Consider the following 245,846-nt stretch of genomic DNA (forward strand, 5'->3'; position numbering starts at 1 on the left):
TACAGCAAGAGCCTTTCTGCACAACATCCCTACCGGTGCGTCAGTGATAACTACAAACTTCGAGCGTTATCAGTCCTGGAAGCAGACACTGTCCGCAAAAACATGCAGTTAGTTTCAGAAAGTGCAGTTACTTAGAGGAGACTTAGCTGAAAGTAAAAATCACTGAAAGGAAAATCGGCCTGGTTTAGGCCAAACCAGGACATTGAGTCAGTGCTTGACTTTCTGCCCCTTGCTGAGTACACACACCATTACACATTTAGATTGCCTACACAGAGCCAGAGCAGGAAGAAAGAAGGGCATCTCAAAGTAGATACAAATCCAAGAAAACCTCCACAGTGAACTGCCTGAGGGGTGCATTAAGCACAGGGGGGCTGCCCCAGCACCACAGCACCCACTTTGAAACAGCCACCTCTAAATACAAGATGAAGGATCAAGACCCTTCCCTGAGGTCTCTTACAGCTCTTCCTTGCAAAAGCTGAGAAAGACTTGCTATGTCCTGTTTTAGCAAAGCCAAAGTTGGTGCTGCTTTCCACTACCTACCTTTTAGACAGGGGCCTCATGGCTAAAGCATTTCCCCACAAAGTGGCACGTCTAGGAGTCCTGCATCCCAAACTGAGGTATTGCAATGCCTCAACACCCGCTGGGTTGTTACCTCCCCATGTAACATTAGCACTTGGACACAGGTGTGTGGTTGTGTTTCGGAGCATGGATTGCTATGATCAGATCCCTTTCCCAGTGGATTTGTGCAAGCAGTTGTGAGCAGTTACTGCCTGTATTTATTATAATGGAAATACAACTTTGTGTGCTACTAATTGCCTGCTCATTTGCCTCTAACTTCGGCCTTCACCTTTTTTGCCTTGACTACAAATACTACTGGTATATTTCTTGCTTGTGTGTCATCTCTTTTTGCAACTTATTTTTTGTTCCACAATTTTTATATTTTCTTATTGAAAAATGCTGAACATGAACATTAAAAGCCACTGCAAATCCCTCAGTACTTTTCTACACATCCAAGTTTCTTTCACTCTTGATTCTCACTGAAGAACTTCTCCTTGCTGTCAAAATCACTTCTAAATCTAGCCCTTGTGTATTTACTGAAATGTAAACATAATTGACAAACATTCATTATCTTGAAATTATGACCTACTTGCTAATTTGCACTGTACTGAACGTTAGTAAAATGCCCCCTTAATTACACATGTATATTTGCTTTGTGATAAAGCATACTTGGAAGTGTTTTGTTTAAACAAAGTGATTTGATTAGATTATGGAGCAGTATTCAGAAGCATCTGACACCCCTAATATTCATTTGATTCACTAACTCTTTCATTACATTGCTTAAAGCTTGGAAGAAGCAGCATCCTGTGAAACAGAAAACCTGACTCATTGATCTCAAGGAACATAGGCAATTCCACAGATGCCAATAGAGTTTCACATGTTCACAGGCTCCTTCTGCAATAGCAGACGGGTGAGGACTTAGGCAAACAAGAAGACAAAATTCAGGACTAAAACCCATTTCTAGTTCCTCTCTAGATGAATCCCCTAGTTAGCGGCAAAAATTCAGATCTGATATCTGCTTGCTGGCCTTTGTTTATTTTATTAAAGCAAGTCAGAACAATGTGTTTGCTTGCTTGTTTGGGGCAGGGGGTGTATGCAGAAGAGAAGGAAGGTCTACACAAATGCTCAAACTGGCCAAGGTGCATCTCTGTTTTCCATTTCCTTGCAGCTTTATGCACTACAGTGAATTCTGTCACTCACGTATTTGGTTATTTTCATTCCTGAAAACATCATGTTGGCTGTTCTGATATTGTTTGACACCTTCCTGGGAGATATATCACCAGTGCAATAGCTATGATATTGTTTTGCTGTCACAACTGTACTACTACGACCAGTAGAAGTTACACACAATGTATGAGATTCCCCCGTCTTCTATGACACATGCTCCAGGTGGCATAGAGTGGCCTTACCTATGTCTGCAGTAGTAAGGAGTGAGGAGTGCCATGAGTGGACCTGGGAAGTGAAACAGCTGATGCTAAGATCCAGAGTCCGTTCTGTATAGGCTTGAGGGGAGAGTAACTGAGAACGGCCTCTAGCCCAGCTCTCTGGACTAAATGCCCATTAGCAGTTGAGGTAAATTAAATGAGCTCCTGGAGGACATCTTTGATTTAATTTCATCTGAAAGAAATGCAGTTGACAAGCTTCGAGACTACTGTGCAATACAAAACCAAGGTGGGGAAGATGGGATCAAGCATGAGACTTGCTTCAAACACATATTCTTCATCTGGACTAAAGTGATAGTGTTGGTATGGCCCTTATACAGCTAAATATGATCAATGAAGAGCTTTTGAAGTGTCATCTCCTGCACAGCTGCCTGCCTTCCCCAGATGGGTACCCTGCAGAGTGAAAGAGAGGAGACAGCAGAGGAGGCAAAACAGAGTCCAGCTTTATTCCTGATTTTCTACTGGTGCAAATTAGACCTTCATGCAGGAAAGCTACTGAGTATCAGTGAATAAGGACCCACCACTTCCTCTGTGCACTTCAGTAGACTGGAGCCAAAGTCAACAGAGAATCATAGAATGGTTTGGGCTGGATCAAGTTTTATTTTATTCCCCTAAGTGATTTTCATACAGTCACTCCCAGAAAAAAAAAAATCAGAAAAAATAAGATCAAAATGACAAGAAACAAATTCCCACCATAGTTGTCTCCTCCAACAACTCATGGAAAGTTGTTTAATCAGGATAACCAAGGAAAACAGCCTGGTGTACTCAAGAAGTTCATGCCTTCCTGTCATGCATAGCCTGATTCAAACCCCACAGAAGGGAGTGACAGCCCATTTTATTGTTTTGAACAGGCTGTGGCAAATATGAACAATTCAGGAAGAATACTACAGAACTTCCAAAGACATTCAACTGGACCATGGGGATTTCCAAGATAATAGTAACTAATGAGGAAATAAACAATTGAGACATTAATTATTTCATAATCGTCAAGCTTAACCTCAGATGCTGAATGTGTGCTAAAGTGCATTAAACAATTTTTGTAGGAGATCAGAACTTGCATGTTTGCACAATAATTGGGAAAGCCTTTACAAATATCCACTTTTCTAATTCTTCTGCCCCAGCTCTTTGTTAGACTCCTCTTTGAGAGGTTGGTTGGAGTCAGTGCACTGACTCCTTGCACTAACATCTTAGCCATGTCAGAGTTTCTAACCATGGTCAGAGGTGTTCACAAAAGAATTTGGAAAAATGCTTAAAAACTGTTACAAAGAGAAAGAATGCACTAAGAAGAAAAATAATATTTAATACAGTTAGCTGCATTAAAGTATATTCTTTTCCTCCTTTAAATATTTGACCATGAAATTCTGTGACCATTCTGCCACCAAAAGAGGCAACACAAGATAAGCCAAAAGGATGCACGCTTTTAAAAAGCACATTTGGGCAGAGACTCTGGGTTTACAGAGCATGCAGCACAACAGGACTCTGCTTTCATGTCTCTGGGCACTTTTGAATTACCAACATAGTAAAAGGCAACTAAACAAGCAGACTTTAAGATTGGAGGAAGAAGGGGAAGGATAAATATGTTACCAAGCATTTTCTTGTGTAGTTTAATTTGAACTTAATGTATGCACTGACTGGCAGCAACACTGTTTCATGTGTTTTGCAACTGGGGACTTAATAAACCAAATTAAAGCTTAGCTCCTAGGACTGTGTTCACCTCTAATTCAATGCGAGTACACAAGCTGTATCTCTGTCTGAACTACTGTGTAGGTACCCATCACTATCATAATCTAGGAGCTCTCAAAAAATGACATTTATCCTCCTATCCCCTCCCATCTTGTTGAAAAGAGACAAGTTTATGGCCATTACCCTTGTCAGAGAACAGCTGGGAGCAAGTCTGAATAAAGAGACAGGTTCCACACTAAGTTCTGAAAGTCATGCGGGCAATACTTGTGCTTTTTCTTTTATTACCTAAGTCTGTGGCCCAATTTTCCTCCATTAATGGTTTTGTCCTCATGGATCATCCGTCAGTGAGTTGACATTTTCCTTCTTCTTCTGGAAAGCTGCTTTGATGGGAAACCACAGTTGTAGACAGAGAAACAATATATTGGGTAATGAAGATTATTTCTAATCAGGCTTTCTAAATCAGGAAAAAGACAGTGAGGGAGGTACATGTTCAATGGAAATCCTGTGCACAGAGATACTATTCTGGGAGATTTTGTGGTTGTTTTCTGGTCAAGCTGAATAGTTTTCAAAATTGTAGTAAATGAGACTAAAGTTACAAATATAGAGCCAGATACCAGAGGTACAGTGAGGGGCCATTGTTTTTGTTTTTTGCCAACATGCCCGTGGACCTTCAAGGGCAGTTTGTAATTGGCTGATCCCAGGGCTCCAGCCCATTTTAAGGTACAGAAGGGAGCACCTGAACATGGATGAGGCTGTGATTCACCCATTTTTCTAACATTTTTGTCGCCTATCAGAGACAAAGTCCATGCTTTTGACGTTTTCATGTTTTTAATTTTGCAAAATTTTGGTGGTACAAATAAAAAAGGAACAGAGCGGTTCTACATTTGAGTCCAGCCTTTCTTTGCATTTTTGAAGTGCTTGTATTTCATCCAGGAAGAAACCATACACAAGCAAGATGAACTTTCCCTATTTGATAACTCTGCACATGCCAGAAGCTGCAATTTGAACTTCATAACCTTGACTGAGTGTCCGTCCTTTACTGGACACTTGTTCAAAGGCGTTCATAAGCTCTTAGGGTCTGTGTTGTAACTGTTGACTGAAAAGAGAGTAACAGTATACTGAGGTGTGTCTTTGGTGAAATAAACAGGTTAATCTGGCTAAATCTTCTGTTAACATGGGAAGAGTTTAGGGCTGTAGCATAATATTTTATCGCTTTAGTTAAACAGCTGTATACCGTTCAATAAATAATAAAGAATGTTTTGTACTGACGTTTAGTTTTAACATGTTAAATACATTTTCTGACAGTAAAAAAATCACCTTGTATAACCTTAATGATTATTAATATACCTTAACAGATCTTTGACCACATGAATCTACAGCTCAGTCATCTATTGCAACCACTCAAAGTATCAGGACAGTAGTGAAATTGACTTCAGTTCCCCGTGTCTGTTCCACCTGAGCTAAAAGAAGGTGAATCACAGGGAGTAAATTCGCTAATTTGTGTTGTATTTGTTGCCAGAATAGTAGGCAACTGAGAATCTGCAAAGGAAAAAAAAACTCACAAAGGGGCTATGATTCAAAGTAGAATTGTTTGGATAACATCCAGTGGAAAGTAATCAGACATACAGGGGCTACGATATGTCAGAGACCTGCTAAACAAATAAATATAAATTATGATAATCCTTCTAGTTCTGGGCATTTACAAAAATAAACAAATGTTTCAGCCAGCTTTTTTTCTGATGACATATTCATATGCTCAACTCTTTTCTTCATAAATCAAGGTTGTGTAACAGTTCATACAAAAGTAACGATTTAATTTTGTGGATGTTGAATCCATTGCTGACAGGGAATTCTACTCATGGCAAGTATTTAGTGTAAAATAAATACTTAGCTACAGATCTTGATTCCACCTGCTCTGTGTTTTATTCAAATTTAAAAGGGATTTTTCTGTGTTATGTGAAGAATTGGACATATTCTATTTAATCATTTCAAAAGGCAGCACTGAACTTCAGGGGCTAAAGCTAATGTTAAATTGTACACTGCTTCAGTTTTAACACCATGCAATCCATACTGAAAACACTAGAAAGCTTCACAGTTCACAGATATTTCACCCATTTTTTTCTTTTCCCTCCTTCCTTGGGTTTTCAGGGCTTTTTTTTCACAACAGTTGACTCTACCATGATGCTGGGGTTGTAAGATTTGGAGTGAGGAGGCAAGAGCTGAGCAAGGGGGTTACAGTGCCTGATCTACCGGTTCTGGGTCTGTTCTGGGCCATGGTGTAAGAACACCACTTGATAAGATGACCAAGAAGGGGGCAGACTAGGCTGCCTGAGACTAACTGCTAGCACAAAGGGATTGAAAGCCTAGACATAAAGGGAAAAGCTTTCTTACACTTGTCTGGTATCTTTCATTCAGAAAATTACTCTTTTAAAAGTGCGATTTATTATACACAGTGCTATGAACCCAAAGGTCACTGCTAACCAATTTGGAGTATAGCACAACAGAAATGTAAAAAACAAAAAACCGTAAGGGATTCCTTATAAATACCTTTATTTTTGACTAGACAACGGAACATAATCATGAACAAAAATGCCTTTTTCTGGAAGAGTTCAGTGATTTGAATTACATTTTTAATGCACAGATCCTGACCAACTTCTAAAGCCTTTTCAACAACCAAAAAAATTGCTACAAAACCTACAGTTTGGTTTGCAACGTGCTTCCTTTCCTACTTCTCTTCCACACGTGCCTCTCCTTACCCCTAGCTCCCTTATCAGCTATTTACAGTCCTCCAAGAGGCAGGAAGAGTTCATGGCACAGGGAAGAGACAGTACATGGTTATGAAGAATAACCTGAGCAGGTCACAGGCAATCAGGATCCTATCTCTTATTTTGTCACAGACACATGCTGTGACCTATGCCAAATCATGTTACACCTCCATGCCTTGGCTTCCTGACTGTAACCAGGGTATAAGAAGCTCTGTTTTGTATCACGCCCGTCTTTTTGGAATGAAGGAGTCTCCAGGCCGTCTTTTACTATGTGCACATGCAGGACACCGTGGCCTCTGTGTGCTATTGCAGCACAGCTTAAAAGAATGGGAATCCCATGAGGTTAGAGGAGAAAAATGTCTCTAGCAGGCCTCCATCTCTGCTCCCTCAGCACTGTCACAAATGGGAGCTCTCCTGATGTCTGGGGCAATTCAGCCATCACCACAAATCCCCAAGCAGTAACTATTAATCATTCACATTGCAAAGTGCTGAAAAAGGGCTGCGTTTTAAGGTACCAAGCCAGCAGTACACATCACTACAAAAAAAGAGAGGACATTTCTACTGTTCAAGGATATAGAAGAGACACTTATAATTGTTAATATCATTTAGTCACATTAAATACCTGCAATTGTGGTCAACCAGAGTCGAGATTTCCCTGCAGTTCCTCCAGGTTGTGGAGGCTCTCTGCTGAGTCCATGTGCTGTTGGTGTCCCCCTGCTCTGAAAGCCTGAGCAATCCACCTAGAGGGATTCAGAGAGATCCCTGGTACATGGGCTGGAGCTGTTCAAAACTGTAATGCATCTGCTGAGGTGAGCTTTACACAAACAGAAATATGAGATTCAATACAGGAGTCACTGCCTGAAATCCTAAGACCTGTGCTACAGAAGAGATCAAAGCACTAAATGTAACCATCTTCTTCACGTTTGGTGCCTGTCAGCCTGTGACAGAGAGGCTTACATGGAGGATAGCTGGGACGTACCCTCACAGGCTTTGCAATAATAATTTACTGCGTGAAAAAAGAGAATAAACTTCAAAATTCCCAGTTACCCTGTTTTAACAAGTGAGTTGTAATTGTAACTTCATTATCCACGCAAGAAATCCAGAGGCTTTACCAAAAGTGATCACAACATGTGAATAACCTTGAAGACACTTATTAATTTTGGTTTTTTAACGGTATTTTGTTGAAGAGTATAAAGTAAATATTGAACATAATAGTCACTTGCCATCAGAGTTTGAACAGGTGCTAGACACAAGGCAGACTTTAAGACTGTTTCTGATACACCTATGAAATAGTTGTGCCAAAGCAAACTGCAGCCTCTTTTGACCTCATTAGCTTTAGTTGTTCATTAAGAGTGCAATACAAAATGTAAATAAGTTCACAGAGAGGTAAGTTCACAGAATCAACCAGGTTGGAAGAGACCTCTGGGATCATCGAGTCCAACCATTGCCCTGACACCACCATGTCAACTAGACCATGGCACCACCAATACTGAAGGGCCACCTTTGCAGTCTCCTAAGGGCTACATAACTACACTTCATGCTGGCGACAAACACCATCCTCTTTCCTAATACAGTCTCTTCTTGCCAAAAGCACAATATTACATGCAGGGCTGCAGCTCCCCTGAGAAACCTGCCACTGAGATGACAACTGGTGCTGTCACCTTAACTGTCACACAAGCCTGTTGCAGTTGGATTGCTGTTAATGTGCATGGACCCATGCAAGAATACTGGAAAATCTGAGTATTGAAAAGCACAAAAACTGATAACTTCACAGACAGAAAACCTCTATCCTGGGTGGAGCATGGTCCCTTCATTCCCTTATGTGCTACAGAAAAAGAAACTTCAGGTACCATTTCATGTGTGCTGTCAGCGGTTTGGCTTTCAAACCAGTGGGTGCAAGTGAAATGTATCCATTCAGAACAATTTAACATTATTCACATTTCTCTTCCCTTGAGATAACATCACTGAATGTTAACAGCAGCATGTTTTATTCTAAAATTTTCTGCTTGAGCACATCAGGAAAAGTAGACTTGGTGTAGATGCTCAGATTTCTGTTGTCTTTGCCCTGCCAAAAGCAAATACGCATACCTGATGCAAAACACTGTTTACATTAAATCAGTTTAATCATCACACCAAGTGCAAATATACACCTGTAGCTGCACACATGGAGGACCCAAGTGCAATTTGTAAACACCGTGGATGTGAAACGCCGCAGTGGTGAAGGGGTATCATGTTCAAACCCCTCGGGACGGTCTGTCCACTTTCACACCGGCCCACTGCAGTCACTGTCCTGCAAGTTGCATTTTTCTGCTCCGGTGAGTAAAATCTCCGGATAAAACAGGTCAGATCTTCATTTAATCGCTACATTCATTAGCAAACTACTCAAGGCGAGTCGCCGACTGGACAATCACGGGTCTGTGCAAAGCCCGGCGCCGGCTGCCGCGGCAGTGCCCGGGGCTCGCTGCCCTCGCTGCGACCCGGCCGCCTCCGCCGCGTTGTCCCTTCTCCTCGCCGGCCGCCGGCAACGGGGCACAAGCGCCAACACGCGTTTCCAACGAGCGGGCGGGGGGTGCCCGCCAGCCTCACGCCGCGGCAGGCCCCGCTTCGCCTCGCCCGGGACACGCGTGGCCGGGGCCGGAGGGTGCGGGGGGGTGTCAGCGCGGCACCCAGCGGAAGCGGTACCCGCCGCCGGCCGTGCGGAGGGTGAAGGCGTTGCCCTGCGGGAAGGCCAGGGTGCGGATGCCGCCCGCCTCCCCCAGGGCCGCCCGCAGGCTTCCCCCCCCGTCCAGCCCTCCGCCGCCCGGCCGCGGAGCGGCGCGGCCGGTGCGCAGACCGCGGAAGGCGCCGTGCAGACGCGGGGATGGCCGTGGGCGCTTGGCCGTGGGGCTGCCCCCCGGGCTGCTCCCCTGGCTGCCCCCCAGGCTGCGCAGGGCGGCGCGGCACTTCTCCGACACGTCCCGCAGCATGGCGTCCACGCCCGCCGCCTCCTCCCACGGCTCCGGCCGCCCGCGCCCGCCCCAGATCCCCGCCGGGACGGCGGCGGTAGCAGGAGGAGGTGGAGGATGAAGAGGAGGAGGAGGAAGGGCTGCCCCGTCGGCGCACTGCGGAAGCATCAGCGTCTACCGAGGGAAGAAAGCGCGACTTCCGCGGGCTGCGCCGCTCCACGCATCCCCCCACCGCCCTGTCCGCACCGCTCCGCGCCGCCCTGCCCCGCACTAGCCCATCCTGCACCACCCTGCCCTGAGCTGTACCACGCTGTCCCCCACTGCCCTACTCCGTCCCTCACTGCTTTACCCCACACCACCCCATCCCACCCTGCCCTGCCCTGCCCCACCCGGTCCCGCACCACTCCACCACACACCACCCTCCTCGCACCACCTCTACCCACACTGCACCACCCCATACCACCTCACACCTCACCCCCCCAACATGGCCCTGTCCCAGCCCGAGCTGCTCAGCCTCACCCCACACCCTGTCCCACACTGTACCCCTCCACCTCACTGTCCCCCAGGGACCAGCTAGGCCGTGGGGCAGCCGGGCCAGGTGGGGTGGCAGGACTCACGTCAAGGACAGCGGCCAGCTGCCTGGCCTGGCTCGCCAGCTCCTTCAGCTGCACGTTGTTCTCCTGCAGCGTCACTAGCTCTTCCTGCCTTTGCGTGAGTGTCTCCTTCAGCTGCAAAGGACAAGTGGGGACGGGGCAGTCGGGACAGCCCCACAGCCCAGGAGCTGGGGGATGCTGCACACCAGGGCCACGAAGCCGCCTGAGCAGGATGCAAGGGAGAGAAACGCAGCACAGGCCCTTGGGGGGAGCTTGGGGGTCCCTACTTGGCTGTTTGCCTCCAGGGCATCTCCCAGCTCTTTCTTGTGCTGGTCCGCCAGGTCCCTCCAGCACGGCTCAGGGGAAGGCAAGTGTTGTGGGGACACCTGCACCAGCATGCTGCTGTCCAGCTGTGGGGTGCAGGGGCCAAAGGCCACCTCCTCGCCAAGTGAGAAATCAAAGTCGGTGCAGTCCAGTGGTGGTGGCGGCATTGAGGTGGATGCATCTGGAGGGAACAGCCACAGGCATTAAGACAGACATCCTCTCTTCCCCCTGACCCCAGCACACCATCCCGGTTCTGAGCATCCCTCCAGTATTTCCCAACACTCTTTTACTCTACTGTGGCAGCTGTGCACCCTAAACCTGTTTGTATTTAATTTACATCTCCTCTGGGGGAAAGCTCAGTGCCAGCCCAGATCCCTCTAAGGGGGTGTGCAGGGGTGCACTGCCTAACAGACTGTCCCAAGGTGGGACAAGCATGCAGTGAGTGGGCACCCAAAAAAAGAGAAAAAAAAAAAGAGGGGACCAAACGCAGCGTGACTGCTGATATGCACACGCAGGCGTGTTTGGCTCAGGTAAGGAAAAATATCTACTTGCCAGATATAAAATCGTCGACAGCATCTCTGAACTCCTGGAAATCAAACTCCAGTCCATCCTGGAAGCAGGGACCCTGGGAGGGGCGAAGGAAATGTGCCAGTGAGCAGGGCCCGGGGCTCAGACCCGCTCGTACTGCCCACTGCTGCCCATACTGCCCTGACACTGACTGCTGCCTGTGCTCAGCACCTCCCCACGGCCCTGCACCCTGGGGTGCCTGTCCCCTGCCCTGCCCTTGCCACTAACCTGTCTAACACATGGGACAAGATGTTGTCCTCCACTGTGCCCGTTCCACAGGTGGGAAGCCTGAGGCTGGGGAGGCTGCCAGCACCCATCAGCTTGAGAGGGCCACCCCAATGGGCACCCTGCACCGGGGCAACCAAGCCTGCTCTAGCCAGGGGGTTACCTGCTGCAGGGTCACAGGGCCGGCTGGGGTGGTGGGAAGGATGGGGGCACAGGCTGCCAAATCCTGCCAGTCGATGGTGGTGAGCACTGGGGACAACAAGAGACAGTGGTGAGGAGCTCAGGCAGGGACGGGCAGAGCCAGAGGGGTGCGGTGAAGTGGAAAGTGTGGCTGGGGGGCATACTCAAGGGGCATGGCTGGGGGATGCAAGGCTGGAGCATGGTGGGGGACACCGGAGGGGACACAGCGAGGAGCATGGAGAGGGGGACATGGCCAGGGGGATGCAGTGAGGGGAATGGTGGGGGTGTCACGGTGGAGGATACAGGGCTAGGGGGCACGGAGGAGGACATCAGAGGAGCGCGGTGGGAGGCAGGGGAGGGGGACACGGCCGCGGTGTCAGGGCTCTCCGCCGCGGACAGACTCACCGAGGGCGGGTGCGGCGGGGGCCGGCGGGGCGCTGCTGCGGCGCGGGCGGGGCGGGGGCGCTCGGGGGCTCAGGGCGGCCGGCGGGGTCCCCGCGCCGCCCCCGCCGGGCCGGGCCGGCTTCTTGGCGAGGCGGGCGGGCGGACCCTGGACCCTGTTGGGGCAGATGCTGCCGAAGGCCCGGCGGCGGCCGCCCTGCTCCATGCTGCCGCCGCGGCCCCGGCCCCGGTCCCGGCCCCGGCCGGCGCCCTCCGCCCCGCGCCTCGCTCGGCGCCGCCCCGCGGGCAGGGGTGCGGGCAGGGCCGCGGGCAGGGCCGCGGGGGCCCGGGGCCATGCCGGCGGCTGCCCTCCCGCCTTCCCTCCGCCGGGGCGCGCAAACCTCCCGCCGCCTCCTCGGGCCGCGCCGACGACTCCCGCGCCCGCGGAGCCCTTCCCCGCGCCCGCGGAGCCGGGGCGGGCCGAGGGGACTGCCCCGGAGGGAAGCCCGAGGAGAGGGTCTGCCGGCCCCGCTGCCGAGGCCACTCAGCCCCGGCCGCCCCCCTCGCCAGCACCTCGGTCCCCCGTCCTGTCCCGCCCCGCCCCGCCCCGCCCCGGTCCCTGCCGGTCCCAGCTTGCGAGCTGGGCTGGTTTTTGTAAGGGTATCTCTTAAATGCCAGGGCTGGGGCCGTCAGCGCCGAAAGCGTCAGGTGAGGGCAGGAAAAAAAAAGAAACCAGCCCGCGGCATCTTGACTTTACTGAGCCCCGCACCGGGAGAGGGTCCCCCACCGGGAGAGGGTCGCCCGATCGAGATACGCCCCCCCGCCGAGACGGGCACCCCCACCGCTGCCACACCGAGCCCAGCTGAAATCACCGATGGGGCTGGCGGAGGGTAAACTGCCCCCAAGCCCCTTGTGATGGACTCGTAGGTGTTTTCTGCCGCAGCAGCTGGGACAAGCTCTGCTCGCTCTTCCTGAACACCTGACGCCAGGCAGAGCCCGCAGCGTGGGGCCGCAGCGCACCCCTTCCCTGCGGCCCCGAAAGGCGAGCACTCCAGAGGGCAACTTCAGGTGTGTCTATGCTCTTTTAACATCACTTTTGTGCACAGACACAAAAGCAACAAAATGAAGAAAATAAAATATTTTACAACATTATGACTGTGTTCTTCCCTTGAATGTTTCCCACGTTACAGGGCCAACTTGGTTAGGAGTCTGCACCTGGATAACAGACTTGCTGGAAAAATAACAACCAGCGGTTTTATTATTTAACATTTTGTTTTCCTACGGTTAGGTCAGTGCATTTAATTTTTTTTTTCCCTGAGCCATGCCCAAGCCAGCACATGTCAGTTTGAAATGGGGAATGACACCACCGGGCATAATTATTTTGGGGGAGCTGGAGTTAACTGTTGGGGTGAACTCATTCTGTGCCATTGTGTTTCCTCTCCCAGCTGTGTACACACACTGCCCGCAAATAAATGAGTACAGGTGACAAGTAGAAAAGAGTTTATTCAACGTCCTTCCACCATTATTTTTATGGACCATCCTCCAAATAAATAGTACAGTACATGAGATTCTGTGTATTATTTACACGCTGAATTCTAAAAAACAGCAAAGGGACAGTGCAACTGACGTACAGTAACACCATGTGCAAAACGTGATCTAATTTTTAAAACGCCGACGACACCAGCGCTTAGCTGATCAGACTCCGCATCAACCCAATGGAGCGCAAACGACGAGCCAGCACGGAGCCAGCCCAGCCCACGGCCGAAGCCAGCACCGCGGTGTCTAGCGGCACGGGCCATCGCCCCGCAGCCAGGGGCACTTCTGGGCCAGCTCCGGGGGCAGGAGGAGCGGCAGGGACCGCCCGTTCAGCGACACCAGGAGCTGCAGCTGGTCCATGCAGTCCCGCAGGAGCCCCTCCGGGTAGCCGCTGACCCGCAGGTCCAGGGGGCTGCGGTGCCGCAGCAGCCGGTCGGCCAGCCCCAGGCTGCCGGCGGCCAGCAGGGAGGGGGCGTATTTGGTGAAGGCGTAGTCGGCCAGGCTGAGCTCGGCGACGCCTCCCGCCAGGCTCCGGGCGTCCGCCGCCTCCGCCGCGTCGGCCCCCTGCGCCTCCAGCCGCACCTGGCTGAAGTGCTCCAGGAAGAAGCTGACGGTGGGCGCCGCCACGTCGAAGCCCAGGCGGTGCAGGACGATGCACTCCAGGTTGCGGAGCTGCTGGCGGGTGAAGGCTCCGCAGCAGAGGGCGAGGAGCTCCTTCACGCTGGGGGGGTGCACCTCCACCTGCGAGGGGGGACAGGGGCTGGGGATGCTGCGGCCGGGGGAGCAGCGCGGGGGGAAAGGGTGCGCAGCCCGGCCCGGCTGGGGCTGAGCTGGAGCCGGAGCCACTCGGGGGTGGGGGGGTGGGGGCGAGGAGGGCTGCAGAGACCCCGGCGGCGCAGCCGGGCTCCGGGGCCGCCCTACCTGCTTGCAGGCGATGAGCAGTGCTGTCACCCCCAGCAGCTGGAAGCAGTCGGCGGCCACGAGGGTGGTGGCGAGGAAGCGGTCGAGGATGTTGACGGCCAGGCAGAGTGCCTCGAAGGAGAGGCCGAAGTGCCGGTGCACGGGGATGAGCCAGCTGACCAGCTTGCAGCGCGCCTCCGCCGTCACCTGCGGCGACGGGAGCGGGGGTCAGGCGGGGCCGGCACCGGTCTACCCCCCCTCCCCGCCCTCCGCCGCTGTCCCCGCTGAGCCCACCTGCGGCTGCCGGGCGAGCGGCTCCCGCGGCTGGAAGCGGCTCTCCAGCCCCTTGCGGGAGCGGTACCAGCTCTCCCCGTAGTCCCGGAAAGCCTGCAGCTCCTGCGGGCTCTCCCCCACCGCCGCCGCCGTCCTCGATCCCGTCCCCGGTCGCCGCCGCCGTGCCGGGCGCCGCGGACAGCGTCCGGGGGAGCCGCGGGGGTCCCGCCGCTGCGGGCTGCCGCCGCGCCGCCCGACCGCCGCCGTGACCATGGGCGAGGGGCGCGGCCGTGCCGGCTCCGCTGCCGGCCGTGGCCGTGGCGGCGGCTATTTGAGCGGCGGGGCCATCGCCGCCCTCCTCCCGGGCACCCCCCCGCCGCGGGGAGGCCGGCTGCGCACTGCCGGGAGCGTCGTCTCCAAAACGAAATCCGCAGCAGGGCCAAAAAGGAACCGAGTTACCAAAACGTCTGTTTCTTCTCTAACGCTTTCCACCGGGCCAGGCGGCTGTGGTGGAGCCGCTGTAGGACTGCGGCCCGCGGGAGCGGCGCCCAGCACAGCCCCAGCTCTCTGGGAGGGCACGGAGAGAAAACCGGGCTGACGTGCGTGAAGCCAGTCGCGGCAGAGCCCGAACCGAGCTAGCTGAAGTTGCTGCATCTTCGATTTGCCACTACTAAAACAAACGTCTCTCCAGCTCCTAGCGTTTTAACTCAGGCCCCAGTGAGCTTTAAGAGCTACAGATTGCTCCGCATAAGTCACACTTTTCATTTGAGGTCCTTGGGAACTACACCACAAATACACGGGGGTAGATCTCAGGAGCACTGGAGTTCTCTAGGTTTGCGTCCCGGTTCTGCTCCCATCCATGGACTAAGCAGAGCACTATTTTAAACAGCCGAATGGAGGGAAATCAAAATGTTCCTGCACGGCAACTGCTGATTTAGAGAAGCAGAGTTGAGGCCAGACACGGCTATTTTATCAGATATGATTTGTTGATATGATCCATTGATTGTCTGCTATAGATGAGGGAAGACTTGGAGAAGGAAAAAGAAAACTTCTCCTGTGTTCAGAGATGGGGAAGACATCAATGGGAAAAGGGAAAGAGAGCTTCAAGCTGACTACAACCCCAGCAGCAGAAGTGAGGAGGAGGTGGGAATTCTGCAGCTTGAATGGCAGGAGCAGGAAATCCCCTCCAAGGAGAGGATACAGAGACCAGTAGGACATGCTGCCTTTAAAAACCAGTATACCCTGAAGAGCCCCATTGTGCCTCTGGTGAGAAAGATCCATTGATAGTGGTCTTGTGTCTGACAAATGCTCTGAGAAAAGTAACACAAAGGTGTTAACACAAGAATTTATTAAATAAATGGAACAAGACAAAGTTTATCCACCCAAAAGAGCACAGGCACAGAAGTTGCTCATGTACACTGCAGAAGCAGAAAGCCACCGTAGTCTTTTTTGTTTTTAAGATAACTGCTCATCTGTCCACCACAGTGTGACCTGTTTCATCTGTTTTGCAGAAAACTATTGCTCACTCGGGAGAGTGTGCAATTTCCTAGTTATTACAATATATCCCCTTAAAAACAATTGGAAGCAGCTATTTCTTGAAGGGAGTACAAAGCAGGGCATGCTAGAGGAACACAAAGAATGCCTCTAAATTTCAACATTACCATACATAAGTGGAACAAACCCTCTCTATTCATCACAGTTAAATAAGGGAGGAGAACTCAAGGACAATGAAAACTTTCACTAGGATTTAGCCATTTAAAACCAACAACTGATACACAAAATTCAAATCCAAAACAAAGAGGAGCTTGTTAGTTGTTGAATTACTGAAATGTATTTCAAATTCATGTTTCCAAAGGATACAAATAAAAGACCTCAATTAGAACAAAAGCTAGGAAATTGTTCAGGGTGCAGATTTAATTTTTATCTTCAAGGAATGGAGTTTGAAGGTTTTCATTTCTATGCCTGCAACATGAAAGAACAATGTGTCTGGGAAGACAGTGCAAAATTGAAGTCTTAAGACCAAAATTTAACTGTTTAAATGCTTCCTTGCATAAATGTTGTATACTTTGTAATTAAAAAAAAGCACTTCCTGGCTTTTCTAGGAAACCAGGTATACCACTAGTTTATCACAATTCATAAAAGGATAACTGATGTGATCACTTTTCTCTCAGAGTTCTTAGCAAACTGCGACTGGGAGAACTCCCGTTTTCCAGAATTGAGTGTAGGGTAACGTAGACAAGCTGGTTTACTTTCAGCTTATGTTTCTGTCTTAGCACAGAAGTATCAGTTCTGCTATGATAATCTATCTGGATAGCTCCATGTATTTTGTATTTTCATGCATTTTCCCCAGTGCCCTTTCTGTATGCTATTAACCTCTGCTGTATGAAATCTGTATTTTTCAGATTAAAAAATAAAAAAGTATCTTCTGCACTATGCCTCTGCCTGTACATATAGAGTTCCTATGTGACTGCAATCGTTTAATGGCAAACCCTGCCTGCCCCCAAATATTCCTCATTCTTGAACGCCGAGTTGGTGATCTAAAATTTCACTTCATAATTGTAAATGGTGTGGATAGGTGGAATATAAGAGCATCTGGTTCATTATCTAGTTAAGGAGTACTCAGTATAAAAGAAATAAGAAACAAAAGGAACACACAAACACACAAACATTAAGGAGCAAGTGATAAGAGAAAATAACGAAGACCAGAAGGCTTCAGCCACTGATTGATGAGCCACATCAAAGAAACGACTCTGCTACAGCCTTGAAGAGCGTCAGCCTGAGTTTTGATCACTAAAGGGGGAAAAACATGATCATAATTTGAAGGGGCTTGCAGGACTGCGCAAAACTTAACAAATGAACTGAACTTATTACAGGAGCAGGGAGAGACAAGGATCAGGGTGAATAGGGAGGAACAAGTGTGAGAAGAGGCAGAGGATGGGGAGGGGCTGCTGGTCAGTATACTTGTTTAGCTGAACACCTGTTCACAGCAGTCCATACTGTCTTCTTATAATGCACACCCTTAATGTAAACCATACAGAAAAGTGAAGACATATGTAAGATGTATTACTTTAATACTGAAAATTCATAGATGAAAAAAATTTGCCACTTAGGAAGCCCACAGAAGAAACATCTGTCTTCTGTTTGCACACATCTAATGAAATTCTATTCAACTGAGATTCAGGACCCAATCTTTAATCATTACTACAGTCTGCACAACCAGTGATGGTATGATTAGTACAATAAATGAACAAAAAAGAGGAACTGGCCACAGCTGGTTTTATATTGAAAAGAAACTGCTTCCATCCATCATTTGTACAGTCAGATAAATGGCACCAAATGTACTGTAAAGGCAAAACATATTCAATGTTCATAATTTAAAATTACATGGACAAAGGTAAATTCTTTGCAAAATCATGCAGTCTTTCCATGTCACAGCTGGTATCAACCACACTAAGCATTTAAATACTTTCAGTTAATGTTGGAGTGCGTATTTCCACTGCCATTACTGAAGCTCTGGTTTGTTACTGATTTCTGGTTTCAGTTACCATTTTCTGTTTTTATCAGTTCTTTGATGATGTGTAAGACCTTGTCATCTAGGAAAGAGAACAAACGCAGTGAGTGGCAAAGAGCGAGCTTAAAAATTCATTCCCCAAACCCAAGAAAATCAGAAGACAAGTCTAGCTCTCAGCGACTTAAAATCTTGGTGGTTTAGGCTATGCCAGACTCTAAAGTAAAAGAAATGACTCTCATTTGCAAAGTAAAAGGGGAAACAGTATGTTTATAAAATTACTCAATGAAGATGGTTGTGGCTGTTTCAGTATTTCACTAAAGTAACTGAGAAAGTGATAGGCTAACTACACACACATTAGCATACGGGAACTCCCTTTACTCCTCCCCATCTACAATATTCTTCTGAACATCCAGTGTTCAAAGTTTAAATTGTGCTCCTCTATCCCTTACTTCGTGGGCCAACAGGCAGTTTCCCACCATTAACCTAAACTGCGAGACAACTTGCATAACACTTAAAATTCAACCATGCCTGAAGTTCATCACATACAATCTTACTTCTGTTTTGAGATGCATACCTCACCATTACTACCTCTATCCTGAATGTTGTTATCAGGGACATCTATGAAACAGCAGTTGTGCAGATCCTCACACATCTGAGATGAGCCACATATGTGTAAGATTAGTACTGACTTTTTGGATGTCTCTCAAGATAATGGAATGACATTCAAGTCACACTAACACACACACACAGCGAGGATGCAGCATACTCATCCTTCCTCAGATTTGCCACAGGGTCTATTTAACAAATAGTAATGGCAGCAGTGCAGTAATAAAGTTACCTTCAAGTGACATTTTAGGATTTTCCAGCTTCTTCTTTAAAACAGACTCAATGAGAACTCTCAGTTGTTTGAAAATTACTGCTATCTTTACAGGAGCCTGTAAAAGAACAGAGACGACAAAGATTTGCATTACTCATTCAGACATTTTATACCAAAACACAGATTAAAAGGTTACTTTACATATAAATAGAAGTTTATAACAAGATCCCTGCAAACATGATGCATATACATAATTTTAAGCATATGGATAATGCACTCATGAAATGACTGGGCTTACATTATGCCCTCTTATCTATAAGCACCTGTTGTTTGTAGTATCACAGCCTAAAGAACAGTAGCTCAGAAGGGTAACTCAGAATATGTTCCCATACATATCACGAACAACCAACATGAAATTATTGAATAATTTCACCAACCATGGTGAAATTATTAATTTACCAATATCCTACTTACTCTAATTGTTTCTATCCCAAGGTATAAAAGTACAAATTAATTTATACCTGAAATAAAATATCTACACATTTCCCTCTCAGGTCTGCTTGGCCTCCTGAGAAAGCAATCACAAACCTCTCCTAAATCTCGCTACGAATTTGGCTATCTAAAGCTGAAGCCTTTTCCAGGAATCTTTCATTTTATCCTCCCTCCTTATTCCAGTCCTCATGTCATTTGTATACCACTTATTAGCTATTATGGAAAAAGCACAGAATACAACATACTCTGCTTAGCATCTCAGTAGAAAAACAGAAATTCTGAAATAGACTACAAGATGTAATTGGCCCAGCAACCACACAACCTGTAGCCATCCAGGGACCATGAAAAGTTCTCCAACAAACCCACAAGGGAGCTTCTTTTTAAAATTCCATATTCATGATAACCAGTGAATTAAATCAGATGGCTGCTTGCTTGCATCAGCGGCGTGCAAAAAACTAAAATGCTTTGTAGGTTATTGTCTTCCTTGAGGGTAACACAGGGCCCACAGAAGCACAGAACACTGTAACCAAGCAGCTGTCGGGCTAGCAAAAGCCAATGTTTGCCATTTAACAGAATTTAGAGGATTTTGGCATGTCACCTGTTTTAATTTTGACTGCAAAAATACGCAAAGAAAATGCACTCAGGTTTCCCATTCCCAAATAAAACTTTTTCACCTTGAAAGAAAAAACCCCAAACAAAAAAAAACCCAAACACCCTAAACGCAAGCAAACAGGTATTTCCCAACTGAATTTTTTTCTTTCCCAAATAATTCTGTTTAGGCTATAAAGCAAAACAAATAATATTTTAAAGATAAATATGTACTTATACGAGACTGTAGGAAAGGGTAATATAAAACAGCACACTCAACCACTTTCAGTACCAGCTCTATAAAACAAAGTTTAGACTATATCGATTTCCAATACCTTTTCTGAAAGAACATTTACTTTCTTCATGAAGAGAGAGGGAACTGATTTGTTACAAGCCGCATATTACGAGCCTATTCTTTCGAGTGTGATTTGCTAAGACTTCATTACATGTACATAAAATTTCCCATAATTTCCTTTAATTCTCTCCTTCCTTCTTCCCTCTTGTCTTCATCCTATGTACATAGTGTTCTGAATTAAGCTTGTATACCAACTGTGTCATACAAAAGCCCATGCAACCACAAAAGGTAGTTATTACTCCCAACGCACCTGAAAATGGATCCAGCCATCAACTGTCAGGAGACGCTCACGATGCTGGACTTCTATATCCCCACCAAAAAGCAAAATGGGAAAGGGGGATATTAAAGTAGTCTCTCTCAAAAACACCTTAGTGTACCTCACCTGCATATAAACAAACACAAGGACTGAAAACAACAACAAAAACTTCCCAAACCACATAAAATCTGTAACACCAAATTTGATTGCTACTTTTAAAAGCAAAAAATACACTTTTTTCCTTTTAAGCTCCAATCAACACAAGTCATTGTACACAGAACAACCAATGGCAAGTTGTCTGCCCTAGACCACATAAAATACATCACCTCTAATTAAGTGAAAGGCTTACATACTACCAGGAAATTAGCTAAAGCCACAATTTTCTTGTTAAAATTCAAACAGAAAGATAATGTTAGCCTAGTGCTCTTCAGAGAGGAGACACCAAAATTAATAAACCTACTGAAGTAAAAGGCAGGTTTCAGTTGTACATTCTTCTCAGCTACAGCTGCCATCAGTCTATCTCTATCCACATATGCACATGCATACATGCATAAATGTGGGCACATGTGTAGACACGTACACAGAGTAAACTCTGGGGCTCAGTATATGCTACTTCTGGCTTTGGAGCCTCTCATAGACAAAGACTGAATGGGATGGGAAGGAGTTGTAGTGGGAGGAAAGGAAACAAAAAGAGAATCACAGAAGTGCAAGCTTTGTTTGTTCCACTGTTCATGGAATAACTTACCTACTGTAACTGCTGCTTGCCCTCACACTACAAGGTTCTTGGGGGCAGGCAATATTTTCAGCTGTCCAAAAAATACTATCTCTTCATATGCATTAAGAAGTCTATGTAGTTTGCTGCTTCTCTACAGTAAAGTTAGCCATTAAGCAACTTCTGTCAAGGTTTTGTTGTACCAGAAGATTAACTAAATATGAACACTTGAATTTACAGAAAAAAATGCAATTCACTTAGGAAGTTCAGCAGTCAATTACAGAATTGGTTATTTCATTTTAAGTCATTATTGGGGATATGTGAGGCCTGTACCAAGTTTCAAAACTTCAGTCTGCTTAGAACAGTAAAAGAAAAAAGGAAACTTTGAAGTCTTATTACTACATATTACTGCTTAAAGTAATCATATTAATATCAACAGCACTGTATTAAAAGGAGTCGATTATACTACTAAGTTAAATGACATATGGAAAGATACTGTCATCTATAGCTACCAGTTTCACCAGGAACAGATGTGTTCCTGACGTTCAGCCTTAATTTCTTTTTCTTCAGCACTCAGTTGACTCATTTTTACAGACTTTAAGATTATTATATACTAAAGACTCTTAAGATGAACAAGACATTCAGATATACTTTACACTGGTGTATGTTATTTAATACTAGAGGCATAACTCCACCTTTACACAAACCATCAGCTACCTTCACTATTTTCACTTACCTTCTCCTGGTAAAGGAGCCATCCGTATGTCTGTAAGTCTCGATTCACAGATGAGGGATGCACTTGCGCTTTACCCTGAGCAGTTTCTACAATGCAAGCCAGCTTCTCTGTAATATCTACGGACTTTGTATATATTATTTTTCCCACATTATCATACAGCCCTGCAGTCAACACAGCTTTAAGAAGAGCTATTTCATGGAGAGAAAGGGATTGCGTGGCTCCATTTCCATCCCATCCACATTGCGTTGTAGGTGCCGTGAACCCTGCTGCTCTGACCACCCTTATGAGTTCTTGCTTCACATCCTGAAATTAGTAAGGTATTAGTAAAACTCTGAATTAAAAAAGGTACATACTCCAGTCCATCAGCAGGCAATGACACTCCATCCCAAATATTCATGCTCTCCAGGGGAAAATCTCTTACTAGAAAACCACTTGTATTTTCTGCAACCGCTTTGGAATACTGGCTGTTTCTATGAGAAAAAACTTATCTAGAATATACAATTAGATATATGGTACTATATATACTGCAAATACTAAATCTTTGACCTGTAGTTAAAATAAAAAGACAGATTTGCATCAATTACCCACTTCTTAGGAGAGCTCAGTCACCTGAACTTAAATAGGAAAGACCAATTAAAACATTTTCTCACCAAAAAATAAAAGGCCATTTACGTAAGGCTCATCTTTCAAAACTGTTAACAGACCTGTTTTTCAATATCAAGAATGACACAATCTAAGTGTTTGAATCCATAAGTTTTGGCTCTCTGGTAGAAGTAAGGACTAGCTTCTCCAATGGCAGTGACTGCAAAAATGTATACCAACAAAGCGTGCATATCGAAGAACTCAAATGCAGACAAATCTATCTCAACTGAGGGTGTGCATTTCGTCAGTCCCTAGCATTCCACTTGTCTTTGTCTTGTCTAAACAGTAACTGTGATGTATCACCTCTTTAAAAGGGCATGACATTTTCAGATGGAAATTTTAACAGATATCTTTTGAGTGAAGAGAATAATTATTCAGTTTACCTCCAGAGTTAACAGTGAAGTCCTATTTAGGAAATTTCTTCTGCAATAAGTCATTTCAGCACGATACCCACCTTCTTGTCGAGCCTTTTTCCACCTAAGGAAAAAAACCCTTATATTACAACAAAAAGAATCACATGAAGAGTACAGCAATATGAAAGTGATAGTAAGTTAAAAGGCAATACTGTGTTTTGTCAGCATTCTCCACTCAAAACTAGAAATAAGTGGCATTAACAAAGATGAATGCTGCTGGTCTAAGAGCACTCCAGAGAACACGCCTGTAACATAAATTTGATAGATACTAACAAAAAAACAAGGTAGTTTTCTCTCAAAAATTACACACTTCCGTCTGTCTTGATGGTTGAAACTAAATTCAGGTGTGGCTTTTGAGACTTAGTGATAATATCCTAAAAAATATGTATGTCATATTTTAACAGATACGTTTGTACTTTCTCAAATACAAAATACTCAGATCAGCATACCACAAACAGCAAACAAAATAATTTAAGCACTAGGATAAACACAGTACACCTCTGTACGTGTGCAGTCATAGTTAAAAGGAGTTAAAGGTTAAGGTACGAAGCAAGCTATCCTTTTGTGTTACAGTATTTGGCAATCTATTGTTATTCTGAAGAGAAAAATCTAATGTGCAAGGAATTCAAGAGAAGATACTTGCTAAGGATTCTTTACAGAACCACATTACTTAGAAGTGTTATCTGCATCTAGTTACAAGCACAGAAGAATTATCATTTACCCAAGATATGCATTGTAGATTGTTATATGGTCTGAAACTGCCATTGCTAGAGATGATTTTGCAAGATCTGCTTCGTCTTTTCGACCAATTGGTGTAGTAAATGGAGATTTTTCTGTCATAACAGCAGCCAGAGTTGCCTGCAATTAGTAAAGTACACATCACTTAAGAGCATTTTATTATAAGCTTACAGGTTAATCACAGAATCACAGAATGTTAGGGATTGGAAGGGACCTCAAAAGATCATCTAGTCCCATCCCCCTGCCGGAGCAGGATTACCTAGATCATGTCACACAGGAACGCGTCCAGGCGGGTTTTGAATGTCTCCAGAGGAGACTCCACAACCTCTCTGGGCAGCCTGTTCCAGTGTTCCGTTACCCTCACTGTAAAGAAGTTTTTCCTCATATTTATGTGGAACCTCCTGTGTTCCAGCTTGCACCCATTGCCCCTTGTCCTGTCAATGGATGTCACTGAGAAGAGCCTGGCTCTATCTTCATGACACTTGCCCTTTACATATTTATAAACATTAATAAGGTCACCCCTCAGTCTCCTCCAAGCTAAAGAGACCCAGCTCCCTCAGCCTCTCCTCATAAGGGAGATGTTCCACCCCCTTAATCATCTTCGTGGCTCTGCGCTGGACTCTCTCTAGCAGTTCCCTGTCCTTCTTGAACTGAGGGGCCCAGAACTGGACACAATATTCCAGATGCGGCCTCACCAGGGCAGAGTAGAGGGGGAGGAGAACCTCTCTCGACCTGCTGACCACACCCCTTCTAATACACCCCAGGATGCCACTGGCCTTCTTGGCCACAAGGGCACATTGCTGGCTCATGGTCATCCTGCTGTCCACTAGGACCCCCAGGTCCTTTTCCCCTACGCTGCTCTCCAGCAGGTCTGTCCCCAACTTGTACTGGTACATGGGGTTGTTCCTGCCCAGATGCAGGACTCTACACTTGCCCTTGTTATATTTCATTAAGTTTCTCCCCGCCCAACTCTCCAGCCTGTCTAGGTCTCTCTGAATGGCTGCGCAGCCTTCTGGTGTGTCAGCCACTCCTCCCAGTTTTGTGTCATCAGCGAACTTGCTGACAGTGCACTCTATTCCCTCATCCAAGTCATTAATGAATATATTGAATAGAACTGGTCCCAGTACCGACCCTTGAGGGACTCCGCTAGACACAGGCCTCCAACTGGACTCTGTCCCATTGACCACTACTCTCTGGCTTCTTTCCTTCAGCCAGTTCACAATCCACCTCACTACCCAATCATCCAGACCACACTTCCTCAGTTTAGCTGCGAGGATGCTGTGGGAGACTGTGTCAAACGCTTTACTGAAATTGAGATAGACCACATCCACAGCTTTACCATCATCTATCCACCGGGTAACATCCTCATAAAAGGCTATCAAGTTGGTTAAGCATGACTTCCCCTTGGTGAAGCCATGTTGAGTGCCCCTAATGATCCCCCTATCCTTGATGTGCCTAGAGACAGCACCAAGGACAAGCTGTTCCATTACCTTTCTGGGGATGGAGGTGAGGCTGACCGGTCTATAGTTACCCGGGTCCTCCTTCTTGCCCTTTTTGAAGACTGGAGTGATATTCGCTTTCCTCCAGTCCTCAGGCACCTCTCCCGTTGCCCACGACTTAGCAAAGATGATGGAGAGTGGCCTAGCAATGACTTCCGCCAGCTCCCTCAGCACCCGCGGGTGCATCCCATCAGGGCCCATGGATTTATGGATGTCCAGATTGCTTAATTGGTCCCTGACCCAGCCCTCACCAACCAAGACAGACTCCTCATGTTTATCATACAAATAGCTTTATTTTTTTTAATGTAATATTTAATGATACTTTATCTTCTACTAAATCTCAAGGAAAACATCACTGTAAGAATTTCCTACACAGAATTCAGACTTACTTACAGTGAAGGTCAGATTAAACAACTGCTTTAGATTATACCACATTAACAGGAGAAATTGTGAGAATAAAGAAATTTAACTTCCAGTTTTCAGCAACTAAGATATGCATGCTTTCTCTTAATTTGCAGTAAATTAGGATTAGGTGAAAGTGTTAAATATGCCATAGCCTTCACATAATAAGTTACCACATCAATTAATTTGCAATGGCTTTCTATCAGCATGTTCTTGGCCTGCACAGACTGTGGGGCAATCCAGATTGGTCAAACCTGCATGTAAGAGGGCTTTTCTGTAAGTGTCCTACTCCCTGGGAACATAACAGAACTGGAAGCCAAGTCTGATTATCCTCTTGTGAATAGCACCTAGGATTTTAAGAACACTTAGGCTGCTCTCCTCCATGATGTCCAGGTGCCCTCATCTTAAAACATTTTAACTTCTTACAAAGGCTTTTCCTTTCAAAATACCATGTTGCAAGAAATCAGATTAATTATAAAGAGTTAACCATTTCTATACTTCTTAAATGTAGATTTTTTTTTTTTTTTACTCACCACAGGATCCAAGCAGCCAAATATAGCACCAAATATAAGCATTTTGCCAATCTTTACATTGACAGGAAGGGCCGCAAGGTGCTGCCCCAGTGGAGTCAGCCTGGGCTCATTTAACAGACAAGCCCCAATCTTCCTCAACAGGTTCATTGCATTACCAATTACTTGCTGCTGTGGTGGGTCTAATGCTCTGGAAAGGAAATCTTCAGGAGAGCCAAGATTGCATTTCTGTGGAGTAAATAGGCGTTTCAATATGAAAAATTTATTATAACAGACTTTTGTAGTAGCTACAAAGGAAATTGGAAGTATATTCTTCCAGTCAAAACCCCACATTCCCTCTAAACCAGCCTCTTGGTTCCCAGAACACAAACACACTCCACATTAGGTCAACAAAACTTCATTGTTTGGAAGGACTTTGATGGCATGACCACTGATCAGAGAAGCATGTTACCAAAGATCACAGGTAAGCAGGAGACTCTCAAACCTGCTGAGATGGCAGTTCAAGCTGGCACTAATTTGCCAGGGTGCTAGTTTTCCCATGCATATCTCACTCACAATGAGGAGAGAGGGAATGGAACGGAATTGCTTCCTTAAGCAGAAATCAGTTTGAAGGCTATTTAACCAAGTTTGAGCTATCATTCTGAGGTAAACCAGAATAGTATAGTATGCTATTCTCACTCAGCAGCACGCTATAGATTTCCCACAACACACAGGCACTGCGTTCCCTCCTGCTCTGGTTGGAGAAGCCCCGCTAACTACACTGGATTAGCTAAAAAGGTTTGCTAGGACAGCCCTAACAATGTCAGTTATTCAAAAAAACAAAACCACACCATAGTATGACAGTGTAGTTCTCCAATGTCACATGTAATATTTCTAGCTAACAAAGTCAGTAATTCAAAAACAAAACCATACCATAATATGAAGGCATAATTCCTCCAAAGGCACACGTAGTATTTCTGGAATAGAGTATTCCACGAAACTTTCAAACCTGCAACATCATAAAAACATAGGATCACAAGTATTAAATTCAGTCTTTTAATTCAACTTAGAAACTCAGTTTTCACATGCTCATTCTTTGCAAATGTTCTTTTGGGGGGCAAGGGGGTGGGGAGTGGCACGTGTTCTAATGCATGGGTAAACTGCTCATCTTTTAAATTAAGGTGTGTGTGGTATCTTGGAAAGCAAGAGTTTTAGTGAGAGAAAGGCAGTAAGACCCTGATTTTCAAGACAAATCCTTAAAAGTCATAGCTCCCAAACCAAAAGTCTTGCACGTGGCTAAAACGCACACACTTCATTGGTTATTTCAAAATACTTTACCTTAACTGTTTCTCAGCTGAAAGTTGCTTCAGACTTTCAGACACGAAGGAAAAAGGTTATTTCACTGCAGTAACAGAAACTAATTCTGCAGTGCTTTATAATTTGATATTTTCACCTCTCTTACACACAGAGATACCACTTCAGAAATCCACAGATTTGTCTGATAAAAAATTCAAAGTTCAGGAGGTAAGGTTTCTGTATGTGTGATGCAGGGCAGTAGATGTTGTTAAAAATTGATCTTTTACTATTCCATAGCGCTGCACTTTTCCTTGAATTTTGAAAAATTTTTGAAAACACATTATAGAGATGCTAAGTGTAAAATTAACTTTATTTTAAATCATGAAACGAAAAGACTACTACAACACTCGTAAGAGATTCATACTATCCGTATTTTTTTTTTTTTTACAGTTTAACCTGTCTAGTTTGCAATAACTAAGTGAATTTCAACAAGACTTCTTGTTTTTGCACAGAGAAAAAGACGAAGATATTTACGTGACTCAAAATCTTGCTAAGTAAGTTTACAGTACCTGTCTCTCGTGTACATTCGGAAGCAGAATCCACCCTTAACGCGCCCAGCTCTTCCTTGTCGCTGCAGAGCACTGGCCTTACTAACAAAGGTCTCCTCCAGGGAACTCATCTGACTACTTTCGTGATACCTTAAAAATTGTAAAGCGAGTGCCCATTCAGATTTCAGAATTAAAATTTTGATGTACTTAACTTAAATACCAGCATCTTGATAATCTATCTAAATAGTATTTATTTGAAAATACTTTATTTAGTTTTGAAAACTAAGCAAACCCGGGGGAAAGGGTACATCATAGAACCTCAGATACAACTGACTAATGAAAGTGTAAAAATTGAAAAAATGAAAGAGCTATTGTATTAGTTCATCTCCCTGGTAACTCGGAATTGTTCCTTCTACCACATTCCATAGGGCTTTTCACATTTAAAATGGACAAAAAAGTAACTTCTAAAAACTGAGATAGTATAAAAAGGATCTACTTTATTTTTAAACCAGTACTTAATCATTATTCTTCCTATCTATGAAGAACTTCCCATGTTGTTCTTCACACCATTTGAAAATCCAAGGATTTATCCCAAACTTGTACCTAAACCGCAAGCTGTTCAATGAGCTCAGCACATTTTTTTGTCCAGAACTGTAGCTTAATAAGGATATTACAAAATCCTTGCAGTACTCGAACCTCCAAATATTTACAGTAATCACAGGATAACTGATGAAAATAAAACTCTCACCTATTTTCTTTTGTTCTCCCAGTATCAATTACAAAGACAACATCTGGTATCGTAATACCTGTCTCTGCTATATTGGTTGCCAAAACAATCTGAAATGAAGTAACATAACATAAATAAAAGAATTATGGAATGTCTGTATGACAGTTTTCATCCTTTGGTTCAATATTATAGAATAAGTTTGGTTACATTTTTTTACCCAGAAACATTTCCTTAAATAATGTGACAAAGCATTAAAAGCCACACGACTTGGAAAATGGTTTAGTCTTCCTCAATTACTGAGGAATCAAAAGGTTAAGTGAGAATTTTGCATTCCCTTTTTGTTTTATAATCCATCAAAATTACTAGCTAGTACCTGCCAAAATTGGTCAACTTTTAATTAAGTACTTATAATACTATTTTCCTATATAAAAGCTATCGTTACTGGTTAAAAATAGTTAAAATACAGGAAAGCAACAATTAGAAAAATATTGGGTTTAAAAATTTGTCTGATTATTGTCAAGGTTTTCACAGCATGCCAACTTCTATCTGTTACAGAGCACCAAATAAGAGGAATTGTTTCTTTGCAGCAAGAAAATTCCAGTAACAACTGGTTGTTGTGTAATTCTGTATGGTTTGATTTTAAAACAATTCAGAGTTGCATGCACAGAAAGTTTCTCCTTTCAGTGGTGAACTTTGCCTTTCTAAATATATCATACCTTTCTAATACCAATAGGGGGTATTGTAAATGCAGCTGCTTGATCTTGAGTTGAAAGAACAGAATGCAGAGCTATCAACCTGTGCCTACAACAAGAAATTACACTGATCAATATACATTTGGTAAATATACATTTATCAAATTAAGACATAGTAAAAAAGTGAGACCAGAATGATGACAACAGTTTGGAGAAAGCAACTAGAACGGACACTTGAAAGAGTAAAACTTTGTATGATTAGGTAAGAAAGTCTGCTTCAGTGTTTTGTTACGATATCAAGAAATGATAACACTGTTAGTTCGGAGGGCTGTTCTCCTATTTAGCAGTAATTCAGGAAAAATACTATTGCGGAACCCTAGATTAATTTACATAGCCTAGCAAAAAAGGGAACTAGATGTCCGTGAACCAGAGTTCTTTGCATTATGCTTCTAAGACAAGGGCCATTATTGAAACTTTGCACAGAACTATAAACACATGCAACTTTCAGCCTGAGTAACAGAGGCATTCAGAGATGAGAGCGCCACAGAGATTGGTGCTTTCCTTCTCTTCTAGAACTTGACATCTCAGTCCACCTATGAATCTTTACAATTTGACTGCAAAATTTCTTTTTATGCCATTGTGTTGCTAACTTTTAGTTACCCACAAAATAAATTTCAAAACAATCTGTCACTACAATGCTATGTCATTTCTCTTGGTAGATTACTGTCTCTGGATCTCTTCTCAGGAAGTAGTCACTTCCATGTAAACAGTAAGCCACAGAAAGCTATATCCCAGATAAGGAAGCTTCCATACACTAAGAAGTGGAAAAGAAGTAGTCAAATGCTTTGTGATTAAGTAAGTTGGTTGAAAAATAAAATCAAAAGAAAAAAAAAGTTATTGCCGTACCATTCCTAAGCACCTGTCCTTTTTGCTTGTATCGTTTCTAGATAATAAAAATATATTTGTAGTACAAATAGCTCAGAGGTATAACTCTGTTTCCCTTTTCAAGAATAACAGACCTTAAAACCCAATGAACATATTAAGTTAAACTATTAACTTTATAGAAAATACCTGCATTACCTGTCACGCAAGTTAAATCTTCTGTCTGTTGAAATGAGATCATACAGCTGTTGGATATGGGCAAGGCCTGGTAAAAAGATCAGCACAGCACCCTCAACGTTCTTGAACTGGGGACTTCTATCTGGAAAGTTAGAGTACAGGCACATAGTTAAAACAAACATGCATTTGCAAACAGTTTCACTTGAGAACAGTAACTACTACTGGGCTCTGTGGTAAACACTTTTTAGGATGTTTCCTGTAACAATGAAGTCAAGTACTTCATTATCAGCAGAAGGCACTGGAAAATAAGACCAAAGGACAGCCCCAGGTATATAAACTTCTTAAGAAGTAGGTTGTACCTAAGTATGCAAGCAACGCCAAGATAAGTTCAAGGTTGATCTTGTAGGGATTCATATAGAAGATAGCTTGCTGTGTACGACTGCTATACTTTGCGTAGTAAGGAGCCAAATCAATACCAGAACCAGACTGGATTGGGACATACTCCTAAAAAAGAAAAGCAGGAAAAATCGTATTCTCAGTGTTTTAGAAGTCAAGAGAGCAGAAGGCCAATTCACCATTCACTTAATCTAGGTTTCTGCCATAGTTTAACCCTAGCAACACAACCACTCACTCACTCCCTATCGTGGCTGGAGAGAATTGGAACGGTAAAAGTGAGAGAACTTGTGGGTTGAGATAAAGACAGTTTAACAGGTAAAGCAAAAGCCACGCACACAAGCAAAGGAGAACAAGGAATTCATTCACTGCTTCCCACTGGCAGGCAGGTGCTCAGCCATCTCCAGGAAAGCAGGGCTCCATCACATGTAACTGTTACTTGGGAAGACAAACTCCATCACTCCAAATGTTCCCCCCTTCCTTCTTCTTCCCCCAGCTTTATATGCTGAGCATGACATCGTATGGTATGGGATATCCCTTTGGTCAGTTGGGGTCAGCTGTCCCAGCTATGTCCTCTCCCAACTTCTTGTGCACTCCCAGCCTAGTCACTGGGGGGTGGTGTGAGAAGTGGAAAAGGCCTTGACTGTGTAAGCACTGCTCAGCAGTAATGAAAACATCTCTGCATTATCAACACAGTTTTCAGCACAAATCCAAAACACAGCCCCCTACCAGCTTCTATGGAGAAAGTTAACTCTATTCCAGCCAAAACCAGCACAGTTTCTTAAAACAGACATTTAGTTGACTAACTTCCCACCAAAATCAGTGTGGGTTAGATTAAATCACAGCCACCTACATAACCTGTGTATAGGTATCTACTACTGTTAAACGACATCCCAGATTAAAAAAAAAAAAAGTAAAAATTAAAGTTTGTGCAAGCAGTACTATATAGTCTGTTTCACAAATGAAAATAGTTCCCAGATCCATATCTGGCATCCAACTGGTATCAATTCAAAATGGGACAACAGGGTGGCTACTCTTCTTTTAAAACTCCTATTTTGGAGTACAAGAAACCAGTCTCCTCTTTCTCCTCTCCTTCACCTCACCCTTCTCAACTAATGGTTGCAATGAAAGTTAAGAGTGAATTAGGTGTCAATTCCTGCAGTGTTTTGGAGCAGGAGGAAAGGGGAAGGAAGGGAGAGTTAGCAGAACATACAGACATTGAAATTGTTTATAAACATCTTACAGATACACACTTAGCCTAAGGCTTCTACGTTAAGTGGCACTATTGTAAATTATTCCATTGTTAATCAATGCACTTAAAGAAGCATGCCACCACATATCCTTCTGTACCGAAGGCTCAACAGAAATAAACCACAAAGAGGGAGGAGCAATCAGGAGAGCACTTGGGCTTCAACTAAAGGAAGGTGTTGTGATGTATAAAGTAACAACCACTCTGGGGGAAAAAAAAAAAAAAAATCAGGAGAGCACATATTTCAACATGTGCATCAGTGTTTGATCACACCAAGACAAATGGTCCTGCAGAGATTTTGAAAGAGCAAGTCAGAGCAGACAGGTATCTACCCAGAAATATATACAGTCTAGATGAACAGCCTAAGTTGCCTAAAGTCAGACAGCATTCATATACTCTTCACTTCAAGAATTTTGATCCAAAAGCATATAAAGCTGTCACTGCAGAGTACCTACAGGATTAACCGCAGCCTGGTAAATCAAAAAGCTCTATACAATAATCTCATGTAAATAATTGCATTCGGCGTGTCAGGTTGGACGATTTGGGGAGTTTTTCAGCTAAGAAGAATACGGCCTTGCCTCTTCTGTTCTTAGGTTCGCTGCTTGGGAGAATTCTTTGAGAGAAAAACTAAAATGCTTTTCCTTGCTGCCGCTTATAGATCTGGAGCTGGGAATCTGTACAAGAGAACTTAATGTCAAATATACCAAAATCAAGGTGGCTATAAAGGATTTGGAGAGACAAACATAAGGGTGCAGCATTAATAAATATTTGGTTTCAACTACAGGAGTGCCATTGTGTCTGATGTTACACAATCCAATCACATTTAATAAGAGGAATTAAAATAAAATAATTAAAAAAAAAAAAATCAAAATTTCCAAACCAAAGCTAGAAATGCCTATTTTACCTGATACTTTGTAGTGCTTCCTCCTTTGCTGGTAACATTTATTGTCACTTCCTCCTCCTCCTCCAAGAACTTCTGACAGTATTCTGAGTCCTTCTCCAAAACATAGCCAGTTGCTTCAATTACATCTTCAACATGGAAAATCTTTAGTGAAAATTCACAGAAGAAATACAAGGCATGTCAAAAACTAATCAGCACCTTTTTTGCTTTTTTTAAAGCTTACATACAAAGCTGAACAGGGCATGCCCTTCCCTTTTAGTGCTGTAATAGATCTTGCAAATTTCAACTTCTTATGATTTTTGAAAACCTAAAGTTAGAGCTGTTATGAGTTTGTTAATGGGCCTCTCCACATGATCACTAACATTAACATTACCATAGCCTATATAACATGCATGAGAAACATACGCAAGAGTGTAATGACAAAGTTGCATGGGGGTGGGGGAAATTCTTTAATGCATTCTTTTCTACCTATATCAACCAGAGAAAAATTAAAGTATCACTGATGGACTAATTTTAATCAATTATAAATCTGTCAGGAAAAATAGTACAACCCTGTACTTCAAAGCACTGAAGCTATTTTATATTTTCAAAAAGGAAAAGGATTACAAGTCCTTGAAAGATGTTTAAGATATATATTTTTGGTATGAAAAAAAGTGATATAGGTATATTTCCTATAGACACTAACCAGGCAAACACTGTATATTTGCATACAAAGTATCTTGCATAATCGAAGAAACATTTTCCTACCTCAACAGGGTAACTCCTCCCCGAGATCCTTAAAATGGGACAGTGCGAGAAATAACTGGAAAACTTCTCACTGTCTACAGTAGCACTCATTAAAATCAGATGCAGGTCTGAACGCTTATGCAAGATCTCCTTCAGAATAACTAGCAAGAAATCAGACTGGACACTTCTTTCATGTACCTAGAATTAGGAAAACATATATATAGTAAGGCTTTAGTACAAGTCAAGGCCCAGAATAACTATAGCTTCTGCAGAACAGTAAGAGCTGATAACCTCATCTACAATAACATGAGATATACTTGAAAGAAGACCATCATCTTGGAGTTTCCGAAGCAGGACACCTGTTGTGCAGTATAGTAGTCTGGTGGCTTCTCCTGTCCTTGATTCCATACGAATTTGATATCCGCATAGGGAATTCTTTAAAAAAAGATATTAAAAATATAGGAATAACTTAAAATAGTACATAAGCTAGAGACATTAAAAATAAATTGAAATTTAAGCACTGTTAGATTCAAACACTGCAAAAGTTGCTAATTAAATAGTATGGTGACTGACTACCACACTGTTTTTTCATACATGTACTTCTCTTCGTTAAGAAAGGGAAAACACACTGAAATCTACAACTAAGTTTCTCCAGAGTAGCAAAGAGCTGGTAGACTCAGTGTTCTTTCCGGGGTTCTTAGCAGTCCTCAAACAAAAATATTTTTGCACAAGTAGACTACCATAAAACATACAGGACCTTGGTTTTCTTCAAATAACAGAAAAAATTATGTTGGAAGGGGCCTCTCTCAAAGCAGGGCCTCACTCAAGGCCAGACTGGATTGCTCAGAGCCTTATTCAGGGGAGTTTTCTCCATCCCTCATGAGAGATGCCACAGTTGCTGCACAATCTGCTCCAGTGTTTGACCACTCCCATTATGAAACATTGTTGCTCTTAATCACCCTCTAAAGACTTCAAAAATCATACACGGATATCCAGAGGTTCACAGGTGACAATTTGGAAAGAAACAGTTGACATGGCAAGAGGCCCTTTTCAAGAGAAAATGACATCTATTTGGTTGTGTAAGAAACAATGTTTTCACTTTCTACCAACAATCCAGCCCCCTGTACTTGATCAAGACTAGAAAAAGGAACTCAGACACATCTTACTTTTCCTCCTGGCCCTGATTCGCAGCCTAGCTCTTCACAGACCCGAGTTGCCAGACTCACTGCTGAGATTCTTCGGGGTTGTGTGCAAACAATATTACATTTGCTTGATCCTTCATCTAGCAACAAGTCTTCTAACAAGAAATGGGGCACCTGGGTACTCTTCCCACTGCCTGTTTCACCAGCCACAACAACTACTCGATGTTTTTTAAGAGTTTCTACAATTGAGTATCTGTGCTTAAACACAGGTAACTCCTGTCTCTCTTTCAGAAGCCTCTGGTATCTGGAGGAACTTTGCAGCTTTTTGAACAAAATCCTTGAAGGTTCCAAATTATCTGTGTCTGAGGTCTCAAGGGAGAGACTGCTGAAGTCCTCATCAGAAACTAAGTTTTCCCAGCAATCTTCAGGACCCTCAGATACTTCTGGTTGGTTTTCAGATTGTAGCTGCTGTTGTTGTTTAAGTTTGTTTAATAATCTAGCAATAAAGTTATCACGAGGTTTGTTGGTTTCTATCTTGTTTTCTTCTTCCTTTTTCTTTTCAATATCCCTCCATTCTAGCCAGACATCTCGGTAGGTAGGAGGCAGCAGCTGATGAACTGACTTCAGGTGGAAAAAGCAAAAAAAAATTACTTTATGGACTACTTAGTAGTATCACCAATATTTTATGTGGAAAAGAACTTGACTGGCAAAAGATATGACAAAGCATGAAATATGGAGCTATTTCTAAATACAGAAGCTATGAAAATAGTAATATAAACACCAACCACACACTTTTTATTCTCAGCTGGCTTGCATTCTTTACAACACCAGCAGAACAGTTTTACTCAAAAAAATTCCTCCCTGTATGCTGCTGCAATACATATGCATGATTGTAGACAAAAGCAAATGAACATATACTACAAGCAAAGAATTTAACAGGAAACACTTCATTACATTGTTTTGAGAATTTAACTATAGATACTACAACAAACAAGTGCAGATGCAGATTCCAGGCTAAAAACAGTAATATTGGTGAAAATCTTACTTGTCCTTTGGTTAAATGATAGAGTGCCAAAGTAGCAGCTAGATGTTGTGCTTGCATATTATCTTCCGTTACAATTGTAGGGCACATTGCCATTACATCATCTGACGATTTGGTAATCCTGACCCTTAAAGACAAATTCATACAGGCATTTCTCTTAATTTTTGTTACCTATATAAATAGCACACCTGTTAATGTTTGTTTAAAACATAAAAGAGTGAAATTCAAATAGAGAAGCTAAGCTAAATAAACTTTTTACTCAATGATATTTTGTAAACAGAAACAGCTGATAAAGTTTGACTTAATAGCAGAAAGTTTTCAGCAGCAGATTCCAGCAGTGCATTTATGAATTTTTTTCTCTTAACAGATGTCTTCATCTTCTTCAAAGCAGAAGTATTTATACACATACAGATCACCATCAAGGTTAGTTGCTTCGGAAGAAGGACTAAGTATCTGTTCATGTGCTTGTAACTACTTAGCATAGACTGAGATGACAGTTAATCACCTACTGAGATGCAAACACCTGTTTAAGACACATACCAGTCAGACCAGCAGCCAAATTTCTCATATTCTTAGGGGGACAGTATATTAACTTGAACAAGAAGACAGGTTCTTTTACTTGGTTCCTTCAAGAAGCATTACCTATTTGTAATGGTGTGTCTACTTTATTTGTACATGATAATATTCTACTTTATACCACTATATTATAGACTCATTTTCTAAAAGAAACTTAAAAATCACTGATTGTGCACCATTTTGGTTACAAATTTATGGTAGCTTTCATACAAATTTCTAACTTCCACTTTATTTTAAACAATCCCCAAAGGGTTTTTGGTATTCATATGCTTAAAACCTATGATTTAATGTATTACTTTGAATAAGAATACCAGAAGTTAACTGTCCAAATTTATCTCACAGGTTCACTTCAGAATCTTTCATTCAGCAGTACAGAATTAAAAACTAATCCCTTCTTTATGGGATCATTCACTAGAATCTTATTTTTGCGATAGTATCCAGTCTAAGCATTACTTTTGCACAACTATTCAGAGTGAAATACCTCCCTGGTGGACTAAAAAAGAGTTGGGGTTAAACACACTATACTTGTGTAAATCTGGATCAACATGAGAAGACAGAAGTAGTTAGCATCTATATGTTTAAATGAACCAAAAGGAAAATCTAGAGTTTATAGGAAATACATACCTACATTTCCAATACTTTCCAACTGGAACCTTTTCAAAAGCAGGATTTGGGCTCTTGGGAAAATTCTTCCTGCACCAGTCAATCAAAAATTGTTTTGGAGATTTACCAGTCCAGCTTCGAGCACTATAATCAAAATTTCTTATATCTAGTGGTTCTTTCTTTTTCGCTACAAGAGCAGAAAGACACATTTTAAGTCTCCTAAAATTTATTTTACATTCCTTTGATAGCCAAGAATGTTTTTAGCTTTTCTTCAAATGTATTTTTTACTAGAGAGCAGTATTTTCTGAAATATTTTGCAGAAATACTGGTACTGATACATGACAGAAATACCTGCTTTTCCCACAAAAGTATCTAACAGGAAGTTAATTACAACATTTTGTTTGCCATCTTTGATCACCCAATAATTTAAGAACTTTCACTACAGTTTGGTTATTAGAAAATAATGTAACAGTTCACAGGTTTACAATGAAAACAGTTTAAAAAGATGAGGGGGTGACAATGGAAACAGCAACTAGTCCTACAATTAAAAAAAAAAAAAAATCAAAATTTTAGACATGACAGCATGGCAAATATAGCTGTCAATGTCATCTGCTAAAACCAATATAGATCCTCTAAAGTGAGCTTGGTCAGTGGGGTAGTCCACCTGCCCTTCCCACAATCAGAGCTTGATGATTCAGCACTGCAATGTAATGCAGCCTACAAAAACAAGAACTAATACTTGAAATTTGTGTTACACTTCAAGCTTGTACTCAACCATTTCTGACACACCTTTGTCTTCCTTTGCAGCACCATCATGTTTTTCAAGCAAGCTCAAATCCAAAGTGGTTTCTTGCGGCTGAAGTGAGGGAGTTTTTTTCTTTTCGTTTTGTTGTTGGTTTGAAATCTTTATAGCCAGATTAAATACCGGATGTTCTTCAAGTACTGCCATTTCTGTCAGAGAGAGAATATAACTCACACCCACCAATTGCTGAGCATTTATTTTTTACAAAGAAAAGATCAATTCTATTAATTCATACTGAGCACCCAAAAACAGAAGTAGTGAAATGTTACTGACTTTTTAGAATTTGACCCACATGAAAAGGATAGATTCAGGAAAGCCTGCAATTCACACAGTGGCATAAAAGGTGATATAATCAATTCAATCTGACTCAGAGACTTATTTGCCTAACAAATATGCAGGCCACAAAATAAAACACCTGTAATTTGCATAGCTCTACCTTGCTGAATTCTTCTTATTTTCTCCTGTGCTACCTTCTGGCCTTGCTTGTCTTTGTCTTGCTTGAAGATGCTTGCTTGTTCCTTTGCTTCTGAAAGCTTGGCAGCCAGATGGACATACCTCTCATTCTATTTCAAACAGAATCATTAATTACAAGTTGAATATTGCATGCTTGTTAATGAACTTCATAATAAAAAGTGGGATTTTTCTGTCCTTTATACCAGCTTACACAAAGGAGGAACAAGTAGTTTTTAGGTAACTAACAGTCAAAACCTCTCAGAATTTCATAGTCACCTTCCTAATCTCACTGAGATGTGGTTCAAGAATTTTTCCTTTCCAGCACAATACATTCAGTACTTTGAGACCAGTACATAAAAACAGGAAAGGAAAAAAAACTTAGGAAAGGAGAAGTTTCAACACATTTCCCCTTCAGTAGCCTGCAAATGTAAAAATAGCTAACACAAAAAGTACTCGGCCCCTTATTTTTAACAAATAGATCCACCACTTGCAGATGTGCAAGTTTTTGAAAGACTTCCATGAGACGTTCTGTCCTGGTTTGGCCTAAACCAGGCCAGTCTTCCTTTCAGTGATTTTTACTTTCAGCTATGTCTCTTCTAAGTAACTGCACTTTCTGAAACTAACCGCATGTTTTGCAGACACTGTCTGCTTCCAGGACTGATAATGCTCCAAGTTTGTAGTTATCGCTAAGGCACCGGTAGGGATGTTGTGCAGAAAGGCTCTTGCTGTACTTGTTCTTAGAGAAACCAAGGTCACTGCTAAATTCCTCACTGCTTACGAGTGAAGAGCCGAAGGGGGGTCGCACCTACAGGGAGGAGCGGACAGGGCAGGTGACCCAAAACTGACCAACGAAGGTATTCCATCCCATACACGTCATTCTCAGTATAAAGCGGGGGGATCGCGAGGGTCTCGCTCTCTTTCTGCTATGGCCGGTGTCCGAAGAGGACTCTGTCCGTTTTCCTGCTGCCCCCGATCCCGATCCTTGCCTTCCTGAATCCAGCTCTCGACCGTTGCTGGGCCCAGCCTGGGCCTTCCCAGAGCCTGCCCTGCAGTGCCGGTGGTGACGTGGCTGACTTCAGGGGAGCTCGATCTTGGTTTTGTATATATTTGATTATTTCTATTATTATTATACTTTTTCATTATTATAGTTTATTAAAACTGTTTTAACTTTCCAACTCTTAAGTCTCTCTCCCTTTTCCCTTTCCCTTTGTGGAGGGGGGGGGGAGGGGGAGGGTTAACAGAGAGCCTCTGCCACAGGTTTAATAGCCGGCCCAGCTTTAAACCGTGACACGTTCATAGAATTGTTTTGGTTGGAAAAGACCCTTAAGATCACCGAGTCCAACTGTAAACCTAACACTGCCAGGTCCACCAATAAACCATATCCCTAAGTAGCACATCTACACGACTTTTAAATACCTCCAGGGATGGTGACTCCATCACTTCCCTGGGCAGCCTGTTTCAATGCTTGACAACCCTTTCACTAGAGACATTTTTCCTGATATCCAATCTAAACCTCCCCTGGTGCAACTTGAGGCCACTTCCTCTCGTCCTATTACTTCTTACCTGGGAGAATAGACTAACATCCACCTCACTACAATCTCCTTTCAGGTAGTTGTAGAGAGTGATAAGGTCTCCCCTCAGCCCCCCATTCTCCAGACTAAACCCCAGTTCCCCCAGATGCTCCTCATAAGGCTTGTGCTCCAGACCTTTCACCAGCTTCATTGCCTTTCTTTGGATGTGCTCCAGGACCTCAATGTCTTTCTTGTACTGAGGGGCCCAAAATATTCCTGGCATGCCCTGTTTGTTGAAGGAGGTGGAGGAAGTTCTCAATAGCAATCCTGAGCCAAAGGTTTATCTGGCTGGATGTGTTGTCCTGAGCACTTGGGGCGACTTCATCTTCCCTACAGAATCTGGGGATTGTACAGCTCTGCATCCTCGTGCTAGCGACAATATTGCTCTTGACTTCAAGGACCGAAGCACCAGTGCTGGCTGCTCTGAGTTTCACCGTGGAGGTGCTCAGCTTAGAGTAGGCAGTCTGGTCTGCAGCGGTGCTGAACTGGTGCCTCCCTTCTGGGGAGCTGGAGGTGCTTCTACTGGGGAAATGGACACCTGGGGCTGCTGAGCCATGTCTGGATTTTTACCTCAAAATGTGGCATGTGCCTGTGGAGTAAAAAGGCAAAGCAAATGAAACCAAGATAGGCCCCGTGTGTGAGTGGGGGAAGCATACTGCATGCAGACTGCTTAATCAAGTATTTTCAAACTACTCTGAAGGGTCTTCAGGAGAAGGAGCTTTGAAGATATTTTTAATTTGGAGCTAAGTGCGGTTTGTTATTGTCCCTTCATATTGTTTTGAAAACATCTCATCATTGTGACGGTAACCTATTAAAAGCATCCATCTGCCTGTATTGCTCATTTATTTTAAAAAAAAAATAATCGCAACATGACTGGCATTGAAATAAAGCATTCCTAAATATCTGTGATTAAGGTTATGGGCGTTTATCAGTCTTTTAGCTGGGAAGAAGAGGATTGTGTTTTTTGTAGCTTCCAAAAACTAAAAGAAATATAGGACCTGGAGTTTTGTGAACAGGTGGAAATATAATTCTGACCTTCCCTCGTTGTGTTTTTTTATACTCTGGGACAATGTGCAGGATTCTATCTTACTGGGTCAAACTCTTCTTCATCTCCCTCTTTCACAGACTCATTCTTCTCTTCATCACTCTGTTGCTCGGCATATCGCAAAATCCATTCCTTCATACTCACTTCTTTCTCTTTCCCCACATTCATCTCCTAGGAAGAGCAATGAAAATTAAAAGTAATGATAACAGTAAGTGAAAACACCATCGCTTATCTCTGTCAGTGTGTAGGAACTATTGCTTAAGATTTTATATGTAAACTACGTTACATGACATACGTAACACAAGAAAACATGGAGCATATTTCTCCAACTGGGGTAAACATCTCATGATACACTTACATAGATCTTAACACTTGAACAATTATAACTGCTGTAAGAAAAAAAAAAAAAAACACACCACACTTTTGCAAGAAATCTTTTCATTTCTAGGTTTAAGATTCAATAACCACAGAAATCAAAACACTGCAAGTATGCAGGCAAACTTAAACCCACATGAGTACGTAGAGAGTGCCATCTGTAAATAAACAGAATAAATCCATTCCAGGAAAAAAAAATCAAGCTATGCTTTACCACAAAAAAAGATGTCACATAAAAAAAAAGTTACCTTCAAATGACCATTCCACTGAAGTTAAAATAATGTAGGTGACAATTATTAAGCATCATACCATATTTTCAGAAGTTTTTCACATCAGTGTTGGAAGTCAATGCAAATTCTGTATTTTAGAAAACTTTGTCCTGTCTTCCCCCCAGTAAATACAAATTGATTTCTCAAATTACCTTAGGTTCAGGGTCATTTTCTTTCTTTCTGCTAACTACTAAGCGAGGTGGAGGTTCACGCTGTGACACAGGAGAACAAAATTTTGCTCTAGGTTTCTGCTGCTGTTCTTCAAACTGCTGGCTGAAGCCTTCAGGCAAGGCGTCTTCAAAATAAAAAAATCCACGTTATAGAATACATCAATAACAATTACTGAAAATCTTTTAAACTGTGTTGGGAGCCAAACAGAAGAACATAAAACAGAAACAGCATGCCTGAAAAAAAAAATTAGGCTTTATCATTTAGATAAGTCAGCATTTGCTTGTTGGACTTCCACAAAACTCTTAAGAGTAGGAATAAGAGATCTATAAGACTTCATACATTAAAAAAAACATCCCAGAACCAGTCAGCAGTGCATCTAGGAAAGGAACACTGTGATGACTACTTAGTGAAACAATCTATTTAATTACTGCTATGAAGCATTCCCATGTCAGAGTAGGTCCTATTACTCTTCTGTTAAGAACTGTAGTCAATTCTCTGTCACCGTACTCACCATCAGGAAGGTTTAAACAAAGCCAGTCAAGTGCAGAGTGAAGATCACCACCATATAAAAGTGTATTTTTCATTGCTTCCTCAATGTGCTCAGTCTTAAAAGAGAATCTTTGTAAAGCCATGTATACATCCTACAAATAAAAAAAGTTAGAAGATATTAGGATTTAATCCAGCAACCTAATACAGGCTTGTAAACTCTTACTTCCCACATATTAGATAACTGGCATTAAATGGAGGTAAGTAAACAACATAAATTAATATATCAAAAGGCTGAGCAGAAAATCCTGTTTTGCATACAGAGCTTAGAATAATTTTATTGTAAATATGTATGCATATGTATAAATAAATCTAGATTCCTGCCTCTGCACAGAATGTATTTTCTAGTTAGAAAGATAAATCTACAATTTTCCAGCCATATGGAAAATAAAACATTCAGATTAAGTTCTATTCCTCTACCCTGTCTGAAGACTCCTATTTTAATTACTGAATGGATAAAGACGTATCTTTACTAATAATCATACTTGTTGATTCCACTGACTAATCATTAACATAATTACTGGAAAGCATACTGCACTGGCTTGTACTACATGCAGAAGTGTAGTACAATGCATGGTATGAATGACAAAAAAGAAACTTTTATTCTAAATGAACAATGGTCAGAGAACAACACTTTAAAGTCTACCTGTAGTTTCTTAGCAGTAAGTCTTCTGGAAATCATTCCTTTGTCATCATTTTGTTTTTTATGGTCGTTGATTACATCAATAATCCTTTTCTCCAAATTCCCATTTATCATTACCTGCACAGAGAATATTAGTTGATACAAAGCAAAACACTACACATATCAATGCTCTTCACAGCAAAGGAAATAAGAATGCATAAATCTCTCGGCCATTCAAATGCCAACTTTTCCAGCTTTCCATAAGTGCTGTAAACATTTCTTACGAAAGCGACACCTTTTTTTTCCTTTTTACTTTTGCAAGCTATACTCTTTTACTTGAAATAGAAGAGTTCATTCCTTATTACAGAGAAGGCCCATTTACATACAGGAAATTTAGTATGTCAAGGGAAATACTGTGAAGAAATAAAAAAAAAAAATTCTACCAGAAAGAACAAGGCCTTTCTCCTCCGCTTACAAGAACCAGTATAAAATAATTTGATCATCAAGACACAGTCTGTGACACTCTCCTTCCTATTTGGCTTTAAAAAAATAATTTTAGGAAAATAACAGTTTTAGTATTTTGAACACTTCTGAAACATGAACCAAGCTTTGGTTGCTACTGAGGTTGCTGTATAAAATCTGTATTCTTCCTCTGACATGAAGAAAAACCTGTATGCACAGCAGCAGCCCAAACATAACTCTTAATAGTCCTGCATGCAATGTATCAGTTGTTACTTAAAAAATATAAATGTTCTCGTGCCCTGTTAGTTTACTCCTGTTTCTTAAAGCACACTCAATCTCAAACACATCAAGCTCAAGAAAGTCAATGTCTAATACATGAATGTAGTTTACCTGCATAACATAATACTGAAGAAGAGCTGAAGAAATATTTACTCAGCTAAGAGTACTACGAAAACCAAAGTTGTTTTACCTAAAGAAGATACTCACCTTAAGAACAGATTTATCTAGATTTGCAGCAGCACTGGAATCTGCCGTTGAACTAAAACTGTAAGTTTTCGGACCTGCAAATTGCAAATAACCATCAATTACATAAGCAGAACACTGAGAATGTTGTTTACAGTAGCTAAAGCAGACCTAATGTAACACAGGTTAATGCAAGCATTACACTAATTTGCCAGAAACATGCAGGTACATAACACCAATAAGAATCAGCAATACAGAAAGGTCCCTGAACAAGGAATTGGGAAGAGGGGTATGACTCTTAGCACACAAAATATAAAATCCCAAGTGGCACAATGAGAGGAAATGGGATTGACTGCTCACTCTCTCTCAACACTGGAACAAGGAGTGCCAAATAGAGAAGCTAATGGCAGGTTCAAAACAAGCAAGACTGTTGAGCTTTTTTGTGTTAGAAAGTGCAGAACTGCATAACAGAACTTTGCCAATAAAGTTCTGGATATTGGACGTTCACCTAAGGCCAAGGGCAGACAGGATAGCGTTGCAGTAAAGAAATCAATCAATTTGGGAGGCCATTGAAAAAACATTGCATCTGGCTCCAGAAGACCCTAAGCCACAACCGGTGGAGGACGTAAGAGTACCCTATGGAAGTATCACTGCACATGCAACCTATTCTTACCTAGGCACCTGCTTTTGGCCCCTACCTAGGAGAGGGCACTGGGTTACAGAGGCCTTTGGTCTGGTCTGCTATGGTCATTCTTAAATACTTTTCATTTAGCAGCTGTTAGAAAAGTATTAATTCACAAAGCTGTTTATTGTCATTAGAATGGTTGGCTTCTCACAACATACAGCTTGCTGTTGGACTCCATTTTCAGTACACACATACCACTTCTGGTACCACACCAGGAAAAAAGAAACTGAGCAGCCTCACAGCTTTCACCACCCCATGAGGCTGTGTGCCACCCCAGAGGGAGCAGTGCTGTGCTCCAGGAGGCACTACCACCTCTCAGCTCCTCAGCCTGCCAGTAGGTAGGCTGGACAGTTCATCTGTCCTGGGCTGCCTGCAGAGAGGCTGTAGGATAGCCCATTTTCAGATCAGGACTGGGTGCAGGTAAATGCATTTCAGAAAAAAAGTGGTCACGTCTGGTCAGGAGCTACAAAGAGCAGTTAGCACTCACAAGCTAATCACTGGCACTTACTGGTAGGCTGTACAACTATACAGTGTTTAGACTATACTAACTTTTCACTTACACTGACTTATTTTTCACCACAGCAGACAACCTGGGAGACAAGCAGGATAGTTTCTGAAGAGGACTGAGCACCATGGTGTTGGATGCATGGGAGATACAAGAAACACACTTAGCAGAGCCCAGATTTTCAAAAGCAGAGTACATTAACAGATTCAGGAAGTTTAAGTTAATGGATTGCAAGACTTTGTGTTAACAAGCTGGAACCTCAAATGGCCTGCCGCTTGCATGATTTGCTTACAGTCTGCAACACAAGCTGTTACCAATGTTATAAGCTTTCTGAGCTACTTCTGGTAAAACTGGTTTGTTGAAAACAGACACCTCACAGTGCTGCAGAATACTAGCTGTTCAGGCTGTACCCAGAACAGTCATTCCTCAGCTCATCCAACACTGCTGAAGTGCTTCCAGCCCTGGAACTTTGAACTTTTTTCATGACACTAAAAAAACCCTACCCCAACTCCACATTAGGTTGGTTTTGAACACATATGGAATGACCATTTACAAAAGAAGCTCATTACTGGGAAAGGGCCACACCAACACTTGCTCCACAAGAACGGCCAATAACCTAATGAAAAACTTTTGTAACTAACTCAACACATCGATGCCAACAAGGCTCCTCTGCTCAGGGACACCCCAGGAAATGAGACAAGCCAAAGCCAGGCCTGACCAACCCCGTGTCAAGGGGATTTAAGGTGTCTCTCTCGACGCTCAGTAACGTCAAGCCTTTCAGCGGGGCTTGTCCCGCAAGGCCGAGGCCCCCACGCAGAGGCAGGCCGCGCCCTCGGGGGCTCCCTGACGAAGCTGCCCCTCCGTGCGCACCCAGCCAGCCAGGGCACCCCTCAGCCGCCCTGGCCCTGCATCCCTCCTCCCCACAGCACAGCCGTCCCCGCAGCTCCCTGGCCGGGGCCGCCTCACGCCGCGGGGCCCGGTACCTTGCTTGACACGCGGCTCCTTGGAGGCGGGCGGTGGCCGCGGCGCCGCTCGGCTGCCCACCTCCGCAGCAGCAGCAGCAGCAGCAGCAGCAGCAGCAGCAGCAGCAGCAGCAGTAGCTGCAGCAGCAGCAGCAGCGCCGGCCTCGGCAGCGGCTCTAGCCCGGGCGGCCGCGGTGGCGGCGGAGGCGGTATGGGCGGCGCTGCCCGCCCGCTGCTTCTTGTTGCGGCCACCCATAGCACCCCCTGCCCGCACGGCAACCCGGCCGCCCTCTACATCCGGGCACCGCGCTCGGCACCGCCCCCCGCTCTCCATTGGTCGGTACCGCCCGTTTGGCACCGCCTTCCAACTCCCATTGGCCAGGTTCTGAGGGAGCTCGCCTCGCCGCTGCCAGGCATCCTGGGCTTTGAGGGAATCAAATTCCGGGGCAAGGGCCACCCGGGCCGCGGGGGGTTGTGGGAAGGGCTTGCGAGGGGGCGGCAGTGCGCGGAAGGGAGGTTTACGGGGCCCCGCTGCTGGAGGCGGCATTGCGGTGGGGTCAGGATCGGGCCTGGGCCGTGCGCGGGGCTCCTGGTGCCTGGGGGCGGCGGGGAGCTCTGTTTCTCCTCGGTGTGCAGCGCCGGGGTAGGGGCGGAAAGGATCCGGAGGGTGAGGGGTGCTGTCCCGTGCGAGGCATTGTGGGAGCGTCGGGGAAGATGGCGGACGCCTTCGGGGACGAGCTCTTCAGCGTGTTCGAGGAGGACTCGGTCGCCGCCGCCTCCGGCACCAAGAAAAGCAAAGCGGGCGCCACCGAGGGCGCCAGGAGACCGGGGTGAGGGCGCGGTGGGGGCCGGGGGTGCTCTGGCGGCTGAGTCTCGGAACGCACTGCTAGGCCCGGCCTCTGCCAGCTTCTTTGAGCTGCTGAACCCCCTCGGGACCCAGGAGTCGGTGCAGCCTAAAGGGACACGCGTTCGTGGGATCCCTGGCCCCAAAGCTGTAGCCAGCCCGGGCACAGCGGGCGATGGGGGAGCGCGGGGTCCTCGGGGCAAGCTTATGCGGGAAGTGGTTTGAAAACCCACGGCGGTTTTCGTGGGTGGAGTTCCCCGTCTTGTGTCCTGAATGCAATATGATCAGTGTTGCCCGTAGGACACCTAATTTCTTTTCTGAAAATACATCCATAGAAGAGGCAAACTTTAAATTTTTTGTCTATTTATGTTGCAGAAAACGATCAGAGGAAAAATCTTCAGTAAGTGCGACAGGGAGGTCCAAAAGGGACGCTGGGGTCGATAGTACAGAAGATGTCGTTTTGGGAAAGAAGCCAAAATTGGAAGACGTTTTATCAGAAGATGCTAAGTAAGTGCTCAGTTTAATGTGTAAGGAAATCATAGCAAGGCATACTAGTTATCTCTATACCAGTTGTGAATAGTCAATATAAGTAGTTTTGCAGTGTTTTCATATAAAGATGAATTTGCATATGAACTTGATTTTCCATTATCTATGTAAGTGAGGATGTGCTGGCAGTACAGTTTCGGCATTGACAAGGGCTGGCTGGGTATGTTTAAAATAATGTTGTGGACAGACAGGCAACTGCAGTATGAAATGTTCATGTATATTGGGACCGGTTTAACATCTTTGTTGGTGACATGGACAGTGGGATTGGGTGCGCCCTCAGCAAGTTTGCCGCTGACACCAAGCTGTACAGTGCAGTCGACACGCTGGAGGGAAGGGATGCCATCCAGAGGGACCGTGACAGGCTTGAGAGCTGGGCCTGTGCGAACCGCATGAACTTCAACAAGACCAAGTGCAAGGTCCTCTATGTGAGTCGGGGCAATCCCAAGCACAAAGACAGGCTGGGCAGAGAATAGATTGAGAGCAGCCCTGAGGAGAAGGACTTGGGGGTGATGGTTGATGAGAAGCTCAACATGAGCTGGCAATGTGCGCTTGCAGCCCAGAAGGCCAATCGTATCCTGGGCTGCATCAAAAGAAGCGTGGCCAGCAGGTCGAGGGAGGGGATTCTGCCGCTTTACTCTACTCTCATGAGATCCCACCTAGAGTAGTGTGTCCAGTTCTGGGGCCCCCAACATAAGAAGGACATGGAGCTGTTGGAACAAGTCCAGAGGAGGGCCATGAAGATGATCAGAGGACTGGAGCACCTCTCCTGTGAAGACAGGCTGAGAGAGTTGGGGCTGTTCAGCCTGGAGAAGAGAAGGCTCCGGGGAGACCTTCTAGCAGCCTTCCAGTACCCAAAGGGGGCCTACGGGAAAGCGGGAGAGGGGCTTTTTACAAGGGCAGGTAGTGACAGGACGAGGTGTAACGGTTTTAAACTGAAAGAGGGTAGATTTAGATCAGATATTAGTACGAAATTCTTTCCTGTGAGGGTAGTGAGACACTGGAACAGGTTGCCCAGAGAAGATGTGGATGCCCCCTCCCTGGCAGTGTTTTAAGGCCAGATTGGATGAGGCTTTGAGTAACCTGGTCTAGAGGAAAGGTGTCCCTGCCTGTGGCAGGGGGGTTGGAACTACATGATCTTTAAGGTCCCTTCCAACAGAAACCATCCTATGATTCTATGATTTGTGGTTACTGCATGTGTATTGGTGGTTCTTGATCAAAGCCATCGTGTTGATTTCAGGCATGTAGCAAGAGATAAGCAGTGAGGCAAATGGGAGCAGGCAGGCTTCCTGTGTACCACGCCACCGAAAGACATAATTGGCTTGGGATATAGGAAGAATTTGTCCAAGGAGACAGAAACGAGGCTTTTGAGGCATGTAAGATTGTGACTGCAGCAAATTTTTGGAATCTTAAGTACGGACTTGCTTTTAAATAGGAGCACAAATGGCAAATATTTGACATGGAGAGTCAGGTATACTTGGACATGTCAACAGCTGGGGAGATAAGGCAGGTGAAGGGAAGCCAGAATACCATTTGTGTGCTTTAGGATCTGTATGTCTCTCTCTCTTCTTTCCAGAACTTCATGGCAGGTGTTATGAGGGGTTTTGAAAACAGATTGAAGGGACAGTGCAGGCACTTTTTCAGCTTAGTGTGTCTTAAGAAATTCTTGGGAACTTGGAAGTTTATGTTGGTTCAGAAAATGCTTGGGAGGGTTCCTGGAATAAAAAATCATCCAGGCCTGCAAAATGCAGGTGTGGGCCTCCTAGCTCAAGATGTAGATGTAGAAAACTCTATTACAGAAATAAAAACTATGTGCTTGCTGTGTTCTTATACTTTTCTCTGGGTGATGTATTATTGACTTTTGTCAGACAGAAATCTGGTCTGGATTGTCATTTGGTTTTACATGGTAATTTTTCGTAAGTTCAAGGTAACATTTTCTGTGAGAAAGTCATGTGAAGACTTCTCAGAACACTGTAAACAAAGGGTGCCTGAATAGAAGTAAAACAGAACTAGAGTCAGCATTTTAAGTCAGTTTCTGTACTAGTGGTCTCAGTAAAGCGTATTTTTGCCCACAATAGCTTACTAAGCATATTAAAACTGTATGACACTAGTCTCTTCTTGTGGCCACGAGAGAAGGGACTGGAAAAAAACAGGGTTCTGGTCTTCAGGCAGCTGCTTGGGATGCTTTAGGCTGCTGGTATTCTGTGTCATGCCTAGTAGCAGGAATACAGATCTTGAATTTTGCTTTGTTGTGTGTTGAAAAAGTCCCTATTTGATCAGAAAACTTCGTGTGAACGAATGTCATCAAAGTGCTGTTTTGTGGTGAAAGTTTTTAAGTTGTTACAAATCCCAAAGTAGTAGCTAAAGTAGGTTTATATACTATCAAAACTTTAACGTTTACAGGTGTTTAGTCCTGGTAGTAGTCTCTACAAACTGTCCATTTCAGGTTTGTGCATTCTTTTTTTAATGTTGCAGTTAAAGTAGAGGTGAAGTTCAACACTTTTGCGTTTATAAAGAAAACAGGATTTTTAAATACCTTTTTGGCAATCCTAACTCATATGTTTTTAGTCTGGCAGACCTGATGCCTCAAGTAAAGGTGCAAGCTGTGGAGACTGTTGAAGGTTGTACACATGAGGTGAGTGCAGTAAAAATGCACATGAAAAGTGTAGGCTTGTTTCATAGAATTATATGTGTTGCTGCCAGTATAATATTGGTTTGTGCTTGTACTTATTATATATTGTTTCATATTATATTTAAGGCAGAACAGGCTTGTAAAGGGTTTGAGGTCTGTATCTGGCATTGAGCATGCACAAAATGCACTTGAAAAATTAATAGGGTATCTTACTGGAAGCATTTTGAATGATACTTGCAATAAAGGGAGTGATTGTGAAAGACTTGGTGATAACGTTGATAGGTTTCCATACTTTAAAGGTACCGAGCACGTTCTGAGTACTGTTGTTGAGGAGGAAAACCTACTGGTTGTTAAAATAGTTCTGTGTTCATAGTGCGATCTGCATGTGCAGCAGTGCATTGAAATGTTTTGCTGTTCTGGTTCAAGAATGAAAGGCTTTCTTGTAAGGCTGATAACTGTTGAAAATTACATTTTGGTATAAAGGGAAAAAAGTTGTTATATGTAAAAGCAAAATAATGAAAACTGTCCATTTTCAAATTGTGTTAATAGACATAAATACAACTTAAAATATGAAAAATCAGAAGTATTAATGCTGATTTTTTTTAATGATCCTTCATCCAAAGATGATTGTCAGAGTTTTTATGAGAATTAAATATGTCAATTTTAACTTCCTTGTATTTTCATGCTCATTTTCTTTTCTGTGCTGTGTTCCAGAACTAGCTTAGGTTAATTAGAGTCACATGGACCCTGTATGATTAGACCTTTGTAATAAAGAAACTATGTGTACAATTGATGATACAGGTTTTAAAGCCCATGCATCTGTACAGTCTTTGTTATCTTGAGATGTCTGGTAGAAGTTTGCCATCACTTAGTAACTGAAGAGAGGTTAAATATTTAATATGAATGAATTATAGATATTGGCTAGGAACAGGAACTTCACCTGTATAAATACATTGTCCTTGGAAAGGGAGTGTGATCAATGTGAGCTGAGTAATTGTTTCTAATGTCTGTTGGCCAAAAGCCATGACTGTGTCTTGGCCTGAAGAGCTAATGTTCCGAGGTAGGTGAAGCAGAAATATTTCACACAGGACAGTAGGGAGTATCAGAGAAGTGAGAGAAGCAGCATTGGTGGGGCAGGAAGATAGAGATATTGGTTGAAAAACTCGTGAGAGGTGGGAAGGAAGCCTTGGCACATGAGCTCATAGAAACAGGATAATAGAAATTCAAATTGGTTTTCACGCACTTTACGTCTGCCCCAACTCTTCATAGCTTGCTATGTCGCTGGAGTGGACACTGAGAGTTCTGCAAGTGCTTTTGTTTAAAATGTATTTTATAGGTTGCACTTCCAGCAGATGAAGACTTCACAGGTCTGAAGCCAAGAACTGGAAAAGCTGCAAAAGTATGTGATAGATTGCATTTATTTTTCTTTTTGCATATGCTTTAGACAAAAGATGAGAGTAGAGGGAAAAGTGATGTACTTTGTCAGTAAGGCTTGGAAAAGAGTATCTTGAAAAGATGGCCTGTCATAAGTAAGGTTGGTGTTTCTGTATTTTAAATTTAGTAGGGTAAAATGATGCGGTTGAATGGGGTGGATAGGCTGTTGCGATTTCAGTTCTGTTCTACAATATCAGGTGGTGGCTTCAGTTGTACACTGTAGTTTCTCTTCCTAAATTAGTAAACTAGAGAAAATTCAGCCATTGAGGCAAGATTTTCATTTGATACAACAAGAAGACATAAGCAAAGATCTTAGGTGAGGTGTTAGATAAAATTATTTAAATACAAAGTCATTGTAAAATACTGGATTAAGATCAGTTGAAGTTACAAATATCTACGGGATTTCATTTCTGCCTGTAGTTTGCACACTAGATCAGTCAGAAAATTAATTAGATGGAGGTAACAATCTGTGTTAAAAATATGTGATGTTTTTGCTTTCTTTCTTTTTAGGAATATCCATTTATTCTTGATGCCTTTCAGAGAGAAGCTATTCTTTGTGTAGATAATAACCAGTCTGTGTTAGTGTCGGCTCATACATCAGCTGGTAAAACTGTTTGTGCAGAGTAAGTAATTTTCTGACAGGCTCTGATAAGATAATGGCGTGATGTTTGTCCTATCATTTTGTTGAACCATCAGTAGTTGTTGTGTCTTAGTTTCTTGATACAAAAGTCTGGACCATGACTGTTTGAGTTGAGTTGACTACTCTTGAATCTAAAAGTTATTCTTTCATCTTGTTTAATGGGTACTGAAAGACTTAATTTGTGATTAAGCTTATCTTTTATTTTTAAGCAATCTGGTTTTGCTGAGATGTTTTTGTATAGATTAAAAGGAAAGTTTCTGCCATACAGATTTGCATGAATTTAGAAAAAAAACCCTTTGCTTTCTGTGTTTGTTTTTTTTCTTTGTCAGAAGCACTGGTTTGATTTAAGTTGCAACTTGGTGTTCATTGGGCAAGAAATGTTTAAAAGATAGTGTGCATTTTTTGTCAGGGTTTGGTCTGACAGTGGAGTGGCTTTGCTGACCTGAGATGAGAAGTGAGATGTACAAGTAGATATATTAGAGCATGTGTTCAAATAATAATAGTCATGAGACAGGACACTTACATTTTTAGATTAAACTAGATGTGCTCTGATGTCCGTAAAAATCAGTTAATTTGTTGTCAATGATTTGTCACTCTCCAAAGAGGCATGAATAGTTGAGTTAAGATTGCACTGAACTTAATAATCTAGGTGTGAAATGCTTCATATCATTCTACTGGTGTTCTGAATTGCTTGTTTTATTTTTTAAGCAGAAGATTAAGAGGAAAGTAATATGCTCTCAATGTCTTCCTGACAACTTTAATATGTACAATGTTTGAATACAGGTATGCAATTGCCCTGGCTTTGAGGGAGAAACAGCGTGTGATATTTACAAGTCCAATTAAAGCTTTGAGTAATCAGAAGTACCGTGAGATGTATGAAGAATTTCAGGATGTTGGTTTGATGACTGGGGATGTCACCATTAATCCTACAGCTTCTTGTCTGGTAATGACAACCGAGGTAAGATCACACGTTAATTCTTCTACCTTTTTTGACTGAGAAAATCTGATATTAAAAGATTAAAGTTACCATAATAAGCCCAGTTAGGGTAGAAAATGTTATGAAGTTCATTATGCTTCCCTTTAATGTTTTAACTTTTGGTTATTGAAAAAGTTAGGTAAATCTCTGTGAATTTGATCAGTCAGGAACTTTAATTCTCACATGGAGAAAGGCAGAACGTAATTTTCTGAATGCTCAAGACACGGAGTTTTCTTTGGACAGATGTGAAGCACTGAAAGTCGGTCAGCCTTACTGAATCGTGTAGGGTCGGTATTTTGTTCTAGGGAAACAAAATAGGGAGAGAAAAATCATTGAGTGATAGTTGAGTGGTTCACGCTAGATGCTAGTACTTTAGTAATATGCAGCTTTTCACCTTTGGTAACAAAGTACTGTTGGCACAGTTTTGTCTTATTTCTGTTGTAGAAATCTGTCCTGTCATGATTTGAAATTTTCGTCTTTCTCCCTTTATCACAAAGGAGTAAAGAGTCTTACAGAGAAAACTCTGGTAGGGAAAGATTGGGGTGGGGAGACGGGATGACTTGATTTCTGACAAAAGGTTGCCTCTTAATCATGGAGAGGTTATCTGTTAGGATGATGGAAGAAGATGACTTGGCAGAAATAGATCTGTACACCTGTAACAAATGTGCTGCCACATAAGAGGCTGGGAGAAGAATAATTTTTTTTCTTTCATGTTCCTTTGCTGTTCTTGCACGGAAACCAGTTTGTCTCATATGATGAGATTTGTTAGATTGAAATCAGCTTGGAAAGCATCTCACAGCCAACCTTTAAATGTTTTGAAGTTTTATGCAAAATAAGATTCCATATTGCCGTATAAATGTGAACCAAAAATTCTGGCAGTTTCTTACTGACATCTCTGTAACGTGACTGTTACTATTTCATGTGATGGATATCAATTTTTTTTTCCTTTTCTAGATTTTGAGAAGTATGCTCTACAGAGGTTCTGAGGTTATGCGAGAAGTTGCATGGGTTATTTTTGATGAAATCCACTACATGAGAGATTCAGGTATCCTATATGTACAATTTTGCTTTTAATCTTTTTTTCCCCAAGTACATTTTTTTTACTTTTGGAGAATTAAATCTTTATTCTGTCTCTTAAACAGTCATCTTTGTTCAGAAATCATTTAGGATTTGTTTTCTACTGAACATATATAGGAGAGTTACTGTGTGTTGCAATCTGCATTGTCTTTGCCAAGGCAAAAGCTACTTTGAGGGCATTTGATACACCCCATTTGTGTAGGGAAGGCTTTTTTTAGTTTTTGTTTTATTTTGTCTTTAAGCATGCTGGTTTTTGGCTTCAGAAAAATAGACTATTTGAAAAATAGGCTTTAATCACATACATTTCCCATGTGACTTTTCCATTTTCAGAACGTGGTGTGGTTTGGGAAGAGACAATCATTTTGCTCCCTGACAATGTTCATTATGTGTTCCTTTCTGCGACTATCCCAAATGCCCGTCAGTTTGCTGAATGGATCTGCCATCTTCACAAACAGGTAATGTTTCTGATGTGCTGTACCTCCATCCTTGTTGTCTTGTGGCATAATACTGTCCCTTTGGTTGGTGAGAACTGAACCTTTGAGCATCTTTTTAGTCATCTTATTGCTTATGAATGATGGTATAGATCTCTCCTGCCTTCTCTGGTTTATTGCTAGCTTTTCCAGCTATACTGGCTGCTATGAACTGGCTGCTAGAACTTGGTTCTACGTAGTAACATTAAAAGCTATTTCTTTAAAGTTTGTTTTCCACACTTAAGACACCAGCTTGATTTCAACAAACGTTCTGAATTATGGAACACAATGAATGTACTATCATTTTCAGAAGGCTGATAGACAAGAGGTTATTTGGAGAACTTGTTTGAAGAGCTCTGTAAAAAGGCCATGAAGAAATCAAAAGTAAATCATAAATCCATAGGAAATACTATATATACGTGCAAACAAAGTGAGAAAACAGGAATGTAAGAAACCTATCCTGTTCCGTAACCATTAGGTTTATTCTATTCTGTTTTTTTAAGAGATCCTTTTGCAGCAAAGAATATGGGAATTAGAATTAGGGAAGTTAATATCCACAAGAGGTTGGTCCAATTTTAAAAATACCCCAAAGATTGATTCTTCTGTTGTTTGTGTTGAAAGGAATGTAGTATAAGAGATGTCTATTTAAGCTTGCCACAAAACCTTGACTCTGCTTTTTTTTAAAGCAGATTTACATAATGTTTAATGTTTTAAAGGAAGTGTTTTGTTTATTTTTTTCTAAATATGCTTTCTCTGTGCATTAAAACCTGAAATGTTTGTAAAACTCTACTGTGTGCCTTTTTTAGGCGGTGTAAGAAATACTGCAGACTTTTTTTTACACAACAGAAATCATCAGTTTTTCCTTTGGTTTTAAAAGGTGTTAGGATTTTGAGTCTGTTTAATAATACAGAGGAAATATTACCTGTCCTTACTTTTTGTGTTCATGAGAAAGAATTTTTGTAGCCAACTTGTGTTCTTCTAAAGGATTTGCAAACTTTCATTTTCTTAAGCAACATCATTAATACAAAATCCATATTCAAGAAAGAAAATTTATCATCTTAGTTTCTGTGAGTCTTACTTTCTGGCTTTTAGAAGGGTGTATTTTAATAATAATGTATTGGATTTTCCATCAAGGAAGTGTTTTTACAATGCAATTAGAAGCATTAAATATTTACATGTATGCTGTTCTTTCTTTATAGCCTTGCCACGTGATTTACACAGACTATCGACCCACTCCATTGCAGCATTATATATTCCCAGCAGGAGGAGATGGACTCCATCTGGTTGTTGATGAAAATGTAAGGAATGTTCTGCTTGTTTGAAAGATCTTTTTCCTTGCTTATCACTTATGAGCTTGATCTCTTTCAAACTTTGGCTTGGCTACAGAAAGAATGTTTGTGTTAAAATGAAGTACAAATGGGTAACAGTGATCTCTGAATTGCTGTTAGATTTTTTTTGAGTGTTACAGAAGAGATTGGTTTTCTTATGTAGTGTGTAGTCAGCTGAGTAATACTTTGCTGAGATGTCTTAAATGCCCTCATCCTTGCTTTGTTTTCTAAAGCACATGCTGCTTTCTGCAAATCTTCAAAGTAGCTGGTGTTTCTTGTACTGTTTCTCACTCAAATTAAAAGGCAGTGTAATAGCATTTAAATTTTACTTCAGTTGAGAGGGCAAAATATTTTTGTGTTTTTAGATTATTTTGAAGTAACAGCTTGTTTAAAATTCATGATCAGCTTGCACAGCAGTAGCTAATGCTATGAACAGTAGTACTGCACTTGAAGGTGAGTCTTTATTGGGCAGTGTAGTTTCATGTAGACATTCCTAAAAGTCAGTTTGGATATTGTGTCATTCAGCAGGTTTAGCATGGTTGATGTTGTGGTGGATAGAACAATGAGCAGTAACTTCAGACACACCAGTGTAATTCTGAGCTCTGCCATGGACCTAGTAAACTAGCTTGCTAGCTTATGCATTGTTTGTGTCCTTCTGCCTGTAAATATGGGGTAATGGTACTGGCTGTGCAGAGCACTAAGGATTTTTAAGTGGGCTATGTAAGAAGTAATGGCTTACAAAGGTTGTGTTTTATATCTAGGGAGATTTCAGAGAAGATAATTTTAATACAGCAATGCAAGTGCTTAGAGATGCAGGAGACTTAGCAAAAGGGGACCAGAAAGGCAGGAAAGGAGGAACAAAAGGTGAGTTTGAATCCCATTCTAAAGTAACTTTTTGTATAATACAACCAAGTTGTATGCAGTTTGTGCTTGTGTCTCAATTATTCCATAAGATACTTTTTTGCTAAAATTACATTTAAATTAATGTAATCTCTCTGCAGGTCCTTCAAATGTTTTTAAGATTGTGAAGATGATCATGGAAAGGAATTTCCAACCTGTGATTATTTTCAGCTTCAGTAAGAAAGACTGTGAAGCCTATGCACTTCAGATGACAAAGTTAGATTTCAATACAGGTACAGATAAATAAAATATAGTTTTATTCACAGTTTGATGTGAAATGTTACTCTGGTTAGATATTTCTATTTCCTTTGGAACTTTTTGTGTAAAAAATGAATGAAAAATACATACTGCTTTTTCATTTACTATGCCAGTAGATCAGGCTGTTTTCAGTAGGAAACTGTTGGTGGACAAAGAGTACTTGGTCATCACAATGTTGAATTGTTTCCCTATTTTAAACTTAATTTCTTTCTCCAAAATCCCGTTCACTCTAATAATAGCACAAGAGTTCCCGGAAAGTTCTGCCTATAATGGGAGAAGACTGATCATAACAAATGTATTTCCCAACATTTTCATGTTATGTCCTTAGAAAATAGTATTTTCTCAAAGTCAAAACAACTGTACAACAAACCACTAGACTATTCTTTCTCAACTAGTCAATCCAACTTGCTTTCTTTCCTTCCTCCCCCTTCTCCTCAAAGAAAAACCCAGAAGGTAAAGAAAGAAGATTTTTTCATTTTGGATTAAGACCAAGCTTGGAAAATAAGTTTAAGTTTGTCGCTTCTCAGAAATATTAAGAGTTGTAACAAAAACAAGGAATTTGTTGTAAATCAACGTATCATTCATGTTTGTGAACTGTTCAAGGTTCTTGCTTACAGGCTCCGATCTTTGCATGTCTTGGTTCAGTGTTGCAAAATAATGCAGCCGTTTCTGTCAGAAAATGTAAAGATATGCATTTTTATATCTTTTCTTCAGTCATACCTTTGAATATACATTCTTGATATTTGTACTACTTAAGTAGAAAGGGTGTAAACTTTGAGGATTAATGGGGAAGAGGAAAAGACTCTATGTCCGTGCAGACAGGGACTAGTAGGTAGAAAAGAAACGGGGAGGTTTATGAAATAGGCAGGAAGTACATAAAACTGAGAAATCCCAAGCTTGGAAATAGCTGAAATTTGGATTATTCTGCCAGGTTTGTTCTGTTTTCCTTTTCCCTGAGCATCTACTCCTGGTTACTGTTAGGCTCCTTCAGGCTCACATTCAAGTCTTGATCATCTGATGTGATGTGGGTGGTTTTGTGTGGAGTTCACAGTCTTCCATGCTGTTTTTATTGTAAACTTTTGTAAATATTAGAATGCAGTAATCCTTTATTTACATATGGTATTAGCCTTCTAGATTGAGTAATAACTTACAAATTGCCTTCTCAGATGAAGAAAAAAAGATGGTTGAAGAAGTGTTCAGTAATGCAATTGATTGTCTGTCAGACGAAGACAAAAAGCTTCCTCAGGTGAGTGGAGATTGAACGGGGGTAGCTTCTACTCTCCTGTCTTCTGCAATGTTTGAGGCTGTGGGTGTTTTGTAGTGGGTACAGAAATCATAAACTGGATATTTGCATTTATCTCCCTGGGTCTTAATATCTCTTGCACTGCTCCTTGGCATTGTGAAATAGGACTCAGTGATCAGGGTTCCTTCCAGTTGTGATTCCAGCAAATGACGTATGTCAAAATTAACCACAGACTTCCTGCCCTCTCTTTTATTTTTTTTTTTTAAGTATGTTTTTAAGTAAACATAAGGGCTTATAAAGAGATCTGTCTGGGTTAAAACTGTCTAGAAATAGTTCAAATGAGAGTGCAGTATGCACTTTATCAGATATTGACTGCTGAGCCTTTCAGAAAGTTAAATTGGTGCATCTGCATTCTGATTTATTGCATAATGACTAAGCAGAGTGACTGTCTTTACAGTGGAAAAATACAGGCTTCTAAATGGACAGAATGTTACAGCTTTCGATACTTTTGTAACAAATACTAAAACTATAATTTCTTTCTACCCTCCTCTTTATTTATTTGTGTCCATTATTTCTTAGCGTAGTGCTCTTTATTGTGAGCATGGCAATTTCTCCTTGAAAAAAACAACTGTTTAATTTTTGGCGATGCCTACCTCCGTCAGATTCAACATACATGTTTTGTTTGTGAACTTGAGAAAAACGGAAAATAGGAATCCACTATATAAGGTGTTATGTGCTGGCTTTTTTGGTAAGCTTGTAACAGTGGCATTATATCCAAGTAATCTGTTTTGGTCTCTGTGGACAATGAGATCTTGAAAGTGTATTCTCAGAATTAGGTTTGGGGTGGTAACCAAGTGTTAATAGATTGTTAATGAGAATCTTTGTTTCCAAATTAAAAACAGAGAAAAAGCTAAGTTTATGTAGGTATTTGTTTGAAGTAAGTTTTTAGAATTTAAGATACTAATTCAGTCATTTACAGCCTGAATTTCCTTGTATGGCTTTCATTAAGTGTTAACTTCACAGTTTTACACCGTATCAGTAAGTGAAATTACTGCAACTAAAATGGAAACAAAATATCTCATGCATATCAGGATCACTATTTCCAAAAATGATTTTAAATGAGGCAATTTTTTTTTTTTATAGAGGCAAATTTAAATACTAACTGCATGTGTAAATCAGGGCATAGCTTCACAGTTGGCCTAACCCAATTTAAGACTAGTCTGCTACTGAAGAGATTGGCCTCTGTCTTTACCTTTCATGTCATTCCTAGTTCTAACTGGAAAATAATATTGAAGGGGTATTTACTGTATTTAAAATCAGGAAATAGTGAGTTACATGAACACTAAGGGCAGTGTTGAGGTTTTCCATACAGGTTTTATTTTTTAGTAACAAATATTAAAATTTGTTTATTGGTCTTTATATGTTTCTTCCCAGGTTGAGCATGTACTTCCTCTTCTGAAGCGAGGAATTGGTATCCATCATGGCGGTCTGCTTCCTATCTTAAAAGAAACCATAGAAATTCTTTTCTCTGAGGGCCTAATAAAGGTATATATTTCATGTCCATATTTAGGTTTTTCTCTGTTGTGAATAGACAGTTGGTAATCCTGAAAAACCATGAAGTATGTCTTAGCTCAGAGTGGTAGTGGAGATCTGCTCCTTGACTGAAAAAGGTGAAAGACTCAATGCACGTGCCAAACTGAAAAATGCTTTGTGTTTTGATGTGCTTCTATGCAGGAAGCATAAAGCTTAGTACTTGCCAAAAACTTTTTTTGAACATTGTGTGGAGTAGTAAGTAGGCAATTTTAAAAAGAGCTACACACATATGAAGAGAAAGGCTCCATTCTGTGGATCTACGTACTGGATTCTACAAATGCACACAGCATCTCTGAAAGCCTGTAGCTGTTCCAGTGGCACAGGTTAATTGGTGTGATTGGTTACAGCTCCCTTCCCTTGAGAAATGCAAATATATTTATCTGAAAAAAAAACAATTCTTGAAGCTGGGTTTTTTTTCCCTCTCTCTATAAGGAAAAGTTTGTAGTCTTTAATACTTTGCCTTAGATGTCTTATGTTAGTGCACAATTACAGCTCTCATTTTAAGTGTTCCAGATTTTATTCTGAAGTATTTAAACTTACAATGTCTAACTTTAACATTTTCTTCGACTGTTTTATGAGGTATTTCACTCCTATAAATGACTGTAGACATTTACCAAGCTGTTTGTTGGTTGCCCTAAGGGACATACATTCAGAAAAACCTAACCTTAGATGAAAGTTGTGGGGGTTTTTTTTGGGTAGCTAACTGCTATTTTCTTCTTGCAGACTTTGAATGAGGACGTTAACTATTAGTTTTCATTAATATAATTTGCGCTCCCTTGTGTTTTCTTTTGGAGTCTTTCACATGGTCCCATCTAACTAGTTTTCATGTTTTCCCAGAGGAAATAAGAGAAGGGGAAAGTGAGTTTTTGATCCAGTTTTTAAATATTGAATGTGCCTATGTTCCTATGTTGACTGTACATAAGTAGTAAAATCTGAAGAGGTTTTGTGTAGCAATCTCTGACTATTTGCACATTTGCTTAAGAGCCTTTGTTTTTACTTGCTTAACTTAGTCTGTTTATTTAGGCCTTATTTGCAACGGAGACTTTTGCTATGGGAATTAATATGCCAGCCAGGACTGTGCTATTTACAAGTGCCAGCAAATTTGATGGGAAAGATTTCCGATGGGTAAGTGAAAAACAGATTCTGTAGAATGACTGACCTGCATTATTTAAACCTTATTAGGATTAAATTTTACTGTTGACGTATCCACTTCAATGTAGTAGAAAATATTTTTTTCTTTCAAAAATCATTATTTGTTCACTAATCAATTTATAATTAGTGTACAAATTCCTGAAGACGAGATTCCTCAGATTATGCACGAGATTATTTATTTTAATAAATACAGCAAAAGGGCATCAAACACAGGTTAGCGGTGGGCATTGGATTAGTCTAATACTTGTGCACAACTTGTCCAAAACTGTGAGACCCAAGTATTTTCTTCTATGTCAGAGGAATGTGGAGAATAAGTGGTCTCAGTATTTTATCATAATCCAGGTTTTGTCAGACCCACGAAAAGAGATCATTTACCTCAGGAGAATATTGATTGTTCTGTTATAGCAGAGTATTTTGGGTAGCCCACAGAAAGACAAAAATGTGCGGAGGGAGAGACAGGTTCTTAAACAGCTGGAAAACAAATAATTTAAAAGTTCTAAACATGAAAATGAGGTATGTGATTCACATGTAAATAATAATAAGGGTGTGCAAGTCATCACAGCAAAGCTTATAAATAAGTGTCAGGGTTCATCTTTCAGAGATGGGAAAATTGCGGTAATCAGGACAAGTGACATGGCATGTGCATTATGAAGTAAACATCTCTTCAGTCTTAGTTTGAGCTGTTCAGTTTCATGGTTCATTCAGTCTGATTGCATGTCCTTAAGATATGTGAGAATTGGCTACCTTTGAGGTATCAGAAATATAGAACTCCTGCTTTTGGAATGGTTTAGCACAGTTTCCTTAAGTAGTTTCTGAGGTCTGACTTAAAGTGAAACTCAGGAAGTTGTTGGGAATGCAGGTTCTACAGATGACAAAAAAAGTGTTCTAACTTACTGAGACATACGGAACCAGCTACAGCTGACTCTTGTCCATGTCCCAGTTCTTCATAACCTCTTCAATTTCACGGTTAGTGGGCGTAGAAATACTGCTCTTGCTAGTTATCAGTGTTTTAATGTTAACATTTGAATGAAATGATACATTATTTGAAGATAGTGAAGATGCGTTATGTGTATGTTGAAGATGTATTTTAATAATCTCCACCATGCCCAGCAACCTTGCATCACATAAGACATTAGTAAAATGTTTTTTGTGCTTATTGAAATGATGCACCATGTTTTAGAAATCACTGTAGCCATGAGAGCATTAGTTAACTTACACTGCTGACATACATTATTCATAGTCATGGATTTATATCTTAGTAGCTTAGTGATCTGTTACGAGTAATGAATTCAACCTGTGAAAAGCTCATGTGTTAGATAACTCTCCTTTGCTAATTTTTGTGCATCATGGTCATTTACTGTATAATTGTAAATAGCACTTTATATGTTCTTGCTATTTTTCTAATGTTTGTTATTTTTTTTCTTTTTCTCATTTTATCCTAGATATCCTCAGGTGAATACATTCAAATGTCAGGTCGTGCAGGACGCCGAGGTATGGATGACAGAGGAATAGTAATTCTTATGGTGGATGAAAAAATGAGTCCAACAATTGGCAAGCAGCTTTTGAAGGTAGGACAGAAATTAACCTTTTTTTCTTTTTATCCTCCCCACTAAGATTATTCTCATTTGAATAATGTAACATGTAAAATTACACACCTAGAACAAAAACTATGTAAATCATGCAGGTAGGTGATGATAGCTCCTGAAAGGAGTATGGGCTTTCACTGAATTCTCACTAAAGTGGGAGTTTCTGTTGTGAAACAAAATTAGAAGACTAGTATCATCCTTCTCTGTATAAAAGGGATCTCAGACAGGAGAGGTAGAATTGTATTCTGTTTTCTACTGGTATCAGTACTACTGCAGTATTCTGTTTGTTTCTTGCTGACCACAGTCAGTTCAAGGATATTGCTGAACTAGAAAAGATTTGTTGGGCTTTCACAATTTCTAAAGGACTGGTTCTGTGCTGAAATAAAACTTTTTTAATGGACTTTTCAGCATAATAGACAAACTGGACAAAATCGTGCAAAAAATGAGGTACATACAATAAATAACAGTGAGATGGCTGTCAGTGAGCTAAAATTAACTATGGAGAAGTTGATAGTGCTTGTAGGAAACTTTGAGGTTTGGAAGTCAAGAGGTTGAAAAAAAACAGTCTTGTGGTTGAGATGGGCATTGGATTATAGGGTTTCCCCAACTGTAATGGAAGTTGTTACAGTTTATTACGATAATACCCTCTTGCTTTATAATTTGAATATGAAACATTGCACTCCTTACACTTCTATGTAAGTTCCATGGCAAAAATCACCATAGTGAAGCGTAATATTCTGTTCTGTGTGTTGCCTATCTTAGGCTGCTTACGTTAATTGTGTGTGTTGCCTGTCTTAGGCTGCTTATGTTAATTGTGCACACAATTATCAATGTTAGAATCAATGTTAGAATTGAGAACTTGGGGAGTTACTCTGCACGCTATTCAGGATCTTGTAGCCTTGATACAAATAGCAGGTCACTTAGAGTGTTATTAGAGTTTGTATAAATTGTGGGAATCATCTTAAATCAGCATCAGGGTATGTTAATAAAAAGCATGTGTTTGTTGCAAAAAAAAATCAGATGCCAGTATTTTGTTTAGACAAATGAAGAGCAAGGGGAAAAATATGTACATGACTGCTGTTGGTTATGCAGATGTGGATTCTTTGTTGTGTATCTTGCTCTGTCAGTGCTACCTGTTAATTCATAATAAATGTGTACATTAGAGCAATGTTATACACAGGTAGTGTTTACCATCTTAAAGTAAGCATTTTCATTAATGCTACATTATGGCTAACTAACCAGAAATTAGTAAAATAAGAAATTTCAAAAATATTGAAACTCATTCATGTGTGGCAGCATTAGGTTTTGAATTTGTTTTAGTCTTGATTCAATTTGTGTTTTTTCAGTGGAGTGGTCATACATTTATTTGTTTGTATGCACACTTAATGCATCTCTGAGAGGTATGAAGACTAAGTATTTTAACTGGATTTTTATGAGTTTTTAAGACTATTTAAAAAAATAGATGTAATTTTGTGACATATTTAAATAAAGGCTTTATACTTTTGTACCTCCACAGCTGAAAGATTAAACAGCAGGAGATACAAAATGAGAGAAGAAAAAACTTCTTATAAATAGCATTAATTTTGTGTACTTGTAATCTGTAGTTTATAAAGAATATCCCCTAAAAGTTAATTTGTATGAAATAATTGTAAATAGCTTAAGAAAATTTGATATTTCAATTATTTATCTTCAGACTGTATGAAATTATAAGATCAACCATACAGAAGCTGGTTTTTTTTAAGTTTGGAAGTTCAGTGGCTTGGGAACTATAGAACTCAATCTGCATGAATTAAGACGATAAAGGAGATAGTAGATCACTTACATTTTTTTGATACTGTCTTTTTTTGTCTAGATTTTAAAGAAATAATAAAGAATATTTGTTTTATTAAACTATAAGCCCTTTGATTTTTTTTTTCCTTTTGAATTATAAGGAAACAAAAGGGAAACGTAATGGCAACTTTTTTGCTTTCTGTGTTTTCTCTTGGTTCTTCCCCACTGAGCGAAAGAAATTCATGTGTTTCATTAATTTTTCACACGACTTCACTTGTGAGCAAGGACTGAATTTAAGATTTCTTTGAAAAAGATCAGAGGGGGGTATAATGAAGGTATTGATGCTTCTGTAGCTTCTGTAACTGTTAAGCCAATTGCTGAAAAGGCAGTAAAAGTAATCTTTTATGAGATGAGCAGTACAACATAAAAAATACTTATTTCCCTTTTTAATACAAAACATTTAGAGGAAATTTCATGTCAAAACAGGCCAAGAATGTATACAGACTAACATTTCTTCAATATTAACATTTTGTATTCATTGTTAAGTGTGTCTGAATTAGCTTTTACTTACTGACTGACAGTGTTTGTCTATAGTAAGACTACAATCATGTCTTGGGTAGTATTTTGCTGCCACGTCAAGTATTGTGGCTTTGCTCCAGGATCAGCTAAAGATTTACAGGGAAAAATCCAGAAGAAATAAACTAGCTATATTGAGAATGATAGGATATTTACATAGGATGTTTTTATGATAGCTCTTCAACCCTCCTGCACGTCTCATGCAAGCCATTTCCTGAATACTAGAGCAAAACGTCTAGGAATAATGTTATCAGCTGCCTAACACTGCAGTAAGTGAAGTGAGAGCTTTGAGTGTATTTCAGTGCCAGCAGTATTGCTGCAGCTGTGCGCTTTGGCTGTGGCACTGTTCGTTGCGACATTGTGTACAGTACTTCAAACCTAAATTCAAAGTTCAGATCTTAGATGGAGTTCTTATGGGGGATATTTGTAAATATTTCTTAAACTCAGTAACATACATTTGTCTCCAGCAGTGCAACTAGGTTTTTTTGTTTATCCTGAGCATTTGACCACTGAATATTTAGTAAACTGGTGACTTGCAGAAGAACTAAATGCTTACAATACTGTTGGATAGCTTTCTGAAGACAGTAACTTACAGTTTTACATTAGCATTAGACTTAAGAAATATTTGATAGGAAATTTTTTTTTGCTTCCTTAATTAAAATCTTTAGCTACATTATGTTATTTTAGGTAGGAAGTGGAAAGCTGCTCCGTGACGCTAGATGGCCTTTGAAACCAGAGCAGCATCTCTCTACTTGGAATTGGGCCATGTTACAAGCATGTGTTCCTACAGAGACAACTGAGTTATTGAGCAGTGGTAATCTGTTACGTCTCTAAAGGACAAAAATCTCAAGCTAATTACGTTACAGAAATGAATGATTGCATAATGAAAGAAAATGTGCTAATGTAAGTAGGTTTTTGAGCTTTGAATTTGAGTGTATCAGTTCTTTGCATCTAGTTATTCCTTCAAAGGAGAAGTTAGATGGACTGAAAAATGGAAAGAAAACATTCCTCTAGCCAGATAAAATATACAGTGTTATGCTTTCCTTGTCATTTGCGTATGGAATGTGAAGTGCCCCAATGCCAAGCTGTAGGAGATATTCCACTAGCTACCTTTGGCTCCTTGGCAGGGCCTTCATTTATAGAGTTGGCAGTACTATGCTTATTAGGCCTGTATGCTGCTATTAGAAATCCATCTGGTCTTTTTGTATTTTGTTTTGACTCTTAGTTTCTTTATTGTACTAGGCAAATGAACAGGATAGCCTCAGAGTTTAATACTTTTCTCTTTAACTTCCTGCCTGTTTGCACAGCTCTCTCATATGACCACTGTGCAGCTGTTGGAAAGTTTCTTAATTTTGAAAGGGCAGATCATCATTCCGTTATAATTAAGGCAGCATCATTAGATATTTTGTGGTTTAATCATCTGCTATGTATGACATATGGCTGTTCCTTTCAGACTCCCAAGTACAAAGAAAATTCTATTTAGCGTGAAAAGCAATATTTACATATAAATAAGTGAATTTATGCTGATCAGGAATAAATGTAAGATTGGAAATTGTGAGGAGGTGATGAGAAACTTCAGTGGTTAAAAGAGGAAGTTTCTGGAACAGGAGCTATCTGATAAAATTGCTGGAAGTTAGTACTTTTGCTGAGCATAGCTACTTGTCTGCGAAAGGAATTAATAATCAGCCTTGGGCACCAGTGTAATTTTGTGTGGATTTCTAACATAGAAAGTGTAACAAACAACTAAACCTCTTGCCCGGGTAGTGAGAAATGCCATAGTTATGTAATAATATAAAAAACTGTGATAAATCAGAATTCAGGAAAAACAGTGTTTAATATGTAGGAAATAAATACTGTTTAATGCAGAAGTAGTTCACTTAATCTTTGACTGTGAGGTTGCTTGTTCCTTCTTTTGGCTTGTCTGGTATTGACTAATAGGCCATGGGTCTGCTCGTGTTTTGGTCTTTCTGTGTTTTAAAATAAATATGGGTATGTATGCTCTTAAATTGGGTTCAGAAATAGTAAAACTTACCTAATGTAAAAGTATAGATTCTGTTGTTTGAGTGGTTGGGGGTTTTGGGTGCTTTTTTGTTGTTATTGTTATGTAAATTTAGGACAGTCCAAAACTGTTCTTAGTCTCTGTTACTCTTTAAAATACCCATATACATTAACATCATACTCTTGAAATTATTAGTGTGTTTTTGTTCAAATGATCTCCTTTGACTAATATATAGAAAACCCTTCCACATCGAATGGGAGTTTCTTTTCAGGTGGTAAGATTTATTCTGTTACATTGGGTTCTCATTTTGCTCTTACAAACTGTACTGAATTTTTACTGTATGATCAGGCAAGAAGAGAGACCTAGACATGCTGGAGAGTTGGGTGGGGAGAAATTTAATGAAATATAACAAGGGCAAGTGTAGAGTCCTGCATCTGGGCAAGAACAACCCCATGTATGAGTACAAGTTGGGGACAGACCTGCTGGAGAGCAGCGTAGGGGAAAGGGACCTGGGGGTCCTAGTGGACAGCAGGATGACCATGAGCCAGCAATGTGCCCTTGTGGCCAAGAAGGCCAATGGCATCCTGGGGTGTATTAGAAGGGTGTGGTTAGCAGGTCAAGAGAGGTTCTCCTCCCCCTCTACTCTGCCCTGGTGAGGCCGCATCTGGAATATTGTGTCCAGTTCTGGGCCCCTCAGTTCAAGAAGGACAGGCAACTGCTAGAGAGAGTCCAGTGCAGAGCCACGAAGATGATTAAGGGGGTGGAACATCTCCCTTATGAGGAGAGGCTGAGGGAGCTGGGTCTCTTTAGCTTGGAGAAGAGGAGACTGAGGGGTGACCTCATTAATGTTTATAAATATGTAAAGGGCAAGTGTCATGAGGATGGAGCCAGGCTCTTCTCAGTGACATCCGTTGACAGGACAAGGGGCAATGGGTGCAAGCTGGAACACAGGAGGTTCCGCATAAACATGAGGAAAAACTTCTTTACAGTGAGGGTAACGGAACACTGGAACAGGCTGCCCAGAGAGGTTGTGGAGTCTCCTTCTCTGGAGACATTCAAAACCCGCCTGGACGCGTTCCTGTGTGATATGGTCTAGGTAATCCTGCTTCGGCAGGGGGATGGGACTAGATGATCTTTCGAGGTCCCTTCCAATCCCTAACATTCTGTGATTCTGTGAAGAAGCACCAGAGTAGAGCGTCAACAGAGGTCCTTTTTGCAAATGAAATCCTTAGCACTGTCTGAAGTAAAGGTTGTTAGTTAGGCATGGCTGCCACAGGAGGCAAGAACAGGGAGCTGCTGACAATCTCAGAAAGCTCAAGGTACAATCAGATGCAGGCTAGAGTGTAGCAGTTGTTTAGCATAGCGTTTGGCAAAATTGCAGCACAAGCTTCTTTGGCAAGAGGATATCCTGATACAGTGGCTATGAATAATATTTTCTTGTGTAAAATGTGGTGGCCTGGATTGAAATTGGTATGGAATGATATGGCTTACTACTTCACTTTTATGATAAAGACTCCCCAGAATCTTTAGTACTGCTGGTTGTCCACCCCTTTTAAAACTGTACTGTGTTTAGATTTTCCATTTACTTTTCCCCAAATGGTTTAAAGATGTTTCTAGAGAAGCAAACTGGTATTTCAGTTAATTTCCCATAACTTGTGAGTGATTAGTAAGTAACAGCTTTCCATTTAATCTTGTTTGGACTATGCACAAGGCAGCAGGTGAAGCCTTCTAGTGAGACTGTCCTCCATCAGCATTCAGTTCCTCTGCAAACATCAGCTTAACATGCCATCTTAATTATACTATTGTGCTTTGGTTTGACTTAGAGCTTACTTGTATGAAAAAAAAATAAATGCCTCAGGATTTGAAAAATTTACCGAAGCCTAGTTTGGGAGCAAAATAGACTTGAGCTGAAGGTTGGCACTAACACTTGTTGGAAAAGCTGTTGCAAAATGTAGAGAAATAGATTGTCACTCATGGTTTGAGGACAGTATGTTCTTCCTAATGTAAAGTTGTGACGTAGAGGAGAATCTCAATGAAACAAATATTTTGGATACTTTATAAAAATTTAGATAAAAATTTCACATTAAAATTATTTTTATTTTTATTGTAAACTGCCAAACTTTTCTTGTTCTTACGAAGCTTGCACTGCAGAAATTTTCCAGGCTTCAATTTAGGAAGGTACTTAACTTGTAACCTTAGTTTAAAATCTGCTTAAAGTCAGCAAGATTTTAGCATGAAATCACGGAGAGAATTCAACTGTTTTAAGGGAGGTGGGCATTCAGATGCCATTGTGAACAGGGTCACAGTTTTGTAGATAATTATGCAAGCCAGCAGATAGAAGAGAACAGTAAATAGTTCTTCTTCCTGGTGTTTGCAACCAAAATGTGGGAAGATGGGGTACATCAGATGGTGTGTAGAATGGTTAGTCACTCTTGAACTTCACCTCAGGCTTTTCCAGAGCCAGTAAGACTAAGCTAACTGATAATATTTATTAATTGTGGTTGCTGCTTGTTAATACCACAAGTTACTTGAAGTTGTATTAGATCAGTCCGTGGAAAGTAGTTTCCCCCCAGCTGTCAGATTTTTGGGAAATTTACTTTGGTAAACTCATCACTGCAAATGTAAATGCATTTTGACTAATTAACCTGATTTTTCTTCACCTTTTTGTCCTTAAAGAAGGTAAGTGTGAGATGAACAGAAGACAAAGTTCCTTTTATTAATTTATGTTAACTTTTTGTGGAAGTATATAGTCTTTGCTAAGGCATACATTTCCTTTAAGTTAAAACATACTCTATATTTACTGAAATTGGAAATTGTCACATCACTGACCTGTAGTGGCAAATCTGAAACCGATGAGTGTGGAGGATCTGAGCTAGCTTCTGAGTGCAGATACAGATAATATTTGATTTTTTCCATTTCAGGTTTCTTTGAGTTCATCTAAGTTAGAAGGAGCAAAATTATACTCTCAAATGTATTATACAAATACAGTTATAGTGTTACCAAGCCAGCTCAGATCCAAAAGAATCTGTACTGTATGGTGTTGAACACGTTAAATTACCTTTTCCCCCGCCGTCCATTTGTGTTCTGTGCAGACCAATTCATGTAGCAATGCTATGATCCTGGAGGGCCGATTTTTAAATTTTTAAGTTAAAGTGTGGTGTTTGTGTTGTATAAAATATTTGTAGTTTTAAATATTGGCTTGAGAGTTTAAATATTGCTTTGTTAAATTGGGGTGCCTCAGTACAAGTGTGTAGGGTTTTTTGTTTAGAAAGAAGACAAAAGGCTTAGGGGAAGAACAGAACTTGGGAGTCACCAGCCTGAAGTAAAACTAAGGACAGTTACGCTGGTAGGAACTGGTATATTAGAGAGGCTAAATGACTGAAAAGTTAGTTCAGTCATTCAGAACTAACTTCAGACAGTGGTAGTTGCATGTGAGAGAAATCGAGATACATTTTTTTTTTCCCTTTTAAGTCTCTTAGTGTAACTGGAGCATTTGTAGAACCCAAGCCTGAGGTGTTTTCATCGGCAAAGCCTGCTAAAGCAGTCTTTTGCCACCCACAGTGTCTTATGTTTGTGTTGGTGCACCTGTTTTTGGGGCAAAGCAGTGAGCCAGATTAGCGATAAATTTGTGCTTAAAATAGCTGCTTACCATTGTCTGTTAAAAATAACCCTGCAGAAGGGGTTTTTATTGGTTTTGCAGTCATGCTGATGTAGCTCAGGATAATCCTGTTATCAGAATAACTACATGGTCTTTTTTGATATTTCTGAGAGAGAACTGATTATTCGTGTGGTAACTATATCATTGATATGTGGAAAAAATGTGTGCTGTTAATATTTCACTAAAGGTATTTCTGTGTCTTAGGGATGTATCAAGCAGTCACTTGCATTCTTACATAATGAGGTTTTTCATAGAAATTCATAGTGGTGACTGTCACAGACAGCTAAGTGTACTTATTTCCCACTTATGAGGAAAAAAGTGAGAGACCTTTTAAATATCATCAATGTGTTCTGTTCTTTGCTCTTTAAGTAAAGAGGTTCTTTGTTTCCTTTTTGGACACTCATTCATTCAGCTTATTTCCGGAAACACTGATAAGCAAATGAAACTGTCAGTGGACCAAATGGCATAAAATATGTCCTGTAGTGTATCTGATTTGTGTCATTATGAAAGATACTTTATTGTTGCTTTGCAGGTTGCCACTTTCATCTTTGTTGTATCGTAGTGTCCCTGTGAGTTAGTTTCAGACAGTATTTGCCATCTTACGTTCTCTGTGAAAGCTTTGTACATGTTTTCTGTGAGAGGCTGGAGAGCAATGAAGTTATGTGCAAAATTTCTTCCTCTGTCTGCATGGGAACAGTTTTGAAAATGTAAACATTTTTCTCCCGCTGTAGAGAGAACAGAGAGAGCAACACTTACCAAATGCATGTCTTGCTCGATACTACGTGCCGTAATGCAGCAATAACAGCTCTCACATTTCTGGTTAGACAAGGCTTCCAAGTCTTAAAGGTAATAAAAAAAATGTGAAAAAACCCTGTGAATATCAATTCCAGACACTAATCTTCCTCCTCCCCGATCTTCATATCTTTCTAGTTTTTGTGGGCAAGAAATTGTAGGACTAGTAAGCACTGAATGCCCTGTTGGATGATTTGGTTGTGTTAAGAAGAGATTCCATTTTGAACAGGGCACAGTGTATAGCAGCTATAATTTTCAGATAGTTCTGAATAGTTCTGAATTTTCTGATAGTTCTAAATTATTTCTCTAGTGAATTGTTATGGCCATGGTCTTGATTTTTGACATTATCAGCTTAAGCCAATCATTCTTTTGCAACCCAAATCTTGGAGAACTTGAAAGGGTGCTACTGGTGAGTTGACTTAAAATTTCTCAAGAAGTGAAGTGGTTGCAAGTGCACAAAGTAGGTCAGTAATTTCTGAGAACTTTAGTTGGTGTCTCCAGAGGAATAAAAAAGCTTGAAAATCGTTCTGGTTTGGTGGGTTTTTTTTTTTTAATATTCAGAAATAAATCTGTTGCTTCTGTCTGTTGAAGATTTGGAGTGGGGGGACTGCCCTCTTTGAAGGGGTGAGGAGGAGGATTACTTGCAGAAAGGAGGCCTGAGTACTGGGATGGTAGTTCTCCAACAACAATAAAGTCATGGATGCAGTGTGTGTTTGAAAGTGACTTCTTGATTGCCTGTTCAAGGCAGTCTTTCTCATCAACTTTTGTTGTAGCTCTGATAGGCTTTTACCTAATCTTCTGCTTGAGTGGTTGGTGGTTCTTCCTTTCTCTAATATGGAGCTTTTTCACTGGAGACGAGGGAGAGGCCTCCTCACAGACTGAGAAAACTTGAGTCAGAAGATTGCATACCCTAGCTTTTCAAAGAGAAGGCTGATGAATTGTGACAGGAGAATCAACGGTAGAGAGTGAGCTAAATGTCATGCACATGCTTTACAATATTTTTAAGAAGGTAAGAAAGAAAAGTAATCGATCTGGGAGCTGATGGCACAGGTCTTCAGCGGGGGAAAAGGATTGCAGGATGAGTAAACCATCATGGAAAAAATGTAAGTTAAACTCATTTGCCTCTTATTATACCTTAGCAGCAAGCAAAATCCAGGATATTTGAACACTTTATACTGTGTTGGCTCTTCAACAGCAAGTTAGGAAAGGAAGGCCCATCTTTTCCATTTTCCTGTCAGTAATATATCCCATCTTCCCTCCCGTCCTGTTCTTCCCTTCCCTCCACCGTATGTGTCTGACAGGTATCTTTAGGTAACCACTAATTGCCTCTTCAATAATCATGCCAATCTTTATAATTTGCCAGAAAAGGCTGATTGTCTACTCATGTTTTGTGTGTAGTTAGGCTAGAAGAACAACTGTGTTTTGCTATAAGGTTTTCTAATGCAGCTGCAAAATCCATATATTGCTACTAGGTAAATGAAGCAAGGGCATCCAGTTGATTGCTGTCTGTTAGATGCGAGTCTGTTGATAGCCCAGGGTAGTCAGTAGAGACTAATGCATGCTGCAGAATTCGCTGGCTGTACTGAAGGTGTAATACAGTAAAGCTGCTATAGTTATATTTAATTTGGAGGAGTAACAGTTTCAGTTTTCAGAAAAAAATAAGCTGCTCAGAACTTTTGATTTCAAATGTAGTGTTGCCTAGAGAAGAACACTGAGAAAACAGGAATTTCTGAAACTTGAAGAAAGATGTGTTTATGAGATGAAGGAACGGGAACAATTCACAATTTTTGCCAAAACAGGATTTGTATTTTAGCTGCTTTGTCTTAATAGAATGATCTTATTTTCAAATTGTAAAATCCTGGTTATGTGTTTAAAATAAAAATTGCCACATCAGCAACTGACTCAAATGCTGCCTTTCAAATAAGACTGCTTTATATAATCTTTGAAATAGCTGGGTTTTTTAGTTTGTTTTTAAATCACTCCTTCCTCACAGTTGAACTGTGTTGATTTTCCAAAAGCCTTTAAAGTGGATCTGCAGGAATTGTTTGATCTTTCTTGGCATGTTCTGTGCATATATTGTAGTTTTATAAAGTTCATTGTTTTCTATTCTCACTTCATGATAGCATTTAAGTAAGAACGTGACATGGTTTTATTCTTTCAGATAGTTGATAATCTTGCAAGCACACAGCTAACTTATGCCTTAAAGCTATGTAACATTGTCAGGAATGGAAAGAAGGGTTCATAGTGTGATTGGAGCGATCATATTTTGCCACATCTCTGCTGGTCTGTAGATACGCCAGTACTGTAGCCAGCTGGTGGGTGTATTCCATCTGCTTTAGTTGATGCCTGGCTACAGCAGTGAACTTTGCTGTAGGAAAGAATCTCACCCACCGTTAGCTGACACTGGCATAATTGCTGTGCCGTTCTTTAGTAAATGCCATTCTTTAAATGGCATTCTCTGTTGTAGAGAAGCAAGCTTTTTAGGGAATGGTAATTTCTCTTTCCTGGAACAACTGATATATTTAGAAAAATAGACAAGAGCTTGCGTACACTATCCCTTTAACACAGTCTAAGGAAAAAGCTGTGTTATACATCGGTTAGCATCAGCAACAGAAGTTCTCTCTTTTTTTGGTGTATCAGCAAAGACATCTGTAGAAACTTGAGCTTTCCTCCGCACACTGCAGCTCAGCTGTTGATGTCGTACTTATTGACGCATTTCACTTGGTAGAAACCCATTTGTGGTAATTCGTAGAATCATATGATTTGTGTTGGAAGGGTCCCACATTTTCCCTAGTCTTCCTTTTAGCACTGATGTACCTATAGAAGCTCTTCTTGTTGCTCTTGACGTCCCTGGCCAGATTTAATTCTGTCAGGGCTTTAGCTTTCCTAACCTGATCCCTGGATGCTTGGACAATTTCTCTGTATTTCTCCCAGGCTGCCTGCCCTTGCTTCCACCGTCTGTAGGCTTCCTTTTTGTGTCCGCGTTTGTCCAGGTGCCCCTTGTTCATCCATGCAGCCTCCTGGCATTTTTGCCTGACTTCCTTTTTGTTGGGATGCATCGCTCCTGAGCCTGGAGGGGGTGATCCTTGGATACTGCCCAGCTTTCTTCAGCCCCTCTTCCCTCCTGGGCTTTATCCCAAGAGACTCTACCAAGCAGGTCCCTGAAGAGGCCAAAGTCTGCTCTCCTGAAGTCCAGGGTGGCGAGCGTGCAGTGTGCCCTCCTTGCTGCCCTAAGGATCTTGAACTCCACCATTTTGTGGTCACTGCAGCCAAGGCTGCCCTTGAGCTTCACATTCCCTACCAGCTCCTCCTTGTTAGTGGGAGCAAGGTCCAGCATAGCAATTTCAGAACTGATGGTGTTATTTTAAATACACGTTATGATCTAATTTTAGAGGTATTTCTGTTCTGTGGTGCATCACTTGAGGTGAAAACCTACATGTGTATTTATGATCTACTCACAAATGTAAGCTAAAATTACTGAATGAGTCTCTGGCCATGGAATGCAAAACATTAGGCTATATGATTTATCTTAAACTTGTTTTACATGTATTCATGTTGGTACTTTCTTAGTATAAACATATGCTGAAGGCTTCCCTGTAACAGCTGTTTTTTTTTCTGAGGTGAAATAATCATGCAGTGAGTAGGATTCTGGCATTTGTAAGGTAGTCTCATAAGGCTCTATATCTCACATAAAGCAAATGGCATTACAATATTCTTGAATCGCCTACATGTGAAGGAGTCTTAGATTCAAACTGTCTCTTATTAAATCTGACATCAGTGCATAAGTGGATGTAGTATCAGAATTCCTGACTGTACATTTAAAATTGAAAGAAAAATGTGCATATTGTGGTAGTGTCATTTAAAATCCGTTAGACTTAGCTGTGGACTGCTGGTGTCTTCAGTGATCTAGTAGTATTTTTAGCTGACCTTGCTATTTTTCTATCTATGCCTTTTCTAGATTTCTTGTAAGTCGAGACCTATTTGAGTCTCCACTCGCAAATTTTGTTTTGAAAAAATACCAAATTACACTGGTTTTCTGTTTAGTAATTCACAAGAGTTTCGTTTTTTTAAATCCTGAAAAGGCTTAATTACGTTAGTTCGGTGAGGGTAGGGAGAGTGTTGTCATAAGCTTTTCAGGAATAAGGGAGGTATGATAATCCACATAGTTGTTAACACCTTCAAAGAGCTCTGAAAGATTTGTGAGATCCAACTTGGTTTTGTAAAAAGTCTATTTATGCTGCTGTTCTGCTGTATTTTATCCACCTATCTGTTGCTTCTGGTTTCCACTCCTTTTGTTGCACAGAAATTGTAATTTTCTATTTCATAACTCCTGGATTTCCCTTGGATCCTTTCTGAAGAACTGTCAGGCACCTGTTCCTTTGATACCAGTGCTACTTTAGATGAAAATTCATGCATCACAGTTGGGCAGTTCCATACTTCAGAAGTTTTGGGTCTCTGTCATCTGGGTGCAGCGACTTCTTATTTGGTTTATCAGAATAGCCTTCTGTGCTGACAGTTAAGTTAGGGACAGTTTCTCAAGTTTGCCTTTTGCTTGGAGAGGCTGTAGTGTTGAGTTCTTCTGTATCTTCCTTGGACACCCTTTAACTGTTCTATGTGTTCTTTGAGTAGCTGGTTGTTTTAATGCATATCAATGAAATGTTTGCTATTCTTATGATAATGAGGTCTTCCTCTTGGGTAAGAACATAATAACAGCCACGGTGAATCACCAAAGGTGCATCTACCTAGTCCAGTACCCTTTTTTTGACAGAAGATATAAGTAGATGTTCTTAGAAAATAAGAATGGGGAAAGAAGATAGTGATGTGATATTTCCTCACAATACTTTTCCCAGCATCCTTTCTTCTTAGGTTATTCAAAGTACCTGTAAATCACAGAATCACAGAATCAATCAGGTTAGAAGAGACCTCTGGGATCATCGAGTCCAACCATTGCCCTGACACTACCATGTCAACTAGACCATGGCACTAAGTGCCATGTCCAGTCTTTTCTTAAACACATCCAGAGATGGTGACTACACCACCTCCCTGGGCAGCCCATTCCAATGTCTAATGACCCTTTCTGAGAAGAAATGCTTCCTAATGTCCAACCTGAACCTCCCCTCGCGAAGCCTGAGGCTGTGTCCTCTTGTCCTATCGCTAGTTGCCCGGGAGAAGAGGACGACTCCCACTTCACTACAACCTCCCTTCAGGTAGTTGTAGACTGCAATAAGGTCACCTCTGAGCCTCCTCTTCTCCAGGCTAAACAACCCCAGCTCCCTCAGCCGTTCCTCGTAGGTCAGACCCTCCAGACCCTTCACCAGCTTGGTCGCCCTCCTCTGGACTCGCTCCAACACCTCAACATCTTTCTTGAAGTGCGGGGCCCAGAACTGGACACAGGATTCAAGGTGCGGCCCCACCAGTGCCGAGTACAGAGGGACGATCACTTCCCTAGACCGGCTGGCTACACTATTCCTAATAGAGGCCAGGATGCCATTGGCCTTCTTGGCCACCTGGGCACACTGCTGGCTCATGTTTAGCTGGCTGTCGATCAGCACCCCCAGGTCTCTTTCCACCGGGCCGCTCTCTAACCACTCTTCCCCCAGCCTGTAGCGCTGCATGGGGTTGTTGTGGCCGAAGTGTAAGACCCGGCACTTGTTCTTGTTGAACCTCATGCCGTTGGTCTCGGCCCATCTATCTAACCCGTCCAGATCCCTCTGTAGGGCCTTCCTACCCTCCAGCAAGGGTAGCCCTTCGCTGGACTCTCTACAGTAGTTCCTTATCTTTCTTGAACTGGTCATCTTGTCCAAGCCCTTTGCTGAAGCAGGGTCATCTAGAGCAGGCTGTCCAGGACTGTGTCCAGATGGCTTTTGTGTGTCTCCACAAGCGAAGAGTCCACAACCTCTCTCGGGCAACCTGCCAAGTAAATTAATTTTATAGTGAGATATTACTTAAGTTAAAAACGTTGTAGACTACCTATTTTTGAACAGACTTCCCGAGACACCAATGTGAATATTAAGCCTTAAGAGAAAAAGGTGTGCAAGTAAGTTTTTCCAGAGTGTTAAAATAATGGATTGCTTTAAATAGTTAAATAACTATTATTTTAAAGTTCAAGTAATGGAATCCAAATAACAGACTATGAGAAACATCTGAAGTCTTTCATCTGAACTTTTCATTTCATTTAGATCTAATTTGTAATATTGTAGTATAACTATAGATACAATAAGACATATAAATGCTGTTACATGTTCAACATAATCAAATTGCTTAGGACTTGATGAGACGCGTAATCTAAATTCAAGCCAAGTTGTACTACGCATCAAAGCAGCTCTTCATGTAAAACACTGCATCATGTTTTATTTGATATGTTCTTATGTGCTACAGTTAATATTTTTTTAACTGGACAGTGTTCTTGAATCTTTTTCAGGGTTCAGCTGATCCTTTAAACAGTGCATTCCACCTGACGTACAACATGGTATTGAACTTGCTTCGAGTAGAGGAAATTAACCCTGAATACATGTTAGAAAAATCCTTCTATCAGTTCCAACATTACAGAGCTATTCCAGAAATAGTAGAAAGTAAGTATTACTGTATGTTGTACTCATGAGAGTCAGTATAAAAGATGCTACACTGTGAGATGGGGTGGTTACACTTTATTATGCTTATAGGAGTTTATACCTGTGCAGTTCTTGTCTTTGCTGCCAACAGTTGCCACTGCACCATTTGCTGTTATGTTATAGTTTCAGCAAGAGTAATTTCCTCTTGTTCTTACGACCTATATTGGTATGCACTGCCAATCTATGAAGAGAGCTTTCCTCTCCGAGTCAGACAAGAATGGTTGTCACATTGCTAAACTGTAGGACAGGAGGAAGGAAAAACAATTTTTGAATTCTTGTGGCTTGTTAGAGGTGCAGAGAAGAAAAGTCTTAAGCCTTTTCTATATGCAGAACTCAGCTAAAAGAACCATAATTTTTGTATCTCATTACAATCTCTAAAAAGAACTGAGGCACACTGCATTCAGAGTAGTATAGGAAAAAATGTTTAATCAAAATAAAAAGCAAAATTCAGAGAGGACTGAGACATTATTTGCACTCCACTGAGTAACTAAATTTTGAGCCATGATCTTTAAATAGTGTGTTTTCATGAGCCAAAGTCAGTTTCCAAAGATCTCAGCCAGTGTTTGAGAGTGAGGCCTCTTTCAAAACGTAACCCAGAAGAACCTTAAGAACACGAAAGGTAACTCCTTCCTTTGCCACTGATGAATGAGCAGTTCATCCGTTCTTTTGTTAAATGGATATTAAGAGAGTGTGTGTGCGTGTAGCTTTGATAGACATGTGTGTGTGGGGGGGGTGTTTGATTCCCTATGCAGAGTTTCTGTTAAGTTTGCAGGTGCAGTATTTAAGACAGTAGTAGTCAAATATAGTGTGTATTTCCTGAGAAGCTCCCTGTTCCAATTGGCATGCCTAGTTCTTCATTCTGGCATTCCAGCATTGCTATTTAAATAGAGAAATGGAGCTGGAGAACATTTTTCATATATCTTGGACTTTTTTTTTTAGGCACTGTACTGCGTGTTAGAATTTTGTAATCACCTCAGCTGCACTTACAAAGGAAAGAAATGGTTATTTAGAAATTATGCCACGAGTATGGATTGCTAGCTTTTTTCTTTAAAAAGTTGGCAGCTAAAAATAGAGGGTACTTCCCTGAGCTGTCTCTCAAGTCCCAGTGAAGTGGGATTTCTGAGTCACCCATATGCATTCAAATAGCATGCAAGAGGGTGAGATGGTAGAGAAGAAAAAGAGATCTTCATAATGTGTCCTCTGTTTATGTTCACTAGTGGTATTACCAGTGTGAGAGAATGAAGCATGTTGCTTATAATAAAAACTAATTTGCCTAAATAAGGTATGCAAATGTTGGAGGAAGAAAATATTGATTTCCAACTGATTAAATCAGAGCCTAAAACACGTTAGGAAGAACATCTTCTAACAACTTCCCTTTTGTTGGAAGACATCTTGTTAGAAGATGTCTTTGAGCAGTCTTATTTTCGTAGGAGGAGGTAGAAGAGCACTGGTAGGAAGTGAATACCCTCCTACAAATCTTTGCAAGTTTTTGTGGGACTTCTGTGCGACCATAAATGAGTGATTCCTGGACAGTTAGAGTCTAGTCTTCTCCATTTTCTCAAGCTTGTTTATTTTAAAAAATTAATTTTTAGTATTAATATTTAATTTCCTATAAATAAAATTTAATGGACACATTTATAGATTTCTATCTTTCCAGAGAACGGATTATTGTAAATAGAAAATAAATGCCAAAAATGGTGACAAAATACTGTTTATGTAGATCTGAAAATGAAACATTGATTTCTAGATCTGTGAAGTTATTCATTTCCATGAGATTTTACTTTTTATTACAGGAGTGAATAATTTGGAAGGACAATACAACAAAATAGCAATTCCTAATGAAGAAAATGTGGTCATATACTACAAAATCCGACAGCAGCTTGCAAGACTGGGTAAAGAGATTGAAGAATATGTTCATAAACCAAAGTATTGCTTGCCCTTTCTACAGCCAGGAAGACTAGTAAAGGTAATTTGATTTTTTCCTTTGTTTTGGTTTGAGATCTCTACCTGTGTCTGAAATTTGCAGGGTTCATTTCTGGCTGTCAATTTACCATCTTGAAAAATTACATGCATCGCTCTAAGCAACAGTTTTGACTTCTGTTATGTTTCTTTGTTAAACATTCAACAATAATTTAAAAGAACTACTCTTTTCATGATGAATAATAGGCCTTGACCGCTGTTACAAATATCAGAAATACAAAAAGATATGCTTGCTATGCGTTATGTTGTAACATCTTGTAATATTTTCAGGTGAAGAACGAAGGTGATGACTTTGGATGGGGAGTGGTTGTTAATTTCTCTAAGAAATCGAATGTTAAGGTAAAATACACTTTCTCTCCATTAGAAAAATATATACCTTACTGCTTTTTCTGAAAATAAGATAAAACTCCTGTTTTCTTTGTAGTTTTCAAAGGCAAAAAATATATCCTTTCACCCCAAATTTACAAAAGGCTCAGGCCTTCCTGAAGTGAGAGTATGAAGAAGAAAGGTGGAAGGTGGGATGAACTCTTAAGTCCTGTGTTGATTTTTTAACTTTTGGCATATTTATGGAGGAAATGCTTGTTGCTGTCTGGGATAAGTAGTTCAAAAGTGCACTTGGCACTACAGACATTTCAAACTATTTAGTTTGTTTCTGAGACATCCCCAACAGCACTACATTAAGCCATTCATGAGAAAGATACTATGTTATCTACTCACAGAAAATCTATAGAAGCTGTGAGAGTTGAGAGCACAGGGATACTGAGATTTGGCTCTACATAGAAGCTTATCTCAAACTGGGGGATTGTGTCTTGAGTTCTAAGCTAGTGCATGAGGCATGGGATTGCTTGTCCTGTGAGACATTGCTGTAGAGTTGAGGGTTGGGAAGTTAAAACACAAAGAGAGCAAAACAATAGAAATGGATTCAGGGAAATGTGGAAGAAAATACAGAGGGCAGTGATGCAACAGAAGCCAGGTTTGTTTTTCTTTCCAAAAATCTGGTTTTATAGTTGGTCTCCACATAACCTCAGAGATGATGTTTTGGTCTCCCTTTCAGAAGTGTTTTGACAGGCTACTCTGTTGGCTAAATTAAAACCTGAGTTTAAAATGTATTTTTCTGTGGTAGCACTTGTGCCGTAATTTTGGCAGGAGAGCATTGGCATTAATTACAAGGCCTAAACGAGAAGTTGTCTTTGTTCTGGTGGTGCCAGTATGTTGTGGCACCTTTTGGTGCTTCTCTAATATATATTCATTAAAGAGGAAATAAGAAAAATGTGTGCATACAGAACTTATTAAAAGAGATTTTGTTTTGGTTTTCCATCTTTCCATCTTCCTTTTGAAAGTCACATTTCTTTCTTTTTGAGGTTGGAAAACTGGACTGTTACTGCTATTGCTTGAACTTTTGCTTCTAGACTACTTTTTTCATAGAGCCACATGAGCAGTAAAACAGATTTCCCCCTCATCCCAGTCTTCTATGTAAAATTGCCAGCTTCTGTGTCACTAGAGGCATTTCTTCTATCTGTGTCATATTTTATCCACATATATATTTGCCTTCCCTATCTGGCCTGTCTCACTGTTGTGTAAAGCCTTTAGGTTTGAGCGTTAGCTTTGAAATTATGGTCTGTTCTGCAGGAGATGGCTCTGGCTCCAGCAGCACTTTTTTCATTAAGTCATTCTAGCAGCTGGGTTGAATTTTTCCTTCTGAGTTCTGTGGAAAGAATGACAATAGGTGCAGAACATTATGGAACAGACTTAAAGCCATGTAACTTTTAAAATCAGTATGGAAAGACTAGTTTCTATGAGCAGAGGCAAAACAAATGACTCAAAGAAGCTGTTATTTACCCATTTTAATGTGTCTTATTCATTGCATTTTTGTCCTGGGATACAGATGCGTTTCCCCATTCCTGTTTAACATAGTAGTATACTTACCTAGTATAGGATGGAAATATATCACTATTATGCCATGTCCTTAAACCTTCATCCACTTGTAAGCTGTGACAGTTTTTTGGATTTGCTTTTAGGAATGATGTTGAATTCAGGCTATATTACTAGTTTTTCTTTAGTTGTAAATTTTTCTTCACTGTATCATAGTGTCTAGTGAAGTCCTTTTTCCAGTAAGGAATATGTATAATTAAGATTGACATTTAGGGTTACAGTATGTCTGTTTTTCACTGAGTAATTCTCTTTGTTCATTGCAATGTGAAAGCAAAAGCATGAGTTAGTTATGTTCATTGTTAATTATATTTAGATGTTTTTCCAGCATAATTTTACGTTGCAGTGTTCCACAAAATTATGAATGCAAGTAGCACTTTATCCTGAATTACAGTAGACAGAAGAATTTATTTCAAGCAGTGGTGCTTGCTATATATTGTAGAGTATAGTAGGCAGCAAAGTAATGTTCTATGGAATTCATTAAAAAACCCAATTATTTTTGAGTAATACATTTTGTTTCCACTAGATTGTGCCAGCAGTGTGCTAGTTTATTGTTGTACTATTCTTAGTCCATGCTCTCATCTGATCCCTAATTCTAGACATAAAATTTTTGTCTGTTAACGGTTATTGCTATTAAAATTCGAGATGCCGCAATTTGGTCTTCCTTATTTAGATGATTATAATCCTTGTATGTTAAACTTAAATTTATGTACTTATCTGTTGATGTTTATTTATAATGTTTACTACGTAAACATCATTTTTAGTGCTGTGTCATGGTCATTGAATTTTCAGTGAGTCTGATGTTATTAATCTGGGAATCTGAGTTTGTTATCTGTGCCATATTTCTCGGTTTGCAGATATGTTCAGCTGTCTTATCTTGTTTTGTTTCTACGCACATGAAGTAATACATGTTTCAGGGCAAATTAAAATCCTTGGAATACACCTAATAATGCAATATTCTGCCAAAAAGGGCAGAATTTTGTCCTTGAAGCATGTGAATTGATGCAACATGAATCAAAGGATCATTCAAACTTGATATGACAGAGGTGTCTGTGACTAACAAATTTTTACAGGGTGTTCTAGTCTCCTTTTGCGTATAAAAACATCGCTGTTCCTGTTCAAGGGTTTAGTGCCTAAAATGTTGTAGGAAACCCCTTGAAGGAAACAGTACACATTCAAAAAGCAGTTCTAGATTAAGTCATATCTGGTCAGCATTGTCTAAAAGCCATTGGTATAGGTAAACTTACAGAGAGTAATGTTAACAGCAAATGTTAATGACATTTGTACTCCTGCTTTACTAATAGGTTTACAATACAGTTACTGATAGAAATATTTTTTCCTCTCATAGTTTTCTAGACACCTCCAATTCTAGTATTTTCTATACCATATATGTGCAGCTATGAGTTTAGTCTCTTCTTCATTCAAGTCAGCATTATGCTTTCTGTGGCTTTGACTGGATACTTACTTGGTATGTGTGGATATTATTTAAAATTATAATTCAGAGAACAGCAGGGGTATGGGTCTTGTATGTTGCTGTGATCGCTTTCTGCAAATGTAGGACAGAATTCAGAGGAACAGTTTCTTTGCCAGCAAGTATCTCCATTTCTTGAAGAACTTACCCGTCTTGTAGAATAGGATAACCCTGTTTTTCTGTTTAGTTTACTATGGCAGTTTCTTATAGTACTTCTGAGACTCTCTTAGAAATGCTAGCTGGCTCCATCCTGCTTTGCATGCAGTGAAAAAAAAATAGTATGTTGTAGATTTGTAATGAAAAATATTGCCCAGTAAAACTGAACTGACCTAACACAGGATTTTGAAAAGACTGTTCTCTCTGTCTCTCTCGTATTTAGAAGCAGAAAAGGTTGCACATAGTATTTTAGAAGATGATGTCTGCCTTCAGTGTTAGGCCTATAACATAGTTCTACTCAAAGTGATAAAAATATTTGCTTATAGTAGGAGTGTATTTGAGCAACCTTAGTGCATATTGATCCAGTCAAATAACTAATGTCATTTTTTTTAAAGCAGTGTATAATAAAGGTTATGGCTTTGTGAACGATGGTCTTTAACAACCATATCTGCATGATTGTGTTCTTTAAATGAATGTCAGATGTTATGTATGCAGTTTGTGGTGTATAAAGATGTGGCCTGCGAGATGCAGCTTCCTGTTCGCTGCAGATACAAGCTGTTAACGTTGAAAGATTTTTCTGTGGTCTTTGTTGTGGGGAAAAACTTGAACTTGCAAACCTGCAAATGAAAGAGATGCCACCAGATTTTGTTTCTTTTTAAAAAAAGGGCAAAGTTCAGTGCTGCTAGCATGATGCAAATATTTTGCATTACAGTTCCAAAAGATGTTGGCTTACTTGGAAAGAGCTACATCCAGAAGAAAAGGCAGAAGCACTTAAAGCTGCAAATAGACTTTAGGCTACACTGGCGAGGGAGGATGGGGAAGGGGTAATTTTTTCAAGCCTGTTTTTCTATGTGAGGGACATTTCAGTCAATACTGATGGACTAGTTTTTAAAATATACTCCATCACTGAGCTCATACTCTGTGAAGAGCAGTAGCTCATTTCATACCTTTAATATTGAATAAAATCATGCTTTTTCCTTCCATTCTTGCTGGTATTTTAAAATAACTGTTATGGACCTGTTTTTTCTGTGCCCTCAACAGCCAAATTCTGGTGAATTGGACCCATTATATGTAGTTGAAGTGCTACTGCACTGCAGCAAAGAGAGTTTGAAAAATTCTGCTACTGAGGCTGCAAAGCCAGCCAGACCTGATGAGAAAGGAGAGATGCAGGTTTGTTACACGTGTTTATTCTCAATAGTTTCTTATAAATGTTCTCAAACATTCTATTTCCAAAGCATTTGCGAACTGTGGTAAAAGAGGGATTGATGCATTAAGGAAGAGAAAGGAGCTGTATGCCTAACTCTGCTTTCTTGAACACTTGCTGATTTCATGGAAGAGGAAACGTTCAAGCGTGTACAAAATACTTGTGTGAATTTGAAACTTAGCTACTGTTGTGTTGTATATTTCAAATCAGGAGATGAAAGACAATAGCAGTAATGTAAACAAAGTTACGAAAATTATTTACGTATGTGATAAAATCTGCAGATAAACAAATGTCTATAAGCTGTTCTTTTCTTGGATACTTGTGCAGGATTTTGTGGGTAATGTACATTTGTTCTACTAGATTTGAGAATTTAGTTAGAATTTTTAGAATCCTTGAATAATAAAATTTAGCAATGCTGTTTGGTATTTGTACTTTTCTTAGCACTATCTTCTGTCTCTGGGAACAATTCTTTTTTTATCTTTCTCTTTTTCAGACCCCTTCAGCTTTCAAGGCTATCTCATTCTAAAATTAAAATAGAAATTTTTAGTGAAAGCATTTGCATTATTTAAAATTCAATCCAATTTGAAACTCTATGTCAAGACAAACAATTACAATTTTCAGATCAGAGACGGTTGTTTAATTTGTCTGCATGTTTTTTTCCCAAAGTCCATTTAAAGCTTGAGATACAGCGTTGATTCTTCATGGTGTCTTCATGGTTTTTAATACTTACGAATATGTATTTGCTGATTTGATGTTCTCTATTATTAGCATTCCTAGTTAAGTACATGACAACAATTTGTCTGGTTTGGATTATAAGAGGTATTCCAGTAGATAAAGAGGCAACATAAAAGAAAAACTGGAAAATTTTTTTTACATTTGTAGCCTTTCTCCAGATTTAACTGAATACGGAATTCTACCATTTCGACAAACTTACTTTTCTTCTTTATTAATACTTTATCTCATTACCCGCATTTTCCTGCTTCCTGATATTCTTTTACCCACTGCTGTGTCCTTGTATACTCAGTTTTCCTTTCCTTTGTACAGTTTTGGTATGGAATAGTGATAATAAATATATTTTTTACTGAGTTACCAGTTACTGCACTCTCTTTGATAGGTTGTTCCTGTTTTGGTACATCTTCTCTCAGCTATCAGCAGTGTCCGACTTTACATACCAAAAGACCTGAGGCCTATTGACAACAGGCAAAGTGTGTTAAAATCTATACAAGTAAGTTCCGCTAGGCCGTGTAAGCTCTCTGTTCTGATTAGTCAGGTACTCTTGAACCCAAGACAACTTTTTCTAAAGAAATTTGTTTAAAGCTTGTGTCACATCTTCAGCCTTATTCGTAAACGGGGCTGGAAGCCACGACGCATGTCAATTGTTTCTTCATGTCAACAGTCCTGATTTTGAAAACTGATGAAACATCACATAACAAACTTATACTACTGCCTTCTGTGACCCTATAGTCATGCCAGCTGATTTGTAAAAGTGTAGTTTGTTTTACTGTTACTTATCGTAAAAAAAAAAAAAAAATTTCTTTCCTTTTAGGAAGTACAGAAGCGATTTCCCGATGGAGTACCATTATTAGACCCTATTGATGACATGGGCATAAAAGATCAAGGACTGAAAAAAGTAATCCAAAAGGTAGAGGCATTTGAGCATAGGATGTATTCACATCCTCTTCACAATGATCCCAGCCTGGAAACTGTGTACAAACTTTGTGAAAAAAAAGCACAGGTAAAAAGACAAAACAGAACACTATGTCTATATTTAGCTGAAGAGAGAGACAGTAATGGTTCCCTTCTTACTTGCTTTTCTTTTTATTTGCAAAGCCCAGATAATACTTTTTAAATTAATAAGCCCAAATAATCCTTTTTAAATACAGTAAAATTATTGAATCTCACTATAAACTGGTTGAGTCAGTGGTATGCCCTTGATTGATACAGATGGGAAGTACATCTGAAAAGAAGACTTCAGAAAAAGTCATCGAGGATTAGAAGGTTACAGAGGTGCCACTAGAGTCTTTTTCACTGAATAGGCATAACACAATACAGTGTTGGTAAAGTCTTCACAGATAATTAAAGCTGTTAATTTTCAATAGGCTTGTGCAGAGGTAAGTTGAATTGATGTGACTTACTAGCTTGGGGAGTGTACTATACAAATCACTGAGCTGACTACTAGCCTGGGAGCAGTACACTTGCTTACTTTCAGTAGAGTCGTACCCTGCTGGACTGAAACTGGTTGCACACAAAACCAGCTCTCGTGTTTCTACGCTGCTCCAGGAAACAGGTTCTTCAGGAGTCACTTCACAAAAGTGAGGTAGTTTTGGTATGGTCAGCACACAGTTGCATGTGGTAAGACCTGATTGACCAAGCAGACTTCTGTGAGGGTGTCTGTACTGTACAACCCACTGTCGGGATGGTGACAGTGACTGTGATAAACTATAAGACACTGGAGAAGCTGCAGGAGCAGGAAATAATGCCTTTGGGTTACATTTGATTGAATAGTTGGTTAGCTGAGACTTAGTACACATTTCAGAAGATGAATGCTCATTTCTCAACCAAAGATTTCTTCTGTGGTTTTTTTGGTCTGGGTTAGTTGTTTTTTTTTCCCCACTCTGGGTAAATAGCTTAACTTCCCAAACTTGCCAGAATTTCCTATGGTAAATTGGAGTTTTTTGGTTTTATGGGGTTTGTTTGCTGGGGTTTTTTTGTTTTTGTTTTGTTTGTTTTTTATTATTTGTTTTAAACCTTCCTCTTACTAGTGTTAGATGAGTCAGTGTCAACTAGTATGGCCGTATACTGTTGTTCTGAGGCCTTTATGTAAATTAAACAATGTCTTTTAAAACAGTTGTATCTGTTAAACTAGCAACATGTAATTTCTCTCCTTCTGACCCCCCAGATTGCTGTGGATATTAAAGCAGCAAAGCGAGAACTGAAAAAAGCCAGAACTGTCTTACAAATGGATGAACTCAAATGCCGCAAGCGTGTTTTGAGAAGACTGGGGTTTGCCACATCTTCAGATGTTATTGAGATGAAAGGACGGGTCGCTTGTGAAATCAGCAGGTAATTGTTTTTTCTGCAAAGTGCTTATTGTCATAAATACACACTTTACTGTCCTCTCTGAAACTAGTACATTATGTTTATATTATAAAGTTCTGCGACCATTAGAAGAAAAATTCTTCAGAGACTATGTGATCTGTGTCATAAAGGGAATATACTGATAGAAGCAGTAAAGATAGCAACTTATGGACAAAATACAGTAGATTTTAAAACATGGACATGAAAATGCCAAAACAATGGCTATTTTCTTACACAGCTTAGGCAATAGCATGTGTTTTCATTTAATATTGTACATTACATGAGAGGATGGTCTCAGCTTCTATGGTTCCACTTCCCAGGACTCTTAGTACAGTACAGAGTCACTCACAAACAAGGGTGTAATGGTGATTGCCAGCAATTACCAAGTCGCTGACAAGTTTGGAATACAACTTAATTGCTCCCACAGGGCTGTTGGAACAAATCTATGGATGTGATGCATTTTACTGTAATACATTTAGCAGGTACAGATATATTGAAACATATTGTAAAGATTCCACAGGCACTCTTCAATCAGACTTTAGTACTTCAGAGTGCAACTCAGATTTAAGTAGAACTGTGTACTTTTAAAAGTCACAGGGATTGCTGTACTCCTTGCCTTACAGAGAGTTTGAAAGATGCTACCTATATTGTTCGATATCTAATAACTTTTTTTCCCCTGCAAAATTTGATAGCAAATGAGGAAGCTGAATGAGAATTTTATCAATTTCCTGACTTCCAGGAACTGTTTGCTGATGAGTTACTTTTCTTTGTAAAAAAAAATCTACTTTTCCCCCCCATTCTATGCATTTGTCTGATAAACTCCAAAAATAAAGGTGTAGTCTTATCAACAATTTGATGTTTTATCCAAATAGTTTGGATTTTGTTCACATCATGCATGTTCTTTTAGAATTCATGATTAAGTCTTTATTCTACAAGTAAATTGAAGCAAGTTTGTTCCTCTTTTCAGCATCTTGGAAATATCCAGTTGAATCTTTTTGGATCAGCAGCAATACCAATTTTAGTCCCTTTCATAAGTTGCCTAACTCTCTGGTTCTTTTCAATCTCTTGTTGTCCTGTCTGATAAAAACTGACTAAAGCAACTGTTAATAATAACTTTTATGAACTATCACGAGAGATTCTTTGTAAGATCAGTAAGAGCTTCTAGTTTCTTCAAAATACTGTCTCACTCTCTTATTAATTAGCATCCCTCTTGAAAAGCTAATGTATTAGTATTTGGTGTTCCTGTAAGAAAAATTAGGAAGCTGTTGTTTCTTATCTATATCCAGTTGGTTCACAAATCAGATAAATAGTACTTCATTTAAAAATTACATTTTAGTAAGTCTTTTCCCTAAGCGTCCTTCTCTTTTGCTTTATTTTAGTGCTGATGAACTACTCCTGACAGAAATGATGTTCAATGGTATCTTCAATGACTTATCTGCAGAACAGGCAACTGCACTTCTAAGCTGTTTTGTATTTCAAGAGAATGTGAGTTACTTCTTCAGTCCATGAATTCTAGATGTTCCTATCTACCAACAGTATTGTTTATAATTCAGTTCCAGAAATTGGTCATAACAGCAGCAGCCATTGCACATTTTTTAACCTTTCCTAAGGTGTTTGACATGAACTCCCATTGAACTTAGCAAAAGCATTGCGGCTTCAGTGCTAAAATGTCTTTCCTCATGAGTGACATGCTAAAGTTTGTGTAAAATTGTAGTCCTTGTAATGAACCTACAACTGTTTGCTCCTCATGCAGTGAAGCAATATTAATAGATTCTCAGCATATGTGCTTGTATTCATGGATGTGTACACACACATATCGTTATAATTTAAAATGTAGAATGATTGTTTCAAAATAGAAGCTTAACAATATATGCTTCTATGCTGTGGAGTGGGGGTATCTTTAATTCTGAGACATGCCTGTGTTATGTTATTTGGACAGTACCCTTGACCTATTGATGGAAATGGCAGTACCACATGGAATTGATACCAAAAGAGCTGTTAAAAACAGACCACATGTTATTAAAAGCAGAACCATGGGCATTTAATATCAGATGGTTTTGTTTTCCCACCTGCAAGCTGTACAGAAGTTTAGCAATATCAGGAAAATACAGTAAAAGTAAACTTCCATATGAAATATTACTGCAGATAGCCAGCAAGATGTGTCACTCAGTTTGATTCTAAATGTGGAAAGCACATTAGCAGCAGATGGTAATCATTTTTGTTAGTAGAGGGATGCCAAGGTAAGCCACAGTTAGAATACTGTAGTTCACTCAACAATAGTACTTGAGTCTAAATAGGTAGGACATAGAAATGTTGCTGTATTTGAATAGCCATATTTTCATATATAACCACTGATGTTTAATTTATTAAAAGCATTTGCTTTTTATATTCTTAAAGAAAAGCTTCTAACCGTTAAAGTAGTAAATGATCAGCATTTTGGCAGTTCAAAACTATGGAACAGCTAAACAGAGGGAATTTTGGAAGTATTCAGAAAGCAGGTGGGGGTTTTTTTCATACTGTTGGCATACTGTACAGAAAGATTTCGTTTTCTGATTTAGTTTGAGGAACAAGTACTTGGGGAGCTCAGTAAATTTTGGTGTTTGATAACAGCCTTGAGAAGTCATTGGAATAATTTAGGATGGCACTAGCACACATTGAACTTCTATTTCTGCATTTAATTTGTTGTAGAGCAAATGAATGGGAGTGCATGGAATTATTTAATGTCTTCTTTTTCAGTCCAGTGAAATGCCAAAATTGACAGAGCAGTTGGCAGGACCACTTCGGCAAATGCAGGTAATATGTTTGTTAGAAATCTGTCTGAGCTCAGGGTTTATGTTAACATGAGTAAAGTGTATGAGTAAAGCATAATAAATGCATGGTGAAAATTTGATTTTGGATCATCAGTGAATTTGGCTGGCACTGCATATGGTTTTGCAGTGTGTAATAATAGGTTATCTTGTTCGTAATAAATCTTTATGCTAATTTAGGACATGCCTTCCAAAACTTTTATAAGCTTGCTTACTTCACTGTTCTTAACAACTACACAAGTTGTTACTGCAGGCAGACTTAATGTAAACAGTGGCTTACTTTCTGATTCTGAACAATTTCCCACTAAAAAGGAAACCTCATCCTGTATGCAGTACCTAATAATATGCAAGCCTTTCTACTGCACTTAAATCTATTTAAGCATATTCTAAACTGAAAATATTTTATTTTAAAGGAGTGTGCAAAAAGAATCGCCAAGGTGTCAGCAGAAGCAAAACTGGAAATTGATGAAGAAAATTACTTAAATTCTTTCAGACCCAACCTAATGGATGTTGTGTATACATGGGCAAATGGAGCTAACTTTGCTCACATCTGCAAAATGACTGATGTCTTTGAAGGTATGTTAATTAGTTCTTCTTTAGGAGGTGTGAGATGGTAATTCCATAATATGGAATGGTAATTCTGAATAACCTTATAATAGATCACAAAATTTATTAACTCAGATGCATTCAAGTATCTGCACAGCTGAAACTAAGTGGGGAAAAAATTTGTTTAGGATATATGTTAGTTGATAGTTACACTATATAAGTTGATAATTTAGGATCTATAGAAGACTTTGTAAAAGGGGTATCTCTACAGTTTAAAAAATTTCTATAAAACTCAGAAATCCTAAGTGTTGCAACAAAAGGTAACACTTTTGCTAGTTAAAGGGAAAAATATCATGTTCCAAATGCTTGCCATTAAGTAGTACAGGTCTTGTGCTCATCCTTATTACAGTGACATGTTTTATTTTCTTGGTAAATTGAAGGTTTATCCTGCTGTCTTAATGATGACAGAAGTGAGAGGTGGTAATCAAGTTTCTGTTTTGGATGGTTCATCACAGCAGTGCAATGCAGAGATTTGAAAAGCCTAGATGTAACCTGTCACCTGGGTGAATTTGATTCCTAAAACTGGAGTACTAGAAGCTGCCCCTTGAGGAAGGATACTTAGTTTTCATTATTTTAAAAGTAAGATGACTTAAAGCCCAGATACTTTGTAAAAAGACAAACCATCCACCTGAAGGTCCAACCAGATGAAAAACCTGTTTTCATCTTTTACCAGCTATGTTGAAAGTTGTGAAGAACAGTAGGGTGGGTGCACAAGTCTTACAGGTCTGTATGTAATGACTGATATTTGAAAATCCTTTTTGAAGTTGTTATGGTCACCATTGTCTTGCCTCTCAAATGCTGTTTTCTTGTTTGTACGTACACAGTTGCAAATGGGGGCCCTTAAAACAAAGGAATTCCTGCACTTCTGTAATCCAGTGCGTAGACCCAGGAACTTTCTAAAGCAGATTGCCTGTGAGCAACAGGACTCCTGTCAGTCTTTGATTCTGCATTCAGCAGATTCCTGCTATAGCAATGAATGTCTGAGCCTTACATCTGCTGCAGAGGCACCCTGAGTGAGGGGAACACAAAAGGAGAAGCAGTAGCTGGCTTATGTTTTTACGTTGGCACTTGACTGTTCAGAATACACAGTAACATTTTCCATTTAATGTATTTGGGCTGAGGCTAGTCGGTCAGCTTTGTCCTAGTCAACAGTGCTAGCTCCCTCAAAATCAGATTTTATGGGCCTGTTTTAACAAGTTCAGTTCTTGCATCAGGGGCTGATGCATGATTCTTCCCTTAACTTTTAATAGGCAGGTTTTCTGTGCATTGTCCAAAAGGAAGGAAAGCACTTCAGATGTCTGCTGTCACTTACGCTTACCTTAAATGCAGTGTGGTGTTGCTAAATCCCAGGGCAGTTTGCCCTGGTTAGCCACGTTGCTGTAGTGATTTCAAAGAAATTAAAAACCAGAATAAAAAAAAAATAGCCACCACCAAACAACAAATCACAAACCAAAAACCACAGCATCCTTATTTTGATCTTAAGTACAAATTTTCATTTTAGGTATTAGCGCTTCCTGTCTTAATTTCGGTAAGAGGTTGTTTCCATGAAGTACATCGTGATGGCTTATTAAAGCTCTAAAAGGAGGTGTATTTTCCTCTTTGCCTTTTGGGCAATGTGGAATTAGCAATAATATGTTGCTGCTATTACAAGGAGTCCCAGCTTCACTGTTGTGCCTCAATTTATTAAAAGTGCTTTCTGAAAGACCGTGCTCTTCATGAGTGAGAGACTAATGTTCAGTTTTGTGCTGCCATCCCGGCTAACAAGCACTAGCAGAACTTTTCTAGACAGAAACCTTGAGTCCATAGCATGCTTCCACTCTCACAAGGATAAAGATAGATGGTGTTCTGCTGTTCTGTTAGTATTGATGGTCGAGCGTCTGAAACCCCTTTTGGGTGCAGTTATGAGTAGTCTGAAAGTTCGAGGTTGTGGTAAGTAAATGACTGCCTTTTCAGGTTGCAGCATAAGCCCACGTGCTCCAAGAGCAAGCGTGCTTGCCACAGAGTGAAGCAGTGTTGATTGGCTAATGAAAATGAGTTGTCATTAAGCTGAAATATATGTTGGGAAGAAGTAGAAATTAGAGAAGCTTTTTAAAGCTGTAGGGAAGAATGGTAAACTGAGCTAAGTATCCTCTTAATCAATTGCAGATCGACTGTTTTGTGCTGTGAAAGTAAGTATAGATAATAGTCATTTATTCAAAAAATGCAATTTTTTTTCATGCACAAAAAAAGTACATCTGCAGCAATCCCAGCTACATTGCCTGTAAATGAGTACTCCCTATAATGGTTGTCAGGGTTGGCCTAGTAAATGGAGACGAGCAGGATCTTGAGGGCCGAGCCAGGGCCTGTCACAACGCAGCATCGCCATGCTCAGGGGAGCTGCCTGCGGTTTACTTTCTCTGGCTTCGAGCTTTGTGTCCAACAGATGACGTATGGGTTTTTTTACCTCCTGTCCTTGCCATAGGTTTTACAGACTCCTGCCCTCACGCAAACTATTCTTAATGTAGAAACTGACATGGCCTACTGCTACCGTATGAATGTTTTGAGAAGTGTTCTTTATTTTTCTTAAAATTTCACTTTCCCAACAGCGTTGTAGAATGTTCCTTCTATGTGGACAGTTTTTCTCCAGATATCATGCCTTGTCTAGAACTACTATTTCATTAAACCATAGAAAGGTCATCTACTCCAGCCCCCCCTGAAGTGAGCAGGGACATCTTCAACTAAATCAGGTTGCTCAGAGCCCTGTCCAGCCTGACCTTGAATGTTTCCAGGGATGAGGCATCAACCACGTCCTTGGGCAACCTGTTCCTGTGTTTCACCACACTCATCATAAAAAATGTCTTCCTTATATCTAGTTTAAATCTTCCCTCTTTTAGTTTAAAAACATTACCCCGTGTCCTATTGCAACAGGCCTTTGTAAGAAGTCCGTCTCCAGCTTTCCTGTAGGCCCCCTTCAGGTACTGGAAGGCTGCTGTAAGGTCTCCCTGGAGCCTTCTCTTCTCCAGGCTGAACAGCCCCAACTCTCTCAGCCTGTCTTCATAGCAGAGGTGCTCCAGCCCCCTGATCATTTTTGTGGCCCTCCTCTAGACCTGCTCCAACAGCTCCATGTCTTTCCTGTGCTGAGGACTCCAGAGCGGGATGCAGTACCACAGGTGGGGTTCTCATGAGAACAGAGTAGAGGGGCAGAATCACCTCGCTCGACCTGCTCATTGTGCTTCTTTTGATGCAGCCCAGGATACAGTTGGCTTTCTGGGCTGCAAGCGCACATTGCCGGCTCATGTTGAGCTTTTCATCCACCAGTACCGCCAAGTCCTTCTCCTCAGGGCTGCTCTCAATCCCTTCATCCCATATTTACTATATGATAGTTACTTTGCATACAATAATTTTGACTGCAGGTGTGAGATGATGCTGGAGGAAATGACCAAACAGCACACTGTTTGCATGCTGCTAGAAGAGCGTAAGTGTTAGGGTTGTTTTGTGAAACTTGTTGCAGTGACTTGGGCCGAGCTGAGAAGTAAGTCAAAAGAGGAGATGGATGTGTAACAAACTACAGTAGGTATTAGGTTGCAGTGTAGGAGCTATGTCAAGACTGAGCTTGTACGCTTTACTATATGCATTGCTTACAGTCCGTACACTCTTGAGTGGCACAGGAGTATTAAGGTAGATCCTTTACTGTCTCACTGGCTCTGCCAACTAAAGAACTAAGGGCTATAAAAAAATAAAAGCACCGCCAACCCCAAACCTTGTTCTTGAAGCAGCAAACTTGTGAATCCCCCACACCTGTATGGTTTGAGGGAAGTCTTAAGAAGTACTTGAGAGAAAAATCCACTAGGAATTACTAAACATCCTAGAAAGTCCTCTCAGTATATATTAGGTAGAGGCTGTGAAGATAGTAGAAGAAAACAGGAACAGGACAAGCATTTGTAGATAGCTTCAAGGACGTGCCTGATGGAGAAATTTACTGTTAAAACAGAAACCAGGCTCAAGACACATGGCTGTTCTTACCATTGGCTTCTAGACAAATGGAACAGGGTTGGAGAAGGAACTATTGCTTTGGTCCAGGGTGGGCTCAAGCAACTGAATTATTCCATGACATGACATGGCAGGGGATACAAAGTTTTCCCTCACTCTTTTTATACAGGTAGCATAATTCGTTGCATGAGAAGGCTAGAAGAATTGCTTCGGCAGATGTGCCAGGCTGCAAAAGCCATTGGAAACACAGAGTTGGAAAATAAGTTTGCAGAGGGTATGTATTTCACTTCCATACTATAAGAAGTAATTCTAGAAAGCATATGAAGGAAAGGGGGCAGGTAGGGCAGGGTGTGGGTGAATGATTTGGTAATATCAGCTTCTGGTATTGACTTCATAGTAAGCAGCATCGTTGCTCTCTTTCCAGATAACGTCTGTGTTGTAAAGTTTGACTTAAAGAGGTAGTGTTTTGATGCATACTGACAGTTTAACCAAGTTTGTGACTGAAAATGGATGTATAATGACTGCCATTTAAGCCTTGTAACGCATTCTCTAGTACAAAGTATTACATGCCTGTAACTGTACTTAAAATAGTGATTATGTCAAGTATGACTGCTCGATATTAATACGTTTTTTCTTTTTAATAGGGATTACAAAAATCAAGAGAGATATTGTGTTTGCTGCAAGCCTTTACCTGTAACAGAAGGTACCTGCTAAAACCAGTACTAGATTCACGTTATGGAACAATTTATCGGCTTCACACGCTACTTGCATTTTAAAGTCATTATTTCGTTTAATGGTGTGTATTTAAACCACAGTTGTTTCAAGAAGCCATGTACAAACAGCAGTGTATGTAATATAACTGTTACTGTGTTTTCAATAAAAATTTACAATTTGAATAGCTTTTTTCTTTTAAGCAAGAGCTTGAACCAACAGAAATTTAAAGTTTAGATATACAACAACTGTGGAAGATGTTACTATATACAAGTAAAGTGAGCATCCAAGAGCAGCAGCAGTCCCTTAAAGGCATTTACTTATATTACATAGTTAGACTTGTGAAATTGTTTTCCTTTCAGCTAGCAAGACAGGTGAGGTGGGTCATTCTTCATGGTTGATGATTGCTGCCAAAGTGATTTCCATTTGTTGGAGTCTCATGGAGGGTTGTATGGGAATCTTCTTTGGGTTGAAATGTACATCCTCTCACTTTGAAGAAGTCAGACACGTACACAACCTAAGTGAACAAATTATCGTTACGTTCCTGCACTTGTAAGTCTTTGAAACAATGGGTAAATGCTTTTGCAGAAGGTAAATTCCACAATCAAAACTAATAAAAAGTTTAAACAGATTAAAACATTAGAAAATTGTTAGGAAGTCTCACATAAAATTCTGGCATTTGTTCTCTCAAAAGCTTTTTCTTCAGCTGTCACCCCCCCACACCCCTTGCCCCATCACTGACCACTTAGCCACTGCTGATTTAAGCCAAATTCAAGGCTTGTGTATGAACTGCTCTAACTGCCTTATCAGGAACTGCTTCATTACAGTAGTCATACTTTGAACAACTCTAAATGAAAGAGCAAGATAAGCTTGCTGAGGGCCACATCACATGTATGGTTAAATTTATTCTGTAATTTATTTAGAACTTGTGCTTTAGCTGAGGAAGAGGATTCGATAGTAACTATTGTTCTCCTGAGCGTCACTCGTGTTCTTTAAAAGCTGGTTAAACCAAGCTTGGATTCCTCTCCTTGGCAAGGTTCACAGCAGCTCCCTCCCCAACACATGTGTCTCACCCACAGCTCTAGCAGCTGTAAGGCCAACTCTACCTACATTAGACTTCCGTGCCTTCCTTTGAACACACCACCCCACTTCTTTCACAGCTACTGACTATGAGACAGGTACCTTGATACAATTCTGCAGCTTGCTCTCTTCGCACTGCCCACTTCACCAAGTCATACTAATAGATGTGCTGAGTACAGTGCTGCACAAAGTGCAATAAATGAGAAGCCTTCTCTCATGAGCCCTTCCCTTCCTACATCACCTCTTCCCCTCCCACTGCAAACCTGAGAACTGCAGAACACAGTTTAGGACAGCAGAAGAGACAGTCTTCCACACTGAGGGCCAGCTGATGCCTCAGCGTGCTGCTTCAGCTGCACTCCAGATAGTTTCAGCTTCCACTTAATGCTAAATTACTCAACTCAATTTAGTGCTCCCTGTGCAGTTGCTACCCCAACATGCTCTTAACTGAGCTGTCTGTTTCTGGAGGTGAACACTTCAGTGCTTTCAGATGAGGGTTTTGTTTGGGGTTATTTTTAAAAATAATTTCCTCACCTTTCAACTGTGTTCACTGTAATGCCACCTTCTACTCCTTCTTGTGTTGCCAAGCATCTCTAAGATATCCTCTCAATCATCCAACAGCATTCACTAAACTTGTCTTCCTAATAAAAGCATGGAGCTCTTCAATCCTTGACTTTCTCATTCCCTACACTCCTTTTCTTAGAAAATGAGGTTGTACAAAATGAGGGGTAGGATTATGTTTTAGTCAACATGCAGCCATTTAATAACAGCTAATGCAGGTACCGGATTAGGTGATTGATTGCAACAAGTAAACAGAGCTTTGTCTTGCAGTGAACCATACCCTTCTCACCTTCAGCTGAGAAAGCTTTTATGTTGGAGGTGGTTCTTCCAGGTGAGCCTCAGTTCTCAGTAACTGAATTCTTCAGTATGACCTCAGTTAGCTGTCTCTGAACAGAAGTCTCTCTGATCTGTCCCCTCCCATGGATGCATCAACCATGGCCCTCTGATGACAGCCAGCACAACTGCTGGCCACTAAGTCAGCCAAGCCTGCAGCTCCAAGTTTAGCCGATTCTCTCTTCCTCGGGATAGCCTTTCACGAATCAGTACAGCTAAGCTTCACATGCTAGTTGGTGCGAACACCCTTACAGCACTCAAAATGCACACAGAAATCATGAAGGGTTTTAGTTTCCCATCAGACTGAAAAAACAGGCTGTATAAGCGGGCAAAGGCAGGCACTTCCGTGCTGTCCTTATCCTTAGAGGCTTTTTTTTTTTTTTTTTCCCCTTCTTACCTCGTATACAGTTCTCCTCTTCTATTGTACTTGAGATTCAGGATTTGGCCAGAAGCAATAGGTATGGTTATACAGAGGCCCACATGGTTTTGCAGTTGACTGTTTCCATCTTGGTTATTTGCAAAGCTCTTGGGCAGGGACAATTTCTGTCGTCTAACAGCTAAAACAGCCACTTATCTCTTCATTGGCCCAGAGTCTGCCTCACTCCCCCAAGTCCTATTGCTACACCCCGTTCAAGGAGTTGTCTTCCCTCTCCATCAGTTTTCAAAGCATGAGGAAGGCAGGTCTACTTTCCTCTGAACACAGCCTGCAATTCTAAGGTGCTGTTTATAAAAGCAGCATTTACACACGCACACCCCCCCACACCCCTTCCTCCCCTCAGGAATTACTTACAATGAGTACAGCTACCACAGCTCCCTGAATGAGTCCTGTTAAAACATCACTCCAGTGATGCTTGTAATCAGAAACACGTGAGAGACCCACATAGATAGATGAAGCAATAAGACCAAATTGTAGCGTAGGACGTACAAGTCTTGCCCAGTCTCCTTTCATTCTGGCCTGAAGGTAAAGCTAAAAGGAAAAGAAAAATCATTATAAAATGCAGTAAATACAGAAGTAGTAACCACGTAAAATGTGTTGGGTCTGTTCAAAGAGTTGAAACTTGTGTGCAGAGACATGATAACGTCCACAAATGTTCCATGTGCTATACTGTCACAAGCGTGCTCAGGCAGAGTCTGACAGTGTTGGTCTTTGTGTTTTACATAAAACTACGTAACACCATAGATACGCGCTGTATTTGTACCAATGTGACAAATGACTATTTTCAAGATAAAGGTACTGGTAATTATCAGAGCCACTTAAGGCTTAGAAAGAATCCAGTAGAAATCAAACCAGTATTTTACTCCTGCATTACCTACAGGTAAGTCTTTTAAAAAAAAAAAAAAAAATTAGTAAAGTTTACATATACATAGAGCTGACAAGGTTTTAACTTTATTCTCAGTTCCAGTCACCTCTAGTATTACCAACTTTTAGCATAATATTCCAGTTGTAGTTAAGCATCAGAACTAACTTGATATAATGACTGATAACATCTAGGATCACATTCCTCAGTTGTCACTGGTGTATTTCACTGAGCTCCATCTGTTCCTAGTCTCTTTTAGCTGCCTATTTAACCATGTTACCACTCTGGTAAGCAAGTAGATGTGCACTTCCCATGCTTTTCCTCTCCCCATAGCTCTATTTATGTTGTGTATATCTATGCTTTTGATGTGTTATCTCAAATGCACAGTAACTCTAATTTCCCATCTAATCTAAGAAAGGCCACAAGGGAGATCTGGGAAACTACAGGCCTGTCAGTCTGACCTCAGTGCCGAGGAAGCTTATGGAGAAGATCATCTTGAGTGCCATCACATGGCACGTACAGGACAACCAGGCAATCAGGCCCAGTCAGCATGGGTTTATGAAATGCAGGTCCTGCTTGACTAACCTGATCTCCTATGACAAGGCGACCCACTTAGTGGATGAGGGAAAGGCTGTGGATGTTGTCTATCTATCTGGATTTTAGTAAAGTCTTTGACACAGTCTCCCACAGCATTCTCCTGGAGAAACTGGCTGCTCATGGCTTGGATGAGCATACTCTTTGCTGTGTAAAGAACTAGGGGGATGGCTGGGCCCAAAGAGTTGTGGTGAATGGCGTTAAATCCAGTTGGTGGCCGGTCATAAGTGGTGTTCCCCGGGCTTAGTGTTGGGGCCAGTTCTGTTCAATATCTGTATCGATGATGTGGACAAGGAGATTGAGTGCACCCTCAGTAAGTTGGCAGACAACACCAAGCTGGCCGGGAGTGTTGATCTGCTGGAGAGTAGAAAGGCTCTGCAGAGGGGTCTGGACAGGCTGGATCAATGGGCCGAGGCCAATTGCATGAGGTTGAACAAGGCCAGGTGTGTCCTGCACTTGGGGTCACAACAACGCCATGCAATGCTACAGGCTTGGGCAAGAGTGGCTGGAAAGCTGCCTGGTGGAAAAGGATCTGGGGGTGTTGGTCAACAGGTGGCTGAATATGAGCCAGCAGTGTGCCCAGGTGGCCAAGAAGGCCAGCATCATCCTGGCTTGTATCAGAAATAGTGTGGCCAGCAGGACAAGGGAAGTGATCATCCCCCTGTACTCAGCACTGGTGAGGCTGCATCTCGAATCTTGTGTTCAGTTTTGGGTCCCTCACTACAAGAAGGACATTGAGGTGCTGGAGTGAGTCCAGAGAAGGGCAGGGAAGCTGGTGAAGGGTCTGGAGCACAAGTCTTATGAGGAGTGGCTGAGGGAACTGGGGTTGTTTAGCCTAGAGAACAGGAAGCTGAGGGGAGACCTTATCGCTCTCTGCAACTACCTGAAAGGAGGTTGTAGTGAGGTGGGTGTTGGTCTGTTCTCCTGAGTAACAAGCGATAGGACGAGAGGAAATGGCCTCAAGTTGTACCAGGGGAGGTTTAGATTGGATATTAGGAAAAACTTCTTCACCGAAAGGGTTGTCAAGCATTGGAACAGGCTGCCCAGGGAAGTGATGGAGTCACCATCCCTGGAGGTATTTAAAAGACATGTAAACGTGGTGCTTAGGGACATGGTTGGAACTAGATGATCTTCAAGGTCCCTTCCAACCAAAACCATTCTATGATTCTATGGTTTAGGGGTGGACTTGGCAGTGCTAGGTTAATGGTTGGACTTGATGATCTTAAAGGTCTTTTCCAACCAAACTGGTTCTATGATTCTAAGACTCTACTTTTGGCACTGTCCTGGTTTGGCCTAAAACAGACTAATTTTCCTTTCAGTAATTTTTACTTTCAGCTAAGTCTCTTCTAAGTAATTGCATTTTCTGAAACCAACTGCATGTTTTGCAGACAGTGTCTGCTTCCAGGACTGATAATGCTCCAAGTTTGTAGTTATCGCTGAGGCAGCGGTAGGGATGTTGTGCAGAAAGGCTCTTGCTGTACTTAGTCTTAGAGAAACCAAGGTCACTGCTAAATTCCTCACTGCTTACGAGTGAAGAGCCAAAGGGGGGTCGCACCTGCAGGGAGGAGCGGGCAGGGCAGGTGACCCAAAATTGACCAACAAAGGTATTCCATCCCATACACGAGGGTCTCGCTCTCTTTCTGCTATGGCCGGTGTCCGAAGAGGACTCTGTCTGTTTTCCTGCTGCCCCCGATCCCGATCCGTGCATCCCTGAATCCAGCTCTCGACTGTTGCTGGGCCCAGCCTGGGCCTTCCCAGAGCCTGCCCTGCAGTGCCGGTGGTGACGTGGCCGACATTGGTGGAGCTTGATCTTGGTTTTGTATATATTTGTATGTATTTGATTATTCCTATTATTATTATTATACTCTTTTTCATTATTATAGTTTATTAAAACTGTTTTAACTTTCCAACCCATAAGTCTCTCTGCCTTTTCCCTTCCCCTTTGGGTGGGGGGTAGGGTTAACATAGAGCATCTGCCACAGGTTTAATAGCCGGCCCAGCTTTAAACCGTGACAGCCTCCTTCTCTGGTCTGTGTAGGACAGAGACCTCTTATTTCAGCTACAAGAAGAGCTTCTCCAAATCCACCCTGTAAACATCATTGAATCTATTCTGGAACTTGACCCTGTCACCAAAAAAGGCACCATAGTTACCGTATTTATGGAGAGCAACAATACAGTTGGAACTTATGTTTAACGTTTCAACTATATCTTTTCAGAACCATCTAGGAACTTCAGGTCAAATACAAAACTTTAATTGACAGTCTTGCGAAATCATAGAAGCTAACTAAAACACAGGCTTCAGGCACTAAGCACACTAAACTTGTGGTAAATCCCTCCATTGACAACTTCAAAAGCCATGGCTACCTTTTAGAAGCATTATATTTACAATGTAAATACAGGCATAGAGCATGCACTGTAGATGCAAAGGTGCTACTTTCCAAAATTAAACACTTGGGGAATGTTTGGTTGGTTTCTCTGAGTAACTTACCTCATAATTTTGGCATGCTGACTTTTTCAGCTATAAATGGAGCATCAAAAAGATCAACCCTATCCATAACTGGTTTTCTTTAACAGCAAGGTCAGGGTGAAATCGGACTCCGAAGAAGCTACAACTCAGCCTGAACTGGAAAATATTTCCCCCACCTCAAGTGGTGGGCACTGCATATTTCTGGGGACCTTAATTTCACCACTAGGGAAATGTGTAGCCACTTCAAAAATTAGCTGTCACAGAGTTCTTTTAACAAAAGGTGTTCTAATGGTCTTATACTACTTCTGGATTTACCAACAGTAGACCAGAATGTTACCTGCGTGCCAAATGGAGCAGAGGTGGGTCCAAGGAGCACATGCTGGTAGTCTAAAAAGAGCTGGCTGATGATTCGATACTGGCTGTTCTTTCCTCTTGCCCTATTCCCACTAAATTCTGCTTAAGACAGCTAAAAACACCTTGCTGTAATAAAGTTTTTTCCATGTAAGCATTTCTGGAGGTTGGCAAAGATGTATAGTCGTATTAGAAAGAAAAAGGGTTATGCAACTGCAGATAGATAGGTGGGAAACCAGGTTTACTTCTGAACAGAGGAAGAAAATGAGGCAAGCCACACAAAAGCAAACTTTGAAAGATGCCAGCCCACAACACCAAACGACCAGTAAAATAGTCTTTGAATCTCCCTTATGGAGCATGTATTCGGTTTTTCTTTCTGCTAGACAAAGCATCAAACAAGCAACTTGGATTTAACATCTACATGAAGACTTAATTTCCATACTAAGAGAGAAATCTCCAGTCATAGAGAAGATCTGGAGCTGCTTTATCACCTGTAGAACACATGCAGTTGGCTACAGGCTTCCTCAATTTTAGGTGCTTCTTCACACCACCAACTCCAGTAGCTGTAGAGGAAATACCCAAAGCCCTTCTTGCGCCTTCTACCAGCAGATGGATTTATATATTCTAAAACTAGGCGTGAGAAGGATGAGAAATCATACCACAGATAAGCATCAATGTGACGGATTACTGCTGTATTTAATTTCAGAAGTAGCAGCTGTTACAACTGGTTTTTTTCTGTTCAATTGAGTGTAATTGTTATTACCCAGCTGCTGCAATAGCAAATTCCATGTTATTTTTAAGCAGGTAACTTCAAACTGACACTGCTTTTAATAGGCTCAGACAGTCACACTCCCCTGCAAAGATTGTTCCTACTGCCATGACTCACTCTTAGAAAACAACAGTGGCATGTCTGGGCTGAAACAGGCCAGCGGGACCTCACAGGAAAATAAAGCAGCCAAAGAGAAGAAGGAGCTTTTGCCTTGCAATTCCATTAAATATAAACCAAGGCTGATACCAGAAGTATGCCCAAGAGCCCTTTATATAGTGTTAGTCCTTGTATATAATTATATGCACAATATAGAGGTGTCCTGGTGTTAGGCTGCATTAACACTTACTACTGTTTTGACCCTGTTGACTTAACGGGGCAATGACTTCAAACTGTTCACAGAACCCCTCCAGATACCCACAGCTTGCCTGAGGTTCTTTTCCTCCTCTTTGAAGTCATTTACAGTACAGGCTTAAAGAAGGGAAAGAGAAGCAAATCCCTGCCTGTCTCCCCAGCCAAGTCTTTGCTGGAAAGGAATAAGCTTTACAAGTAAAAGCTGTAATCTATGAAAGCAGCAGGAACTTTAGGAAACGTTATCTGGTTAATACTACTGTAATGCCCCTTATCAGCATCTCGCTTGTTGCTGAGAAATAATGTCGTGAGCCTACGCACACAGTAGGAGCATCCAGAGCTGGTAGCAACACGCTCCAATCAGTGACAGCTATTTGATCATGCTGCCTTCCCTGCCATCCTGCTGCTGAGCATCTGTCTGATCGTTCAGTACTATCATTCAGCTATCATCTACTTATCTTCAGTCCTCCATCCTGCTGTTTCTCATGTTGATTTTGCTCATTGTTTTTAAAGTGCACAAATAGATTTCGTGGAAACTTCCTTGTAATGGGGTTAAATAATCTCCAACTTTTTTTCCCTACTAGCTAATGCTTACTCTACTATGAAAGTATGTTCTCCACACCACACACATCCTGAACACAAGTTTCTTCTTAATCTATGGTCTAGTACTTAATTTCTAAAAATACACACAGGAATGAAGAAAAACTCACAGCCACTTTGTGGTTTCTTGCAAGAAGCCACAGACATGAATGGAAGGGTCTCTGCAACTGGAGAATTACTTGCTACTGTTAATGTTTCTAGCATAGCTTTCAAGTATTTGCTCTTCCACCAAAGCAGTATTAATATACATATACACATGCCTGCCTGCCTACCTAATTTTGAAGAACAGTGACTTTCATTTCCTAGATGTACTGGTATCAGAAGGCCCTAGTAATTGCATTTCCTGCGCATGTCCTGTTCTGCCCTAAGGAGCAGAAGCACACTCTCCCTTTGGAGATGTACCTATCTCCCCTTTTATGCTTGTCTTTTCAATCCTAATATACTCACAGCACCATGAACTTAATAGTAAAACGGAGAGAGAATATGGCTTTCCTAGACAGAAAACTCCCCTGTGACAAGGGGAAATGGGAACACTTCTCAATTTGTCTGAGTACAAGTAGTAAGAGTCTGGAGAAGAAAAAAAGGTGCAGAAAGTCCGTTTTCTTATGACATAAGCCCTAACTGACAGACCGTAGTAGTCAGCGCAAGTGTTGGGAGAGAGCAAGTAAATGGCATTTACTTTATTTAGCTTAGGATTCAGCATTAGTCTTGTAAAACTTTGGTTTCATGATACCTGCCCAAGCATTACTGTTTTGCCTTGGCATTATATTACTCTTAACAAGCACAAGATCCTACTGGAGTTATAATTAGTATTTGGATCCATTACTGACTACAGTTAGCAAAGCTCATACTTTGAAGCAAGTCTGCAGACCCAAAAAGTCCCAAGAGCCACAAACAGTAATCAGTGCTGTAGAAATCCACCATGAGAATTCTTCCCAAACCAAGAAGCTCTGAACCAGTAATGCGTAAGCCACCTCAAGTGTGTGTACACATGTATGTGGTTGGCTTTGGGATTTCTGGGGCGGAGGGAGGGGACATGGAGGTACTGTGTTTTGGTGGTTTTGTTAATAAGGCAGGGGTAGAAGGAAAAAGGGAAAGCACAGGAGGCACCGGTGTTTTAAAGTCCTCGGAAAACCCAGCCTCAGAGTAACGAATATGATAAAATATGGGGCAAAATTCTCCAGGAGACCTGGGGTTAGGAATAAAGGCTGAGAATCCAGGCACAGCTGTAGAAGAGGAAGATGCCATTTCTATTGATATCCCAAGGACATCCTTACAGGACACTATCCCCCAGCTCCTAAGACTGTGAAGCCTTCCATTAGGAAGCTAAGTAGATGCACAGAGCACCAAAGTAACTACCCACCCTCCAACTCCACCCATAAATAAGCACCACCGCCTTTCTGTGGGGAGAGGGGACTCCCATAACCACAGCACTACACACTTCTACAAGACACACTTTGCATCAGAGTATCTTTGATACAAGCAGTTATTCAAACAAGATGCTCCAGGAGAATGAAAGAGCTGATACATTGACCCTGGATTCTTGCATAGTGCTATAAATAAACAGAAAACAAACATTTGGACAGATCGATGATCTGCCATCTCCCTGTTCCAGTTCTGCTCAGCAATCCAGCAGTATAGACCAAGGCACCTCTGCCCTGCTCAGACTAGGCAACAGGAGAAAAAAGCCACCTTCAGTGATCTTCCAAGCTTTCTACTTTTTCTGTGAAGGTTTCCAAAATAGCTCTTCCCCTTCTGCATGTTACAGGAAACTTTAGAGATTCCTTTGTATAAAAGCCAGTTTGTATAAAAGCTATTGTTCAAATATGTTTGTATAAAAGCTATTAATCATATTTCATCTAGCGCAAACTCTGGGATTCAAGGAAGTCTAAGAAATCCAGGAAACAGTTTAAAAATTGCAGATCTGAGCACAAAACAATGACCAAGAGCCACAAGATGTGCTGAGAAATAACTTCTCATATACAATCTTGTGTTTATGCAAATATTACATACAAGGGCAACAGCTTATTTTATACCTCTAAGCACTGTATCTATGAATAAACACAGAGCTCTAGGCATCGAAAAACAAGACACTGCCTGCAAACCAGAAATCCATGTGCAGTTTGTTCATGTGAAGCTTGATGGGTTATGCCTACCCCATGTAATTTTAAACACAACAGACTCGCATATAAACAGAAAACTGTATTATAAAAGCACTACAGAGATGTAGCAGAATTCATGAGTCACTCGTGGGATTCTTAAAAAAGAAAAAAGCAACTCTGACTTTGAAGTTTATTTTGCCTTTTTAATGAGATTTCCTTTTCTTAACAAATACATATTGATGATCCCTGGTATATCTGCAATATTATCCGTTCTTTTGTTTTCTGCCCAATCAAAATAAAACTAAGGAAAAAAGCAACATTTCAGAATCAATTTTTCCCCTTCTACTGAAGGAAAAGGATAGGTCTGCAGTCACTTCAAGGCAGCGGTGTATCTGGGCTGCTGTTGGAAGGGATGGTCTATCCCTTTTACTCTGACGATGTATTACTGCTGAATCCCCTTTGCCAGCTCTGATGTTTGAATAGCCCTACAGTGAGCTGGTACAGGGAAGTGATCCACTGGACAGATGAAGTAAGGGGGGGAAAAAATGACCTGAATAGGGTAGAATATGTACTAGTCTGGCCTCTCAAAGATAGCTGCATGCTGCTGTCAAAAGGCAACTGATGTGCAAGAGCTCCCTCCTATGCAATGGTAAAAAACCCTGTCTGTTACTAGTAATAGCCCAACTCTGAATTCAGTATCAAAAGTGCAATCAGTCTATTCTGTACAGACATTTCCCACTGGACAAGTAATGTTTTCCACTGGAAAAGTGATTTTTTTTGGGTTTTTAATCCTCTAGCCTCAACTTGGCTGTACATTGCAGAAATAATTGTTTATTGACATCATTTTACCATAAAGTAAGATAAACAATAACATTTTATTCCATTGCAAATGCTAACACTTGGCTCTTTTCTGATGAGAAAAAAAAAACTAAATGTGTTCCTTCTACTTGGAGTAAGTATTTTTCTGTTGTGTCTACCAAGTTACAGAAACCTTTGCTAGAAGAACGTAAGCACTGCAAGGTATTGCTTTCAACTCAGTTCTACAGGAGCCAATTCACAATAATTTCATCACTACTGACAGTTGTAACTCCCAAGCAAACTATGAAGAAGTCATTTTGGTTTGTTTGCTTACTACTAAAAAGTCTAAATACCAATATTAAAATACCAGGAGCACATACAAGTAGAAGCACAAGCCTCTCCATACTTGAGCCTCACACCATGACCAGTTACCCTTTATTTTTTCACCTCTGCTTCAAGTAAGATGCTTGGTAGTACCCACAGCTACAGCCAAACAAAACATTTTCATAACAAATGTCTTTTCATTAGTTTTTAAAAATTAGGTAGTCCTCAACCTTCACGTGGGCAGAAACACATTAAGGACTGTTCTGTAGCTCTAGTCAGCAGCATTTGGGAAAGTAAAGAAATACGGCCATGCAAACAGACATACCTAAAATACTGTGTTAAAGGCTCCCAGGCTCTTATTTGGGTTCTGCTTCATTCAACCTCCAATCCCAACATAAACAACTGAAGTAAGAGATTTCGAGAGAAAAGCTGGATTGGTACATTTAGGAACATGAGCACACAAGAGCAGCCTAAACCCTGTCTTCACTTGTGTTTAGCCTATGATCTCCCTGCAAAAGAAGTCTGTTAGCCCAGGACACTGAAATACCAGTCGCCTCCGTGTTCTCATCTAATTCCCTGTCCTTGGACACACAAGACGTTCTTTCCCTACGAGCCGTGGGAGTCCTTGAGAGCCACTCAAGTTACATCGTGCAAAGATTCATCATCCCCTTTCATCCCAAGTCTAAGCAACACGAACACGTTGCTGTCCCCAGAATAGCAGGGCAGTTTGGCTGTGTTTCTGCAGGCCTGTTCTTCATCCCGGGTTAGGTGCAGGCAGGGAAGTGCCCAGGCCAAGACCGACTCTGTTACAGCAACGTGATCCTCGGGGCCATGCTCACTTCTGCCAACTGCAACAGTTGCAGCGGGGTCATTCTCGCTACTGATGACAGCATGCATTTAGCATTTTAATTTACAATAGTTTTCAGACATAAGTGCAAAAAAAAAGAAAATAAAGTAAGTTGAAGCAAAACCTTATGATTTAACTGCAGCATCTCCCCCTCTAGAAGAAGGGTGCTAGTTTGGTCACATGGACATTGCTAGAAGAGGTGTTCAACTACACTTGCCCTCCCGTTCTCCAAGCCAAGATAAAATGGTTTTGTTGATACAGGAGAGGTCGTGCCAACTGTTTAACTGTGAAAGGAAAGGAGCAGCAGGGGGAGTGGATGACAGAGACAATTTGGGATCCAGCATTTGTTATTAGGTCACTAGGTTCCCACATACTGTTGCAGCTCAACCCCCTCTAGTTTCCACATGAAGCTGTTGTTGGCGAAAGCATCCCAGAGATAATGGCTCCACTAGACCCAAACCGACCCACCTACCTCTGCCAAATGAATTTCAAAATACATTTTCCACCACAACTTCCTGACCTGACAGTCTGCAAGCAGATTTTTTTCTGTGGTTTCACTCATTCCATATACCAATGAGTTAGAAATTAGAAGAAACTGTAAGTCTAACGCAGAAGCAGGCTGAAAACCCAGGCCTTGAACAGGTCCAGCTAGGCACAATGGCTTTTTTACAGGTACATGGCAACATAACATCCAGTTAAAAATTCAGCAGTGACCTCTATGCTGTAAGAATGATATGTGATACACTCCTGCTTATTTAAATAAACTATTTAACATTCCCTAAAGTTATTCAAAACCCACACATTTCTATCATATTAACATTCTTTTAGAGCTTGTTAGATAAGTGTTTTATGAAACAGAACTAATACATTCTTCTCCTTACTCTGCAGATGAGCAAACCTCCTTTCTTAACTGCAGGTGCCAGTGATTTGCAGTAGGCACTGTCCTTGCTTCTGCTCTAATGCCAGATAGTCACACACAGCAAGCTACACGAGACCAGTTCAAGTAGAGATTTTGCACATGAGCGCACTGACAATTCAAACACCGTAACAAAATGTAGATTCATTATAGTTTGCCATAAAAGGCTTTAAGCAGGGACTAGCTTAATGAAGATGCTATCAATTATGGAAATATGTAAGTTGATACGGTATCACAGACTCATTCCTTTTATTTAGATAACCTTTAAAAGTTTGACTGCCACAGGCGTGGACCAGGAATGCTTCTCCTGCAAGGAACCGAAGAAAGACAATATTAAGTAACTGTAAATGCTGGGGAACAAAGGTTATTTGTGTCCTCCCAGAAAGACATGAGCCCAAATTACATACCAAGTAAGTATTTCCATTCCTGAAGTTAAAAGTTAAGTTCTGCTCTCCAATGCTGTCCCACAAACCAAAAGACAAACTAAGCAGAAATGCTTCAAATTCCCAGATATGTGCTTGTTTAGGCTATTCATTTTTAACACTTCATGTGGCATGATATTCTTTCATGTTTCTTTAGCTCTTTTTAAATTCAAATTATTTCAGTTTGGAATTTTAAGCTTTTCTGCCTCTATCCTTCCTTCTGATCTGAATCACACATTTTCTTCTATATGCTCCTGAAGCAATATGAGAGACCACCTAGGCAAAATCCCAGCTTCCACGGTAATGAAGCCCTCAGAATATGGGGACATCAAAGTCACAGCATCCCTAAGAGATGAACTTTTAAGAAAACACCCACCCAGCAGCACCTACAGCTTACAGGTTTTGTCAACAACTTCCTCCACATTAAATATAAAGCCTGAGCTGTCAGGTGTTTCTATGTACTGCCCTCACTATGAGGTGGCACGTGCACCGCAGGATTATGTTCAAAATTGCAGTTTTCTCCTGGTACCAGCGAAGCCATGCAGTCAGAACTCGGATACCACAATCCCCACTGAGACTTGTAGAATTTCTCGTGTCACCCAAGGTTTAAAGCATCTGAAACATTTGAAAATGCTGATGAACCACCTCATGTTGGTTTTTAATCCATTGTGCAAATGCACAGAACTGAAAAAAGCTGCAATTTAACTTGTTTGCAATTCAGCAATTCTGCTTTAAGTAACTGAAGCTGCAGAAGTATTTCACTACTTTGCCTAGTAGTTTCCAACGTGGCTTTAAGCCACACCCTTCAAGCATCTCTCATTGCACAACTGCGGTGTCCGTGCTTGTCTGCCGCGGAGATCCTTTCCCCTTCAATTCCCCCAAAATGTTCCGTCATTTTTGAAATGCATAGCCTGTTGCTGAATAGTACACGTGTTCAGCAAGTAGCCTTTGAGAGTATGCTTTCTGCAGTACACACGCATGACAGGCTCCTCCAGCCTCTCCAGAAACCAGCATGCTTGTGTCTGGTTACAATTAATACTGCCTGTGAGTAATGCCACATGTTAACGATTCTATCCTGCTCGTGACTCAGTCTGCAGCTGGAGTTAAGTGTGCAAAGAGCAGATGAAGCCAGCATCAGCATTCAATTAACAAACAGGTTATCAAGTGCAGCAGGTTTGGTTTAGAGCCAGTGGCAGCTCTCTGCCTTGCCATGTGTGCAAGGGGGAGGGTTAGAAAGCAGTTTTCCTCACCTTCCTGCAGTAGCTGTCTGCTTGAAGACATCTGTACTTCTTCCTTTTTTTTTTTTTTTTAAAAAAAAAAAAATACTGCATTCAATGCAAAGGTTGGTATGCAGTAATGCTGTGTTAATCAGCAAGGTAAAAACAGACTGCACAGGCGTCATTAACCTTCTTCAGACCTCCCTATGAAGGCCTCCCAACAGTTTCTGGATGAATACTCTTATTACAGGACCGAAGAAAGTAGAAGTCTAACCTCCACAAAGCCTCTTATTTGTACTGGGCAATAGCTCAGCCAGAGACAAGACAAAGAAACTGGGGTGCAGGAATAGATAAAGAATGCCTTCTCCTCCAGCCAGGGTTCTGGCTACTCATTGACAAGTTCATGGAATAACAAACTGATCTCCAGTAAAACACTGTTTAACTCTTAACATGACATTTGTTAAGATATTCGTACCCTTCTCGCTTAAGGGAGCTAAGTAAAACCATGTTGTCTTGAATGAACACAAGAACAGTTTCTGTAGCAGCATGCTGAGCCACAGCAAGTTTTATTTCATTGCTGAACCAGGACTAACACAAGCCCTGGATTTACGGCATTTAAAAGTGGCATGCAGAGGACGGATTTGACTTCCACTGTCCCACCTCTCCCCCATGCAAGAAGGTTGCTAAAAGTGAAGGTCACACATACACACAAAGCATCAAGATAGGTAAGGTTCACAGTTGCCTGTTCAGGAACTCTCCACACAAGCTCCTTTGCATGGATTCAAAACATCATGTCTCAGGCAACTACAAGAAAGCATCATTCAACCCACATGAAGTTAATATCTTCAAAATATAGAATTCTTGACTTTCTTGCCACAGGCTGTGTTTTTTCAAACCCTAGTAGGATAAACAAACAAGGTTTGAAGTCCAAGCTGTTCAGCATATCTTTTATTATATTGTATTCAACTAAAGATGGCTTCAGTACTACAGTGAGCAGGAGGGCGGAAGGGGACAGGCAGCTGAGGCACACACAAGTTTTAGTTAACAGATGCAAGGTTTGAAAGTAGCAACTCTTTGCTCTCAGCCTATACCAGCCGAGAAGTCCTCCTGACCACCACCCTTTCCCAAGGCTGCATCAAGCAGGACTCTCCTTACACATACATGTGACAGAGGTAAAAGTTCAGACGGATTCAGATCCCTGTCAAATGACTGTAACCCAATCAGTGTAAATTATAAACCATAGACATTGCCACACACCTAGCAAGTTTTTTCTTGTCTCTTAAGTTTGTGCTTCTGAGAGGTGGCAGTATCACATTATCATGTTGCTCAGCAAAACCATGCACGGAGAAGCTGGATCAGAAGGGTTTGGCTGAACCCAATTGGAGCCAATCAGTGTTAGGTTGCTAAACAGCAGTAATTGCTCAATGTGTACTATGGAAATAATGGTTTTGGAATCATATCACAAGTGGACCTAAATAATTTTGGAGATTGCCAGTCATACTGAGCAAGTAAAAGATACTTTTTTTTTTTAAACAGCTGACAAGGAGTTGCACTTATATTCTATTCAAACCCAGGACATAATACTTTCATGAACCCTTTGTATTTACATTAGATAAGACAGGTAAGAGAGAGGAGAGGTTTAGCCATAAACAAACTGCAATGATAGATCCAAACCGAACACTGAGCTTCTGAAAAAGCTTTATTTTAAAATAAAGTTAAAAAAGACCTACGTCATACTGAAAAGCCACCCCTTTCTGCATGTGGCTATAGGGGTTCTAGTTTAGTTTGAGTAATCTGATCACTCACTGTGGATGTTGTACTATTGCCAAGAGACAGCATAAAAAAATTAAAAACACAATCAAGATGAGAAGGCAAATTGAATCTGAGCTCTGTGAAGATCCTGGCATGTATGTATTACGTTAGCAATTTACATCTAGGACTAGAGCTTAATTTTGCAACTACACTAACAACAAAATTGCACAAAGTTGTTTAATACCTTTTGTGTTACAAATTAGCAGGGGGAGAACAACCAAATTTTTCAGTGCCACAAAGCTTATTCCAGGAATGAAGATAATTTGCCCTAGCTGACTTGGAACAAAATGAACTGAAATATATTAGGCTCCAACTAAGTATTAGTGAATTGATCTTGTCATTAGTATTTACTTCCACAGAAAGATCCATCCCTTTACTTCCCTCACTCTCCCTCCCTGCCCCTAAAAGATAGGAGAAAATTAAAAGGAATTTAAAAATTCAAGTTGATCTGCTGTTTTGTGCTTATAGGCCCACCCACATTTGAACAGGGTTTATGTTTAGGGTTTTTGGGTTTTTTTAAAATATGCTTTGCATGTTTCATTAAGTCAGACATATATCATATATTTTTATATGGCTTGCAATACTTTCCATATAACTACATTTAAGTAGCAGAATATTTTCCAAACCTACTTGTCACCAGGTTCATTTTAGACAAGACACAGAAGCCAACTATCACATTAAGTATTTTAAGGCATATTGAACATAATTCTACTTCTTGTTCCAGTATCAGTGGCATTGCCTTACTCCTACTGAGAAACCTTGAATTATCTCAGACAAGCATCCTACAAAAGCAGTGTCCCCTGCACAAAGCAGCCAAGTAAATATTTTAATTTTTGTACTAGGTAACTAACAGACTTCTTGTTGCCATTTAGATGGAAAGAGCATACTTACTGCTACGAAGAGCATGCAGTACATGGAGAACGAAGAATGGCCAGAGTAAAATGATAGTCTGGAAGAGAAGAGAGCAGATATCTCATTATTTTTCTTTTACAACACTCAGTCTACAGTGATACTAATTTATCTTACACAAGTGAGCTGGTAAAATGCAAACATCTCCATGCTTTTTCTTCAAGAAGGCTATCTAGGCACAACAGCCATCACACATGTCCAACAACAGCTTTTGATAAACAGCACAGACTTTACTACTCAGCAGCTATCCTCTTCCAGCATTAAGTTCATCTCCACATCAGGTAGTAACTATCAGCCCTTTGACTGAAGTTCAAACAGCAAGTGAACACATCCTCAAAGCTAGAAATCAAGTGTCCTTTAAAGCAGTATATTTGTTTCATCTTCTTGATAAAAAAATACCAGAATACTGTAAATATTATCAATTTTAATAATTACTTATCTGATAGCCACAGTATGTGTATGAGAACAAATGATACATTAATCACCCCAAACTAATTAGTTGCATTTGGTCACCATCAAGAGGCAGTAGTTAACAACTCATATCTAGATGATTACACCACATGTACATATGCATACCTTTGTTAAATGTACTGGTTCACACAGACCACGATCATCTATCATTGAAGGGTAGGGAGAAAGGCAGGAAGGCAGTTCATTCATTAGCCAGCCAAACACAAAGAATGATACTCATCTAATATTTGTAGAAATAGCTTCATACTCGGCTATCTCACTTAAAAAGTGTCAACATTGCCTTCAACTCGTAAAGGCTTCTAGAAGGTCTAGACTGAAGGGACTCAACAGTTGATGCTGACAGTCCAGGATGCCTTCAGCAAGGTCCTCCCCTGCACAGGTGATTTCTGCAAGGAGCTGGGTATCACAGCTGTAAAACACATCCCACCCACCTCTTCGTAAAGAGGAGAGGGCAAAATAGAAAGACATTTCTAATTCAGTCTTAAGCGGAGAAATGAAAGAAACTGTACTTAAACAGTTCTTTCTGTTTTATGCACAGAGGCTTGTAACGGTGCTGCTCCACCAGCCAGGTCTCTGCCAGGCTTCTGGGCAATTTAGCTATGTAACACAGCACTCCTTGCTTAAGAGTTTGACATACACAAACAAGGCCAACTTAATGAAAAGTTTCATAGCTCTCCAGACTGCCCTCCATCATGTCCATCAGGTCCCTGTTTTGGTGCCTCCACCAGGCAGAGAGCCTGAGGCCAGGGAAATTCCTGCTCAAGGGAAACATTTCTACTCTTCGGAATGAGGGTAATGAAGGCAGCTCTGATGTGCAGCAAGATAATTGGGTTAAACGTTCACTACTCAAATACCACAAAGACGACAATAAAACAATATCGTGCACAAGTGAAACTGCAAAGCTTCCTGCACTACTTTGCATGTATAACATTATGAAACTGCATCAGATATCAGAAAAAATCCACATAAGTTTCCTCCATAGGATTTGGAGTTCTTGGTTTATACAGTTGATTCAAAGCACCACCAATAGCTTTCAGTTTCAGAGGTACTAAATAAGCAATCTTGAAAACAATAAGATGACTTGTGTGTTTGTGTGTGTGAATATATATACACCCCTGCAGGTATTTTAAAATTCATTTCTTAAATAGAAAAACTGTATTGGTAATGTGTTATCTTGTTTAAAATTCAAAAACATTAAGATTACATTTTAGCTAGACATAGAATCATAGAATCATAGAATGTTAGGGGTTGGAAGGGACCTCTGGAGATCGAGTCCAACCCCCCTGCCAGAGTAGGGCCAATCTAGGGCAGGTTACACAGGAACACATCCCAGATGGATCTTGAAAATCTCCAGAGAAGGAGACACTTTAGTACACTAACTCTTCACTAGTTAAAATCTCTCAGCAAGAGTCCACTATGAAAGCCAATACCATAAGCATTTTGAATGGCTCTGTCTTTCAGACAAACATGTCATCTGAGCCACGAAAGCAAAGCATAATATTCTACAGAACAGAAGATACAGAATAAGGAATTCCTGGCTCATATGCCAGTATTTTATCCACTGACTTTGAGGCTATTCCAGTTGTCCATAAGAAGACGTTTCCTACAATTCCTGAAGGCAACCTGCTGCCAACTGAAGGAATTCAGAAAGCTAGTAAGTGAGAGAAGGAATAAATACAATTCTTTTAGTTTATTTTGGAATTCCTATACCATTTTAAAGATGGTGTTGACTACTGGCATTCTTGGTTTTAGAAATGTATTAGCCCAATGTAACATTAAGAACGCCTTGTTCCACGTTGAAGATTACAAAATTTGAATGCATTCTCATCAGGCATAGATAAGTATGCTGTACATGATTGAAAATGTGCTTAGCACATGAAGTATTGCCAGAAATACAACTGGGACAAAGTATTGATCCAACTTGTACATTATGCAATCCCAGTGAAATTTCTTTGGCAATACTGCTGCCTTTAGACTTCTTTAAAAAACAGACATATAAAAAAAAAAATCTTAAAACCCTTTCAAACACTAAGTTTGACAATGGAAAAGTTTCCCAACGATTCCTCAGCACACAATATCTTCCCAAAGCCAGGAGAACAAACATCCTGCCTATCAAACCAGCCAAATGGCTGCACAGTCCAGGCCTCTTTGTGGTCATACTGCAAGTGCTGGCTTGCCATGAGCCAAGCATTTCAAAAATAAATACATTTTTAATTAAAAAAACCAACCATATTTACTAGTCCCAAGAATGCATAAGTATTAGAAGAAAATACATTTATAAATAAAATGGTACAGACAACTCGCAAAACGCCTACCTTTCTCTAATGAAGGAAAGGCTAAATTATCCCAGTAGGAATTTGCACATCAGATTTCAGGACATCTTTTTCAAATGAAAATCAGAACAGTATCCAGTGAAACTGTAGTGTCATGAAATACAGTTGGTAAGTGCAAAGTCGTTTTGATTCTTTCCAAAATGGCAGTCTAACATCAAACGAACAGCTTTGCAGAGATCCATGCCTTTTACTCCATCAATACCTACCTCACAGATCACTTCTGATGTGAGGAACAAGGCTTCATTTTAACAGGGAAAAGCATAAGCTTTAATTATTTCCACTTGGCCAATATATTACTACCAAGTTAGAAGAATGCCTGAAGTAGTAACATGAAACCAGTTTCAGGTCTCAGTTGAGGTCTAAAGCATACTCTTACTTCCCAATGTATACAGTACAGATGGACATCTCAAAAAGGTTTTAAAACAAGGCAATTTAAGGGTTGTTTAGCTTTCCTGAAACTTAAGTTTTGACACAAATTTCACATGGTTTATGATAAAGACAAAAGTAAAGACGCTATACTGTCTTAGCAAGGTTGCCATAAGACTGATTACAATTAATCACTATAGTTTGTTATTTTAAGTCTGCATTTTTAGAGATGACCTGGAAAAATAATCAGAGTACAAACAATTTCCATAAGAAATAATTGAATTGAACCACTCAGTACTTTTAACCAGGGTTTCTAATCCCAGATAAGCAAGTCTAAACCAGATTGCCTTGCAGGATGTGACCCTGACAATCATTTCGTCGTGCTCTATTCCTTTCCATGCACAAAGGCAACTTAGCCCAGGGAGCAGAGCCTGCCCGATAGAAGGTACCATTTCTTCAATTAGTAGAAAACTGGAACATAACACACAGCAAATAAAAGGATCATTTCCCTTACACTGTCACTTGCAAGAAAGAGCATGTCTTAAGTAGTAAGTTCTGCTTGGCAGTATTTCATAAGTGAATCACTTATTCACTTACACAGGAGTCTGGAGTCTGACAGGGAAATGAACAGCCTTAGTGAAACACAAGACTAGGAAATAGCTAAATACATATGACACAGTGAAGCATTAAATGGTGAGAAATGACTGTAGAAAGGGATAAACCAGAAGAAAGCATATCTTGTGGTGCCACAATAAACCTGGCAGAGGCTGAATGATAAGGGAATCTTCCCGATATAACTATTGCATTATGGAATAATCCCTTAGAGAAAAACAGGAGGCCCAGCAAAATATTATGTACACTCCCACATCAAAGCAAATAAAAGTACCCACTGGATTAGCCAGCAAGTCCTTTCTGTCCTCAGGTTCTCTGGATTCCCCAAGTCTGACTCAAAGCTTCCACTGACATTCGTGTTACCCATTCTGTTGATCTGGAGAACAAGTGCCAGAGAGAGCTGCAGCTCAGCACGTCTGTGTCAAGTAAGCCAGAGAGCTCCACATGCTTGTCAGGGAAATATTCTAGAATTTCAGTGCCATGAGGACATGGTTTAATAAAGTGCTGGTGCTTCAGCTTAAGCACAGGACTATATTCTTCAAAGTCAATTTTCTCTGCATTCAGCAATCAGTATGTTTTCACAGCACTCACTCTCTTCTCAAGCGCTAGACTCACACGAGTACAACTTTCAGGATCGCTGGAGGCTGAAAGGATTGAGGACTCTGAAATTAAGCACTTCTGCGATTATTGCAAAGAAATGTTTAAGTAAATGCGCAAGCAGTTCATCTATTTAACAATATCAGCAACTGTTCAGAAACACATTTTCAAAAGACAATATTCCCAGTTTCTCCACTTTCTTCCTTCTCTGCCGGTCATTAAACCCACACTTAAGTACAAAGCCTTACACTTACAGAAAGGAAAAAGCTGCTAGGATCTTTCCAATTCAGTAACCCTCATCTGGACAATTTTATTGACAGAGGTGTTTCGACACGAGACTTACTAATTGCAACTGTCTTGCACAATTCCCTAATCATATTTGGGGTGAGGGGTAGATCCACTCAGCTCTACTTGAATTAGAATAGAATCATAGAGTCATAGAATGGTTTCGGTCGGAAGGGACCTTAAAGATCATCTAGTTCCAACCCCCTGCCATGGGCAGGGACACCTTCCACTAGACCAGGTTGCTTAAAGCCCCATCCAACCTGGCCTTGAACATTGCCCAGGGAGGGGGCAGCCACAGCTTCTTCACTGGTGCTTTCTACTTCCTTCAGAACTCAAACATCCCAAAAGAAAAACCTAAAAACCCCCACATGCTGCCCTCCCTCAAAATATTTTGGGTTTGTGTGGGTTTTTTTAAATCAGAAAACACAGTAAGTAAAGGAGCTCCACCTGCAAAAAATAAATTCAGATGTCATGAATACTCCAACTAAATAAAAAGAAGTCTGGAAAACTCAGAGTTGCTACTGCATCTATCCTTACAATCCCCTGTTGTGGAAAAACTCTGAAGGAGTCCCCAAACAGCATGCGATTTTACAGACCATATGATCTGCAATATTTACCATGCATAATGGAAATAGGCAAGGCAAAGCAAACAGCTTGAATTTTGTATTGCCTTGCTTTTTAATTATTCTAGGTTCTTGGCACCATGTGAATATATATTTGGGAGTCTCTGTGTTTGTGTGTGTATGCACATGTGCATGTGTGTATATATAGGTATAAACAAACTTAGGGTCATTTCACTATATTTCTCACATATCATAAAAGAATACCTTCTGAGCAACTAGCTTTTAATTTCTAGGACTTCTTAGGGAAAAAAAAAAGTGTTGTTCATTTTAGTCAGAATTGGAAAAAAAAAATATGCTTGTTTTCAGCTTCTATGTTCTCTTGTCCCTACTGTATGCTGCTTCTTTGTGGAGGTCTTGAGTTTTAATAACAACAAATGTCAACACCTATAATCAGAATATTTGTTTTATAAGTTTAAAATGCATTGCTATAAAGTGTTAAGCAAATGAGAATAAACGGGAAATGCATTTGCTAACCACACTTTTTACTGATCAGTACATACAAGAGTAGGAGAGATATACACACAGAAATTTTGAAGTGGAAGAAAACTTCCGTATTATATTGAAAACGTAAAGGCATACATTTGAAAGGGATTCCTCTGCAAATACAAAAATGCGTGCAAGTCCTAGGTCATATTGCCAACATCTAGCTTGCTTGCCTGGACCTATATTTGAAACTTCTGGCAGGCAGAGGAAGAAAGTAAATATGAGGGTAATTCAACATATCAAGACTTACCTGCTCTTCCTGTGTTAAGACTAATAGGATCATATTGTTTCCTTTCATTATTATTATTATAAGTAGTGGTAGACAGTGAGAAAACTTTGCCAATGCTGACACTTAATACACATTAGACTATGCCCATTTTTTTTTGCAGGCAGTTACACATTTTTCGTTCTACAGGCTATCTTACCTTATGCTTATCTTACACAAATGGAAGTTTCCTGCTTATCCTACTGACATGAAAGAGGTCTAGCAGGTTCTAGGAAGAAACAGGCAGTCATCTTCTAATTTCTAACCATCTTCCCCACCACCACCCTTTTGAAACAAGCCCTGAAGACAGTGCAAGAAACAGGGGCATAAGGTAAGCTTTTCCTAAGCTCAGGATCAACATGAAGTGGTTTTACCCAGTTATCTGTACTACAAGGCTTGTCTTCACTGCTAGGGTGATCAGATTTTGAAGTTTGTTATTAAAAACTTCTGCTGGCATAATTTGTTGGGATTTCTTTTTCCTCCTCTCTGGGAATTGAAGAAATAGATCACAATATAAATATGCAGATATCATGTAAATTTTATTTAAACAGAAATATTACACACTGATGGAACAATCTAATTGTACAATGACTAGTTAGCTAGCTATCCTGCATCTGTCAGCAGCAGTTTGTACCCACATCTACTGGGGGAATAAACTTCACTGCAAGATAACCAGTAAGGAAAAATCTCATCCGCTACTATTTTTTCCTTTTTCAAATGAGCAGCAGTTAACCTGCATCTTGAACTTCCAAATACATATTCCACAGTTTTATCTAGGGAGCAAGAAGTTACCAACTCCTGGCATTCATACAACACACAACATGTATGTTCTGAGCTCTCGATATTACAAAGTTCAACAACTGGCATGCTGCGATGGCATTCCAAGTGCACACTGCAAAACCACTACAAAGCAAGTTATCTTTTGTCAGTTTTGACTTTGTCACTCAATTTAACTCAAAACACAAATGGAAAATTTAACTGTCTGCTACATTTCTAGTTAGCCTTCTCCAAAAAAAAAAAAAAATCAGGACTTTGTCTACTTCTCTTTCCTAGTAATCCCCTCTCAGGAAAGAGTAAAAGTGAAAATAGCAGCAAAGGGGACTCAAACCAACAGTTCTAAAGACTAATAGTTTGCCCTCACATGCATCAGATTACAGGTTTCTGTTCCATTAACCATGTCTGCACAAGTTATCCACATAATACTGTTCAGACTCACAGGAGCGTTATCATTTTACACAAAACGGAATGAGAACAAAAAAGATAATCCCTGTTAAATCACGGATTTGATTGCTGTTCCCTCTTTAAGAAACCACTTTGGGCATGAAGCACTTGGCAAGTGTGCAGAATCCTTCCCCCAACAGATTTTTGTAGTCATTGAAGGGGAAAAAGGGAAAGGAGGCAGCAGGAGAACCATCAGCGTTTCAGTTCCTACGGTACTGTTTGAGCAATACAGTTATACACATGTCCAAAATTTTATCTTAAGAGACTTTTCCGTTCTATTAACTTGGACATAAGCTTTGCTAATCAGTGAAATTCTGCCAAGAATGAGAAGATGCGTCTACCTGATTGACTAGCCATAGCTAGCTTCCAAATAATTTTCAGGGTGTGCTGAACACAAGTTACAAATTTTGATTTCTAATGAACTGAAGCATGATAAGCTACTGAAATAGCAGACAGACTGCAAGCACAGCTTTTTCTGAAAACCATAAAAGGGTTAAGAGCTTTATTTTCAGTTATGAAAAAGAATGGTATCCATCACCACTGAGAAGGGCCAATTCACATTAGGGCAAAGAAGATGTAAGACCAGAAACGTGCGCCAGATTGCAGAACTGCATCTCAATTGGTTACAGCATGTTCACCTTTCAGATTTGATTCTCCCTGCTGCCAGTTAATTTCTATTGCAAAGGCAGCTCTTTTTGCTTCCAGGTCAAGTACAGCCCCATTTTATCATCCACTGTAGCCCAGAAGCTTCTAAAGTTTAAATATTTAAAGACTCTTATTCACTACCATATTTCAGCTTTTTCTTTCCATGTAAAATTAAGTGTAGGTGCCCTGACTGAGTTCCAGTTCTCAGAAGTGGTGAATAATTTCATTAGGACTGGAAGTGTTCCCAAGTCAGCCATGTTACATCTTGAATAACAGTAATGACAGAAAAGTGAGAAGCAGTGTTTAAGGAAAAAGTTGCACCATCTGAATAATAGTACACATATGTGACCTTCCATTCATCCCTTTTAACTGCTTTGGTATCCAAGCTCCTGTGGTGGGCTGGACGCCAGGTGCCCACCAAGCCCCTCTATCGTTGCCCTCCTCAGCTGGACAGAGGAGGAAAAATATAACAAAAGGCTCATGAGTCAAGATAAGGACAGGGAGAGATCACTCACCCATTACTGTCACAGGCAACACAGACTTGACTTGGGGAAATTAGCTTAATTTATTACCAACCAAATCAGAGTAGGATAGTGAGAAATAAAACCAAATCTTAAAACACCTTCCCACCCCCCACCCCCCACTTCTTCCCAAGCTCAACTTCACTCCCCATTTTCTCTACCTCCTCCTGCCAGCGGCACAGGGGCACAGGGAATGGGGGTTGCGGTCAGTTCACACATTGTCTCTGCCGCTTCTTCCTCCTCAGGGGGAGGACTCCTCACACTCTTCCCCTGCTCCAGTGTGGGGTCTCTCCCACAGGAGACAGTCCTCCACAAACTTCTCCAACATGAGTCTTTCCCACAGGCTACAGTTCTTTACTAACTGCTCCAGTGTGGGGGAAACAGGAGACAGTTCTCCAACGTGAGTCCTTCCCATGGCCTGCAGTTCTTCATGAACTGCTCCAGCGTGGGTCCCTTTCACGGGGCGCAGTCTTTCAGGAACACATGGCTCCAGCATGGGTTCCCCGCACGATCGCAAGTCCTGCCAGCAAACCTGCTCCACCATGATCTTCTCTCCACAGGGCCACAGGTCCTGCCAGGAGCCTGCTCCAGCGCAGGCTTCCCATGGGGTCACAGCCTCCTTCAGGCATCCACATGCTTCCAGCATGGGGTCTTCCATGGGCTGCAGGTGTATATCTGCTCCACTGTGGACTTCCATAGGCTGCAGGGTGACAGCCTGCCTCACCATGGTCTTCACCATGGTCTGCAGGGGAATCTCTGCTCTGGCACCTGGAACACCTCCTCTCCCTCCTTCTCCACCGACCTTGGTGTCTACAGAACTGTTTCTCTCACATATTCTCACTCCTTACTTCAGCTGCTGTTGCAGAGGTCTTTTCTTTCCCCCCCCCTTCTTGAATACATTATCCCAGAGGTGCTACCACTGTTGCTGATGGCCTCAGCCTTGGCCAGCAGCAGGTCCCTCTTGGAGCCAGCTGGCATTGGCTCTATCAGACATAGGGCAAGCTTCTAGCAGCTTCTCACCAGAAGGCACCCCTGTAGCCCTGCCACTACCAAAATTTCACCATGCAAACCCAGTACAGCTCCTTGAGATTTTCTTTTGCATTTCCCTTTTCAGAAGTGAAAACTACTAGATAAGCCTCTGATGAAAATTCCTCAACATGTAAGTTTCAGTACTGTAGAGCACTTCACAGGTTAAAAGCTCCATAACAGAAATAATCAGAATGCTCTGCACAACATACCAATATGCCCCTAGCAACCATGTAGTTAATAAGCCTGTAGCAGCTTTATAGAAATTTCTGATTCATCATGCTGTTAGAAACTGCGAGATTAGATAAGTAATCTGTTTAGTTATGCTTGAATAATTAAGTACAGTTTGATTTTTGACAAAGCTTTAAGAAGTTTAAAAACAAAATATTGGAACATTTCACACAAGTTATTTTAATGCAGAATAATGGTTCATCATAGAAACACGAATAAGCCAGAAAGGACAGCTTCTTGGATCTCCTTAGTCACCAGGTTTTCAACGTTCCTCCAAACCCAAAACTCTGAACTTCCAGGTCCCACCCCAACATCCATACTCAGTAAAAAAGCTAAAAAGTTATATCTAACAAAAAAAAAAAAAAACACACACAACTTAGAAATCAGTGATTGCATTATTGTGACAAACCTGCACTGCTCAGCTAAAACGCAATAAACACTGCATCCAAGAAAAATTTGTAGTAGACTCACAAAGCCTGAGCAGGTAGATTAAAAGCCCTTTAGCACACACCCAGGACTATTACACATGGGAAAAAAAAATAATACTTCACACTGTACAAGAATGTGGGCTGATGGGAATTAGTTTCACCAGTGTTAAAGCAATAGGATAAATTAGCAAACTGTATTGCACATTGCAACCAAATTTAGCATGACTACAAGAGGAGTGCATTAGCAGCCTAAATGAACATAACTGGCATCCCGTTCATCTTCTGAATATCCATACCACTGCTCTGTTCCTCCTACTTTATATTCAGCTGTCCTGTTATGGGAGAACATGGACTTCGGGAACAATTAATAAAAAATGATTTGTTCTAATTTGATTCTAAAGCTCTGAAAAATTAAAGCACATCCTCAGAACTGATTTACAATATGACGCAAGCTTCAGCTACAGAGAGTTTCAACAGCAAATTCCTTTTAATGTATAATATAGAAGAGAATTAAGGCAACCACTTTTAAGTACATGTAAATGAGTACTGACAGTGGTTATCACCTGCACCACCTTCTATTTGCTCAGAAACAGAGGTTATGCAAGACATTGTATATATGCACACGCATAATACACACACACACTCTCACTTGGTTAGTTAGAAACCTACTATCGTACCTAAAATTGTTTGCTTAAAGGGCTAATCTGTCAAAAGACTGTTTAGACTTATGTTCTCACATCCTTTTCTGGAAAGATCTGAACCCTTACTTTCGAATCCTAACTTTGCAGTGCGATAATCAAGGAAGAACATGTTATGCTTACGTCTTCCCATCCGCAACTGCTTTGTCTCTCATAGCAGCAGCATGATAATTAAGCACTTTACATCCCTAGAACTAGAAAGGCTGCTTGGTTTACCTGAAGATTATAGAACTTTGCTACATGTGTGTAATACCTCTGCTTTCTCCATTTTAAAGAGCATGATAAAAGTGGGGGGTGAGATGTTTGCTATATACATATTTTGCTCTAATATGAATACTGCCTCTTCCACTTTCAGGAGTAGAAGCCTGAACTGTCTCCTTGTACAACACTGAAACCACTTTGTTATGGAACTAGTGGCAATATTTCAGTTTCAAAAATGAGAAAGTAAGTTTTGAACTGCATTCATGAAGACTGCTAAATTTTATTATATTTTTTTTGAAAAAAGAAAAACAAAAGCTGGACCCAGCAATTACCCAGATTTGAAATTCAATCCAGATTTTTCAGTTACAGTCTAAAAGGACAATAAAATGCCATCTCAAAGGGACACATCTGGCATTTATGAAATCCAGTGTGGAGCAGATCTTATATACGAACAACATGAAAAGCCCTCATATCTGTCTCAACAGAAGAACAGAAACAAGCCAGCAATACCTCAATGATAGATGTTTTAAGAGACAGGAAGACTGGAACACCTCCAAATCTGCACTTTAAATAAGAGCTCAATAAATAAGCTCCAGAGTAAAAGTTAGTGAATTGAAGGGTTCAAGAAACTAAACCATGTTGACCCTGCTCCTTTTAACTCACCATAAGGTTCAGCTGGAGATGCATAAAAAAAGAAATGCAAAGTCATTAGAGAAGCTCAGCAAGGAAGAAGCTCACTTAGATGTTTGGAGGCCAGGGTTCAAGTCTTGCTTAATGCTGAAGAATACAAAGAATAGCTAAGTCTTCCATTCAGGCTTAGTAAGCCATGGTTGTACACAAAAGAGACGGGGCGACAACCCCAGGGTATGTTAGAATCCACTAGTTAGACAGGGCATCTCAAACACTAAAGTACAGATTAAAATGGGAACTCAGGCATCTCATATCCAGAAAGGATTCTCCCAGGGAAATTCAGCTGCCTCAAAATCTGCTGGAAGGGCAGCATGGCTGGGTGCAAGCAATTCAACAGCTTGCTTTGACCCTGTTGGACAGGCCTAACAGGAAAAGTGCTCTCTGCTAATCTGTTACTCAGGAGCAAAGATGAACTAGTCGGACATGTCAGCAACAGCCTTGGTTGCAGTAACCACGAGATGGTTACTGAGGATTTCAGGGACAACCTCCTCGGAACACAGATATTCCATCCCCTTGTGAAAGAAAACAAACAGGAATAACAAGAGGCCATCTTGATTCAGTGAGCAACATCTGACTCAGTTTAGATACCAAAAAAAAAAAAAAAAAAAAAAATCATGAGAGGTAGAAATAGACTGCCTACCAAGGACAAGTACTGAAGCATCACCCAAGCACGCAGAGAAGGAAATTAGGAAGGCCACAGCTGGAGCTAGTGAGGGGTACAAAGGGCAATGTGAAGGTGTTCAACTGGTAGGTCAGCAGCAAAACAAAGACAAGGATACGTCCTGGTTTCAGCTGAGATAAAGCTAATTTTCTGCTTAGTAGCTACAATAGCATTGTGGTTTGGATTTAGTATGGGATTTTGGTATGAGAATGTTGACAATCTACTGATGTTTTTAATTGTTGCTAAAAAATCAAGGACTTTTCAACTTCCCATGCTTTGCTAGGCTGCAGGTGCACAAGCAGCTGGGAGGGAGCACAGCCAGAGCAACAGATCTAAACTGGCCAATGTAATATTCCATATCATGCAATGTCATGCTCAGTACATAGATGAGAGTTGGCAGGGAAGTCTTGCTCTCTCTCTTCCTGGATTGTGGTTTCAGGGTTTCTCTCCTCTAGGACCACTAGCCAGGGATGGAATGGGCATTGGTCAGCAGGTGGTGAGCAGTTGCACTGTGCATCACTTGTTTGTATATTCTATTATTATCATTATTATTATATTTTATTTCAATTATTAAATTGTTTTTATCTTAACCAACGAGTCCCTTTATCTTTCCGATTCAATCACCCATTCCCCAGGGGACGAGGGGAGAGTGAGTGAGCAGCTGCATGGTATTTAGCTGCCTGCCAGGTCAAACCACAACAGTGTAACACAGGCCCACCACTGCACAGGGTGAGCTATGCTGTGACAAAGGGAATAGAAAAGCTCAAGGTACTTGATACCTTCTTTGGCTCAAGTTTTGAAGTCTTTTCCAACAAGATCTTTTCAGCCTTCCAGGTCTTCATGCCTAGGAGTAAAGTTTAGAGGAGAAAGGTACTATCTAGTCAAGGAAGGTCTAACCATGATTACTTAAAGCTGAACTTGCAAATCCATGAGAATGGATGGCTTGCATCCAATAGTGCTGAAGAAGGTAGATGATGCCATGATGAGGCTGTTTAGACATTTAAGAAGCCATGATAAGGAGAGGCAAGCGGTCCTCCTGATGGTTAGAAAAAGGGCAAGAAGTACTGAAGGAATAATCTTCCCAACAGGCTGTGGAATTTCTACCTCCAGAGCTCTTGAATGAATAGGGATGCACAGGGATTAGTCAAAACTCTACAGTTACTTCTGCTTTAAACTGGAGGCTGGACTAGATGACTTCTTGAGTTCCCTCCTGTATATACACAAAGTCTTCCTAAGCATCCAGCCACATATTTAAGCCGTTCTTGCTAGACATTGTAAAAAGGTCTCCACAGTCTTCAAGAGATGACGTGGACATCAACAATACTGGGTGGGAGGAAAGAAATCAATTCATCAGTAAGAAAAGGTTCAATGAAAATTTCAGAACATTCAGAATTTTATAAGATATCTCTAAGGTAAACGGGTAGAAAACATTAGCTTTTAAGAGAATCCAGCATGTTTATTTTCTGAAGCACTTTAATACTTTTTCTGGTGACATTTTAGAAAGGTTATGAAGTTATTCTTCATAGTTTTGGATTAACATAAATCTGTATTTTTAATACTGCATTTCAGGATGACTGTTACCTGCAGATGATGGTGAAAACTATTAAAAAAACCCAAACAAACAAATAAACAAACAAACAAAAACCAAAAAACAAATTGCCAGGTATCTGAATTGATTCTTAAAACTTATCACTAAATCAATTTGTCCCAATTAGTTTCTGTTTCAGAGACTTTCGTGACCACTATGGCACAACAAGCAAATCAGGTACACTGAACATGTGAGAACACCACATTAATTAAAATCCTTTTGCTTTCAAAGGTTACAAATTCAAAACAGCATTAGCAACAGTTGTGTTTCACATTTTGTATTGAGTACTGATCTTAAAAACCTATTTCTTCCCTACATTATTACTGCAGGAAGTGATTCTAAAACCAGAAAATTTAAGGAAGCATGCTTTAAAGTTCTGAAGTTCTAGGGAGGCATTATTTGCATCAGCAGTAACTAGAACTTATTTATTTCCACCCTGGTATATTATTGTCCATATGAAATTATTCAGCACACATTGAGTAATAATACTGCATACTTCATGCTACAACATTTATTCTTAACGTTTTGTGGATGAAATTAAGTTTAAATAGTATCAGATTCAATATACCTGACCTTTACACAAGGCTTTAATGTGCTGTTTGTGCTGCCAAGTTTGTAACACGATATATATGCACGAGTTACAGCACAATCCTAAATTAAGTTCTAAAAATACTGTAAGCTGTATATAGCACCTGCTACATTGTTTGAGAATTAAAAGACTCTCATTCAAATGTTCTTTCAATTACACACAACTCTTCAATACCAGAAGCTTGGTTTGTGGGTGTTCTTGGTAATTGTTTTGGGGGAGTTTTTGTTCAGTTGTGGGTGTTTGGGGGGGGGGGGGTGGGCTTGGGGGTTTTAGCTTGGTTTTTTTTTTTTTTAGTTTTTACCTCATTGTAGAAAGAATTTTATAAAACTTTCTCTCCTTTTTATAAGGACAGAAAAGCCTATTGCCATTACTAAGTTCCCATCCTCCTCAAAAAAAGAAATATTGACCGAACCTTTGTTTAAACCACATTTACTGTCTTTGAGATTGGATCTTACAAGCAATAAGAAATACTCATTCTTTGCTTAAGAAGACACTCCAGGCTTACAGACACAGTTAAGACTGACCTTTTCCAGGTTCAGGCTGACCTGGTCAAGCGTGTGTCCTGGATTCCAGAGCCTGCTACCTAGGGATTACAATGCTTGTCTACACAAAGGCAATCAAGGTAGAACTAGCAACTCCTGACTGTCAAAGTGAGTTCGGATCAACCAGGTAACATCGCCACACAATATATTAGTACAGTCTAATGATACAGTTAGAAGGTACCCCATCACCATCTTGAATCCTGAAGTACAATACATCTAAGCGTAACTAAAATAGGAGCTTTTAGAGTTGCCTTTTTTCCCCTGCCAGAAACCTAAAAAAAATTTTCCAGACCAATCAAGTGTTATGATGATACACTAACAACAAAGGCTTTTTTGAAAATGTTGAAGACTTACCCCACAATTCACATACTAGAGGAAAATAGAAGCTCTTGATGTTTTACTTTGTTACTCTACTAGACATTCAAGCTTCACTGTTTACAAACTCATTTCAGACAAACAGCAACTACAGCAAAGTACAGTCACCAGAGGAACAGTAAAATATTAGTTCACTGCTCCTGCTGCTGAATATCTGTGGTTTCTAGTAACTCTTTCAGATGCAAGAAAGCTAACAAACAGGATGCACGAGCAATCTGGACTGGCTAGAGTGAACAGGTTTAGGAAGTATGCCTTAGCTAGCAACAAGGAATGGAGAAGTCATCATCTGTCCTTTTGGTGTCCTCCCCGCCTACTCCTCTTTGAGGAATTTGGGTACCTTAACAGCCAACTCAAAGCCAGGCAAAGGTAAGCAGTAGCAAGCCAACAGAGAAGGAGGAATTGAACAAGAATAGGAGCTGCAAAAGAGATCAGAGATTAGTAAAGACTGCTCACTCACATCCCCACTTGATCAGGGTCACAGCCTAGCACACCTACCTATCTTACTGAGCCGTGCTTTGCTGATCTGAAAAAGGAAACAGCCATTTGGCAAGTCATTATCTTTATAGGTGCTAAAGGAAGTACCTTAAAGGCAATCCAGTAGCATTAAAGTAGACATTGGTATACTAAAAGTGACATGCTAATTGCTAGCACCAGTGACAGTGGCTTTGATCTCTTCATTCGTAGATACTAAAACTTGTGCTTGTATATCAAACTTACTTTTCTAAAACAAGCCACTGTCTCCCAGTAAAGAAATTCCATGATACGAAGTTCTGTACCCTTCTGCACAGTTCAACTACATTTTAAAAATATGTATCTTACTCAACTGTGTTACATGCTTTAAGGAGAACTTTGCTATTTTGATGCTCAAAAAGAAAAATCACCTTCACAGGTCAAGCTCCTTTACAGAGTTACTACTCTTAATATTTATTTAAATGAAACATTACAAAGCTCTACACACAACAACTAGCTGGCATCAAACCTAGCAACACCTTCATAAAAGCTTGAGAATGCAGATCTGTATAAGTCATTCACCCTCAGAAAACTGCCGTGAAGTAGCTCATACCAAGCTTCTGTGCGTAGCTTAAATTAAATGCCAAAGACTGCCTGAAGAAAGGGTTGTCTTACAAAGAGACACAGAAGAAAAGTACAGTTTCTAATGCTAATACTTAACTAGCAATTTTTAATATAACTAGTGATTTCCACGCATATTTTAGAGATCTACAAGTGCTACATACTTTCAAGTAACATATGCCAACTCTTACATGCATCTTTCAACAAATATGAATGAGATTTACTAAGCACACAACTGTGACTGTGATCCTCAGCTTGGCTTAACCACCAGTAGTACTGAAAGTGCAAACAGACTATAAAAGTTGTCAAGGCGAATATAAACTATTGAAAACTCAAGAGGACTCTGTTTTCAGCATGATACAGAGCAAACAAGATACTTAAGTCAGCAAGAATTAGCTTATCAAGCTCAGGTTAGAAAGTAAAACCTTACTGAAACTAACCAAAACCCACAGGCACTTTATTAATTTAGACAACCAAGCATAAGTCCATTGGTTTATATTAATGATAAAGCATATATGTATTTTAGCATGTACTTTAATACTACTGTATACTGATGATCAGAGAGTAATGATTATCTTTCCCCCATGACCCATGTTATAACATAGTAGACACATGCAAAGAGCTGCAAACATCACATTTGCACAAAACAGTACTGGAATAAAGTATGCAGCAATGCTTGCCCAAAACACTCTCAGACTCCAACCATAACTTACAGGCTTCCAGAAAAATAGGTTGTTTTCTTGGTTTTATTCTTCTAGAAGTTTGTTCAATTAGTTTTTTGAACCCACCTATAAACTTACACATCCCAGCACTGCAAGACTTCAACAGCTTACTTCATCTTCTTAATCTTCATGTGGGGAAAAATAAAAATAAGAAACTACTTCGAATGTTTCACCTTCCAGTTTTACTACTAGGAGGAAATGGGAACAATTGTTCATTACCTAACTTCTGTACCACTTCTAAAGTATCCTGTAGAGATTTCTATCTTACACTCATATCTTCAGCACACACCCACTTACTCTATTTCAGACCAAGAGCTCTGATATACTTAGGGATACTGCATACCAAAACTTTTGATAAGTATAAAATGATGAGAAGGGATGAGAAGGGAGGGGAGAATAAAACAGAAGAGTACAACATGCACAGTGGAAGCACACAATGGATTTTTACACTGGAAGCATTGTTTTCCTGCTATGAGTTAAGAAATAGTAAACAAAGATTAATTTGTCTTTTTGACTGAATAACTGAGCATGAATCTCTGAAAATATTCAAAAACAACCTCAAGTTCTACTGCTACACAGGAATAATAGGTTCAATTCATAATGTATGATTTTGTATGCAACACTGATTGTCCTGTTTTCATTCTTTCTTGGTATTTCTACCTGAATATTTTAGGCAAATGAAGGTAGATGGTAATAAGTTTGCCACTAATAATTTTGTCTAACTGATCCAGAAATTCACCTCTGTGTTACAAATTGAGAGTGTACTGACCTCCTCCAACTTGCTGCAATCAAACTCCCTCCTCTTAGTGGCTTATTAACTGCAAGGTATGTAGGCACCCTTTCAGATGTAAGGCCCAACTTCCATAAGAAACCCAGAATGATTTACTGGATCACTGCATCCATGACATCCACCTGTACAGGACAATGTCCCACTTTAATCTACCCTTCTTTGACCACTCACTAACTTACTTCTTGTTTATAGCTTCACTGTGCATGGAAAATCCTCAGCTGAGAGCAGAAGCACCACAGGTGAGCTCACACTGAAGTCATCACTTTAAGGCAAGCTTTGACCAAAAAAACGAGAGCCCTCTTACGTCATCTTCTAGGGAGCAACAGGGACAACAGAAAGAGGGAACAAAACAGTAGCTGGGAATGCAAACCTAACAGCTCATCAGTTAAGAGATGACAGACAAATCTTGCTTCCAATATGGAAGTCTGAGGTTTCAAAGCACTAGTTGCACAGGGCAGAACTGAAGTTAAGTCATCACTACACCACTGTTCCCCCATGTTATTCTCATATAATAAAAATCTGTTTCTTTGTTTGAGGATAAGGTAACTCTGTTTTTCAGCATCCCCAAAAACCAGAAAATTTTATTTCAGGACCATTTTAGTCATTACATTCAACTCAAATTTTTTCCTTTTCTCTCTTTACATTTGAGAAGCATTTTTAGACTCATGCAGAAGTTCAAATGAGTTGAACTCAGAGCTATGCCCAGGTTGAGTTTTGACCCCATCATTACATGCTGAAAGCCACGCAATTCTGTTTCACAAAGCATCTGAGGATGTGAAATTTTCTTTCAAGGCTCATTCTGTTTGAAACTTAGACAAGTATCTTCTCACATAGTAGCAGAATAATAACAATAAATACCACTTTTAGCGAGTTGAAGAAAAAAAGTCAAAACATTTTACCCCTGCCACAATGTAATATACAACAAAATATGTATTTCCCCCCTTTTGTGTTATAAGTTACCATTTTATCTTCTTTTAAACTTTAAAGATTTAGTTCCTGGCAATTACTTCTCCTAACTCACCACACTATAATTTGCAAAGCTGACAAGATACCAAGACAATTTGTTATCTTGGGGGAGGCAGCATCTCCTTTATTTCAGTTATCAAGGTTGTTCCACTACAAGTCAGATCTTTGAAAAGTCAGTAACATTTAAAAGTCTGACAAGATACACTGTTTAGAAACTCTTTGTTTTCTACAATTGATTAAAATCCTCCTTTGTTTACTCTGCTTTGTTTCAAACTGAAGCTGACAGTCATATAGAAAGTGACCACTACAAGTCTTCAGAAGTACATCACGTATTTCCTAAACCAGAGATAGAAGTTATATCTTACTAGTGGATATTCTGACTTTACAGGGCTACTCACAGGCAAGGGAAGTCCATCCAATAATCAGTGTCTAGAATAGCTTAGAATAAGTAAATAAAAGTATTTTAAGCACAATTATGGGCGTTAGTAATACAAAACAAGCTGCACATGAAGCACACTCCTCTACTTTAATCTCTCAAAGAACAAACTCCAATTTGTCTACTTACTACCTGCACAAAGCTCTACTCATTTTAGGATTATCTGGTATAATACCTATAATCATGCACTTGCTCCTTTACTACCAATAGCCATTCAAAATACAAACTGCTCCTGGCACCTTTGAACAGCTGCTGTGCATGACTTGGAGCTGGACCTGGTCCCCCACCAAATCAATATGAAACATTTTCCTGTGGCTGCTGAGGAATACCATGCACTCTACTGGAAGATCCACAGAGGACACATGCTAGAAGAGCAAACAAGCACAGAGCACAGTGTGCAAAACCTACACACATGTACTTAAAAACCACACACAGAAAAGTTCTAACGAAGATGGTATATAGGTCTTCTGGAAAAAGAAGGGCAAGGAGTTTCTCTAAAGCTAAGCTTCCAGGGAGCTCAAGCAACTCTTAATACCAGAAATTATTCTGAACATACTTTAACATTTCCAATAGCATTCACTATTTTTTATAACACAGTGACAAAACGCTAATGTGTCAGATGTTTCATTTTTGTTTCCCAGGTATCTAACTTCAATTGAAGTGGCAGGTAAGTATTTAAGGTAATGAAATCCCCAATAATGAGAAAACTGAGTAGAGTGATTCTCTAAACAGTCCTCCATATTTTTAAATAGGTACATCCAGTTTTTATTTGCTTTTATTCTATGTCTTAACTGTTTTCCTTGGTATTCCACATACAATTTTGAAGGCGGATTTCAAATTCTTCTCTTCATTGGGATGCACAGACATTTTAGAAACATCAACAGAAGCCATCAAAATTGAATGTCACCTACACTTTGTAAAAAAAGCAGAAATGAATACACAATAATTTAAGCATTCTTCTGCACATTAACAAAACAAGTTTCCACAAATTAGGAAAAAATCCCAGTGTCTACACAAGGCTCAAAGTTTAAAATTCATTACAAGAAATTTATTCTAGGAGAAGCACAAAAAAATGCAGTAGCAATACCAAACTCATCACCCAAAGTTAAGAAACGGGTCTTAGAACCAAGTATACGAGGCTAGTCAGACTCACCTTCCCTCATTGATTTTTGCTTTGTCTCCTTGACAAGAGAAGTTCTCAATGTAACCTAGACTGCAGTTGATGCGTGTCCAGTCGGGCTGGCACACAGCGAGGAAGTGAGGACGCAGTCTACCTATGGAGTACTTGGCAATGTCTGTCAACGACTGGCTAGCTGCTGCTCCAAAAATGAAGGTCCCAATGGCTTTGTAAATAGTGGCTATGTAGTTATTTCTGACAAACGAATTTGAGTGCAAATGATTATAAAAGACACTGAGAGTCTCTCCTAGGATTATCTGAAAGAGAAATAAGGACAACAGTTAAAGAAAGATAAATAACTTAAAAAGAAATACATTACTCTATTGTTGTTAATACTCAGACATTTCAGAAATTAATTTTTTTTGAAACATTAAGCTGCAAACATAATTTTTCCAAGAGTCAGTAGTAATCATGCCCAAACTTTAAACACTTCTATATAAAAGAAAAAAAACTTTTACCTTACCCTGATTCACGTTGAATTTATTGATTTTCAGAACATTTATTAAAACAAAGCCTTCTCAGAGTAACATTTATCCATATTACTTGGCATGACCCTAAATAGAAACATTTTCTCCAGCATTACATTTTATTCTACATCAAGTCTTCTTCAGCTAAACTTCTGCTGAGCAAAATCTTTCTATTTCATCATAAAGTTGTTAGGTTTTTTGTGAAGCCAGAGACTATTCTGAGGGGTCTAGACTTAATTTCCGGATGTGAAAGGCCAGTTATTTAAACAAAGAAATTTCCTATTCCTCAGGAAAATTAAATCATTAGGGGAAAAAAAGAAAATTAATGACAGCAGGGAAAGACAGGCATTACTGAGGTCTTTCCAAGGATTTTTCACCCTGCATGTCCAAGGTATGTGCATCAAGTGCTGACAAGAAAGCAGATTTAATTTTGTTTTCCTGCAGCTTTATCTTTTGCAGAAACTAAGTTTTTCCTTAAACCAAATACAAAACTTCAGCCCAGACATGCTGGATATTGAACCAGATGGTCCCATTTTGTACAGAAAAGCTCGACTCATACAGATGATCAGATGAGTGGGGGGCTGTATGCATATACATAAAGTAATCCTTAAAAATCCTGTGAAGATTAAAAGATGGCTCCATCTGTCACTTGAGAGTGACAAGTCCAGGATCCCAGCAAAGCAGAGCTTTGGTGAATGAAGCTGTTATTAGACACTCTGACACCTAGGCAGACAAAGCAGCCGCCATTGGCTTTGCACATTAAGGCAAACAGACAAGTCCATCAGATGTGTGATACTGAAGTTTTACACCCTGCACCATGGCGAAACATAAACTGAAGCAGAGAAACACCAGAACATGGACTAAAGCTGCGAAAGTTTTCTGTTAAGTAGATGTTGGTAAGCCCTTATACAGAATCTCTCCATCCCAGTAACCTCTTAATGAAGGCAGTTAGGCAGAAATATCACAGCCGTGACTGTGATAATGAATCCTTTTTAAAGAACACTGCTGCAAAACCTGCAAAAAGGCCACTCATCTCAGCTGAGGTGACAAAAAATAAGGTGATGTCAATGCAGCTACTTCACTGGACACAGACATTAAAGAGTATTAATATTCAATTAAAGAGTATTAATCTTCAATAATCTGATCGTGCATTGAGTAAAGGACACCAACATTTGCTTTTACTATCTGACTTTAAAGCAACCTTGACAGAAAAGCCTGATTTCACAACTAAATGATGATCCCTGATGTTACAAAGGTAACTTTGTTAGCTACATGTTCATACGGGCTTATATGGAGATTGGGTAAATTCAAAGGAAATACATCCATTAAAAATTACTATATTCACTGAAGCCTTCTCTGACTTGGGAAGTCCCTGGCCTGCAAATGGCTGGTAGCAAAGTAACAAGGGCAAAATATCAATCTTTGCTTTCTCTATTCTTCTGTTCTTCCTCACTCATCTGTTTTAACCACTGCTAGAAATGACATAACAAGCTAGATGGACTTCAGTTGTGATCAAGAACCACTGCTCTTAGGTAATATTGACTACCAACAACTGACTAGTAGGAGGATGACAAAAAGTCCTGTCTTGAAAGGCAGGTTATTTTAGCGAGTTACTAGAACAGACAAAAATCTAAAAAGTTTTATCTGCCCCAGAAGTATTTCTGTAAGTTTTTGAAGCAGTTTTTCCAAGAAAAGGAAAACCAGGTAAGTCAGAGTTTTGACTTCCAGCCCCACATTTCATTACATTTCATTACATCACATTTCATTAGTTATGAAAAAAAAATTCCACCCAAAAGTTACAAGTTCACCTTTACGCTGGAACCTAGGTACAAGTTCATGCAGTCCTTATGCAAGAAAGAGTTAGATTGCTGTAATATCCCTCCTGTTTTTCACCCATTAGCCCAGGGAAACAGCTGGCCAATACTGAGGTTAACATTTAGCTGCTCCTTTTCCAGCTTTGATTCCTAAAATATACTTGGATAAATGTTTATACACCTAAAAATCTTATTTGGCACAAAAGAGTTAACTGTGCTCAGAATGTAGCTCTGATAAGTTTGATGTCATCCAACAGAGCCATAAGTAGAGTCTGAAGATTTTTAGCACATCTGAACAGGGATCTTTAAGCCCATTGTTGGAAGTAAAGCGCAGTGCGATGGGACTCAAGACATGAAACGGTTACCTGACGAGGTCCAGCTCTCCCTTCTGCCCATGCCCAAGGACATGCCCACACCACTTTTTGCCCCAGCAGTGATATTGTATTCGTCCAGAAGCCATTTCACTCAACCTAGCTCAAAGCAAGCTGCTGTTTTCTGCCAGCTTAAGGCATTTCACTAGCTTATCCTAGTTCAGACAAGCCATCAGAGGTGGCAAAAGACAGGCTAATAGTGGGACCTCAGCTTTTGTCCATAGTAAGCTGTTAGGTTAGCTCAACCAACAGCATGTAGCTAAATCTTAAGGATACAGAGTCACTATATGCTTGAGCCAGTTCAACTGAGCTAGGAGCTGTGGTCAAAGAGGGAGATCCCCAACTGGCAGCTGCAGAGGCAATCTCTCCAGCTCACTGATCTGGTGTGAAGAGGAGGCAAGGAGAACAGCAGCCCATTTTCAACCAGGTTAGGTGCAGCGTGAAAGTGAGCCCTAGCATCAGTTTGAACACAAACGGGCCCAGTGTTTTATCCTGACCTTCGGGGAAATATCCAGGGAAACACTCCCTAGCTCCTTATTCTTTTTATTCTAGTTATGCTTTTGATAAGTTCTGATTGGAAGCCATAATATTTTTCTATAAAGAACTTAGTATCTGTTGTTACACTTCCACACACAGAAGTATTTCCAATGACTCTGTGGCACATAAAAATGCTAACTTAATACGTCATGCAAACTTGTATGCTGAAAGTAGTAGCTCCCAAAATAGAAAAGCTTGAGACAATCATTTGAAATACATTAGTGTTATTCTTAACTGATATGGTAAGGGAGGAAGCTTTTATTCTCTCAAGACTACAGAATTAAGACACCATAGTTCTAAGGTATTCTTTTTCTGTTCTATAATTCTAGTTGTTTAACCTCAATTAAAGAAAACCTTTTGGTTATTCTTGCCAGAACACCATTTCTACTGCTTTAGCACCTAGTCTAAGGACACTATTTTAAAGACGAGAAATCTTATAGAATATAGTCTTAGAAGTCTGTATTAACAGATTGCCCCTCCTCCCTCTTCCCCATCCCCACTAAAATCAAATACAATGAAGAAAAGTTTAACTTACAACAATTATACTGAAAGGAACAATTATTCCTGCTAACAACTTATAAGAAATGGTGTCCTCTTTGTATGGATACCGGATGGATTCATCACTACAGAAAACTCCTCTCTGGAAGGGAATACGTCTTGAATTGAGAATTGCAAAAGGCAAGCCAGCTAGCAAAAAGGAATAAAAAATACGTTACAAAAGCAACACAAACTCTGGCGATGATTATACACCCACATTTCCAAAGAGAAGTGCATGAAGAGGAATGGGCATGCAGCAAGTTAGAAGGTCATGCACTTCCTTTGGCCAGTGACTACTGCCTTGTTTTTGCAGCTCCCAGGAAGGACTGCTAATGAAGGAGAGCAGGACAGGATTCCTCTCACCTTTGCATCTGTGGCACATCAAGTATGGAAGTATGCCAAAACCACGACTGAGTAAACAATTCAGTGACAAACACTGAGTTCCTCAATCTGCTGCTACTGCCACAATTATTGACTATTCCTTTATATTCCAGTGAGCAACAGTTGCCCCTTTATACCTTCTCTGGACAGCTTTACGAGTTAGAAGCACACAAATTGCATTTGATGAAAGCAGAAAAGGGGTGCTGCTCAGGGAGTGCAAGTGCAGAGGGAGTTTTCAGGAAGAGATATAGGAAAAAAGGAAAAATGACACATGCATGCGATCCCCTCACTTCCACATACACTGGATAGTTCCCTGAAACAATGTGGTCACTGCACAAGCCCTACAACTTCCAAGCACGGAGATTTTGTTCCCCTCTCTTCCACAAAAGAGGAACCTTTGGCTCATCCTAAACTCAACAGAACACAAGATTAAGGTGCACAATGCTTTGTGCTATTGCACCTCAAGAGACCTGAAACACTAACCAAAACTAGTCATTTTGATAGCAGAGTTTTTAAAAAGCTCAAGATAGGATACAAATTACTACAAACTAACAATCACATTTTTAAACCCTGAACATCCTTGACACACACACACAGCGTCTGCACAATCTGTTTGTGTACAGGGATTAATACCCTCAGGAAGAAATGGTTGTATGGAAAAAAGAAGTGGGCAACTACCAAGAATGTTCAACAAAACAATAAATAATCTTCTTTAACTTAGGGATGTGCAGCTCAGTGGCATTAAAGTGTTTAAAAGCCCTTGATTTTGTGCTCAAAATTCAGCAGTATTGCACGTAAAATGCATACAAATTTGGAGTTAGACACCAAAAATCATCTGGGGGGAGACACTCCTAATCTACCAGTAAGGGATCAGAAGGATGAAAACCAGCCTCCTTCTTTCCTTCCTGCCAGAGAAGGATGTTGCTGTAGAATCAGTTCTCTCCTCAGAACCTGTGTCAAGGCATAGCCCACCTCTTCCTTTCCATATGCACAGCTACCCCCAAATAAGTGTGCACAAACAAAAGCAAACACAAAGAACAGGAGAAAAAGAAAGGATGAAAAAAGATACCAATCAAGCAGTAAGAGAACTGTTAGGGAAGAGAAACACTATGTTACCCAGTCAGGACTTACAAGAAGAAAGAAAAAGACCTAGGATCCTTTTCAACCCTCTTCCCCCTTTAACCTCCATCCATGAAGTTCTCCAAACCAAGCCTGATATCTGGGCCCACCATGAATGAAACATACTGTGGTTTCAGCAATGATTTGCTATCAACTTTGTTCTCCACACCATAAAGTGACTGTTTAAAAGAATGCTTCAGTTTAAAAACAAGACACAGAAGAACAAATAACAAATTAATGGCTCATAAGGTGAAAATTTCCTTGAAGTGACCTCTGAGGAAGGACATACAACTTTGTTCCACAACCCAACAAGTTACAGGGTTATCATAGTGCCCATGTATTCCAGCTAAGCCCATCGCAAAGGATCAAGTATCTTCTGTACTGCTACAGTCATAAAATCAACAGCATGCAAAGCCTTCCCTCTGAAAGTGGCAGAAAAAAACCCCACTGTCATTGTGACGAGGGGTTGTTCCCAGTTCCACACCAGCAGGACTACAACTGGCCTAGCTCTGGAAGCTGTCCAAGCACACCAACAAAGCAGAAGGACAGCAGGTTGGGCTAAGAGCCAAACCAGAGCCTCACCAAAACACTGAACCATTCAGACACCAGCCAGCACAGAGCCCTGGAGCTGGACTCTGCAGTACACTGCAAAAACACAGCCTTTCCTACTAGGAGAAAAAAAAAAACCCTCTCCCTTTCGCCTAACAGTAAGAATAGCACGGTTTTGAAAACGCTGCAGCCTAGACCTCATTTCTGCCCTCCCCTTGTGTTGGTATTGTGATAGCACGTCATGATACATCATCGGTTATTTACTATTTAGCTAACTTGTGCAAGGGAGGAGGGAGAAACAGTGTGCAGTCATGCACACTGGGTGAGGGAAGGTGACTTGTCAACATAATGCCATGGTGTGTTTCCAACACCATTTATTCTCTAATATATATGAAATGAAAACTTCATCCTCTGCCCTGAGCACATACTAACACCAAGACTGTATATTTGAGAAAAGCGTCTTTTTTAAATCTCCAGAATTGGAGAATGAGGCATATACAAACAAAAATCTCTTGATTATTTACAGGTTTACTTCTTTAGAGTAGGTAGTTTTAATCATCAAAGTAAAGCAGTTGCTCACAAAATTAAGTTCAGGCTAGAAAAACCTTATCACAGCTTCAGCACACTGCCACAAATACTTGTGATCATAGTTAGGTGGCATCACTGACATCACATCACCAGCTCTGCATCACCCTTTTTAAAAATCTGCTCTAAGAATAATAGTGTCATGGTGGCTTACTCCTCATTTCCTCCTACCCACAACTGAATGTTTCAGCTTCTCAAGGAGGGAGATAAGATTTTCAGAGTGCTGTGGTTATTCAGGTGGTTTTTGGGGGTGGTTTTTTATGTAACTACCTGCTGCTAAATCAGAAATGGAAAGCAATGGTACATGGATCATGGGAATTAAGTCCTCTATGCAGTGACGATGTGTGCTTTTCCATGCAAAGAGAAGCTGCTTGATATGTGTGCTCACTCTTCAGCAATATTGAGATTATGATGTAATTAGTCTGTAATTGCTTGCAGCACCTTCCCGTATCAAGATCATGCAAACAAAATACCAAACAACTCAAAGTTTATTTTTGTTTTGCTTTTTAAGCAAGTAAGAAACAGCTAAAGTAAGTTATTAAAATGCCTTCTCTTTCATAATTTATTTCCACCTCTTTTACTCTATCTGAAACCAATCCCACTTTGCTAAGAAAGAAAACATTATAAACAGTTTCCTGAAGTCATAATCAGCAAAATTTAGGCAAGACAGCATGAGTCTTAATGTTCTAGGTATCTACCTGGTTTGCAGTAACAATTAATTGGAAGAGCTATGCACTGAAATACAATATCGCTAAAAAAAGCTTATATAGTAAACTTCATTAGTGTTTCTTCAGTTTTCCCCAACTGTACAACAGACTTAAAAAGTTATTTGTCTTATTGCTGTTCTCAGCACATTTCAGTGCTGGAAGGAGAAAGCTTGAGATAAGAGTTTTAATTTCTAAAAACCAGATTACAGGAAGATTGATCAGATTGACCTAACACTGTTAAACTGAAAACTAAAGTCACTGAACTGCAACATTGGGGGAGTTTAAGTACTCCTTTTAAAGTAAGGAGTGGAGATGTCAGAGGATCATTAAAGGCTCTCTACTGAATACTTCCCATATGACAAAACCAGAAAGTGAAACAGTTGGGGTCCCCAGAGCAAGGGATGTTGAAAATACCTTAGACACTCGATTAACATAGATATACAAAACAAAGGGAAGCTTTTACAATTTGAAGAGTGGTAATGGCTGTAAAATAAGGAGGCTCCAGGATAGCCTCACTTCAGATGGCTGGGCCTTGGGATGAGCGTTGCACAGGAAGACAGAGATAAGGGAATTTGCAACCTCAAAGGACGTGGCCTACCTGATCCCTAAACTGAGTGCGCGCAGAAGCAGGGGTCAGTCAGCGAACACAGTGAGGAAGACTACTGGCCTTCATCTGAAGACCCTTGGCGACCACCAGGGAAAACGACTGTGCATGCGAATGGACATTTGCATATATCTTGGCTATGTAAATGAGTTCTCGGAAATCCTATGACTATGTATAACTTTATGGCATATAGTCTCTGAAAATTTGCCAAACCTGTGGAGCACTCACGGTGGATAATCCCCAGTGCTGCCCAGCGCTGCAATAAAGAATGCCTGCTTAATAACACACTCTGGTGTTATTGAGTTTTCTTTCGGACTCCTTACCCCGCCGCACCTAGCTTCCCACTTTGGTGAGGAAAGTTAGAAAGCAAGGGGGTTTGGAGATCTCCGATTTTTGTATCAAAAGCACCCCTAATGTACACTTAATTTTCCAAGTCAATTGTAACACAGTGAAGAAATTGCCTAAAGGGAAGATGACAACAGGTATGTAACAAGGAATTATGAGGTTGGGAAGACGTTACACCAGTAGGGTAATCTCAAGGATAAAGCCAGCAAGCTAGTGTTATGCAGTGCATATGCCAGCATCATTAATGAATAACTAGTAGATGTACTGCTGACAGAGCTGGCAATTCTTTGATACGGTGGAAGATCAAGGTCAGCCAGTTCTGCCTGCAAAACAACTCAAAAGACTGAAGCAAGAAAACAGATAAAGATTTGTGCAGTAATGAGTTCAGACTCAAGCACCTGGAGGTTAAACAACTCTGATGAACTGGGAGCTTGTCAGTTCAAAATACAAGGAGAAAATAACATCTGCTTCCTGTGGGTTTTGTACATCAATATAACAGTGTGACCATTAGACAAGTATTTCCAAAGGCATTAACTCTTTTAGCCAACCAACAAGAATTTCTTCTGAAACGGCAATCAGAATTTGCACAATTGTTTTAATTCATCTGTCTTAAATGCAGATGGAGAAGGACTGCTAAGGTACAGTCCTCATTATCTCAAAAACTAGAAAAGCTGGGTTTTGCACAGTTCAGCAGAACATAAAGGGCTGTAAATCAGCTAATTGCATAGGCAGCAGATATCAGAAAAAAGAGCAATACTGATCCAACAACAACCAAGAACTAAGAAGCTACAAAAACAGTTGGCAATAACTACATTCATAGTGAGGGAGATGTATAGGCCTCTGAAACAGCCTTTAAGTCAGAATACAATAGGTAGAAACACAAGTAGCTCGACTGACAAGACTAAATATTCCAAACAATTATAGTACACTTGTCCAATAGTCTGACTCACACAGTATAATGGATTAAATTTCTTCACAAGCTGAAGTGATTTCCGACTAATTATGTTGGCCTTTTTTCCATAAATATCCTGTATAACACAGGGCTATTTCTTTCCGCATTTCTAACCTTAGTTAGGTTTCTTCACTGTTACTAGGCATGAAGTTGATCTCTCCAGGGAAATAAAGCTGATCATTATCACTCTAGTGAAGAGAGAGAAGTGACCCTTGAGTTGTCTTTTTCACTCTCCTCAGGAAGGACAGCACTTGACATTTATCCATGCCGTATTTCACCAGCCATGTTGTTGCCATATTTTCTATTTTCTGCTCTGAGTACCCTACTCTGCTGCCTCACTGCACACACTCTCCTCCAGGGCATCCATGACTATACCAAACAGGGCAGACTCCTGGAGAGCTCTACTTGGTACCTTCCTCCCTTGTGGAAGTCAGGAAGCACTTACTCCTACCGTCCACTTCTCACATTTCAATGAATTATTTATACATTTAAAGATTCTTCATCTAATCCCATGACTATTTAGTTTCTTAAGATTTTGGTGAAGTAATAATTTGATCTAAATAATGAGATTTTTTTTAAATGCTGCTTTTAGCATGAGTACTCCATCCTCCTGGTGTATTAAAGGGATTAGGAATGTAATAGATGTGACTGATACCAGGAAACAGTGGATATGTTTCAGACAAAATAGCTTTAAACATCTGTGCTTAAGCAGTGGGTAGAGTCTTTCTCCAGAGTTCAGAAACAAAACAAGTTTAAAAGATTTTGCTGTCTTTTCTCCCAGCACTTCAATAAAGCCACCACCACTTCTGTGCTATTATCCAATGCCAACTTCATTAGCATAGCTTTAAACCAGAGGTGACACCTAGACTTCTTATTTAAAAAAGGCATGAGTAGTATTTTGAGGTTTAAGTTTCCTTACACCAGAAATTAAGACAGAAAGCACAAGTTAACATTTCCCCTGAATATGCTGTAGAGATTTCATTCCTAATTGCATTACCAAAAACATCCATAGTATTCATTTGTACAACACTAGAAATCCTGCCTGGAAAAACACGCACTTTGTGAAAGCTTGGTTAAAACTTTAGAGTTGATTATTACTCCATATAACTGATCACATTCTGTGAGGGTTGGTTACAGTATCATACAGCTCTTTGCAGATTAAGTTAAGACTTTGGCTTCTTTCTCCTCAGTACCAGAACACTGCTTTCCATTTCTTAAAAGGAGCTTTAGAGTTCAGGAGGGCATCTAGCAAGAAACATGCTTATACCATCACTCTACAGTTCACCAAGATCAACTACTGCATTTTCATTCAGCTTTCTCCAGAAAAGATGGGTAAAAACCATCTCTCTGCATGAGCATTTTACTGCTCAAGGCAGAACAGAAACAGGTCCAATGGGGTGAGCCAGAGGAAGGGAAATAAGAGGCAGCACAAAAAGTAACCTTCCCCCTCTCTCACTTTCTTGCCCTGTTGCTCACCTCTGGTTTCTGGTGCAGCCCCTTCCCTTTTTTGCCACCCCCTTGAGTCTCTGGTCTAAGTCCTGGATGTCAACAGAAAGTTATTAATAGCTCGGTATGAGACTTGAGACAAGGAAAAATCTATGCCACAGATTGTTTTATTTGCTTAAAAGACTTCAAACATCTAAGTTGCAACTCCCTCTCCCTACAGTTCTCCCTATTCCATTTTACCCTTCCGCATACTCTACTAAATAATACCTTCAAAAACAACTCCAAACCCCTGTGACTGCTTGGCTTTCTCATAGTTATGACCAAGCTTCACTTAGCATTTTAAAAGCCCTTGTCTGGAGCTCCTTCCACTGCCAGGTTGCCAACTATTTTACCCAGTCTCATACACTGTGTGCGTTCTTCATCACTGTATTAACAAATGTACCTGAAGGACTGAGAAAAGTACAATGTCAAGTCCACAGGCTTAACAAGCAAGTCGCTGCAACTTATTTAAAATGACCTGCATCCGGTAAGAATGATTTGTACAAGTACCAGACTGGCAGTGGTGCTCCTCAGATCTTGCCTCACCTGCTTTCAAACAAGCCCATCAGAACACCCTCGCCATGGATGAGGCAGCAGTAGGGCCAAAGATAGACTGCCATTTCTCAGTCTGTCCCCCACAGTGCGGATCTCACCCACTCATCAATTCAACCAAAGTGCATCACCCTTCACATAATAATAACCACCCATGTTTACACTATGTTAGCTTTAAACAGAGTTTGAACAAACACAGATTAGCAGTTTATTCCTCAGAATAAGTTGGGTTCAGAGATGACACTCATCTGTAGTAGCACAAGATGAACAGTTAGTATCAAGTAGAACTCATGCCAGATTATGAAGTTTAACAGCATTGCCCAAAAAGGTTTCCAGTGCCATGAATATACCAAAAAACCACAAAGATAAAACATTACTCTCCTTTTCAAAAAGTTTATCAGGTAAGAGGCAAAGTCTTATTCAGAGCATAATAAAAGTATTAACACATAACCTGAAAGTTAAAGGATGCAAAAGTCCACTCTAGCATCAAACAGCAGGTCTAATTTCAATCAGTTGCAAAACTATCAACAGTGGGCCATAAAGCTTTGACACTGCTGAAAAAAAATGAAGTGCACATCTACCAATCTAACAGCCTTCATAGGTCTCATTACAGTCACCTGCTTTATCAGTCTCTGCCACAGAAGTAGCTACATTTGTCCCTCAAGAAACATACAGATAGCCCAATCGGCACTGTTAAGCAAACACATGCCTTCAATGGAAGTTTCCCTGCAAAATGTATCCCTTTCACAAACAGAGCATAAAAGATAAGTTTATTTTGCTAGAAAAGAAATCAGTAGATTGCCTCCAAAGTATGATTGTGCTAATCTGTAGGAAGGAAAAGTTACATTGATACACACGGCAGAAGAACACACTTCTGAAACCATCAGGCCTAAAGCCCAATAGGTTAAAAAGCTGCCACAGGAGCAAAGCTACATAGTTCCCTTTTGGGAAGGCATCATGATACTGAAGATATTAGCCTGTGCCAAACCAAACTAAGGATGTTTTGGTTTTGTTTTTTTGAAGTAGAAGACAACGTGACCTGGCCACCGAAATATCTTTTGGATGTGTTCAAGGTAGAGAAATTAAGTTCTACAGGCTGTAACATTCCTTTCTCTCAAAGAAGTCCCAAATAGCAGAGCTCATCCCAGAGAAGTGACTTACTCAAAACTCTACTGAACGCTTCCCCTGTCAGGAACATCATTACCTGTTTCAGTAGCAACAGTTGTGGAGAACTACTTTGTTTCCCAGAAACTGTGTGACACCTCAGCTAAGTCAGAAGAACTGAACTTTTGTCCTCTAACGAATTGGTCCATCATATAGAAACTCACAAGTGGGTTGTGTCCCTTCAGCTCCTGAACAGAGCAGCCAGGCAAAGCTTTGGCAGGGAACTACAGAAACCCTGCTCAGAACCATGGAGCACATGAAACTCAGCAACTCTTGTTTTGCTCTGTTCTTCTGCTCCTTTGGTGAGAAGGATGCTTCAGAGGCCTCCTTTGCTCTCTGTCCCTCAATCGTACCTAACCTTAGATCTAAGAGAAGCTGTAAGAGTGTCACTAAAGGCAGTGGTTTTAAGAAGCAAGATGGTTGAAGTAAGAGAAAATTGATCTGGAAGTCACCAGAAAAGATCAACCGAATAGGACACGTGCAAACAGGCACGGTGGCGCCTCGCTGCAAGAGAAAGACACTGATTTGTCATTTGTACTTGGAAGAGCTCATCTCATGCAGACAGCTAAAGACCAAAAGTGCCAGACAAGTACAACACCTTAGAGATTAATTTCAAAATATTTCTAGAGTTGCAATCTGTAGACACTACCTCCTAACTACTCATGGCTTTTAGACTATTTAGAATTACTTTCTAAACATCTCTAAAAAGACTTCAGAAGGTAGAATTATAGGAAAGAGCTTCTGGGGTTCTTGAAATGTTAGTCATCATGGATGTGTGCTGCTCTGGACACTGTCTTAGACATCTGAAGAGATACATTTTTCCAGAGCACTACCAAGGCTTGTTTGACCCTAAGTCTCCAAAAATTCTAGTACAAAAATTGTGCTTCCTGTCCAGACACAGAAAACAATTTGGAAAATTGAGAAGTATCATACTATGAAGTGGCACTTGGAAAAGAATAAACATGAGTTTCTTTCCCAGACATTTTATTTCCTGATAAAAGGTGGCAATGGGAACAGAAAGAGTTCAGAGCTATAAATGGAATTGTGAATTCTAAGCGCATTCTTTTAATTTTTTTTTTTAAGAAGATCCCTGAGAGTTTCTAACACATCTTGTAAATCTTTATAAAATGCTCTGAAGACAAATCAATGTTCAGGCAGCCTAGTTTCTTTTATGCACAAAGAGACTTCTTAACAATGAAATATCTATGCCTTACTCATTACTGCAGGTTTTGGTTGGTTTTTGTTTGTTTGTTTTGTTTTGTTTTGTTTTTCTTTGAAGTTGTTTTATAGTCCACTGTGGGCCTACCCCAACAACCGAACCAGACAAGACCTTTTATCATTATACAGCAAAATGTTCAGGCCATTTCTTACTGCACTCTGAAGACAAGCAAGCTGTTAGTACAGCAAGGGGCACATGCATAAATAATATTTTGAGCATTTCTGCTTAGACTTCATGAGGCTTTAGAGACTAAGGACTAAATACCTGGATCAGCAATACCTGTACATCATTGAATGCTAAGGGGAAGGCTATAATCACTCCACCACTCAATCATTCTTTCCCCCCCGCCCCTCACATTGCAGATATGATTCCTTTTGCTTCCCTTAGCTTCCTACCATGAGTTCTTCTTCCTCTTTTGTGATGTGAGAAAGCTGAGGTATAAGTCCTACTTAGGAACAAGTATCCTGTTGGAGGTAGTCTTTAGGGAAGAAAAGTTTGTTTGTGCAAAAGTGCAATTTATCAACTCTTATTTGCATAGAATTAGACCAAATTTTTACCATCAATTCCTTCATTGAGAAGCCTGTTCCTTTTAGGGAAGTCTCATGTCTGGATAACATTTTTTACTAGATGTGGGATAATCACCATTACTGCCCAATAAGCTTTCATGAGCCAGCTGTGTCCCTGCTGAGGATATTGACTCTGGCACTTCCAAAAACTTAAGCTGCCTTGGAAAAAGTCTCAAGCCTCCATTGAGTCAGTCTGAATGTCAGATTCTCCTATTCCTAGACTGATCAACTTTCCCCATCCATTTTGAAAAAAGGCAAGCTCGAAGCTAGAAAGCATTCAACTGGAACCCACTTTCAACTCAGTAAGTTGTAATAATCCAGAGCTCACACTCCCTAGCTCTACAGCTCACCCTAGCTCTAAGTTTTCAGTAGCCATAAATGACACTTCATCTCTTGCATGAGGCTAAAGAACTCCCTAAATCTAAAATTCAGAATAAGCAAGCCAGTTAGGTCAACACGTTAACTACACAGAGCAGTAATAAACACACTACAGTGATTATTTTCCCACTAGAATCCAGAAAACCTGTGTTGCTTTAAGGTTTGTAAAGTGTTCAGACTGAAGAAAACTGATATGGATAGCTTGTATTGTTGTTACAGAAGTACAAGTGCTTTCGAATTTTTTATTTTTTTTTTAAACCCCTCTCAGTATGGAGGCCAGAAGTGATTGTTCCAATTAAATACTCCAATCCTTTGCACAAAGGACAGGCAATAAAAAAATCACTGTGTGAATCCTACAAAAGTATCACAGAAGAAAAATATCAGAATAGATTGGAATCACTGACAAGTCTAATTCTAAGTTATAATTTTAGATACCTTGGCAGTTAAAGTTACAATAGCTGTCCATACCACTCCTTAGATGTTTACACTTTTAAGTAAATTAGCTGTAGGGCAGATGTTTCTCTTCTGCTTTAGAGACAGAAGAAAATGCACTCTCGAATGACTTTCTATTACGGGAACAACTTCAAATCTAAAAATGGAAGATAAGAAAATCAAGCAATTCAACAGATTATCTAACTGCAACTGAAATGCCTCTTTAGAAGTCCAAAATCAGAGCTGCAATTGCTAGCTCACCTGTGCACATTATCAATTAAGGCACACATGAATCCAACAGGAAAAGAAACTTTGCTGAAGTTGTGCTGAAGATATATGTCAGTACATGTCAAAATGACAAACTTCAGACTATTTTCCTCAGAAGTGAAACTATACTAATTATAACTGCTGTGCCTACCTTCTATTTACTGCATTGGATCAATGCAAGCTTTAATTAATAAGCATTTAAGGGAAAACTAGAGTAATGCATGTAGAGGTTCTGCATATTTCTGTTTACTTGTTTTAAATTACTGCTTCCATCCTTAAACCAGTTAATATATACTTCTTACTGATTAATTTAGCATATACATTTACCAGAAGACCAAAGACTATGACCATTTCTAATATGGTTTGGTCAACCACTGCAGGCAGAAACAACAAGATTTCAGGTTCAAGACTATTCTGAAGAGTTAAATTTTGTTCTCTAAACCAGCTCAAACCTTACTAAAAACTTGGATACAATCAGGCTTCAAATATTGTTAGAAAAACCTACTGAAGAGATAAATTGCTCTTTGTAAAAATCATGTGGTCTTGAAAACACTGAGCCTCTTTTCTACGAGCAACTAGATTTTCAGCCTCTGTATCACATTTTGAAGGGTTTAAAGAGTCAATGCAATTTTTTTAAACCTAAGAAAACCCACTGAGTCCAAATTAGACTTATTTTTGTAGAAAATATATGGAAGCAACAGTCACTAGTTATAGGTTTGCGCACTCCACTACAGTGCAAGTTTTAACATCACAAGTGTTTAAGTTTTCAGACTAACCCGTTCTGAACAAGAGATATATTTACTCCATAGCATTTTGGAAGCCTGCAGTATTTTTCTCCCCAATGGTAAAAGCCTAGACTAACTAACACAGTTTAAGTCCTCATCTCCATTTTTTCCACTCCTAAAAAAAATGAGATTAGTGATACCAGCAGTCAGAGATTAGTTCCGGATTTTCTGTGCAAACAGCAAGTAGCAATGGCACCTTCCACACGCATATGACTATACATATATGGGATTTTGCCTACACAGACTGTCTTCAACTTATAGTCAACAGTGCTGAACTCTTGGAAAGCATACATTTTACTCCCATCACCAAAGCTCCCTATATATTAGCTACTTACAGAGAAAATGGGCAGGGTGAACCCCACTGTGTAGAGGACAGTGGATGTGATGGTACTGTCATGGAACGGATACTTGATGCTGTCATCATTACAGAAAAAGCCTCTCTGATACGGTTTTATTTTGGCCAAGTTTAGAACACCAAGGGGTAAGCCAGCTGTTGGGGGAAGGAAAACAAAAAAACAAAAACAAGAGATACATGTGGTTAAATAAAAAAAAAAAAAAATTCATTTTTAAACACGCATGGAGGAAGCTACCACACATGCAAAACTCAAATTTCCTAAGTATCATGCAATGCACACACTTAACAAATCCTTTTTATAGAAATTTATCTCTTCTAGAAGTTTACTTCAGAAGGACTCTGAGGTTGCCCACCAGACACAGAAGTTAAGAAAGTATAGAGTTCAAAGTTCTTTCATCAGTAAGGTGAATTGACACACACTGAACCAAGATTACGCTTAAGAAAAGCGTTTGCCACTCACATGACTGAACAGTTATTGAGGGCAGGCTGCCTTCTGTGCTCCCTCCTTCGCCACCACCCCACGACATTAGCTTGTATCTGTATTACCAGCCTTGTTCTATACACTTTAATCCAGTCAGCGTTTACAGAGAACAAGACAAAAACACATACAGATTTTATCTTAGTTAGGGAGTTAAAGATTTCATGCAAGCAGTGTTCATGCAGGTAAGGGGAACAAGAGAACTGCAGAGACACTGATGGGAAATACGGACACTCTGAAGACTGCATCTCAAGGTAATGAGATTTACACAGCTTTTGTACACTTTGGATGGCTTCTGCATGAAAATAACTAAGTTATTAACATGGAAACTGAGATTCAGGTACAAATGATAGCTCTCTGAACTTAACACTGTGTGACATATTACCTATTCCCTCTCTTACAAGTTCACTTCCACTATACTGGCAGTCATGCCAAAGAAGACATCAAGACCTCTGACAATGACACTCAGGTCTGTAAGTTATTTCTGACAAAAAGAATCACCTAGGGATAGCCGTTTGCAGAAGCAATGACCTCAGGAAATCCAAGTTTGTCGTTTTACTCTACTTTCTCATCCCCTTCTTTCCTTTGGTCCCCTGGGCAAGTAATAGATCAACTGGATAAATTAGGCAATGCTCTAAGAATTGCAAAATCCCCAAACAAGAAAAAGTAGATTCTGATTTAAAACAAGATAAAAAAGGGCAAACTAAACTTTGTACTTCCCCCAACATCCATGTAATACGCAATTCTGCATATAGACACTCTATATGTAAATCACATAGTAAGTGCAATTATTGAAGCAGAAGAGACTATTCACAATATAAACAAACTGCTGTACTGAGAACAAAAAAAAAAACATTTCAAAGAAGTTCATGTAATGAGAGATTGTTTTGACTTCTGCTGATGACTATCAGATAAAGTAGTTTTAAATAAGCTTATTCGTATATACTTCATTAGAAGAAAACACATCAAGAGTGAAACACTAGGAACAGAGTGATAAACCCCGGTCCCTTCTTTGTGCTGCTAAGTCACAGTGCAAAAGCTTGTGAAGTGCATACTGAAACTGTGTATGTGCTCAGTAACACCCCATCTCCCCACTTCTGTTCTAAGAAAATTGCTATGGTCACAGAAGGCAGTTTGGCAGGAATTTAAAGCCTCCTACGGAGCAGAGAAGAATTTTTTCCACAAAATATCTGAAATCCTAAGGACTGTCCACACTTAGCCTTAACAACTAGGGATGCTGATGCAGCAAAGCACTTCAGCAGAGGCTTACCATTCTGTATGGCAAAACTGAACAAAAATACCAATGGCCCTACGCTTGTTCAACTTTAAGCACGAAGTTTTTCATTAAGTAGGATGATATGCCTTCGAATGAACTGCACCTCAAAGGTCTCTCTGCTTTAATGATTGAGAAAAGAGCTAGAGCTCGACAGAATGCAGATGGCAGCAGCTCAAACAGAATCGCAGCCCTTCAAACACAGAGGGGGCCACAGTGAAGAATCCAGAAAGTTCACTCAGATCAAAGGACATTGCTGTACATTTGCTTGTCTGGAGCCAATTTTCAGCTCCACTCAAGGCTGTGGCAAGATTCCCCTAACACAAGTCAGAGCCCATGTTTCCTGTCCTTATCTCTGCTACTGCATACCCAGCGTCAGGATGATAGAGTGGCAAAGCCATTACCTATTTGATACAATCCTATCTTCTGAAACAGGTCACCAGATTTTCACATGTGGAAATACCACATCCTCATTGTTAATTTAAGCAGCAGCTTGTGTTTTGCCAAAGTCAACTACTTAACAGACATAAATACCTCTGTTTTCAAAGAAAAGCTGCTACAACTCAATACCAAGAATTTTTCTGGTTTCTTTCAATTCTATTTTCAGCCTTCCAGCTCAACCTTTTTTAGCCAATATTGCTCAGTTTTTACAATAAGATTTTAAGGCATTTAGCTTTGGTTTTGTTTCTGGGTTTACCTTCATTAGGACAGGCTACTTCATTTTTTACCAGCTGCTGAAATATGTTCTCTAAGTGCTCCAGTTCAGAAACTAGAAGACAGTCCATCAATTCACTTGCAAACATGACAATAGTTCTTAGCTCAAAAATTCTAAATTTCTTGCCACCAGAGTACACATGTTTACAGTCATGGGTCATGTGTTTTTTTTCAACATTTCTTTAGGAACTGGAAGAGAGCCATTACGGGAGTATACACAAAAAAGAGAAAGTAGTCTAAGTTTGACAAGCAGTGTTTTAAGCCTACCTGCAAAACAATCAATCAGTTTTAATACGAAGGGGTTTTTTTTTTGGAGAGAATTACTCACTCTGTAACCTAGTTAAGACAGAAACTTGAAGTTAGGGAGAATTCCTGACAGTAAGTGTCAGTTTTCATTAAACAAAGAAGAAATGAACTCAAGATTTAAGCTTTCTTTTCTTTCCATTAAATAGTCTTCTTTATGTGGAATTTGTTTATAAAAACTAGTTTGTGAGAACTTTTACATAACCAGTAGTTATCCAAATTTTTCTGGTGCCTATACATTTAAGTATTTCTTTGTACATTTTTGTTCCTTTCTACATCTGTTTCATTGAAAGAAAATGATGCACCTTTTTGTTAAATCATTATGCAGATCTTAGAAAGTACTTTATAAGTGTGTAATATAGAGTTGGAATTAAGAAACATGTTTTTACTTTCAACTGTGAGATCCTGGGAAGGGGGTAAGAGGAAAAGCAGCAAATAAAGGGGTGAGATGAGGACAGTTTCACCAAAGTGACTGCAAAATTCATTTGTGTAGTCCATAGTAAAAGAATACAAGAAACTGGAAGTTGGTTACACATCCTACACTAACTGCCCATTTCCATGTTTTACATTACTGTTAGAATTCCTACTGCAATCTAAATGATGCATTTCTCCAGCAGTGGAGTAGAAGACTTTGTGACATGGTGTTTAGTTGAACGTTAACCTACCCAAACAAGTGGCAGCATTTTTACTATTGCTCATTTTACAGGGAGAGAAGACAACACTTAGTACATGTAAGCAAACAGTCCTGAAGTTTTCACTATAAGAGAAAAAAAAAAAACAAACACTAATGTATGTAACAGGCCAGTATTGTCATCACAGGTGCCAAACACCTCCATGACCTTTAGGCATGCTGACTGTACACTGAACTTCTGAGGGATGCATGTATATGTTCAGTTTCATTAGCTTCTACAAACTGGAGGAAAGGGAGACCAAGATCTAGCAAAAGATTACAAGGCTAAAAGGCGATCTTGTAGATCAGGTCTCATGCCTTGTCCTCCTTGCAATGTACCTACCTCCTCTTCCTTTTTATCTAGTTAGTACCAGCAGTAACCTCTGATCCAGGTAACTTTATACCTTAAGGGATCATAATGGCTCAGTTGTTATTCACATCCTCTAAAGCATGACCTTCAGCTGTAAAAAAAGACTGTTCCTTGAAGTTCCCTATGCTTCAGACTCAGAATTGGAGTTTCGCTATTTTCTCTTAAAATTCATGACAAGACTAGTGTCCAACACTAGTGACCAACAGATTCTGTTGGGCTGTTTTGCTAAGCAGTAGCAAGAAACAGACAGCAGTCCTCTGATCTGGTTTCTCTCCCCTTTAATTATACAGAGAAAACAACCTGATCACTCAAGCGCTCTGGAACTGACCCATCCAAGACCCAATAAAAGGCTAGGAGGCACTTCTCCTGTAATGCTCATGCAAACAGACTCTGGCTAACCCTGAAAGCTACAGCAGTAGAAACAAAGCTGAACAGGAAAAGAGACTGCAGAGATTTTAAGCCTCTACCTATGAAAGAAAGGTGAAAAAGCTTCATACACATGGACAAGAATAAAAGCACACGGGATGGAGAGGGAGAGGTGGGAGGTTAGACTGATATTTGAATTACTAAGCAGGGGCTAAAGGGAAGAAACAGCCTTATGTTTTTGGCTAGAACTGTAAGAACAGGGCAACAAATGTGTGTACAGAGCGAAGCTAAGCTAGCTGAAATAGTTACATGGGGCTAGGCTGAGTTCACAAGGAGTTTCCAACTCTCATTTGTAGGTTCAAGCCAGCAGTAGTGTAGTTTCCACTGAAAACCTATGGATAACGCGCAGTAATATCAATAGCCTTCAGGGAACTCGCATTTAATCACATCTGTCTGGACAATACGGCGTGACGCAAAAGCCTGTAAGGAAGGAAGGGAAGTCCAGGCCAGGAGGGAGACTAGGGAGGAAGTCACTGAGAATGGTTCTCCACCCACAGAAAGGGAATGTCAAGAAAAAAAACAAACAAACAAACAAAAACAATATCCAAGGGAAGGGGGAGGTGAAGTCCTCCTTTGGCAAAAAGAGACTGTTTAAAATACAACAAATCAACATTTTTTTCATTAAATAATTTAAGATGAAAACAAAAAAGGCATTTAAGTTGCACAATTTATCCTACAAATGGAAGTGCTGGATACCAAACTACGATCTTTTTACAATGTGTGTAACACTGCACTGTTATTCTGATTTGTGGCATTTATCACACCTGTAATGCTAGAGTTAGGTGCTTTTTTCCTAGACAGGGAAAAAATAGCATTTAGAGCTGAATTAGCCTCTTTTACAGCCAACAGTTGCCATAAATATTTAAGACCAGCAGAGAATATTGTTCAGCGGGAGGTAGCTTCAGGGTCTGAAAATACTGTATTCTACTTAAAATTCAGGAACATTTTCCTAATTAAGTCTATGGACACAGTTTTAGATAGTCTTAAAATGGAAGACCTAAGTTTTATATCTGAAAGGAAAGAGACTCTTGGTAAAGTATAACTGAAATGGTTAGACTTCATCTAGTTCAGAACCAAGTGTGACACTCACAAAACCTGGCTATGCTTTCAAGAGCAACTCAAGAAAACCTAGACGGTCCTGCCCTTCTCCCACCTCTGGCCATCCACTGCTATGCCCTTCCTTGCCATGGCACTAGCCTTTCACACCAACCTGTCCAAAAAAAGAAAAAGCCCATGCGCGCATAACACAGGTTTTTCAGAGCACTTGCTCATCTGGCTGAGTGTGTGAGCTGGTGTAAAGGACAGAATAGGAACATGTAGCCAAGGGCACGGAAGAAGTGAGAACAAGGACAGACTGGCCATAGTCTCAGATGAGCTTAAACACCTCGTGAAATTGTTTCCTTGTCAGTGGTGCTTTCTCCTCCACAGTTCTAAGCAGTCCAAAGGAACTTACTGTATTTTTTGCAAACATCCTTTAATTAACCCAACTGGTCTCCTTATCTGTGGAAGCGACGGAACCTTCACTTGAGGCTCTGTGCCATTCTTAAAAACTTGTGCTGAATTGGTGTTTCAAGTACTCCAAGACACACAAGACTCCCACCTGGTCCTCAGTCAAAGTTGTTCTCATTTAAACGAATTAATACCTAGAAAATGGGAGAAAGGCAGCTACCCTTAAGGGAGACTATGGCAAATTAGAATATTCTAGCTTGATTATTAACCAAAGTTTTTTCCTCATGCTGTACTGAACTCACAAGTAAGTGCTAAGAGAAACTGTACTAGACTAACATGAGACTGAGAAGAATTTTTATGTTTCTCTACACTTATCCGGAAAAACAGATCAGTACATTCTGCACTTGATGTGCTGACAGAAAGTCAGCTTTGGCTTTTGTAAAGAAATACACAGTTTACAATTAAGTTGTGGGGTGTCAAACAGGAATTCTGGCTGTTTTGGAGAAATGATCACCATAAAACACAGCAAATGACAGCCTCAAAACATATCAGTTATTCAGCTAAAGGCCGCTACTATTTAAGAAAAAGGTACTTTCATAGCTTACATTCTTATTAGAGAGATGATGCTGTTAAATAACCTCACAGCCAGATAAATGCCATCATTCTGAGCTGAACCTATACAGCTAGTAATTACTACTTTAGGCAAGGGAGAATTTCAGTTGTCCCACTCTTAAACATGTATTTTTGCTTTTATTCTCAGTCAGGACAACCATGTTTGCTTTGCTGATCATTTTGCAAAGGTACAATCTGGGGTAACGAACTATGCAAGAGATTTAAAGAAACTGAGACAGGTCAACCTCATGCTGCTGGAGAGAGTTTGGAAGCATCTGTAAAAGAGACCGTTCTTTGAAGAAAAGCAGATGTGCTGAAATTTTTTTCCCCCCAAGCACTCAAGAGAAAAAAAATCAACATCTCTTAGTCAGGAGGTTCTGGGAATACAGAAAACCACCAAGAGGAAGTAGAGATTAAAACAATAAGGTGTTTCGACTTTTAACACCTAAAGGTGAGATATGTACAAAAGAAATCAATACAACATTTTCAGTAGCCAAGAGGAGTGGGCAGCCCACTATTCACCTCATAGCCACTGTAAGGAACTTTATCTTACTTTTCTAACCAAAGGAATGCAAAATATTTCTAATGCCAGCACACTGATTGTTCTGATAACGCCAGAAGCTGTGGTAGGCTTCAGTAAACACGATATATGTATTTAAAAGCATGAACTACATTCTAATCTCTGCTACTATTCTACCTGCAACACTACTTATGTTTTTATTTGTTTTCTGATCTCTGATTTGGCTAGCAGAGCAGCCATGCCTTATGCTTTTGGGTGAGCCAAGGCAAGGGTGGTAGAGGCAGGAAGCAAAGGTCAAAGGAAACCTTCCTCTGAGCTGGACCAGCCTCAACACAGAAGACTGCAATTTCTAGTCCAGCCTTTTACCAACACAGCACCACATCATATTCTAGTTTCTCTGCATTCAACAGTTTAGTACTACACAGGAGCGCCAGTTCAGTTATTTACAGTACCAATCCATTAGAACAAGCCACAACGCTTGTTTAAAAAATATTCACAGACAAGTGTATTATTCTCCCTTATACCTACATTTCAATCAAAAAACTGGACTTTCACTCAGAAGCACTAAGCACCTGTTAGTCTAAAAACCATGCAGTTGTCTCTAACACGAGCATTTACAGAAGTACAAATACAAAATAAAAAATGAGACAAGACATTAATATATCCTAGCCTGTGCTACTACTTACACAAAGAAAAATATGCGGCTCAAGCAAGCCAGTTGCAGGTCACAAGCAAAGGCTGTGCCCTGGGCTCTGCTCTGCTCCGGGGGCAGAGAAGGTTGAAGTTAGACCAGCCAATTGACAACCACGTGGAACTCATTAGCAGTTCACACAGTGGGGCAAAGGCCGATTAACTGCCCTGATTACAGACCTGACAGAAAGATTTAAGACCCTCAGACTAACAGCTAAAAGTAAAAGGTACTAGAGGTAGGGGGGTAGGATGAAAAGGGAGAGGTCAGCAGCAACTTGCATTGCAATGCTGCTCATGGGGTGGGGAAGAATCCAACTGGCTGCAGCCACAGCAAGCAAGAGTGACTTCTCCCACTATAACCCTTCCCGTTTGACTGTATTGCCTAGAGACTTAAAAAGCCACAGATATGAAACCATGTACATGCTCCCAAAGATCAAGATCTTCTACAATCTACCTAAAGCACTGGGCTTACAGACAGAGAAAACAATACAGCAAATGAGACTGAACTATCAAGGTCAGCTGCTGGAAAGACAGGGAGGGATTTTTTTTGTTTTACTGCCATTGACACCTACTCTGAATGTCATTTAAGACCACATAAACTCCAGAAGTTACAACTATTTTTCCATTTTAATCTTTGGTTTGTGGGAGTGCACAGCAAGAGGCTTTCAGAGTATTTCATATATAGCTACACACCCTAAGTCTCTAGAAACATAATAGGCAATTAGTTGTTACGAGTGTAAATGCTGGTTTTCCAATGAGTCTTACAAGCACAACAATATTTTATTTAAAGTCTTTTACAAAGTCACGCCTTACAATGGCAGAGCCACAGAGGGACTCAGAATTTCCATAAGATTGTCTACCTCGTCAACCGCCAGAATGTCACTTTATACTGTACACGCTGCTGCATGCCACCATGTTTAAAAGGAGTATTTTTAGTTATCAGAAACACAATTTTTTCACAGTACACTGAAGTTTGTAGTGTCTAACAGTACATTTTAACAACATAAGCTCTGTATTTAGCTAGATTTAAACAGACTTTTAAAAGGAAAAACGAGAATACCCGATATAATTTAAAGCTATCAGATTAACTGTTTTTTACTGATGCAGAAGGCTTCCCGAGAAGTTAATTTAACCGGAATTTGTAAAAAAATATTTATACAACATTGTTCTTGATAGTTGAGTACAGTGAATAATGCCACAGTATAGAAAGTCTTCCAGTATTCATAACAGAGCAGGTGTTGCTTTGCATTTTCAGTAGAAATTATCAGCATTAGATTTGTGATGTTAGTTTCTATATATTAATGATTAGAAATTTAATTTTCTAGTGTTGATGACTGGACTCTTAAGATTCTAGAAGAGAAGAATGACAAAAGACTGAGTCTACAAGCAGCAATAGTGACCTTACTTCCATTCCCAGGATCTCCATTAGCATTAGACCCAGCCACCATAGTGGTTTGGGAGTATTTTAACTGAATACTAGTACAGCAATATGGCCTCACCTAACGAAACAAAACTGAAGCCTCAATTTCCCCGAGTCAGCAAAAAAGCTACAGAACTTGCTCAAAAAACACCAAGAAAAGGAGACACTAAGATGACGATTTTTGGAATTCAATGTGGAACAGTTCCTGACTGGAGCTATTTGCATGGCTCCATCTCCCTTCTGTGTCTCAGCATTAAATGCCCTCTTGACCCCTTAAGGGCCCTTTATGCTCCCCATTAGCTTGCTGCACATAAAGGTTCCCTGGTTATAATTAGAAGCCTATTCTCTCGGGTCTCTCCACCACTAGCTTCCAAATCAGTCCCTTCAGCTTAAGGTAAGCATAGTCCATTGCTCTTTGGATACCTTAAAATAAGGCAGATAAGCTTAGATACATACGTGTTGCTTATAATCCCAGCCTGCACTCCAGTTTCAGAGAACATTGCACCTACTGTTAAGTTTCAGTGACTCAGTCATCTAAGACTCAGTCAGAACAGGCTTACAGCAATCTGCAGATCTGCAATAACAGAACAAAGTTAAAGGGACAAAAATGCACTAAGAATAATTTGAGGGGAAAATTCCACCTTATTCTGAGAGGCAGAAGCTACCCGAGATGTTGAAATTTGGAAGCTAATACTTTCTACACTTAAGGCAAAAACCGAGCAAAACTCCTGTTTGGTACAGCTTCCTCGTTCCCTAGGAAAGGGATCATGTAACAAAACCTATCTATGACCCTTCTTCTATACCAGGGATGGTTAGCTAACATCTCAAAGCTACCTTATGAGATCAAGCAACCCCCATGTGGCCCCTTTGAAAGCTGAATGATTAGCAGTGGCAGCCGAAGGGGAGGAGGCACCAAAATCCAGGCTAAGTCTAGCAAGATCCATTGTTTCATGAGCAGCGTTCACAGAAATAAGGCTGTATTGATATGGCTCCTGCATACCTTTGGTTCCATTTAGTAGAATCAGGGTTTACAGCCATTCCAATATGGGTGCCCTCACCGGACATACTTGCCTTTTTTAATTTAAAAATAAAAAAAAGCTTTATTTTCCTGGTGCCAGGTATCAAGATGCCACATGAACAGGAGATGCCAGAACTGTGTTAAAGTACAATACAAATAAAACTGAAGTACCTTAACACACCTCTGAGTCAGACGTCAGACTGCGTCTTGGTTACAGGTTTTCAAAGATGAATCAGCCAAGTCCATAACAGAGCAAGACTAGCCTATTAATGCTTCTTGTACTGGTTGTTTCAAATCCTGTAACTCAATGTGGTAACAGAAAGAGTGTTTGATAAGTGCACCAGACAATTTCAACATTATTTTTCTGTATCATATTCTGCTAAAGAAGCTTACTTGGGTCTATTTTTTGCTGCTTCATGAACAAGCAGTCTTGATTTTAAAAGCTGGACCTGACTGTGCTAGAAGGATTTGTGTACCAGAGACCCTGGCAAAAGTAGTTTGAAAGACACAATGCAAGTTCATCAACAGATAGGTTTTAGTTCTGTGCCTCCAAGATCAGTCTCATAACTTGGAAAATTCCTCCCAGCAAGTGGGTCACCTCATTAGCAGTTGGTTGTTAAAGAAGAAGAGATGAGCAGAAGATCCTTAATATAAGCAGCACAGTTTTTCTTCCAGTTTTTAAACTGCAGGACTACACTACTCTGGCCAGAAAATTGATTATGGGACTACTCACAGGTCCATTGCTGCAGCTGAACTCATTAGTATTTCCTGATGTAGTGGCAACTATACTGTTCTAACAAAAGAGTAAGAAAGTATCTTAAGGAAGTCTTGCTTCTTCAGGATAGCTTTCAATGGTTTTAATTTTTGTTATAAAACTGGGCTAAAACTAGTCACTTGCTAGTCATCCACTATCGGAATTTCCAGTGTTTGTGGATTTTTCAGTTGTCTTCAGCTAACTATTTTACTGGATTAAACCCCAAGAAGGAGGAGCTTCCTTTGCAGGACAGGGAAAAGTACCAATCCCTGGCACCACCACCACCACCCCCTGCCCCGAGCAGATACAGCAATAATCAAGCCCATACCAATGAATCTGACTTTTTTAAAACCCATACTTCTGTAGGCAGTATATCTTGCCAGTAGACCCCCAACATTCTGTGTAATTCTGTTCGGCACTTTGTTTTTCTTTTTTTTCCTCCCCATCATGCAAGGCGAGTTTGTTTTAATTCTCCTGGACTAATTCTGGAAAGAGCACTATCAGTTGTCGGGGATAAATCCAAGACACCTGGAAGGCTCAAGTTATCTCTCATCAACAGGTACCTTCCACAGTTAGGTCAGCTCTTCGTGCTACCTGCTTCTGTGGCTCCAACACAGTCACAGATAGAGGACTATCACAGCTTTATCCTGTCAACAGCATCTGGTCAGTGCAACAGTGCTCTTACATAGGACTCTGCAGTAACAGGCAACCAGTAGTCAACTCCTTTACTTCCCCTCCCACCAGAGCTGTGATTGTGCGAGTTTCAAACCAAGCTGCTTTTAGTCAGTATGAGTGCATGGTATCCAACTCTTTAAAACCAGGTCAGTGTATTGAATCAGCTCAGCACAGGCTCAACAAGGACCTTTTCAACCATGAGAGATGAGCTATTTTATCATTTAGCTGTAGTATGGTAATTCATTTTCTACACAAAATATGTCAGAAGCCCCTTCCCTCCTGTTCCCTTAAGCAAAGGCCACCACCTTCACATAAGCATGCTGCAAGAGCCCTTCTGTCTAAGCTGAAAAAGTCACCAGGACTCAAGCAGATGGTAAGGAACCTCACTGCTGACAAGCACCTTCCTCTGTTATGCCAAGAGGAAAGAGTATAGCACCGAGTTCAAGATTTGGCTCCTGGGAAGGCACTGAAAGGTGAATTAGGATTTACCCATTGATGTAAAAAGCAAGTGCAAGAACTTCTCTTTTTGAGGCAGGGGTTAGCCAGAGCACAAGGTACACTTTAACAGCAATACCTGGCAGAGCAAGAACCCGACTGCTGACTTTGAATAGTGTTCATTAACTAGTTGAGTTCTAACCTGAAGCTTTTCTGTAGGCTTCCTAGAAAGACAGAGGGACTCTCTGAGTAGAGCACCTGTCTTTACATAAGGGAAAATAAAACGTGACTGTTGCCAAGAACAGTAACAAGGGACAATGCCACAACCAGAGTATTTGGTCTTGTGTTTGAGTAAGCACAGTAGGAGAGGGAAGATTTTCCTGGTTTTAGGTGACAACCATGTTTCCAGAGAACTGAGACTCAACTTAATGAGTATCATCTCCTAGTATCTAGTGGACAGTGTCATCTGAAGACAAGATGCTCTTTCACATGAGCGTGTTACAGCTTAACAGTGTATTCATACACCAGAAAAAAGATTCAGCATCCACATGATATGGAAAATAAGGATGGTGACACATATGTCAGTGAGTCACAAGTAATAGGGGAGGAGGTTTTATTTGAACTAGGGCAATCAGGAAGTGCTAACCCACATAGAAGGAAGCCTTCCTTGACTGAACAGCAACACCTTAATCATCATGGAGACAGCTGCGTTCAGTGACAGCAAGAGTAAACACTCCCAAAAGGGAAGAACGGCACCTAAAGCAAAAACATTGCACAGGATGTGCACAGTGGTCCAGCCACCTCACTCTCCTAGGTCACACACTGCAAAAGCAAATTCACCTGTCCTGTACACATGCATCTGCTGTTTAGCGTATTGCCCTGCATCACACAACATTCCAGCAGTCTTTAAATAGTTAACTTTAAAAAGTGATGTAAGCATTTAGTATTTCTGGGTTTAGTTCACATGTTCTTCTGTTTGGAAGACTAGAACTTCTCCTCCCCTTCAGAAGTAGTTTCATGACAAAAAAAGGTAAATAAGACTGCCACAGTCTCACCTTCCACACCACCAGCTATGCTAGAGAATGGCTGGGCAGTACAAAAGTTTTCAGTTGGCTTCTTGAACCAGCACAGGGTAGGGTGTGGAGAGGTGGGGGGAAAAGAAAGAAATCCCTACAGATACACCAAATACAACTAGATTCTACAGCAGTTTTAAATTTCACTAAGTAATTCTTTACTATTTCTAACATATTGCAGAAGAGTGGATCAGAACAGTGATGGGCCAAATTATTTAGAAGACATCAATTTTTCTAATCTTGGGTTGTACGTATTCTTGCATTATACCAGCAATCACTGCCTAATGATTGTATAGTCAGGCAAAGGACTAAAGAAATACAGTTCTGTTTTATTGCATCCCTGCACTCAAGTTAGGCACGAATTGCACAAGCATGGACCAGATGTGAGCTGTCCTAGAGTCTAGCATCACAAAGAATGTTTTCCTTATTGCTCCAGTTACCTCTGCAGAACTTACTTTAATCTGACGTGGTCTTACTGAGAACTTGGTCTAAAGGTAAATGGATTTAGTAGTTCTTCCACTGATTGCAGGAATATTACCATGGGTTTACCAACTTTGTTATTTTAAGCATTGTTTACCTGCCCTAATGAAGGAGTCTGATTTGCAGTCAAACAAGAAACCTGTAAGAGTGGCACAGAGTAATGTATAGTGCCTAATGAAGACATCAGTCACAAGCTAATTAACTTATTCCAATGAGCTGTTATTTTTGCATGACAAATTGAAAGTGTAATAAACCATAAGAATCAAGCCTCAGTGAAAAATCGTTTTACTATTGTCTAGAAATGTCATTCTATTTACATATCTGCACCATGCTATACAAAATATCTCTCCATCAGAAAAACAAGGGGGGGGACGAGTAACAAAAGTATGCAGAAGGAGGAAACCCTGCAGTCCAGGCCATTCATGCTTTCCAGTGATGGAAGAAGTTGACCACTGCCTACTGGAGCACACAGAGTAAGGGAGCTGTTGCCTGCGGCACTGCAGAGCTGCAGACAGACATGCAGCACGCACACACCCAGCACTGCAGATGAGCACACACTCACAGAATGCAGATACAGCCTCATCGCACTATTTAAGGACAGATAGTGCAGAAATCTGCAGCTTTTTCTTTATTTTCTATTACAGAAAATGAAACTAGCTTAATGCTGAACACTGGTATCGTCGAGAAGGAAAGAATTACCATCCTGATAAGAGAATTTTTATTTATTTTCTCAAGGCACCAAAGACTGCCTTCCCTGAATTCTCCCTCCCTTACTGGGTAGAAAGGTTGATGAGGGAAGGAGTTTCCCTAAGGCAAATTAAAAGCAACCTTAGACTTAAGTTTCAGGCAATAAAACTGATCTAATAGCTTAATGCCACATAAATGGGGAGATGTTGCTCCCTCCTGCGCTGCCTGCTCTTTCTTGATCGCTTTCATAGCCTCTTACCTCTGCTCCATCTTGGGCACTTGTCAGACCTTTCAATAAAGCCATTTAAATCAACAAAAATCACAATAAAGCTCTTTTTCCCTTCCTTACCTTTTGGAAAACTTGTGTTGGGAGAGTTGAACCTGCACAAAGAATGGTTTGACTACAACAGGAGTGAGTATGTCACAGACATACACAGTCAGAGTCATCCGCTTCCACTGTGGTGAGCTTATGGGTAAGTCAGGTCACCGTTACTTGAAGTGACATCCTTTGGTTTTTTTCTGTCCAACATTGCTAAGAGAATGAAATGAATTTTTCTTCCCCATCTTCACTTACTATGGGGAAGATGCGGGCAGGAGAAAAAAAAGTAAGCTCTGTATCAAGTGACAGTAAGAGTTACCTTGGGGATCATGAGTATGCTACTGGTAGCCCTTTTTGTGGTAGAATGGGCTACCACACCAAGACTGAGAGTTCAGTCCTCAACTGAACCTGGTCTACATAGTTTTAAACTTTCAGTATGACACGGTTGAAGTTTTCTCTTGGAGGCTTCATGGTCTCTTTAGTGGAGATACTAGGTATCAGATTATCAGTACCTGCAAGTCACTTTATCTGGGCAGTTACCTTGGTCATTTGAGCAGATATCAAAGTGCACAGTGGGGGGAAGGGCAGGGAAAAAGTGAGAGTTAGAATAGAAGTCCACAATCAACAGGAACTATTCTTCTTACAGCAAAAAAATTAAGACACGCGGGCTTTAGACACACAGGCTTAAGACCTATGTTCTTCTAAAGGCCCATCTCAAACACACGGGAGTCAGGGAGAAGAGGAAGATAGTTTGGTCCTATATCCAGTATCTTTCCCATTCCTACACTTTTATATTTTTGTCTCGGCTAGAGTTTCACTGAAACCCGAAACTCAATGTGTTTAAAGCTGCAGGTGTCAAGAGACTTTGTTATGCACTGCCTGCATTTTTCCCTCTACTAGTAGGAAGTAAACAAGCCCAAGGGAAAATAAAAAGTCTGTCAACCCTCCAGCACACTGAGGCATCAGATCAGGGCATCTGTGATTCAAACGCTACATAGAGACAGGGGAAGGTGTGTAAATTGATCTTACACTGCAGGGCAACATCAAGAATCTATCCCCCAGGTAGTAATTTGGGGCAGGAGCAGAAGGAAACCCTCATTCTTTTAGCTGGATAACCCTCAAGTCATATGCCTCCTATAGTCTTAATTTTAATATATTTTGTTCTCTGTGATTACTCAAGATTACTTAGGATATGCACATATGTTTCAAACACAAAGTATATGCATAGTGCAAATTTTTGACTGATCATAAGTATTTTGTAATGACAGTTATCAGGACAGACAAAACTGCTTTACTGGCCATAAAGATAGCATGGAAGTTTATGCCTTGCTACAGCATAGCTTTGTAAAACTTATGATCTGAATAAAGATTACTACTACTGGACTATATGGATCCACTATCATTCTCCAAAAGCTCTCCCTCATGTAACATTCATTCAGAGCAATGCATCATGCACCCTAATTTTGTTCTTTAATGCCGTTTTGCTACAGGTACCATTGCTATGTGAAGCATCTAGCAAGACAAAACGTTGCACATTACATTCATACTGATGCTAGAGAGATCTTCAGCCAAGAGGGACTTCATGAGCCAGACCCGTTTGACTGAACACCACCCACTGAACATGACAAGAACTGGTGTACTGCTCTCATTGAATTAAGAAGCAAACATCCAAAACTAACACTTCCTGAGACTGACCAAGAAGCACATCTTGATATACTGAAGACACTTCCCAGGCTCTCAACACCCAGAGGAGCTCTTTACAGAGTAAAACTCGCCCTTTGCTGATCGATAACTAGTATCATTACACTTTACATCATGTCATTACATAAAAGGAGGAAGTTAATGCACATTGACAGGCCACGCCGCAGTTTCAAGAGAGCTAGAGATTGAAACAGAAGGAAGAAACATGAGGATGGTGCTATTTATTATTGGGGCACTGGCAGTGCTGTGGCACTGTGCTGCGGCTGTTACGGCTCGGCACATCGCCACCCCCGCACCGAGGCACCGCTCCTGCCCCTACACGTGTCCCTGCCTCCCTGCTGCACAGACACGAGGACGCAAGCACCGTGTCCTAAGTAATACCCCACTCCACTTCCAGCCTCAACCCAGAGCATCAGGCTAATTTCACCGAGACCGCAGACCACTACAACCTCAACGTGAGCCTCTTCCCTCCAGCACAGCGCCTGTCGTGCCACCCCCGCCGGGCCCGGGATGAAGGCTGTTCCCCGTGATGCCGGCCCCTTTCAGGGCAGCTGTTCGACCCACCCAGGGTAACAAACACATCCCACGCTGCAGACACCTGCCTTCTCAGCACAGGCTTTTGCCACAACCGGTTTGCAGCCGACAGAAGAGATGAGGGAAGAAAGAGTAAATGCATCAGAGAGAAGAGGGAGTTCCAGATGTCAGTGGATAAGCGGCAGCGGCTCCCCCGCCCCGGGCTCTTCCCATCCCAGCCCGCGGCCCCGGCGGGCGGCAGTGACCAGATTCCTCCGGGGGAAAGGGGGAGAGCGCGGCGCCGCCGTGCCCCCGGGGCGGCGGGGAAAGGAAGGCGAAGGCGAGCGGGAGGGCGGGGGGTGCAGGGACGGCAGGCAGCGGTAGAAGCGGCAGACAGGTACAGCCAAGGCGCAGGCTGAAAGATGACCCGGCTCCGCGGCGGTGCCTGGCGCCGCGGGGAGGGGGGAAGGCGAGCATGCGATTAGCCCGGTGCCGTGCGGGGAGGGAACGCAGCGCAGCGCCCTGGGGACGGCTTCCCTCGCCCCCCTCCGCGGCCCACCAACCTACCCAGCACCACGCAGACCACGTCCAGCACCACGAAGGGCAGCCGCGTCCTGTCAAACATGCTGGCAGCGCCGGGCGCCCGGCGTCAGGCGCGGCAGCGCCTCCTCGCGCGGCGCGTTGACAGCCTCGGCCCGAGGAGCGGAGCGGAGCGGAGCGGAGGCGGCAGGGAGGGGCCCAGCCGCGGCGAGGCGCTGCGCTCCGAGCCAATGGCGCCCGCCCGCCCGCTCGCCCCCCGCGATCCCCGCGCCGCTGCCGCCCGCACTGCGCTACTGCCGCCACTGCGGCTCCCACCGGGGCTTTAAGGCGGGCGGTGGGGGAGAAGGGTGGGGAAGGGCCGGGAAGGGTGGTCTGGCGGCGGCGCCTCCGCCCGCCTCTACCCGCCGCTGTGACGCCCCACCCGGCGGCCGCCTTTCACCGGCAGGCCGGGGCCGGCCAATGGGGCCGCGGCCCGCAGGGCGGCCCGCCTCCCGCCCCGCCCCCGCGGCGGGAGCCCAGCCGTGACAAGGGACCCCTCCCCTCCAGCCTCAGGGGGTGCGCCCCGCCTTTCGCCCGCCCGCCCGAGGCGGTGGCGGCCGTTCGCCCCCCGCCCGCCCTCAGCGAGGGTCCCCCAGCCCCACCGTGGTCGTGGGGTTGCCGCGGGGCCTGCGCCGCCTGAGGGGGTACCGCGGCGGTCGCCCGTGCTCTGCCTCCACCTGTCCGCCCGTCCCTGTCCTGATGCTGTACGGGCCGTGGCCGCGGAGCGTGGCCTGCCCGGCTCTCGGCGGGGTTGCCGGGGTGACAAGCACCCGAGGGGGGGGTGTGGGTGGCGCCCGACCCCGGCTGGACACGGGGACTGCAGCCGCCGCGGCGCCCCGGCCTGCCTGCGGCGGAGCTGGGGAGGGGTCCTCCGCCGCCAACACGGGGGCATTTTTCTTATTTTTAACGAGGAAAAAGCTGTTCCCACCTCTGGAAGAGTGCTGGAAAATTGCAAAAGAGCTGAGAAGTTGAGTTTCAGCCCAACCCAAAACAATCTTTTTTCCTTGTTAAAAGCTTTTATTTGGAAAGAAAATAGTGACCAACACGAAGAAAACGTTTTTTGCATAACCACATTTTATTTTAACAGCATTCACCACAAAACAGGCAACTTAATTCACCGGCGTTGTCAGTGCTGTTAGGCACAAACGTGTCGCTCGCGCCACTGAGCACATTTGTGCTTTGTTCCAGGTAACTGCCGGTGGGACAAGTGGCGCTTCCCACACAGAAAGCATCGGGCATAAACTTCTCTGCGATTTCTCATGTATTCCAGCCTCTAATTCTGCAAACAGCTTCACGTCGTATTATATCCTAAAGGCTGAGTAACAAGTTTGGCAGATCAACAAGGGAAACAAGTTCTCGAGGTGGAAATGCCTCGCTAAATATGCCGTATCTTCAATTTAACCATGCTGCCTAGAAAGGTTCATAAAGCCGTTCCATATAGAATGTGTAAAGAAGCTCTACAGAGCAGCCTATACAGGAGTTCCCGATTTCATCTCAACGCCTAAGAAGCGTCTCAGCTACAAATCAAAACGGGTAGTTCTAGAAATTAAAACTACCCTTGATTTCTGTAAGCATAGTGTAATTTACAGAGCGCTTCCTGTGACAGGACTCGGGGATGGTCTCGTGGAGGTAGAAACCCCAGGGTCGTCTTAAAATGCAGAAAGTAATGGAACAAATTGGAGCACAACCTGGCAACGAGGAAAACTGTGCTTATCTTTGTGAGAACTGCTGCTGAAAGAAAAGTGTGCAATCTGCTCTGCTCCTCACAAAGCGGGGGATTGTTCACAAGGTCTTAAATCGCGAGTAGATAACATCCCCAAAATTGCAAGATGGTTAGAAAAAACAGAAGACAAGCAATGCAAACATTCCATGCACAATTGCCATAATTGCTTTCTTCAACCCAAAAGCATCACGTTAATCCTGTTCAGGCTAAGCAGCAAACAGCTCTCCTCATCTACACCCTTATGCAGTAAATTAGAGACCGAAGAGATTGCGCTAATTTAAATGCATCTCTTCCCAGAAGAATGTAAGCAAGATAGTGATTACACTTAAAAACACCTGGAAATTGGGCTGCAGCAGCACAGCATTCACCAACAAGAGACATTAATCACGCTTTATTGTCTTGCAGTTTCTACATCTCTGTTTCACCCTTGAGACGTAGCTTGCCTGAGGGAAGAGGCATCTCTGCAATCTTCTGCCAGAAGTCAGGAAAGAAAGCGGTCAGCCTCTCCAAACTTCCCATTGCACAAGGGACGTGAGCCTCGCTGTTGCAACCCTATTCCCACCACTGGGCTTGCTAGGTCTTGGAAACCCCCAGCTGGGCACAGTTTGAGGGATTAGGTTAGCACTGCTCTGTTCTAGGCTCTCAGAAGGCTTTTCTGCGCCTTCATATGGGGACAAGTAAAACATGGAAGCAGGCCAACCCAAGCACTTTCAGCCTGAAACAGATTAGCAAAACCCTACATTACTCAAAGGTTGTGTAAGTACAAGTACTGCATCTTCAGATATGTTATTTCACACAAAAAGGACGTTTTGGTGTAAAACTGAACAGAGAGGAAAAAAAACAACCCTGCATGCTTAAGCACCTTTAACAAATAACAGAGTATCTGTTTCAGCAACAATGCCCAGAGGAGCACAAATGGCAAACTGATGGTGCTGGATCATAGACAACTGGAGCACTACATTCCCGAGAGGACGAAGGACGTTTGATTATAAACACAAACAGAAATCACATTCAGCAACAGTTGGAGGTTTGGGTTTTTTTAAGTATACAACACAAATATCAGAGCTTCTAAATGTTGTTTTCTCCTGGTACTGTGAGAGTTTTCTAGTATCTTCTGACTTTGTGGTATCTTTCCTGCCTAGACTTTGCTTCATATCTGTCCCTAACAGCAAGACGCTTAGATGTCCACTATTCTTAACCACCATAGTGACACAGTGATGTCAAGTCAGATCCACTCATACACTTAGCAGGGTCTATGCTAAAGAACATTTTTGAACCAGGACCTGAGTAAAATGAAGGCAACAGATGAATCTCATAAGTTACATTTTATCCCTTCATTCAATTTACATTTTAAAATAGACTAATGTTACTATCTAGAATTTAGACTCTCCTAAATATCTTCCCCCCCTCTCTCTCTTGTTTGGTATGGTTATTTAGCTGTTTTCTTTCTTCTTCAGTTGCATCTTTTTGTCGGTTTAATTGAGAGCAGTGAGCAGCCGAGAACACCAAGATCAGGTTAAAGCCCCGTTCATGTCTTTGCTTTCTTCTGGTTCTTCAAGAAATCGTGATCTTCAGTGTTTTGCCCATCATCCTTAAAAGCTTTGTGTGTACTAGGATTAAGCTCTCAGGAAGTTTATCATCAGTCTGTAGTGGTACTTTATGATAATTAATTAGTACTGACCCAAAAGACTCTTTGACTGCAATTAACATTGATATAGATCAGCAGCTTTAGTAAATGATGGGACTTTCCCAAGCTTGTTTCTTTGTAGCTTGATCTGGGGTGGGAGTCAGTAGCTCTGAATGAGCTGTTCCCACTCAGGAAAGGGATGAAGGGGTCACGGTGGATAGTTCTGGGAAGCCATCCTCTGGGTGCTCTGTGGATCACCACCCTGGCCTGAGCGCTGGGAATGCTCTCAGGAAAGACATCGAGAGCAATCTGTCAAGTATCATTCTGACACATTCCTGAATGCCAGCAATCCCACATCAAAACGGGTAAGTAGAAGCAGAGAAAGCTCAACGGGAAGGCAAAAAGGATTTTTAGAACTTGTGTTCAACAGCTTCAACGAAACAGAAGTAGAATAGGATTTTTCAACATGGAAAGGGAATGATGGGAGAGGAAAAGGCTGTATAAAGTACAGATCTATAAAATCATGAAACGTGCGGAGAAGGTTGAATGTCTACAAGTATTCATTGCTTTGTATCAGATAAGAACTAGAGAGAACCTATACAAGGTGTCAGACAGCAGGACTCCTTTACATGAGAATATGGTGGAATTTATTGCCTCAGGGTGCTGTGGGGTGCAAAATTACAAAGGAGCCAAAAGGCACCAGGTAAATTCATAGAGGACAGGTCCACTGTTGAACTGTGGATCCCGGCTGTTTAAGGAATATCAGAACTGCTGATGTCCCACATTCAGAAAGGTCTGCTGGGGAATAGTCATTCCGCAGGGCCTGTTTCTTAAATTCCCCCTAAACATCTGCTGCTCGGCAGTGTTGCACTGTATTGGGCTGGATGGGCTTGATCTGAATCAGGTCTTTGTATGTTCAAAGCCAGTCAGTGGCCATAGTGTAACACTGCAAAATGCATTACTAATAATTAGCAGAGATGAAATAGTTCAGACTTGTTTGTAAAGTTGTTATACTCAGACTCCGCAACACTTTTGTGTGGTTATTTAGAATTTATCTGCCAAAACCCCACTCATGCAGTAAGACCTACAAGAAGAGGACCAAGGAGGAAAATCTGCCAAGATGGCCCTCCTGACTTTCTCTTACATCATTTGTCCAGGGCATAGGATTTGCCCCTTACAAAATGACACATGCTCCTGTAGGTAGTGTTGAGACTTGGACCTCTGAAGTCAGTTGACACCCCTTGCACAGAATGTTTCAGGAAACAGAATTTAGATTCCAGCAAAGTATCTTAGCCTCATATCTCTTCTTTTTGTTTGGTCTGGCCATTTAGTTGTTTTATTTCCTTTGCTCCTATGTCTCATGTTTGTTTGCTTTTTAATAAAGGAGCAGTGAGCAATAAAGAACATTTCTATTTCTAATAAACAAAGCATGAGGAGTTTCCTGTCTTCTCTCCTTTAATTCTTTTCCCTTTAAATACAGTTCATACTTGTTTGGGTACTTCACCCCAACATCTCTATTGAACTGTGCTGTTTATTCACCAAAAAGCTCCTGCTGTCAGGCTGACTTGAGATTGTCACTTATGGCGCTCCACTCCTTTGCTCCTGGGCAAGTTCAGATGCATGAAGGGTTCTGCTCCCCCAGTTTTAGGTCAAAGTTACAAGAGCATTTCCACAAGAGTGATGAGACCTGTTCTAGTAGAAAAGACAGATTATTTCTAAAGATTAGCCACAGAAATAAAGAATCAAGCAGACATCACCACACAGCATAATAACATAAATTTAATATTCATGTCCATGTAATGAACGAAAATGCATTAAACCCCAAGTATATATAGCTTTGTTTATACATATTTAATAGCATGTATCATACAGCCTCAGAAGATCATACAGTATATTCTAGAAAAAATACTTCAGGCTACGTCTGCACAAGTTAATTAAGTGGGGCCAGCACACATGGAACAGGTACTGGCACATGATTGTCCGTACTATTTATGTGTTAGCTCACAAATGCTGTTGTTCAGAATTAACTAGCGCAGGCCAGGGAGCATTCCCCATGGCAATTTTGCATGCAGCCATGCTATTTTGACAGGAAGAAAATGCAGCTGTGTGGCCATCAGCTATGATCTACCAGTTGGTCTGAAGGCTAAGAAACTGTCCCTGGCTGCTCTTTATTGGATTTTAGTATTTGTTTCAATTACAGATATTGCTCTGAAGCAATAATAGATTCTGAAAGAAAGAATGTCTCAAGGGCAATCACAAAATGCTCACGGCTGAGTGAAACTTTTATCAAAAAAGTCTTATGATTATTGCAAGTTGGAGGGATTTAGGGGCTGCAGGATTTCTGGCCTCTGATTTCCCCTCTCTCTTCTTCCCTTCTTGGTCATACTTTCCAGTCAAACCAGCTAGCAAAACCAAGGTAACTCTGTCAGCAGTAGGAATCTCAAGAGATGAACTTCAACAGAGTAAACCAGTTGCACAGTGAAGAGTTTGCTGTTGATGTATCAAAGGCACCCAGTTTGGACCCATCACACACCTAAAGCAGTAACTCAGTCTCCTGTGCCTGGTTCCCTGTATGTTTGGATATCCAGGTATCCACTTCAACAGATAGAAGAAGATAAGCTTGAAGGAAAATGTGTGTCATGGCACGTCTTCCAGGTACATCTCCGTGTGCTTCACTGGCTGATCACAGCTATGCATCCAGAGCGCAGCAGCTGAGGTGTCTGCTCCTACTGCTTGTCCCAGCTTGGCAGCAACACTCCCATACCAGACACTCCATGCTTTAATCATGCAGCAATCTACACTGAAAACATTGCAAGGCAGCAGCTCCCAGTCCTGTACCACTTCAGGGTGGCTTGGATGCCAGTAGAAGTAGCACTAGAAGTACAGCCTGGGAGAAGACAGAAGCAGAGAAACCCAGTGAGAAGAACTGAGTTTTTTTCCTGGCCCAATTCTTACGCTCCTGCTAGGTGGATGAACTGCCTGACTGCTGCCCCTTCAGTTCCACACGCCCTGCTCATTTACGTTGAAAAGTCTTGAGAACAGCAATGGTGTCCCTTACCATGTACGTTTCCCAACGCAGTGAGTTGAGCCTCCAGACATTACTGTAATACTCGTAAGTCATATTAATCCAAAACTACACTCCAAAGCTAAGGCCAAGCTAATATAACCAGAATGGCTATGGAAATATGTCTGTAGGGGGGCCCTTTGCAACAGTTTTAGTAATGGTATTATGCAGTTACAGTTGTCAGTGTTGCTTTTGTTTGAGCTCCACAAATTTGTGATTTTTTTTTCCAGTGCCACATCTCCGAAGGAATTTATTCACAAATTCATAGCACTTTGTTGTTGTTGTTTTCTTAAGACATTATAAATATATTGGATAAAACTCAACCTTGGACTCATCTCCCTGCACTGATATAATGCAGTTACAATAGCCTAGCACATAAATAATTGCAACTACGAGAATAAATTATGAGGGGACTTTGAAAGTGAAATAACAATAGGCAAAATGTCACCAAAACCCTCAAGCTGGCAGAATCGAGTAAGGCAAAAAGAAACCCACTTCAGTATTGGTTTTGGAGCGCATTTATTTCTTGCATCTCTGAATTATTCTTCACAGAGCATGATCAAGGTCAGTTCCTGCTCAAAACAAAATTAAGGGTGGAGGAGAATAAATCAACAGATAATTGCGACATTAATTATGCAGAATTCCTCTTCAAAGAATTATGTGAGGATTAGTCTTAATACAATCATCTAATGAAAGCTTCTGCCTCTCCATCTTCTATAAAATAGTACTTGACTCCTTGAAATAGTCATCAGAGTTGAACACAAAAAGCCACAGCTGGAGCTGCTCCAACATACAGAGCATTCAGTTACTGAAATCACTTCCCCTTAGTTTGCGTCCTACACGCTGAGAAGGAAACGTGGGATTCCACTTTGCTGTCTTGTCCCTTTACATGGATTCACCCTCGTGCCAACAGTAGATTCAGTGCTTTAAGGTACAAGTCAATGGCTCCTGTAATCTATTGCCAGTGCACAGAATGTTCAGATTATAATTAAACCCTCACCACCTGGTATTTACTTTTATTACACTAACACTGAGAGGCCCCAGTAAGATTGGAGCCAATTGTGCTATGTGCTGTACACACTCACAGCCACTGCCTCAAAGACTGCACAGAGCAGGGTGAAAGAAAGAAAGTATTATTTTCCACAGCAGCAAAAAGAGCCTTAATTTTGCTGCTGTTCTCCCTCAGTCATTAATCCCAAGACAGACAAGGAATAAACCTGTCCCATATGAGTAATCTGTGCAGATGAAAGCATAAAAATATCCTCTTATCTCCTGTTTTATCTTTCCCTTCCACATTGCTGCTTCTTTCCCAACTATAATAATAACAATAAAAATAAGATTGAAGTCAGCACTGGGCAGGGATGTTGTAGTGTCTGGAGCAGCAGAAGCAGTGGAAGCAGGCAGGAGTCTCACTTGATGTGCTCTGGCTCCTGTAGTCAGAGCAAGCACTTGGCAAAGGAGAGGAGAAGGATTATTTCTGTCAGAATAACTTTTATGGGACCCAGCTCTTCCAGGGATTGTTTAAAATCCACATAATACTCTTGAGTGTTAACGCTTGCATTGGGACGTTTGCATTAGCAGATAAATGTGCAAGAACACGTTTCCAGACATCTGCCTAGTGACTGCACATCTGAGCAGTTTGCTGAAACTTGGTCCAAGGTCCATGAGGTCCCTGGGCTCCTGAAATGACTTCCAAGGTTTGTAATAAATTGTGCTGCTGAAGTGTACTGCAGTTAAGCAATTCTCACATGATAGAAACAATGTGTGGTGCACTGCACTAAACCCACTCTATGTTATTGTAACTTTTCAGCCTTTGAAAGCATTCAGAAGGGAACACAAACATTCTGAAGAAATTCATACCTACAGATGTGAAAAAAAGAAGAAAACTTAGGATGATGCCCCCAAATCGTCACCCTCCCAATGCAAGACTAGTGGATAACATAATACTGCTCTTCACTGTGCTTTATATTAGCCAGAAGTGAGGAAGAAGGGTGTAGCTGCGAATGTATAAGCGCTCCCCCAGATTTCCAGTGAGCCCTGGTTGAATCGCTCACGTCCCTCCAGCTAGGTCCGTATTTTTTTAGGCGTGTCAGAGGAGTGAGGACTTGAACGTGCAATGCCATAGAGTTAAGTGCTGGTGTCTGTGAGGGAGGGTTTTTGTTTTCAGGCACAAGAGGCATTGCAGTATTGTTGAGTTTCCCTTCCCGGTGCACACACGGGCTTGTGTCAGAGTGTGAGTCCACAAAACAGGTGGTGTGGGCTTTCAAGGAGCTTGGGCTTGAACGAGAATGCAAGCCACAAGCTGATGTACACTGTGTGCCCTGTTCGTTCCCTTCTGCCAGCTGGGGAAGATAGCGCTCCTGTGCTGCAGGTAGATACTGTGAAGATAAACATAGAAATGACAAGGGACTCAGATACTACTGTCATGGGTATAGATTCAGGGCACAGATTTAGTTTGTTCCTTTCTCTAATGCTATTATTATTATTACAAAATTCACAAATAATAATCTATTATCAAGCTTAGATAGGAGTTTTTGTTCAGCCATACTGTCGTGGTTTAAACCCAGCCAGCAACTAAGCCCCACAGAGCCGCTCACTCACCTCCCCCTGGTGGGATGGGGAGAGAGTCAGAAGAGTAAAAGTGAGAAAACTCATGGGTTGAGATAAAGACAGTTTAATGGGTAAAGCAAAAGCTGCACGCTCAAGCAAAGCAAAACAAGGAATTAATTCACTGCTTCCCACCACCAGGCAGGTGCTCAGCCATCTCCAGGAAAGCAGAACTCCAGCACGTGTAATGGGTACTTGGGAAGACAAACTCCATCACTCCAAACATTCCCCCCTTCCTTCTTCTTCCCTCAGCTTTATATGCTGAGCGTGATGCCATATGGTATGGAATATCCCTTTGGTCAGTTGGGGTCAGCTGTCCCAGCTGTGTCCCCTCCCAGCTTCTTGTGCACCCCCAGTCTACTCGCTGGTGGGGTGGTGTGAGAAGCAGAAAAGGCCTTGGCTCTGTGTAAGCTCTGCTCAGCAGTAACTAAAACATCTCTGCATTATCAACACTGTTTCCAGCACAAATCCAAAACACAGCCCCATACCAGCTACCACGGAGAAAATTAACTCTATCCTGGCCAAAACCAGCACACATACTTGGGATGAGCACAGCTGCTAGCTTTCAGATGCAAACCCAAATTATTTCAGATTAGATCCATTAAGGCGCCAGTGCATCAACATCAGCAATAAACAGCTGAGATGGTTCCTCCTGTAAGCATCTTACAGAATATACACAAATGATGCGGATCCATGCAAGTATAAAAAGCCAGTGCGACAGCTATCTTGTGCAGTATTGGTTTTCTGGAAACAAATGCAAGAGCAGAGTGGCCTCATCATAGAATCCTTGCACAAATCAATAGGGCAAAATCTGCTCACTGCAGACATACTTTGTATGACTAAAGCAATTAAGAGGCATAAAAAGGCCATGCAGTTGCTAAAAATAGGCAAATGGGGAGTATCCCATCCCAGACTCAGCAGTTGGCAGAGGATATGTGCTGCAGTCATTTATCATGAACCTGATCTTTGTTTTGCTTAAAAGCCCATTAAGTGTGTGATAAATTAACTTATATTGGAGAAGCCATGGCAGGTTGGCAGAGGTACCCAGGACTGAACACGCTTTTTATTGCCCAGTTACCTGCAGTCTTAAAAAAACTTTGTAACCGTGAATCAATATAGGTGACACATAAATTCTGAGTGGTGTTTCACCACTGTGTTTCTCTGCTTCTAGAATAAAAGCTAAGAGGAAAGCTGTAAGCAGAAATGGGAGGGGCATGGTACAGGCAGATAAAGGCAGGTCTATAAAACATGTTAGACCCTGTTAAAAAGTGATATGTGTGTGATGCAATGCACTTTTAATATTACATCTGCTAAGTATGTCCACGGTATGGTTTGTTTTCTATCAAGTTGTTTGTACTATCCTTGTTAAAAAAAAAATAACTAGTTTTAAAAAAATGAAAAAAAAAACCCAGACGTGTTTAAAAATCAGACAGCAACTCTATATGGTAAAGAACCTGCTTGACTCTACCACATTTAAAGACAGCTAGGAGAAATTGTTCTGTAAGGCTGGTGATTAGGAAGATCTCTGAGAGACTGTAGCTTTTGCTGTAAGTCTGCTCCACATATGTTACAGAAAAGAAGGGGGAACTCAGCTTCCCAAATGTCCCATCTCCCAGCTGAGCGCTTTTACTGCTGGATGTGGGCAGGACATAACTCATCTGCTTTCTGGTTGTGTTTCAAGGGACAGTTAGGCATGCTCTGGCTATTCCTGCTCCACCAGGATCAGCAGGTGACAGAGACTGGAGAACCCCAGTTTTCTGCATCTCCCTTGCTCTCACCTGTGAGGTAGGCTCTGAGCACTCTCATGACTCCAGGGATGACTCCAGGGTTGGGTCACAGACGTTGTGAATATGCCTAAGTGCCGATATCTAAAAAGCCTGTTAGGCATTGAAGACTTTGTGAATCAGACTCAGGATGGACACCATCACAGAGCTGTCAGTCTTCAGCCCTGACCCTTCCTAAGTGTATTTCTTTAATCTTACTCATCTTTGCTGAGACTTGTTTGCTCAAATGCTCAATCCAACACATGTGATTGTTTGCAAGATGGGAAGTTTCCCCTTTCCTCTGCAGGCTGCTTCTAACAAACACAACCATGTTGTTGATATTTCTTGCACTTTCATAGTTTGGAATATGCCTATATGTAAATGGCTCATAAAAAAGTGTGTGTGTGTGCAGGTGTGTTCATACCTGTATTTATCAATCTGATAAATATTTTAATTATAGTTCTGTTCACCACTAAATTTTAGTGTAAGAAGTAGGAAAAAAGGCAGGCAAGGTGTTGTAGACAAATTAGGACATTTGCTAGAGGGAGGGACCTTCTGCCACCAGTGCAGTTCAGAGTGGTACCTGGATCCTAAGCCTGCAGGGACAAGGGTGCAGCTCTGGAGACAGACAACTGTCAGCTGGAGACAGGAAGCAAAGGAAATGCAGAGGCATCCCCTGGCATGTTTAGTTACTGTAGAGTGCATATGTGATTTTATCAGTGGTGTTAGTGTTTAGTCTTGCAAGAAACACTTTGAAATAGAACAGTGAAGTGAAGCAGTACTGTATGCATGGAGTAGGAAGTGGGGGAGCCTCATCTAAAAGCATCAGAGAAGTCAGTGAGTGCAACAGCTGAGGTGAAAGGCTCAGTGGGTTGCTCTAATAAAGGAGGAGATTAGTGTCAATTACAAAAGTGTTTTAAATACTATTATTTCACAAAGGAAGAAAACAGTGGATTGCATTCTGTTTTTTTTGGAAACAGGAAGATCACAAAGATGGATTAGAGTATTCCAATATGAGGATCCTGGATAAACTAATTCAGCATTGGTCCTTCAGGCTTTCTCAAATGACATGACAGGGTATCTAGCACAAAAACATGCTGAGAAAGGTTCAGATTCCAGAAACACAGTGACTCATGCATTTCCAAAACAGTGTTATAACAAGTTGCTGTCCAAATTTCCTGCTGTACTATATGTAACGCACATTCAGTGGTGCTGCTGGCAGACTTCCCTCTGAGTCAGTATTGAACCGCTGCCCTAATTCAGAGTTAGGCGACCACTGTGCTGCTGGAGCTTCTGTCGTTACAAACAGATGTAAAACAAATGTCCCAACTCCTTGTAGTCATCAGTACCCTCTTACAGATGGCACAGTCTAATTCATCTCTGACCTGATGACCATGTATGAAGATGGGCACTTACCTTCTACGTTTCTGTGCCCTTCCAGGTGGTTACAACAATTTTCAGTTGGATTAACATTTAGCTCTGTGGGGATGGACTCTTAAAAGTTAAGGAAACAGAACAAGAAGCTGGAAGGGAGCATTGTTCTATATGTATTTTCTCCTTCAGAATCTAATGCAATGATACTATGTCTTAATGCTACATGACCTTACCTGTGGATCCTCCTTCCACTGTGTTTGGCAAGCTCTTAGAGGCACAGGAAACCATTGGGAGAGGTGAGGAGGAAGGCAAAGTGGAGAGAATGACAAGTACCAGCCTTACCCATACAGACATGAAGGGATTCACTGATGCCAGGGAGCAAGACAACTTGCCTACTCCACAAGCCCTGGAGTAATCCTCCATGGGGATTTCTCTCAGTTGCCCTCTTTTTTCTATCTTGGGTCTTACCACTAGAGAGGCATTTCGCCCTTGAGAAATCTTGACCTGTCTGTCTATGTAGACGTTCACTGCAGCTTATAAATGAACTAGAGGAAAGGGTTAATAATAAAGAATTAGCAGCATTGAGCTTGGACTGAAATTATCATCTCCAAATCTGTTGAAACTGTAAAAAATAAGAAACCAGACTGCAATCAAAAATTTGGGGCCTTCTCTAATCATTAGATGCCATCACAAACACGAAGAAAGAATAGCAAAAGCCTCTTTTCTTTGTTTTTTTCTTTTCTTTTAATGTAGTGGTGGTTTTCTTGAACAAAAGACATCACGAGGTTCTATGTGCCTTCCTGGTAAAACTTTTGACCTCTATAAATATGACTGTTTCATACCACACGGAAATCTGGAAAAAAGAAATTGTATCCTAAAGGCAATTTAATTGAATTGATAGTCTGGCTTGAAGGAGTAAAGTTTGAATTTTTCCCAGAGTACATTACTTGTCTGCTGAAACAGAGTGAATTTTTCAAAGCTTAGGTGTTGCCTAACGTGTGCTGGAAAACCACCTTTGTAGATTTGCACTGAGGCAAGACGGTATTTGAATCTGCTGGAATGCTTTACATATTCATATCGCCTGAAGGTTGGAAACTTTTTATCACCAGCAGAGTAACACAGATGACAGTAAAGATACAGTTCAGCCAATGGAAAATGAGATGAAAACAGTTGTTGAGACTCAAATTTTCTTCAAAACACTTTTTTTGAATGCAGAAGTCCAGATGTCTTTTGTGGAGATGTACAGATTCACAGAGTATGCTGCACTGGATCCGAGGCACAGCTCAGATAAGTACAGCTTGATCCCTGAATGGACTTTAGATGTAAATATGGAAAATGCAACAGCTTTTCTTGGCTATAATGAGAAGAGTGACATGCCATGTCCCTGCAGCTCAGACTGAGGTGAATAACTCCCTATAGCACTTCCTGCAGCATTTCCTTCTCTACAGCATTCTTCCTGGCTAGATCACAATTCATTTTTTAGCAATGATGGTTTCCACAAATCTTACTCTTGGGGATATAACTCTCCCTCCAAGAATCTATCCTGAATGGCAGGGCAGTAAAAACTAGACACAATAATGAAGAGCAACCTAAATCTGGTATCTTTTTTAACCTAGCGCTTAGAAGTCCAGGAGAACCAGATTATAATCTGGTTTAGTCCTTTCTCAAATAATCCAGATGATAGACTTCTTGCAATTGTCTGTTTTTTTGCCATGACCTTTCTACAACACCACTCTTAAAAAATTAGTTGCAAAATCAGACAAGGCTAAATTGCGAACAGAGCTACTGAAAGATGAGGGAAGAACATAGGTGGCTTTTATACTAACACTTAGTTTCTGGTTCTGCATCTGACAGGACCCATAAGTTTTACTCATGTTTGGAGATCTCTGGGTGTGTGCAGCCGCATTCCTGTGCACACAATAGCTGGAAAAATTGCCGCCGCAGCCTTGGAAAACATGGCTTTTCTTCACAATTACGATTCATTTATGTAACTGCAAGATGCAAACCTAAGATTGCAGCTGGCAGCACAGCAAATAATTAGGGATGCTCTGCCTTGTGGGATATATTAATGAGTCACATTAAATAGAGAGTTATGCACTCATATTAAATAAGAATATTAATGTATTCCATTATATGACATATTAAAAAAACCCAAACAACAAAACAGAGAACAAAATGCAACATGCACACACCCGGGAAAGGAAGAGAAAAGAAGGAAAACCTGTTGAATAAGTAGTGCTATAAAGAGCAGTGAAACTTTCGCCAGAGACCTTGTAGTCTCTCGCACAGATTTACAAGTATAAACACACTTCATATAAACATATCCTCCTCCTTCAGTTTTTCATGGGACCCTTGTCTAGCTTTGTCATTTTTTATTACGAGACTGACATCAGTCAGCTGGTTTGTAGCCAGTTGCACTAATAATAAACTGGCAGGGAGATCAGAAATTACTGGAACTATTTGGTCATCTTGAAACTGAAAAAGGAGGACTACTCCAAAACTCCTGAAGGCAAAAAAAAGACACACTCTTAAATGCCATTTCTATAATAGCTGTTTCACAGCAGAAAAAGTCTACAAAGTTCAAATTATTTCAGTTTATTTAATGCTACGTTGGCCTTAAGAGTTGTGAGGAGGGCCAGGCAACAGAATCTCTCTCCTCCAAGAGGGATCCATTTAATATTAGCAAACTAAAATAGATATTGTAGAGGACCCAAACCTTTAAAAGCATAGAAATAATTTATTAAGGAGAATGACTTTTCATATCATATTGCCTACAGCTTTATAAGTAACATACTCCATCTGTCTCGTAAGGTTTATAGTCTAATATGGAGCGTTAAGAGACTGCATAGGCTTTTGCATCAGTTATACAAGCACAGCGTGTGACAGATTTTCATGTCTGACTGCCCCTCTTGCACAGTTTTTTTAAGAAATTCAGCTCTCCTGTGCTGAGGTCATTCACTTACAGCTTTATAGTTCTAACCTGGCTCCACAGGAGTACATAGTGCTTTGGGATATCTGGCTGACTGCTTTTGAATATCTGGCTGAAGTGAGAGTTTAGTGAAGCTTGGGAGTATCTTACTAATACTCTTGTGAGTGGTAAGAAGATGGAAACAATGACAAATCTTTCCTCTGTCTTTGCACCTCTAGGTTTCTGGGTGGAACTGCACATGTCCTGAGGTAGCTTTTGCCATTGCATGACATTTTTCTATTAATTTCCTATTATTTCTTCTACAGCTTTGGAGTGCTCAGTAAGGCATCATTTTATCCCCTTTGAAAGTTCCTCAAGTAAGAACAGCAAAGCAGTCCACAGAGTTATACCAAGTTTAGCAGCGATGATGTATTTGCCAGTTACAGGGCAGCCCCCTCTGGTGTGAATGTCTGGAAACTGGATATAGCCTGGAGCAGCTGCGGCTGTGGGCACCTGTATAATACCAGCCCATATACAATTGCTCCCTCTCCTTTATTGCCAGTGGGAAATATACCTCTTGAATTCACTCAGGCCATCATGGCAAATACATAACATGAGATCAAAATCCTTAGAGCTAGAACCATGACGTTTTATTGCTCCTGAGAGACAGGCTGTCAAGTTGACTGCCATCACACACTCATCCTCTTGGTGGACTGGATATCAAGGTGGCTGCATGATGCAGCTGATCACAGCCCAGCATGGGCAAACTTCATGGCAAACTTCATGACAAAAGGGTGCAATGTGCACTTCAGGGGTTCCAGCAGCAGCAGATAGATGCATGTTATTTGTGCGTCGGGCATACCCAGTGGTGCCCTCTCTAAACAGGTCAGCACCACAACGTGAGCGCTTAGGCCTCTATCTAGAGATTCTATTTGAGTTGCACAGGCCAGTGGCTCCTCTGCAGAGACACCTGATGGTATATGCAACCATTTATTCATCTGCTGAAGAACTGTCAATGGGAGTGCCAGAACAGGGACAGTTAGGTTAAGCAAAACTGGATTAGTTGCTCTAAAATGTAGTGCAATACAGTGGACAAGTGGTGGGGCTGATGGAGAAGCACATGGCAGAAAACTGAGTTCTGAGTCTTCCATGACTTTATATATATTTTGGCGTAACATTTTAAAATAAACATGGTCAAAAAGGTTCACAGCTGCTCTCTAGCTGTCTGCTGGCTTGAGGTTTGTGGCTCTAGTCAGTAATGAAGGTAGTGAACTGCATGGAAATTCACACAGCACTTAAAAAAGGGAGGATCTTTTAAAGCTCTGGGACCATTCCTTACTACTGTGTTTGAAGAGGACAGAGTGCCCTTAGTGTTTTTTTCTTCCCCAGAAATATGACAGCATCTACACACAACGGATTATTCATCAAATTTAGTGGGTTCAGCTGGGTGCATACTTTCCGTGTGGTTCAAGTGCTATAAAATACTCCACAGAGAAACGCTGCTGACAAATAACTAACAGGCAAAGAACAAGTACATAAGGGAGCAACAACACAACTGCACACAAATCCCAGAGTGCTTTTAAAGTTTTGCCCAAGGAGCCAAAGAAAAGCAAGATCCAACTTGGGATGAAAAAGCCAGCTGAGGGTATTTCAAAGACATTCTGTTTTTTTCTGTATATCAATGCAAAAAAAAATTTAAAAAATCAGATTGTGCTTCCCACTTATATTTTGTGTTTTACTTTGGTACTCACCTTTTCAGTGAGTTTTTTTAAAGGTAAATCTGTTATATCACACTCAACAATATAGCATCTAAACTGTGATGCAGGTCCGACTGCACCCGAAAAACAGCTGCTGAAGTATACTTGGTGTGGAAAGCCGAGTCCCGCTATTCCTGATGGAATCTTCCCCTAACTGCCAAAATCTTTTCAAGAGCAATTTCTCCAAGGCCTGAATCAGTGCCCACTGATAGCAAAAGGAAAGATTCCTATTGATGGCAGCCATCCCAAGTAAGCCAGAGGTCTAGGCTGCCCTTGCCAGAAAATTTTGCTCATGTGCATTTTGATGACTTTGAAAGCTTCTCTTTTTGTAGTTGTCTTTCTTACAGATCTTACTTTTCAGTGAAACTTTTCCAGACGCTTCACATACTGGATAAAGCAGGGTTGATGGGCTTCTATCCCTGATTCAACACAGAAGATCATTTTATCAGATTAATTTTTAAGAGACCCGCTTTAGTCAGGGTGCACTGGGAAGCATATGCAATGTTAAAACATTCTGCTGTCCAATGGCCTGATTTTCCCTGTATAAACACACGGGATGAAGGTAAAAGACTCAGTCATGTGCTAAAGAAAACGGTGCAGTGCCCTCACAATACAACCACAGAAGCCAGGTTTTTAACAAGTTTACCCAATGGTTGCAGTTTACTTGCAGTTTGTCCTTGCAGATTAAGTATAGACGTTCCAGTGCAGATGGGGATTGAGGGCAGATTTCACTGTGGAAAAGAACTGGGACAGTCTTGTAAGCTCCCAGGGAAGGCGTTGGAGCCTATGGTCATGTACATACTCCTTTGATGCCACTAAATGGCATCTTATTACCAAGGTGCAAATCAGGTGAACAAACCTGTCCGAAAGGGGCTCATTGGGGCATCTGAATTATCTACAAAAACAGACAGGAAAGGAATAAAAAAATCGTGCACCTTTAGGTAAGAGTTTATTTCTGGAGGAGCTCTAGCCCATCATTTGTTGCAATTGCTATGATGGAGTAGCTGGCTGCCTGCAGAAAATAAGTGCTGTCTGTGGTATAAACAAGTGCACTCAGAGTGCAAAGTCTGTCATCTTCTGTCTTTCTTTAACTAAACTTGTTTTCTTCTGTTGGAGTAGGAGCAGGAACAGTATATACAGTTGCAACTCACTGTTTGATAGACCAATATGGTTTTAGGCCAGACTTCAGATAATTTAAAAAAATCGAACCCCCCACCTCCAGGATTAAGAATAGCATATTTTGTTACACCTTCAATATCCCAACTAATTATTCAGAGAAGAAATAACAACTAGCCGAAGTTTGGCTATCAGAGGTTACCCCTAACTTCTCACTTCTTTAGTGTATGACAATCAAGAGGAGATACAAGATAACACTTAAGCCTGAACTACCACTGTGAAAATAGTTAGGGAGTTGGCGGCACCATAAAGAAATGTGAAGTGACTTCAAGGGCTGAATAAATCTAGTAGCAGGAAGAAGACAGCAGTGTCCTGGGCAAGAGTAAACTGCACATGTTGACTTTCACAGAGGCAGGATATGATCTTTTGCCCATTGTTGTCAATCTGGCTGCACCTTAAATAGCAGCTGTATTTCCACAACAGATGACTTTAGTTATGCAAATCCTTCCTCTCAAGCCGAAGGACTGTAGACTGGATAGGTGAGATTCAGCCTTCCATGAGTAAAGTGTTGGGCTTCTCTAGGAGAAGACATGAACATGAGCTCTCCCAAATCCCAAACCCATAAAGCCAGCACAAAGCATCAGCAGAAGCCATCTTCACTGCCTCTGCCACCCTGTACCAGCCCAGACACCTTGAACTCTTAGGCTGGAAGGTGAAGGGATGTCCCCGAGTTTGCTTACGCTAACTTGGCATCCTGACCTGGGCTCTTATTACACATCTGGATGCAAAATACTAGATATTCACTGAGGAGATAAATAAAAAAACCCTAGCTTCAATGCAAAACAGCCTCCCCTCTCCTCCCATAACCAGCCTGTAATTTGAATGCCCTGTGGTAATTTTGTAACACAATCTCCTTTTGCTCTAAGAGATAAAGCCAGCTGGGCAGTGGGGACAATGTCTCTGTTTGGTATGGCATTTGGTATCTAGCCTGGAACTCAACGTGTAGGCATTTCTCCTTCCCTCATATTGCAGCTGAATGACTTTGCTGTGTTGATTTGAAACGACCTGACTAATCTCAACTTCCTCTAACAGTTTAATGAAATGTCAGAAGTGAACAAGGTCCATGGAATTGAAAAAAGACCATTCAAACAATGATGAAAAGAAATACATGGACAGCAGTTTTTAAACAGTCTTTGGGCTATTGGAAATAATTCAATGAGCTTTAGCCAAGCTGCAATATAAACATACTAAGAAGGGACCAAAAATATTTTATATAAAGCCGCATTTTTCATATGGACTGTTTAATCTACTTTAGGATGACAAAAAGGAGGTATAAGGGAAAAGCCATAATTAGGTAAATCTGAAAAAAGAAAGAGACCCTTCCTGCCCATCTCGCATCAAGTGGTGCTTGGAAATACAAACTACAGAGCAACAGTTACGTAGTACTGGTTCCACCATCTGAAATTACAGGACTGAGTGGTAGAAAGCATCTGGCAAGTTGAGTCCTGTTCCTTTCCAAGAAAAGTTTAATGGTGTTCTCAACTGCAGAAGAAATTAAATACGCTGATCATGACTCCAATCTCACAGAATACCAACAAAGAGGGAGAAGCTTAAGCTGTACTCTCCCATCAAGCACGGTACAACGAGCTAAAACAAACATCAGTGCTTTGCATATCATTAATATTTTACTTTCTATTAGGAAGTTACCAAGAGCTCTGCTAAAATAGCATTTTCATTACTGAAGACAGCCCCCAGATTTCATGAACTGCCCATGGAAATGAATTTCTGCTTCCTACTGAAGGTGAGAGGGACACTGTTTTGCTGGTACAGCTGGTACCAGCTATTACCAAGCACTAACCCTTTTCCCACTATTATTTTTCCTCAGGTACCTTCATATCCATTACAATCGTGACAGATGCTTAGTGCAGTTGTCCTCTGGAGCAAAACATCCTGAAAGGCAAAAATACGCTTTCCAGAGGCTACCATCTCTCTCACCTCCCCCACTACCATTTCGCTGCAGAACATGGCCACTGCAGCATCAGTCTGGCTGTATGTACACAGGAGTCTCTGGGACTTCCCAGAATGCAGACCATCTATCAAAGATTCGACTGTCTATCAAAGATTCGACTGCCTCAGTTACTCCGGGAAGTCTCTCCTCCTTCCCATAGCAGCTCCAGCATTCAGTTATACTGTTGCTGCCTCTCAGATGTCTGCCATTATGCCATGCTGGAGAGACATTCACGGACACAGGCCGCAAAGGCGTTTTAAGCAACTTTAGAGCTTGTTGCACATTCTTGCATGTCAATTAACAGTTGCCCAAAGTCCAGCACTCAAAGTTAGAGGATGCCAGGCCTAAGCGATGATAGGGAACCAATTGCTCTGGCAACCTTCGCACTCTCAAGCTGACGCCCTCACAGAAAATAAGTTACGTGACCATGTAAACAAAAGCCAACCTTTGTGTAGAAACCTGGTGGAGGAGGGGGCAGTCTGGAGGTTGGATGGGTGAACTGTCTATCTGACAAAGCGTTCAGCAGTGCATCCAAATGTCATTATCTTTACATATTTTTTGTATGTGGAGTTCGAAAGGCTGAACTTTTAAGAAAAAGGAAATGTTAAATTATGCAACAGTTGAATCCCGAATGCTCATTTTTGCTTTGCAGATCACTTGAGCCTAAAGATTTAACAAATTAACATTATATTATTAATCCAGACAGAGCAGGCAAAATTGATTTGTAGGAACAGCTGCAGCTGTGAGTGACTGGAAGAGCAAGGGGAAACAGAGCTAATAAGCACAGGAGAGATTTTGAAGACTGCTAGAAGCTGAAAGGAAGAATCTGGGCCAAGGCAATGAGGTTAGTACAAGCATGGACATGGAGATGGTAATTCTTTCTGTTGTCATGGCAGAAGGCAGACATAGAAGTCCCATCACCTGTCCTTTTCCTTGGAAAGTACAACTACTTCTGTTCATCGCAAAGCTCCCACTGAAAAACTAATCCCTTGGTCTTGGTGCCCACACTGTGTGTGATCTCCCACAGACACATCCACAACTTCATCACACAAGCATGTCCACAACTGCTCTTGGAGCTTCCTGGGAATTTCCCTGGCTACTGATGCTTTGGCAATGTCTGCAGGTCAAGCTGGGTTAATGCCTTGTATATCTTGAGATCTGGATTTTAGCTTGATGGTATCAGCACAGATGATTACAGCTGCTTGAGCCTCATGCAACAAAACTTCAGTTTGCATCACAAGAGTTACCACATAATATGGAGGGCTGGATTTTCAGAGTGCAGTGAGGTAGGGATGGTGCTAAACAGAGAGCCTGGTACTCTTATGAAGAAAACCTTAGACTCTTACTCAATGTCCAGAGCTGACAGTATCTCACCTCACAGCTTACTCTAGCAAAGCTCAAATGTAAAGTCATAATTCTGTATTTCCAGCAGAAATTATTTTTCTTGTATGAGAAGGTAAGAAATTACATTTCACAATATACCATTGGGCCCATACATTACTTTTTCTGCTCCACTAAATCACATGATGATTTGCTGGAACAGAGAACATAAGGAACTGGAAATAGCAGGCTATCACGGCAGGTCGCATGAGCAAGCAAGATGAAGTGTGCCTTTGTAGAGAACTACATCTTGTGCTTGCATGAAAAGAGACACTGCAATCTATTTCTGGCCTTTTAGACCACTTAAGTTGCCACTAAATTTTAAAATATTACTTAACGTAGGATGTTGACTTGACAAAGAAAAAAAACCCTGAAAATGCCACTCTACTGACACACTCCTAACTTGCTTCTGACACTTGTGAATATCTCAACTGAATGTAGTAAAATCATATATTTTCATAAGAAAATGTACATCAAGTGATGACAGTGTAACAAAATATCTGTTATCATTTTAATACTTACCAATTTATAATTCAAATCAAAGCTGTTAAAGGCCTGTATAAATAAACAGTGCAGCAAGAACCTATCTCTAACCCAGAGCTGTAACAGGCTTTTAGAAAGGTACAGAATATTTTCCTTCTAAATATTAACTCAGATCACTGTACATTGCACAACAGAAAAAGAGACAAACAGATAGAAGATGCAATTAAGACACTTCACCATGAACTCTGTCTCACTTGGGTGTTTCTGTTCAATTACTAGATCCTAACAGAATTTAATTCTGCTAAAATCAATGGGCATTTTACTATCTGCTTCAACGGCAAGGATTTAACTCATGGAATCATACCCAGATGGAACATGGAAGGACATAATCAAATTGGTGTCCCTGCCTGTGGCAGGGGGGTTGGAACTAGATGATCTTTAAGGTCCCTTCCAACCCAAACCATTCTTATGATTCTATAAATTGAAGTACCTGAACTCATCAGGGTTTGTACCTAAATTAAGCACTGAATCTATAATATATAAAAACAAGAGCTTAATGTGAATGAGACAATGATACCTGAAATACTGCATCTTTTGTCCTTTCCTTTTGGTGTTCAAGTACTTTTCTTCTGCATCAAGCAGCTGTGGGGGGTTTAGCAACATACTACTGTTGTGAAACTGTAAATTTGTAAAACCTGTTGGAAAGAAGAGGAAGTTTGTTGGAAAGTAAAAAAAAAAATTACAGGTTTAATTGGTGAAATACACTGCTGAGAATGTTGAGGGAATGCAGCCATCAAGTTACATGCAGTGATGACTACCTAGACGTTCAAGGAAGTATTTTATGGGAGAAGTCAGACCCAGTCCCTAAAAAGCAGATGTATTGGCCAGTGCTAAGCGTGTCAGCACTGCAAGACACGCTCACTGTCAGGCAGTGAAAAGGGTGGACAGATATCCCCTAGAGAATAAGGAAACCAAGCAGCGGAAGATAAGAGTATACACAGGGCAAATGACCAGGATGAGGCAAATACTCCTCTCCAATATAGAACAGATGATAGATGTATTCACCAATTCTGATTTAAAGGCACAAAAAGTTTCACAAGAAAAGAAGAGAGAATCTGAAATCATTATTCTGTTCTGCAGATAATATTCCAAACCCATATGATCTTGTATTTCATACAAATCAAAGGACATTTATGCAACTCATTGTCCTTTACACAGTTTGAGGAGCCTAACTCAAACAAATGGATTTACATCATTACTACAAAAATTCACATAATTTCCCAGAGAAGCATGGTAATAATCTAGGTTATGCTTTTCATTGTTTTTCTGATGAAAATATGAACTCTTACCCTGCAATGTAATTATCTTTCCCAACTCAACTCCTACTTCACAAATATTGCATCACTCCAATTTTTTTTTCCTCTTTTACTTTGGAATTTAGCATTGCGCAGAGTCCTCTTTCAATTATTTTACATTTGCTGATTATTTTAATACACTGAAATTCTGTACAAAGACGAGTTTTTACTCTCTCTCCAACCACAAAAGATGACATTCCACCGATGTCTGGCAACTTAATTATTGCATGTTTTGGGTTAAGACTCAGACTCACAGACAGTGGGTGAAGGAAGGTGTCTGTGTGCTTACACATGTACACTCTCTTAGTAAACAAGAAGTTAAAAAAAAGCAAAACAATGAAACCCTCCCCAGTCCTTCCAGCTTCTGGTAGGAATTTTCTAAAACTCAAATTATTTGATTTAGTCCACAATTCTGAAGAGTGGTAGCTCTGTCTCTCTGCTCACATCCAAAATGTCTAGAGTAATGTAGTGGAAGAGCATAGTAAGAGACCACTGGAATAAGAACATACAAGGGAGGGAGCAGGGTTGTGATGAAAACTGTGTCCAACATGTATCCATAAAACCATATGCAACTCCTGGTAAGACAACTTCACAGCACGTAACAGCCCAGTTAACAGAGTTGAAATGAGGTCAAGCCTGGAATTCTGATTTTAATTGTCTTGTTCTATTTTTTTTTAATCCTCCGAACTTTTCTCATTGTAAGATCACAAATAACTTGTGTACACATTGGTTCTGAATAAAACACTGAGACTTGAGTTTATTGTTTCTCTTAGTTGGAACTTCCTAGAGCAAAAACATTGCCAAAACAATTTAATAGCATATTCAAAATTTAGAGTGCATTTTGACCCAAATGACTATAAATTAACCTAAAAAAAAAAAAAGGGAAGACAATCACTTATTCAGTTTCCAAACAAAACAGGAAAATAACTGCAACAAAAGAGTATTTCAAACAGTCACTGGACAATACTGTGAAAGCATGTTTGTTAATAAAGGTAAGGACAGTTCCTTTGGAGGAAAGAGGAATTCTACCGCCTGAGCCTGAAAGCTGTCTGTTTTGAGAAGTATGCTGTAAGAAATTAAAATATTTGAGCTTCATTAATCTTTGATGTACATTCAACAAAACCAGGAGAACTACCTCACTCAAATCTGAACTTCTCATAAAATCAAGATCATATTGAGGACTGTTCGTTCTCAGGCATGACAGTGTTGCTCAAGGCTGTTGCCAAATGTCACAGTACCACTTGTGACAGCCACAGGGAGAAGGGGGAGTTTTCACAATAGGAATTGTGCAATCAGATTAGCCAGTCCAAGGAGGATTATAAAGATGTGAATGATCAATGCTGGCCACGTCAGCTGCCCAGCACGATGCAGGGAGATCACGTAGATGAGGGACGGATACACGAATACAAAGGCCAGACCACATGTTGCTCCAGAGTATCTGAGGAAAGGGGGGGAGAGGGGAAGGAGGAAAGAAAAAAAAAAAAAAGAAAAAAAAGAATGCTTTGTGTTAACTCTTATTTCTTGTTGTCATTTTCCCCCCTCAAACTGTTGAATGTCTGGCTGAATAATGACTATCTGCAGTCAATAAACATCAATTTCTGTTCCTTGCTGTCCTTCACCTCCTTCACTGGCATTTAATTATCCTCCTCTGTGTTGCTCAGCCCCCTGCTCCCCTGTACCTGCACTCTGACATGCCTCTGATGTTTCAGCCACATCCCCAGATGCTTCTGGGGACTGGCTTCCTATCTTTGACTTGACGTTTCTACTTTCTTTGGGGAAATTTGTCAACATGCAACAGAAAAAGGCTGAAGAGTGCAACCTTTGTTAGGCATCCTTTACTGTCAGAACTGCAAATCTCATTGCACCCCAGCCATCTGAGGACACATGTTAAAGCATGTAAGCATAGAAATGCTCCTGAACCTGCAACTTTTATTTTAATTTATTTAATGAGCTCCTAGCAAACCATTCTCCAGACCTGAAACGATCAACATGCCCTCCTGGTAACATGATCAACCACAGCAAGTGAAACATTTAACTGTTCTTTTTGTAACCACTCCCTGTCTTACCAAACCCTTCTCTTTATTTTCCCCTACTGTGAGTTTCCACCTACAAAGCTATACTGCAGCCAAATGTGCATTATTAACTAACAAAATATTTTATTTCAAATATTTGAACATTCCTTTTAGACAGAGGAAACATCATAATACAGAGTAACCATCTGTAACACAAAACCAGCAAATACCTAAGTAAGACTGTATAGAGACAATTTATCAGCTGGAAATTCACTGTTCAAAATGTTTGGTTACTATGCACAGTATGAACACAGTAGCAGAGGTCAGGATCAGTTTGCAAACAGAGAAATGTACTGCATGATATTTATTTGGAATTTATAACTAGAACATCTCTCTTACTGGAATACAAAAATTTTCATTAAAAGGAGAGGTAGAAAAAAAAAAGGAAATGGAAAAAACCTCAAAGATCAGCCACTGAGCAGAAGTAAGTTATTTTGCTACTCTGGGCAGACCCAAGCCTGTCATTCTGGTTTTATAATTGCAGATTTCTATATTTTTAAACACCTCCCTCTCCTGGTTGCTGTAGGGAAGATGCAAACTAGAAATGAATGACAATGATTACAAATATGGTGGTGTCAAATGTAGAAAATAAAACTCATTAGATTATTTCCTCTAATCTGTCTCAAGTATAGAAATCCTAGGTGTTTATTAACATGGTAAATTTAAGATATCATTTAGAAGTACAACTTTTATGTCACTTTTCCCTTTGAAGTTACTTGCTTTCTCGGATTTTTATTATGGACTTTCAAAACAGCTTCAAACGGTCTTAACACAAAACAAAACCTTGAGAGAGGCCACACAATAACCAAGCGACTTTTCTACTGGCACCATATTCTTTCACATATATAGTTACAAGGTCCTCAGATACAGCTCCAACGAAACTCGAGGAATCATCTCAACCACTTCAGATCCAGACGCACAATTACAGACAGCTCCTTGTCAGAACTTTAAAAGAGCTGATTGTTTATACTCCGTGTAAGCCTCACAAAACACAAAGACACAATTACCTGCGCCCATACTGTTCCTTTTCAACATCAACAGGCAAACATGCAGCAACACCACAGGCAAGTTCACTGGTTCACTGTGCAAGCAACACTCACCTTATGATACCTCCTATATTTGGATAAAATCTTGCCATTGCTACTCCAGCTCCTACAATTGCTATGTTCAGGACGAGCACATGGAAAACGCTACAGGAAAGTGAGGAAAGAGTGTTAAAATCTATGCTGTATCTATTACAAAATACCACCATTATCCTTTTACACTAACATTTAACTGGTACATAGATGGTGTTTCCATTTGCACAACTCTATTAAAGATAATTAATTTCACAGCAAACAAAACATCTGCTGAATATTCAGAATGCCAAACTCTAAATATCTAGTGTTTCGACTCGAAATGTTCTTAAGGAGTAAGTATGTGTAATTTGGCCGTTCTTCTGAAAAGCACCATACGTGGTACTCAGCACTCAAGTATTTCAGATGGATATTCAAATACCAAAGAAACAATACTGTATAACGTAATTCCCACAAGCAAGAATTAGCTTGTTCAGAGAATGATCTGAATTGCTCAAAGTGAACTAATGGAAACCAGAAGAAAGGAAAAGATACATCGAGTGGAAAACATTCCATAGAATACTAGGGGGGAAGTAACGCCTTAAAACTTGAACTCTAAGGCATTTGATAGAGGACAAACATTAGGAATGTTGGACATAATTTAATATATCACCTAAGTACTATTTATGCTGTAATTTTTTGTTGAATTTGTTTTTACAAATAATTTCCTGCTGCTTTCCTTTTTGCATTAAGGATGAAAAAATAAAGAGATTGTCTGTTCTGCAAAAGCAGCTTTTAATGCATCAGACAAACTCAGTGTAGTTATGCACAGAGCTGAGACTCAGGAGAGTACCACTTTTCTTTAGAGAATACGAAATGTTGTCATTTTAACATAAGGTAAAGTCAGGAAATATAATAAAAAACTGTGCTATTTTGGTCACACAGATGTTTCTATGAAGGGAAAAAAGAATTCACACAGAGGAAACATACATACACTTACAGGTTTTGTTTATTCTTCTGGAGGATTTGATTTCTTAAAATAAACAAAATCTGCAAGCCAATGCTAATTTTTTCTTAACTGTAGAAAGTATCTGTGTTATGGAGGATGTCACTAACTAACAAGCTTTTTAAAAGTGACCACTTTCATGGCTGAAAGGCTGGCTGCCAGTTTCCAAGTTAGGAAGAAAGATTAGAGACATAGAGTAGTCTCATTAAAGTTTAGGGGAATGGAGGCAATTTAAACACAAAGGAGTAATTTAAGATATGGACTATTTCTATGTTTGGTCTTAAAACTTTATTTCAAAAAGACAGAAATAATATATTTAATTTTGTACATGACATTTTAACAGTGGTACAAGAGGTGTACCTCAGCGACTGAAGAGAGCAGTGGGAATACAGCAGCTGAAATTTCAACTAAAACATAACTGGACATAAACCCGGTAAAACCCCAAGAATAAAACATAAAATCCCAAGAATCAGACTTACTAGGAAAAGGACTAAACGATTACTGCTTCTCTAATATTGCTAAGGAAAGCCAATTAAATAAACTGGTCACAAAAAAGTGTTTGCCATTGGAAGATACTTCCTCTCTCCCCATACATAAGGCAAATTGCAAATCTTACTGTCAGATAGCATAATCGAAGCCAAAAGTTTACGAACACAGAAAATGACGGCACTTCTTCCATTCTTTTTTGCCGAGATTCATTTTTTAGCAAGAGGGATTAAAAAGAGTACAGGCTTCGTAATACAAAAATGTTTTGCAAATTTGGGTCAGTTCAGAATATTGTAGCAGAAAACCTGAAGAAAGTCTGAAGTATTTAATTTTGGCATGCTTTAAAACAGAAGAAGTGTTTTTGTAGTTCAAAGTTGTTGCTTTTTAAAAAAATAATTCTAGCTTCTTATAATTCCAAAATCAAAGTGGTGTGTGTGCATGTTTGGTGTGAAATGAAACATTTTTCAACCTCTTGATCTGGGAAAAGATAATTGGGGTGGGGGGGAATGTGTTTTGGCTCAATTGAAAACAATGGTCTCAAAATGCTGGAGCCTCCAAAACAATTCAGTACTTGCAGGGTAGTGCTTTGCAGTTTTAATTGTTACAATTAAGCAGGATCCTCAAGAACAATACCAAAATCAAAAAGTCTGAAAAGGATTTAAATCCATCTGCTTCAGGGCAAAAGGTTACACTGTATTTCTGCCCTGGAACACCCTTGCTCCTTTTTCTACCCTTTTGAAACAGCCCCAATTCTAACCATGCCATTGGACAAGTGTTTAACCTGCAAACACTTCCTTTTACCTAGGCAGATATTCATAGTTCATCTCAGCTCCAAGACAGGAAAAAGCCTCATTCTTAATGGAGAGAAAAGCATTATCATTTAGGAAAAAAAACTATCCTTCTGAATAAAGAAGAATCTGCTATCTACGGCCACTACTAGCTGTATTATTTGATATCGTATTTTCCGTAAGACAGTAAGTTTCATGCAGGTGTGCTCCAGAAGGGACAATCATTTCTTATAGCCTGTGACATTTTCAGAAGTTCTAAATTGCTCAGTTTTAGCCTGACATTGGCTTATGGTACAATTAATGGTCACCGCACATTGCAAAGGGGTCAGAAAAACAGTATTTTTTAGGGGCATAACCATACCATTTCTGTGTGTTTCAACTATAGGAAGAAAAGTATTTAGAAGATGTTAGAGATCAGAAAGGATCTGGCCCCTTTTTACCTAACCACACTGCTGGCACACAGATGTGTTCTAAGCAGCATAGCTTTCTTCCTTGTGGTCAATGGCAGCAGAGTTGTGTGGCCCATGCCAGGGCTGGACTGTCTGCCTGGGCAGCCTGATGAGGGTTGCTGCTCTGAGGCACAGGTTGGATTGCCTCAAGGAGGCTGTAATTCACAAAAGAGGCACACCCACAGCGATCTAAGTGCTGCACGTGGCGCTCCACCTTTTACAGTCTGTCCTCAGTCTCAATATTCTTGCTTGGGCAGATGAAGACTCTACCTCTTTCCTATAAAGGGAATCACTGCTCACCTGCAAAAATCCCACAATTCCACAGAAACTATAACAGAGAGGAGGAAAAAAAAAATTTAAAAAAATCGAGCTTTCCTTTAAGTCTTGTTTTTTTCCCCATTGCAAGGTTAACCTTTCAGATTGATGGAGTCCAGAAACAACCTGGTATGCCAGAAGGTCATTAGAGGGCTTGCTCTATCAAGCTCTCTCCTGCGGAAGTGGTAGTTAGAGTTAAGTCACTGAACGATAATTAAATTCAGCATCCTCAAAGTAAGAATCATATCGAAAACTCTGAAACTAAACCCTAGAGCAGGGGACATTTAAAGAAGGAAACTGATTCTAAATCCCCTCAGGTCAGATGCAAGGAAATTAGAAGTGCTGGACTCAGCACAGAGTCACAGGGTGAACACACACAATAAGGGAAACAGGAAAACAAGGGAAAAAGCAAAACAGGATCATTTAAGTAAGAATTTTTGAAAGGTTACCATATCTAAAAATGCATTTTCTTCCCAGAAATCTCACTCAAGTGACATCAGTCAAAAGACTACGAATCACAGCAGTTAAGCAGCAAGACAGAAGCTAGGTAAAGAGCAGATAACTAAACACACATGCAAACAGCAGAAACGTATTTCATTGCATTAGGAGACACACATCTATGGGAGAACTGGCAGGTCTGCTGGGCTACCACGGTGTAAAGGGAGGACAATCTTTAAGGAAAGACAAGTGATTTCTGTCTGTCAGCTTATTTAACCTCTCAGAACAGGAAAGATGTTAAAAAGTTTTAAAAACTGATTAGACGACTGTACAAAGCATTTTATGCATGATATATAATTAACCAAGGGAACTCTCTGTCACAAATATCACTGTGGCCAAGAGCTAATAACAATAACAGAAAAAATAGCTTTCTGTACATATAAGAAGATCCAGAGTCACGTAAAAAACAGCAGATAAACCACATGCCTCTGTCCCTAAGTCACTCGTTAAATGATGCCATTGCAAACATATCTCACTTTGGAAAAGAAAGTAATTTCCCAATACATAACATTTTGGCTTTCCTTTACAACACCAGGGAGAGAAGAAGAGAATGAACAGTTCCTTGGGTTTTGTCCCAGTATGTCACTTTCTATGTTGTAGTCTGTTGTACGCTAGCGTACATGTTGCAAAATGAAAGAAGGAACTAGGACGCCTTCGTGTCTCTAAATCTTTTGTAGGCAGCACAGAAAAGCTCAAGGCTTTGTGATGATGTCTATCAGAAGACTACTGTGCCCAGCATATCCACACACATATTTGTTTTTAAGATGGGCAGAGACACAGGTGACTGATATTGGTACATAAGAGGAAGGAGAATCCCCCTTCTAAGCTGCAGGGGGGCTTTTGCTCTCCTCCTTACTGCTGGAGGACATAGGATGCTATTCATTTCCTCTATGCTTCAGACAAGCAAGCTGTGACTGTTCAGCTGACCCCTGATGTGAAACCTGGGATAAGAAAAGGTTATGTATCGTCTGCTTAAGCTTTTAAGTTTGGAGAGGATGAGCTGCTTCATCACGCAAGACTACAGGTTAGTAAGATACACTATGGATAAGCACAGCAAAGCATTGTTAGTAGAAAAATAGCACTGCAAAGTATCTAAAAAGCATGGGGCAGAAGACGTGGGGATCAGTCTTCAGACAAGAAAAGCTCCCCTGAAGTTAAGTAAATGGTTCCTCATTATAATCCAGTTATAATCCATGGCCTACCAGCAAAAGCCAGGATACAAAACAGGATGCTGCTTTTGGTAGAAATAGCATTGGATTAGACCAATTGTCAAGGCTAAGAACTACAAAACAGCAAACTAATACCTTGGTGCTTCACATTATCCAGTGATACATAAATAGTAAAGAAAAAGGAGTTAAAGCAAATAATCAAACTGATCTAAGCAATACAGTCACTGCTAGGAAATAAAAACTATCTGGCAGCCCTGTAAGCACATGTGTGATCGAGCTATTCAATTAACAGCCAGCTTAAAGATGCATCCATCCAGAATTCCAAGTGCTCCAGCTAATAACTTAATGACTATCCATTAAGTCCATCCACAGCAGCAGCAGGTATCCACATCTGCAAACAACCGCTCATATGAAGAGGCCTGGCTTTTAACATCAGAGAGCTTCCAGTTCATGTGAAACCTGCAGCACATCCATATGGAGCAACCCAGGGCTTAAAAATGAAGACAGGAAAATTTACAATGGGGACTTGGACCAAAGGAGGAGGTGGGGTTTTTTTCTTTGTAAAAAAAGAAATAATTGGACAATTATAGCCAGAAGGTAAATTTATAACATTCTCTCAGCTGCAAGGAAACTTAAGATAAGAAGGATGCACCTATGGAAATACACATCATTTAGCCCATTGAATCAGAGGGTTAAACGAGGCTTGGTTGCCAAAAGAGATCCTCAAATGGACAATCAATATGAATCCAGCACACTACCCAATGTGCAGCATAAACAGATGCATGGATATACCATCAGTACACACCCCTAAACTCCACTTCTACAACCTGAAAATAAATATAGGAAAAGACAGAAAAATCATGTAAACAGAATCAGTCACAAAAACACAAGATATTAAACTGTGGGGTTTGTTGTTTTTTGAGTTTTTTTTGTTTTGTTTGTTTTGTTTTTTTTTTTTTAATTCTTCTAGAAGAACAGCACAGAACCCCACTTTCTGTTCTGATCTTTTTCTCCTGCTTCATCCTTTTGGTTCATTATTTCCATACAGTCAAGTGACTGGGATCCCCTCCATATATACATCTTATGCACTCATCTAAAAGCTAAAGCTTGAGTCTCTGCAGGTCATTCTTCCTCCTGCCTGAGAACCATTAGCCCTGGACATTGAAGATTTCAATAAATGAAGCCAAGTATACAACACTACTAGTAGAGTGCTCATTTTCCTACACAAAAGCTATGGAACTTAATATTTCCAGGTAGGTTCTTCAGGGTGGATCAACAGGCTCCCCAGTGAGATTATCAGTTTATGTCAGTAAGAGCTACTTCTTTATATTTGCAAAATGTTTCCCCACAAAAGCAGCTTGGGGAAAACCCCTTAATACTGAAATTCTTCCCAGAAAGGTGATATATGCACAGTGCTACTAAAGGACCTTCATCAGCTTTAGCTACTGGTGAGAACCAGTCACCAAAAGACATATTTCACAACCAGGTAGTAAACTTTTACTATCCTCCCAGAGACAGGTCCTGTGCTTGCTACCAATCTTCAGTTAGTCCCCATTGCATACAAAAACTAAGAGCTGACCCTGCTGGTTTTAAATGCACAGAAACTGGAAACTGGAGACTAGTTGAGTGATTTTTGTGCTATATCTGAGATACTTGGGATACTAGAGAGGGAGACACGGCCAGACAGCCAGAATGTACTGCCTTACCACTATAGCTTGGAGCAATTTAAGTGGCTTCCTAGTAACCATTTTTGACTTCTCAGAAGTTCTCAGAAACTTTCAATACCTCCCTATAAGGAGTATTAACAAGGAGGAAAAAAAAAAAAAGTGAGTGAAGCTACCCACAGGACATCCTAGAGACGAGAACCAAGCAAGTATTTGCATCATCACATTCGTCATACCGTGAAGGCTTAAAACAGCAAGCTGGAATTAACCTGAGAAGAGACTGGTATGAAGCTGTAGTTTCTAGGAGAGGGCATGAGGGAAATGAAAACCATTCTGGTCAGGGAGTAACTGGAGGGAGGAGGTAGGAAGAGGCACATCCACATAATATAAAGGACATGGCTATTTCCTAGTGGCTGTGAAATCCATGTTTAGCACTTAAATCAATGGCCTTGTTTCCAACAGTAACTTGCAGCAGTTCCTAAAAATCTCCTCAACGCTGACCTGTGTAAAATTTAGCATCAAAAAAAGTAGGCACTTATTTCACTGCCTAATTTTAGGCATCCAATTTCTAGGCCTTCTCATACCTATTTTAGTACCCAGAAGAAACCTGAAACTTGGAACAACATCTTCCCAGACCTCTCTGCTACTGCTGATGCCACAGAGGAAATACACATTTCTTCCTGGGATATTTTTTTTCCTTTCCTCCATCAATAGTAATTCACAATATAAAATAAGAAACTTGGAGATAACTGCCAACTTCTCAGTTGTGAAACATTCAGACAATACTCCAAATATAAATGTCCTAGGTTTTATTTAAAAAAAAAAAGCAGAACTAAAATTGAAATCTGGATCAGCTCTTCCCTGGAGTTCAGACAGTGTACAAATGCAGGGGTGTGGCTCATCTCTGAAATTAGCATGTGAAAAGCTATTTTTATAAGCATAGCAGCAGCCTAGATAACACAGCTAACAACTCACTTAGCTGTTAGTTCTGTTTAAGAACAGATGGATGATTACTAATTATGCACAATCAAAACACATACAGCACCCTGAGAGGTTAATATCCAGAGTGTATGTCCCTCACAACTTAAAGATTACTTGATGAAATGTTTCTGGACTGAACAAAATTATTTTCCTGTACTTTTCTTTTGCCATATAAATGCATAACACAATGGAACTGTGTTGACAAAATTCCTCTGTTTATTGACAAAATGAAGAGCTAAAACAAAAGACCCCACCTTCTGCTCTGCCAAGCTGTAGCAGTCCTGATCTGCAGGCAAGAGTTTATTTTGCATGCCTAATCACCCCCTGACTATACAAACATTGTGAAATTAGCTTTTGAAACGTACCTAATGCAGCAAAGGAAAGCCCCGAAAGCTCAGCCAAATTTCTGACAAGTGCGCCAAGCTCTTGTCAAGGAGTAGACTTCTTACCTTGGGTAAGCATTTCCAAAAAACTGTCTTAACAGCTGAACTCGTGCCAGATAGCCCAACAGTGGGTATACGGTCATCATCTGGAACAGCAGGAATATTCTTGCAACAAATGACATGATGTCATCGCTGGGAAAGTTATCTAGAAAATTCTAAACATAGGAATAATGTTACTCTTCTCAACGGTGGCTTGATTACATGTATCTGCTGATATTTAATAGCTGTGTACAAGAAAGAAAGGGATAAAAGCCAAGCAACTGCAATTGCTAAATGAACTCCTTAACATGAAATACCCTCTCCCTCTTTTACAATTGCCTTGCCACGAAATAGCAACTGATTTTTGAATATTACGGGGCTGACGTGAGCTTTCATGTTAGAATTAAAGATGGAATTATTTTCTAATTTTCTGAACATCCTCAAATAATCAAGGCTGTGGAAGGGCTACCTGGTTTTTAGGCAGATGGGTTCATATGCTATTACCTGTCATATCATATCTAGATATTAAAAACAGCTATTTAATCAGTAAAACTGGATCATATACAAACAAGGAAAGGATCATACGCTACAAGTAGGAACATCTGAAAAAGTAGTATAAGACTTAAGTATGATGGAGATATACAAATGGCTTTGTAAGTAATTAGGATAACTACAGAAAATAAATGGGAAGAAAGCCACTTGTCGTCTATTATTTAACTGTGGATTTCACCCCATGAAGTTATTTCAGATGGTTCAAAAAATCATTTAATAGTTAAACAACGGTACCAGTTCTAACTAACCTACAATCAGAGGAAGCCTTTAAATGCTGCTTTATTGCTAAATATTATGCAAGAGGGATGGAACGCTTGGCATGAAATGGATCACTAATTGATACCTCCTATCTTTGAAGTAATTTAGGGTGTGGGAATCAGCCTTGCCTATAAGCAGATAAGAGTTTAATAGCCTTCACAGGGTGTTTCATGTGGTGCTGTTATCTGAAGAACTCTGCTGGCAAGGCTCACTATAGTGTTAGAATTCAAACCTGCCCATAGCAAGGACTCCTATCTAAATGAGCTTGCATTTGCATTATATTTCTTTTTCTGGAGTACCTGAAACCAGTCCCAATGAGTGGAATTGGTCACTGCACACACAACTAACCACAAACACAATACTTTTCAGGATTAAAGAAGCTAAAGAAATTAAAGCCTCAACTGTTCGCTTGTTCATTTTGGTCCTTTCTTCATCACTTCACACAGTATTTATGAAATGTTTGTTTTTTACAGAACTACTGGCAACCAGACATGAATATAAATGAGATAACACAAGCATTACGCATCTGCTTGTGGTAGTGCCCATGAGGCATTAGCCAACTGACCAGAGTCAATGACAGATGTGTCTGCCAGGGTGAGTCATGAAGCAAGAAGCAGTAGCAGTTCTTTGTTTAATACATATTTATTAAAAGATCAAGGTCAAACATACACTGCAGTAAAATATCTCACCTGTTCAATACATTCTTTGGATAGTGGTGGAGAAGGAAAAGATGCAAAAATTATCACTCCAACATACAGATATGTTAATCCCACCAGGAAGTATGCAATAGAGAGGTCTCTCACCTGAGAAAAAATAAAATCTTATTTTGGCCAGCACTGACACACCAAAAAAGGCAAAATAAAAACCTTATGATAACATTTATATTGCAGTTATTACTGTTACTTTTATATTTATTATTGTTTTATATTTATTACTATTACTCTTACATTTTTGCTTCTACTATTACTAGAATGGGGACTTCAAACCTGCTCCTGGATCAGACTAGAAAGCTGCAAGAAGATACCCCAAAGGGGAGCTAGACAAGTATTATGCATCTACGTAAAGAAAAGGCACCGAGAAACAGATACGCCAATAGATGTAGCACGTTATTGATGGAACGCACAAACATACACTAGTTATTAAAACAAACAAGAAACCCCCTGTACTTTCTTACATTCAACTATTCCTACTAAGAGCCTTGGGACACACACAACTGTTGAAGACAGAAAGCCCATCAATGACATATAGTAAATCTCTTGTCAGGAGTACAATCTTGCAATTAAAGACATCAGCCTACCCAACTGCAGATATAATGTAAAGGACATTTTTAAGAAGCTGCTTTGAAACCTAAGAGGATGATCCTTGCATGCTGGCTCTAAACCAGAAACTAATACGTCAGGCTTCTGTATGAATGGTGTGATAATGGAAGACATAACTTTAGCGTTGTATTTTACAATGACTCTTTCATTTTAAATTGCATATCCGCTTTATTACTGAATTTCTATGAAGACCCTAGGTAAGTGCCCTAAACAATAGTCAAAGATATTTTAGGAGAGAGTGCTGAAGGTAGGGTCATAAATCCATATTTACCTATATTACATATACCTAAATATGGGTTTAAACCTTAACTTCAATGTTCACTTCTGAAAATTTTGACTATAAAGTATCTAATATATAAAAAGATTATCAACTACACAAAAATAATTAAAAGCTTTTTTTAGCAACGTTTAGTATTGGAGAATAAGCAGCAAATCTACTCCAGTACTTTACAAAATTACAGAATCCACATATACATCAGAGTGATCCCATAGCAATGTACTTTGTGGGTTTTTCTTCTACATCAGTTCTTTTTTTGGGAAATAAAGTGGGAGACCATTTGTTTCTAGTTATTAACTAACTATATTCTGTATAAGCTTATGCTACAAAACGCTCACTACCTCACAGCAAACCATTTGTTCAGCTGCTGCTAATAATCAGCTTCTTAAAGGTTTACTAGTAATGCTTCAATACATGACCCTATTTTCCTGTGACTGAGAAGCAAATCTTATTAGCTTAGGCACAGCACCAAATTATTAGGACAATATGGCTTCCAGAACAGGCTCATAATTATGGCCTCCAGCCAGCTCACTGAGTGTGGGCAAAGCTTGCTCACATCCATGCATGGAAATGTTTCCCTAAGTGTTTCTTGACACTATCTCCTTGACAAAAGCAGCATATCCTATGCCTTTCTGGGGTCTTCCGAGGGCAAGCTGGCCCCTGAGGAAAGTAAAAGACTAGATTACGAGTTTCAAGAAAAGTTCAGAAGGGAGCCAGTTTTCAGTGAGGGAACTGGAATCTCCTGCTCGTTTTGCCAGTGCTTTTGGGGTAGAAGATTGATGCCTTTTTCCCATCAGCCTGCAAGAGGTCAATGACATTTCTCATCAAACAACAATATGCTGTTAATGTGTACCCCAGGGTGTCCCTCACACCCCCGGCAGCTGCACACTTCCAGCTGCAACCTTTTCCTCATGCCGACCAGATACATGCAGCTGGAAGATGCTTCTCTAGTCTCTACTCTCCTTGCACTGGTCACTGAGTAAGGACTATCAACTTCCATCAGAGGTTGAACAACAGCATTTTCTTTAAATTACTCCCAGAATTTCTTCTCAGTGACATGAGAAGCTGTACAGGTTTTTATATAACAGCTACATCTCCAAAAGCACCAGTGCCTATCCTAGAAAGTGATTTTAGGAATACTAAATCTGAGCATCCAGATTCTTACAGGTATTTATGAGTAACTTCTACTAACTGCAGGAGCCAGAGATTAATCAGGGTAAGGTGGTTTTGCAGAGAGACATGGACTCTCATCTCTTGAAGACAGGACTTGGACAATTTTTCAAAATGCACCCAAGACCTTCTTAAGGCACATCATCTGGCAAAATGTGTTTTCACTTGCTTGAAATTTGGTATTTTAAGTGTATTCCTCATGCATAAAGACAGATTAGTAACTTGCAGTTGTTATTTGTACTCAGCCTACATATAAACTCTAGAACCAACGGTAAAACTATTTTTGCTGTGAAAAGTACTTGTAGTTGTGAGGGCAAGCAATCTGAAATGAAATTCTTACTGCTTCCTTTGGACTACACTTGATTAAGTGTAGAGAGCTGGTGTGCTATTACCTCTGATTATACTAACCAGCTCATGTTCCTACAGTTCTTAATGCTTTAATCTATACTGAAACTAAATGCTGAGATAATTTTGATAATGTATTTTTATATCATGTAACACAATAGACCTTTGTCTTCAGGTGCTGTCACCATACAAAGAATACCCAGATTTTGATTTCCATAAGCAACAAGAAAAGAAATAAAAGAACTCAAAACCATGAATTTATTTTTTCTCAAACATCCATCAGCTCCCTCGCAAACATCTGCTTCTATGTAAGACAGTTAATCTTTGTACAAGAGTGTGTGTTTGTGTATGTAACAGGAACATCTTTTGATTACTGCTCATTACTCTCAGGAGACCAGAGTTTACTCCCCAAAGACCTTGACTATATATATAGACAGCATAATTCCAGATAAAACCAAAGGACACATGGAGAGAGATAAAAGGATTAATTTTAAGTAACAGAGCAATAATAGCATTTGTCTATTTTAAATTTTGTATTAAGATGTTTCTATTCAGAATTGACATCACTGTGGTAGAAGCTGCCTAAGCATAAAGAATAGTTTATAATCTGAGATTTAAGCATAGAAAAAATGGTTGAAAGAAGGAAGTATTCGGGGGATCAGAGTGGAAGTGAAGTATTAAAATAATATGCAGGTCACAGTCCATAAGGATCACAGCTTGCCACGTGCCAAGCCCTTGTGTCAAGTACACCTGAACTAACAGACTGTTTTTGAGGTGGAACTTGAAGAACATATGTTAGCTGCTCTTTTGGTCAGATGCACAGAACAATGTGTTAAATGTGCCTCTGGAAGAGCAGAAAATTGTGTGACTGAAGCTGGCAGCAGCAGCAAAACAAAGGTTGAAATCAGCCTCCTAACAAAAGGATGAGTCTGATAAACCAGGTGGAGCTAACAAAGAAAACTCTGAAACTACAAGATGTTATATCACACTCATAGACTAGTACCCAGGCATAGGCTGGACCTGTGGCACAGGACTGGACACAGCACAGCGAAGGCTCTGTGGCTCTATAGGTATTTGCTATGTGACGCTGAAAAGAACAAGCAATTTTCAGGCCTTGTTTTCCTTATTGCATGCCATGGAGAAAATAGTTCATTTTTTCCTCAGTACCACAGTGAAAACTAGTTTGTAGAGTTGCTTCTTGGATGGATAAGCCTGTATCAGTGCCTAGTAATTATTACCACATTAGAAGAAGTACCTTTTGATCATCTCATTTCAGATTGGTCACTTCTCAAAAGATAGATGCTGCCTCTACAATATATCAACGACACCCTGATCCACATCATAAAAACAGACTTCACCTGTTCAAGTATCAAGGGCAAGTGATAACATTTAACAGGGTGACAAAAAAGTACTTCACCAAGATGCATAATGCTGTGCATAATTCTGGCTGGGAAGAAAAACCAATGGTAGGGCAGCATCAATGGAAGCTAACTCTATTCACAGTGAATAGACAGTGTTTCAATACTGCAGAAAATAGGAACCAGACACAGCTCCATGTCTTCTGCAGTTGCCACTTGGACAAAAAAACATCTCCTCACTCCCAGCCTTTTCCCCAGGTAGGTTCACAAACAATTGTTAGGAGACAGCATTAGCATATTCATGCCTGTAGATCTCGCTCTGGGCTTGTGCAGCATCTGTACAGTTGCTCAGGGAACCAGATCGCAGATGTGAATCAGAAAAAAACCCCAAACAGAACCCCCAACAAATCACATTTTTGTGGCTGGGTTAGTCTTCTACTCAATCAGTTTCCAAACCAGTTGATGGTGCAGTTGATTTATCAGTTGAACTTACACTGATAAATACAAGGGGGCAGCAGTGGGAGATGGGAACAGGGAGCTCAGCTTTGAACTGCAGACTAAGAACCCTGCTCAGTGGGCTTCTCCAGGCTGTGCTGCTGACATTTGGCTTACTCCAGAGCACTGCTCTTCTTACACCCACACCACTGTACTGGAATAGCAGCCAAAGGAACCCTCCCTCTATGTGTATTTTAGCTTTGGGCAGTGATACACGCCTGTGACCAGAATGGAAGCTGCTATTGTTTTGGATTTCTGACTCCATAAAAGGAATGTTATTGTTTCTGACTTTTTTCCACCTCCCCAGAGTTGTTCTTATGACCACTACTTTCAGCAAGTTTTGTTCAAAACTAAAACAGTACTTTTCCAGCTTGCCAAGTTCTGTGCCTTTTCACAGAACTCTGATGGAAGTGACATGTTAACAGGTCGATCCATAAAACAGTGGAGTCTCCATTCGACTCCCCATGAGATACTGACATAAGAAAGCACCTTGTTGATGTAAATACATAGGAAAAAATACCCAAGACAGAAGCTGAGACCCCTATACATATGTAAACTGCCCACTTAGTCCAGCAGCTTTAGTGAAATAATCACAAAACACTTAGCTCTTCAAGAGCATCAGTACTTCATTAACATCTGCAAAGCACTCTGAGTCTGAGATGAAAGGCTCCTGAACAGCTACAGACTGGGAAGGAGATCTCTAGCCAAATAAAACTCCTAGAAGAAGCATGCACAGATTTCATTTCCCATTACAAACCTTTCCTGCCATACTTAAAGATGCTCTTTCCATGCAATTTGAACACTTTTCTGGAATGTGAGGGTCTTGTCGAGGGCTTGGGATCCATGCTAGGGCTGACTTGGAAATTCAACTTAAGCTCCAAGGAGGGCATTCAGAAAAGCTGATTCAAATGCAGGCGGCAGTTTGTACCTCCTTAACACAGGAAAAGCAAGGTGGAGAAGATTCCAGGTGCTGCCCTTTGCAGCTGATTGCTTGCTCCGATGTAAATGGAAGGGGAAAAGACACAGGAAAAGTCTTGAAGGTGGCACAGAGGTATTAGGCCTCCTCTGCATACAGAACTGATTGCTGGAGGGGCCAGGCCTTTAGAATTTGAAAGCCACAGCTAAAGACAAAGAGAAATCTTGCCCTTTTCTACACTGAGAAGAAACTTACTTAGTTTTCTTTCTCCAGAGCTCCACTAACGTCCTCTTTAGTTAGTTGTTAAACTATTTCCAGAAATGCCCATAAACCCCAAGAAGCTTTCCTGGAGAACTCAACTCCTTTGCAGAGGTGGTCACTCACAATCTGGGCTTGGTTCACAGCGAGAAAAAAGTAACTACACAGATTACTAAAGCAAAAGGTCACCTCACTGCATTGGCACATAGTCTGCACTTCACCTCTGAATAATCAGATCAGATACATTTTATCTGATGTGTTCTGTAGGCAACTAGGTGGCCCTGCTTAAGCAAGGACACGATGACATCCAGAGGTTCCTTCCAACCTCCACCATTCTGGGATTCTGTGATTCTGTACCAGTTTTTCATACAGCTAATATTTAAAAATCTTTGTATGTTATTGTAGTTACCTTTACAGCTAAGATTTTAATGAAGCTGGACAAGAATCCTGGAAAGCACGGAGGAAAAAATAAATACTCAAAATAATTACAGTAAAAATATACTCTAGGACTCTAACTCTGTATCATGTTTACTCCATTTTGTATTTTATAATGGGAAGATTAAGAAGGAATGCAGTTCCATCAGGTTGAGCAGTACATAACTTTTTCAAGGGCAAAGCACCAGTCCAAAGGCTACATATCACAAAGATTCCCAATCCAGGCTTCAACTTTGAGGATTTCCTAAAGAGGGTCAGGTTTCCTATGAACCTTGATTTGCATTGTGACAGGAAACTACTGAAGCAACTCTGAGAAAAGATATTATCTAGACCCCAACACTATTGTTCAGGGCTCTGCTAAAATCAGTCCTGTGCCCAATACTCTCCACCATTTTTCATTTTAAAATTGGTCAGTTTAGAATTCTAGAGTCTTACAACATTGTTAATCTTTCTGCGTCTTGTGTGTAATTTGGCCATTTAATACCAGCCTGACCACAAATAAGTCTGGGACGCTCCTCAAGGCTTTCATTTGAATAAATTTGTAATGCATCTGCTACTCGTTGGTAGCCTGTGAAAAGTATGTATAACTGGTTTCTTATCAGATCACAAGAATGAATTACATTTTCTGGAAGCTATTACAGTCCCTGGATTGATTTCAAGGGAAGGAGACAGGAAAAAAATCAGTGTCACCTGGCAATCTAGATACAAATCAGCACAGTCTCTTGTGAAATTACTTACATTGTTTTCTTGATTCCTGTTATTTTGAAGAAGTGTGATGACACAATTGTGGATGAAGAAGGCAAGTGTCAGAACCCCTGTGAGCTGAGGGAACAGAATTCTAAACTCTAAGGGAGGAAAAAAAGTGTTAATAACTTACTTCTTTGAAATAAACAATGCCAAAATGCAGAGGGCATACAGTGCTGTGGAGTCTAACAGCAGAAACATGAACCTCCATGTTGAAATGGGACAACCTATCTTATCTTTGACCACAGCCAACAGAGATATTTAATCAGGAAGTACAAAATGCATGAAGACAGTGGCTACTATATAACACACTTTCCAGCAAAGTTTATTGAGAGACACCAACCATCAAAGATTATGATGTTAATCTAGGATTTACACATACAAGCTTTTCTGCTTCTCAACTGTTTAACTGGAAAGCATTTTTGAGGCAGCAATTGATTGCAGTGAGGCTGTATATCTATTGGTCCCTGAACAAGGAGATGGAGGGGAGGTATCATTTGCTCTGTGAACATCTTTTGTTAAGTCGTCACTTACAATGCTACCAGAGCAAAAATGACATCTGCTGATGTTTAAGAGGTTCTGCTTACAAACCAGGGCATAAAGGAAGGCAGAGCAGCTTCCTGTCTTGTCATACACCTTACAGCATCTATGAAAAATTAATTTATTTTTTTGTCTCCATGGGAATAGCATTGCTCTGCTTCTTTTAATACTTGAAGGATTATGTTCACAAGATTTGTTTCTGGAAGCACTGCAACTGGTCTAGGAATTCACCAATGTGTAACATCATTAAAGCACCATCTTTGTTGGTATTATATAAGGATATATGTATTCTTTGGAGTGCTAACAGCAATTAGAGATCCCTGAGCCAGCTCAGCTTCTGGAAAGCATCCAGCAATATAGCAAAACACTCATTAGAGGCTCACAAACCCTTACAGACCAAACCACAGACAATATGCAAACATATTTAAACCAGATTTCTCTGAAGTCCTATGAAGTCAGCAAGGTAAACACACCCCAAGCAATTAAAGAAGGGCTCATCCAGGCTGGGAGAATATGCCTGCCCTAGGGCTGGATTCACTATATCTTCAACACCTAACTAGCATGATGCACTACTGATAGAATTGAGAGTGCAAGCAACTTTTGGGCTTGTTTTCCATCCCCTACTTTAATTTCAGTAATAAAAATCAAACTGACAGATTCAGAATCTCTTTCACGGAATTCAGCACTGCATTTCCCCCACCACTACAACAACCAGTAGTAGTTGGATTTATATGCGTTAGCTACATGCTTTGTCTACTTCCTAGCAGTACTAGTCACATTGCCAAAACAATCAAACTACTGGTGCTCCACTTCTTAGTGATCCATGGCACACATGTTGTGCTATAACTCATTTTACACTAGGACTGCTTAATAGGTCTTGGACTTGAACTTCAACATGCTTAAAAGCTGGTTTCTTAGACTTGGGCTGGTTTCCAGTTTACATGGGTTTGTTAGGGAACTACAGTTTGGGCGAATTTTCTTCTGCACTCTAAGGAAGAGTCTGTAAATATGAGGCCATGTGAGCATTTGAAGACTCTCTGCTGGGGCAGTTCAGGTTAAAACCATGTTTCCATGCTCAAAGTGGAGCAAGACCAAACATAGTGGTCTATCTACTGACTGAGCAGCACAAGCTTGTGTATCATTTCTACTTACAGATAGCATTAATAATAATGCCATACAAAATAAATCAGGTCATTAACGCAGATGCTAATCAGCCAATGCTTTGAAATTCAAATTTTTATGCTGGAGACAAGAATAGCGTACTTTTTTTAGTTAGTTAGTTACTAACTAAAAAGTTAGTACTTTTTTTGTTAGTCCAAAAATTCTGCCTAAAAGTAAACACAGTGATGGAGGGAAATAGATAGCATGGATAGCACTGTTTCAGAACTACCTACATCCATCTGTAAGTTTGTACTTATGCTGCACTACTCAGGAGGGTTCTTAGCGAATTGCGATAGTAATACAGTTCATCCTCAAAGCATCTGCTTTGGTCTTGCACACAGTCATACTCAGCAAAAATTGCCTGGCTTTGAAGACTCAGCCAGAAAGGACAATAATTTTTTTTTTCTTGGTGACACGACCAAGCTGAAGAAACAGTTTTAAATAGCCTTTCACTTGTTTCTTGTCATTCAGATCTTGAAAAAGGGTTCTGAATGCCTGGTTGAGATGAGGAAGGAATGACCTTCAGCAGTTACGGAAAAATGAACAAACAGATTTGATGATAGCTAAGGGCTCGGGGGCAAAGAAGGGGAACACTAAGTTTTGAGCAGACTTCTTCGCCAAACATACATGGAATACACTAGCTAACCTGTTTATTCTGCTTATTATTGTGCCAGATCAATTTCAGCTCAACCAGAGAGCTGAACTCCAAAGAAGACAAAGAATAAGTAGCTGCAAGACCACTGCAACTGTGAACACTCTTAAATCAGTTGAATTTTGTATCAGTAACTTTACTCAACTAACTGCTATCTGTAGTTTACTCAGAGTTGTTACTCTTGTTGCCACAGTGTATTACCATGATTCCACAAATCAGATCAGATTCTATTAGAAACATGGAACAATGCTGGTGTTTCTTTCTGATCTGTACCTTGCTACAGTAACTCAAAACCCATCCTAATGTTTTAAGTTGTCCTTTTCTTCTCCAATTCCACACTATCCGACCTAACAATAGTTTGCAACCCATGTGTAAAACTGTTATACAGTGCTTATTGTGACTGGGAAACTAAAAATGCACAAACCCATAAAAGAAACCCTAAGAAGGTGCATATCTCTAAATTTTGCCTTAAGTAAATAAGTAACTTTTAAAGACAAAATACTCCTGTTTCTAAGAACAGAAGGAGTGATACAGTTCAATAGTACAGGACACAGCTCCTTGGAGCCAACTGGTCATACAATTTTGCCTGTTGTAAAGGATGGGGAAAAAACAGCTAAAACCTAACCCCAGATCTCTCATTCTAGGCCTCCTAGAACAAGAAACTGATCTCTTTAGATTATCTGTTCATGCAATACCACTGTTTATGACTGTGACATCTCACACACTCAATTGTTAACAGTAATTTGGAAAGAACAAACAGCCAGCAAAACAGCATTCAAGAAAGAAAAGAAATATTCTGCAGAGCTAACGGGTATTTAAAAGATAAGAGCTGAGATTACGGACTAAAACCTGAGACAGACTGGGAAGTACAGGAAAATTGTACTCATAAATTATGGTGAATGAGCTATTTCATTTAAGCAAGACAGTGCGTAGAGAACTTATAGTGCCTTTACAAGTCAGTGTGTCTACAGTTAGTCATTAGTAACTCCTACCGAAATAGGCATGATCTGAAAATGGTGCAGCTAGAAGTTACCGTAACAGGCGAAACGGGACTATGGTAAGCTCCCTGACACATGGTACATGTTGGAGATACCTCTGATGGGCACTCCCCCTCTTCTCCACAGTGTTGATACTGTCTCCTAATTAAGGAACATCACTGGGAAAGGGATTCCTTGTCACTTTGTCACAAGGGATCCCTCCTGAGCCTCTATATGCAACATCAGACAGCATTTCCTCACTTTACTTATGTCACATAGGTGTTAAAAGATGAATGAGAAAGTCATTCATGAATTGCTTTAAAAAAAATCTTAAACGCATCATATGTGTACTTCATTACTGCATTTTAAGGATCTTACCTGGCACAAAAAAATCGTTCTCTGTAAACCAGTTGTATTCTAAGTGGATTCCCAGACGAGCAGCCTTTACAGTAACCAGAAAAACTAAGTAGACAACTGAAACCGTACCTAGAAAACACAAGAGCCAAACAAACGCCATGAGGCAGTAGAATGTATTTGTGCTGTGTTTTATTCTTGCTCCATCCAACTAGTTACCAGTAGCCCGAACACTTAGGGTTGGTATTCATTCTTAAAAACACAGGCTAAGTCTAAATTTTCTTTTTATTTCTTTCATAGGTCGGAGAGAAAGACTAATGCACTTGCACCTAGTGCAAGCTTTCAGCATGCTTAACGTTCTCCAGGTGCTGCACTAGTGACAAGGGAAGAAGTACCCTGTAATCCCTGGTGCTCGGCAGGTAGGGAGGTCTCTAGGCAGTAACAGAACAGTTCCAGTTTCAGCTGTCAGGATTTTAATCTAATGTGAGACAAAGTTGGCCACAGTACTGCAGCTATTACAACATCCATTCCATCACTGACTTTTGAACCAAATGGCCCAATGACATATGAATGCTTACTATATTTATGAACTTTACACTGGGAGCTAGAAGCTGATAATGATATTTGATCACTACTGATTTAAACCTTGTCTGATCATAACCTTGGATAACCTTGATCATAACACTGGATTTGCATTTGATCTCATTGGTTCAGAGGCATCCAGCAACACTCTGCAGAGCTAAAAGGACTACAGATAAGACCACAGACGGGTACAAATGCCTTGCTGTGTCTGCATGTGGGATGGCAAGTACATGATCTTGGCTCTTGCCATTTGAAAGGGATATGGGCAGAATAATAACTACCTAAAAATTGAAGGAAACTGTGCAACAGTTAAGGCTACTGCGATACAACCTCCTGGCCAATGATACTGCTAGTTACCAGAGAACAGGCTATAAGTAAGTAAAGATAAAGAAATAGCATTTTTACAGTTTAGAATACAGATTCATATAAGATATCATTTCATTCTAGCAAAATCTCCAAGGTTAAAAAATAAACTGAAGAAATTACCATTTGATTACACAGAGCATAGTCAAGAATTAGGAAGATAAAAGGTTCTGTACTTGAGGATCAGCTTAACAGCGAAAATATTCTGTAGTTTCCTAATGATCTAGGTTTCTGTAGGTGTACAGATAAGTAGAAGAACTCTATTAAGATTCATTTCAGCATTTCAAAAATTGCCTTCCATTTTACCTTGTCCTATAAACTTCGAGGTTTACAAAAATTAAGGCAATTTGAACAGTTTCTGAATTAAGTAATCTACCGAAGTTATGAGAAATTTCATATTATAATATTCAGGTTCTCAAATAAAAAAATAGTTGCTCATGATAATGTGCTTATTTTAAAAACAGACACAGTTATGACTAGAGCTCACTCGATAAAATATTTTCTTATCCCTAATGTTATATCTAGTCTACGTAAAACCCCTACTTTTTACACAGAAGCACTATCACTTACCCATGTTCCTGTGTTGTATTTTCATTTAGTGGTTCCAGCAACAGCAGATCCAAGTTCTAATTAAGCGTCACACTGGAACAGAGGACAAACTAGACCTTCAATTCCCTGTCCTCTACCTCCTTTACAATACATCTCCATCTTTTTTCAACCCTTTCTGTGATCCTGATCTCCTCTTCCCTCTCTCTTCACCATAGGCTTCAATGTTATTCCCTCAGATCTCTCCTGCTCCATAAACTATGACCAACCCCACCCATCATCCATGTGCTTTATCCACTTTACCAATGCCACTTGCCTTGGTTTTCTATCCCAAGATATGGAACCAAGGAGAAGTCACAATTTTTGTCCTTGTAACACAGAATAAGCCAGGGTATTGGGAGCTGGGGCAAAGCTCAGCAGCAGGTTACTCTGATTGACTGATGTTGTCATTAATCAACTGGTTGTTAGCAAATGACTTCAGGTCAGAAGCAACTAATCTTTGGAAGTAACTGCCTGTGTCGAAACGTTTACCAGATGAGGAAGGGTATACCTGACTGTTTGTGCCAAGGTAGTATGCATCAAATGCTGCAAAGCAGTATGTGTACCATCGTTTGGGAAAATCTGTTGTAAATATAGTGGAACTTGTTTTACAGGATTATCAAGGGAGCGAAGGAAAAAAATTAACTCCCTACTAACTGTAAGACTCAAGCAAAGCAGGGTGGAAACCCTGTGGGTGATTTACAAATCAACCAACTTTGAGGCACAACATCAGCTGCCAGCAAACTACTTGAAGAGTGGCTGGAAAGCTGCCTGGCAGAAAAGGGCCTGGGGATGTTGGTCAACAGCCAGTTGAATATGAGCCAGCAGTGTGCCCAGGTGGCCAAGAAGGCCAACAGCATCCTGGCTTGTATCAGAAATAGTGTGGCCAGCAGGACTAGGGAAGTGATCGTTCCCCTGTACTCGGCACTGGTGAGGCCGCACCTCGAGTACTGTCAGTTTTGGGCCCCTCACTACACGAAAGACATTGAGGTGCTGGAGCAAGTCCAAAGAAGAGCAACAAAGCTGGTGAAGGGTCTAGAGCACAAGTCTTATGAGGAGCGGCTGAGGGAACTGGGGTTGTTTAGCCTGGAGAAAAGGAGGCTCAGGGGAGACCTTATCGCTCTCTAAAACTACCTGAAAGGAGGTTGTAGTGAGGTGGGTGTCGATCTCTTCTTCCAACTAACAAGCGACAGGATGAGAGGAAACGGCCTGAAGTTGTGCCAGGGAAGGTTTAGATTGGATATTAGGAAAAATTTCTTCAGCGAAAGAGTTGTCAAGGATTGGAACACGCTGCCCAGGGAAGTGGTGGAGTCACCATCCTGGAGGTATTTAAAAGACGTGTAGACGTGGTGCTTAGGGATATTGTTTAATGGTGGACTTGGCAGGGCTAGGTTAACGGTTCAACTCAATGATCTTAAAGGTCTTTTCCAACCTAAATGATTCTATGATTCTATTCTATGATTCTACTCATTGGAGCAGCTTTCACTGTTTTCTATGCATTTTAGCCACAATGAACCAATGCTTTAATAGTATTTGTTACCTACCTAGGACATTAAACTTTGCAAAGAAGGATGGAGACTTCAGATTTAGCAGGGGTAGAAGAACAGCAACCAGGTAAAATGGTACTGTTTGTGATTTGTTCCACCACTCCTCGAAGAGTTCAAATCCCGTATTGTTGCCAGAAGAGAACATCACGCTCCTGTTCTGTGGTGGGTGATCGCTAGCAGCACTTGGACAAACGACTGGAAGAAAGGAAAAGAAAAATATCTCCAGATGAAAAGGGTTTTACTTGCACAGCTAAGATCCCACAATTTCTGGAGAGTGTTCTACCTATGGGGAATAGGACAACTCAAAAGCAATGTTTGACAGCTCAGTTAATAACTCTTATTTTTTTTTATCAGGAGTTCAGTGCTAGGATTTCACTGCTAGGCACCTTGCACTCTAAGCTGACAAATGCTATGGTTCTCTCAGCCAAGCACAACAAAGATGCTAATTTGTCTGAAGCCTGAGTTGTGGCATAGGATCAGCCTTCAAGGCCACATACCTATAACTAGGTGTGCTCAGTGCCTACATGCACCTGGTGAAATCAAGTCATAGCAACACACCTCTGCATCTGGCTGTGTATTTAGCATTGTAATCTGTCCCTGCACACTTCAATAACATCATATGAACCAAGATGCAAGTGCATCTGTGTACAGAAGAGCCTGTATTACTGTATATTCCTCTGGGAAAACACAAACTAAGGATGACAAAAAAGGTACTATAACAATCGAAATGTCTAAAACTGACGCACCGAACCAAAACACTCTATCATCTTAGTGCTGTGCCAGGTGGAAGTACACCGCTGCTAGACAACACAACAGAAGCGATTTAATACATGCATCTGTAACACTGCCAAAAGGGAACATCACACTGCTGTTACATGGTGGCTGATCAATGGTAGCACTTGAACAAGTGACTGGAACAAAACCAATCAAGCAAAAAGATCCCTTGATAAAAACATGTTTATTTGATTTTTGTTCATATAAGCATTTCTTTCTAACATATGTCTACAAAGCTATATGTTGAAACATGAACCTGTCTTATTGTTCTCGTAATGTCTTATTTTAAATTTTGGCAACCCACAATACTTGATAGCCTCCCACATTGGCTGCATGCCTGTTCTGTTACAAAGGCAAAGATGTAAAAAGTATTCTGTCAAATTTCTTGAGAGACCATTATGTTACCCTACTTCCAGTTTTCTCATTTGCTTTCTCTCCACTGCTTATAAGAGGATTGTTTCACAGATCTTGAAAAATGCTTTTGTTCTTACTGATCTCCTTGGTAGCCCTGAATGCCCTGCCAAGAGTCATTTGAGCATCTGGCAGCCCTTAATTTTGTGAAGCAGCTGCTTCAAATCTTCCCGTTGCTGGAGGATGCTGTGGAACATTGTTGTCTACTTTGTCTCCAAGATATACCCCCTGCTGCATAAGAACGGGGCAGAACAGCAGAAGCAGGAGAGAGCACAAGAGAAAGAGCACTGCAGCAGCTATTGGTGCCTTGATGGTAAGGCCTGTAGGAGAAATAGGATTCAACACTAGCTTAAATGCAAATCAACTGGTTTTCAGAATTAGTTCTCAACTCCTTTGCCTGACTCCTTTGCCTGCTCTCCGTAAACACGGCTGTAGCTAGTGTGGCACACAGCTCTCCAGCTGGTACTGAAGTGTTTCCTCATTCCCATAAGCACCCAGGATAGAGAGAATTTTCTGCTTCGTAACAAAGAACTACATGTTCATGTAGTATACACAGGCAGGAAGATCAGAGGCTGACAATGCCCTGGCTCCTGCCTTCATTCTACATTATTCTGCCTACTTAAGAACTCCCAACAGACCGATCTTCATGCTTGACTGCAGTTTCTTCCCTTAGTTCTGCAAATGTCAGACACCCCACAACATGCAAGCAGATGCTCAGGTAGCCTGACACTTGTTTCTTCTTGTGCTGAGCATCATTAAAGCTGTTATTACAGCATTTTTTAAAATAAGAATGTTGCTGCAGAGATGGTGAGGAACAAAGATGCCCCAGCCAAGATTTTAAAACAGTAAACAGATCTGATGTGCCTCAACTTTAGGGTGGAAAAGGTAAAATTCCTTAAGGGAATTCCTCATTGTGCAACTACTATTAAGAGGTCTACCATTTATACTTAAGGTATATACATGTGGACCAAATTTGTAATTTGCTTTTTAATCGTTATCCCTCTTTTTTCTCTTCTTTTTTCAATTATTAAGCTTTCCTTTGTACTTCCAAGGAAGTACAAATATCACATTAAAAATTACAGTTTTTTCAAAAACAAGTAGTTAGAACTTAAGATATACACTTTATAATTGGAATGTGGTTAGGTATGGAAACATGATGATTTGCCTTTGAACCCCACCCCCCAAACCACGAAACACAATATTAATAAGTGTTTCTTACCTTTGTTACTTCCATTCGTGCCCGGAACAATATCTGTTACATTAATGTCATGAACAAAGTCTGAAAAGAAGAAGAAAATCTTACTATCAATGTCCCAAACCTGCTATTAGGCTTTTATCTGTTGACTTGATAAAAATCAAGTAAGGAATATTTTGGAAAATTGCACCAGAAGTGAGATACAGCAGCTTGCATTCCCCTCAACCCCACGTGGATATTTTAAAACTTTCTTTTAGAAGTGTTTTAAAGTACCACCCCCCCCCACTGCAGTACTTTCCTCTTAGCAGCCCTGTCCATTTATGAAGTTCCCAAGCCTCCCTTGCCAGCTGCTCACTCCTCTTCCCCCAGCACACCTCCACCTGTCCCAGCTCCTCTGTCTGCAGCATTGTACAGTACGTTAGTGAGAAGATGCATCTTAAAACCAGCCTCTCTTGGGACAGAAAAGAAGTGCATCCAACCGTACCCATAGTCCAGACGGTACTATACGGAAAAAACTTCCCCTACTCATTTTTCTTATCTTTTTTTCAGAAGAGGCTCTACGACATGCTTTTTCCATGTTGTATTTTAAAGACGGGAATCTCTGGAAAAAGGTTTAAGTCTCACTGTCTACAATCATCTCTAGTAGTATTTTGTTTCCAGTACACTCCTGTGCTACTTTAATGCTCTGCCACACCAGGTATTTTTGAGTTTCTGCAACTTCATCAGTATGAGAGTATTGGATAGGAGTTTCCTTATATTTATGTATATATACACACAGAAAATGCCCATCAGCTTGGAAATTTAATTAGTGTGTCTCTGGTTAAAATTTGCTTCTGCTGCATGTGGGAGTATTATGCACACAGAAAATCGACTGGGCCAGTAGGCCTCAGATTTTTTAAATGCAATTAACAGCAGCTTGTTTCTCATAAAGAAAGCAGAATGTCTTGTGGGAAGAAAACCATTTTTTGTTTCTTCATTTTGATTTATGACACCCTGAATCACAATTGAGTTTCTCATACTTACTGATACCAGTTCAGTGCACACAACAATCAGAAGACTTAATTAAAATAATTTGTCACCTCCTCACTTCACCATTGTTTTGTGTTGCTGCTTAAAAAAAAGTACTTAGTGTGAAGCCATTAAAAGAATTGATAGCTTTTACAGAATTAGAGCACTTTAAAATTAGTTATAGATGGATAGCCAACTTATGTTTCCTCTGTACTTAAAAAGTATTTTAGGGCCAGCAATTGCCTTTGTGGATTTATTTCTGTTTCATAAAACAAAAACAGAACAAAAGCATAAGACATCATGTTAAAAAAAAAGACAGGATATCATACTTGGCTTACAGTTCTTGCATTCTTTGCATACGACTAATTTCTAGGTCATCCTCCCTCAGGAAATCAATTTGTTCCCACCTAAACTGTCTGTGCAGATCTTTTTAAAAGTCATCTGAATGTACTAGAATGAAATACAGTAGCCTCCTTAGAATAACTTAGAAACGCACACCTGGAAGATGCCATTGTGTCAAACCTACATCCTATTACCCATTTTATAACTTAGTAATTAAGTAGCCACAATGAAAGTTAGGACAAGAATCCAATGATTAAAGTTATCACAGAACAAACAACCTCAGTAAGAATGCCTAACAAATATAGGTAAGTGATAAAATAACATGCCAATCTCAGGGAAAAGCAGGACTTTTTTCCTAGAAAAGGAACTGTTTTGATCATTCTGAAGTTTGCTTATTAGGATCGGATTTATTTGGTCTAGAGTAACTCAGGATTAAAGCACTAACCTTATTAAAAAAAAACAAAGTCTAAAATGAAATGGCTTTAACAACATATGAATTAGGTCAGCTGTAAAATATACCAGTCATTAACCAATAAAGTAAAGTATGTCCTTCAGGGATGGTGAGAACTCTAATTAAACATTGTTTAAGAGGTGTAAGTGTCTGCTGTTATTTGTCTCAGAGATTTGTTAGTTACCTTCAAAACAGAAACTCTTAAATCTTAGTTGTGCTATTCAACACTATGAGTCAGATTTTCAAAGCTCTCAATTCCATCATTTATTCTCACAACTCTACATACCTAATTGATTGTATCCACAAAAGTTTGTGTGTCTGTGCACGTACAAGGGTGTAAATAACCAATGTCTTCTTTTGTAGCAATGCCAGTCTAAGAATCATTCTTTCACTGTGCTAAAGTTCATCGCTCCTTCAGGGACGACTACAGAAACTTTCTATACAGCGGCATTCTAAGTGTGTTTGCTGAAATCTAGAATGAAACTAGATTTTTTCTCATTAACCTGGATCATTTCAATAGCCTAGCCTGTTATATGGCTGTTCAAACAGTTACACCCATGCAAACAAGGAGGGAGTGAAAATACAAAGTGGAAACAAGCAACCAGGTTTGAGTTGTTTAAACTACACCAAGAAGCCTCACTACTGACAGGCAAATCAGAGAATTGGTACTTTGTCTTTCATTAAAACCACACTTTAACAGAGAGACTGAGAAACTGGCTTTGAAAACATACATGACTGTGTCCCTAACTCCACACAGTTACTTGTTCTCACTTGACTTTTCACATAAAGTAACAGTAAAATCAAGATTAAGTAAAATGGACAATCCTTTTTCAGTATAAAGCAGTCTTGATCTTTCCACGAGATAGCTGTAAAAGTTAACCAAAAGTGTGTACTTACTGTATATAAACTTTCCTGTGTTGAACAGAAAGTTGGACATAAGCACCCAATAAACAACCATGGCTCCAACAAGCGACACCATAGAAAATAAGAGGCTTGACCATCGACCAAAGGATCCAAAGTAATATTTGCAAACATCTGGGAATTCCCAGTTTGAGGTATCTATTAAAGCTGAAAAAGACACAAAAAAATAGAAACATAGCTAAACAAAATGTAGAGTCAGTAGAACTCTTCATGACAGGATGCGTCCTTGTTTCAGAATATTCTGACCCATTTCACACTGCTTCCAAGGGCTAAGAAGATTGCTGTTAATTTTAAAGCTAACACTCATCAGCTGTTTGACTGAAGGAGTCTGAAGTAGTAGAGGCTTTTATTGTGGCCATACTACTACTTTGAGTACTTCCAGAACCACTGGAAGAAGACATGTCGGAAAAAATGCAGCCACGCATTTGCAGCTAAAGGCTTTTGCAGGAGTTACAGCAAAGCAGGCCAGACCATGAACCAGTCCTCAACAATGCCCTGAAATGAGCTGTCACAAAGTGGAGGTCTTAACTGCCTTTATTTGAGCAAATGAGGAGTTAGGTTATGCATAAAAGCACCAACTAAAAGAGCTGCAAGATGAGTTTTGAACAAAGTACATTCTAAGTAGAATCATGGTCAGCGAGGCAATTGTCCATAAATTGCTTCCAACACAGAATATATACAAATATTAGGGTAGTACAGGCATACAACACAAGTGGATGCAGCTACATCCCATGCTGTTCCACTGCAGAACATGATCAGAAATACATGTAGAGAACTGGACAGTGCTTATGCAGAAGAAGGGAAGCCTAATTCTGTAAGTCCTGTAATGATTAGCAAGTGAACATCTGAAACCTTGCTTGCTAAGAGTTTACGTTTGGCTATAATACTTAGGTCCTAAGGAGCAGAAGGATAATCTAATAAGGGAAGAGAGACATTTAGTTTACAGAGCTTAGATCCAGACTACAAAAGTAGGGAGACACTCAAAGCAACAGCTTTTATATGCAGGTCAGGTCTAACATATAGTAAAGATACAGACAAACTAAAGAATCTATTAGATCTCTGTATTTCACACTTAATGGAAATATTTTTGTTACAAAGCTCTGTATTTCTTACGTATCATTTTCCGTGATTTCACAACTCTGTAGCAGCAATAAAGAGTCAAAATGCCCATCAGTAAGATGAGAACGATTCCAGAAGTAAAGCCTGCCTGTTAAGAGGGAGAAATACAGTTTACTTTCTTTATCAATAACACTACAGAAAATTGAAGAGCAAGCCATGTTGCCAAAAACATTTTCATATGCATACATTTTTCATACTTTTACCTGTTTTATTCCCCATGGGATACTTAATATAGATGTACCCATCATTGTATTCCATATCATAAATCTAGGAAGAAAACAGCCAATGAATAATTTAAGAAGAATTCTTACTTCATACTATCCTCTTAGCTACAATAGTTATGCATACAATATAGAACATTCAATAATAATGCATTTTCTGGCTAATATATGGCAAGATGCTTAACATACATTGTCACTATACTGGAGTTTTTACCATAGCCATCTTTGCAACTGTCAACTTTAAAAGCAGTTCCTAATGGACTGTAAACATAGATTTCATCAGGAGCTGGAAGTACATGATCAGGAGCAATCTAACAAATAGATAAAAAACAAGACTTATTAGTAACACCAAAGCAACTATTGTCCCAAATACAGCCAGCCAACTGTTGTAAATCACAAAATCTTTCCATGAAAAGTGCATTTAAAAAAAAAAAAGGTTGGACTATATTAATTTTCTCCCCATGGAAAAAACAGTTGATACGATTTTTAGCTAGATAGCAGAAAAATACATTTTTCTTCTGCAAATATCTGTAACAGTATACTATGCACAGATCATGCTAGTTCAATCATTGCAGATGACCTTTGTTTAAATCCTCTTATAGATGGGAGAAATGAGCACACACACATCTGGGCAGCCTGGACCACTGTTAGAAAATTCAAGCTGTTTGTACGTTTTCTTTGGATGGTGAAGGCCTTGCACAAGAAGTCAATCACAACTTGTGATAACACAAGACTTTGTTAAGACACTCAGCTACTAGCTATTTACTTCAAAGCAAGCTGCAGAGCGATTCTCCCCCTACGTTTATTTGTGCTTCCTTTATAAACCTAGGCTGTAGAAGACCCAACATTCCAAAGACCACTCAGTTAATCCGGCCCTGTCTTTGCCTTACCAATGTCCTGTCTGCAGGAGATGTGAGCCTGCTATAGTAATGAATCCGCTTATTCATTGCTGAAGCTTCATCAGTGACTCTTTGCATGTCATTGTTCACACTGACTATGTTTGTAGGCTCCACATGAAATGGTCTAAAGGAGGGGAAAAAAAAGAAAGAAAAGGAAAAACCCTTAAAACCCAGGAACACGAGAGCTAACATACAACTCAAGAGAACAGCTTAGTATCACTCACGGTGAGTCTGTCATTCACTGACACAAAGCAAATGCAAAAATATTACTGCCATGAGGAAAGCTGCCATCCATGAAAAGAACCATGTGTTACATAATCCATATTAAAATGGCGTCTTGCCCAGATTCTGCAGGGCAACCTAACATCAAAATTCAGACCTAATATCCAGTCTATTAGTTCTCAACAATGAGTCACACCAGAACAACACGTTAGTAAGCTTGGCCAAGCTTATTAGTGCTTATAACCGGTGTTGCTGGAACTAGCGATGAGGAACAGAGGTAGAAAAAGAAAGCGTGAGAATGCAAAAGCAGAAAGAAGACAGAGAAAAAGAGAGGAATGAGCAGTAGTAATGAGGACCCCTTACGAAAAGGCTAGGAACTACTAACCTAGCCAAAAACACTGTATAAAATTGTGTTTAATGGGGAAGGAACCAAGCCCACATAAGTCCAGGCGCTCATACTATTTTTAAGCCAACACAATCGGGAACGGAATTTGTCACAGAACGTGGAACAACAAATGTCCATGTGCAATTCTGAACTACTTCACAACTTCCCTTCAGATTTAATTAGGCTAATCATGGAGAACAGGACTGTCAGCAACAGAAGTCCTGCATCTCTCATACAGAGATGTACAGAATACAGGTGGTCTCCCTTCCCTCTTCCTCAGCCGAGTTAGACTGCGGGAACGGTCACAGCCACTAAAGGAGAAAAAGCAGCCACACCACACGCCCCTTGTTTTCTCTGCACACACGTAGGTTCAGAGCAATCAGAGTGGAAGCTGCTCCTACAGTTACAATACAGCATACACCTAGCTTCATGCAAGGGGCACATACCAGAGATATGCAACCTAATCAAGATATTGCAGAGATTTTTTTTAAACCAAGTATAATTTACTTCCATATAGGCATACTATACTATTGCCTAAATGTGACATTCACTCCTAGCACTGACAGGCTAATTTCTCAAACAAGAAAGGTTATACTGGTGACCTATAAGCCTTGATACAGGGTTTTGTTTTTTCTCCCCTTTCACCAGTGCTTTTAATTCCCAAAGCAATCTCAACAGCTTTCTGATCTTCTTCTTCCAGGCTGATGTTTCAATCACTCAGAAGCAAGAACCACCCTAAAACCAGAAACCACAAAAGTACAGATCACAACAAGTTTCAGGCTACCAAGAGCAGAAATTAGGTCAGCAATAAATCCATGCCATTTTTCCTGTAATATGAGCAAAGCCTATTTGAATTGACTGTTTTTCCAATACCCATTTCTGGCTCAGACTACAAAGGAACTTGGTCAACCCTTCCTGCCCCAGCTCTCAATACTGTGACAAAGGTCCCATTCTCTTTCCCAGTGAATCATTAAGCATTTGCACCATGGCACCACCTTTTATCTGGAAGGAACAAAAAGAATACAGCTCTGAAGCTGGTTATTATATCTTTGGAAGAGATCAAGGTAGGTCCTTATTCCTGTGTGCTTAAGGGGACACAGCATGTAAGAGTATTTATGGGACTAATAAAAACTGACTGACGAAAGTCGAAAACAGAGGAAAATAACTTCCTTCTCCACAAATTCATTCTTTCCTTCATCTTAGACTTCATTAATTCTTACATCTTCCTTCATCATGCAAAAATTTTTTAGATTTGCTAAGCCATTTCCCGCTTACTGAAATGAAAGTGAACACACTTTCAATTTTTAAAACATTTGCAATTGACTTTTTTTTTTTCCCCATGTCTATAACATGAAGGGGAAGTTTCTGTTTTGTGTGTGGACTTCTGTGGTGTTCTTATAAACGAGAGAGATACTGCAATTAAACAGGAATAAATTTTAAGCAGTAGCTTTATTACTGAAGTCAGAGGCACACAGGGGTAACTAATTCCATAGATACGTAACGTACAAAAATGCTCATGGACTGTCAGCTCTAAAGGACTTAGCTTGTTTTAGCTTAAAATTTATTGGCCTGATCCAATCATTGGACACTGCTAAAAAATATTTCATTAGAAGACCTGTAAAATAAAGACTGTAGTTATGAAAACAGGATATGTAATATGTTTAAACGCCTCCCCACCCCTAGTCAGCTCTCGGCTGTTTTCTTTTTGGATCACTGACACACATTGTATTTAGAACATGGAAAGTATGTGTTTTGCTAATTATACGGTAGCTGCATGGTGTGAAGAGCTTCATGAGGACTACCTCTTTTCTTAGCTCCAGTTAATATTATTAGTACATCCCCATAATCTTCCATTGCTACTGTGGAAAAATTACACTGAGACAAATTCTACATTTTCCTTCAAAGTGAGCAGATCTGTGGCAAAGATATCCTTCAAAATGGTGTTCAACAACTGCTGATATGGATTGCAAAGAAAATTCTTCCAGACTGGAAGACAGTGAGAGATTATTTTTTAAAGCAATTCAAGTTAAAGCCATGGATGATTTTAAAATAAAGGTAACAGAAAACATGAATACAACATCCTATTTTATTGCAAAAGCATTGTTGTTAGTCAACAACCAAACAAATATCAAGGAAAAATTTCACATGTAGCAAAAACGTATCTGTCTGTAGGTAACAAATTCTTTAGAGAAAGATACTTCATTTTCTTCAGTATTATGAACGGAGTCCGGATTAAAAAAGCAATTTATGGTCCAGCACAAAACAGAAGGGTATGATCCAGAATCTAACCTATGGGTGAGGAAAAAAAAATTAAACAACCTCAAAGAAATTCTATATATTTGTTGCTGCTGCTTCCTGCCTGGAGGAGTGCACGTGTTTAATGCTGCCACTACTGGGGCTACTTCCCCTCTTGATCCCTTCTGGTGTGCATCTGTTGAGAACGAAAATGGTCTAAAGCCACAATTAGCTTCTTTTCTCAGGGTACCACTGCACCTCTGGTCTTACTGAGCAAGTGACTATGCTAAAATAGACCGCCCACCCACTAGTTTTATGGTTGTTAGAGATATCTTTGAAAACATCAGTCTGACTTGGAAGCTATGCGGGCAGGCTGGGATGCAACTTTCCTCCCTGATCTCCACTAGGAGAGGGTAGCTCTCTGTCTAGGATCAAGGTCATTTCCCAGCCTCCAGCTACACTCAGATCAAAGACTGGTTGTAGGGCATGTGCAAACAGAAGTCTGAGAAGCTCTCAAAAACTCAGTTAAGTTCTCAAACACTGAGATTTTCAAAACCCAAAGCAGGTAGCATATAATCTGGGATGTATTTGGGAAAACTCTCTTTAGGGACCTTAAGTCTAGCAGACAAGCACTCTGTACATGCAAGCATCAGCAGCTGCAACAAATTGCTAGAAAACTTTCTGATTTATACAGGCAATCGCATTATATCTCTCACGTGGCAAAATGATTATGAAAAGGATGTGGGACAATGTGGTCTGGGGAAAGGGGAGAGGTTACATGACTGGAGGAGGGCGTGACTATTAATGCAAAACAGTGCAGACAATTTCCACGCATAGATAGACTATAGTGTCCAATGAATTTATTATATCCATACCAAAAAACACAATTACAAATTGTATTTCAATAGCTAGCTTGAAAAACAATGCTCTTTTTACCAGGGCAAAGAACACACCAGTGAAACACAGCTGTTTTCCACAGCACAACGAGTACGGACAAGATGCAGGATCTTGTGCAGGAGGTCCACACCTCCCATACACTACACCCCGGACATGTACTTCAGAAACAATTCCCAGAAAAACTACAGCTACGCCCATCTGCTAGTTATTTCTCACTCACACAAAGGGACGGTTAATAAGAATTCTAGTGCTGGTCCAGGAAAAGAGAGAAGAGGGCTTCTGTCCTAACTTCCTCACATTCCTCCCGTAGCAATTTTTGCAAGCAAAGAAAACAAAGAGAGCTACTCATGATTAAAGTTGTTTCCAAATATTGTGCTAGGCAAAGTTCAAGTGTTGGACTTGGAGGGTTAGGGGGGAACAGCACAATGGGAAAATTTGTCTGCAAACTACATACAATCTTGCAACTGCTATCATTCATAAAGATGCTGCATCTTTTTTTCTGGATATTTTCAGCAACGTACTACATCTTGCAGAGCAATGAAGCAGTATGACAAATACCTATCTCAGTAAGTTTTAAACTAAATAATACCGTTTTTCAAGTACCTTTGCTGAAGTATTTCTAAACAGCAAACAACTGGTTCTGGTTGGAACTAGATGATCTTTAAGGTCCCTTCGAACCCAAACCATTCTATGATTCTGTGATCAAAAGTAGTGTTCTGAATATTGAGCTGTTACAATATAATACAACTTTTTGTGACAGTGTGTCTTTCGGCTCTACATGATGGTATTACTGACTTCACATTAGACAAACTTTTCATATTTAAATACATATGAAAAAACCTTCTTTTACAGGATGCTTAACAACTTCTTTCCTCTCCTCCAAAAAGACCATGAGGAGCCCCTTTAGCTTACTGCACAGATTTCTTTCACACCCCACATCAATCAGCTACTTTTGAGGGATGCGATAGGATTATTACACAGAAATAAAGCTAGTGAATTCCTATGGCTTTATTGTTTTACTGAGTCACCAAATATTATAGGAATGCTGTATACGGCACAGGAGAAACTAAGGAGTAAAGCTGATTCACTATCATGGAAATTAAAGTAAGGAGGAAAAGTAATTATAATAAGACTATACTCATAGGTTGCTATTTCTTAATCGGGAACTGCCTGTCTGGCGAGGAACATTACAGATGTCAGTGTACTTCTCTTAAGGACACCTGTTCCAAAGAATTCCATGACTGTCGTGATTTTTACTTTTTAAGCTGTCTGAATTTACTTAAGCATTGTAAACAGCATGCTTACAGTTTACCCTGTAAGACCTTTATTCTCTTGGCAATACATTTTACTTTTTCCACATTCATATCACCATTGTTATAGTGATTACAGCATGGCCACACAAGTATCTTAAAATGCTGGGTACAGAAGCAAAATCTTTCAGAGCACAGTACTAAGTCACCTCTGTTGCTCACGGATACACATTTTAACAAATAAAGAATCACAAACTTTACCATACCACATTTCAAGCACTGTTCCCTCTTCTGTGTCAAAGGCAAGGCTCCTCTACTATTGTCTGACAAAGAAGTACGAAGGATCTTGAGGTTCTAATTCTTCCCAGTTAGGAAGTAGTAATACTAGGAATTAGTAAAAATGTTAGCAACAAAGAAAAATGAAAAACACGCAGTGGAGTAAAGATACCACACGGGTGTGGAGTGGTAAAAGCATAATGAAAGCAGAAATGGTAGTTTTGCACAGGTTAGTCCTGACCATTGTCTACCTTTTTGTAAGTTAAAAGAACTTTGAAAACGAAAGGGAATCAACTACTTTTGCATGAAAAAGGCTTCTCTGATGGCCATCTACAGACACACTTTAATTTATAACCGTTTAATTTCACCTACTGATCTCTCTTACATTGTGAACACCATGGGACTTCAAAAAGAACAAAAAAAGGAAGGAGGTTTGATCTCCCTTTAGCAGGGGGCACTGTCAAGTCTTTTCATATGCAAAAACCAACAGAAAACATCATTTGCTTCTTTGAAGGTTCAAGTATTCCTGAAAACAACTGCAGTACCTGTTGACAATAAATAGATTTAAAGAGCAGTCAGAAGAAAAAAAAGAAACTCCCTGCCTTACATACAATCATCATCAATAAGCCATTGCAGCAATGGCACTCCTGTTTTTCAAGGGACCTAAAAAATGGGCAAAACACACCTAATATGGTGTAACTCGGGTCCTTGTGAAGAACAATAACATCCTCTTTAAAAGGATTAAAAGTGGCTTTACGTTTCCCCCAAATTAGCAAAAGAATACTAGACAAAATAATTTACAACTCTAAAAAACAATTAGCTTATTGTTCTTATATAAACACTGAAAAGCATGCCTTTCAAAAATCCCAAATCCTCCAAGCTGTTAAGAAAAGCAAATAACTATGTAAATGCTATCAAATCTCAAACAACCCAAACAAAAGAACAGAACAGCACTGAGACAAACAGTGATTATAAGCAGATCACACAAAACACTTCAAGAGCTATCTTGATTAAAGCAAAATGACCACCCACCTAGTCTGATGAGGTTTCTGAATAGCGAATTAAAAAAAGGAGAAAACTAAGCAGAGCAAATCACATACTATTGCACTTGCACTGTTTGATACTTTCATGCATTAAAAACCTCTCTCCCTGCAGCTGCTACTCCCCTAAAGCTTTAATGAAGAAGCCCCTCAAACCGCCCACTGCTCCGACGACGACTAACACAGACCCTAATGGTCTGTTCTTCCTCATTCCTTCTTCTAAAGACTGATGCTTCTTCTAAGTTCCACCTTGTTTGGCCCTACTGCAATTTCCAGGCCGTCCCGACATCCCAGGGCTCACGCCCTTCACCTTTGTGCCTCTGTATGCTTGGACGGCAAAAGACTAGGTTGTAAAGAATGGGAGAATGAACTCAAGGTATGAGCAATAAGGACAAAATGGATGGATCTGAAAAGCCGGAGGTTGTGGAGGTGGGAACACAATCCAAGTACACGCTTCTGCTTTTGGCGAGGGAACCAAATGTCACATGCTACGACCTTTTATGAAGCTGAGTCTCCAAACTTAAGAAATCATAAGGAAAAAAACACACAATGAGGAAACAATACCTAACTTCACTTTTGAAAAGTGGATCTTAGCATTTTGATATATCACACAGGTGTAAACTGCTCTCATTGCTCCTGTATCACCACACCACCTGAAGCCCATTGCTCCCCAAACAGAACACATACTTCCTCTGTCACAGGGAGCTTCCAAAAGCCATATAAATTAGCAGTTGTCTCACGCTAGGAGGGCCATGAGGGGCTCAGACGCTCCTCAGAAAGAAGATATATAAAGAATTTATTTTGCACACTTCCTTTTTCCACCTGAAAGCCCTCTACTGTTTCCTAATCTTTCTATACACAATTCTGTATGCTCCTACACCTGTGCTCCGTTTGTTCCCCTGGGCTCACTCAGACCTTTATCCTCCTTCCTGCGCTCACAGAGAAAAGAGAGATTGTTTAGCCCCTGGTTAACGTGTAAGCAGGCTCTCATGGCCTTCCAAAGCTGCAGGCTGAGACAGCAGCAAAACACTATCATTACGAACTCTTTTTTTGCTCAAGTGGGCCCCAACAAGAGGATTTTGTGTACAACAGTGCCATCTTCAGTTCCTTCAGGAAAACTGATGCTGGATAAAGGGCAAAACACAGAGCCATAAACAATGTCCAAGAGGTAGACCGGGGCTACTCCTTCATCTAAAAAAGCAGAGCTGGTGCCTCCAGCTAGTGTAAGAAGGTTAGTTCCCACTCCAGTCTCAGTTTTGGTTCCAGGACCAGCTCACAGAAATCTTAACTGCAACAGCAGAGGAAGTCTCCCACTCCAACCTCCTTTGTGGAGTAGAGCTGTTAAACTCTGTTCCCCATGCAAAATAACCACTTAGCTAGATCTGTATTATTTTCGCAGGCATGGCAGAAAGGCTGGGCTGCTGAATTTTTCATACTTGCTCAATCTCAAAATAGAGTACAGGTTTGTTTCCTGAAGGCAGTAAAGTTCACCCAATTCCCTCAGTACTAGCAAATAATGTATTTTCCCAGCATTACCTGCAGAATGCATGCAGATCCATTTAGACATACTGACAGCCATTTATCTACACCAACTGGCAAGCTTTCTGGCATAGTCTCAACATTTCAGTTTGTTGTGCTAAATAGAAACCATCATGCTTCAGTATACACACATGATACTCAGTGTCTGAAGAACGCTGTAAAAGCCACATGCCAAGTTCTATTGGAGCACTCTGATGTCAATAGAAAAGTCTTACCCTTATAAACAAAACACAATATGAACATCTGTTCACCTGGTGTTTGGAAATAACATCATATAGAGACAAAGTAGGAACTGTTTGTACTCAAGATTCTGGTTTCCAAATGTTAGTCTTCTCTCTTCCTAGGATTCTGTTGCTAAAAGCAAAGATTAAACAACTCATTGCTATATAATAATTTTGTAGGTTCAGCCTTCCTTGTACCTTTTGCACTTAAAATCTTCTGGATTGAACTGTATATTCATGATTCCATAATCGCTTTCATCGCCTCCCACAGGAACCAAGAGAGGTTTGGTATCCTCTTCCATATTTGGTGAATGTGCCTCCTCCTCCTAGATTCTGTCAGTTATTCTGACCTAAAAAAAAGGAAACAAGACAACTGCAGTTGAGTAAAACTGTGTCCCTGCTATGTATTTAACACTAGAAGAGTCCCACAGCTTCAGAAGCTCCTGGAGTGAAAATCACCAGAAAATCCCTTCAATTTGCCACTTGAGGATTCTCATTCTATAGTGCAATCATCACGGGGCAAGTACAGCTGGGACAGTATTTTTTACAACACACTGTTCATTTAAGTAAAGTGGTCAATGTACAATTGTGCTCAGAATCTCTTAGCACCACAACAGGCAACACAAATTAAAGGAATATGATGGATGCTGTTGCCTATATTTGGACTGAAACAGGTTTGTGAAAAGTGAGGCTCAGAATCCGAATTTCCTGTGAGCTACCACAGCTAAAAATCAGGTCCACCATGTGCAAGTTAATGCTAAGTATATTCATATGTAAGTCTTATCTTCCTGCTTTCAAAGCATGGGACTCTTTTCTTATTGCTCCACTTTAAGACCAGTGCGATTTTTAAAGAAGCTGTATTTTCCATTTGTAACAGTACAGCTGAGAACAATTTATCACAGTTATTAGAGACTATTGTTTCACTAAATTACCTCAAAATTTGCAGCACATATATGCAGTTTTCCAGTGTATTTCTCAGAATAAAGATCAGATTATTACAGTCTGCCCTGTCCAGGCTCTTTGAATTAAAGGCAATGAATGGTTTAATAATGCATTAATAACAACATATTATATGCATTCAGAGCACTCCTGGCCAAACAATGGGGAGCAGATCACTTTTACGCTAATGGAATTCTACTTAAGACGGGATTACAGTCCTCACATGGGACTCACTGCAGTCTTGTGTGCAGCTGAACAAACGCAATGGCTTTAACAGCTCTCATTCCTGCTACCTCCTAAAGAATTCTTCAGCCAGGACTCCTTCAAACAAAAATGGTAGAAGTATCTGCTCTTTCAGGGGGACTGTTTCCTGATGCTTTTGTATGTTAGACAGGAAAGACAGACGAGAACCAGAGCTGGCACAAGGTAAGAAGGATGGCACTGGATGTTTGAAACCTGGGATTTTGACGGAGAAAGATAACATTGAAAGACTGAGGTGTGTATTATCCTTCTGCATCCTCATGGAAATACACTGTAAAGGCCCAATCCCAGAAATTACATCAACCTAAGTTAAGCATTGACACGGTTGTATCTCTTCCTAGCTGCATGTTGCCAATCCTCTTGCATTAGCTCATCCTGCTAAAGCCTCCGGCAAAAAAACCCAAAGAATCTGAAGGAGAGGATGAAAAATGAAGGAAAGTTAGCAGTTTTCAAACACATTGACTCTCTGGGGTTCAAACAATTGCTAAAGCAGGAGTGGGAAAACACTGAAGGAGTGCACGGCAGGGACTGCAAAAACACTAAGACTGGCTCAACCTGCTGAGGAAGGGCATTTTAGAAGACAGGCACCCGCTCCTCCTCCCCCCCCCGCACTGTGTTCTGCCCTCAAGGGAAGGTGACCATTGGAGGCTCCAGTTCATGGAAATGCTATTGAAAGCACTAGTCCTGCCCTTGACAGCTTAAGGACATTTGTGTGATCCCTGGCTAAACTGGAGCAGATGAAATTTAAGACCCAGATGAAAATTAACCATTCTTTCCCTTGCTTCAAATCCAAATCAGTGTTGAGCCTGGGGCTTGTTGTGTGGCTGCACACACATGCATGCTTGTGGCACAGGAGGGAACACTGCATGGGTGAAGCCATTTCATCTGGCAGGGCTGCCAGTTTCCTCCTCTTGTCATCCATGACAAGAGATTTGAAGGAAGTTACTAAATTTAAAGTCATGATTTTGATTTAAAAGCATGATTTTCTCTTGTTCACTTTAGCTCTTTAAGAGGACATAATAAGCATTTGGCGATAATAACTTAGGCAATCTTCAGAGCCTTATTTGCACTCCCTGATAGCATTCTCTTTCTCTCTCAGTTCATTTTTGCTGCCACATTCTCTAAAGCATTTTTCATCTCCTCTTTTCAGAGCCTTTCTAGTATGGAGCTTCTCTTACCTACCTTAACTTACTGCTTCCTCTCTTCTGCCACTCTAGACCTTCTATAAATCATCAGTTCAGATTCTTTACCCTTACACATCATTGCTGCTGGTTCTTTGGCCTCAACTGAACATCTTACATTCTCTCATTCTTCTCAGCTCCTCTGGTGATGCTCAGCTTTTGAATTCCTGCTCCTCATTTCCTCTCTATTTTCTGTCTCTACTATGCACTGTCAAAATTGCTTTCCAAACCTGCCTTTACTAAGCACTGCTTGCAAAGAGATTTCTTAGTTCACAGCAATATTTTTATTTCCTTTCATGTGGCACTCTGTTCCTTTCCAAACCATGTTTATAGCTCCCCTCTTGTTAATTTCTTTCCTGTTGATTTCCTTTATTTTTCTACTGCTCTAGGCCACCTCCTTCCTCCCTACTGACTCCCTGCACCCTCCCACTGTTAAATTCAACCCAGCACACATCAACTTCCTCCAGCAGCCAAACACTTCCGAAGTAAAACCACAGGCCCCAGATACTTCACGCCCTGCTACAGATATACTCCTACTCCTCTGCCATTCCCATTACAAAGCACTTTTTGCATCCCTCTGACCACACCTGAAGACAGCAGCCTTCATGGACTCCTATTTTTTGCTTTTAATTGTCGTCTCTAGAGTCTCTCTTTCTAAGACCTCACCAGTGGTCCCAGGTAGAAGACTGGTAATGTGGTATTATCTTCTTTTGTTCCATTCTTTTATCTTTTTCACTTTAACATCCTGCATGCTTTTTCTGAACAGATACACCTAGGTCTCAAAAACAGATCCCTCACTTGCTCTGCATTTTACAACTCTCTTCAAGTTTAAATCACACTTTGGATTTAGCTATAAAAATGCAGACGAAAATTTAAATTCCTAATGGCTGAACTGAAATTTGAAATAAATTCAAATCCCAAATACTCAGAAGTGGTTTCAGACAGAATTTTCCAGAAGACTGCAGTACTTAGATACCTTCCTTCCACAGGCCTTGGTTTACAGTGCAGATTAAGCAGACATCAATTGCTAATTTAAAATAATGCTTTGAATGCATCCCTTCCTTAAAACCTGTTGTAAATAATGTACTTGTGCTTTACAGTTCAATCTGACAAATGCAGACAACATCGATCAGCAGTTTGATTTTCTCTGCACTGTGGCTATACATAAAGAACCCAGAGCATTCTATAGTATTCTGTAAAGAAAAATAATCCTTCCAAAACAGAGCATACACTAAGTTTGCCTTGACAGCATGATTTCGGGCTTACAGAGTTGTTGCTTACTGACTCTTCAGGGTCTACTTAAAAGCTGGATTGACGAAGACAGTTTGTTTTTTAAGTGCTTATTGTTGAGAACAGATAGGTGAAGCTTATGACCAGCAAATCAATACTTTACAAATACATGCAGCTATCACATATGTAAAGGCTGCAGCTGGAGCCACTACAGCTTAGAAGAAAATTGTAAGCAGAACAGCAAAATGAAGAAGAATGAACCTGATTAACCTCTCTTTTACCTAATATCACCCTTTTGCTGGACTGCACTCTCAATAAACATTTTTAATAGATGGGATAGAGCCAGTTGTGCTATCTGAACTTACTGCCTGACACTTCCCATTACAATAATCTCTTCTCAACTGTTTACTTTCCTAGTGTCCTAGTTAACTAAAGATTTTTTTATACTAGGTATCTGATCTATGTTCACCTCATTCTAAAAGTTTCTTTTAAAAACCTGTGATACGACATGCAGTATTCTCGATATGGTCTTAAAAGACTGGAATTAGGATTGGAAAGCCAAACAGAAAGAATTCATGTCAAAAATCAAAGTTGCTTGACAAATCTCATTCTGTTTGTATATTTTATGGTACATTGTGGTTACAGTTTCCATGAGGCCACTGTTGCATTCAGAGAATTACTATGGATCTCTGGGAATTAATGTATGGCTGCTTCAAAACAGAGAAGGCTGTTCTAAGGATACCTGACTCATTTGTTGTCAAACTGGATCTTCCTGGTAGTGGGAAAGAGGTTCCTGCTAGCTATAGTGTAACTGGAGTTGGTGATATGAATTCATGGTACTTTGTCTTCAGGAGCGCTATGAGCTAAAGGTATCGCTCTTCCCTGCTGCTCATTCTCATAGTCTTTCCTGCCCCTATTTGTGGGGGAAGAGCTGTTTGTCTTCTTTCTCGTCTTGGTGGAATGAACAGGATTAAGGAATAGATCTGGCTAAAAAAGCAAATCTAAAGAGGAAGATAATTGTTCTGGGTCTGGTTTGGTGCTGCCTGGGTTGTACTTCTGCAGAACCAGCAGTTTCACTGTCCAGTGAAGAGGCACAAGTACAGTTGTGGAAGAAAGAAGGCTGGAAGCGTAACTAAAACCACAGCCCGAGGGACCACCTACCTCTGACAGTGTGTTTCCCGTTTTTTTCCTTCTCCTTAGAACCTACTTGGTGTAATGCTGCAAAACGAGCATTTGTGTTGTACACAACTGAATGATGTCAAATATTCTGTAAGCAACAAAATAACTCTCAAACTGAGCATTCAAAATCAGTGTATTTTTTCCTGTGCTTTACTCCTTATCCTTAGAATAAGGATAATGCCAATATTTGCCTTAGCTCATAGACACATTGTGAAGAGAAATTAACTTTTACATAAAACTTAGCTGTGACTTGTACTAAGCACTGCAAAAAACATCCAAGAAGAACAGTTACGGTTTGTTGAGCAGGAAATAAGGCAGATGAGTCTCACGGAAAGTGAACTGAACACTATCACTCTGCTGCTCTAACAGAACATTCCCTATTCCAAGAACTGTCCAGCTTGAGAAAAATAACGATCTCATAGCTAAGTATTTCTAATCGATATCATAATACATATGTACCAAGATGACTAAGACTGCCTAGACAATTTTAAGTTTCATTAAACTTAGCTAAGTTTAATACTACAACCTTTGAATATTTCAACTTTACAACTCCTGTCCTGTTAAACATAGGTTTCTGTGTTTAATTATCTGTGCACAGATACTGGGTTCGCTTTGTAACATATTTAGTGATGAATGAGAAATAGGGATTTTTCTCCTCAACATACTGCACCTTATATTCTTCTCTAAAAATTGTTCTTGTCTCTTCAGGTCCTCTGCCATTTGCTTGTCACCATTCTACTCTTCTGCAAGTTCTCTTCTTCCACCTGCAGGGACCTGCTTGCCATCCTCCTCTGCCACAACCATAATGTCTCTCCTCTCTTAACTTCTGCTAGTGATAGCAGAGATGGAGATCAGAAACAACACTAACTGCACTCTCCCACAACTAAAATCTTATTGATAAGGCAGGAACAAATGAAGAAATTTTATGTTTTCCCCTGCAGCGTGCTGTATTGCTGCTAAGTGGAAAAGGCTGTAAGAATCTTTTCTCTGCACCCATATTTCTTTCCCTTTCCAACTCAGCTTTGGCAAGGAAAGTGTTTGGTTTTGCTTGTCAAACTTCTAACCTATCACGTAACAGATATCTACTACTCAATCCTCCAAGCATTGGACTCTAGCTTTGCTAGCTCCATGAAAGTCAGCGTTCGGTGCTGTTGAAAATGCCTCACTAACTTTCATGGCTGTATGTAGCATAGTTATCCAGACAAAAAGGTACATCTTCCACAACAGCAATTATAAAGGAAATACATTCTTGACATACCTTTGTAGTACCAAAAACCCCACAAATTTGAAGCAACGTTGACACTAGCATCTTTTAAGAACTGCTGTACACTGCCTTAAAGCATGCTCAGTTGTCCTCCTTTCACTTACAAAGGACTGGCTACATCTAGAAAGAATATTTGAAATATTCTTCCAGATGTGAAAAATCTGTCCAAACTGTTAGCATTCTAAAATAAGTTTGGGATTCATACCGGGTAAGGACTTAAAACAGCAATTACTTTTTCCAATCATATGCTATCAACAGTCCTAACCATCACTAATATCTAATCACCTACATATTCAAACACCCTTAATGTGAAGGTATCTTTCAATGGTCAAAAGCCTGCAAAGACTTTGAACCCTGCTGTCCCTTTTCTTTTCAGAATATAATTTCACTGGTTGCCTGTGGTGAAGCTGACTTAGTATGCCCTCTTGCCCTATTTATAATTCTCCTACAAACATCTGAAGCAGTACATCAGAAGGGCAGCAAAAGGGAACAAGTGGATAAGAATTTAACAACCCAGGTCTTCCGCTGCTTGTCATGAACTGTGAAGCAATACCTAGGGGTACACGTTAGTTTTCCCAGTCCCGCTCCGGGCTACACTCCAGAGGACTTTCAGATGGTAAACTAAACAGGGCAGGACCTTCATTAATCCTCACTGGCTTGCCCACATGAGTTTCTGCTTTTGCTGCCTTCAGGTTCTCTCTCTCTCTCCCTCCTGGTTACAAAGTCTGAAAAACTTCAAGGAGAGAAGAGAAGGACCCAGCAGATATAGAAACCTCACTCTAGCCTAGTGGCTGCGCTGTGATCTGGCCATCTTTGTCCTGGATGACAAAACCAAGTTTGCTTGCACTGTGAATCTAACAACGGTAGCCTATGGCTCAGCTACAGGAGTGCAAGCCGATGCTTTAAGACCAGACACCCATCTTGACAGATCATTCAGAGTTACCGCCCAGGCTATGTAAGAGGGTTACCAAACAGGTTTATTCCATAGCAGGAACAAAACTCTGCTCAGTTAGTCAGTCATCCTAGTCATCCCACGAGCACAGACTGTGCTTTGCTGGTTTGTAGGACTGCTATTTATCAGAGAACCTTCCACGGACGGCAGGGAAAGGAAGGCAGAGAGGGGCACTACCACCACAGCCTCTACCATGCCATACTGGCTACCAGTGCAGCTGGATATGTGCTGGAAAAACAGCAGCTGGAGCTCTGAGAGCTGTTTATGCTCCAGGTTACTAAAACTAAAGCTGCGGCACAGACGTCAGCAGTGGTTCCGTAACAACCTCCCAGCATAGAAAGAGACCCAGTGGAACAGCCATCATGGATAAAGCCACAACTCTTAATTTGGAAGGCATGTACTTTAAAATAAACAATGACAGAACTTAGTCACCTATAACTTGTTACTTTTCAACCTGTTAAATTACAACTGCAGTCTTAAATTATTTTGGTAGGTATTTTGCCACCAAAAACTGTTCTTGTGCTTATGTGCAGCAGTAGTTTTCTTTGTTTTGAGATTTCTAGTGATTCTTAAAAGGACAGCTCTCAGTCAACTAGATTACACAAAAGAAAACTGTGACAATTTAAACTGTGGACACATTTTCCTTCATTTCTAAAAGTCACTACTCCTAAAACCCCACCTCATACTCATGGTTTAAATGCAAGAATCCACTAATGGAAGTATTTAGTTCAAACAAGGAAAATGATTTTTCAAAGTGCTACTTGGTGTAAGCTGGTCTTCTCTTAAATTCTGAGCAGAAGAATGGATCAATAAAGCTCAAGTAAACTGTATGCTGTCCATGTATAAATTGTGAGAAATAAGCAGTGCCTACACTGAAAGACAAGAACTTCAAAGTAAGACAGCAGAATTCCTCCGTTCCTCTTTTGGGGCAGTGAGTCCTCCATTAGAAGGGACTGAAGAATGCTACACTGGTCCTATGAATAGTACCATACCTTCAGAGCTCCTTAAAACCAGGACAGCTCACCACCTGCCAGCTTGTCCATACTCTCCTACAACTGTATTGGTTGAAGATGATTAAAACTGTATAAGCAACATAAGTTAGTAACTTTTTGGGAAAAAAACCCTCTTGAATATACAAGCTGAACCACTGTTGAGCTTCTGTGTACTACAGACTGAACCAACGGGTATGTGGTCACTGCCAGATGATAAATCTAAGTAAAATTAAGAAGAAATCAATATTAATTTGATTTGTCTTCAACAGATAAAGCATCTATTATTTGTATATAGGGGTTTTTTTTTGTGGAGACTGTAAAGAAATACTTACAAGAACATAAAGTTATCACCTTAGGGATTAACTTTAATTTTTAACACCATTTTTTTTAAAGTTACAGGGTCCATAGGCCCGTTAAAACCACTGTAAGCTTTTCCCTGATTCACGGATCGCCCGAAAAGCTCTCACGCCTTTCCGTACATCAGACACCGCTCTGATGCCCTGTTCGCGTTCCCACATAACACAGTACACTCGAACCAGAGAACGCGTCGCCGGTCAGTTTCTCCGGCCCGAGCCCTCCTACCCCGGCCCCCTCCTCCGCGCAGGCCCAGCGCCCCCGACGGCAGGCAGGGCGCCTCGGAGCCCACTCGCAAGGCGGGGCGGAGCGGCCCGCCCCCGAGGGAGGCAGCGCCTCGGCTCGGCCGGCCCACCGCCCCTCTCAGGAGGCTGAGAAAGCCGGAGTGCAGGCGGCGCTCCGGCCACAGCGGGGCAGGCAGCGGTTCGTGAAGCCTCTTCCACCGCCCCGCCCCGCGGCCCCGCGCCCCGCCGCACACCGCCCTTCCCGCCCCGCGCCCCGGCCGGGCCCGAGGGCGCTGCCAGCCGGCGCCACGCGCACAGACGCGACTCCTCTACCTGCGGCGACGGCACCGCTTCGCCTCCCTCTGCTCCGGCAGCCCCGCGCTCCCGCGGCGACAACAGGAAGCACCCCGAGCGGTGGCAGGAGGCCCTGGGCGGGCCCCGCGGCGGGCCCCGTAGTTCCCGGCGGCGGTGCCGCTGAGGGCGCTGCCGAGCGCAGGACTGCGCTTCCCAGGGAGCCGTGCGCGGCGCGGGGCGGGAAGGGGCGGGGCTGGCCGCGGGCGTGCGCCGCTGTGTGCTCAGCGCTCAGCGCTCGGCGTGGCGGCCGGGGGCGGCGCGGCGGGAACCGAGCCCGGGCCGCTGCTGGTGGCTGCGAGGCGCCGGCCGAGTCGGCCGTGGGCCGGCGGTGCCGTGTTGTTCGCGGAGGCGGTCTCGCCTCCCTGCTCCGTTTCTTTGCACAGAAAGCCTTTGGTTGGGCAGTCGGGCGCGGTCTTCTCGGCGGCGCTGGGCTCCGCTGGCGTCAGGTCCGTGTGCCGCCATGAAACGTGCTCTGCGCCTGGCCGCGAGTTCACGCCAGGTCACGGCATGGATAAGCGTTTGCCAAATAGCCATGAAGACAAGATCCGCGTTTGCTGGTGGTTGTTGGTGAAGGGCCTCTATTAAAACAGAAAAAGAAAAGGAGCTCACCCATTTGCTTCCGTGCTTTTGCATTCAGTATGTTGACAAAGCGTAGACGTGATCCTTGTCAAAACAAACCGCGATGGTCTTCTCGTGACTGGCAAAGCACCTTCTGCGGGGAATGATGTACCGTGGAGTCTCCTGACCTGCTCAGGGACGAACGCGAGGCTTGCTGAGCACAGGACTGGTGAGCAGGCCAGACAACAGGGACAATCAACCAGCCAATACATTTTAGAAATTCACTATTTTTAACCCTAGGGAGTTTTGTTGACCCTGGTTATTATCATGGGAACATGTCCTTCTTACAGCTGAAACCCTGGTTAAAGTAAAATTCTAGGGAAATCTGTATGTTGTGTTTGGGAAAAGTGCTGAATTGCACGCAAGGAAGACTGCTAGCAGAGATTGCTTCTGCATGTGAAAACAACATTACAAAACAAGCTAGACACAAACCCCAATCTGTGCTCCCTGTTCAAGCGCAGCCCAGACCAGACTGGCTAGCAGCGGGACTGTTCCTGCAAGAAAACTGCTGTGTAATTGAATTTCAGACTGCAGGCAGAAATGAGGCAGCAGAGACTAACACCACCCATCATCCTGAAATTCAGCTGCACGTGAGTTCGGTCAGACCAAAACTCTTGCTTCTGTGTAGCCCAGCAAATTCACTATCACCTTTTGCCTTTCAGCCACTCTTAGGATCCAAGTGTACGTTGTGGCGCTTGGACATTTGAAGGTTCTGGTTGATGAGTCAGGAAGTCTGGCCACCTGCTACCACATGAATTTGACATGCAATGGTAACACCACATGCCAGTGCTATGAAAGTGAATTAAGCCTGCAAAAATAGAGATGTGTGAAGAACTCATTTTTTTCAGCATGCAAGCAGCTACTCTTACTCTTGGAAGCCTGTCCCCTGTGTCCTGTGCTATGAAAGACTTACATAGTTACTATGATAGCAGATAGATGACCTGTATTTCATTGCATTCTTGGTCACCAACTACAGTCCTCAAGTTATGCTTAGGAAAAATATTTTATTGTAAGAACTGCAAGTGAGCCAAACAGAAGTGTAGAGATTCCTCCTGCTCCCTCATGAAAACTACTGCTGACAGTTGACTTCACAAAAGGGCATTCAGTCCTGCAGTATTTGTGTTGTGGCTTTCTATTCTGATGACACATTATCTTCTGGGCAAAGAGTGTCTCCTTCCTACATGCCTGGGCAGTGTCTAGGAAAATGGGAGCCTACATTCATTTAGGACCTCTTGGTACATCTGTAAGACAAAGAGGGTATTAAATCCAGCTCTTTAAAAAATTTCCACCTCACACTATGTTGAATCTTCTTTTGATTTAGCCTGAAGGCATAAGATAATTGTAATATGCACAAATTCATAAAATTGAGGCATTATAGAACATTATAGTGGATGGACGAGTAACTTTCCCCATCGTTGCAGAGGCATGGTCCACATGGCTAACAAACTTAGTGGGTTTTGCATTTTGTTAGAGATAGATTACTCCAGATTTCTTTCTGAAATATACTGATAATACATCAGGATAGCATTTAAGATGCAGAAACTGTGTTACACTTAAAATCTTGTTTGTGGGCAAAGAGAAAGCACACCTTATATATAAGTAAAGCCAAGAAGTTTTTGTTAGTGTAACTGAAATCCTAAGAGTCTAATCATTACTAGTCCAGCTCTAATTGTTACACAAAAAGAATATTTTTTTTAATGCATGTGCTTACTTTCTACCCCTTTTTGTGGTGGTACGCTCACTCTTCTAGTGCTGCTCCGGGTCCTTAGGCTGGTGGTTTTGTTCTTGGGTGGTGGTGAGAGGAGGGGACATTACAGCAAGTTGTCAGCATCTGGAGTCTGTCCCTGGGAGGAATATAATGTTTACGTTGCTGGTTTCTTCTTCCTCACTCTATAGGGGGTTACAGTCACACTTGGTGTTATTTTTATGAGTTTGTATAATATACTTTCATATGTTTTTCTGGTGATCTGCTCCATGTTACATATGAATGTACTATATAAGGTACAGTTTATGTATGTTGCATACTACTTTGTTCTCTTTTGGCTCCAGGTGACTCTGCTGGAGTGGGGCTGGTTGGACAAAATGACCTCCAGGGTCGTCAGCAAACATCTTGTGCAATTTGTGCCCAGCCGCCATGGTTTATATCAAACTGTTAGCAGCCTTAGGAAAAAGAAAAATAAAAAAGTGTAGCTCCCTGAAGAATCTTCTGAGTTGAACAAATTAGTTACATTTACCAGGTAATTTCTTGGCATTTACAAAATTTCATCATTTGGCTTCTCCTGAAGTAGTGGGAAGTAATTTAGAGGCAGCAGATAGTGTCCTACAATGAGCAGAATCAAAGGAACAGAGGAACAAAATAAGAACTCTCCAAGTCCATCTAGTAGTTAGAGGCTGTGACATCTGATTCTATCTAAAATGAACTAAGAAATCACTTACCAGTGATTACAGATCTGCCACCATGACTGCATTCACAGTTGCTCCTTATGTCTGCCATTAAAAGTATTAACCCAAACTGTATCTCCTTGAGTGAGTTAGGGAGTGCTGAACATGAAGTTATGCTCACAAAGCTGAGGGAATGGTAACATGTTGATGGAAAGGAGGATGAGCAATTTGAAAGCTCTCAGTTTGGCTTAGATGTACCAGAGTAGCACATCTGCCATTAACCATAAATTTCCCAGGAGAACAGACATACTGCTCTTTTTCTTTATGGACATCGAAAATAGAGCTTCAGTGCAATGAAAACAGAAGCTCTTTTGGCTGATGAAGCAGCCTACTCTGTTTTCTTGTTTAGGCAAAAAGTAAAATGCTGTGTTACAGAGTTAGCACAGTGGGTAAAATTTAGCTTGCGAGCCTCCCTGCTAGTTCCAGGTGCTGCTTCAGGAACTTGTAAATAGCTTTATACACTTCCCACAGAGGTGCTCCCGTTGTGAGTTCGTCATCCTTGGACATTGCGTATCTTACTGATCACTTATTGAAAGCTAATAACTCCAAGCAGCTATCTTTGCTACCTGGACTAAGGACAGCCTCATATATAACGTCTAGTGGCATAATTTTAAGCTCACTGGTCAGAGAACCTGGTTCTTAATGTTTCTTAGCTGCTTTGCATTCTAAAAGTTGAGCACAACCTGTGTCCTGTCCTGATGTTCCTGAAAAGTGAGCAGCTATAAAGGGTAGGGCTTAACTGACAATGAGTAAGGTGAAAATAATCAGAGCATTAGCTCAGAGACCACTCTCCAATAACCTCCATCTGCTGCAGGAATTTGCCTTATTGTTGCCCAAAGGCCCTACTAGACATTCAGATCTTCACTGCAAAATTACAGATCTGGTGTCGCTTCTCTGCAACAGAAGACATTAAAGTTCTCAAACAAGCACACAGTTTTTCAAACAGTTTTTCTGACGAGGAAAATCTGTTGAACATGGTGGAGCAGGTTAACTAGTATTTATCACATTTATGGAATGATATATACTTCCTTTACAATTTTCAGAATAAGCATTGCTGTATTATTCCACAGCAGGAAAAGAGGTACAGAGAAGACATACACTGCACTAGCAGCTCAGAAACATACGGAGATATTAATCAGAAACTAGTGATATCTGTATATATATGAAAAAAAAGTGCAGTAGTGACCTGAGCATGATGTAAATGGTATGGAATAAGGGGTGGAATGTCCTGGTTTGCACGAAAACAGAACCAGTTTTCCTTCAGTGACTTTTCCTTGCAGTGAAGTTTCTTCGAAGTAACTGCGCTTTCTGAAACTAACTGCGTGTTTTGGAGACAGTGTCCGCTTCGAGGACGGGTAACGCTCGGAGTTTATAGTTATCACTGAGGCACCGGTAGGGATGTTATGCAGGAAGGCTCTTGCTGTACTTATTGCTAGAGAAACCAAGGGCACTGCTAAATTCCTCACTGCTTACGAGTGAAGATCCATAGAAGGGTCTCCCCTCCAGGGAGGAGCGGACGAGACAGGTGACCCAAAACCGACCAATGAGATATTCCATCCCATACACGTCATTCTCAGTATAAAGCAGGGGGATCACGAGGGTCTCGCTCTCTTCCTCTATGGCCAGCATGCGAAGAGGACTCTGTCCTTTTTCCTCCTGCCCTCAGTCCCAGTCTGTGCGTTCCTGAATCCAGATCCCAACTGTCGCTGAGTCCAGTGCGGGACTTTCTGGAGCCTGACCTGCAGCATCAGTGGTGAAGTGACTGTCATCGGAGGGGAGCTCGATCTTGGTTTTGTGTGCATGTGTATACATTTAATTATTTCCATCATTATTATTGTAGTCTTTTTCATTGTTATTGTTTACTGGAACTGTTTTAACTTTCCAA

The 245,846-nt window shown here is 40.7% G+C and overlaps 6 protein-coding genes across 13 annotated transcripts; 1 reads left to right on the forward strand and 5 right to left on the reverse strand.

The window, feature by feature from the left end:
• Nucleotides 1-9,102: 9,102 nt before the first annotated feature.
• MCIDAS (multiciliate differentiation and DNA synthesis associated cell cycle protein) lies at nucleotides 9,103-11,889 on the reverse strand. The gene is made up of 4 exons (XM_068422175.1): nucleotides 11,688-11,889; nucleotides 10,274-10,491; nucleotides 10,011-10,121; nucleotides 9,103-9,567 (listed from the first exon to the last, which is right to left on the reverse strand). The coding sequence occupies exons 1-4, from the start codon at nucleotides 11,887-11,889 to the stop codon at nucleotides 9,103-9,105; spliced, it is 996 nt and encodes a 331-aa protein (XP_068278276.1).
• A 1,556-nt stretch (nucleotides 11,890-13,445) lies between these two features.
• CCNO (cyclin O) lies at nucleotides 13,446-14,645 on the reverse strand. The gene is made up of 3 exons (XM_068422176.1): nucleotides 14,394-14,645; nucleotides 14,121-14,306; nucleotides 13,446-13,940 (listed from the first exon to the last, which is right to left on the reverse strand). Exons 1-3 carry the CDS (start codon nucleotides 14,643-14,645, stop codon nucleotides 13,446-13,448), a joined length of 933 nt encoding a protein of 310 aa, XP_068278277.1.
• Nucleotides 14,646-15,703: 1,058 nt separating this feature from the next.
• On the reverse strand, nucleotides 15,704-46,211 carry DHX29 (DExH-box helicase 29). 4 transcript variants are annotated; one of them, XM_068423037.1, is made up of 27 exons: nucleotides 45,948-46,211; nucleotides 43,799-43,872; nucleotides 42,875-42,988; nucleotides 42,194-42,323; nucleotides 41,664-41,806; nucleotides 40,913-41,038; nucleotides 38,235-38,361; nucleotides 37,786-37,947; nucleotides 37,018-37,183; nucleotides 35,821-35,944; nucleotides 34,800-35,396; nucleotides 33,925-34,068; nucleotides 33,655-33,831; nucleotides 32,911-33,051; nucleotides 30,724-30,868; nucleotides 30,386-30,506; nucleotides 29,330-29,414; nucleotides 28,635-28,723; nucleotides 27,908-28,036; nucleotides 26,976-27,051; nucleotides 26,067-26,291; nucleotides 23,616-23,752; nucleotides 22,865-22,958; nucleotides 21,840-22,142; nucleotides 20,386-20,517; nucleotides 18,722-18,818; nucleotides 15,704-17,965 (listed from the first exon to the last, which is right to left on the reverse strand). In XM_068423037.1, exons 1-27 carry the CDS (start codon nucleotides 46,180-46,182, stop codon nucleotides 17,910-17,912), a joined length of 4,149 nt encoding a protein of 1,382 aa, XP_068279138.1. In that variant the 5' UTR covers nucleotides 46,183-46,211; the 3' UTR covers nucleotides 15,704-17,909. The 4 variants fall into 4 exon arrangements, with proteins under 4 accessions (XP_068279138.1, XP_068279140.1, XP_068279139.1 ...); XM_068423039.1 differs by lacking the exon at nucleotides 45,948-46,211 and adding an exon at nucleotides 45,020-45,035; XM_068423038.1 differs by lacking the exon at nucleotides 33,925-34,068.
• Nucleotides 46,212-46,414: 203 nt separating this feature from the next.
• MTREX (Mtr4 exosome RNA helicase) lies at nucleotides 46,415-96,104 on the forward strand. 2 transcript variants are annotated; one of them, XM_068422107.1, is made up of 27 exons: nucleotides 46,415-46,756; nucleotides 47,146-47,277; nucleotides 49,882-49,948; nucleotides 51,282-51,344; nucleotides 51,890-52,002; nucleotides 52,803-52,977; nucleotides 53,950-54,040; nucleotides 54,403-54,527; nucleotides 55,742-55,840; nucleotides 56,632-56,734; nucleotides 56,872-57,003; nucleotides 58,195-58,274; nucleotides 59,706-59,816; nucleotides 60,888-60,989; nucleotides 62,459-62,584; nucleotides 77,819-77,969; nucleotides 79,802-79,974; nucleotides 80,259-80,327; nucleotides 84,586-84,714; nucleotides 85,863-85,973; nucleotides 86,295-86,483; nucleotides 87,648-87,811; nucleotides 89,206-89,311; nucleotides 90,563-90,619; nucleotides 91,047-91,209; nucleotides 95,378-95,482; nucleotides 95,853-96,104. In XM_068422107.1, the coding sequence occupies exons 1-27, from the start codon at nucleotides 46,641-46,643 to the stop codon at nucleotides 95,903-95,905; spliced, it is 3,105 nt and encodes a 1,034-aa protein (XP_068278208.1). In that variant the 5' UTR covers nucleotides 46,415-46,640; the 3' UTR covers nucleotides 95,906-96,104. The 2 variants fall into 2 exon arrangements, with proteins under 2 accessions (XP_068278208.1, XP_068278209.1); XM_068422108.1 differs by lacking the exon at nucleotides 51,282-51,344.
• PLPP1 (phospholipid phosphatase 1) lies at nucleotides 95,974-167,740 on the reverse strand. 2 transcript variants are annotated; one of them, XM_068422110.1, is made up of 6 exons: nucleotides 167,596-167,740; nucleotides 138,002-138,153; nucleotides 134,254-134,534; nucleotides 113,647-113,704; nucleotides 98,681-98,857; nucleotides 95,974-96,436 (listed from the first exon to the last, which is right to left on the reverse strand). In XM_068422110.1, exons 1-6 carry the CDS (start codon nucleotides 167,651-167,653, stop codon nucleotides 96,311-96,313), a joined length of 852 nt encoding a protein of 283 aa, XP_068278211.1. In that variant the 5' UTR covers nucleotides 167,654-167,740; the 3' UTR covers nucleotides 95,974-96,310. The 2 variants fall into 2 exon arrangements, with proteins under 2 accessions (XP_068278211.1, XP_068278210.1); XM_068422109.1 differs by lacking the exon at nucleotides 138,002-138,153 and adding an exon at nucleotides 150,429-150,583.
• A 5,043-nt stretch (nucleotides 167,741-172,783) lies between these two features.
• Nucleotides 172,784-240,949, reverse strand: SLC38A9 (solute carrier family 38 member 9). Of its 3 annotated transcripts, none has more exons than XR_011050054.1 (16): nucleotides 240,881-240,949; nucleotides 232,170-232,321; nucleotides 223,898-224,030; nucleotides 223,197-223,318; nucleotides 222,990-223,053; nucleotides 222,781-222,874; nucleotides 221,644-221,814; nucleotides 218,970-219,029; nucleotides 216,563-216,760; nucleotides 213,513-213,620; nucleotides 209,799-209,905; nucleotides 203,177-203,290; nucleotides 201,705-201,853; nucleotides 193,945-194,034; nucleotides 189,995-190,112; nucleotides 172,784-173,844 (listed from the first exon to the last, which is right to left on the reverse strand). XR_011050054.1 is itself a non-coding variant. In XM_068422752.1 (15 exons), exons 2-15 carry the CDS (start codon nucleotides 232,271-232,273, stop codon nucleotides 192,045-192,047), a joined length of 1,680 nt encoding a protein of 559 aa, XP_068278853.1. In that variant the 5' UTR covers nucleotides 232,274-232,321; nucleotides 240,881-240,949; the 3' UTR covers nucleotides 191,415-192,044. The 3 variants fall into 3 exon arrangements, 1 of the variants encoding a protein (XP_068278853.1); XR_011050055.1 differs by lacking the exon at nucleotides 172,784-173,844 and adding an exon at nucleotides 176,352-176,399; XM_068422752.1 differs by lacking the exons at nucleotides 172,784-173,844; nucleotides 189,995-190,112 and adding an exon at nucleotides 191,415-192,210.
• Nucleotides 240,950-245,846: the final 4,897 nt, after the last annotated feature.

Source organism: Nyctibius grandis, chromosome Z, assembly GCF_013368605.1.
Source record: "Nyctibius grandis isolate bNycGra1 chromosome Z, bNycGra1.pri, whole genome shotgun sequence".
NCBI classification, from domain to species: Eukaryota; Metazoa; Chordata; class Aves; order Nyctibiiformes; family Nyctibiidae; genus Nyctibius; species Nyctibius grandis.

Coding starts and splice junctions, on each gene's coding strand:
- MCIDAS (XM_068422175.1), bottom strand. CDS start 11,889: ATGGAGCAGGGCGGCCGCCGCCGGGCCTTCGGCAGCATCTGCCCCAAC. Junction 10,122..10,273: donor CCCTGGAGGCAAACAGCCAA/GTAGGGACCCCC, acceptor TGTCCTTTGCAG/CTGAAGGAGACACTCACGCA. Junction 9,568..10,010: donor AGCTGGCCGCTGTCCTTGAC/GTGAGTCCTGCC, acceptor TTCCCTCGGTAG/ACGCTGATGCTTCCGCAGTG.
- CCNO (XM_068422176.1), bottom strand. CDS start 14,645: ATGGTCACGGCGGCGGTCGGGCGGCGCGGCGGCAGCCCGCAGCGGCGG. Junction 14,307..14,393: donor CGCTCGCCCGGCAGCCGCAG/GTGGGCTCAGCG, acceptor CCGTCGCCGCAG/GTGACGGCGGAGGCGCGCTG. Junction 13,941..14,120: donor TGCTCATCGCCTGCAAGCAG/GTAGGGCGGCCC, acceptor CCCCCCTCGCAG/GTGGAGGTGCACCCCCCCAG.
- DHX29 (XM_068423037.1), bottom strand. CDS start 46,182: ATGGGTGGCCGCAACAAGAAGCAGCGGGCGGGCAGCGCCGCCCATACC. Junction 41,039..41,663: donor AAAATGACCCTGAACCTAAG/GTAATTTGAGAA, acceptor TGCTCTTCCTAG/GAGATGAATGTGGGGAAAGA. Junction 26,292..26,975: donor AATTATGCCTTCATATTATG/GTATGGTTTTGT, acceptor TTTACTCCACAG/AAATGCAATCTTGGCTCTCC.
- MTREX (XM_068422107.1), top strand. CDS start 46,641: ATGGCGGACGCCTTCGGGGACGAGCTCTTCAGCGTGTTCGAGGAGGAC. Junction 49,949..51,281: donor TTGAAGGTTGTACACATGAG/GTGAGTGCAGTA, acceptor TGTATTTTATAG/GTTGCACTTCCAGCAGATGA. Junction 56,735..56,871: donor CAGGAAAGGAGGAACAAAAG/GTGAGTTTGAAT, acceptor ATCTCTCTGCAG/GTCCTTCAAATGTTTTTAAG.
- PLPP1 (XM_068422109.1), bottom strand. CDS start 167,653: ATGTTTGACAGGACGCGGCTGCCCTTCGTGGTGCTGGACGTGGTCTGC. Junction 134,535..150,428: donor TCACCCTGCCCATTTTCTCT/GTAAGTAGCTAA, acceptor TTTCTCTTTCAG/ATAATCCTAGGAGAGACTCT. Junction 113,705..134,253: donor GCAAAAATCAATGAGGGAAG/GTGAGTCTGACT, acceptor CTTCTCTTCCAG/ACTATCATTTTACTCTGGCC.
- SLC38A9 (XM_068422752.1), bottom strand. CDS start 232,273: ATGGAAGAGGATACCAAACCTCTCTTGGTTCCTGTGGGAGGCGATGAA. Junction 221,815..222,780: donor GAAATCACGGAAAATGATAC/GTAAGAAATACA, acceptor TGTCTTTTTCAG/CTTTAATAGATACCTCAAAC. Junction 213,621..216,562: donor TGCAAAGTTTAATGTCCTAG/GTAGGTAACAAA, acceptor TGTGTTTTCTAG/GTACGGTTTCAGTTGTCTAC.